Here is a 288,358-nt window from a genome sequence, read left to right as displayed (position 1 = left end):
AAAGAGAATGGCGAGCCATAATAAAAAAGAACAGTGAGCCATAATAAAGAGGATGTTGAGCCATAATAAAGAGAATAGTGACATAATAAAAAAGAACGGTGAGCCATAATAAAAGAGAATGGTGAACAATAATAGAGAGGATGTGAGCCATAATAAAAGAGAATGGTGAGCCATAATAAAAGAGAATGGCGAGCCATGATAAAAGAGAATGGTGAGCCATAATAAAAAAAGAATGGTGAGCCATAATAAAAGAGAATGGCGAGCCATGATAAAAGAGAATTGTGAGCCATAATAAAAGAGAATGGCGAGCCATAATAAAAAAGAATGGTGAGCCATAATAAAGAGAATGGTGAGCCATAATAAAGAGAATGGTAAGCAATAATAGAGAGGATGTGAGCCATAATAAAAGAGAATGGCGAGCCATGATAAAAGAGAATGGTGAGCCATAATAAAAAGAATGGTGAGCCATAATAAAGAGAATGGTAAGCAATAATAGAGAGGATGTGAGCCATAATAAAAGAGAATGGCGAGCCACGATAAAAGAGAATGGCGAGCCATAATAAAAAAGAATGGTGAGCCATAATAAAAGAGAATGTTGAATCATAATAAAGAGGATGTTGAGCCATAATAAAGAGAATAGTGACATAATAAAAAAAGAACGGTGAGCCATAATAAAAGAGAATAGTGAGCCATAATAGAGAATGGAGAATGCACACAGGTTTTGTCATTACCCACTTTTCCTATTTATATAATTGCTGTTCTGAGGAGTATCATTATGTCCATGGCAGAGCATTAGCCAGGCCCTAATTTGTCTCTTCTAAGAGGATCTTGATCCATGTTCATTTCAAGATGATATCCACCCATAATGAAGAAAATAATTCTAGGAATCTTCCCAATATACCATCGTTACACATTTGTAATGGTTTTAAAGTTCTTTGCAATTGCTATTGAAAACAGTGTCTGTCCCTTTTTGCTCTCTGGGTATATATATTCTATTGGCCAAATTTTTTTTTCTTTTTATAGTTTTTGAAGGATTTGCCTTCTTCTGATTCTTTCCAACTCAAATGGGGATCACTGACCCCCATCAAGAAAACAAATGCTTAGGCTACACATGTATTGTTACTTTTTATTACTCCTATTTCTATTCAGGCCTCTCCTATTCATATTCCAGTCTCTGGAATGGTTGCTAGGGTAATTTGGACCCTAGCAACCAGATGGCTGAAACTGCAAACTGGAGAGCTGCTGAATAAAAAGCTAAATAACTCAAAAATCAAAAATAATAAAAAATGAAAACCAATTGCAAATTGTCTCAGAATATCACTCTCTACATCATAGTTGAAACTTAATTTAAAGGTGAACAACCACTCTAGCATAAAGCACTATCTGACCAAGATCAGGGATCACTTTTAATATTCACATCCCTAAAGATATAAACTTTAATTCCATGGCATAAGGGGTATATTTCTAGGATGAAAAATAGAAGGAAGTGTACAGAGATAACTATATATCCAGCCAGCTAAGCCAAGAAATACAGTTAGAGCTACACCCCCTGAAAGTTTAAGGCTTTGCTAAATTAGGAAGCAAGACGTAACCCACAAGGAACAAGCTTGTACATCACATATCAAGGATGCAACTTTTTTTTTTGACTCTTGAAATGAGGTGCCAGAGAGGCAGCCCATCCCAAATTCAGGAAAGAATGTAATAAATAGTATCAGACCAGGGATAATTTGTCATAGGCATTTTAGTCCCAGAAACAAAATTCTGTGTAGTGAGGGGTTCCTTTCCAATGCCAGATTAAAGGGGCAGTATACCCCTATTCAATGAATATGGTTTGGGCTAAACATAGATTTTCCTACATTGTGGAAAAAGTATTTTGGTTATTTCTTTTGTCATTTCTTAAGCTAAATGGGGCTAAGGAGGAAAGCTGCTCCATGTTTCTAACTTCCCGGAACCACCTCTTTCCGAGAAATTCTCGATCCTCATCTGACCCTAACCTGGCACACCGTTCCCCCTCTATTTATAAACCCAAGCCCGCCTCACATTGATGTCACAAGAGGGGCGGGGTGTGGGCATTCTATATATTAGGTTAGAGTCCTGCGCGGGTCCATTTTTTGGAACCCGTACCCGACCCGTACCCGCAACCTACAATCCACAACCGGACCCGCATTTGGACCCGCTACACGTCCCGCAAGTACCTTATCCGCAACGCTGACCATCAAGAATCAGCAAGTGCGGTCACTGTAAACCGGAAGTGACATCATCGGAAGTAGACATGATCAGTAAAAATCGCTATTGAGAAGACCTGTGGACCGACCCACAGAACCGCCAACCCGTGTCTATACCCGCACCTGCAACCGCAACCCGCAGGGTAGTGCAAGATTTTGCAGGTAACCCGCAGGTACCCGACCTGCTGCAGGACTCTATGTTGAGTTGCCACCTTTTCTGGAACAATACCGGCCTTCGTATATATTTTTCTTTTTTTCCTATTAATAGCATTGGGAGTAACCATAATTTTTAGCGGCCAGGTGGCAACGCTATCTATATGCCCTAATATGACCTAAGAGCAGGGGCGATTCTTGCCATTATGCGCCTGAGGCGGCCTTCTTTTGCCGCCCCCACTCCTCCCCACGGCACTAACCTTTACAGCGCGGAGAGGGCAGGGGCGGTCCACGTTGCTTAGTGCAGACAGCGCAATTTTGCTCTCTGCACTAGAAGAGCCGAATTTGCGGGTTGAAAACCGGAAATTCAGCTCTTAGTTACCAGGAACGGCATTTTTGCTGCCCCAGGCAACCAGGGGGCGCTGCTGCAAAACAATAAAGGAGAACATTTTTTTATTGGAGGTGCAGTCCATACATTTCTGATCTTGAAGATATAACTTTAAAGATTATAGATTTCCACGTCTATTTACACTTTCGAGCGGTGACTTGCATGCGTGCGTGAGAAAGCCAGTATGCGCATGTGCGCGCCCAGTCGGCCCAGTGACCGGCCAGGTTGCCTAGGGCGTCTGCCTGGCTCTGGTAGGCACTCAAATAAAATGTTATTGGGACACATTGTTCTGCACTCACTTTAGTGGTAATCACGTATTAAAATGTATACATTTTGAAGAGTCAAGTTCTATCTGGACATAGGACATTCATTCAGTTAATTCCAACTCTAGATTTGTAAAGCAGACGTTAAAGAGATCCTGTCATCGGAAAACATGTTTTTTCAAAATGCATCAGTTAATAGTGCTGCTCCAGCAGAATTCTGCACTGAAATCCTATTATCAAAAGAGCAAACTTTTTTTTTTTTTTTTTAAATAAAATTTTGAAATCGGACATGGGGCTCGACATATTGTCAGTTTCCCAGCTGTCCCCAGTCATGTGACTTGTGCCTGCACTTTAGGATGGAACTGCTTTCTGGCAGGCTGTTGTTTCGCCTACTCAATGTAACTGAATCAGTCTCAGTGGGACCTGAATTTTACTATGGAGTGCTGTTCTTAGATCTACCAGCCAGCTGTTATCTTGTGTTAGGGAGCTGCTATCTGGTTACCTTCCCATTGTTCTGTTGTTAGGCTGCTGGGGGTGGGGGGGGGAAGGGAGGGGGTGATATCACTTCAACTTGCAGTACAGCAGTAAAGAGTGACTGAAGTTTATCAGAACACAAGTCACGACTGGGGGCAGCTGGGAAACTGACAATATGCCCAGTCCCATAAACAAATCTCTTTGCTCTTTTGAAAAATGGATATCAGTGCAGAATCCTGCTGGAGCAGCACTATTAACTGATGCGGTTTGAAAAAAACATTTTTTTCCCATGACAGTATCCCTTTAAAGGCTCTGTTAAGGGCCCAGTGATGTGCTCCCGCCCTCCACTGTTTTGTCTATGAGCAAAAATCCTCAACCTGTCTAGGTCCAGTCACACTTGGACAAGGAACGTTCCATTTTTTCCCCTTAGGAGAAGAATGTTCTATATTTAGAAGACGCACTTGGTCTTATTTTAGCTGTTCTCACTTAAATTCCATTGCCCTCTCCTGCTATGGTAACCCTGAGCTTTATAAGGTATGGGAGGGGGGAGAATAATTCCCTTTATTGCATGTCAACGGCAGCTGGTTACAAAACTGTACGACTGTTACCAACAGGGGACTGAAGAGGAATTTACTGGCCCTCAAATTTAACAAACACTATTGCTTTCAGTCTGTAGGCTCCGAGAGTCCCAGTTAATCAGTTAATATGGACCAACAGATATTTTCCGTACGTAGACTGTAAAAAGGGAGGGGGGAACAACAACCAGGTAACAGAATTCATCCAGGACAATTATCCAGACTTCTCAATAGACTTAAACCCACTAACTGGCAATCATCCTTGCACTTTGCAGGTCCTGATAATCAAGACCAACTGAAGAGGTGCTAACCATACACAAATTGATACCTTTTGCATGACTTTGACAGGCACATTTATCAAGGGTCGAATTTCGAATTCATGCAAGTTTTTTTTTAAACTCCCATAAACTTCCATGAACTCAAAATTCGACCAATCGAAATTTATTATAAAAATCTGATTTTTTAACATCGGATGAATAGGATTGACCCGAAAACTCTAATTTGAATCGAATTCAATCGAAATTTTTAAAACTTGATTCAAGTTTTTTCTCCAAAAAAAAAGTTGAATATCAGGAAGGCTGCAAACAACTCCAAATTGATCCCTGGACATCTCCCTATGACTCAAACAGCAAATAGGCAGGGTTTAGGTGGCGAATAGTCGAATATGAGGGCCAGTGTATGATAAATTCGAAAATCAAGAATTTGTTGAAAAACTCGAATCGGATTTGAATAACTCCCTAGTTGAATTTGACAGTTTTGACCATACAAAAAAAAAAAACTAGAAAATTAGAATTTTAAATTCAACCCTTGATAAATCTGCCCCTTAAGCTCCCCATAGATGTGACGATTCTTCTTGCCGAAGGACCGATTTTAGGGAAGCCCGACCAATCCTTCGAAATTATTGTGCGGTTAGTGGGATTCGAACGATCGTACATCATGCAATTTTTCGGCCAACATCTGTCAGGAAATTGATCAGCCGGGTCAAAAAATCTTTGTCGGTTCCAGTGCAATGTATCTACTGTATGTTTGCAGGGCCAAGCAGGCAGCTCCCCTTTGTTTTCCTGGCAAATTGGTCTTTTTAGTTGATGGTCAATTCGTACGATCGTTCCGAGAAGATCATGGTCTCACGAACAGGATCTGATCTTTTAAAAATCTCAACATCTATGGCCAGCTTTAGTGTGTGTATATATGGCTGACCAACTATCATAGCCTATGTGTATCAGCTGGTTTCTCAATCAGGCAGGTTTGAAATTGTCATCTGCTGATGGACTATGTGTAGTAGAAGCCTACTGTCATCCCGGACAATAGAATTACAATTATACCATGTAAAGCCCCTTGTACCATATCCGATTGAATAGAAGCCTTGTGAGGTCAGCCTGTGTATGGCTTTCTTTTAGACTTGAACTCTCACCTGGAATTTTCACATTTAAACCCCAACTCTCACCCCGGTACCCACACTAAGGGGGTTATTTACTAAACTCCGTTCTGGCCTTTTGGTGCAAAACACAATTTTTTTTTTTTTTAATAACTTGAATTCCAATGCAGCAAAAAGTCAATCCAAAAATCTGCCATCACAGACCTGCCGAGGTTGTATAAAATGCAATGGCATTTCCATATCCTATTTTTATACTTTCTTTGGTCTACGCTGGAATTAGCCCGAAAATCTGACCTTTTTGGGCAAAAATCCAACTTTTTTGGGGAAAAAACGATTAAATTAAGCTTTTTTAATAATAAATAAGGTCAAATATTGGGTTCTAGTTTGGTCTGACTTTTTATATTTAAATAATCAGAAAAATTCAGATTCTGATAAATAACCCCCTAAAAGTCTAGTCACTGGATTCAGTTATTGGCACCCAAGGGAAACCCAGGTAAAAAAAAATAGCCTGTTTGGATTTGGACTTTGAAGTAAAAAAGCACGGGCCCTGACTCGTCCATGAACCAGAATGCACGGCCATCTTTGCAGGGCCTCTCCTGCCATGAGGCACAGCGAGAACCTTGCTGGTAACTTTAAGGAGCAGATTTTGCAAGGGTCAAATTGAAAATTTTAATTTTCTAATTTTTTTTATGGTCAAAACTGTCAAAGTCGACTAGGGAGTTATTCAAATATGAAGTTTTATTAAAAAAATCTAAATTAGATTTTCAAGATTTCTCATACTCTGGCCCTTTAAGAACTCTAATTTGACTATTGAACCTGCCGAATTGCTGTTTAAGTCAATGGGAGACGTCCAGGGATCAATTTAGAGTTTGCATCCCGCCTGACAGAGTTTTTAAAAATTCAAATCGGGTTTTTGGGTTGATCCTAATCACCCAAGTTTACAATTAGATTTTTATAATAAATTTCGATTGGTCAATTTCGAGTTAATGGAAGTTTTAAAAAAAACTCACACGAATTTGAAATTCGAACTGTGATAAAATGTGTCTTTAAGGGTTGCATTAAGGAAATTTGGCTCTTCTAGTGGAGAAAGAGTTAATGAGCACTAGTGATTTGCCCCCTTTGACCCATTCCCATCTCCAAAGAGGCAAGGAAGGGCAAGGGGGGGGCATATTCTGCCATTGCAACTTGTTTTTTTTTTTTCACAGGAGTTTCAGCTGGGCAAAGAGAGGCAGATAGAGACAAGCAGCAGGGGAGCACTGAGAAAGAAGAATAAATCTGATATACTGCTTGAGCGAATGCAGGTAAGGTAATGCTTTCAGTCAATCCATTTCTGCAGTGATCTTAATGGCATGTCTGGGGTAAATGAACTGCTTACCTATTATTTCTACAGTCATTATACGCACATGCTTTGGGGTTTTTTATGGTTTTTTCATCCTTTCCGTCGTCTTCTTTCTTCTCGTGGCTGTGCATGCGCATTAGAGTGAAAAGCCAAACTTTAACTAAAAAGTCGCTATTTTATGCTACTGCGCATGCGTTTGCCCCGGGAAATTTGAAGAAAGAAGAAGACAGAAGAGGATCTCTCGGTGGTGTCACTGGTATAACCCCAGGCCGGTGCAGTTTTCTGCGGATAGGAGCAACAGCCAGGGTTTTCAGGTAAGTAAATACAATCACTTGGGGGTGCCTAACATTTGGCACCCCCAAGTGCTAAATGACTTTCCTTCTCCTTTAAAATGTACCAATTATGTTTCTTTTTGCCGCTTCAGGACTTCGGCACTTCCGCATGTGCAAAAGGCAGTTATTTTGTTAGATTTTGTTTGTGCTGGAATCAGTTATGTGAGTGAGCTCTAATACATCTGCTAGGAAAGGAGCCCCCCTATAAGATATATTGGATCTAACTGTCAATGAATATCTGACACCCAACTGCTGCATGAAGACAGAATGAAGAGAAACAGATGCTGAGAGAGGAATAGTGAAGATAAACTTGATTATTTCAGAATTGATTGTATTTAGAAAGTTTCTTATTTCAGTATGATGAAGCTTATATTAAACTTGAATTTTCCAGATAGTTCCCCTTTAAAGGACTTTATACTGATTGGAAATGGGTCAGGGAGGAGCCCACCCATGTTTCATTATTCAGATGCCCAGAAAATGTTTTGTCTTCAACTTCTCGGAGGTCTAGAGCAGTCCCCTCCCGTCCCCACCATTGCTACGATTCCTACTGGAAGATGTGTTTGCATACTCATACCCTTGTTAAGTAATCCATTCCCCGGCACATTGGGAAATGAGCATTTATCTTCCTCGCAGTTTATACACAGCCGGCACATCAGGTCCAGCAGTCTCTTCCATGCACAAAGAACTCAAAATCATATTTTTCCATTCTCTCTGCCTTGGAAAAATGTTAAAATGTATAGAATAGGGGAGAACTGAGAGGGTAAAAGGGAACTAACCAGCTGCACATGAAACAGAAAAAAAACAAACAAATGGAATTCAGTGAATTTAATCTGAAATTCTAATGTATTTATAAACGTGAGAGAGACATACAAACTGGAGACTGGGCGGCTGAGTGGGACAGATGGAGACATTGAGAGGCCCCGGCATGGGGGGAAACTAGGAAACACTGCCTCATGTACATAAAACTATGGCAGCATAGGTATTCCTTGTACTAAGCACAATTCAGTAGGAACAGCCCCCAAGTTTGCTTATAGTCTGTACAGAGAGATCCCATAAAACTATGGCAGCATAGGTATTCCCTGTACTAAGCACAATTCAGCAGGAACAGTCCCTAAGTTTGCTTATAGTCTGTACAGAGAGATCCCATAAAACTATGGCAGCATAGGTATTCCCTGTACTAAGCACAATTCAGCAGGAACAGCCCCTAAGTTTGCTCATAGTCTGTACAGAGAGATACCATAATACTATGACAGCATAGGTATTCCCTTACTAAGCACAATTCAGCAGGAACAGTCCCCTAAGTTTGCTCATAGTCTGTACAGAGATCCCATAAAACTATGGCCCATAGGTATTCCCTGTACTAAGCACAATTCAGTAGGAACAGTCCCTAAGTTTGCTCATAGTCTGTACAGAGAGATTCCATAAAACTATGACAGCATAGGTATTCCCTGTACTAAGCACAATTCAGCAGGAACAGCCCCTAAGTTTGCTCATAGTCTGTACAGAGAGATCCCATAAAACTATGACAGCATAGGTATTCCCTGTACTAAGCACAATTCAGCAGGAACAGCCCCTAAGTTTGCTTATAGTCTGTACAGAGAGATCCCATAAAACTATGACAGCATAGGTATTCCCCTGTACTAAGCACAATTCAGCAGGAACAGTCCCCTAAGTTTGCTCATAGTCGAGGCCCCATAAAACTATGGCAGCATAAGTATCCCCTGTACAAAGCACAATTCAGCAGGAACAGCCCTCTAAGTTTGCTCATAGTCTGTACAGAGAGATCCCATAAAACTATGGCAGCATAAGTATCCCCTGTACTAAGCACAATTCAGCAGGAACAGCCCCCTAAATTTGCTCTTAGCTTTATGTTTATATGAGAGTATGATTTAGTCGACAGCACATTACACCTTTAAGAAAGGACAGAGCCTACAGGAGGGTCTTTCCACTGGCAATAACTACAATCCACTCCACCTTGTATTTTCCACTTAGGAAAAAACATTTGGAAGCCAATATAAACTGCCAATTAGAGCAGAAAAATGTAGAGTAAACCATAAAAAGAATAGCTCCAGGAAATAGCTTGAAATCATTTCTAAATGTCGTTATGTGCCGGTATTGTAGGGGACTGTGCTGTTTCTCAGAGTGCTTACGATCCCCTGGGTCCCCAGGTTAATTTCTTATTACAGAAAAAAAAAAAAAAGCAAATCAATCAAAAATAGTTTTTCTAAATTAGCATTGCTGTATTTCAGAGCTCTCTGGATAAATTATTTCTGTAGAATAGATCCCATACCTGTAATAAAAGGATTGGGCTTACTCGCCAGGCAGAATATAGACAAGATGTAACGTTGCCACCAGTATGGAATGGAACTGGACATCAGAACTTTCTGTCCGCTTTACAACATTGCGAAAACTGGATGGAAATCCAGCCAATTGCATCTCAGTGATGCAGGCCCCTCCCACTTACCCATCATGCTGTTAAAATGGGTCAGGGAAGGCAAAACAGCAACCTTGATATGAGGAACACCAATATAAATGCCTTGTTCTATACACCACGTGCTACAGGTATGGGATCCGTTATCCGGAAACCTGTTATCCAGAAAGTTCCGAATTACGGAAAGGCCGTCTCCCATGGACTCCATTTTATCCAAATAATACACATTTTTAAAAATTATTTCCTTTTTCTGTGTAATAATAAAACAGTAGCTTGCACTTGATCCCAACTAAGATATAATTAATCCTTATTGGAAGCAAAACCAGTTGAAGTTTTTGAATTCGAAAATTCTCTTCGACCCTTAGTAAATGGGCCCCCAAATGTTTATATGATTTTCTAGTAGACTTAAGGTATGAAAATCCAAATTATGGAAAGATCCATTATCTGGAAAAACCCAGGTCCCCGAGCATTCTGGATAACAGGTCCCATGGGTTGATGCAGTAGAGCAGGGCAGCCACAAAGCACAAGAGTCTCTCTGTATGAGAGGATATAAAATATTTATATAGGTACATGCAGGTCTGGACTGAGAATTAAAATAGGCCCTGGCATTTCAGGTACATAAAGGCCCAAACAGTCCCCACAGCCCACTAAATACTGACTTTCTATGGGACCTTATAGCAGCTCCTCTGGCATTTGCCAGAACCCACAGATTGCCAGTCCCGGCCTGGGTACTTGGTACATAACATAAATCCCTCTCATACCTGTTGCTGACAGAGCCGCTCACGATGGTACCAAGCAAAATGCTCAGGCCCTAAATATGAGCTTTTTCACTCAATCCTAGCGCTCGGCGTTTCAAGGGCAAGTACATTTATGCCCAAGCCACGCCCCTGTCACTCTTTCAGCTCCACCCAATGCCGCCTGTTTCTGAGGTAATTCAATACGTTTTGGCGGCAAACAACATCAAGTTGGTTATGGGATTGAGGTAAAAAAAAAACAAGGGGTAATGGCAGCCTGAAATCACATGTGATTTCACCAAAGTTCTATATTATAAGAAGGCAGCAGGGGCTATTTTAGATGTACCAAAACACTTGAGGGTAAAACACCCTAAATTGAGGTGCAAGTTATTATTTTTCCTTCACCATTTCAGTATGTCCATCAGCAGAATGATGGGTAAGTGGGTGGGGCTTGTAACATGTAGTTTTACATGAGGTATTCCTCATATCTACATTGGTTTTGTCTTTAATGATTTAGTGATAACATGTGACACACACACATAGATTGATAGGTTTATAGCCGCAATGAGACGCCATTGTGTCTCTGATGGGCCTGGGTGCAACCACATCCCCCCAGGGCTGCCATCAGGGGGGCACAGGGAGTACAACTGTACTGGGCCCAAAGGGGGGTCCTGGCCGGCTGATGGCTGTGCTGCAGCTTTTGAAATAGCCGCCCCCCCTTGGCAGCACTGACGTCGTGCGGCCTCTTCAGGAGTCCTGAACCGGTGAAAAGCCCATGTCCCGAACTCCTGAAGCCGCGAAAAGACCCCAAGTCACGAAAAGAGACGAACTTGAAGTCCTGTTTTTTTTTTAAAGCCCTAGGCAACAAAGTATTTTTTTTTTTTAATACTTTACATGCCCCTGCCTTCAGTTTTATTTTGTTTTTTTAAAATATTTGCTGGGCCCCAAATTTATTTTTAACTTTTATGGGGGGCCCTGGCGCCATAGTGTTTTGTTTTTTTTTACTTATAGGGAGGTCTTGACCACCAATGATTTTTAAAAAGACTTTTATGTGGGTCCTTGGCGCCAATGATTAAAAAAAAAAAAACTTTTATGGGGGTCCTTGGCGCCAATGATTAAAAAAAAAAAAAACTTTTATGGGGGGTATATTTATGTAATTGGATCACATACCTTAATTCTACAAAACCCATTTAAACATTATAAAAACCCAATAGGATAACTGTACTGTTATATCATTACAAGGAAAAACTAAATCATACCTCCCAACATTTTGGAAGTAAAAAGAGGGACAAAAAATTTTTTCCACGCAATTTTTGGTCCACGCCCCCTAATTACCATGTTCATTTTACAAAATTTGACAGGTTATGAAAGTTTGAAAATTTGGCGATGACTTGGGGCAGCTGGGAAATTGACAATATGGCTAGCCTCATGTCAGATTTCAAAATTGAATATAAAAAATCTGTTTGCTCTTTTGAGAAATGGATTTCAGTGCAGAATTCTGCTGGAGCAGAACTATTAAGTGATTCATTTTGAGAAAAAATTTTTTTCACATGACAGTATCCCTTTAAGGGAGAAGCCTTCCTGTAATTCTGAGCTTTTTGGATAACCATGTCTGGATAATGGATCCCCAACCTGTATATTCCTTTTATGCAGGGTCTCTCTGTTCTGATTCTGTTGCCCAGAACTAGTTGCCCCTCTGCCCTGTCCTACAACCAACCACGATTCTCTCTCTGTGTCTCTTGATCTGCCTATAACACCCCTTCAGGTCTCTCAAATCATACATTGAGAAGGACCAAGGAGTCTTGGACAATCAAACTTTATCCCCAGCCTTGCCCCTACTTGGGAGGGACAGTCCTCAAATGTTGCCCAAAAGGGACAGTGCTTGCCAAAATGTGGGCAAAGTTTGAGTAGACCAGGAGCACATCTGGCCATTAATTAATGACACATCAAAGTAAGGCCCATGCTGCCATGCCCTTTAAAATGAAATGTTTGGGGAGGTAAACAGAGGGGCCCAGACTGACCCTGCAGCAACACAAATAAGAGTTATTTTAAAAGATCTCACACTTAAACTTTGCCCACTGCTTTTTCAGGTTTCAACGGGTGTCAAGCGCAGGTTTTGACACAAGGCGCTATTTAACCTACGCCAGTCCTCACCCATTCTGTGTCTGGTTGGAAGAAATGAGTCCAGCGTGGACAAGGTTAAAAGGTGCAAAAGGTTTGCCAAGGAAGATCGAGGGAATTGAATGAGTCACTCCCCAAATCTGTCAGATCAAACAGCTGCACTCCTGACACGGAAACAACAGGTATTTGCTCTGCTTGCGAGGGGATGACTCCAGAGACGCAACCACCACACTGTCTTCTCATACGTCACACAATCCACATAACTGAAAATCCAAAGTGATTAAACATCACCAGATGCAGTGATATTTGAGAAATATTTGAATACGAAAGACCTAAACCTTCCGGGGTTCTCATTAGATCACATGATTTCAAAGGGAAATTATTTCCAATGTGAGCCGGAGTTTATTGCTTTTCCTATAAATGTTAGGAAAAACAGCTTTAAATTACCCTCACCGGAAAGCTTTACGTGCCCAGCCATGTACAGACACATCTAGGACTGCCCAGGGGCCTTTGTATTGAGGGTCCATACAGAGGAGTTGCTCACTGAGGATTGGAAGAATAGGGAATGGTTGCTACAGTATGGACACATAGCAGCAATATAGAAAAAACTTAAACAACACTTTATGTCAGTGCTTCCCAACCTGCTGTCATAAACTATTAAATACTACAGCACCTGAAATGTCATTCATTGAGACATGAAAACTTTATCTACGTGTAATGCCAACAATTGGGGGCTACCGTACATGGACTCCCCTTACTACTAGGATGTTAGCTGGAATGTAAGATCTTACCCTTACTCCAAAAAGAAAAGTTTCTACATTGTAACTAAAAGGAAAAAAGGGGGAAGAATAAGATATTATTTCCCTCAAGCAGCTGGAAAGCAACACATGAACAAACTGTGAACAAATTTCAGGGGCTGTCCCAGCTGAATTGTTCTTAGTACAGAGGAATACTTGCTGATCCATTCCAGTGGTACCCAGAACAGAAAATAAGCACTCATCCCAAATCTGCTGGGCCAAATTAGCTCAAAAGTCACCCTGCTATAGTTCCAGGAGTACCCAGGGTACAAATAAACACTCACCCCAAATCTCCCCCTAACTGGCATTCAGACTGGGCCCCCTTAGCTCATAACAAGGTTACAGATATATAGAAACATTGGGGTAACAGTCACCCTGCTATAGTTCCAGGGGTACCCAGGGTACAAATAAGCACTCACCCCAAATCTCCCCCTAACTGACCTTCAGACTGGGCCCCCTTAGCTCATAACAAGGTTACAGATATATAGAAACATTGGGGTAACAGTCACCCTGCTATAGTTCCAGGGGTACCCAGGGCACAAATAAGCACTCACCCCAAATCTCCCCCTAACTGCCCTTCAGACTGGGCCCCCCTAGCTCATAACAAGGTTACAGATATATAGAAACATTGGGGTGTCATCCTGCTATAGTTCCAGATGTACTCAGGGCACAAATAATCACTCACCCCAAATCTCCCAGTAACTGACCTTCAGACTAGGCCCCCTTAGCTCATAACAAGGTTACAGATATATAGAAACATTGGAGTGTCACCCTGCTATAGTTCCAGGGGTACCCAGGGTACAAATAAGCACTCACCCCAAATCTCCCCCTAACTGACCTTCAGACTGGGCCCCCTTAGCTCATAACAAGTTTACAGTCTATAGAAACATTGGGGTGTCACCCTACTATAGTTCCAGGGGTACCCCTGGTACAAATAAACACTCACCCCAAATCTCCCCCTAACTGACCTTCAGACTGGGCCCCCTTAGCTCATAACAAGGTTACAGATATATAGAAACATTGGGGTAACAGTCACTCTGCTACAGTTCCAGGGGTACCCAGGGCACAAATAAACGCTCACCCCAAAGCTCCCCGTAACTGGCCTTCAGGTTACAGATATATAGAAACATTGTGGTACCCAGGGCTTTAAATAAGTATTTGGCCTAAATGGCCTTCAGACTAGGGATGCACCAAATCCACAATTTGGGATTTGGGCGAATCCCCGAATCCTTGGTAAAAGAACCGAATACCGGACCAAATTTAAATCCTAATTTGCATATGCAAATTAGGGCCAGGAAAGGAAAAAGTGGAAAACATCTTTTGTGATGAAGTCACGTGTTTTTCCTACCCTCCCCTAATTTGCATATGCATCGGCATAATCCGAATCCTGGATTCGGTGCACCCCTACTTCAGACTGAACCCCTTTAGCTCATAAGAAGATTTCTAATATATAGAAAAACGGGTCTAACTGTAACTCACTGCCCACACATTGGCAATCAATGGTTTAATATAAATCACTGGACTTTGCCTCAAGTGAACTCAACCTGAAGACCCAAATTGTTCTTTGACTTCTTTCAGAGCCAGAAAAAAAAAAGCTTTGATTCAATCGCCAGCCCCACAGTATTAGCCTTTAAGCACATGAGCTATTTCATTTGAACACATCAAAAGGCAGTAGAACAAATAGCTCAGTGGATTAAACTCTTATTATCATTTCTGGGAGTTTAGTGTACAAAATTAAGAGAACGGATGTTTAAAAAAAGAATGGGAAAGTCACATACAGTTACTTATACGTCACTCCCGGACACACCCAACATCCTAAATTGGGAATTTAAAGGGTCACTCTCCCTGCCCTGAAGTGACTGTAGGACATGTAGTTTCACAGCTACAGATTCATTTAGTTACATTGTAGTTGAGGCTGAAAAAATAAAAAAACATTGATCAAAATGAACAATTTGACCCGTTTCTATTTTTGTCACTCCAAATCTTATTTTAATCCAGCCCCGTCAATACTTTCCTTCTATAATTGTCTTCCTCTTACCCCTTTCCTCATTTCTGTTTTGATTCGTTTTACTATTCTATCCTGTATCTCTCACCTTTTACCTTAACCATCTCCTTCAATGTCTTGCATCCCATTCTTCAATTTCCTTTCTGCTCTGCAATTCTCATATTTTTATTTTTTCAATTTCATTTTTCCTACTCCTGCTTTGACCTTAGCAACCTCTGTACGAACATTTGGAATTTTCAGAATTCCAAGCTGGAAAACTTTTCAACTGAATAACCAGCACACCCACCAACCGTTGTTGAATCCAATATCCAGTGTAGTAACACCTACATAGGGTTTATAAAACACTTGCTTCTTTAACTACTTCTGCTATGATTAATACAGGGTTTAAGGGTAAGGCCACACAAGGAGATTTGGGGAGATTTTATCGCCTGGCGACTAATCGCCTCGTCTTTTGAGCGACTATTGTTCGGGGAGATAATCGCTCAAAAGACGAGACGATTAGTCGCCAGGCGACAAAATCTCCCCGAATCTCCTCGTGTGGACTAGCCCTTAGAAGAATACAGATTATTGCTTCTGGGCAAACACTTCTCAGTAGCCGCAATGAAGGCATCAACAGGTCATCAGGCCCGGACTGGCAATCTGTGGGTTCTGGCAAATGCCAGAGGGGCTGCTGTATGGTTCCATAGAAAGTTACCATATAGTGGGCTGGTAGGAGGCTGTTTTGGGCTGGTAGGGGGCTGTTTGGGCCTCTGTGTACTTGGAATGGCAGGGTCTATTTTGACTCCCAGTCCAGGCCTGCAGGTCATCACGGGTCATATCAGATTTAGTGGGACAATAACATCTGCACTTTTCACACTATGTGACATCTGATTTGTTCTCAGGTATGTGTAACCTTTGCTCTTGTCTACACAGCTCAGATCAGTCGCTACACCTGGAGTGCAGTGTCAGAGCAAAGTTGCAGGGGGTTGCTCTTTAGCAGTTGGGATAGTAGCTGCTCCATTCCGTATTGAAGCACAAAGCACTAGTACCTGGCTAGCCCTAAGATGTGCCCATGAGCAGCAGGTGGGATAATACAGGTTACGTGAAGCTGGTATCACGTGGGCTGGTATATTTACAGCTTTAAAATGGGGGTCATTGACCCCATCTAAAAAAAAAAAAACAAATGCACTGTAAAGCTATAAATGTATTGTTATTGCTACTTTTTATTATTCTATATTCTTTCTATTCAGGTCTCTCCTTTTCATATTCCAGTCTCTTATTCAAATCAATGCATGGTTGCTAGGGGAATTTGGACTCTAGCAACCAGATTGCTAAAATTGGAGAGCTGCTGAATAAAAAAGCTAAATAACTCAAAAACCACAAATAATAAAAAATTAAAATGCACATGGTCTCAGAATATCACTCTCTAAATCATACTAAAAGCTAACCCGAAGATGAACAACCCCTACCCCTTTTGTACCTTAAAGGACTAGTAACATTAAATTAAAAAAAAAAAAAATTGTTAGTATACCAAGAAAAATAAAACCACAAACACGAATTAAATTTTGAAATCGCCAAGTTATTAAGAAATAACTTAACGAAACTCTGCTTGCGCTCCTCTTCAGAAAAGGCGATCCATCGTGCTGCGCTCGATTTCTCCTCCCTGCCTTCCTTATAGCCAGGGAGAAATTGTGCGCCGCACGATGGATAGTCGCCATGTCACCTTTTCTGAAGAGGAGCGCAAGCGGAGATTTGCTAAGTTATTTCTTAATAAAGACTTAGCAATTTCAACGTTTAATTCGTCTTTGTGGGTTTTTTTCGTTGTATACGAATGAATTTAAAAAAAAATTATGTTACTGGTCCTTTAATTGGTATCCATTTTTTTTTATAGTTTTTTCATTATTTGCCTTCCTCTTTTGCCTCTTTCAAGCATTTCAATAGGGTAGCCAAAAAAACTATTGCTCTGTGAAGCTCCATTTATATTGTCATTGCTACTTTTTATTACTCAAACGTCCTTTTCAGTTACTCACCTAATCATATTCCATTGTCTTATTCGAGCCACTGTCTGGTTGTTAGGGTAATTAAGACCCTAGCAACCAGATAGCTGCTGAAAAACCACAACTGGAGAGATGCTCAACAAAAATCTAAATATAAAAAAAACCCAAAAATATAAAAAGTGAAGACTAATTGAAAATTGTCTCCTAATATCCATATCTGCATTAAGTTAAATTAAAGATGAACTACACCATTAATGAAGGTATATTTGAAGTTGTAGTAGTACCCAATTAAAAACCCAGGACCAAGCCTCATATCCCCCATCAGAATCATTTAAAAAGGCAGTCATACACATGTCACATAAAACCTGCAAAGTCTGATATGTGGACCTACTTTTTGAGTGCTACTGTCCACGTGACAGTTTTCCCCTGGGGTTATGTCCCCTTTAGAAATAATAACAGCTCTCCCTGCTCTCCTGTTTACACGTAAAGCACCGAGATATAGATTTTTTTTTCTTTCTAAAGAAATGAATACTGTAATGTGGCCTTGGAAATGGTTTCTATGGGGACAGAAAAGGAAGGTGAGAAGGAGAGAGAGCTTTCATTTTAATAGCATGGAAATAAAAAATACCGATAGGAAGAGAGAGAGGGGGATATGACAGTAAGGGACATCCCCAAATACTTCCCAATTTTTCATTACATACGAAACAGCCATTTCCTATTACAGGTATTACCAACAACTGTTAAAGGGATACTGTCATCAGTAAACAATGTTTTTTTTTCAAAATGACTACTCCAGCAGAATTCTGCACTGAAATCCATTTCTCAAAAGAGCAAACAGATTTTTTTATATTCAATTTTGAAATCTGACATGGGGCTAGACATTTTGTCAATTTCCCAGCTGCCCCATGTCATGTGACTTGTGCCTGCACTTTAGGAGAGAAATGCTTTCTGGCAGGCTGCTGTTTTTCCTTCTCAATGTAACTGAATGTGTCTCAGTGGGACCTGGATTTTACTATTGAGTGTTGTTCTTAGATCTACCAGGCAGCTGTTATCTTGTGTTAGGGAGCTGCTAACTGGTTACCTTCCCATTGTTCTGTTTGGCTGCTGGGGGGGGGGGGAGGGAGGGGGTGATATCAGTTCAACTTGCAGTACAGCAGTAAAGAGTGATTGAAGTTTATCAGTGCACAAGTCACATGACTGAGGGCAGCTGGGAAATTGACAATATGTCTAGCCCCATGTCAAATTTCAAAATTTGAATATAAAAAAATCTGTTTGCTCTTTTGACAAACGCATTTCAGTGCAGAATTCTGCTGGAGCAACACTATTAACTGATTCATTTTGAAAAAAAAAAAAATGTTTTTCCCATGACAGTATCCCTTTTAGGAGAAAAAAAATGCATTCATTTTTGGTCTTCAAACTGGTCCCCAAGACCTTTATGGGGAGTCCATGTCCCACAGTTTGGGAATAACCAGTCTACTACCTTTTGTTCTACTCCCATTTCTGAAGTAACTGTTTTTTTTATATCAGAGTACCCAGAATGGAATTGCTTGTCAAGTAGTGATCTACTGGTCGCCAACCCAAGATCTACTGGTAGATTATGATCCAATTTTTGGCCACCCCTGCTGCAAAAACAGCCATAAAAACAGCAAATTCTGTGTATTGGCCTATAACTATCTGCAATGAGAGTTGGAACCACTGTTGGCTAGTGACTGAATGGACACCGAGTCTTATTATCCACAGATTTGCCAACAAAAATGCTGGTGTTGCACAGGATATAATGGGCCTAAATCAAATGCTGTATTTTGCTAGGTTTTAAGTGGGTCCTACTGAATATTTAACTGGAGAAGAAAAAACGAATGGGAAATCATTTAAAAAATGAAAACCCCAAATGTCAAAATCCTCCACCCATGCCAGAGATATTCAGTAGCCAAGAGACTGAAAAACATTTACTGCCCAACAGCAAACTCATTCTTGTCAATTGTCATTGCCTCAAGGCTGGAAATTACAGTAATTATGTCTGTTAAACCAACACAAGTCTGCCTGTTGTTCCGCCAGCTGAGCAGCTATTTCTACACCAGACGTGTTTTCCTTTTAGAACGAGGAACATGGGAAGCTCGTTATACAGCTATGACCTTACATTGCCAAAGTGCTATCAGAAATATGTCATGGAATAGATACTACCTGTGATGTTTACTGATGGTCTGGATGCAGAACATGTCCATACTACCATATATTTAAATCCATACCTCAAACATCGACATACAGATCTAGTTTAACAACAACTTCTATCACTAAATGATATCACAGGACCTTATTATATTTGCTTACAACAGTCACACTCCCTTCCCAGAGACTATTATCCACTGTTACTATAGGCACCATCTCTCCCTACTATTCCTGCTATCCCACAGTCACACTCCCTTCCCAGAGACTATTATCCCACTGTTACTATAGGCACCATCTCTCCCTACTATACCTGCTATCCCACAGTCACACTCCCTTCCCAGAGACTATTATCCACTGTTACTATAGGCACCATCTCTCCCTACTATACCTGCTATCCCACAGTCACACTCCCTTCCCAGAGACTATTATCCACTGTTACTATAGACACCATCTCTCCCTACTATACCTGCTATCCCACAGTCACACTCCCTTCCCAGAGACTATTATCCACTGTTACTATAGGCACCATCTCTCCCTACTATACCTGCTATCCCACAGTCACACTCCCTTCCCAGAGACTATTATCCCACTGTTACTATAGACACCATCTCTCCCTACTATACCTGCTATCTCACAGTCACACTCCCTTCCCAGAGACTATTATCCCACTGTTACTATAGACACCAGCTCTCCCTACTATACCTGCTATCCCACAGTCACACTCCCTTCCCAGAGACTATTATCCCACTGTTACTATAGACACCATCTCTCCCTACTATACCTGCTATCCCACAGTCACACTCCCTTCCCAGAGACTATTATCCCACTGTTACTATAGACACCATCTCTCCCTACTATACCTGCTATCTCACAGTCACACTCCCTTCACAGAGACTATTATCCACTGTTACTATAGACTCCATCTCTCCCTACTATACCTGCTATCCCACAGTCACACTCCCTTTCCAGAGACTATTATCCCACTGCTACTATAGGCACCATCTCTCCCTACTATACCTGCTATCCCACAGTTACACTCCCTTCCCAGAGACTATTATCCACTGTTACTATAGACACCATCTCTCCCTACTATACCTGCTATCCCACAGTTACACTCCCTTCCAAGAGAATATTATCCCACTGCTACTATAGGCACCGTGTATCCTGCAGTCCCTTTTTAAAATGTTCTTGCATAGATTATAATATATATATATATATAACATCATTATCTCTACTTTGATGTCCAGCTGCAGAACACTCCCAAACCCCAAAAAGAAGGTTGCCCTTCCCAGCAACCTCAATCACTGCTGACTTTCGAGTTAAGTTACTGGATTTTAACTCAGTGGCCTGGGTTCAACGCCCTTGTCAAACATTTATAGCCTTTAAAGGTGGCCATAGACTAAAAGATCCTATCGTACGAATCGAGGATTCGTACGATTTTCAGACTGTGTGTGAAGAGTCCTTGATTTTGTCCCAACCGTCCCGATGTCGCCAAACGAGCTTTTTTCCAGAGGTAAATACAACAGAATAGGACACAATGTATTCTAGTAGTAAAAATGCATTTTATTTCTGACAAAAGCCAAAGGCAAATTGGAGAGGCTTCAGATGGGTTTTTTTGCTGTCCTCTGGATCAACTGACAGTTAGGCAGGTTAAATTAGAGTTCAAAGGTTGAACTTGAAGGACATGTGTCTTTTTTCAACCTAACTTACTATGTTCCTATATAGGCAAGTCTGCTGTACACACCCCACATATTATACAGTAGCATGAGATGTCTGAGCTTCTGATTTTGTTAAAGAATTCAAGATGTATCCAGCAGACAGTTATTGCACCCATATGAGAATCCCAAGAGAGGATGGAGTACTAACCAGCCAAATTAACATACTGTAAAGCAATTGAAGTTACAAACAAAGAAAGTACCCTGCGAATATAAGAAACTGTTGGGTAAAAACAATTCTTATATACCGTACAAAATAAATAAATAAATAAAAACTTCCCTCCCCAAACAAGCCTGTTATCTAAGCAAATATTTCAAACCAAGATAAGAGAGTGCTGGGAAAGGCACAGTAATGTCGCTTGGGGAGGAAAGTGCTTTTATGGCATGAGCGTTGTTCTAACACTTGTGCTACTGTACAATTACTTCCCAAACATACACACTGTTCACAGATAAGGCTGCTCCTACTTGTACCAATAATGTATCTTGCAGCCCTGAGCATATGGGGCTCATTTACACACCTGAGCATTTTTGGGTCAAAAATCAGTCACCTGTGCCTGCAAATTAACTTAGCAATGATATAATTGCCATAAACCATAGGCCTTCTTAAAGGGGAAGCTGCAATGCCCTCAGAAACATTACATGTGCCATAGGCCAAAAAGCTCCTTTATAGACTACAATATTGTCCAGATATCTCATCATTTTCTCTTGTGCTTTGCGTTAACCTAATTAAAAAGCTTCAAAATGGCTGAACAAAAAGAACAGTCAAATGTAAAAATATTCTATACTTAAATGACAGTTTGGAAAGGCGCTTGTCCTGTGTTTACATGTCATGGGTCTGGATTTCATATTGTCTTGTGTGGAAATTATGAAACTCTCCACTAAACACACTTTTTTGTACATTTTTACATTATTATACCTTATTTCTGTCTTTGCAAATAAAAAAATCATAATACAGGTATGGGATCCGTTATCTGGAAACCCGTTATCCAGAAAGCTCTGAATTACGGAAAGGCCGTCTCCCATAGACTCCATTATAATCAAATAATCCAATTTTTTTTAAATGATTATCTTTTTATTTATAATAATAAAACAGTAGCTTGGGCGTGATCCAAACTAAGATATATTTAATCCTTATTGGAAGTAGAATGAGCCAATTGGGTTTAACGTTTACATGATTTTCTAGTAGTCCGAATTCGGAAAGACCCATTATCCGGAAAGCCCCAGGTCCCAAGCATTCTGGATAATAGGTCCCATACCTGTACCTTCATCAGATAATCCACCATGCAAGGCAAACCCAGTCTAATCATTTTACTGAACTGTAAAACTTAAACGGGTTGTTCACCTTTAAATTACCTTTTAGTATGATGTAGAGAGGGATATTCTGAGACAATCTGCAGTTGCTTTTCATTTTTTATTATTTGTGTTTTTTTATTTTAGCTATTTATTTTTTTATTCAGCAGTACTCCAGTTTGCAGTATTAGCAATCTGGTTGCTAGGACACAAATTCCCCTAGCAACCATGCATTGATTTGAATAAGAGACTGGAACATGAATAGGAGAGGCCTGAATAGAAAGATGAGTAATAAAAAGTAGCAGTAACAATACATTTGTAGCCTTACAGAGCATTTTAATTTAGATGGGGTCAGTGACCCCCATTTGAAAGCTGCAAAGATTGAGACGAAAAGGGTAAATAATTGAAAAATCAAATGAAGACCAATTGAAAAGTTGCTTAGAATAAGCCATTCTATAACATACTTAAAGTTGTATTAAAGGTGAACCAACCCTTTAATCTCACGCAAAATCATTGCCCAGATTATGTCAAATTCAGACCACAGCTCCCAAATGTTGCCAGCAGTTGGGGGTGGCTGTATTTTACCACAGCTCTTCTGGCAGGACTAGAATTTGTTTTCCCAAACTCATGCTATTCTGATTACATATTTATTCATAAAAGCTTCCCAAACATTAAGGAAGTCTATGTAATTCAGACTGCTGTCTGGTTGTTAGGTCACAAACCCAAGTAAGGTATCAGAATGAGTGATGAACGGGAAATTAATAAAAAGACAAGTATAAACAAAAAACATAGCACTTAAAATCAGTGTCATCCAAAAAAAAAAAGTGAATGTAACAATTAACTTATCCTTTAAGGACTATTAAAATTCTAATGATAAAGAACAAGCACAATGCACTTACCACATAGGGTTTGCTTCTGTTGCCAGGAGTGAGGTCTTCATGAGGCTTATGGAGCCTCAATAATTTGGGTTCAGCAGTTGTAGGAGTACTCGGTGCAGTCCTAGGCAAATCCCCCACGGAAGGCATATTATTATCCCCAGTAACCCGTGTGCCTTTTTTGGATACATCCTCCAGTTGTGGGCATATTAAACTTGGCAGTGGTTTCACTGGAAGCTTGGCTGACTCGGGAATGGTTAGTTTGACAACGGGATGACTAGATGACTTTGCCTCAGCAGAGACAATTGGAATAAATGTAGACGGTTCGCTCGTGTGCCTTACGTGCTTGCTACTTACTCTTGATTTCCCAAAGGCCTCGGTGGGTTTGTTACATTCTTGTTGACCATCTTGACTACCCACCCTGTTGGTGCGTTTTTTGGAACTTCGCCTAAGTGTTCTCGGAGACAACACCTCTGCTAGTTTGGGGTCAAAGCTGAAATTCTGATTTCCCTCAACCCCACTATCATCCTCTGCATGGGGCAGGACACATTCTGACTGGGAACGAACTCGTCCAACCACTTCCTCCGCATCTTCTACCTCCCCGGACTCGTCTCTTTGCTCAGTCAGTATCGGTTCACTGCTGGACGACAGCTCATTAATGGGCTCAGTGGAATTCTCTAAGCCTGTAGGAGATAATTCACCGCGACGACTAGGATCACTAAAAGATTTTTTCTTTATGGTCTTTCCATTTCCTTTTTCGTCAATTACTTTGTCTAGGGCTCCAGGCTGGCTGACAATATTCTGTATTACTGTGTTGTAATCCTTTACACCATCACTGCTAAAAGATAAAACACTGGCGGCACTGCCAGTGCACTCAGAGAAGGCAATGGTCGATGACTCAGAGTTTCCAGTCTTGGAATTCAGTGACCCAAGAAGGTTGCTGTCAACAGAGAAGGCTTTGGAATCTTCAGTTATGGAGTATGTTCTGTGGGGCATTGGATCACTCAAAGACCTATAAGTCTCACTCCCTGACTCACCACTGCTACCATTGCTAGAATCACTCCCAGTATTGCTAAGGGATGGAAACTTCCTTCTCCTCCGCATGGTTCCTGGCGTTGGTGGAGTATCAAGTGGTACCTGGGAAGAACATGTATTGGCAACTACATCACAACAAGAATCAATTTCAAAACTGGTCTTGACGGCAGATGGACTTTGTTGAATTTCCCCATTGTGAACTGTGAAAGGATGTGCTTCTCCCTGAATTTTGTCAGCCGACTTCCAGACTGTTAGTGTTTGGCCAAGGTCTTGATACAAGGTGTCACCAGATGTAGTCTCGACTTCAGTAACAATCCCTTCATCGGTCATAGCATATTCATGATGAGACAGTTCCTCGAGTGACATGTTTTCTTCTAACTTTTCTATGAACGTATTACTTTTTTTCTCCAAACTGTGGGAAGTACAGTCCAATGGCAAACCTTTGGCCATTTTGTTTTCTATATGTGTGCTTACTTCCTGATCAAAACTGTAGTCATCCTGAGAGCCAATTTGACTGATCTTCTCGAAGACTTGCCTTGCTTCCTGGATGTACTGATCTTGACTTAGAGCTGATGCGGCATCTTCACCTTGTTTTGCACCATCTTCATTTGCTTTACTATTGGACAACAGAGCTTCATCTCCTGTGCTAGCAAGTGAAAGTTCTGATGAGCTTTGCTTCATGGAACCGTGGCCTACACGTCTTCTGGATCCTAATTTTTCAGAGTAGGTAAAAGATTTGGTACGACGAAGGGTTGCAGTGAGGTCTTTTAATGTAGGACGATTACCTTGCTGAGAGTTGCTCATACTCTGGGAAGCAGATCTACCTTTACTAACCCAGGTCTCTTGGCCACCAGAACCATGGGTACTCTCATTTCTAGCAGTAACTCCATCTCCGTCAGTGCATTCCCTGATTCTGTTTCTAATTTTTAAGTCTGAAATGTCAGATTTCAAAAAGCTAAGGAGGTTTAGAGTTTCTGATGCTATATCTGGATTGGACATAGATTTTGTATATTTTGAGTTTTCACTTTCAGGATCACAAGAAGAAACTTCATGAACATTTTCACTTTTCAACTTTGTGACATTAGGAGCTACTCTTAGCCTAGAGCGAGCCTGCTGCCGGACATTGTCGTTGTGACCAAAGCTCGGCGATCTATAAATGTTAAAGCCTCCTTGGCGGCTTTGGCCAGAAGAGTATGCGTTAAAGGGATCGTCTTCCTTGAGAGTTTCGGTGCTGGAGTATCTGCTGCTGCTTCTTGATCCACATGGGCTGGGCAGAAATGGAGGAATGTTAACTTTGGCAACACGAGACACGGTGGGCATGGGGGATGCTGCAGACAAGTGGCACGCTGTTGATGGGCTTAAACCTTCAGAGATGCCTCTAAGGTGTTGTCTAGGGAATTCATTAGAAATACCACGTGACAGATTTGGAGAAGGTTTATTTGCAGCAGCATTCACACCCATTTTTCCTGCAGACACAGGACTAGCTGAAGTTGTCTCATATATATTCGCCCCATGCAGTGGATAACCGGAGTGGTTGGCATCCTGACCTACTTCATCGCTTATAACATGCTTAGCATTGCTTTCTCCCGACAAGTCACTCTTGCCCTCTTCCAGGTCTCTCTTTTTCTTCCTAAAGGATCGATTCCTGAGACTTTCCCTGAGGGTTACCCGATTGCTTTCCTCTTCGCTTCCTGAGGACACTTCCTGGGATCTGTCCTGAAATTCGTTCTTGTTTGGGCTGCTAGGCAACTGCAATGCTTTGCTATGCAACTCTTCCTCGCTAGAACTGAATCTGAGTCTGACATTGGAGGGGGCAGTCTGTGGTTTGCCAGAACTATGCAAGGAATGTAAACTTACTGATTGCTGTCTTGCCTCTTGTTTAGGTACTCCAGAGGAAAGTGTGTGAGCCTTCAGACCAAATGGTATACAGCTTCTTGGAGGTGGTGTTGGAGGCTGAGGTTTTGGACCAGAATTTGTCCTGTGGTCTTTTGTATCCATACACAAAATGCTATTAATATCTGGCTTACTGTCTACTAGGTTTCTGGAGTGGGAATTTTCAATCTTCAGGGTGGGATGTTTTGGTCGGAGATCTGCAGCACAATGGTTAAAGCCTTTAGGAAATGCACTTTCTACCGGGCAAGGTCTGTGAGAATCAGTGGCATCCCTTAGGTAGGAAAATTGCTGGTTTGAAAGTCTTGGCTCATCATAGTCTGGAAGAGAAGATGCCCTAACATTTGGCTTCCTAGAGTTCTCCCCAAATAATTTGCGCATTTCTGTAACGCTAGGCCAGTTCCCCTCGAACCCAATAATTTCCCGGTTTTCTGGCTGGTTCAGTAAACTATAATAAGAGTTCAAAGTCAGTTCATCTAGTAAAGTCCCTGAGCTCTTGGACGCCCTTGGGTTCACATAGGCAAGCAAGTCATCAGACTTACCCGAGCCATCGCACACAGTCACAGTTAGTGGATCTTGACCATGTTGGTCCTGGTGGCAAGGTAGATCCAGGGTTTGTTCTTCTTGACACTCCTTATTTAGATGGGGGTTTTCTTCCCCACACTGTGCCCCTTCATCCCTCGGCTGAGAGGAGAATCTCTGAGACAGCTGCCGGACGGAGGGAGAAGTCTGGTCCTTGCTGGCTGCAGATATCTTGGACACTTTCCTAGACAAGCTAAGGGATCGTGAAGGGCGATGTGCTTTCTGACAAGTGGGTTGGGTGACATCCCTTTCCCCTGGCAGCTTAGTGCCTCCCTCTAAAACAAACCCTTTTGCATTCCAGTTTTCCAGTCTCTTAAATGAAACACTCCTGTACATCCGAACTTTCCGCTCTGCGCTGCCTTCAGCCATTGTTTATGGAAAATAAAATACGACCCAAGAAAATGGATCATAAGCCAACAGATCCGCTTAGAAGGTTAATAAATTAAAGTGTGTCCCAAACGCGAATCCATCCGAAAGCAAGCGAAACAGGAGGGGGGCTCCTCTTTAAACATGGTTTTTTTAACCGCGACTTTTCATGAACTGTAGAGAAATAATTTCCAAGCGAATCCAAGAAGGTCTTCAAGTTTTAACCTGTGCAGCAGATCCCCGTGCTGCTGTTTCTTCTGGATTACTATCCATATAATACATTGCTCTGGGGGTGGAGGAAATCGAGCATAGTTTTACCTTGATAAGCTCACCCCCAGCTCTCAGTGGTTTGCTCCTCGTGCTCAGTCAAGAAAAACCCCACTCTCCTGTGGAATAATCCGCTGGGGACAATGGTCGCCCATCCTCGTACATCTCTTCAATAATATTTGTAGTTTCTGTAAAGTAATCCTTTGTTTCCCAAATCTTACAACATAATCCCTCGGGGTGGGGGCTCAGTTTTGGAATCTCAATTCTGGTTAAAAGAGGCACGGCTTGAAAGGAGAGTATGGGAACATGTCTTGTCTCTAATTTGTCCCTATAAAAAGCACAGAAAAAGAAAACATTGTCATGATTAATGAGCAGGACATCCTCCAGCCCCCTTAACCAAAGTCATACCTCCCCCCAACTAACTTTTACATCAAGGAGACACAGGCGGCCATGGATATAAGAAGAAAATAAAATGTCACCTACACAGACACAATGCAACAACTTTTGAATTTGCTGTTAGCAGGAAAGTGGGGAAAACAAAAATAAAGTATCCAGCACCTTCCAAAATGCCTGCAAAAACGATTTCTCATGAAACGCTTGTAACAAAGGATATTGTACTTGGGATGCCATCTAGAGGCGAAAAGCTGTACTGCACACTGCATCCCATAACTAAATACATTTTATATAACTTATAAAGTATTTCTGTATAGGGCAGGTGTTACTATCAGCCCCCCACATCACTCCAGTTGTTAGGGAAAAAGCAACTAGACAACCCCCCTTTAAAAGTCTAAACTTAAAGGAGATATAAAAACCCCAAAATAAAAGTTTGCCTAATGAAAGAAGATCTCATTCTAAGCAACGTTTCAATTCAGCTTCATTACAAAACTTCAACAGTATTTAAGTTTTTAGTACCCACACCTTTCTGCAAGGCTGGTTCTGGCTCTTGAAACAAAGTAGCAGAAGTCAGACTTGCAGGCTTCTTTACAGGTTTGTTAATCATAAGGCTTCTGCTACATTGTTTCAAAGTGAATGGGGTCCGACACCACAACGCAACTGCCCGGAAGGCATTTTTGCAAAGTTATTCTGGCCCACTATCCCACATTTTTCGCAAATTTATTCAGTCCCACAATTCCACATTTTTACAACCCTATTCTGGCCCACAATCCCAAATTTTTGCAAATTTATTATGGCCCACAATTCCAGATTTTCACAAACCTGTTCTGGCCACAAAATCCTACATTTTTGCAAAATTATTCAGGCCCATAATTCCACATTTTTACAAAACTGTTCTGGCCCACAAAATCCTACATTGTTGCAAATATTCCACATTTTTAAAAACCTATTCTGGCCCACAATCCCACATTTTTACAAATGTATTCAGGCCCACAATCCCACATTTTTGCTTTCCTTGGGTTACAGGAAGCAGAACAAATTTATATTTGGTTCCTACAATGGGGTAAGTGTTTGCTGTGACTGCACCTCCCCGACCCCCATGGAGTATTGGGACCCTATGTTTCCTAGAGATTAAATCCATGTAATAGTAATTTAATATGACAGAATTGCACAGCCCAACTGAATCTGTAGAAAGAATGAAACTAAAAAAAGTTCAGATGTCTCTCATTTCTAAGGCTGAAGACACACTGGGTCCAAAAATGCACCCCTAAATGGTCAGGAAGAATATAATTCAAATAATATGTTTTCAATGCTATTAACGTGGACCTCCGACACACTACACCTCACCCCTGCACTTTTCATGGTCCACTCCGGAGCCTGGATATTTGTCCAATCACAGACTCCAATAAATGCACGTTTTTTTCACAATTAAAGAAGAAGTCTCTGTATTGAACAAATAAGTGAGTCAGCAATGCAGTGCTGTGGAGCGTGGGGGTGAGAACAACACGACTGGGTTGGATACAGCATGGAGAAAGTCTAGGCACTAAATCCAGATCCCCCCCCTACAAAAATCAAATTAGCCTCATTTAATAAGACAGCTGCAGGGTATAAAGCAAGATATATTTCTGTAGAAACCCCATCAATAACAATGAGCTCTTGCCTCTAGTCCCAAGAGCTTGTACCTCTGCAGCAGGTAGTAACATTAACCACCAAGCATCGTGCAAACTCCAGCGCCTCGTTCTAAATAAAAAAGATCTTTAAGCAGATGTAAAACTTCCCATTAAATTCAGAGGCCACTTTAGCCCAGTCAGTTAAAGGTGCGGGGGCTGCAAAACAAACCCTTATAACACGGAGACTCACGAGGGGCCGATATAAGGGAACAAAAACCAGATTAAATCCCACTTATCACTGCCATCAGGTACAGCAACCTCCCATATTGGCTTTGTTTTCTTCAGTTCTCCATAAGGGACAGGGCTGACCCAGCAGCTGCTCTTAAACTACGACTCCCACAATCCCCTGCCAGCTTGCTGGGAGTTGCAGCTGTTGGGCCTCCAAACTGCACAGTTAGAGAAGAAGAAACAAACACAGAGTGGTGTGAGGTTCTTTAACCCTCTCCCATATATAAAAGTTTATTATTGACTCTTGAATAAGATTTAAAGGGAAAGTAAAGGAGTGGAGAAGCCAGATGGGCTGTGACCCAACATGCACAAGGGATCATACCATGCCCCAGGGGGGGGGGCTTCCTCTCCTACATGAGAATTAAAGGGTTAAGCAAAGATTACACCCCTGCCTCAAAAATAAAAGCTCCTGAGTGGAATGAGATATAAAAGTAATTCATTGTGTCTCTCCCTCCATAAGAAACAGAGGAGACCCCGCATTGCCCCCAGCAAACTCCTTACCCTGTAAGTCTCTCCTGCGAGTCTGAATTTCAGCAGCTCTCCAGAGTCCAGGAATTTGTTTGCACCATTGTCAGGCCGCACAGGGGGGATCAGGGACAAGCAAAGCCCAATAACACTCCCATCAGACTCGGGGAAGGAACCGCTCATGGGCACGTTGTGACACAGAAGCTTCGCTTACGATGTTGCAGCTGAAAGATGAACAAATCGCTAGCGATCTCTCTCCTGCCCGGGATACAGGAAGTGCCCCCTCCTCCCCTATTTGCGCACTCACATGGAATGTGCCAGTCCCCTCTCCTACACAGCTCAGTGGAGTCGCTTTAACCCTTTGCGCGCCCCTCGGTGCAGCCCCCGTGGGAGGGAACAGTTTAAACTCCTTTTCTGTTTCTGCTCCTATTTCTTGAAGCTTGTGAAAAACTGAGAATGTAATACAATTAGAATTTAACTTCTATTTATTTGGGAAACTCCGAGGAGAGGAATTCACAACAAAATTGGATTCAAGTAAAACTGAAGGGATAAAGTTTTCTTTCAAAAGGTAAAATTCAGAACATGAAATCCTTATCCCTCTGTTTGATGAATACTGTGATTTCTTCTTCACTCTAACGTTAAAAGGTTGTTCGCCTTTAAATTAACTGTTAGTATGATGCAGAGAGTGATATTCTGAGTCAATTTGCTATTGGTTTTCATTTTTTATTTGTAGTTTTTGAGTTATTTAGCTTTTTATTCAACAGCTCTCCAGTTTGTAAATTCAGCCATCTGGTTGCTAGGGTCCAAATTCCCCTAGCAACCATGCATTGATTTGAATAAGAGACTGGAATAGAAAGATGAGGAATAAAAAGTAGCAATAACAATACATTTGTAGCCTTACAGAGCATTTGTTTTTTTAGATGGGGTCAGTGACCCCTATTTGAGAAATGGAAAGAGTCAGAAGAAATTAAATAGTGAAGGCCAGTTGCTTACAAATTAGCCATTCTATAACATACTGAAATTTAACTTAGGGAGTGAATCACCCTTTTAAACATGGGTGTAGTTGTAGAGGCAGCAGATTCCTCCACTGCTAAGGGGCACCCGAGTATAGGGGGCACATGAGTATAGGGGGCACATGAGTATAGGGGGCACATGAGTATAGGGGGCACACGAGTATAGGGGGCACACGAGTATAGGGGGCACACGAGTATAGGGGGCACATGAGTTTAGGGGGCACATGAGTATAGGGGTCACATGAGTATAGGGGCACATGAGTATAGGGGGCACATGAGTGTAGGGGGCACACGAGTATAGGGGGAACACGAGTACAGGGGCACATGAGTATAGGGGCAAACGAGTATAGGGGCACATGAGTATAGGGATAACTTGAGTAAAGGGGGCACACGATTATTGGGGGCACACGATTATTGGGGGCACACGAGTATAGGGGGAACATGAGTATAAGGGCACACCAGTATAGGGGCACACGATTATAGGGGGCACATGAGTATAGGGGCACATGAGTTTAGGGGGCACATGAGTATAGGGGTCACATGAGTATAGGGGCACACGAGTATAGGGGGAACATGAGTATAAGGGCACACCAGTATAGGGGCACACGAGTATAGGGGCACATGAGTATAGGGGCACATGAGTTTAGGGGGCACATGAGTATAGGGGTCACATGAGTATAGGGGCACATGAGTATAGGGGGCACACGAGTATAGGGGGCACACGAGTATAGGGAGCACATGAGTATAGGGGCACATGAGTATAGGGGGCACACGAGTATAGGGGGAACACGAGTATAGGGGCACACCAGTATAGGGGCAAACGAGTATAGGGGCACATGAGTATAGGGATAACTTGAGTATAGGGGGCACACGAGTATCGGGGGCACGAGTATAGGGGGAACACGAGTATAGGGGCACACCAGTATAGGGGCAAACGAGTATAGGGGCACATGAGTATAGGGATAACTTGAGTATAGGGGGCACACGAGTATCGGGGGCACACGAGTATAGGGGGAACATGAGTATAGGGGCACACGAGTATAGGGGGCACACGAGTATAGGGGGGCACATGAGTATAGGGGGAACACGAGTATAAGGGCATACCAGTATAGGGGCACTCGAGTATAGGGGGGCACTCGAGTATAGGGGGCACACGAGTATAGGGGGGCACACCAGTATAGGGGGGCACACGAGTATAGGGGCACACGAGTATAGGGGGGCACACGAGTATAGGGGGGCACACGAGTATAGGGGGCACATGAGTATTAGAGTTTTCAAACTAAAGGTTAGGGTACAATTGAGACATTAGGATTATATAAACACTTTGTCATTTTTGATACAGCAATGATTAATTAAGGTACATCGAATAGGCCTCTTTAAACAGATGGGTCTTTAAGGAGAGCTTGAAAGTTTGGAAAGAAGGAGAAAGTCTGACAGCTTGTGGCAGAGAGTTCCAGAGAAAAGCAGAAGCCCGAGAGAAGTCTTGTAGGTGAGAATGGGCAGAAGTGATCAGAGGAGAAGTGAGGTGAAGATCAGAAGCAGAGCGTAGGTTTCGTGAGGAGATTAGAGATGAAATATAGGGAGGGGTTTCAGTATTAAGGGCCTTGAATGTGAGTGTAAGTAATTTGAATTTGATTCTAGAAGAGATTGGGAGCCAGTGAAGGGACATACAAATGGGAGCAGCTGATGTTGAGCGGTGAGATAGATGAATGAGTCTAGCAGCTGCAGCCGTTTTGCGCAGTTGAATACGGCAAGATTTTGCAAGTGTTTGAATGTGTGGTGAAAAAGATAGATGAGAGTCTAAGATGACTCCTAGGCAGCCTGTGTGGTGGAATGAAAGGTGGTGTTGTTTACGGTGAGTGATATCTGAGGGACAGGGGAAGATCTTGGAGGAAATATAATGAGTTTCTGTTTTAGAAAGGTTCAGTTTCAGGTGGCGCTGTGACATCCAGGAGGAGACAGCAGAGAGACAGTCTGTGACTTGGGAAAGGACAGAATTAGAAAGATCAGGAGTAGACAAGTAGAGTTGAGAGTCATCAGCATAAAGGTGATACTGAAGTCCAAATGACTGAATGAGCTTCCCTAGTGAAGTTGTATAGAGCGAGAACAGCAGGGGGCCAAGAACAGAGCCTTGAGGAACTCCAACAGAGAGTGGGAAAGTAGTAGAAGTAGAGTTAGAGAAGGAAACTTTAAGGGCTAGTCCACACGGGGAGATAGCGGCGCGTTTGCGGTCGCGGCGACAAAGCGCCGCGACAGTCGCCGCGACCGGCGCAGGCGACAGTTTTGTATGGGCGCCTATGTAAAAACGCCTGTGCTAACCACACGAGGCGATGCGCTTTTCAACAGTCGCCTGAAAAAGCCTGGCGAGGCATTTTCAGGCGACTGTTGAAAAGCGCATCGCCTCGTGTGGTTAGCACAGGCGTTTTTACATAGGCGCCCATACAAAACTGTCGCCTGCGCCGGTCGCGGCGACTGTCGCGGCGCTTTGTCGCCGCGACCGCAAACGCGTCGCTATCTCCCCGTGTGGAATAGCCCTAAAGGAACAGTCAGAGAGATAAGATGTAAACCATGAAAGAGCAGTGAATGCAGCTGAGTGTAGAATGTCAAGGAGGAGTGTGTGGTCAACTGTGTCAAAGGCTGCAGAGAGATCTAGAAGGATTAGTTTGGAATAGTGACCTTTAGACTTTGCCAATAGAAGATCATTGGTTACTTTGGTGAGTGCAGTTTCAGTCGAGTGTGATGGGCGGAATCCAGATTGCAAGGGGTCGAGGAGGGAGTTGTGAGTGAGATGCTGGATCAGGCGTTTGTAAACAAGCCTTTTCTAGTAATTTGGATGCAAATGGAAGAAGGGAGACCGGTCGATAGTTAGCGGGTGAGCTGGGATCAAGGGAAGGTTTTTTGAGGATAGGAGTGATTAGTGCTTGTTTGTATAATGATGGAAAGGTACCAGTAGAGAGTGAAAGATTAAATAGGTGGGTAAGTGCAGGAGAGAGTGTATCAGAGATTGGGTGGAGGAGGCGAGAGGGTATGGGGTCAAGGGAGCAGGTGGTGGGTTTTGAGCTGGCTAGAAGTTTGCTAACTTCATCTAGAGTTGCAGGGGTGAAGGAGTGCAAAGTAGATGTGAGTGGACTGCACGTTGGTCGGACGGTATGCTCAGCCTAATCAGATCGATTTTTTCATTAAAGAAATGAGCAAGGTCTTGGGTTGTAACATTAATAGGTGGAGGGGGTGGAGGGGGAGCATAGCAGTGAGTTAAATGTTACTGAATGTAACAAAACCTCTCGGGTACTTCCCTCTCATCCATGGGGTGCAACTACTTTTGGTTAAACAACCATTGGCCCCTGTAAGCCATGGTTCTGTATATGCCAGGGCCCAGACTGCACTGCTATTTCATGATGCCATATACCATTCATTTGGACACAGAATGCAGCAAGAGGTGTAACAACAAGCTGCCAGGTCCCCCGCATGACAAAAAGTCTTCGGAGGGGTCGGTGTGCCCAGTAGCCCCTACCACTGGAGAAGGTAAGAAAGCGGCTGGGGAATGGGGATTTCCTTGAACTATAGAGGAAACAGACCCAGCGGTCCGGGCCCCTCTATTTTCCGGGACCCCTCATGATCCATGGATCACGCACCAGGAGAAGGTCAGTTACTTTTTATGCACAAAACTTCGGCCTCTTGTCTACAACAACCCACAATTTTATCTGACCAATCATTCAGCATTCCATGGGGGTATACCCAAATATAAAACAATTCCCGCAGTTGATTTTCAAAGCTTTAAAGTCAGGTAAAGAAGGTTTGATGGGAAATGAACCCCATTCCGTCAAAGCTTCTTTAAATGGACGAAAACGTGATTATTTTACAGTTAATAACTGCAAGAAAATTATTTTTTCAAAAGAGTAAACAGATTTCCTTATAATTAATATTTAAATCTGACATGGGGCTAGACATTTTCACAGGTGCCCCCAGTCATGTGACTTGTGCTCTGATAGATAGACTTCAGTCACTCTTTACTGCTGCACTGCAAGTTGGTGTTATATCAACCCCCCAGCAGCCCTTCAGCAGAACAATGGGAAGGTAATCAGTTAACAACTCCCTGGCACCTGCAATGCTAAAAATACTCCCTTGCCCTAGTGGTAAATATTAGAACAGCACTCAATTGTAAAAATAGATGTTAGGCTCACCCAAGTCACAACTCCCTCAGGGCAGGAGAAACAGTAGTTTATCTGAAAGCAGTTACATTGTGAAGTACTGACTCTTTCTGAAATCACATTCCCAGGCTCAATAACCTGAGATGGCTCTTGCACATTATTAATACAACTGAAAAAAATGCCTTTATATGTTCAAGAAAGTTTTTAATGGTAGAATGCATTACTTGCAATGTACACAGTGTAATTTAGTAATAAAAACTATACCATAAAAATCATGACAGAATCCAAGCAGGACAGGGTTGCTACTATGTGACGTAGAGGAAAACGACTGAACCAACTGATTGCTACTATGTGATCAGACACCAAGCTGACTTTACTGGCTTTTACAACTGCATTGTAGAAAGAATTAAACTATACTTTAATATACACTGTAAATTTGTTACAAGGCACAAATACAAACTGTCTGATGCTATTGATGATAAGAAGAGCCTTTATTAACAGCAATAAATAACTGTTGTCTGAGATTACTGGCAAATAAAAGAACAGTTTGGGAAAAGGAATAATAATGGGGGATTTTAATTACCCGGATATTGACTGGAGCAACTGTACTGCCAGATCAGTTAATGGGAACAAGTTTATTAACTGGTTACATGACAATTTTATGGTAAAGGTTGTTGAGGAGCCAAACAGAAAAAATGCTATTCTGGATCCAGTGATCTCTAATGACCCAGAACGTATAGGAAATGTGCAAACTAGTGTACCCCTGGGTAATAGTGATTATAATGTGAAAAAAACAAATATAGACAAAAATTGTTGTCATTTAAAATGATAATAAATCATTATTGTTCTCAATTTATTCCCTAAAGGAGATGCTCTAAGAATCACCCTGTATGGCTTAATATAGAAATAAAGAAGTTAATAGGAAAAAAGAGAAAGGCATTTAAAAACTACAAAACACAGAAAGAAATTGTCAGCGATCGGTCTAACTCACGCTGTGGTGTTGACCATCTGCCGCAGACACCATTGTCCCAGCTTGTAAACAAGGCGCCAGGGCCAGATGGCATACACCCGCCGGTTCTATGAGAGCTTTTCAGTTTTAGACCGGCCTCTATTTCTGATTTTCTCAGATCCACTTTCATCTAGAATAGCACCTATGGATTGGAGAAAATCTGATGTCATTCCTATATTTAAAAAGGGATTACGATCTCAGCCTGGCAATTATAGGCCAGTAAGTTTGACATCTGTGATGGGCAAATTATTTGAAGGCTTGTTAAGGGATCACATTCCAAATGTTGTCCTAGTAGTGAATGGCATTATGAGCAACAATCAGCATGACTTTATGAAGGAAAGGTCATGTCAGACTAATCTGATTGCTTTTTATGATGAGGTAAGTAAGATGCTGGACAGTAGGGGGGGGGCAGGACAGCACATGGATAGGAAACTGGCTACAGGATCGGGTACAGAGGGTGGTTGTTAATGGGACATTCTCTACTTGGAGTAAGGTTCTTAATAGGGTCCCTCAGGGCTCAGTATTGGGTCCACTTTTATTTAACTTGTTCATTAAGGACTTAGGGGAGGGTATTGTAAGTAATGTATCAGTGTTTGCAGATGACACAAAACTATCAGCCCAATTAATTCCATCCATGATGTGGCACTTGCAACAGGATCTTGAATAACTGGCAATCTGGGCAGCTAAGTGGCAAATGAGATTCAATGTTGATAAATGTAAAGTCATGCACCTGGGATGTAACAATATCCACTTATACCCTTAATGGGACTGCACTAGGCAAATCCATAATGGAGACGGAGCTTGGAGTCCTTGTAGATAATAAACTTGGCCGTAGCAAGTAATGCCAGTCAGCAGCATCAAGGGCAAATAAGGTCTTGAGCTGTATTAAATGGGGCAGAGAGTCACGGGAGGAGGGGGTCCCACTGTATAGAGACTGGTAAGGCCCCATCTAGAATATGCCGTACAGTTTTGGTCTCCATCACTCAAACAGCACATTATTGTATTAGAGAGGGGACAGAGAAGGGCAACTAAGCTGGTAAAGAGAAAATCTTAGCTATGAGGAAAGACTGGCCAAATTGGGGATGTTCACGCTGGAGAAGAGGCGCTTAAGGTTTTTTTGCTTCCTCTGGATCAACTGGCAGTTATGCAGGTTATACAGTATATAGACTTAAAAGGTTGAACTTGATGGACATGTGTCTTTTTTCTACTTAACTTCCTATGTTACAAAGGATTAACAGGAAAATAAATCTATGTTGTGCTTTAATGGAAAAAGTATTGGCCGTGTTTAGAGCAGAATGAAATACCAGTACTACAATTCCCTGGCACGGGGCAGCCCTCTCTGGGAAACACAATGTGTTGGTAACATTACAAGGGTGGAGCGCCCAACTGTTCTCTTAGAAGGCAGTGCCATTGTGAAAGAACAGCTCCTTCCATCCTCCACCACCAATACAAGGACTTGTAAAACTGCCTGATTGTTTTTAGTGCCTTCAGTTATTCATTAAATGGGGGGGGGGGGGCAAAGCTCTTGCATGCAAAACCATTTTTCATTTTTATTTCACTGAATTTGGGTAAAGAAAAAAAGAGTTAATGAAGTTCATGGAATTGAGTAAATGAACCGAAGCCACGGCAACAACAGAAATACAATAGAGATGCTGGGAATTCATCCAGTAACCGGAGAAATATTGTTAGGGGGGTTTCTGGCCCAAAATGCTGCCTGAGGTGACTGACCCAATACCACCCTCCCCCAAACTCTTCTTTGTTTGGACAGGGTCTCGGACATCTGGCAATTTAAAGGGGTGGTTCAACTTTAAGTTAACTTTTAGTAAGTTATAAAATGGCCATTTCTAAGCAACTTTTCAATTGGTCTTCATGTTTTCTTTTCTTCGTTTTTAAATGATTTGCCTTTTTTCTGATTCTTTCCAACTTTGAAATGAGGGGTCACTGACCCTATATAAGAAATAAAATGCTCTGTAAGACTACAAATGTATTGTTATTCAGGCCTCTCCTATTCATATTCCAGTCTCTTATTCAAATCAGTGCATGGTTGCTAGGGGAATTTGACTTTAGTAACCAGACTGCTGAAACTGCAAATTGCAGAGCTGCTGAATAAAAAGCTAAATAACTCAAAAACCACAAATAATAAAAAATGAAAACCAATTGCAAATTGTTTCAGAATATCCCTCTCTACATCATACTAACAGTTAAATTAAATTTTTTAATACCTTTGCCATTCCCCTGCAGGGCCAAACCTCTACACCCTGCCCACAGACAGCCGCATTAGGAGCTTGAACAGGGGACCCATACCTAACAAAGAGCTCCTTGCTCTATTTCTGTGCTCAGGGCCGTACTGGGCCAGAGGGACACGGGGAAAAAACCCGGTGGCCCCCGGCTCTTGTGGGTCCCACCGGCCCGGATCTGCACCCACTGCTTGCTTCTCTTCCTCCTCAGGCTGGTCTACATTACGCGTCGTGCAGGGGGGCCCTTAAACTGGAGCCATGGTGGACCCCAGGCCCCCCCAGTCCAACCTTGCCTATGCTAATTGACCCTGGACCACTCTGCCACAGTGAACAGTGCAGTGAAGGTCCCAATGTAAAGTCATCTGCTCCTTTAATAAGAATTGGCTTCTTTCTGCAAGATATGTTCTATCCAGTTACTAAAATACCTTTTTCCTGCTAACCTTTGGGCATATTCCATAAGCACTTTTGGTGGTGTCTGGTGTTTGTCCCATGCAAAAAAAATCCATTTGGTTTCTTCCACTTCCATCTCTGCAAACCCATTCTGTACGGACCTGTCTCTGTGCATAGGGACATTATTGTGCTGAAACAGAATATTAGCCTTCCCTAAACTGTTCCACAAAATAGGAAGCAGAGAATTGTGTCAGGAATATAATTGTACCCTGTAGCCAGCGTCGCACTGTGTCCGGCGCCCACTGGAGCTGCCAACTCATGAGCCCTCCACCCCAGACACGGAGGCCCCTGATACAAACCCGAATCCCTCCCACTGCACCCTCACTCCTCCCCAACTCATACCTCCAAGTTGCAGCACTTATGTCCTCTCTGCTGCCTGTGGCCTCTGCAATCACATCTAAATGCAACAGGCGTTGGCCAAGCAACAGATCAGGTGTGGCAGGGCCTACCGGGTTTTCTTCCGGTACCCCAGTGGCCCAGTCCAACGCTGTCTGTAGCCTTAAGGTTTCACTGTGACCTGGGGCCCGAACCATGGATATGACCCTAGATTGTTATTCCTCCTTGTATCTGCCAAATCCATACTTGACTGCCAGATGTACCTTGACTTCCAGATGTTTTTCCACACCAATGGCATGTCCTTTACCCCACCCCAGCAATGTTTGGCATTGCTAATGTTATATTTATCTAATTTTGCCTCTGATCATAACAGTTCCACACTCCCAACTAATGGTTCCTGTGCAGACATGCTTCTGCACACAACTTGTACTGAGTGTCCGGATTGGATACTTTTGGCCATACAGGGTGTATGGCTGAAATCAGTGCCCTTCTGCTTTTATTCTGAGCAGACTCTTCCCTTTGTCCCCTGTTTACTGGATAAGGCTGCTCTCTTTCCATGGCCAATATGGCTTGAAGGAAAAAATTCTAAAACGAAACAATTAACATGTAAGCGCATCCAAAAGGTGTTAAAGAATGTATAGACCAATATGTGTGAAGTGAATCATTTTATAGCACATTAGGTGAGGTACCTGGGAAATATCAAATTAATGTCCTTCTTAAGCAGGAGCAACATTCAGATGTAAAAAGAGTTGGGGACCAACACAAGCATTAAAAATGTTCCTGGGTAGTGCCAAATAAGTGCTGTGATTGACTATTGGAAGCCCCTATGTGGACTGGCAACCTACATTGAGGCTCTGTTTGGTAGTACATCTGGTTTTTATACAACCAAAACTTGCCTCCAAGCCTTAAATTCAAAAATAATCACCTGCTTTGAGGCCACTGGAGCAACATCCAAGGGGTTGGGGAGCAACATGTTACTCATGAGCTACTGGTTGGGGATCACTGATCTTAAGGAATGGGGCCCAATACTTGTGCTGCATACTCAAGATGTTGTCCTAAAAGGGATCTATCACAGATGTTTAAATTCCTTAAAGCTAGACAGAGACGCAAAGATCCGGTCGTACAAATCGAGGATTCGTATGATTTTCGGACTGTATGTGTAGAGTGCCGTCATTTTTCGTCCCGCAGAGATCGATTGGACAGGTTAAAAGATTTGACGGCTGTGGATAATATCTCTGCATTTATTGCCGATTGTACGATTTTCAGAGGGAGACTGTCACTGGCTTTTGTCGGACATAACTTTCATACGATTGCTGTCAGGGCCAGAACATCGGCTGATCTGTTCTTTTACTTCTTTATTTGATCGGAATGGTTAATGGCAGGTCGGGGGATGGGGAAGTTGCATCTTTGCATCTATGGCCAGCTTTAGTCATTGACCTTTTTATACAATTCAATCTAAACAAAAGAGAAAGGGCACAGATTACATATCAGTTAGCAGATAAGTTCTTCAGGATACAATGGGTTTAGCTTCCTGTGTAAGAACTAAACCCATTGTATTCTATAGAGCCAGTTCTCAAATCACCAATAGTAGTAGTGCAAGGCCAATACTAATTAATAACATTTCTGTGTGGTACTGTATGAAATGCTATGATAAAACCTAGATCTCATCCACTGTCATCCTAATACCTAGGCGTCTGCTTATTTCTCATAGAAGACAATAACATTTGTTTACCAAGATCTATTGTGCTTTAAGAACAATCATATTATTGTGTTTTGAAATGTAATCCATATGTTTTAAACCTTAATAATCCCTTTAAAAGATTTCATAACACCAAAGTGAAACGTTACAAGCTTTACTTATCATGCTGATAGATTGAAAATCACATTAGCAATTTAGCAGTCTTTTAGAACTATGTCAGCCATCAAGAAAGTTTAAGTAAAGTGGTTTGGCAATCACAGAACTGAACTCTTTTAGAACCATGGTGTGAATACCAGCAGGTCCTGGACTTGTTTACATTTATATGGTCATGGTTTCTAATATCCTTATCATTTACAGTAGGGGGTACATTATCCCTTATAATACATGAGTGATACTCAGAGTTCCCTGTATAACTCAGCCTGCAGCCTTGTGCCTTTATATGGTCACAGAACAACCCCTCAGTGACTTCTAATATCCTTATCATTTACAGTAGGGGGTACATTATCCCTTATAATACATGAGTGATACTCAGAGTTCCCTGTATAACTCAGCCTGCAGCCTTGTGCCTTTATATGGTCACAGAACAACCCCTCAGTGACTTCTAATATCCTTATCATTTACAGTAGGGGGTACATTATCCCTTATAATACATGAGTGATACTCAGAGTTCCCTGTATAACTCAGCCTGCAGCCTTGTGCCTTTATATGGTCACAGAACAACCCCTCAGTGACTTCTAATATCCTTATCATTTACAGTAGGGGGTACATTATCCCTTATAATACATGAGTGATACTCAGAGTTCCCTGTATAACTCAGCCTGCAGCCTTGTGCCTTTATATGGTCATATAACTATTTGAGGACTTCTAAAATCTTTAAATCTTACAAAAAGGGGATCATGATTGTAATTTTTCAGTGCTGTTACACATATCACTTAAATGTCATATATGAAAGTAAATAAGAGAGCTGGGAATGTGACTTTTGCTTAAAGCTGTCTCTGCAGGAGGTTGAACATGTGAATGATTAGTTAGGTGCCTGTATTCAGAAGCCAGGTGACCTGACTGTAGGGAATCTCACATTTGCTGAATCATGTCAGGGAATGGAATCTGTGGTTTATATTCTTGTAAGCAGAACCTCCTGATTGGCTTACATATAGGGTGGTGGGCAGGGCAAGCCTAATAGAAACAGGTCCCCAGTTCCCAAGGCCACCTTTACAGTTTCTTGTCTTTTTGTTGCTACCTTGCCTTACTACCTCCCTTTTGTCCTGCTGTCACCAACTTGACCTTCTTTCTCCAGCTTCCCCCACTGTCTCCATCTTGCCTTACTGTTTCCATCTTGTCCTACTGTCTCCCTCTTGCCCCACTGTCTCCATCTTCCCCTAATGTCTCCAGGTTACCCAACTGTCTCCATCTTGCCTTACTGTTTCCATCTTGTCCTACTGTCTCCATCTTGTCCCACTGTCTCCATCTTGTCCCACTGTCTCCATCTTGCCCTCCTGTCTCCATCTTCCCCTACTGTCTCCAGGTTGCCCAACTATCTCCATCTTGCCCTCCTGTCTCCATCTTCCCCTACTGTCTCCATCTTGCCCTACAGTGTCCAGGTTGCCATACTGTCTACAGGTTGCTCTACATTTTTCAGTTTGTCCTGTCTCAATCTTGTTCCACTGTCTCCATCTTCCCCTACTGTCTCCATGTTACTCGACTTTGTTCATCTTGCCCTACGGTTTCCATCTATCCTCTTGTCTCCATCTTGACCTATTGTCTCTCTCTTGCCCAACTGTCTCCATCTTTTCCTACTAACTCCGTCTTGTCCTACTGTCTTCATCTTCCCTACTGTCTGCATCTTGTCTATCCCTCACTCCTATTAACAACTGCTGCTTTGCAGGTACTTGCTATGGGTAGATGTGTAGGGCACTGGGTAATTAACACTGTTTGGAAAACCAAAATATATCACCAAAAGTGCAATGTCTGTACTTTTCCAACTGGAATAAACTGAAGATAACATTTTCTATAATGTACTGAGTAATACTGACCTGTTCATTTGGAGGTACAGGTATAGGATCCCTTATCCGGAAACCCGATATCCAGAAAGCTCCGAATTACGGAATGGCTGTCTCCCATAGACTCCATTTTATCCAAATAATCAAAATTTTTAAAACTGATTTCCTTTTTCTGTGTAATAATAAAACAGTAGCTTGTACTTGATCCCAACCAAGATAATTAATCCTTATTGGAAGCAAAACCAGCCTATTTTGTTTATTTAATGTTTAAATTAATTTCTAGTAGACTTAAGGCATGAAGACCCAAATTACGGAAAGATCCGTTATCCGGAAAACCCCAGGTCCCGAGCATTCTGGATAACAGGTCCCATACCTGTAATAGGTAAACAATGAATGGAAAATATGTAAGGGTTAACGACATGTTATATGGCATAATGTGAGGAGAGTAGGGTTACCAGTTCTTTATGTGGCTATATCAATATGTCACACATCTAATTAGTAGACCAGTGCTGCAGACTGCCATGGACCTTATGCAACATGTGTCTAAAATCACTAGAGATCACATTTATTTGTCTCTGAATTTAAAGGCTAAAGTGGCAAATGTAAAGTACATAAATGGTAAAAGGGGAACATTAGAAACAGGTGTCCTTGTTTAGGAAGACAATGCTGGACCACTGAAGGGGTGGATCTAAATCAAAGGCAGGTTAGGTTCAAGGTAAATAGGGTGCTTTTTTTTTTACAGACTTTTGGAATCATGTGAGTTAGAATTTAACAGCAGCTGTCGGGGCCTAGAGTTGGACATCCCTTATTTTGGGGCCCTTTACTTCCAGCAATGCCAAAAAATATAGATTCTATACAGGCCCTGTCCTATTTATCTTCTACTATATTATTGGAGAGCTGCAAAAAAGTAGTTTAAGAATAAATAAAAAGTCACCAAATATGAACTGTAAATTAATGTCCTCTTAAATAAATAACAGAAAAACAGAAAACATATGTCGTTTAGTCCAATCAGATCCTCTCTGATTTATCTTCTGCCTTGCAACCCAATGGCTGGTTGCTGGGGTGACAGGGAGCCTAGCAACCAGGCTATGATTGAAACCCTAATTTGAAAGTTAAGAAAAATCAGTCCCATGTCGGAACTGGCGCACTCATGCCATGTTGCCTTTAATCATGGAGCGAGCAAATGAATTTCTTCTTGGCTTGGCACATAAATGCTGAACTGGGTGTGCACCAATATATACAGATTCCTTACTTATTTACTAGTAACATTCTTGGCTCAAGCTCACGGATTTATGGCTAGACCTTTTCTTTCTTTTCTTCCATGAAAGCTCATGTAGGAATCACGTAGGCATTTGTGTGCCCACTGCAGCAGTTGCACAAGTCTGTGCCAGCAATGAGGCTGGGGGCAAAATTTCTACCTTGTCTTGCCTTCCCAGTTTTTTGGCAGGATATTGGGTGGGGTCCGACTAGGGTTGCCACCTGCCTGGTTTTGACCCGGACAGCCCGGTTTTTTGAAGAGCTGCCCAACACTGCCTTTCCAAATTAGAAAAACCGGACAGGGTTTCCTATAATTGATGCGGCCACCGGCCAATCGGCCATCACTGCTTCATAGCCCCGCCCCTGACATCACCATCTTGCCCCACCCCATCGCAGCCCCGCCCCCTGGCAGAATTCCTCAGGGTGAAAAGGTGGCAACCCTAGGTCGGACACATGGGAACTAGTGATGTGCGGGCAGGCTTGATACCTGCAGGTTGGGCTGACTTCACTGCTCCTCTTTCCGGTCACGGGCGGGTTCGGGTTGAGCTCTTCTGTCTGCTCTCCCCGCCCTCAACCTTAGACCACGGTTGCCAGGTCTAGTAGCCCAAAATAGCTGCAATGAATGTGCAGTGAGAAAAAAGGCTAAAAAATAAATGAATATATGTGAAAATACTCCTTTTTCAAATTTCCTCTGTTTTTCAAATCTTTCCATGAAGCAGAATGGGACGGATTTGCCCATCAATAGGGCTAACTACAGAGGGGGTCCCATGAGGCCCTAATTCATATACAGTTTCATTAAATATTGGTAAAACAGCTCTAGACATTTTGATGGCCAGCAGATTTTTGCCCCAAAATTGTCTGAAATTGAGGAAAGTCACCAGAAAATGTGAGAATGGGATGGGAGACTGGGGTACAGAGCCCAAAATCTGGTAACTCCCGACTTTTACATAAGTCAGTCCAAATTATTAAACATAAACTACATTACCCAACATGTTTTGGGAGACGCAGGCAGGCCCGGACTGGCAATCTGTGGGTTCTGGCAAATGCCAGAGGGGCTGCTATAAGGTCCCATAGAAAGTCAGTATATATTGGGCTGGTGGGACTGTTTGGGCCTCTGTGTGGGCTGATTGGGCCTCTGTGTACCTGAAATGCAAGGGCCTATTTTAATTCTCAGTCCGGACCTGGACGCAGGTACATTAGGGCAAGAAAATCTTTGGCTGGTTTCCAAAGTACAAACCAGCCAAAGGCCCAAAAAGTAGCCCAAATCCCTACCTTGGATAACTTGTACTTTCAAAACCCACATGGGCTTAAAATTAGTAGCCTAATTTGGCTGGAAACCAGCCAAACTGTCAACTCTACCTTAGACTGCCGGCTTCCAACTTCCTGTTTTATAGACTCCCTCCTGCCCGGCCCCACCCATTTTATGATGTCACCGGTGGGGCGAGTCTGTAAACGGAGGGGAAGAAACGTGTGCGGGTTGGACAGGTCTGGGTCGAGGTTTTCTTCACCTGCACATCACTAATGGCCACTATACAGGACAATAAGGCCCCAGAGTCTGCAGCCTATATTATATCCTCCTTATGTATCTATTATGGCTAATTCCCTATCAGTCCCTTCCCTAAAATCCTGAACATAATAAATATTTATATTATCATCTTTGTAACCGGAGCAGATGGCTCTGCACCTGCACAGACTCTTGTGCAACAGCCCCAGGAATAGTTTTCTCCGCTGATGGTGTATGGCCCTTTAATAACAAGCCAAAATAGGCTGCAATCAAGAAAGAGTTCCTTTTTATTCATGCATACCTGGGAATCTTTTCAGATACAACTTCATGGGCCAATGCCAAGTTTTTCCAAACCTTAAAGAAGTGCATTTTTTCCCTAAAAAAAATAATTAAAAAACCATCACAGACAGGTCCAGGATTTAGTGGAGTATTTAACAACACTCAGATCCTTTTTCCTATGGATCTGTTCCTTTTTATATATTTAGGATGTCTCATCTATATTGACTCACCTTCAATTTAATCTTTACTATGTCATAGAATGTCTTCAATTCTATGCAACTTTTCAATTGGTCTTCATTATTTATTTTTTATAGTTTTTGAATGATTTGCCTTCTTCTTCTGACTCTTTCCAGCTTTCAGATGGGGGGTCACTGACTCCACAAACGCTACAAACAGGGCCGGATTTACATAGTGGGCGCCCCAAGGCCCGCTGTCGTTTGTTACCCCGTCACCTCATTTGTGCACTTGAAATTTAAAAAACTATTATAACTCCTGCGCACCCCCAATGTTTCTGAACCAATGTGGGTGTGGATGGGCAGCGTGCCACCTACTAAGATCCTGCCACCCTAGGCCCGGGCCTTGGTGGCCTCTCCACAAATCCAGGCCTGGCTACAACTGTATTGTTATTGCTACTTATTATTACTCATCTTTCTATTCAGACCTCCTGTTTATATCCCAGTCTCTTATTCAAATCAATGCATGGTTGCTAGGGGAATTTGGACCCTAGCAACCAGACTGCTGAAATTGCAAACTGGAGAGCTGCTGAATAAAAAGCTAAATAAGTCAAAAACCACAAATAATAAAAAATCAAAGCCAATTACAAGTTGTCTCAGAATATTGCTCTCTACATCATACTAACAGTTAATTTAAATGTGAACAACCCCTTTAAATTATTTCCAGGTAGTGCTTTAAATTGCTACAGATACATTCCCATAAAAATGGATCCCTTGAAGACATTGACATCACAACATCAGAGCATTCTACAGACTCACCGCCCCAACTGTGAAGATCAGTTTGTACTGCCGTTGCTAAAAATTCTTTCCATCTCATAAATGGGTGCCCGGGCCTCTTGTACTTTTCTATGTGGAAGGAGGAACCCCCAATATTTTTCTATAATGCCTTGTTGTAATGTATTTTACTAAGCTATTATGTCCCCTCACAAATGCTACTTCTCCAGAAAAAAACAAACCCAGCTGTTGTAACTTTATTGTTTCATTCCTTGTACCTATTTAGTTGCACGTCTCTGCACACTTTCCCATTTCATTTAGTTCATTTATATCCTTCCTATGGACTAGTGCCCAAAACTGCACTCAACACTCAACGCAAAGCCTACCAGAGACCTATAAAGAAGCAAAACGATATTATCATCCTTTACATAATGCCCTATTTTGTACAACAGAGAATGATGTGAGCTTTATCAGTTTGTACAGAGAGATCCCATAAAACTATGGCAGCATAGGTATTCCCTGTACTAAGCACAATTCAGCAGGAACAGCCCCCTAAGTTTGCTCATAGTCTGTACAGAGAGATCCCATAAAACTAAGGCAGCATAGGTATTCCCTGTACTAAGCACAATTCAGCAGGAACAGTCCCCTAAGTTTGCTCATAGTTTGTACTTAGAGATCCCATAAAACTATGGCACCATAGGTATTCCCTGTACTAAGCACAATTCAGCAGGAACAGTCCCCTAAGTTTGCTCATAGTCTGTACAGAGAGATCCCATAAAACTATGGCAGCATAGGTATTCCCTGTACTAAGCACAATTCAGCAGGAACAGTCCCCTAAGTTTGCTCATAGTCTGTACAGAGAGATCCCATAAAACTATGGCAGCATAGGTATTCCCTGTACTAAGCACAATTCAGCAGGAACAGTCCCCTAAGTTTGCTCATAGTCTGTACAGAGAGATCCCATAAAACTAAGGCAGCATAGGTATTCCCTGTACTAAGCACAATTCAGCAGGAACAGTCCCCTAAGTTTGCTCATAGTTTGCACTTAGAGATCCCATAAAACTATGGCACCATAGGTATTCCCTGTACTAAGCACAATTCAGCAGGAACAGTCCCTAAATTTGCTCATAGTCTGTACAGAGAGATTCCATAAAACTATGGCAGCATAGGTATTCCCTGTACTAAGCACAATTCAGCAGGAACATCCCCTAAATTTGCTCATAGTCTGTACAGAGAGATCCCATAAAACTATGGCAGCATAGGTATTCCCCTGTACTAAGCACAATTCAGCAGGAACAGTCCCTAAATTTGCTCATAGTCTGTACAGAGAGATCCCATAAAACTATGGCAGCATAGTATTGCCCTGTACTAAGCACAATTCAGCAGGAACAGTCCCCTAAGTTTGCTCATAGTTTGTACTTAGAGATCCCATAAAACTATGGCACCATAGGTATTCCCTGTACTAAGCACAATTCAGCAGGAACAGTCCCTAAATTTGCTCATAGTCTGTACAGAGAGATCCCATAAAACTATGGCAGCATAGGTATTCCTCTGTACTAAGCACAATTCAGCAGGAACAGTCCCCTAAGTTTGCTCATAGTCTGTACAGAGAGATCCCATAAAACTATGGCAGCATAGGTATTCCCTGTACTAAGCACAATTCAGCAGGAACAGTCCCCTAAGTTTGCTCATAGTCTGTACAGAGAGATCCCATAAAACTATGGCAGCATAGGTATTCCCTGTACTAAGCACAATTCAGCAGGAACAGTCCCCTAAGTTTGCTCATAGTCTGTACAGAGAGATCCCATAAAACTATGGCAGCATAGGTATTCCCTGTACTAAGCACAATTTAGCAGGAACAGTCCCCTAAGTTTGCTCATAGTCTGTACAGAGAGATCCCATAAAACTAAGGCAGCATAGGTATTCCCTGTACTAAGCACAATTCAGCAGGAACAGTCCCCTAAGTTTGCTCATAGTTTGCACTTAGAGATCCCATAAAACTATGGCACCATAGGTATTCCCTGTACTAAGCACAATTCAGCAGGAACAGTCCCTAAATTTGCTCATAGTCTGTACAGAGAGATCCCATAAAACTATGGCAGCATAGGTATTCCTCTGTACTAAGCACAATTCAGCAGGAACAGTCCCCTAAGTTTGCTCATAGTCTGTACAGAGAGATCCCATAAAACTATGGCAGCATAGGTATTCCCTGTACTAAGCACAATTCAGCAGGAACATCCCCTAAGTTTGCTCATAGTCTGTACAGAGAGATCCCATAAAACTATGGCAGCATAGGTATTCCCCTGTACTAAGCACAATTCAGCAGGAACAGTCCCTAAATTTGCTCATAGTCTGTACAGAGAGATCCCATAAAACTATGGCAGCATAGTATTGCCCTGTACTAAGCACAATTCAGCAGGAACAGTCCCCTAAGTTTGCTCATAGTTTGTACTTAGAGATCCCATAAAACTATGGCACCATAGGTATTCCCTGTACTAAGCACAATTCAGCAGGAACAGTCCCTAAATTTGCTCATAGTCTGTACAGAGAGATCCCATAAAACTATGGCAGCATAGGTATTCCCCTGTACTAAGCACAATTCAGCAGGAACAGTCCCCTAAGTTTGCTCATAGTCTGTACAGAGAGATCCCATAAAACTATGGCAGCATAGGTATTCCCCTGTACTATGGACAGTTCAGCAGGAACAGTATTGTGGCCCTTGTGAGGGTCCATATTTAAAGCAATCCATTGATCAGGCCTCAGATTTCCTATAAGTACAAGTACTGCAAAACAGATGGGAGCTCTGTAGAGACATAAAACCAAGGCTAAATATTAACACAATGCAGATTTCCTATGTATCCAAAGGGCTTTATCAAGAGCCAAGAAACATAATCTGACATGGAAAGAAAACCTCTTGATGGTTTATTGAAATTGATAGAGGTAAACACTCAGGGTAAACATTCGATTGTGAATGACTGCGGCCCATGCTTGCTAAGTAGCAGTCACCTGCAGTCTCATGGCTTTGCTTGTCACTTACCTGTATGAAACCAATTTTTATAAACATCTAATTCATGGTAACTTAATGGTAACCGTATATAATGTATTGTGGGGTTTGGAGTCTTGGCTGGGGGATCCTGCTCTCATTAAGCCATGTAATTGGGAACAGAAATACAAAACAGATAATGAGTTTCAATCACAATTACATTTACAATTATCTTTGAAATCACAAAAGATTGTTTATTTCATTTATAATAGAATTCTGCTTAGGTTAGGGGCACACTCGGTGATACGGGGGGATTTAGTCGCCTGGTGACTAATCCCCTTGTCTTTGCGTCGATCAATCTCCCCAAACACCTTCCCTCTGTCTTGAGCCGGCTATAATGAAAAGTCGCCTGCGGCATGGCACACACGGTGCTTCGTATTCCGAAGTTTCCTCGTGAGGCAACTTCGGGCGACTTCGGAATAGCGAAGCGCCGTGTGTGCCATGCCGCAGGTGACTTTTCATTATAGTCGGCGCAAGACAGAGCGAAGGCGTTGGGGGAGATTGATCACTGCAAAGACAAGGGGATTAGTCACCAGGCGACTAAATCTCCCCGAATCGCACAGTGTGCCCCTACCATTATGCTGGGACTACATGAACGATTCCGGCGCGATCCAACAAGTCGCATCCAACAAAAATAAGGTAAGAGATAAAATTGTCGCATGGTGTCGCAGCGTTGATCCAACGCGACAAGACTGTCAGATACAGACGCTACATCTGCATCCGACAGTCGTGTCACTTCGGATCAACGCTGCGACACTTCCATCTTTTACCTTATTTTTGTCACATGCGTTTTGACGCAGCGCGTCAGATAACGCCAGAATCGTTCGTGTAGTCCTAGCCTAAGAGTTACATTTGCTTTGATTATATAGAACTTTATCAATGGGTTTCCCAGTCCTTTAAAGGGGTTGTTCACCTTCAAACAATCTTGTTTTCAGATAGATCACCAGAAATAACGACTTTTTCCAATGACTTTCTATTTTCTATGTGTGACGGTTTTTCTAATATTGAAGTGTAAAGTGTCATTTCTCTCCTTCTGAAGCAGCTCTGGGAGGGGGGGTCGCCGACCCTGTAAACTGTTCTAAATGGATACATTTAGTTGATCCATTTCTTATCTTTGTCCCTGCTGAGCAGAATCTCTGGGTTTCATTACAGGCAGCTGTTAGACACCAGAGACACCAACATTCGACTTTAAACTTATATTTTGGAAAAAACGTAAAAGATAAATAATGGTAAAAGTAATTGAAAAAAGTCTTTATTTCTGGGGAACAATCTCAAAACAACTGAATTGAAAAAAGTTTTGGAAGGTTAACAACCCTAAGGGCTCTTACAGACGAGCGTTTTTACCTGCGCTCCGTTTTTCTGCGTTCAGCCGCAGGGGAGCGCAAGAATAGATTTAGAATAGAATTTTTTCCAATGGGGCTGTACTCACACAGGCGCGTGTAGGCGCCGAACGCAGGAAAAATGCAACATGCTGCGTCTCAACCTGCGTTCGGCGCCTACATGCGCCTGTGTAAGTACAGCCCCATTAGAAAAAATGTAATGCGTCTATTCCTGCGCTCCCCTGCGGCTGAACGCAGAAAAACGGAACGCAGGGGAGCGCAGGTAAAACCGCTCGTCTGTAAGAGCCCTAAGGCTAACAAAATTGTGTAACAAGTAAACCAGGTGAAACGGAGGAGAATATGTTGATAGATAGTAAAGTGGCTAAAAAGGGATTCCATTCTCAGCCTCAAAACTATAAACCAGTTAGTCTGACATCAGTGGTAGGAAAGCTTAGATACTGGACTTCATAGCAAATCATAATACTATGAATGTGTATCAGCATGGTTTTATTGCCAGACTAACATTTGATACAGTGCCACACAGAAGGTTACTGGTTAAATGAAGGAATGTTGGCCTGGAACATAGTATTTGTACCTGGATAGAGAACTGGCTAAAAGATAGACTACAAAGAGTGGTGGTAAATGGAACATTTTCTAATTGGACCAGTGTTGTTAGTGGAGTACCGCAGGGCTCTGTACTAGGTCCCTTGCTTTTCAACTTGTTTATTAATGACCTGGAGGTGGCCAATGAAAGTACTGTTTCTATTTGTGCAGATGAGACTAAATTGTGCAGAGCTATAGGTTCCATGCAGGATGCTGCCACTTTGCACAGTGATTTGTCTAAACTGGAAAACTGGGCAGCAAACTGGAAAATGAGGTTCAATGTTGATAAATGCAGGTTATGCACTTTGGCAAAAATAATATAAATGCAAGTTATACACTAAATGGCAATGTGTTGGGAGTTTCCTTAAATGAGAAGGATCTAGGGGTCTTTGTAGATAACAAATTGTCTAATTCTGGGCAGTGTCATTCTGTGGCTACAAAAGCAAATAAAGTTCTTGTATAAAAAAGGGCATTAACTCAAGGGATGAAACATAATTATGTCTCTTTATAGGTCCCTGGTGAGGCCTCATCTGGAGTATGGGGGCAGTTTTGGACTCCAGTCCTTAAGAGGGATATAAATGAGCTGGAGAGAGTGCAGAGACTAAGTGCAACTAAACTGGTTAGAGGGAGGGAAGAGTTAAATTATGAGGGGAGACTGACAAGGTTGGGGTTGTTTTCTCTGGAAAAAAGGCGCTTGTGAGGGGACATGATTAGACTTTACAAGTACATTAGAGGACATTATAGACAAATAGCAGGGGACCTTTTTACCCATAAAGAGAATCACGTACCAGAGGCCTCCCCTTCAGACTAGAGGAAAAGAAGTTTCATTTAAAGGAACAGAGTAGGGGGTTCATCACAGTGAGGACAGTGAGGTTGGGGAATGCACTGCCGGGTGATGATTCAGTTAATGACTATAAGAGGGACTTGGATGATTTTTTGGACAGACATAATACAAAGGCTATTGTGATACTAAACTCTATAGTTAGTATAGATATGGGTATATATCATTTATGTGACAGTAGGGAGGGGTGTGTGTATGGGGCTGGGTTTTCATTTGGAGGGGTTGAACTTGATGGACTTTGTCTTTTTTACACCCGATTTAACGATGTAACTGTAATTGTGTAACTATGGGTAAAGTAGTAAAAGGGAAAGCATACGATACTAACTCAGCAAACTGATACAATACACCTGGCCATACAGGGGCATATTCAAACTGACAATTTGGTCCCTTCAAACCAAGTTGGCTGCAAATCTGCCCATGTATGGGTTGACCCCCAATGGCCCCCCTAATTCACATCTGTTTGAAAATCCCGTCAGATAGGGTTGCCACCTGGCTGGTAAAAATGATGGTTGATATTATCAAAAAGGGCCTGCACTCCAAATACTCCAAATAAATAAATAGACCAAGTGGTATTTGAATAGTCAAATATTTATATATTTAAAAAGAAGTACATGCATAAGGCAGGGCAAAAACATGCCAGAAGATATCACAGAAAATCAAATGTACATACCACTCAAAATATGGTCAAACAGCAATATGAGAAAGATACACCTGCCCTGAGAGGAGAATCACCCCATCACCCATGGGGTGTTAAAGGCCTAAAGATATTAAATAATCAAGGGGAGGTGGAATGGGCACCAGGAGTGGGAGGAAGTTGCAAGGGCATGACGATGGGACATGAAGTGGGGAGAAACAGTACTGAAATAATGGATGGAATGGGGTGGAGATCAAGAAGACATAGAGAATGGGGAAAAATAGAGAAGACATAGAAAATGAGCAGGTGATGGAGAAGACATAGAAAATGGGGAGGAGAATGGAGAAGATATGTAGAACAGAGAAGAGACAGAGAAGATATAGAGAATGGGGAGGAGCTGGAGAAGACAAAGAGAATGGGGAAGAGATGGAGAAGACAGAGAGAATGGGGAAGAGATGGAGAAGACATAGAGAATGGGTAAGACATCTCTTCTGCACTCTCTGTGTCTCTCTGTCCCTCTCTGTCTCTGCATTATCTGTCTGTCTCTCTCTCTGCTCTGTCTGTCTCTCTCTCTGCACTCTCTGTCTCCCTCTGTATTTTCTGTCCCTCTCTCTGCACTCTGTCTCTCTCTGCACTTTCTGTGAGTCTTTGTCTCTTTCTCTGTCACTCTCTATCTCTCTCTGCACTCTATGTCCCTGTCTATGTCCCTCTCTCTGTCTCTTATTTTTTACTTACTCCTCCATGCAGATCTGGCCTTGGGAGTTCACTGCAACCATCTTCTTTTTTCAGAATCAGACTGGCTTTTTCGGCACACACGAATGCGCCAAAAGCCACGAACATTTTTCAGAAGTTTTGACTTTCACCGCATGCGCAGTTGTTCAGGATCGGAAACTTACTGCAACCGCGCATGTGCCATAAATTTCGAAGAAGACCGAAAAAAGAAGATGGTGCCAGTGAACTCCGGAGGCCCGAATCTGCATGGAGGGGTAAGTAAAACATTTTTAAAAAATTAGGCTGGGGGGGCGGGGGGTCCACCCGGTGTAGAGGGGTAGGGTTTTTTTCAATTTTGGTTCTCCTGTAAGTAAGTGTTCTAACCCCTGCGTTCTGACCTGCGCTCCCCTGCGTTCCGTTTTTTGGCATTCAGCCACAGGGGAGCGCAGGAATAGACGCATGTCATTATTTCAAATGGGGCTGTACTCACACAGGCGCGTGTAGGCGCCGAACGCAGGAAAAATGCAGCATGTTGCGTCTCAACCTGCGTTCGGCGCCTACACGCGCCTGTGTGAGTACAGCCCCATTTGAAATAATGACATGCGTCTATTCCTGCGCTCCCCTGCGGCTGAATGCCAAAAAACGGAACGCAGGGGGAGCGCAGGTCAGAACGCCAGTGAGTAAGAGCCCTAAGAAAGGCAGCTCTCTATGCACATACATTTTTGCAGTTTTACCCCAATATATGAGTGCATGTGTACAAGCGTGTTTACACGTGGGCTGCTTTTTAACCCCAGTCGGCCCTGCAGTGCAACAAAGTGTGTTTATCATAAGGGTTTAACTTGGCCTTGGTATAGTGGAGACTGTCTCATTTTCTGATGCAGAGAAAGTGATGCCAATACCTGGGGAGCTGGGAATCCCTGGGAACATGCAGGGAGTTATAGGACCGTTGCTTCCATAAATCTATAAACTCCGAGCGATACTTTTGGACTCCATTAAATCCTCTCTTGGCAACGGGACACAGAGCGCAGATAAATGCCTCCAATTTCACAGTTAACAAGGAGTGAAACGCAGCCCTGAAACCAAAGCACTTGCAAGTCATTAATGGAGAAGCCACATTACAGCGATTACAGCAAAGCAATGACTTCCACATGTAACGAGCATAATAATGAGCACATCTGGCCTCACACGACTCCAGCAGTTACCATGCCAGGCAGTGGCGCTTTAGTCAAACCTTCCACACGTGGCTGGCAGAGGATGCTGGGAGATGTAGTTTGGTTGCAGCTGGAATGCTGTAATTTAGAATAATAACCAAAAATAAACTGTTGCCCCATAAAACCAAATCTCCCTCCAATGGCAGATGGATGTTATTACCGCCCAGATGACTTTTCCTTGAATATCAAAGTAATTGAAGGAAAATTCACTCCTCCGGGGTCCTAAAATAAAGGGATGTGCAGCCTGCGGGGAATACAACTCCCATCACACTTAGTGATCTATAATCCACAATGCAATAACAGAAATCAATTTACGGCTTGGTGGTTTGGGTCCAATCATCCAGTGGCCATGTTGGGTGCCCGCTTCTTGCTGTGGCCCCTGGGCATCAAAAAAAGCTTTCCTTTACCCTCTTTCTGATTTCATATCCTCATATAGAGAAACTGGGGCGGTAACCTGAGTCCATTCTTTTCAGACCAATCAAAAGCAAAGGCCTCTGTTCTAATTGCCCCTTTATCATCAGAACTTATTGGTTTTCCCTTCTAAAGAAAATCAGAGACAGCTGATCCCCTTACTGCTGATCACCCAGACTTTATTTGGTTTTACTTGGCCTTTAAGGCGTTGTTTACCTTTAAATGAACTGTTAGTATGATGTAGAGAGTGATATTCTGAGACAATTTGCAATTGGTTTTAATTTTTTATTATTTGTGGCTTTTGAGTTATTTAGCTTTTTATTCAGCAGCTCTCCAGTTTTCAATTTCAGCAATTGAGTTGCTATGGTCCCGATTCCCCTAGCAACCATGCACTGATTTGCATAAGAGACTGTAATATGAATAAGAGAGGCCTGAATCGAAAGACGAGTAATAAAAAGTAGCAATAACAATAGCCTTACAGAGCATTTGTTTTTTAGATGGGGTCAGTGACCCCCATTTGAAAGCTGGAAAGAGTCAGAAGAAGAAGGCAAATAATTAAAAAATATAAAAAATAAACAATGAAGACCAATGGAAAAGTTGCTTGGTATTGGATGTGTGTTTTTCAACCTCACCTACTATGTAACCACAGTTTGGTTTCAAGAAGTTATTAAAGGGGACATTTACCTTTAAGTTAACTTTTGGTATGTTATAGAACATCCTGTAATTTTCAGCTTGTCTTTATTTTTTATAGAGAGCTATAATTGTATCCTCTTGTTTTCAATGTGTTTAAATGTTCAATGAACTAAATAAATGAGAAGTGTTAATAATATGTCCGGGGCTCTTGGCCAGAGTGTTTATAGGAACAAATAGCGCCAGGACTGGGTTTGTTGGACATTTCCCATTCAAGTCAATGGGAGGAGGTGATTTAAGCAATAGCAGCCCATGTGCTCTCAGCTTTATATTGTTATATATGTTAATAAGTATTTCAGATACATTGATAACTGAGCCTGTAAATAATTGCGTTTCCATCTAGGATCCCTGCCATAAAGCAAGGTAGCACTGCTGCTATTTATTATAAAGGAAATGGAGATGATTACACAAATAGGTCTAGGATCCCTGCCATAAAGCAAGGCAGCACTGCTGTTTATCATAAAGGAAATGGAGATGATTACATGTATATGTCTAGGATCCCTGCCATAAAGCAAGGCAGCACTGCTGTTGTTTACCATAAAGGAAATGGAGATGATTACACATATATGTCTAGGACCCCTGCCATAAAGCAAGGCAGCACTGCTGTTGTTTATCATAAAGGAAATGGAGATGATTACACATATATGTCTAGGATCCCTGCCATAAAGCAAGGCAGCACTGCTGTTTATTATAAAGGAAATGGAGATGGTTACATGTATATGTCTTGGATCCCTGCCATAAAGCAAGGCAGCACTGCTGTTGTTTACCATAAAGGAAATGGAGATGATAACACATATATGTCTAGGATCCCTGCCATAAAGCAAGGCAGCACTGCTGTTGTTTACCATAAAGGAAATGGAGATGATTACATGTATATGTCTAGGATCCCTGCCATAAAGCAAGGCAGCACTGCTGTTGTTTACCATAAAGGAAATGGAGAGGATTACACATATATGTCTAGGACCCCTGCCATAAAGCAAGGCAGCACTGCTGTTTATTATAAAGGAAATGGAGATGGTTACATGTATATGTCTTGGATCCCTGCCATAAAGCAAGGCAGCACTGCTGTTTACCATAAAGGAAATGGAGATGATTACACGTATATGTCTAGGATCCCTGCCATAAAGCAAGGCAGCACTGCTGTTTATGGAAATGGAGATGATTACATGTATATGTCTAGGATCCTTGCCATAAAGCAAGGCAGCACTGCTGTTTATGGAAATGGAGATGATTACATGTATATGTCTAGGATCCTTGCCATAAAGCAAGGCAGCACTGCTGTTTATCATAAAGGAAATGGAGATGATTACATGTATATGTCTTGGATCCCTGCCATAAAGCAAGGCAGCACTGCTGTTTATCATAAAGGAAATGGAGATGATTACATGTATATGTCTAGGATCCTTGCCATAAAGCAAGGCAGCACTGCTGTTAATCATAAAGGAAATGGAGCTAATTGCAGGAAATACACAAGTTCCCCTTTATTCTGAGAGCAGAAATAGACAAGTAATCTGAAGAGCAGCATGAGAAATATTCACTGTCCCTTATACATATTATTCTAGAATATTGAGGTGTCACTCCCAATCTCCGCACTCCTCTGGCCGCTGGAATCTTCCCTACTTGACATAAAGAGCCAATAAAATCCTATTTATAAACACAGAGTCCAATGGAAAAAAACACGCAGCACATTTTTGTTTTATGAGCAACAAACTTTTCTATTAAACCCCCAAAAAATGAGCTTCCCTGTCTGATCTTCCAAATTTCTAACTCCCCAGTGAGCTCCACTGTGCTGCTGTAATGACTGTTATACCCCCCCCCCAAAGATCTGCCCAGTCTTGGACTATTCCTACATTAAACAAGAAGTGATGGAATGGCCTAAAGTGCCAGCAGGGGGGTCTGAGTTGGTTTAGGGTAGAGTTAAAGGGGCACTTGGGCAACAGGAGCAAAGGACTCTGGGAAGTTGAAGGGCAGCAGGGAGTGTCATCATTCCGGCATTGGCCCAGACACAATTTCCTAAACTTTGTACAGATTTAAAGGGGAAATAAAATCACCATAGGATTCACTACTAGGAGATTCCTCGCTCAAACATTACTGCATTCTAAGCTTATTGATAGGTGGTGGCGCTGTTCTGTTACTCTTTATGGACAGGACTGTGGTTAGAAGTGGTACTGCAACTTAGAAAATTATAATAATAATAAGCAGTTTGGTCAATGCTGAAGATCTGCCAAGTGTTAATAATTGTGATAAAAGAACTGCTGGGATTCCCCAGGAATTATTTTCAGAAATCTGCCCCCCAAAAAGTCCTTCCCCTAAATAGTTTTCTGAATAAGCTGCATTAATTCCGTATAACCACTAGATGTCAGACTTGACAAAGAAATAATCTGGAAACTATATGCGATTTACATCTCTTATTATAACCAACGCAATTAATAGCTGGAAACGGGAAAGGGGTGGTTCATCTTTAAGTAAATTTTTAGTACGTTATAAAATGGCTTATTGTAAGCAACATTTCAATTGGTCTTCATTATTTATTTATTTTGATAGTTTTTGAATTATTTTCCTTCTGCTGAGTCTTTCCAATGGGGTCACTGACAGTTAACTTAAAGGCGAACAACCCCTTTAATGGACAAATAGAAGCAACAGGTTTAATATTCTGTCATTTAGTGCAGTGTATTGTATTAAGATCTGCTGTTCTGAGCCCTCTTGTGTCAATTGCCTAAATGAGAGCATTCTCCAGCCCAAGGTTATAAGGATAAACAAAGAGAATTATGGGGCTGATTTACTAAAACAGGCATTTTTGTCTTTTTATTCTGCCCAATATAATTATTTATAAAAAGTTATTACTGGCCTGTGCACTAAGCTGCTATACACAGCTCCCTGTTCCATTCCATTACTATTATTAGTCTCTACGCTGGGTTAATATGCACACAGTCTTGTAGAACTATATTATTATTGGTCCATACTCTGGGGCCCATCATGGGAAAGTAGAGCAGATAGAGTAGCCAAGCTCAGGCTTCGAAATCTACCAACAGGCCAGATGTCTGTTAAAATTAGGGATGCACCTAATCCAGGATTCGGCCATTTTCAGCAGGATTCAGCCGAATCCTTCTGCCCGGCCAAACCAAATCCGATTCCTAATTTGCATACGCAAAGAAAGGGAAATCTCGTGACTTTTTGGCAGAAAACAAGGAAGTAAAAATGTTTCCCCCTTCCCACCCCTAATTCTGCAAATTAGGATTTAGATTCGGTTCGGTATTCGGCCCAATCTTTAGCGAAGGATTCGGGGGTTCGGCCGAATACAAAATAGTGGATTTGGTGCATCCCCAGTTAAAATCACACAACTTTGTGGCCACTTCATTGCAAACAGTGTTGAATTGGTGTGTCTGGGGCCCTCCAAGCGAAGTCCTGATGTCACCTACAGAATCCCAAAATTGGTTTATGTTTAAATGCACCCCTTCTGTTTCAACACAGTGATGGGCGAATTTGTCCCATTTGGGAATTTACCACGAAATTTGCCAAATTTTTTGACACCCATGACAATTTTTATAGTTGCGCCTATTTTGTCCAAATGCATTAAAGTCAATGGGCGTGAAACGGACGCGTGGCAAAATGTTTTTTTCAACACGCCAGATTTTTCATCACTAATTAGTGCGTGCTGAATGTATTCACCCATCACTATTCAATTACATTTACAAAAAACATCAAAAACTGTAAATACGTCTAATGCCTATATACTAGAAATGTACCCCCCCTCATCAATAAAACAGGGACACAAGGCAATAAAGGAGAAAGAAGTTTAATATAAAAGTTCCCCTTGAACAAGATTTGGAGACAAGAGAGTAAAACTCATCATTAAACAATAAGATACAAAAAGGCAAAAAGACCCATAAAATACACAACGTTAAATTCCAAATAAAACACTGAACATCCCTGAATAAAACCATCATCATCAATTTGCATGTGCTAAATAATAGAAGAGAAATCACTTGGCACAAGGAGAGAATAAAAAGCAGTAATAGACTGGCAACATCAACCCAAAATGCGACTGGATCACACAGGGGGGTTGTTATTGACCAGTTGGGAATGGATCCAACGAGGTCTTTAAGCAACAGATTGTTGACCAATATCTTTCTGAGCCTGAGCAGCTCTGATCTCTTTTAGCCAATAAGATGTCAAGTCAGCAGCCAATAGCGGTGGTCTACGTTGGGCCATTAAAGACCAACTTCAAAAAATAATAATATTGAGAACTTAACAGAATATGTAATTGTGCATTCAAACATTGTAAAATATTTGGCATTTGACCCTCACATTCATATAATTTGTGGCTTATTAAAGTCAATGTAGGGACACTACAAAGCTGGCTGCAAAGTGCTGGGAATCGGCCAATGAAACACAGCTAACAAGCCAATTGGTCCAATCGCTAGGCAGAACTGTGTGGCTGTCCACAAACAGTGAATCGGATCATTGGTCCCTTCTATGAGGAGCACTGGCACAAGAAAAAGTCTACTGGCCAAATGGATTGTTCTTTCTCTCCCTAAAACCTCATTTTATTTACTACCTAAAACGGATAAAATGTCATAAAACTAAAATCACGGCAGAATTCTGTTGTTCAGTCTCCTAAAAACAGACGCATGACAAATGCAAGCCCTTAGGTTGATTTCTGTCCTATATCCACATCCCCATGCTGACATACATGCACGTTGTACATTATCATTTGTGCATTCCTCTACTAGATCTAGAAACTGTGGCTCCTGGAAGAAGCCAAAATGAAGGCCCCAACGATTGTTCTGAAATATGAGACCTGAGTCCAGTTTGGTCACCAGAGGACCCTACAGGAGCTACAGGATCTAAATCCTTATTCTATGTATAAAAAGCTAAATGCAGCCCCTTTAGATACGGCCCGAGGCTTATTATCATACAAAAGTCTGGCCTGGACCAGCGTCTTTGGATAGACTCTGTATAACTGGATCCAGCAGAACCAGAAACCCCAGTATAAGACCTGTTGTAGGAATGGGGAAAGTAAAGATACCATCAATATAGAAGAGTCCTCTGCTCATTTAAATGCACAAGAAGGGACATGTGACAGGTCAAATGGCATTGCAGGTCGTGTGTAGTTTTAAAGATATGTTCTACATAAGAGAAATACTCTCAATATGAAAAATCCTACTATTAAAAAGTTCTCCTTCTGGTTTGCCAGTTCAGACTGAAGCCCAACAGGTATCTGGCTTTGGGTAGATATTGGTTGGATAGGCCCCTCCTTAGGACCTCACTCAAGAGCCAATAAACTGTTGATTTGGTCTGGAGTCCAAGTCAGTAGCTTTTAATGGCTCCTGTATGGATAACTTAATATAGGATTGATATGAACCCAAATATGTCACTATGGCAACACCAAGCTTTGCAGCAATACAGTTAAGCATCAAGGGGCAAGTGACATCTCACAGTAGTGGGGTCTCCCAGAGCAGACTGAGATGGTGACCAAACAGAGCTGCTTTAGTCCAGAGAATACATGGAATATTGCATGTTAGCACCCGCATAAAGAATGAGTGGGCAAAGCTTTGGGTGCGTGAACCCCCAGCAGACGTAATATAAATGCTAGCGGTAACTTTCTATCTAAGCTATAGATATACTGGTTTTTTGGCACATGTTCACACGTTACATGGACACTGCTCTGTATATGGAATCGAATATAGTGAATAACATACAGTCAGTCATTGTTACAATCAGGAGCGGAGCATGCAATCTCGGTGGTAACAAGGCCTACGGGACAATGGGTCTCGGCTTTCCTCAAGGCACCTCAAGGGTATCGTGGAGGCTGGGTGTGCTCTTCACCTGTATACATGGCACCGGGAGGGTTATATCCCGGTAAGGCTTTGGCTAGTGAGCAGAACAAGGTTGATGGTTCCTGAGATCTCGCCAGATTTCTTGTTGCCCTTGTTCTGAAGCTCAAGGCTGTGCTGAGTCTGAAGGTTGTTGGGGTCTGCAGAAAGGACCACCTGTCCCATGAACTCATCCTTTATAACGTTATGATTCCAAACCTGAGGGACAGACAGCAGATAGTTTGTTTATGAACACACCTACACAGAAATCGAATTAAAGGATTATCTCCATGATGGTCAACAGGAGGACCTCCATAAGCTGTAGAACTACAACTCTAGAGACTTTGTCGGAAGATGTAGTTCAAGGACACCTTGAAGGTCCTTGCAGAGATCTGAGGAATTCTGGGAATCTCCCTATGGGATAATACTGACTTCGGTTATTTACTTGGTTAGTTATTTTACTTCACCCCATTAAAATGTCCACATACCTGAACCACAATGGGCTGCCCAGGCTTCTTCCTGTAGAAAACGCCTTTGACATTAAATTTCGGCTCCAAACAGTCTTTTATGACAGGGGACTGCACTTTGTTTCCTTCACAGCTGATAATCACGTATGGGTCAGCACCTGGGAACGAGAGAGAAGGACCAATGTTATTTTTCAAGTTCTCGCTCACACCAGTGATTGACAGGTTTTTTATAGATATCCAGGCAAATGCAAAACCCAATCTCCCATATCAATTCATCTCTAAGGGCAGAGACACGTGTGGAGATTCGGGGAGATTTCGGCCTCAAGAGAAAAAGAAAACGCTCTGAGTGCCATCCCACCGGCAATTTCGTTTGTAGCCGGCGGAAAGGCAGTTCGGGGAGATTAGTCGCCCGAAGAAGAGGTGATTTGTCGCCGGGGCGACTAATCTCCCCGCATCTCCACGTGCCTCTGCCCTAAGGGGTTTCCTTTCATTTATATCATATCAAGAAACCAATCAGATTTGCTTTAAAACAGTCTCTTATCTTCTGATTGCTATGGGTTACTAGACCTGGGACAAATGTTTACATTTGCTGGAGACCCGAAGTGATAGGATGGTTTAATTTCAGAGTATTTGGCCTGTACCTTGCTGATAAACCCTTTGATCCAGACACCAACAATATAGCGTTTTCCCAAAAACCAGGTAGTTAAGGTGGGGGGGGTGGGAGAATAGAATTGCCTATTGGCTATTACTGGCCTGTTAAAACAATTACATTAAGGTAATGACATGGCATGTGGGAACCCTTTGGCACTCCCTGCCACCCCATTTCTGAAATGTGGACACAGCAACCTGAGGGCACTAGCAACGCCTTCTACTCACAAGCAATGGGGCACCTTTAATACAAGGACCAGGTACATATAAAATCCGATGGCCATCAACCAATTACCTCCGTCGGAATCTTGCTTCTTGAGTCCCAGGGCTGAGACCACGTGCACCTGTGACACCAGCTGGGGGTACCCACATAGCCCCGACCAACAAGTCCTGGTGGGTTCATCCAATTTCAGTTCACTAGATAACACAGATACAACAGATGGAAAAGGAAACCTACTAAGATCAAGATCTCATTCACCTGCAGCTAAAAACACAACTCCCAGAGCCCTCCATAATGGTGAAGGTTCTAATTTTGCTGGGGGCCCAGTCCTCTTTAGATCAGATGATCATGCCTGGTTACAAATACATGCCCCAAAGACTTAGTAACCAGGCCATGGATCTTCTAGTTGGGACCATATGGACTTACCAGCAGTTAGAAGGCACATCAGTAAAAATTCTGAGCAGGAATTCTTCCGTGTGACCTGGATCAAACGTGGTGGGAATAACGACGTATCTCCCCTCCTTCAGGTCAATACGTAGGAAGACACTGCGGGAGTTAATGTAGATGGAGCTGGCCACTTTGGGCTGAAGGGTGTGCATCCGGAACTTGCGGTTCAACTCCACCTGAAACACAGGATTTAGTCTCAGGGAATGTTTATTTACAGGAGAGCTTTGTGGTGCTGGGAGTTGTGTTTTCTTGCCCCACTGCCTCCTCCTTGCCCTAATATACCTGCATATTGTTACCCACAACTTCAGGGCAAGTGTCCAAATCTGCATCTCCTAGGAACAGGACAGAGGGACAAAACCCTAAAGCATGGATACCATGTCTGAACCACATAACCAAAATCAGAGGAATAACTACAGAGGGAGCCAACCCTGCAGGGGGCCCAGGAGGTATAGGCCCAAATCAATTAGTAATTTTAATTTATATTGGTAAAACAGGACAACCTCTAGATAGTTTGGGGGCCCTAAAATTATTTTGCTGTGGGGCCCAGTAACATCTAGTTCCACCACTGACCCAAGTATTTCATATATGTGTTTCTGGCAAACATGACCACCATGAGGGGCAACCTCCTCACCTGGTGAATTTCAAAACCTATAGCGAGATTTTCTGCTTTGCCATCCTTCCGGGTGGTCCTCTTCGTCTTCTGCTGGAGGCAAACCAGAACTTCATCTTCCGGCTTCTTTACATCAAACACGAACTGCACAACAATAAGATCATTCAGCTGATTGTAGATATGAACATGGGTTGGCCAAACACAAGGGCTTTTAAAGGCAATAAAAAATCCTACACAATTGTTCCAAAATATGTTACAAAAATGGGTCCATGCTGTCTTTTTAAGAATATTCCTATTAATCCCCAAATGAAGTAGTTGGCCACTCTCACCTGTGGGTTTTGAAGGTAAGTGCTCTTGTGGTTGAGGCACCCCCCGCTGCGATTCTGCAAAGGGTCCTCGTGTTTAGTCCAAGAGGATCGCAGCACGGCCTCCTCCCATGTCTTGTAGATGCTCAGGTAGGAGGTGTTGATGAGTCTGCACATTATGATGTCTGTGTAATACTTGCAGAAATCCTCAAAGGTCATCCTAAAACAGGCCAAAATCACATTAATAGAAACAATAGAAACAAAAAACCCACAGCCATGCCCAGTCCATTGTACATGTCATATGGTATAACCAGTAACCATACATAAGAACCCTTCAAATTACATTCCCTTCCCACTTACCCATCATTCTGCTGGAGAAGACCACCTAGCCTAGGTGATTGGGTAGAGACAGGGCTCGTACTCTAATTCTGCTATGGCAAGTTTTGGCCACAACTGCTGCACTTATCAAGAGAAACCCTTCCACTCCCGTCAGCTAATACGTCCAAGTTGCAAGGCAGGCACAGGTCTCCACCATTTCAACTCACCAGAACTCCCCGTCGTCCTGCACGGTGACACCCAGCTTCTCCCGCTCACTCTTGCTCACCTTCTGCCACTCTTCGGAGCTGTAAAATATCAACATGGCACCGTGTAAGGAAAGGTGTGTGACTTTGCCAAGGCACCGGTGCTGATAATAACAGGACATGGACAAAGATGGTCAATAAAGCCCGGGAATGGCCGTATATGAACTTAAAGGGCATATCAACCCATTCATCTTTTTCAATTTATAGGCAGTTTCCATGTATATTGATATCTCCAATCATAACCTGTGCTGTACAGCGCTACAGAAGATGTTGGCAATTTATCAATAAAAGATTTTAATTAAAAGAACGAGCCCATCAGTCTAAGTTCAACAGCTGTACCTGTCACTCCAAGGTCCGTTCCATTCTCTCTCCCCCCACGGATTACGCATGCGGATCATATCAAGCTTCTCTGACTTGAAAAAGGCCAGCAAGCCGTGGCCCAGCCTCACTTTTCTCACATCTGTTACGGCATAGGCATGACCCTTCACAAGGCCGCAAGCCATACGGGCTTCCATATCACTGGCTGAGGTTGCCTAAATGTTTGGGGCATAAGATTAAGCATCAATGAATACAAAAGTATAAAATCTTGATTTACTATGAAAAAAAACTTGGATCTAACACCACTTCCTGATTCTTTCTATGACCAAGGCTTGTGCTCACCCTGATGGAGCAGCTGATGAGACCTCCTCGGTTTTGGACCTTCAAGACTCTCTCAAAAAGGTCATTTCTTTTCTCTGCATCGGTGGCAAAATGCCCCTCGGAGACATCAATGGGCTCCGAGACACCACCGGTGAAGTCCACAAGGGCATCAGCCGTATTTCCTCCATCCAACGCTTCATAGCACCCGGCTAATCTGTAGTGAGCAGATGACAACTTGTTATACATGTCTGAACAACATATTCTATTACAATGATGATGTCATTCAAAGAAGTCTATGAATCCTATGGCCACACAAAAAAAAGGTGAAACCAACCCATAAATCTCACGTTGGACAGGGCTGCCATATGGTACTGCAAAAAAGGAATGGCGAGAACTTCTCCGTGCCTTAGATCCCACTTACATTTGGATAGGCCTCTTCTACTTTTGGATCTGTGAGCAGGGCCAGTAACACTTAAATGGGGTCAGTCAGCGCCGGATTTGCTGGGCAGGCGCCCCTAGGCCATGCGCTCCGCACGGTCCTAGCTCCCGCCCGCACTACCACACGAGCACCGGAGCACTGGGGAGCACAGGCTCCTCACAGAGCGGCTGGGCGGCATGCCGCCCCCAAAAATGTGCTGCCCTAGGCCCGGGCCTATGTGGCCTCGCCACAAATCTGGGCCTGGGGTCAATGGTTGAGAACATAATAAGTAGGGCACTAAAGCTGTAGAATTAGAAGCTCTGGGCACTATGGTGGAGGAAGCAAATGATATAGAGTATATAAATGGCAGATAAAGAACCAAGGCCAAAGTACAGGTATAGGATCCGGAAACCCGCTATCCAGAAAATGCCAAATGACGGAAAGCTGGTCTCCCATAGACTCCATTATATCAAATAATTCCGATTTTTAAAAATGATTTCCTTCTTCTCTGTAATAATAAAACAGTAGCTTGTACTTGATCCCAACTAAGAAATAATTAATCCTTATTGGATGTAAAACAATCCTATTGGGTTTAATTCATGTTTACTTGATGTTTTAGTAGACTTGAGTTGTGAAGGTCCAAATTATGGAAAAATCCCTTATCCGGAGAACCCCAGGTCCCGAGCATTCTGGGTAACATGTCCCATACCTGTAACAGTAATCTGGTCCAACATGGATTATTTTAGGCAAATTAGAGTAGGTAATTTAATTAAGGGGTAACTGTAGCCAACAAACACTAGTAGCACTCCTGATACCGTGTAAATATGAATTAAAAGCCAGTGGGTCAGTCCAATCTAAATAGGGGTACAGGTATGTGTAAACGGTAAAGAAAGACCAATCAGTAAATCCCAGCATCACCTACTTGGCATAAGCTTTCTCCACCAGTGCGCACCACAACTCATTCTTCTCATTGGAGTGGCAGTAGATGAGTTCATTGTTGATTGTAGGGAGACGATCATCGATCACCACGTCTACCCAATCCCCGAACTTCCAGAAATGGAAGTGGAAAATTCCGGCATAGTTTTGTGGCTTGTCTGCGAACCACTCTTGCTCCTTCCAGTCGGGAATCACCTGTAGGGAGGAGGATACGCTGGTTATTTTGGTGGCTCCAGAGAACGGGGCGCACAGATTAGTTATGATGGGGACAATAAACGGATGGGGACTATAAGGGCAGAGTCACACGCGAAGATTCAGGGAGATTTAGTCGCCCGGTGACAAATCGCCTCTTCTTCAGTTGAATAATCTCCGCCAGCTAGAATCGAAATCGCTTGCGGAATGGCACTCGTAGCGCTTCGTTTTCCAAAGTTGCCTCACAAGGAAACTTCAGGCGACTTCAGAAAATGAAGCAATCCGAGTGCCACCCCGCTGGCTAGAATCTGAATGCAGTTTTGGGGAAATTAGTCGCCCGAAGAAGAAACAATTTGTCGACTAAATCTCCCAGAATCTTCGTGTGTCTCTCTGCCCTATACGAGAAGGCTAAAGAGCTGCTTACAGTCTCGGTACCATCACTAGGCAGTGTTTGGGGTGTAGCGCACACAAGTTGCCAAAATGTAATGGATAAAAGGAGCGTCTCTCTACTTGTGAGAGTCACAGTAATTAACATATATATATACACAGTATAATATTATATATATATATATAGTGAATAAAGTACCCCCTCTTGTAAATTATAAGGATATTACAAGATACCGAGGAGTTTCATGACCATATAAAAACTCCAAGGTAACTTCTAGTATCCTCATATTGTACAACATATTGTACAACTGGGGGTACTTTATTTATCATAATACACAAGTTTCAGTGAGTCATGTGACAGAAATGACATCACTACTCACTGTTTATAACTGATGACATCAGAACTCACCGTTTATAAGGATATAATTTACAAGATATTCATGGCTTTTGTGTATTATAATAGTAATATTTAACTACTACAAGTATAATATGCTCTCTGGGGTTTTAAGGGCTGGTTCACCTTTAAGATAACTTTTAGTATTTTATAGAATGGCTAAATCTAAGCAACGTTTTAAATTGGCCTTCATATTTTCTTTTTTATGGTTTTTGAATTATTTGCCTTCGTCTTCTGACTCTTTCCAGCTTTCAAATGGTGGTGGTGGTGGGGGGGTCACTGACCCCATCTACAAAATCAAAATCTCTGTAAGGCTACAAATCTATTGTCACTTTTTATTATCCATCTATGTATTCAGGCCTTTGCTATTCGTATTCCAGTACAGGTATGGGATCCGTTATCTGGAAACAGAAAGTTTCTGAATTATCCGAAGGCCGTCTCCCATAGACGCCGTTTTATCCAAATAATCCCAAATTTTTAAAACTGATTTCCTTTTTCTGTGTAATAATAAAACAGTAACTTGTACTTGATCCCAACTAAGATATAATTAATCCATATTGGAGGCAAAACCAGCCTATTGGCTTTATTTAATGTTTATATGGTTTTCTAGTAGACTTAAGGTATGGAGATCAAAATTACGGAAAGATCCATTATCTGGAAAGCCCCAGGTCTCTAGCATTCTAGATAACAGGTCCCATACCTGTATCTTATACAAATCAATGTATAGTTGCTAGGGTAATCTGGATCCTAGAAACCTCTGAGCTCAGAGAGCTGCTGAATAAAAGCGAAATAAAGGTGGCCATACACTGGCAGATAAAGCTGCTGATAAAGGTCGTTTAAACAAAGGTCTCCAAACAAACGGATCTTTGAGTCTATGGCCAGCTTAAGTCAAAAACCTCAAATAATAAAAATAAAAACAAAAACCCCAATTGCAAATTGTCTCAGAATATCATTCTCTACATCAGTGGTCCCCAACCAGTAGCTCGTGAGTAACATGTTGCTCTCCAACCCCTTGGATGTTGCTCCCCGTGGCCTCAAAGTAGGAGCTTATTTTTGAATTCCAGGCTTGGAGGCAAGTTTTGGTTGTATAAAAACCAGGAGTACTGCCAAACAGAGTCTCAATGTAGGGTGACAATCCACATCGGGGCTGCTGAATGGCCAATCATAGCCCTTATTTGGCAGCACAGGAACATTTCTTATGCTTGTGTTGCTCCCCAACTCCTTTTACTTCTGAATGTTGCTCACGGGTTCGAAAGGTTGGGGATCCCTGCTCTACATCATACTAACAGTTAATTTAAAGATAAACAACCAGTTTAAATGGCATTTTCCCCCCAAGGGGCTCCTCTGATTCAGGGAACCAGAGCCAGTTCTGCCATACACTGGATTTATTTATCGACAATGGCAGAAAACAGACACGCACTCCAGGAGCCAGTCGGTGCCTGTCGACAGAGCCGTGACTCTTGCTGCTCATTATTCTCTATTCCATGTGAGATTTGATTACTTTCATCATCTGGCAAAGACAATTGTCCATATGTAGAGCCGGATTTCTTGACACGGCACCCCGAGGCCTCAGGGTCCTAGCGCCCACCTCCTGGGGAGACCTTCCACCCCGCGAGCGCATGCGTCATAACGATGAGAAACTCTGCGTAGCCCATGCGGTTTACGATGCCACCCCTAGAATTTAGCCGCCCTAGGCCCAGGCCTCACCACAAATCCAGGCCTGTCCATATGTTCTCAGTGAGCAGAGTCCTCCCATATATAAGACACCATAGTTCAATCAATGTGTTATGAGGAATAACGCCATTTTCTTGCCAAAAACCAAGTTGTCGAACCTTCGTCCAGCTCAAAATATAAAGAAGATACAGGGGGCTCATTTTATTGGTATTATTATGTGGTGACCACATATGTCCAGATTTAGTCTCGTAATTTGGCAAGTCTTAACACTGTGCCCAACCATGTGTGGCACCTCAGGGGCGGCACCTTAAGAAATGGGAGGAGCTACAGCTTCCGCTTAAGTCCACCCTTTAGCCACCTGCATGGAACAGTCCTCTTGGACCCATATCAGACTATTCATCCGACAGGCTATTTGGCAGAAAAGCTGGCAGTTTGGCCAAGTACCATCACCCAAGATAGCAAGTTTAGGTCCCTACTATAATTCTTCCTGGACACAGGCCTGGATTTGTGGAAAGGCCACGTAGGCCCAGGCCTAGGGCGGCAGGATTTTAGGGGGGCAGCATGCTGCTCAACCACACCCACATTGGTCCAGATGATGAAAATTTGCACTAAAAAAGGGGAGGGGACAGGGGCGACAAACAGCAGTGGGCCTAGGGGCGCCCACTATGTAAATCCGGCCCTGCCTGAACATTAAACCTGCCGGGACAACACCTGTGCCTTGCTATGCTCAAGAAGAACTGGAGGGGAGTACCAGTGGGAGCAGATAAGGGGAAATACTGTGAAATCAAGCTGCATATTTTTAGGGCGTCACCCATATTTAGACCCCTGGCAGGGGCAAAGTAAGTGTCATGGTCGTAGTGTGACAAGGGCCTGCTTGGAGGGTTTGTTACTGAAATGTCCTGACTTTCTCTTTGATCTCCTGCACCGAACAGCCAGAATAGATACTTAGATACTTTTGTAAGATAAGCAGGTCTCTTGGGGTAACGGATTTGCAGCTTAAAGGGCAATTCACCTTCATTAGCAAAACTGTAATAACACAGAAAAACCACAGAAATGTGTGCAAACTTTCATAACCTGCCCAATTTTGTAAAATGGACATAGTAATTAGGGGGTGTGACCAAAAACATGGGTGTGGTCAAAAAAATCAACGTGATCTGCGCAGCAAATCTTTTTGTCCCTCTTTCTATTTCCAAAATGTTGGGAGATGTGATCTTTACATTGGACTGATACCCTGTGGCCATTGTAACCACATTTTCTTTGCATATTTAGCTCTGTGGCCATGCACGGGCCGATAAAAGCTGCCGACAGACCGGGTCGGCAGCTTATTGGCCCCCCCCCGATGGGCTTCCCCGAAAGTCGGCCAGATCTCGATCGGATGGGACTAAAAATCCCGTTGGATGGCGGCCGCATCTGTTCGTTGAAGCGGTCCCGCAAACCGACCACCCGTTACCATTCGTTAGGGTCCGATCGTTGAGCCCTAGGGCCCACGATTGGATCAGCCCGATATTGCCCACCTCAAGGTGGACACATCGGGGAGAGATCCGCTCGTTTGGCGACATCGCCAAACGAGCGGATCTCTCCATGTATGGCCACCTTTACTCTCCCTGCGGTTAACTGACTGTCATTTCTGCTTTCATTTCCTGACTGCAACTGCCATCCCCATGTAACACTGACATACAGAGGCAGTTAGTATTCTAATAACACAGCAGGGGAGTCAGGGTCCTGTGGGGAAGGCACAATACAGAAAACAACATAAAAATAAACAGGGGTCCTCCCAGTTTTCCCTCCTGGTTACCAGTTCTCACGTGGCCCTGGACAAATAACCAGCTAAGAAAGAGTTGCTGCACTTTCCTATAGTAAAAACACAAGAAGCTCAGCTCTTAAAGGGGTTGTTCACCTTTAAATTAACTGTTAGTATGATGTAGAGAGGGATATTCTGAGACAATTTGCAATTGGTTTTCATTTTTTATTATTTGTGGTTTTTGAGTTATTTAGCTTTTTATTCAGCAGCTCTCCAGTTTGTAATTTCAGCCGTCTGGTTGCTAGGATGCAAATTCCCCTAGCAACCATGCATTGATTTGTATAAGAGACTGGAATATGAATAGGAGAGGCCTGAATAGAAAGAGGAGTAATAAAAAGTAACAACAATACATTTGTAGCCTTACAAAGAATTTGTTTTTACTTGGGGGTCACTGACCCCCATATGAAATCTGGAAATAGTCAAAAAGCAAATTAAAAAAAACAAAAAAAAACTATAAAAAATAAATAATGAAAACCAATTAAAAAGTTGCTCAGCATTGGCCATTCTATAACATACTAAAAGTCAACTGCAAAAGTGACCCAACCCTTTCACGTGTGCTCTCCTGTGGGTGATCTCACCTTAACCCGTGAAATAACACCGACATCTATTAATGAATATTAATGAATTAACCTTTTCATGGGCACCACATTACGGCCACACGGACAAAAGAAAAACCCACTAAAAATATTGTTCTCAAGCTTAAAATGAACTTTATTTTCCAATATATAAATACATAAAATACACCAATGTGAATAACATCAAACCTTTGAATGAATTAAAGGAACAGTAACACCAAAAACTGAAAGTGTTTTAAAGTAATGAAAATATCATGTAGTGATGCCCTGTACTAGTAAAACTGATCTGTTTGCTTCAGAAACACTACTATAGTTCATATAAACAAGCTGCTGTGTAGTAATGGCGGAAATTGAAAAACGGCTATATGGCACAGGATAAATAATGGATAACAGATAACATTATGTTCTACAGAGCTTATCTGCTATCTGCTGTGTAACTTGAGCCTTTTCTCCTTTGAATAGCTGCCCCCATTGCTACACAGCAGCTTATTTATATAAATAACAGTAATGTTTCTGAAGCAAACACAGCAGTTTTACTAGTGCAGGGCAACACTGAATTGTATTTTTATTACTTTAAAACAATTTCATTTTTTGATGTTACTGGTCCTTTAAAGACTGACATGTCTTAGTACAGGTATAGCATCTGTTATCCGATGACCCGTTATCCAGAAAGCTCCGAATTACGTAAAAAAGGCCGTCTCCCATAGACTCAGTTTTATCCAAATAATCCAAACTTTTGAAAACATTTTAAAAATAAATCAGTAGCTTGTACTTGATCCCAACTAAGATATAATTAATCCTTATTGGAGGCAAAACCAGCCTATTGGGTTTATTTAATGGTTACATGATTTTCTAGTAGATTTAAGGAATATCCAAATTATGGAAAGATCCCTTATCCGGAATACCCGAGGTCCCGAGCATCCTAAACCTGACAGACCATGACCACCACCCTTCCACTGAACCCACCAGCAGTCTCATATACTCAGGACCCTCTTAGACACGAATACCCCCAGGGCCTGACCCCTCTTAGACACGAATACCCAACCACTGGACACGGATTTGTAATCCTTGAATATAAAGAAGCATTTGGACATCCAAGGTGCCAAATTTACCCTTCCCTGGTTTAGGGGCTAATGAAAACCTTTGGGACCCTCACTGAAAATGCTTTCCCTATACACACTGCATAATGGATTCTGATTGGTTAGTAAAGTACATTTCTGGGCTCCGAAGCCTTTGCCATAAAAGATACCCAACCTGGACAAGGTGCTGAACATCGACATAATACCATAGTTTCATCAATTGCTGAGAAGTAAATTTTATTTTGAGTTCAGTGTTAGGTGGGTACAGGCTACAAGGTCTGGGAATTAGGGTTCTTCAAGTCCCACCTATAATAATGGAATTATACAAAATACCAATGACATTTGTGTCTACTGATCAAGGATGGCCTATTCAGAATGTTTGATGGTTATTTCTCTACACTTGGTAACATACTGCCCCTCTACACTAATGAAGCCACTTAGTGCTATGTACTATAGACTACAGATAATCTACCAGGAACATCGTTAATAATCAGGATAGAAAGAATTCAGTTTTGGTGGAAAGCTGATCGTCATTATTCATACACTGGAGGACAAGTCCATTTGGCAGACATTAAAGGATGTTAATTATTCATGCTTAATTGGACCATCTAAAGAAGAACCGAAGTTGGAGATCAGTGGTTGAAGTCCATTTGTGCTCAACACAAATATATTAATAAATCACAAGTAAAAATGTTTTTTTGTCCCACATTAAAGGCTCTTTCAGTTTTAGGCTCTGAAGCCAATGGAACATTCAATGGTAGCTGGGTCAGCGCCATCTAAGAAAGTGATGACAAAGTACATAACTTTGCGTATTTTGGCCAACTCTGCAATCCTTTCGCCAAACTCTTGGGCATCAGCCTCATTGCACTCTACCTCGTCGTTGGCATCTTTTTTGTAGAAGACAGCTGAAGGTTCCAGAAGCTGCCGGGTCATAAGGTTGGTAAGGTCTGGGGTCCAATGCTGGGAGGTGCCAGTGATCATGACTTTGCCCGGTGATTTCAAATGCACTTTCCACCAGAGGAATCGGAGCTTCTGCTTGGAGAAATCCACACGGTAGACGTACTCGTTGGCTCTGAGGAGCATCTCACCCTCTTGAGGTTTGGCGTTCTTTTGCTGGAGGGTTTGGACTCGGATACGCATGCACTTGGTAAGCTGAGTATCCTCGATGAAAGGAAGCTCCATCTCTGAGGTTTCAGATGCCATTGCTCCTCAGCCGTTCTTGTGATCTACGTCTGCTTGCCTCTGCAACTCAACCCCAACTACAAACCCAAAGTCTGACTCCCTCCTCTTCATCTGCCTCACACATAAACTCTGCTAAGCAACGTGGCCCATTGATGCAACGCACCCCTCCCGGGGATTCCTGCGGATGCTCTCTTGGTTATTTAGAGGTTACCAACACGTAATTGCCTATGTAAACAAATCTACAAGGAGCAGATATAAAGTTGCCTTAGAAACACTTTATGAGAAGGGAAATACTAATGGCTGTCAGTCTGCGAAACATCTCAGAACACTTGGCCCTCTTCTTGAGGAGCAAAAGGGTTGACTTCAGGCATCTCAACCTGCTCTGCAACTACAACAAGTGTTTGGTTTCTGCACCTTCTAAGCATCTGCAACCACTAGTTCAGGGTCCAAAATAGATGTGCTGACAACGCTATAAATGAAAAAAAAACAACAAAGTACCACAGAACAAAAGGAACTACTAAAAGAGAGTTATTATGTCGCACAATCTATAACAAATTGGGTGTACAATGAAAGTGTGAACAAGGGAATCACATCTTGGTGTAATTAAATATTAGTTACTTCAATTAATAATTCAATTCATATTGTGGAAGACAGAAAAGAGTGTCATTATTGAGTATTGTGAAAACCAAAAACAGTTAATTCATAGTTAAAGCGCTAATAGTGTGTAAAGTGTCAATTGTCTGGTACGCAGTTCACAATATGGTGTGCAAACAAGGGTTAACTACTGAAGGAGCTATACGCCTGACGCGCGTTTCGACTGTGAAGGCTTTCTCAAAGGCCTCTGAGAAAGCCTTCGCAGGGACGAAACGCGCGTCAGGCGTATATCTCCTTCAGCAGGAGGCGGAATGGTGGAAAATCCTATATTTTCCTAAATACAGGTACATGGACCTTCCATATCCTCATCACAATTACACAGACTCCTCACATGGGCAATTGTTCCTCTCCAATACCAGGTGCTGCAATAGAACTAGTGATTGGGAATAGGCCAAATCTATTTAGGTGGCAGTTAACCCTTGTTTGCACAACGTATTGGATTTTCTTGCCTGTAGTGATGTAGTTTTAAGGATATGTTACTTTTTGAATGGTCCGCCTGACGTTCCTATACACCCCATTAATTACTTTATTTATTGTGCCGCATATACTCTCTCGTGATCCCCACAACATATTATGTGTAACTAGAGGGCATTTAGGTCGATGTAAGATCTGGGTGGGACCAGTATATCAATCTATAACAGATGCTGTAATCCCAATAATCTATATACCAGATCAGCATACATCATTCAATTTTAAGAGTTTTTAACGTGTGAATTTTTCTCTCATTTTTTTATATTTAAAGGGGCCATTAAATGTTATGTTTTAATTGGGTTATTTATTTATTAGTGGAATGTGAACTGCGTACCAGACAATTGGCACTTTAACTATGAATTAACTATTTTTGGTTTTCACAATACTCAATAATGACACTCATTTCTGTCTTTCACAATATGAATTGAATTACTAATTGAAGTAACCAATATTTAATTACACCAAGATGTGATTCCCTTGTTCACACTTTATTCCAGCACAAAACACCATTCATTTTACACCCAATTTGTTATAGATTGTGCGACATAATAATTCTCTTTAGCATTTTCTTTCTTCTGTGGTACTTTGTTGGTTTTACTCTTGTAAAAGCCCCTCTAGGTACAAAAGCTAACCCAGGATACTTTGCCTCGTTTCATGTAAGGGGTACATCGTAGAATGTTTCTGCATGGCTATGAGCCCTTTAAACTTTGTGGGTAATTGACATAAAGTCTGATGGGTACAGTTTGGTAACTCTAACCCAGGCAGTGGTGAAACATTTTCAGAAAAGTCAAGCTGCTTTAGATGGTCCTCTACTGCATACCTTGTCCTGCATTATTCATAGACATGTCTTTTGTACTTTGCAATCATTTTTTTTATCAATGGGCCCAGGGGCAAAGTCCTGTCCCTGCCCCACCCTTACTGCAGCTCTGATTATTCCATAGGAGAAAAAAGCAAGGAAGAAGTGACGGAGGTAGTTACCGATACTGGAGAACAGTCCCAGGAGTGGTCACAGATTTACCGTTTGACGCAATAGATTTCCTATGAAACCATGGATGTGTTCTATTCTTGCACCACTTGCATCATTCTCCTTCATCTCATCCATACTCCCGGTAGAACTGAATTACTGGCACCAGAATATTTCATGTCCAGAAACTATTCTTGATTTTGTCAGGTAAAGAGTCACATGTTGGGTGACACCCAGCTGAGCATATTAACCCTCAAACAGAACATGGGGGCCACCACATAATACAGGCCTCCATGAACCTAGGGCTTGAATACCCCAGAACAACTCACGGCAGATAAATACACAGGTTAAATACAGGGCAAATTCCATGTATAATACCCCAGAACACACATCAGATAAATACAGTGCCAATTCCATGTATAATACCCCTGAACACACAGCAGGATAAATACAGTGCCAATTCCATGTATAATACCCCAGAACACACAGCAGATAATTACAGTGCCAATTCCATGTATAATACCCCAGAACACACAGCGCCAATTCCATGTATAATACCCCTGAACACACAGCAGGATAAATACAGTGCCAATTCCATGTAAAATACCCCAGAACACACAGCAGGATAAATACAGTGCCAATTCCATGTATAATACCCCAGAACACACAGCAGATAAATACAGTGCCAATTCCATGTATAATACCCCAGAACACACAGCAGATAATTACAGGGCCAATTCCATGTATAATACCCCAGAACACACAGCGCCAATTCCATGTATAATACCCCTGAACACACAGCAGATAAATACAGTGCCAATTCCATGTAAAATACCCCAGAACACACAGTAGATAAATACAGAGCCAATTCCATGTATAATACCCCAGAACACACAGCAGATAAATACAGTGCCAATTCCATGTATAATATCCCAGAACACACGGCAGATAAATACAGTGCCAATTCCATGTATAATACCCCAGAACACACAGCAGATAAATACAGTGCCAATTCCATGTATAATATCCCAGAACACACGGCAGATAAATACAGTGCCAATTCCATGTATAATACCCCTGAACACACAGCAGGATAAATACAGTGCCAATTCCATGTATAATACCCCAGAACACACAGCAGATAATTACAGTGCCAATTCCATGTATAATACCCCAGAACACACAGCAGATAAATACAGTGCCAATTCCATGTATAATACCCCAGAACACACAGTAGATAAATACAGTGCCAATTCCATGTATAATATCCCAGAACACACGGCAGATAAATACAGTGCCAATTCCATGTATAATACCCCAGAACACACAGCAGATAAATACAGTGCCAATTCCATGTATAATATCCCAGAACACACGGCAGATAAATACAGTGCCAATTCCATGTATAATACCCCAGAACACACAGCAGATAAATACAGTACCAATTCCATGTATAATATCCCAGAACACACGGCAGATAAATACAGTGCCAATTCCATGTATAATACCCCAGAACACACGGCAGATAAATACAGTGCCAATTCCATGTATAATACCCCAGAACACACAGCAGATAAATACAGTGCCAATTCCATGTATAATACCCCAGAACACACAGCAGATAAATACAGTGTCAATTCCATGTATAATACCCCAGAACACACAGTAGATAAATACAGTGCCAATTCCATGTATAATACCCCAGAACACACAGCAGATAAATACAGAGCCAATTCCATGTATAATACCCCAGAACACACAGCAGATAAATACAGTGCCAATTCCATGTATAATACCCCAGAACACACAGCAGATAAATACAGTGCCAATTCCATGTATAATACCCCAGAACACACAGCAGATAAATACAGTGCCAATTCCATGTATAATACCCCAGAACACACAGCAGATAAATACAGTGCCAATTCCATGTATAATACCCAGAACACACAGCAGATAAATACAGTGTCAATTCCATGTATAATACCCCAGAACACACAGCAGATAAATACAGTGCCAATTCCATGTATAATACCCCAGAACACACAGCAGATAAATACTGTGTCAATTCCATGTATAATACCCCAGAACACACAGCAGATAAATACAGGGCAATTCCATGTATAATACCCCAGAACACACGTCAGATAAATACAGTGCCAATTCCATGTATAATACCCCAGAAAACAGCATAAACACCCTATGCCATCATTAAATTCCCCCATGGACGCAGCATTACGAAATATTGTTCCATTTTTTATAGGGACATTCTCCAACCTGACATTTAACAGGTTATCTGGTCGCTGAGGGGTCACTAATTGCAGCAAATAGGAAGCAGATTATTCTTAGCATGGGTATTATTATTATTATTATTATTAGTCATATTTATAATCACTAGACATTCTCTTCGGGCCTCTCCTGATCTTCTAGTCTGTCAGCTAAACCGCAGCCCCAAAACTTTAAATCAGGGGCCTTTTCCAACTTTGCCCCTGGGTCGAGGGTGAGCCGGTAAAAGCACTGGGCTTCTAACAGAGAATAAAACAGAGTTTAGGGAAATATAATGAAGGGACTCATTTGACTGATGACAGTGTCTCGTTAAACGCAAACACTAATTAGTCCTGGGGAATCTCCTCCGAGAGGATACGTATAGGAAACAGCTGGAAGTTTCCACTCCTCAACTCATCTGGGATAAGTCAAAATAACCCCTGTGCGTTAGTAACAGGATAATGGGATATTGCTATAGCAACCCACCATTGTTATATGGTTATAGTAACTAGTGCCGCTGCTTATCAATTAGTCTGCTGATCATTACTCATGGGTAACAGTTACTCATAGAGTAGAAATACACAGAGACGGATCTAGAGTGGGACATAAAGAACAATCGTCATGGACCCCAAGCATTACAGGGGCCCCTCGGGAGGAAATGAATAGTACCAAGGACAATATATTATAGTGTATTATAATTGTTAGCTCTTGTGTCCAAGCGCAGGCAACCACACCGTGGGAGGGTAAGCGGTACAGAAGTACCCACGATGCATGGGGAAATTTGGGAAAGGAGTTAGGTAGGTAGGCAGGCACTGTAGGTCATAGAGCAGACTGGAAAGGAAAATAATTTGGGGTACTAGACAGGCTGCAATTTAGTATTAATGCTGAATCATCAGATGAATATAGAGACCTGCTATACTGTATACAGAAATGTTATATATTCACAGTGTATGGGCTTCTCAACCAAAGAAGGTTTTTTAAATTCAGCCTGGACTCTGCACTAACACTCCAGTGATGCACTTACTGAGAGCTCCATCCCAGCCAATCAGGAGTAATAGAGATAAATGTACCAAAATCACCCCCCAGAGACAAGGATCAATCACTCAAATGTGATCAGACAAAACATTTAATGGTTTATAGGAAGAGGCACTTTCCTCCTGTCCCCAATGAGCAGCGTGTGTATAATTACTGTAACTGCTGCTTCTAAAGCACTTCCCAGTCCATTTACTGGTGTTACTGGTCCTTTTAAGGGGAACTAAAGCCCAACTAATTAATTAGGTAGAAATGTTGTACATGATGTTTTGTGCTTCTGTACCAGCCCAAGGCAACCACAGCCCTTTAGCAGTAAAGATCTGTGTCTCCAAAGATGCCCCAGTAGCTCCCCATCTTCTTTTCTGCTGATTCACTGATTCACATGCTCTGTGCTGCTGTCACTTACTGAGCTTAGGGAGCCACTCACAATATACAGTACACATAGAATAGAAATGTCACAATATAAGGCTGATTAGTAATTAATACACATAATTACTACATGGCAGCACAGAAACCAGTGCAATTAGCATCAGAATTTAATAATCAGCAAACCTGTAGCATCAGCTTATATTAAAGGGGAAGCTCATTTCAACAAAATGGAACAATTTTTCTCCTGTGACTTTAATTACCTTTAAAGCAAAATACATTTCTTTATATGGACGACAGATATGAGTAATGACCATTCAGCCCATGGTACTTACAGATAATCATTATACCCGTGGATTAAAGGGCAGGGAGTGCAGGGCTAATACTCATAGTACTCACTGATACTGCACAAATTGACATAAACAGGACGAGTCTGTACTCTGGGGAGACAGAACTATATAGGCACCGGGCAACTGGTCCGAGATACGGAGTTAATGAGCTTCACTAACGCTCCCCTGGGACTCGAGTCCGGCAGTCTCTTGAGATCATGTGAGGAGCAGTTACTTCTGAGACTGAGAACATGGCCCAGTTCTACTGCAGCACCAACACCTTGTTTTATTAATCAGCTCATGTCTCTCAATCCAGAGCTACTACTACTTGTACTGGAATAAAAGCTGCTGAGTGTGTTATAATAAACATATACTGTATATACCTATTATAGGGATATGAGGAGTCACTGAGGAGTTGTTCTGTGACCATATAAAGGCACAAGGCTGCAGGCTGAGTTATACAGGGAACTCTGAGTATCACTCATGTATTATAAGGGATAATGTACCCCCTACTGTAAATGATAAGGATATTAGAAGTCACTGAGGGGTTGTTCTGTGACCATATAAAGGCACAAGGCTGCAGGCTGAGTTATACAGGGAACTCTGAGTATCACTCATGTATTATAAGGGATAATGTACCCCCTACTGTAAATAATAAGGATATTAGAAGTCACTGAGGGGTTGTTCTGTGACCATATAAAGACACAAGGCTGCAGGCTGAGTTATACAGGGAACTCTGAGTATCACTCATGTATTATAAGGGATAATGTACCCCCTACTGTAAATGATAAGGATATTAGAAGTCACTGAGGGGTTGTTCTGTGACCATATAAAGGCACAAGGCTGCAGGCTGAGTGACAATATATATTTTAATATTTTATTGTAAATGGGAATTAGATGAGGAGGAAGATCTACTCGGGGTGCGACTTACCTTCTGCCATAGTTGCTCACGTGAGGCCAGGGAGGAGCAGGCGGCAATGAACCAGCAGTTTCCAACTTGGCCTTGATGCAAATCATGTGAACTAATCCCGTCCACAAACAGACGAGGGTCACTGCAGAATTCCTGCCAAACAAGATAAAGACAGACAGACACCGTCACATTGTTGTTTTCTTTCAAATCGGAAACAAGAGAAACTGTCAATTGATCTGTGTTCAGCCACATTGATTGGGAGGGGATTATGGATCCAAAGCATTAGCAACAGATCTTTGTGGCAAGTCACAATCTTTATAGAAGTCAGAGAAACGAGATGGGAAAAAATATAAAATAATAATATTATTCGGTTTCTGCTCAGTAACCCGAGGACCCTTTAATCAGATTCCAGCTCCAGTCTCACTGCAGGGCCCAGTAGATTTATTTAACGTACAGAACGATCTCCTAACGTGTCCTGGCTTCTGGCAATGCCATTATTTCAGCCAATCAATATTTAACTCAGACCTCTCTCTCTATTAAAGGGCAAATTCCTCTCCCGTCTATTGCACAGTGAGATTAATTATGGTACCAATTATAGCAATATATTGCTGAATGCAACAACCCATAGAAACCTTAGTGCAGCTCCTTCTCTCTCTATCATGGCCCTAAAATACTGATCTGAGGGAAAGAATTAGCCCACTTTTCTGCCCCAGAATTGGGGAAGAGGAGAGAATTATCACTGGTGAGAAAAAGAGAGATTTTTAGTAACTGGGCTTGAAGCTGTTTTATCTGATAGTAATGGCTGTATATACATGAATGGGACACAAGGGGGCAGCACTGTATAGTCGCTACACATTTAAAATCAGACCAGTTTTACAGCCAAAACTTTTCTCCTATATGTGCCTGTAAAATGATGTTTCTGGTTCCTTATTAATGCTCCACCGGAGTTAAAAGTAAAGCCTTAATGCCCTTTATAGGATAAGTAAACCTTAAAAATAAGTGAATATAAAACTAATGAGGGGGCTATTCTAAGCACTTTTATAATTTACATTCATTATTTATTTTGTTTTTATTCCAAGATATTAAGGGATACATGTATTGTTAATATGAATGAATTGTGTTACAACAGCGCCACCTGCTGGTCAGTTTCCTACCAGTCTGACCAGCAAGTAGTCAAGGAAGTTGTCAGGAGTAAGAAAGAGGCTGATGTTCTTCTGTTTAGGAATAAAATTAGAAACCTTTCTCAAATCTTTACTAAGCAGAAGAACATCAGCCTCTTTCTTTCTCCTGACAACTTCCTTGACTACTTGCTGGTCAGACTGGTGGGAAACTGACCAGCAGGTGGCGCTGTTGTAACATTTCATTCATAATAACAGCACATGTATCCCTTAATATCTTGGAATTAAAACAAAATAAATAATGGATGTAAATTATAAAAGTGCTAAGAATAGCCCCCTCATTCGTTTTATATTCACTTATTGTTAAGTTTTACTTATCCTTCATGGGTCCAAAATGACTCTCTCCCTAATCAGTGTTTATATATGTCGGGATCCAGTGGAAGGATAATATATTCCCTCCATGGATCACATCTGGGGGGTACCAGTGCCCAAAACAAGTCCCTCTTATTCCTTGCCACCCCCTCATGCCACACACTTGCCAAACAGGATCAGCACAGGGTTTAGGTGATGGCTCTAAAATGAATTTGGGTGCAATGTATAGGAAGGAGGAGACTGTAGATAACCAGTGGGACAAATCTACATATAGCTTTTGTCAATTCCCTCCCTAAAAATAACCCTGCACTCCAGATAAACCCACTTGTAAATAAAACCCAGAATCTGCCAACTGGCCACTAGAGGTCACTGTTTCACTGGAGCCAGACTGCACTGCTGCCAGGAACTACTGACACTGTTGCACCTTCTCTCCAGCTTTGCAAAGAGGAATTGTCTCCCTTTATTAATTCCCGAATGGCGGCTTACGTTGGAGGCACACTGGGACTTGGTCGACCACCATCAGAATAACACCCCCCCCCCCCCAAAAAAAAAAAAACTGCCTAAAAATTTCCCCTCTCACATTTCCCAGTAGCAGCCCAGGAACCTCACTCACTAAACTGTCACAATGTGATCTTGCTGCTGAGAAATGTATCAAGTAATGTATCAAACTGCAGCATTATAGGAAGTAACAGAACATTACAGTTTGCACTTTCAACCATGTGGTTGCTAGAGTCCAAATTCCCCTAGCAACCATGCATTGATTTGAATAAGAGACTGGAATATGAATAGGAGAGGCCTGAATAGAAAGAGGAGTAATAAAAAGTAGCCATAACAATAAATGTGCAGCCTTACAGAGCATTTGTTTTTTTAGATGGGGTCAGCGACCCCTTTTTGAAAGATAGAGTCAGAAGAAGAAGGCAAATAATTGAAAAAAAACTATACAAAATAAGGGCCAATTGAAAAGTCGCTTGGAATTAGTCATTCTATAACATACCAAAAGTTAACTTCAACTTTGTGTTAACTTTTAGTAAGTTATAGAATGGCCAATTCAAAGCAGATTTTCAATTGGTCTTCATTTATTTTTTTTATAGTTTTTAAATTATTTGCCTTCTTTCCAGCATTCAAATGGGGGTCACTGACCCCATCTAAAAAACAAATGCTCTGTAAGGCTACAAATGTATTATTATTGCTACTTTTTATTACTCACCTTTCTATTCAGGCCTCTCCTATTCATATTCCAGTCTCTTATTCAAATCAATGCATGGTTGCTAGGGGGATTTGGATCCTAGCAACCAGATGGCTGAAATTGCAAACTGGAGAGCTGCTGAATAAAAAGCTAAATAACTCAAAAACCACAAATAATAAAAAAATAAAAACCATTTGCAAATTATCTCCGAATATCCCTCTGTACATCATACTAACAGTTAATTTAAAGGTGAACCACCCCTTTAAGCAACAATATTTCCCAGCATTCTGTATGGGACAAAAGTAGGACTTTTCTTTGCTCACAAACTCAAACAGCCGAAGCCAAGATCCTGATGATTTTTGGATTCTGAGAAGGAAACTCTGGAGATTTCAAGATTTGGAGTTTGGAAGAGAAATTCAGGTCTGTCGCTGGGACAAGAACATCTGCTCCCCGGCCCCAAACTCTGAGCACAAGTCCAGGCCCAACATGGAAACGTTGGATGATTCATGTGTCTCTGCACCAGGAATACAAACAACTCCCCGTACCATTAGATAAACACACGGAATAACTCCCTGTACCATTAGATAAACACACGGAATAACTCCCCGTACCATTAGATAAACACACAGAATAACTCCCCGTACCATTAGATAAACACACGGAATAACTCCCTGTACCATTAGATAAGCACACGGAATAAAGCTGGTGCTGAGTGGGGAGAGCTGCACCATAAGAACATACCACTGGGAGCTGCCATGTTGCTTATTTCTGCACATTAGCCCTAAATGAGGGGAGTCCAATCTCCTGCAGATACTGTTGGACTGCAACTCCCAGCACCCAGAAGTAACAGGAGGACTGTGGAAGGAAACCAGAGCAGGAGAAAGAAAACCCACAAATACCGGGGTAAATGCAAAACAGTCTGTGCCCTGATCTAACCCAGGGCCCCATTATTAGAGATGTCGCGAACTGTTCGCCGGCGAACTTGTTCGCGCGAACATCGGGTGTTCGCGCTCGCCGGAAGTTCGCGAACGTCGCGCGACGTTCGCCATTTTGGGTTCGCCATTGTTGGCGCTTTTTTTTGCCCTCTCACCCCAGACCAGCAGGTACATGGCAGCCAATCAGGAAGCTCTCCCCTGGACCACTCCCCTTCCCTATAAAAACCGAAGCCCTGCAGCGTTTTTTCACTCTGCCTGTGTGTGCTGAAGAGATAGTGTAGGGAGAGAGCTGCTGCCTGTTAGTGATTTCAGGGACAGTTGAAAGTTTGCTGGCTAGTAATCGTTTTGATACTGCTCTGTTATTGGAGGGACAGAAGTCTGCAGGGGTTTGAGGGACATTTTAGCTTAGGTAGCTTTGCTGGCTAGTAATCTACCTTCTACTGCAGTGCTCTGTATGTAGCTGCAGTGGGCAGCTGTCCTGCTTCTGATCTCATCTGCTGACTGCTGCAATAACAGTAGTCCTTGTAAGGACTGCTTTTATTTATTTTTTTGTTGTTTTACTACTACTACTACTACTACTATAAGAGCCCAGTGCTATTAGTCTAGCAGTGTTGGGGAGTGGGACTGGTGTGCTAATCTGCTGCTCCTAGTAGTTCAGCAGCACCAACTTTAATTTTTTTTTTTTAATATTCATTTTTTTTTATTTTACTTTTTTTTATTTTACTACCGCTGTAGTAGTGTATAAGTTGACCTTTTAGGCATTATTTGCCCTGTAGGCATTATTTGCACAGTGTTTTCTTCAACCCGCCATCTAGCTGTGTGACCTTGTTCACATTCTGTCTAAATATCCATAATATTACCGTCTCCAGAAAAAACACCGGAGTGACTTTTTTCAAGCAGCCATAATATATTTTACGTAATCCGTATCCACCGCTGTAGTAGTGTATACGTTGACCTTGTAGGCATTATTTGCACACTGTTTTCTTCAACCCGCCATCTAGCTGTGTGACCTTGTTCACATTCTGTCTAAATATCCATAATATTACCGTCTCCAGAAAAAACACCGGAGTGACTTTTTTCAAGCAGCCATAATATATTTTACGTAATCCGTATCCACCGCTGTAGTAGTGTATACGTTGACCTTGTAGGCATTATTTGCACAGTGTTTTCTTCAACCCGCCATCTAGCTGTGTGACCTTGTTCACATTCTGTCTAAATATCCATAATATTACCGTCTCCAGAAAAAACACCGGAGTGACTTTTTTCAAGCAGCCATAATATATTTTACGTAATCCGTATCCACCGCTGTAGTAGTGTATACGTTGACCTTGTAGGCATTATTTGCACACTGTTTTCTTCAACCCGCCATCTAGCTGTGTGACCTTGTTCACATTCTGTCTAAATATCCATAATATTACCGTCTCCAGAAAAAACACCGGAGTGACTTTTTTCAAGCAGCCATAATATATTTTACGTAATCCGTATCCACCGCTGTAGTAGTGTATACGTTGACCTTGTAGGCATTATTTGCACACTGTTTTCTTCAACCCGCCATCTAGCTGTGTGACCTTGTTCACATTCTGTCTAAATATCCATAATATTACCGTCTCCAGAAAAAACACCGGAGTGACTTTTTTCAAGCAGCCATAATATATTTTACGTAATCCGTATCCACCGCTGTAGTAGTGTATACGTTGACCTTGTAGGCATTATTTGCACACTGTTTTCTTCAACCCGCCATCTAGCTGTGTGACCTTGTTCACATTCTGTCTAAATATCCATAATATTACCGTCTCCAGAAAAAACACCGGAGTGACTTTTTTCAAGCAGCCATAATATATTTTACGTAATCCGTATCCACCGCTGTAGTAGTGTATACGTTGACCTTGTAGGCATTATTTGCACACTGTTTTCTTCAACCCGCCATCTAGCTGTGTGACCTTGTTCACATTCTGTCTAAATATCCATAATATTACCGTCTCCAGAAAAAACACCGGAGTGACTTTTTCAAGCAGCCATAATATATTTTACGTAATCCGTATCCACCGCTGTAGTAGTGTATACGTTGACCTTGTAGGCATTATTTGCACACTGTTTTCTTCAACCCGCCATCTAGCTGTGTGACCTTGTTCACATTCTGTCTAAATATCCATAATATTACCGTCTCCAGAAAAAACACCGGAGTGACTTTTTTCAAGCAGCCATAATATATTTTACGTAATCCGTATCCACCGCTGTAGTAGTGTATACGTTGACCTTGTAGGCATTATTTGCACAGTGTTTTCTTCAACCCGCCATCTAGCTGTGTGACCTTGTTCACATTCTGTCTAAATATCCATAATATTACCGTCTCCAGAAAAAACACCGGAGTGACTTTTTTCAAGCAGCCATAATATATTTTACGTAATCCGTATCCACCGCTGCAGTAGTGTATACGTTGACCTTGTAGGCATTATTTGCACAGTGTTTTCTTCAACCCGCCATCTAGCTGTGTGACCTTGTTCACATTCTGTCTAAATATCCATAATATTACCGTCTCCAGAAAAAACACCGGAGTGACTTTTTTCAAGCAGCCATAATATATTTTACGTAATCCGTATCCACCGCTGTAGTAGTGTATACGTTGACCTTGTAGGCATTATTTGCACACTGTTTTCTTCAACCCGCCATCTAGCTGTGTGTATTATCGTTTCCAGAAAAACCAACTGAGTTTTTGTTGTTGTTGTTGTTTTTTAAAAAATAATGCCAGGCAAAGGCAGGCCGCCACGCAGAGGCCGTGCTAGGGGCCGTGCTGCTATGCAATCCTGTGGCCCTAGCAAATTGCCCAGTTTTAAAAAGCCAATGACCCTGAACTCCCAAAATGCTGAAGAGGTAGTTGACTGGCTTACACAGCACACCCCATCCTCTACCGTTTCTAACTTTACCACAACATCCTCCTCATCCTCCACTGCTATGGCCACCCCACGTAACACTTCCTCCACCACCGGTGCCCCTTCTTCACTGGGGTCAGAGGAGTTATTTTCCCATGAGTTTCTTGAACTGAGTAATGCGCAACCATTATTGCCAGAAGAAGATGAAGGAGATGAGGACCTTACACCAGATTTAATTCTGGCAGAGAACACGACAGAGATGGACATAATGAGTGATGAGGAGGAGGTCCCCGCTGCTGCTTCCTTCTGTGATGTGTCAGAAGAAATTGATGCATCTGAGGAGAATGATGATGAGGAGATTGATGTTTTGTGGGTGCCTAGTAGAAGAGAGCAAGAGGAGGGTAGTTCAGATGGAGAGACGGAGAGTCAGAGAGGCAGTAGGAGAATAAGACTTAGAAGAAGCAGGGAGGACAGCCCGCAGGGATCAGTAGGGCAACAACATGTATCGGCACCTGTGTTCAGCCGGCCAACGCACCCGCCATTGCCGCCAATGCCGCCAACTTCTACTGTTACCGCCAGATCGCACACTTCCAAAAAGTCAGCAGTGTGGGATTTTTTTAATGTGTGTGCCTCTGACAAAAGCATTGTAATTTGCAATGAGTGCAGTCAGAAACTGAGCCTTGGTAAGCCCAACAGCCACATAGGTACAACTTCTATGCGAAGGCACATGAGCGGCAAGCACAAAGCACTTTGGGAGCAACACCTCAAAGGCAACAGGCAAACTAAAAGCCACACTCCTTCTGGTCCAGCATCTTACTGCTCTACCTCTGCTCTCCTTGACCCGTCTGAACCACCCTCCACTCCGCCTTCCACCTTGACCACCTGTTCCCATTCCCAGTCATCTGCCACCAGCCAAGTTTCTGTGAAGGCCATGTTTGAGCGTAAGAAGCCAATGTCTGACTGTCACCCCCTTGCCCGGCGTCTGACAGCTGGCTTGTCTGCACTCTTAGCCCGCCAGCTTTTACCATACCAGCTGGTGGACTCTGAGGCCTTCCGCAAATTTGTAGCAATTGGGACACCGCAGTGGAAGGTACCCAGCCGCAATTTTTTTTTCTAAAAAGGGAATACCACACCTGTACCAACATGTGCAGAGCCAAGTTACCGCATCTCTGTCACTTAGTGTTGGGCCAAAGGTCCATATGACTACTGACGCATGGTCCTCCAAGCATGGTCAGGGCAGGTATGTCACCTACACTGCCCACTGGGTGAACTTGGTAATGGCTGGGAAGCAGGGAATGGGTAGCTCAACAACAACAGTGGAGTTGGTGTCACCGCCACGGATTGCACGCGGTTCTGCCACCACCTCTACTCCTCCATCGCTCTCTACCTCGTCTTCTTCTTCTTCTTACTCTGCTGCTGGGTCCTCCTTCTCCTCCTCCACACCTGTGCACCCCCAGCTCCCCCTAGGCTATTCGACGTGCCAGGTACGCCGTTGTCACGCTGTCTTGGGGATGACGTGCCTGGAAAGCAAAAACCATACCGGATCTGTACTCCTGTCATCTCTGCAGTCACAGGCCGATCGGTGGCTGACCCCACACCAACTGCAGATCGGAAAAGTGGTGTGTGACAATGGAAGCAATCTGTTGGCAGCGTTGAGACTAGGCAATTTAACACATGTGCCCTGCATGGCACATGTGTTAAATTTAATAGTCCAACGTTTTGTCTCCAAGTACCCAGGATTCCAGGACGTTCTCACCCAGTCCAGAAAGGTGTCGGCCCATTTCAGACGTTCCTACACAGCCATGGCACGCCTTGCTGACATTCAGCAGCGCTACAACATGCCAGTCAGGCGTTTGATTTCTGACAGCCAGACTCGCTGGAATTCAACGCTCCTTATGTTGGAACGTCTGCTGCAACAACAAAGGGCCGTCAACGAGTACCTTTTTTGAACTGGGTGGTAGGACTGGATCTGCACAGCTGGGGATTTTTTTCCCCCGTTACTGGGTGCTTATGCGCGATGCCTGCAGGCTCATGCGACCTTTTGAAGAGGTGACAAATATGGTCAGTCGCACCGAAGGCACCATCAGCGACCTAATACCCTTCGCTTTATTCCTGGAGCGTGCCGTGCGACGAGTGACAGATGAGGCTGTAGACCAGCGTGACGAGGAGCTGGAAGCGCACGATTTCTGGTCGGAATCACCAGAACGAACCCAGGCACCTGCTGCAACGCAGGGAGAGGTGCCAGAAGTGGAGTCAGAGGAGGAAGGTGGCTTTGTGGAGGAGGAGGAGGAGGACCAACAGGAGCAGGCTTCCCAGGGGCTAGTGGTGACCTTTTGGGGACCCCTGGTCTTGTACGTGGCTGGGGGGAGGAGACCGTGGATGATGCAGTCCTTGATAATGAGGAAGCGGAGATGGATAGCTCTGCATCCAACCTTGTGAGAATGGGGTCTTTCATGCTGTCATGCCTGTTGAAGGACCCCCGTATCAAGAGGCTTAAGGAGAAGGACCTGTACTGGGTCGCAACGCTACTAGACCCTCGGTACAAGCATAAAGTGTCAGAAATGTTACCAACATACCACAAGTCCGAAAAGATGCGGCATTTACAAACCAGCCTGCAAAACATGTTGTACAATGCTTTTAAGGGTGATGTCACTTCAGGAACTCATCAACATTCCAGGGGCAGAGGTGCCAGTAATCCTGCCACGAGCACACCTGCAAGGACAAAGCCCTTTGGCCACTCTGTAACGTCAGACATGCAAATGTTTTTTCTGTCCAAGGCAGCGCCACAACCCTTCTGGATCCACCCTCAAAGAACGCCTCGACCGGCAGGTAGCGGACTACCTGGCATTAACTGCAGATATCGACACTCTGAGGAGCGATGAACCCCTGGACTACTGGGTGCGCAGGCTTGATCTGTGGCCAGAGCGGTCACAATTTGCCATGAACCTCTTGTCTTGCCCAGCCTCAAGTGTGCTCTCAGAAAGGACCTTCAGTGCAGCAGGAGGGATTGTAACTGAGAAGAGAACTCGCCTAGGTCACAAAAGTGTCGATTACCTGACCTTTATTAAAATGAATGAGGGGTGGATCTCGGAGGGTTACTGCACGCCGGAAGACTTGTTCTGACTGCTATGCAGCTGTCCTTCTCTTCAAGCCTCATGACTCCCACACACAGCTGTCCTTTAGCGTCCTCCTCCTCCCTCCGCCACCGTTACAAACTAGGGTGCAAACCCTACTGGTTTAATTTTTCTGGCCTCTGTGCTTCAGTGGCTGCAACCAAAAAAACTGGGCAAACAATGTCTACAAGGTCAACGTATGGCAAAAAATTACTATTTTCAGCATTTATATGGCATATTTTTTTCTGGCAACTGTGCTTCAGTGGCTGCGTCCAAAAAAATGCATATTTTCTGCATTTATATGGCATAATTTTTCTGGCCTCTGTGCTTCAGTGGCTGCAACCAAAAAAATGCATATTTTCAGCATTTATATGGCATAATTTTTCTGGCCTCTGTGCTTCAGTGGCTGCAACCAAAACAATTTATATTTTCAGCATTTATATGGCATAATTTTTTCTGGCCTCTGTGCTTCAGTGGCTGCAACCAAAAAAATGCATATTTTCAGCATTTATATGGCATAATTTTTCTGGCTTCTGTGCTTCAGTGGCTGCAACCAAAAAAATGCATATTTTCAGCATTTATATGGCATAATTTTTCTGGCAACTGTGCTTCAGTGGCTGCGACCAAAAAAATGACTATTTTCAGCATTTATATGGCATATTTTTTCTGGCCTCTGTGCTTCAGTGGCTGCGGCCAAAAAAACTGGGCAAACAATGCCTACAAGGTCAACGACGTTGACCTTGTAGGCATTGTTTGCCCAGTTTTTTTGGCCGCAGCCACTGAAGCACAGAGGCCAGAAAAAATATGCCATATAAATGCTGAAAATAGTCATTTTTTGCCATATACGTTAAGTCAACGTATGGCAAAAAATGACTATTTTCAGCATTTATATGGCATATTTTTTCTGGCCTCTGTGCTTCAGTGGCTGCGGCCAAAAAAACTGGGCAAACAATGCCTACAAGGTCAACGTATGGCAAAAAATGACTATTTTCAGCATTTATATGGCATATTTTTTCTGGCAACTGTGCTTCAGTGGCTGCGACCAAAAAAACTGGGCAAACAATGCCTACAAGGTCAACGTATGGCAAAAATGACTATTTTCAGCATTTATATGGCATATTTTTTCTGGCAACTGTGCTTCAGTGGCTGCAACCAAAAAAACTGGGCAAACAATGTCTACAAGGTCAACGTATGGCGAAAAATGACTATTTTCAGCATTTATATGGCATATTTTTCTGGCAACTGTGCTTCAGTGGCTGCGTCCAAAAAAACTGGGCAAACAATGCCTACAAGGTCAACGTATGGCAGTTGTTTAAAGAGAACAGTAGATTACTAGCCAGCAAAAGCTACCTAAGCTAAAATGTCCCTCAAATCCCTGCAGACTTCTGTCCCTCCAATACAGAGCAGTATCAAGCAGATTACTAGCCAGCAAACTTACTATCATCTGTCCCTGAAATCACTAACAGCTCTCCCCCTACACTATCTCTTCCAAGCACACACAGGCAGATTTTTCAGATACATTTTTGCCCTTGATCCCCCTCTGGCATGCCACTGTCCAGGTCGTTGCACCCTTTAAACAACTTTAAAATCATTTTTCTGGCCAGAAATTTTTTTTTTAGATGTTAAAGTTCGCCTTCCCATTGAAGTCTATGGGGTTCGCGAACCGTTCGCGAACCGCTCGCGTTTTTGCGCAAGTTCGCGAATATGTTCGCGAACTTTTTTTCCGACGTTCGCTACATCCCTACCCATTATATGAAAGTGTTTATGAACCTGCCAGTAATTACAAGCAACTGTCAGATGTGTTACTCAGGGCTGGAACTGCAGAGGAAACAGACCCATGGGGTATAGGGGGCCTATGAGGCCACAATTAATGAGCAATTTCAACAGATATTGGTAAAACAGGACAATCTCTAGTTATGTTGGGGGCCCTAAAATGAATTTGCTGTGGGGCCCAGTCACATCTAGTTACACCTCTAGTGTTACTGACCATTCACTGAAAATACATGGGTATATAAACCCTAAATATACATAATAATAAGATATATTTCCTGAATAAGTGGATGTGAGACCCAGTATTAAACTGTTGGTGGTTCTGACCCATTGATTCCAGTTACAGATATACGAGTCCCACAGCTACAACTCCCTGCAACTCATAAGTAACATTCACAACTTGACTGCACCAACACTCCTGCACCCCTGTATAACACTCCTGCACCGACATTCCTGCACCCCTGTACAACACTCCTGCACCCCTGTATAACACTCCTGCGCCAACACCCCTACACCCCTGCACCCCTGTATAACACTCCTGCACCCCTGTATAACACTCCTGCACCCCTGTATAACACTCCTGCACCCCTGTACAACACTCCTGCACCAACAATCCTGTGCCCCTGTATAACACTCCTGCACCCCTGTATAACACTCCTGCACCCCTGTACAACACTCCTGCGCCAACAATCCTGCACCCCTGTATAACACTCCTGCACCCCAGTATAACACTCCTGCACCAACACTCCTGCACCCCTGTATAACACTCCTGCACCAACACTCCTGCGCCCCTGTACAACACCCCTGTATAATACTCCTGCACCAACACTCCTGCACCCTTGTATAACACTCCTGCACCAACACTCCTGCGCCCCTGTACAACACCCCTGTATAATACTCCTGCACCAACACTCCTGCACCCTTGTATAACACTCCTGCACCTCTGTATAACACTCCTGCACCAACAATCCTGCACCCCTGTATAACACTCCTGCGCCAACACTCCTGCACCCCTGTATAACACTCCTGCACAGACACAGTTGCAGCCCTTTATAAATGAATTACTGTACAACACGAGGTCCTGCCCTGCCAGATCCATTACAGTAAATGTACAGTCAGCCCTTGGCACTGGCAGTTCTGCATAATGAAATCAGGGGGGGCATATTTTCTCATGTCTAATTCAGTCTCAGGCAGCAAAACTCTTACTGTTATAATCTGAGAGGTTGAAAAGAAGTTCCTGTATTTTATTATTTGCCCATTATCAGCGCTGGCACAGGAGTGATGGGGGATAATACACTGACACCTGTCTCTTAATGTCTGGCGCCCACTAGAGGAACAGGGCGGAACTGCATCCCAAGCGCAGGGATCTCTTACATTGGGCCCCATTAATATAATCCAGGGTATCTCTCCAGCTCTCAGACTGCTGATCCTTCAGATACACAATTATACCATTCCCTGGGCACGGCCTTGCCTTACTATTACTCCATGCTGCCACTGCCTTCTGAAATATTCATATTTATATATCAAACCAGTGAGGATAAAAAATAAATGGAATTTTGGAAAGTTGCACAGAAATATTTTCTTTCTTGGGTTTACTTTCCCTTTCAATAAAAGCAACGGAAAATTCTACCTGTAAATGGAATAATGGATTGTGAGTGTCAGCTGATAATTTACTGACAGTCTGGGCTGCACTAATGGACTGATACCATTTGGCCGATTCCACAGATGCCTATTGGGGGGTGGGACTAAAGCCCAACTTCTATAGACTGCCTGTGCCAAATACGGGGGATTTGTGCCCTTTAACCCACTGGGAATGGAGATGGGGGAGATATTGGTGCAGAAATATTTAATTTAACGATTTCTGTGCCCCAATTTGCTAAACCTGCCTCCATCATGTCACCCCAAAGGCCTTCTCCTTACTACCTGCACTGTGGGTTCTCAACACTGATTAGGGGATTTCAGTAAGAGCTTGGGCATTATAATTAGGGATACACCGAATCCAGGATTCAGCTTTTTTTCAGCAGGATTCGGCCGAATTCTTCTGCCCGGCCGAAACCGAATCCAAATTTGCATATGCAGATTAGGATTCGGTTCGGTATTCGGCCGAATCCTTTGCAAAGGATTCGGGGGTTTGGCCAAATCCAAAATAGTGGGTTCGGTTCATCCTTAATTATAATTAAAGGGGGGCCCTCTAGAGCCCCAGGTAAAGGCACAATAAGTTCCCGACAGGTTCCCTAACACTATTGTATGTACCATAAAGTATTTACCAAAGATACTTTCTATATATATTGTATTATTTACGGTTTGGCACAGTCTCAGGGGAGCTTTAACCCAGTCCAACTGGACGACCATTGAATGTATGTGACCCCCCAATTGATTTAGGATATTATTATATTATTGTACAACCTCCAAGCTTGTGAAACAGAAGAGAAGTGGCCCCCAGCATGGAATTTATTGTACATCACTGGCTTTAGCCTTTTCCTCGCTGGTCACATGGGTCGGATAAAGGAAGTGGATTGTTCACTGTGGGTTCAGCAGGAAAACAGAACAATCTGCCCTTTCTTCTCTCTCTGCCCTTTATTCTCTCCCCGTGATCTCGTCTCTAAGTATAAATCTCCCAATCTGCCCAGGGAAGTCAGGAAGGAAACTTATTTTTACTGTCCTACTGGTGCTATAGAAAATAAATATATGGAATGTACCCCCTACTGTAAATGATAAGGATATTATAAGTCATTGAGGGTTCTGTGACCATATAAAGTCACAAGGCTGCAGGCTGAGTTATACAGGGAACTCTGAGTATCACTCATGTATTATACGGGTTAATGTACCCCCTACTGTAAATGATAAGGATATTAGAAGTCACTGAGGGGTTGTTCTGTGACCATATAAAGGCACAAGGCTGCAGGCTGAGTTATACAGGGAACTCTGAGTATCACTCATGTATTATAAGGGATAATGTACCCCCTACTGTAAATGATAAGGATATTAGAAGTCACTGAGGGGTTGTTCTGTGACCATATAAAGGCACAAGGCTGCAGGCTGAGTTATACAGGGAACTCTGAGTATCACTCATGTATTATAAGGGATAATGTACCCCCTACTGTAAATGATAAGGATATTAGAAGTCACTGAGGGGTTGTTCTGTGACCATATAAAGACAGAAGGCTGCAGGCTGAGTTATACAGGGAACTCTGAGTATCACTCATGTATTATAAGCGATAATGTACCCCCTACTGTAAATGATAAGGATATTAGAAGCCACTAAGGGGTTGTTCTGTGACCATATAAAGGCACAAGGCTGCAGGCTGAGTTATACAGGGAACTCTGAGTATCACTCATGTATTATAAGCGATAATGTATCCCCTACTGTAAATGATAAGGATATTAGAAGTCACTGAGGGGTTGTTCTGTGACCATATAAAGGCACAAGGCTGCAGGCTGAGTTATACAGGGAACTCTGAGTATCACTCATGTATTATAAGGGATAATGTACCCCCTACTGTAAATGATAAGGATATTAGAAGTCACTGAGGGGTTGTTCTGTGACCATATAAAGGCACAAGGCTGCAGGCTGAGTCAACTTTTATCTGGCCAAGACTCCGCTTCCCATAATGCCCTGCAGTACATGATTCACAGACCTGAGAAGATTAAGAAGAAGGAAATAGTTCAGGGCATTGAGAAAACTGGAGCCTGGAGAAGATTATATTTATGATACATTATTTCTGGTAAAAAACAGAAGGGAAGAGAGACAGACTGACGGTGACAGACAATAGTAATGATATTTGCACATAACTATAAATGATGATTTGGTTTGTGGGTCGGCCCTTACAATACAGATGTGTGAGCAGATCCAGAGCCTCCCAGGAGCCGGCGAATAAAACACCCAAAACTGACCCGGGTTGAGGATAACACGGAAGTAACAGGTGAAGGTTCTGCACAATCTTCTGTTACAGGCGCAAAGGCAACAAAACCCACTCAATTTAGTGTCTGAGAAACTCATTTGTTTAACTCTGGGTATCACTGGGGATTAAAGGGAAAGTAAATATGTGCCTCTGTCTCCGCAGACTTGTGGCACATTGCAAGTAACTTACTAACTTATGGAATCATGGGGGCATAGTAAATGAGGCCGAGGTCTGTGTAGACTTGGGCAGCAGCTGGTGGATTTGTATAATCTAAGGACACTCACCTTGGGGCGCTTCCACTGTACCCCCTGGACTCGCTGTGTCTTGTAGAAGAGAGAGTCGTTATTGGCCGGGAAGGTCGGATCCTCAAACAGAACCTTCTTACTCAGACATTCCTTCTTCAGGGCCTGGTACTGCTGGTTCTCAAACGGCTTCACCGAGGAGAACATTCTTCACTGTCTGTTCCCAACAAACCAAAAAAACGATTGTAATGTCAAATTCATGTCTCAATCAAAATATAACTTCCCTATCCAAAACAGTCAATACTCAGGGCTTTATTTTCGGAATAGGCAACGAGGTTCTGTGTCTGGTCCGGCAGCTTTAGTGGGGGTGACCTAAATCCCTATATATAGAGACGATGTCTCCCCTCTTTTTTTTAAGTTAAATCATTACTGATATCTGTCTGTGCGCTTCTGCACTGCTGGTTCTGCCTCTGCAACGATGTAGAAATCCATTTTCCAAAGTTTGGTTAATCAGTTGGGTTACAGCAGACAGTTGGGTTACAGCAGGCAGTTGGGTTAGAGCAGGCAGCTAGTGATTTATTTAATTGAAGGTGGGAGACAGTCCGTTAAGCAAAAGAACAGAGCTCAGAGCTCCAAAAGCAACACATTTCTCATTTTCGTTTCTAGAAAATAAAGGGGAAGCAATGGCAAATGTTTCATCATTAGAAATAGTCCTTTGTGGAACTGTAGGATACTGATTATATATATATATATATATATATATATATATATATATATATATATATATATATATATATATATATATATATAAAAAAGAAGGAAAAGTTGTGCTCACCGCTATTTTTTAAAACCATTAGGTGGGGGTGCAATGAGGCTGTGACCACAAAATACATATAGACAAATACAAGAGTCCTTTGACGTAGTTGTTCAGCTTAAATATATTGCAATATATGGACAAACAATCCCTGTTTTGTTTAAAGGGTAAGGCATTTTTCAGTAGCAGTATGCACAAAATGTCTCTGTCTTAAATATATTGATAATGGGTTGAGTGCAGCGGACTCTTGTATTTGTCTATATATATTGGTTTTCATTTATTATTATTTGTGGTTTTTGAGTTATTTAGCTTTTTATTCAGCAGATCTCCAGTTTGCAATTTCAGCCATCTGGTTGCTAGGGTCCAAATTCACCTAGCAACCATGCACTGATTTGAATAAGAGACTGGAATATGAATAGGAGAGGCCTGAATAGAAAGATGAGTAATAAAAAGTAGCAATAATAATACATTTGTAGCCTTACAGAGCATTTGTTTTTTAGATGGGGTCAGCCACCCACGCCATTTGAAAGCTGGAAAGAGTCAGAAGAAGAAGGCAAATAATTCAAAACTATAAAAAATAAATAATAAAAACCAACTGAAAAGTTGTTTAGAATTAGCCATTCTATTACTAAAAGTTAAGTTAAAGGTGAACCACCCCTTTAAAGTACAGTTTTCCTCTAACACTCCAACCATGTCCCCGTATCCCTACATGAGACAGAAGTCAGCCTTATGGCATCTTATCAAATGCACCAAATGTATTTTGGATTCGGCCGAACCCCCGAATCCTTTGCGAAAGATTTGACCGAATACCTACTTCCTTGTTTTGTGACAAAAAATCACGCGATGTCCCTCCCTGCACCTAATTTGCATATGCAAATTAGGTTTCAGTTTAGCCGGGTAGAAGGATTCCCCTGAATCCGAATCCTCCTGAAAAAGGCCGAATCCTGATCCCGAACCGAATCTTGGATTCAATGCATCCCTATTATCGAATCCCGGGGCTGAAGGGGTTACATTACATATTTATATTATACCGGCTCCTCGGAGCAGATTGTGAGCATTGGATTTTCACTGCGTGACAATAACATTTTCCAGGAATCACCGGCTCCGGCAAATCAGTCTTATTCTGGGAAGAAACCACTGGGGCGACTCATGAATATTCTCTGATCTCACGTCCCCGTAGCTCCGAGCACAACACATGGCAACACATACATATTATAGGCCCGTATTATTCTTATCTTAATAAAGTCACTGCGTGCAGCAGCCCCTTCTCCTTCCTCAATTTACATTGGTATTACAGGACAGTCGGAAGCTTAAAAGAGAACTAAAGTTTAATTAGGAAATAGGTTAGCAATGCTGCAAATTATATTTTGGGGTTCTATACCCGTCAAATACAACCCCTAGCAGGGTAGATCTGTGCTAGTGAAGATGCCCCAGTAGCTCCCCATCGTGCTCTGGGCTGCTGTCACTTACCACAATATACAGTATAAATACAATATAAATGTCACAAGAACTGATTAGTAATTATTTCAGATTCTAATTCCATGGCAGCTCATCAATCAGTGCATGATCAGCCATATAACATCAGCCTATAGAACATAAACCATATTTTCTGCTTTATCATTTGTCACGACCCCTAAACTTATGGGTCTCAACAGCTGGGCACACTGAGCATGTGCAGTGCCACCGACACTCCTAACAGAAGCCAAGATAGGGAGCTGCTCCTGTGCACAGAAGGGAACCCATTTGGGTTCCCTTAAAGTCACAAAGCCTCTCCCTCAGTGGCGGAAATACTGCTTTGCAGAGATTGTTCATTATTCACATCAGACAGAGAAGCTTACAATCTAATCACTCAAAGTAGGTCCAGCACCATCAGGCAAAGTATGTATTTGGGGTGTGGGAGGAAACTGGGACCAGAGGAACCAACACAGACACAGAGAGAACATACACAATCCTTGCAGATGGAGCCACGTCCTGACCCTAGGATGTGTTTGCTTTATAAAGGTATACTTTCCCTTTAATAGCAGGTTAGGGTTATCCTGGGAATCCCTAGCATATGAGTCTGGGCATGCTGCTACATGTGTTTGTTATTCTTACACAACTATTTGCCTACACACCCGACAAACCTGTTCTGCGACACGGCTGAACTATACAAACACTGCGCAGCCATCGTCACAAAGAGAAATAGAAACAGAGCAATAAATACCGGGTCTTGGGGCCCGAGGGAGACAAGTCCCGGGGAATGTATGAGAAAGAGGAGAAATCGCAGGGCTGGGGGATTTGGATTTTCATAGTACCAAACCTATAAACGGGTTCTGATCTCTGTGTAGTGTAAGTCTGGGGTTTATTTCTTAATATAATGAATTCAAACCCCATTATTCCAATTCTTTTATTAAATTATTACGACCGAATGAAATACTGATTGCACCGCAAGGAAAAGTGCTAATTCAATAAATTAGTACAGGTGCGGAATCCGTTATCTGGAAACCAGTTATACAGAAAGCTCTGAATTACAGAAAGGCCGTCTCCCATAGACGTCATTTTTATTCAAATAATCGATATTTTTAAAACTGATTTCCTTTTTCTGTGTAATAATAAAACAGTCGCTTGTACTTGAGCCCAACAAATATATAATTAATCCTTATTGGAAGCAAAACCAGCCTATTGGGTTTATTTCATGTTTACATGGTTTTCTAGTAGACTTAAGGTATGAAGATCCTAATTATGGAAAGATCCATTATCCGGAAGACCCCAGGTCCTGAGCATTCTGGATAACAGGTCCCATACCTGTAGCTTGATCCCAACCAAAGCTGGCCATAGACTCAAAGATCTGATCGTGCAAATCCTCGTTTCGTGCGATATCTCTGCATGTACTGCCGAACTGATGACCAGGTTGGTCGGACATAACTTTCATACGATTGCTGTCTGGGGCAGAACATCATCTGATCTGTTCTTGAACGATCAGGTCTTTGCGTCTATGGCCAGTTTAAGATTTAATTAATCCTTATTGGAAGCAAAACCAGCCTATTGGGTTTATTTAATTTTATTTTACATGATTTTTTAGTAGACTTAAGGTATGAAGATCCATTATCCGGAAAACCTCAGGTCCCGAGCATTCTGGATAACAAGTCCCATGCCTGTACCTGGTACATGATCCCAACCAAGATATAATTAATCCTTATTGGAAGCAAAACCAGCCTATTGGGTTTATTTAATTTTATTTATTTTATTTTACATGATTTTTTAGTAGACTTAAGGTATGAAGATCCATTATCCGTAAAACCCCAGGTCCCGAGCATTCTGGATAACAGGTCCCATGCCTGTACCTGGTACATGATCCCAACTAAGATATAATTAATCCTTATTGGAAGCAAAACCAGCCTATTGGCTTTATTTAATTTATTTTATATGATGTTTTTAGCAGACTTAAGGTATGACGATGCAGTATCTGGAAAATCTCAGGTCTCGAGCCTTCTGGATAACAGGTCCCATACTTGTAATAGATTTATCAATGTAACTGAATTGCAAATATCTATGGAAAAAAATCCCATTAAATATACATCCACGGGATCGGACATCCCAGCAACTCAGGGCCACAGCTCAGTAAGTGTAAATGAGGCTTTTATATAAAGGGTAAGTGCAGAGTGTTTATGTGGAATTGCGGCCATAAAGCATAACAGTGCTGTTGTATTTGCCAGAGAGGAGTAACATGAAGAACACTCGCCCCTTCAGGCACATGTATCCAGTATGACTATAATCTCCCAGTATGTAGGTGGCCCCTTAATCTATTCATAAAAATTCCCCCCCCCAGCTACACTGTACTCTTTATTCTGATAACAGTTTCCCTTTAATTTGACGAATTCCTTGTAAAATCCCCAACCTCCCTCTTTTCATAATTAATCACACAGAGCGGATAGCCATTGAGTAAACAGTTTGTGTTCTGAAGTCCCATGAACTCCCAGCCACCCCCGCACTGAAGTGCCTTATACACAGCACAGACCCCAAAAGTCACGTCTGGACACGGACACAGGGCATCTACCCCCCGCTTAGTTAATCAACAGAAAAAAACAGGGGTAGGTGACTATAAACTGAAAATAGGAACCTTGGCTTAAACGCCTCGCAAAGGAGAAAAGAAAATCTAATTCTAAGCAACTGCCCAATATCCGTTCATTCCTCATTCCCATCGGGTTCAATGTTATGTGTAACTGTCATCATTGCTACTGACAGAAAGCAGCGCAGCAGTTTGTTTACACTGAATATCTCTGATGAACATGCTCAGACTGTACGTATATCTGCCTGAGCCCCGGGTATCCTAGTGCTTTATCTCTTTGCCCCACACTGTATTCAAACTGCTCTATTCATTATGGCTCAGACATGTCGTGTATAATTCCCAGAACACACAGCAGATAAATACAGTGCCAATTCCATGTATAATACCCCAGAACACACAGCAGATAAATACAGTGCCAATTCCATGTATAATACCCCAGAACACACAGCAGATAAATACAGTGCCAATTCCATGTATAATACCCCAGAACACACAGCAGATAAATACAGTGCCAATTCCATGTATAATACCCCAGAACACACAGCAGATAAATACAGTGCCAATTCCATGTATAATACCCCAGAACACACAGCAGATAAATACAGTGCCAATTCCATGTATAATGCCCCAGAACACACAGCAGATAAATACAGTGCCAATTCCATGTATAATACCCCAGAACACACAGCAGATAAATACAGAGCCAATTCCATGTATAATACCCCAGAACACACAGCAGATAAATACAGTGCCAATTCCATGTATAATACCCCAGAACACACAGCAGATAAATACAGTGCCAATTCCATGTATAATACCCCAGAACACACAGCAGATAAATACAGTGCCAATTCCATGTATAATACCCCAGAACACACGGCAGATAAATACAGTGCCAATTCCATGTATAATACCCCAGACTGAGAGATCAGCTGGTGTATAACACAATTATGCCACTGAGCGTCTGGGGTGTACACAACCTTATGAGGTTCCCCTCACCCTGGGGTCCCCTCTTTAAATTGCACTATAAGTAATAGGACTGAAAGAAGAATGACACTAGGCAGATAAGGAAAAATTAAGAATAAATCAAATTACAATAGTGATTTGGATGGTGTAGCTCACTTTCTAGGTATGGAATCCATTATCCAGAAACCCCATATCCAGAATGCTCTGAATTATGGAAAGGCCGTCTCCCATAGACTCCATTTTATCCAAATAATCCAAATGTTTAAAAATGATTTCTTTTCTCTGTGTAATAATAAAACAGTAACTTGTATTTGATCCCAACTACGGTATAATTAATTCTTATTGGAAGTAAAAACAGCCTATTGGGTTTATTTAATGTTTACAAGATTTTCTAGTAGACTTAAGGTATGAAGCTATAACTTATGGAACGATCTGTTATCCAGAAAAACTCCAGGTCCAGAGCATTCTGGATAACAGGTCCCATACCTATACCTTGTATACATAGGAGAGCAAACAAAATGAATAAAGGGAATGAAAGAACAGAGTTCCAAGCAAAGGCGGCCAACACAGGGCTGTTTATTCCACATGCAGAGAAAGGAGATTTCACCATCAGCAAACAAAAGACTATTTGTTTATCTTGTTGTATCACATTGGGGCGGTTACAACATGGGATTCACTGACAATAATAAAGTAAAAGAAGGAAAATGAGACTGTTCTGCTGTTAAACAAGGAGGGCACAGAGAACGTGTGTATATATATATATATATATATATATATATATTAAAAAGAGAAATGTCGGTTCCTTCTGTATAGGTCGGCAGCAAGTTCACCTTCATCAGGTCGAGCCTCATTAATGTCACTGCGGTTCCCCAATCCCTGGAGCCTATTGGCCGCCCTAGTGTCAAACCCGATTGTCTCATCCCTGGATTTGGCCTCCCCTTCCCCAGCCAATCACATGCAGAGACTGTGCCACATATTGATCCCATTGTTCCATCCCTACACGGATCAATATCTCTCCTCCTGAGTCGCGACCTCTCCCTTATTCACCCGGTGCCCATCCTCCATTACTCAGAACCCTGCGTCTCACACTCACATCTTCTCAGCGTCATAAACCAGTAACTGTGACCCAATAAACCCTGAACATATTGGTGGATTTTGACTTTGGCCCTTTAATCTGTCGATCATTCACTTCCCACGTTCTCTTGTCTTTCATTGTCTTCAGTCTCATGTAGCTTTTATTTTTAAAGGGGAAGTTGACCTTTCCCTTCACTTTTCCAATAGCATAGTGTTGTCTATATCCTACACAAAGGGGAAACTAACCCTTCAATTTCCTGTTGAAAGAGAGAAAAAAAATAAAGCTGCAGCTGACAAATAAGTGGGGACGCATTCCAATGGGCCCAGTACAGGGTTGCCAGGTTGGCGGTTTTCCAGACAAATTGGGCTACTAATTTAAAGTCCAGAAATCTACAAAAGAGGCTGGCACAAGCCTGGACTCATGAAGTAGTAAATCCGGAGTCAGATTGTAAAAGGGTTAAAAAAGCTTACATTTTATTTAACATAATTAAGAACCAGGCCTGACGCGTTTCGTGTCTACCAAGGACCCCTCCTCATAGGCTTAATTTAAAGCCCAGGCTGGTTTTGAAAGTACAAACTAGCCAAGGTATGGATTTGGGCTACTCTTGCCCTAATGTGAAAAACCTTACCAATATTTATTGAAATTGTATATGTATTAGTCCTTATGGGACCCCTATACCTCCTGGGGCCCCCATCTGTCCCATTTTTCTTCATGTAAACATTTGAAAAAGGCATATCTCCATATATATTTGTGTATTTTTTTAGACTTTTGTGCTATTTTTTGGCTACTTTTGAAGTGCCTCTTGGCTAGCTTTGGGGCGTTTGTGTGGCCGACTTTGCCTGGCAACCCTGGCCCGGTATGTGGGTGACAGAGTGAGAAGGGTGCCAGAGAATTCTGCACATGCCCAGTGTTGGAGGGTGGGGGTAAGAGCAGACCAGAGGAGAAGTACAGGAGTTACAATAATGTAATACAATAATAATAATAATATACAATAATAATAATATATAATATAGTGAATAAAGTACTCCCTCTTGTAAAATATAAGGATATTATAAGTTACCGAGGAGTTTCATGACCATATTCGGCAGAATATTTTTATGCAGGTCATGGAACTCCGAGGTGACTTCTAATATCCTCATATTTTGCAACTGGGTGTTCTTTATTGACAGAAATGACATCAGAACTCACCGTTTATAACTGATGACATCAGAACTCACCGTTTATAAGGATATAATTTACAAGATATTCATGGCTTTTGTGTATTATAATAATATAAGGCTGGTGTATGTGCAGAGAGTGATACAACATCCCAGTGCAACTTTAGGCACATCAACGGGGACTACAGATGTTCTTTATATAAATGTCCGATTTATAAGCCTCCAGCCCTGCAGTTGGTCAGTACATCGCCCCCACCCCAGCACCATGTGACAGTAATTGATTCCAGCTCCGGGTCTTGGGGGGACGTTACTAAATCACAACAATCCGTGTGTTTCAGCCGGAGTCTCACATCCCTGCGGGGATATTAAATAACACACAGAGCAGAACTGAACCTGCTAATGGGAAACACGTGCAGCTCAGAGCCGCAACCAGCAGTGTCTCACACTGACCCCGAATCCCCCCATTAGAAATCACGTGTTCCCCAGAAATCCAGTATTTCTCTGCTTATAGGGAACCACTGAACAAAAGCTGCACCGAGGGAGTCCTACTGGCGGATACACTAGATACCAGGGACGGGATCCTTAGTAGGACAAAATACACATAATAATGATCATATTTTTAGTTGATTCAGACACTGGCCCAACTCTCCTCTGAGAGAAATATTTCATGGGGAAAGGGTTGAATTTTAAGCTCTGGTGTCTTTTTTTCATCTTCAGTAACTACAGAATTCTGTATCTATGTAATGAGCAAATGCACCGACTGCAACATGAACAGATAAACAAAATTCATCCCGGTTGATACAATAATATCCCTGAATTATTCATCCGCTCATTAAATAATCATTTGTATTACGTGTTTTACAGAGTAGGGCAATTATTCACTCACCATCCCCAGTGCGGAGCAAGAGAGTAAATATGAGCAACATAATGATCCCAATAATCTATAGATTTATGATTCTATCCCAGTGGCTGCACAGATCCTATCTGATCCCCATTGTAAGCAGCAGTTCTGTCCTGCTTTATGGCAGCTGAGATTCTAGCTATCTGTATAACAGAGCATTGTGTCCCAGTGGCTGCACAGATCCTATCTGATCCCCATTGTAAGCAGCAGTCCTGTCCTGCTTTATGGCAGCTGAGATTCTAGCTATCTGTATAACAGAACATTCTGTCCCAGTGGCTGCACAGATCTTATCTGATCCCCATTGGAAGCAGCAGTCCTGTCCTGCTTTATGGCAGCTGAGATTCTAGCTATCTGTATAACAGAACATTCATTCCCAGTGGCTGCACAGATCCTATCTGATCCCCATTGTAAGCAGCAGTCCTGTCCTGCTTTATGGCAGCTGAGATTCTAGCTATCTGTATAACAGAACATTCTGTCCCAGTGGCTGCACAGATCCTATCTGATCCCCTTTGTAAGCAGCAGTCCTGTCCTGCTTTATGGCAGCTGAGATTCTAGCTATCTGTATAACAGAGCATTCTGTCCCAGTGGCTGCACAGATCCTATCTGATCCCCATTGTAAGCAACAGTCCTGTCCTGCTTTATGGCAGCTGAGAGTCTAGCTATCTGTATAACAGAGCATTCTGTCCCAGTGGCTGCACAGATCCTATCTGATCCCCATTGTAAGCAGCAGTCCTGTCCTGCTTTATGGCAGCTGAGATTCTAGCTATCTGTATAACAGAACATTCTGTCCCAGTGGCTGCACAGATCCTATCTGATCCCCATTGTAATCAGCAGTCCTGTCCTGCTTTATGGCAGCTGAGATTCTAGCTATCTGTATAACAGAACATTCTGTCCCAGTGGCTGCACAGATCCTATCTGATCCCGATTGTAAGCAGCAGTCCTGTCCTGCTTTATGGCAGCTGAGATTCTAGCTATCTGTATAACAGAGCATTCTGTCCCAGTGGCTGCACAGATCCTATCTGATCCCCATTGTAAGCAGCAGTCCTGGCCACTGCTTTATGGCTGATATTCTAACCAATTGTCTGCTTTATAAATAGAAATACCATATTTCACAGCCTATGTTACATAACAGCAATTTGTTTTTCCTTACACTAGGGATAATTACTGCTTATATGTTTGTTCTTTGGACTTGATATCACACCTAGTAAGGGTGTATGTAGACTGTAAATAGATTGTAAATCTTGTAGACAGAAGTACTTTAAGACTTTAAATTAGTCTGTTTCTGTCTCCAAACTGAAATGAGACCCGATTGTTACTAATATACAGTACTTATATTAATGTTCCTCTTTATGCCATGGAAAACATCGTACAGTTGCTATGGGTATGAAGCCTAGCAACCAGATAGCAAATACAAATACCACCCTGGAAAGCTGCTGTTCATTAGAGCCATAAAGAAACCAAACCTGCACTTTCTGTGGCTTCTGCTAATGCATTAAAGAGACATTCTCATGAGAATTCGCTCCCACCAACGTATTCTGCTCCTTCCAACCGACTTGCTTAAAGTCATCATACTGATTTTAATTGTATTATAGTGCATAATTACAATTGTAATTGTACATTCTGATTTATAATCAGTAAAAGGCGCAACAGCAGTTCCTCTGGGGCGAGATAAAGAAGCCTCACCCATAGACTGTAATGAAACTGCGCCCTCTACTGACCAACTGATTATGTGAGCTCTCTGTTCTACATAAACCAGGGCTCACTCGTATGAGGGACGTTGGCTGGGCCAGGGCTTATGCCACTTCACAAGTCAAACACTTCCCTTTCCAAAACCGCCAGATCGGGGCCTGTGATTGGCTGTCTGCTGGGAATGAGAATAAATCAGAACTTCCGTTGTTCTTCTGCTGGATAAGTGACTCTGTATCCCAATCACTCAGACTCTCGCCCACAAGGTGATGTCCAGAGCTGCTAATGGATATTTAGGCTCAATTAACCCATTCATTGCTGGAAAGCACCATAAAAGCCATTACTGAAATCCCTAGGGATGTGCGAGACCCGGTGCAGGGATTTACAGCATAATATTCACCCTCAGTTGACAATGCTATAGATAAGAACTCTGTAATGGGATCTAATATCCAGGAACCCGTTATCCAGAGAGCTCTGAAATACGGCAGCCCCAGCTCTCTCTCTCCGTATTCAATGCACTATACATCTGATTGAGTTTTATTATGCTTAAAGGACAACTACACCCAAATAACTTTTGTTTTTCTGTTGCAAAATGAAAAGAAATCAAATTCTAAGCAACTTCCCAATATCCATTCATTCCTTATTCTCAGTGGCTTTATAGTTAAACTCTCTCTCTATGGAAAGAAGGTCGGTCTATCTGATTATATTCTCAAACAATGTAGCAGGAGGCAGCTGATTAAAAGACCTGGACGAGAACAGACGGATACATTGTTTCAAGAGTCAGAGTCCCTAATTTTGGGGCTCCTCCTATCCTATCTTGGGATGACCAGGACTCTCTCGGAGATCCCTAGGGCTGCCTATGTGATTACTCATAGCACAGACAGAGCATCTCAGGAAGGACAGAGGGTCAGACAGTTGCGTGTGATCAGAACACAATCACTTATCAATCACTAACCTGCTCTGATCCCCACCCTACGGTGACCATATACGCAAAGATCCGCTTGTTTGGCGACATCTCCAAAAGAGCCGATCTTTCCCCGATATGCCACTAACGGGCAGGGCTATATCGGGGGTCATCTGAATGTTGGGCTGAATGATCGGATTACGATAAGAGCGCAATGGGCTCCAGCGGGACGGTTGGGACAAAATCCTGTCCAACCGACCAAACGACCGATCTCCGCCGGACGAAAAATGTCGGGACTCTCCACTCACGGTCCGAAAATTCTGGGATCTTTGCGTCTATGGCCACCTTTACTGTGTGATGGGCACAGGTAACTGTCTATGGGCACAGGTAACTGTCTATGCAAATAAAGTTCCCAAATAAAATTATTACTCTTTATTTATATAGTGCCAACATATTCCCCAGCAATTATTCATCATTCCCACCGGTCCCTGCCCCACTGGAGCTTACAATCTAAGGTCCCTATCACATTCCCATCAGTCCCTGCCCCAGTGGAGCTTACAATCTAAGGTCCCTATCACATTCCCATCAGTCCCTGCCCCAGTGGAGCTTACAATCTAAGGTCCCTATCAAATTCCCATCAGTCCCTGCCCCAGTGAGCTTACAATCTAAGGTCCCTATCACATTTCCATTAGTTCCTTCCCCAGTGAGCTTACAATCTAAGGTCCCTATCACATTCCCATCAGCCCCTGCCCCAGTGGAGCTTACAATCTAAGGTCCCTATCACATTCCCATTAGTTTCTTCCCCAGTGAGCTTACAATCTAACGTCCCTATCACACATACAGTCAATTAACCTGCCTGTATGTATTTGGGGTGTTGGGGGTAACTGGGGTCCCCAGAGGAACACATATAGACACAGGGATAGACACAAATACACTTTGTGCAGATAAAGATGAAACTTGAATTGAACTCAGGACCCCAGTGCTACAATGATAATGATAATCTAAGTGATATCGGCCAGTTCTCTGGGTCAGTTCCCACTGATTGTACCAATAATAATTCTATATGTACCTTGTACTTGGCATGGGGTCAGCAGAGAAGGGGCAAGTGGGGGTATCACAGAGTTGCAATTGGCTGCACAGAGGTAAAATGGGTTATAGGGAATGCTGGGAGTTTTAGCAAGGGGGGGGGGTAATTTATATCACTTAAAGGGAAACATTCTGAAATGGTTTTGACCCTTGATTCCAAGGTAGATTAGGGGTAGAATTGTTGCCTGTTCTTCCCAATATCAGACTGGACTGAGAGTGCAGGTGCCACAGAACATGTTGGTGCTACATGAGGCCCCGGCGGGTACAGAATCAAAGCACCAGGGGCTGAACATTGCTGAGCTGATAAAATAAACACAGTGGGATTCATGGACCCCAGAACTGATTGTTTTATGTCCCCAGTTATTAAACCAGTCTCACTGACAGACGGACGGACACATAAAGCTTTTCTAATCGGCTCATTCCCCAAATGGGATCCGGGGGGTAAAGAGGGCAGTTAGGGGCCCCATGGCAGAGGTTGATTTATGGTGTATGGCAAAGTGGGATGGGCTTATGGCAAAGTGGGCTAGACTTATGGCAAAGTAGGATGGGCTTATGGCAAAGTGGGATGGGCATATGACAAAGTGGGCTGGGCTTGTGAGGGTTATGGGTGGCAATTTAGAGATCAGAGGCGTGGCCATGCATGCAAGAGACTTTTTCTTTTTGGCAGGGCCCACCCCCCAGAGGGACCAGTGAGCTAATAATTTGGACCCCCAGGGGGACAGCCGTTATATCTTAATTGGGGCGCTGCTCCTTGGTTACCCCCCTATAGGTCTGATTGTTACTGAGTTGGTCAGTGATGAGCAAATTGGATTCACAGCAAAATGCAACAGACCTGGAGGGAGAACCTCAGCTACATTGTTTCAAGAGTCAGAACCAGAGAACAGAAAAGTAATTATTATACAGTTTTATTTCATTGTGCAAAACAACTGCTGCAGATATCGGATCAATTAGCCCTTTGGCCACACCCACAAATTGGACCGGCCTGACTCATCCATTTGCATTATAGGGGGGGAGGGGGGGATAAAGTTCAACAACATCTGGAATGTGTCTGCAGATCCACTGACTGAGGGACTGAATCAATCCTGTCTGTGCTGATCAGATAAATAATAATAATAATATTGGATCAGTTTAACCCCTCACATACACAGCACTGGGGAGCTCCATAGCCATCAGGGGGTTAAGCAGCAGATACAGAGGAGGGAGGAGACTGAGAGGCAAATTAACCATTAACCTCAATTTCATCCCCAGTAAATCAGATTCCGTCTGAGCCAATCACAGTCACTCGGTTACAGGATCTTCCCTTTGAAAATTTACTGGGGGCCAACACCCCCGGCACTGAACTGAATACACAATAATCTCATATAGAGATACATATAATAATCTCATATACAATAATCTCATATATAATAATCTAATATATAATAATCTCATATATAATAATCTCATATACAATAATCGCATATAGAGATACATATAATAATCTCATATATAATAATCTCATAAAATAATCTCATATACACTAATCTCATATACAATAATCTCATATACAATAATCTCATATAGAGATACATATAATAATCTCATATATAATAATATCATATACAATAATCTCATATAGAGATACATATAATAATCTCATATACAATAATCTCATATAGAGATACATATAATAATCTCATATATAATATCATATACAATAATCTCATATAGAGATACATATAATAATCTCATATACAATAATCTCATATACAATAATCTCATATAGAGATACATATAATAGGGAGGTGCAATATGTGATTTACACTACACTGCCCCAGGCCAAGGAACAAGCCGCTGCTAGAAATCATGTTCCCTAATGTGAATGGGGAGGCAAATGAGGGGTAAGTATTTCCTCACTGTCAGACAGTAGGTGCCCAATAGGTGCTCTCTCCCCTTCCTATACACACCCTCACCCAAGCACAGACCTCTCCCCCAGGCCCCCACCATACACTCTCTCCCCCTAGTGCCACCCATATCTTACTATACTCTCCCCTTACTATACACCCGCCCTCCCCTTACTATACACCCTCTCCCCTTACTATACACGCCATCCCCTTACTATACACCCGCCCTCCCCTTACTTTACACCCGCCCTCCCCTTACTATACACCCGCCCTCCCCTTACTATACACCCGCCCTCCCCTTACTATACACCCGCCCTCCCCTTACTATACACCCGCCCTCCCCTTACTATACACCCGCCCTCCCCTTACTATACACCCGCCCTCCCCTTACTATACACCCGCCCGCCCCTTACTATACACCCGCCCTCCCCTTACTATACACCCGCCCGCCCCTTACTATACACCCCCTCCCCTTACTATACACCCCCTCCCCTTACTATACACCCCCTCCCCTTACTATACACCCCCTTACTATACACCCCCTTACTATACACTCCCTTACTATACAAGCCCTCCCCTTACTATACACGCCCTCCCCTTACTATACACGCCCTCCCCTTACTATACACGCCCTCCCCTTACTATACACGCCCTCTGCCTTTACTATACACACCCTCCCCTTAATATACACACTCTCCCCTTACTATACACCCCTTTTCCTTACTATACACTCCATCTCCCTTTACTACACACACTCTTCCCTTACTATACACCCCTCCCACTGATACACTCCCTGCCTTACAATGCACACTGTAGCACAATTAGAAGCAGTTGGTAGTGTACCACAAGGCAATGATTCCCAGCAGTATATAGACACACACAGCACGTTATAGGAACACACTGATTCCCAAAGGAAAGACAAGCAGCCCCAGTATAACCCATAGACTCGCACCCCCTCAATTCATCATGCAGCAGCCCAGAGATATTAGGAAGGTTCATACCAAACTCGGAGTGGGGGTTCAGATTTTACAGAGAGGAAATGAAACAAACGGCGAGTGTAACAGATAAAAGGAAAGTGTGAGATCAGCTGGAGATTTCCCTGTAGCGCGTGTTCCACCCTGCCCCCCCCCATCCATCCCGGTTTTGGTTCATCCCTCGGAGTCACCCACTCACCTGCCCGGGGGGACCAGCCACAAGCTCCAGCCTCACAGCCTCCTGCTCCGTCCGGCAGCCCCAAACTCTCTTCGCTGCGGATCAGCCTCCAGACCAGGTCGTGGGAGGGGCCGCCGCAAAGCATCTCGGGACCTGTAGTTCACACCCTGACCAGCCAGAAGGATTTCCCTAGAACTGAGCAGCATTAGCCTTGGGGCACATTCCTTGCCTATAAACTGCTTTTATTTATCATAATGATTGGGAAGATACAATGCTGAACTTCCAGCTTGAGGCGACACAAGATTAGATCTGAATATATAATGAGTACAGCAGGGGATTCTGGGAGTTGCTTTCCCACAGCTCTTCAACCCCAGTGAGTGAGTTATATAGTGAATAAAGTAGCCCCTCTTGTAAAATATAAGGATATTATAAGTTACCGAGGAGTTTCATGACCATATAAAAGTACGAGGCCGAAGGCCGAGTGTTTTTATACAGGTCATGAAACTCCGAGGTAACTTCTAATATCCTCATATTTTGCAACTGGGGGTACTTTATTTATTATAATACACAAATTTTAGTGAGTCATGTGACAGAAATGACATCAGAACTCACCGTTTATAACTGATGACATCAGAACTCACCGTTTATAAGGATATAATTTACAGGATATTCATGGCTTTTGTGTATTATAAGTAAATACTGGAGGAGTCTCTATCTGTCCTGATTGCTGCACTGTCAGTTCTGACTGCTGAACTGTTCTTCCATGAGAGAGAACCATCGGCTTATATTTAACTCTTTCACTCCCTGGACAGTTGTTATACACATGTAAGGGCCACATTTGTATGTAGTAAAGTAGGGAGACCCCCTTATTCCCAACACAAGGGGATTCCTATGTTTTGCTGCATTAGTGACGTTGGGCTGATATTGGGGCTCACAGTTGGGGTTCTGTACAGACCTGCCTCTGGGGACTTTATTGTGCACAAACAGGAAGTGGCATTTCCCAAACAGAAAGGTCAGGAGTATCATTGTATCCTGTAGCCTTAAACTTAAAGTTCATATTTAAGTCAACTTTTAGTAGGTTATAGAATGGCTTATTCTAAGCAACTTTTCAATTGCTCTTCATTTCTCTTTTTAACAGTGTTATGTTTATTTCCCCTTTCATCTGACTCTTTCCAGCTTTCAAATGGGGGTCACTGACCCCATCTTAAAAACAAATGCTCTATTAGGGTTAGGTCACACTGGGCGTTTTGGGGAAATTTGGTCGCCTGGCAACTAATCGCCTCAACTTTGCAGCGACCAATCTCCCCAAACGCCTTCCCTCACTCTGCGCTGGCTTAAATGAAAAAATCGCCAAAGCTAATCACATGTAGCGATTTGTTTTCCGAAGTCGCCCAAAGTTTCCTCGTGAGGCAACTTCGGAAAATGAATCGCCGCATGTGATTAGCACCAGTGATTTTTCATTTTAGCCAGTGCAGAGTGAGGGAAGGCTTTTGGGGAGATTAGTCGCCAGGCGACCAAATCTCCCCAAAACGCCCAGTGTGACCTTACCCCAGGGCTACCAATGTATTGTTATTGCTACTTTTTATTACTCATCTTTCTATTCAGGCCTCTCCTATTCATATTCCAGTCTCTTATTCAAATCAGTGCATGGTTGCTAGGGGAATTTGGACCCTAGCAACCAAATTGTTAAAATTACCAACTGAATAAAAAGCTAAATAACTCAAAAACCACAAATAATAAAAAACAAATGCAAATGGAAGTTTACTCAAATGCACACAACCCCTTTAAGGTTTCTCTGGAACCAGGAGGCCAAAACAATGGAAACAGCCCCAGAAAAGTACTGGCATTATATACATTTAGGCAGGTGTTGTCCTGGAACTTGGTAAACCACAAAAATAGATTTACTCATGCATTTATAGTTAAAAAATCTCATTTATTTATACAAATTAAAAATCCTTATACTCCACAAAAAGGCCTAACGCGTTTCATGCTTACCCAGCATCCCATACGCAAATTAGATATAAAGCTCTGCTTTGCAGCCAATTACTTATTATTTTGATACAATCTGGCAGTTGGTGTTGCAAATGTCAGCGTTAGGCTTGGGTGCGGCTTCTCACCAATAAACAACCCAAGCTCCCCATGGTTAGTTCTTACTCTGATGTTACTCCTGGAGGCTCAGCAGTGAGTATCCCAATTGAGGAGATGTGATTTGGGACATACACAGTGAATGGGGATAATCTGGCTCAATTCCTCTATGTTGTGTTCTACTGACATCTAGTGTCACAATGTGGAATTGCACTCACACCTCCAAACCATTAGTTTAAGGGCAACACTCAGGGGCACTGCCATGAATTCTTCAATCCATGGAGCGAGTAAAAGCACCATCCATCCATCACTTATGTATTTTAATAACTTAGCTTTAATAGAATTGTGCTCTTTTCTGTTGCATTAGCAGCTCAGTTCAATATGATGAACAGTGCTACGCAATAAGTTGGCGCTATATAAATACATGTTTATAATAATAACGGAGTGCTGGCAGCTACAAGCAAACATTCTTCTATATTCTATAGAACCTCCATAGGAAACAGCATGAGAATTATAATGCAGACTTGTCTAAGGACACCGAACTGTTCTCTGGCCCTAACATATGAAAGTAACGGATCAGATCCATATTCACGTTACTGTTGCTTTAAGGTTTTTGTCATAAGACATTGGCAGACGAGCAGTTGCAGCTCATGTGACTCTGCAGGCCAGGGACATGTGACTTCTTTCCAAAAGATAAAATCCAATGTTATTTCCCCCCAGGCTATGATCTGTGATGTGAGGCCCAGTACCACTATATATAGCAGGAGTGTGGGGGGATCAGGGGCAAACAAACCTCACATTCCCATGTGCAATGCCAAGAATCAGCTGAAGTGGGGTAAAAGCACAACTGGACTAGTGAAACATTAAAGGAGAACTAAACCCTAAAAATGAATGTGGCTAAAAATGTCCTATTTTATATAGTGAACTTATTGCAGGAGGCTAAAGTTTGAGCTTGTCAATAGCAGCAATGATCCAGGACTTCAAACTTGTCACAGGGGGTCACCATCTTGGAAAGTGTCTGTGACACTCACATGCTCAGTGGGCTCTGATTGGCTGTTGAGAAGCTAAGCTTAGGGCTCGTCACTAATTATCCAGCAGAAAATGAGCTTCCCTGGCTGTAATATAAGCTGATGCTACCGGTTTGCTGATTATTAAATTCTGATGCTAATTGCACTGGTTTCTGTGCTGCCATGTAGTAATTATGTGTATTAATTACTAATCAGCCTTATATTGTGACATTTCTATTCTATGTGTACTGTATATTGTGAGTGACTCCCTAAGCTCAGTAAGTGACAGCAGCACAGAGCATGTGCAGTGAATCAGCAGAAAAGAAGATGGGGAGCTACTGGGGCATCTTTGGAGACACAGATCTTTACTGCTAAAGGGCTGTGGTTGCCTTGGGCTGGTACAGAAGCACAAAACATCATGTACAACATTTCTAGCTACTTCTTTAGTTAAACTTTCATTGTCCTTTAAGGCTACAATGATGTAGAAATTCCTGATAATTCCGTGCTTCCTACTTTGTAGAACAGTTTGGGGGTCTCTTTCCTATTTCAGCACAATAATGTACATACACAGTACCGGGTACATACAGAATGGGTTTTTGCTGAGATCGGAAGATCCTGGCTGCACAGAGACCCCCAACACAACTGAACCCCCCGTGGTATGAATTGGAACCCCAACTCTGAGCCTGATCCCCGACATCAGTGCCTGAACTGACTGAGACAGAAATGGTCAGAAGTGAAATACAAGAGACACGGAGGAACGAGAAGCACAAATTTATTACAAAAATAAGTTAGTAGTGGTCTCTCCGCATGGGACAATACTCAGCCATGGAATCCCCCCCCCCTTAAGGCAACGCTTGTTGTACAGTTTTGGTGGAACCCCCCCCCCTGTTCCCCATAACCAAGTTACCTGAATAGGGACACACTGATGTATCAGCCCTGGTTTCACCCAAAATGTTACTCCAATTGCTTTCTGAGGTGTTTAGGCCTAAATTCCTGAGCCCTCGCAACCAAGGGCCCAACCCCCTCAGTCTGGGAACCACTGCCTTAAAGGGGAACTATCACAAAAATGTAATATAAGCTTCATCATACTGAAATAAGAAACTTTCTAAATACAATCAATTAACACAACACAACAATTCTGCATTGTTTCTAAAATAATCAAGTTTATCTTCACTATCCCTCTCTCAGCATCTGTTTCTCTTCATTCTCTCTTCATGCAGCAGTTGGGTGTCAGATATTCACTGACAGTTAGATCCAATATATCTTATAGGGGGGCTCCTTTCCTAGCAGATGTATTAGAGCTCACTCAAATAACTGATTCCAGTATAAACAAAATCTAGCAAAATAACTGCCTTTTGCACAAATCCTGCATGTAGAGAGACATGATGTCTGGTGATTTAATAGAGTGAGCTCTAATACATCTTCTAGGCAAAAGAAGCCCCCCTATAAGATATATTGGATCTAACTGTCAGTGAATATCTGACACCCAACTGCTGCATGAAGAGAGAATGAAGAGAAACAGATGCTGAGAGAGGAATAGTGAAACTTGATTATTTCAGGAACAATGCAGAATATTTGATTATATTTAGAAAGTTTCTTATTTCAGTATGAGGAAGTTTATATTAAATTTTAATTTTTGCAATGGTTCCCCTTTAAGGAACTGGTCCAGCTCTAATTGAATCCTTTGTTACATTCTGGTTTAATCTGAGCACAAATAGCCCCGGCTCCAAATACAGACCCAGTGGGTTTCCGGGATTTTGTCAATGTGATGTCAGTTTCTTCCCAGTGCCCCCGGCCCAGTCCAACTGTCAGTGCGGATCAGGAATCAAACCCACAAATGTTTCACTGTGGGACCGGCACCTTCCCATTCTCTACACTTCTCCTGTGCGGCCTCAGACAGAGAATATTTGGGAGCAGAGGAGGAGGGAACTTCCCCAGTCTGACCCCCACCCAAACCCTCAATGGTCACAAAAATGTAACCCCCCCCCCCTGTGAGTTTTGCAGGTATCAGGCCAACCCACACATGAATATCTGTCATCTCACAACTGTCACCTCTAATCCCAGCGCTGGGTATTTAGTGTGAGAGAGGAATGGAATACATGTTGGGAAGAGCACACACCTTGTATATTGTGTAATAGAGTTTCTTGTCCAGGATGCAGGTGTTAGTGGGATGCTGGGAGATGTAGTTCTGTCACTGAATAGGTAGCCCTGTATTCCCACCCCCTGCCACAGTAAATCATATCCCATGCTGCATCACTAGGGTGGAATAAAGGGAGTGGCTGCCATTCTGGAAAGGGGCGGGGATACAAAGCCTCCTCCCACTCAGGACCAGACACAAAATCCCACCCCCCAACCGAGCAAAATGATTTGCATTGGAACAAACTACCCGGTACCGCTTGTTGCACCCAGACACCCTAGGTGGCAATTAAGGACAGGGCCCTACAGTTCCCTTACTGGGTGTCTGTCTCATTGGCCACACCCACATGTCACTGCTCTCAATCAGCTGAGCCCGTCACGTGCTTGTGACCCCTGGGGGGAGATACAGTACAAAGTAGGAGGTGCCTATAAAGTTTATCAGGTTACAGTTAAGGTCACACGCAGCCAAAGGTGTGTTGCTACAATTTCTTTCTTGCTCTATTGATTTCTTGTTATTTCTGTCACCAGCAGAAATGTATTATGTCCCACACACCCACCCGTAGCTGCTTGTACAGTGACACATTGCCCCCTGCTGGAAGGGAAGGGGATTACACCGGGATCAACAGGAGGAATGATCCCAAGGCAAGAGCTTCCACTGAGCTGGGCTGGTGCCAATGAGCTGGGCAGTGCTAGTGCTATATATTTATAGAGGGAGAGTCCATGGCCGCTGGAATGTCTTCGTGGTGTTTCAGGTTCCGCTTGGTCAATGTCGCTTGGGGTTCTCCACCATAATCACCGGCCACATGCCCAACATGAACTGCACCAATGGAAACAAGGCATCACAGTCACATGGTAACGCCCATATCAATGGTTACGCTCCCCCATTTCTTCCCTATATACAGCAACGCTATAGTCTAAAACAGGCAACATGGCAGCTCCCACCCCTCCTTTAAATGGAAACCCTAATAGTAAATTAGGGGAGAGGGGGTTGAGCTGCAGCTATGTGCATAATGACAACATTCCTGCTATACAGCACCCGCGGGAGTATTGGGCTCATTATTGGATGCTGCTTCGGCACTAAAAGTCAAGCCAATGCTTTCTATAGGGGTGCCAAAGATGAGGGACTCCCAATACCTTATCTACCAATAGGATGCTGGGAGTTGCAGTTCTCTATATGTGTTGGCAGCTCTTTCATAAATGTATCACTGACTGTTTGTAGTTTATGGAATCAAAGGAACATGGAATGTACTGTACTTAGGTAGAGACCCCTTTGAAGGGGTGGTTCACCTTTAAGTTAACTTTTGGTATAGAATGGCTAATTCTAAGCAACGTTTCAATTGGTCTTCAAAATTTATTTGTTATAGTTTTTTTTTTTTTTTTTTTTTAATTATTTGCTGCCTTCTTCTGACTCTTTCCAGATTTCAAATGGGGGTCCCTGACCCAATCTTAAAACAAATGCTCTGTGATACTAAGCTCTATAGTTAGTATAGATATGGGTATATAGAATTTAATTAAAAGTAGGGAGGGGTGTGTGTGTATGGGGCTGGGTTTTCATTTGGAGGGGTTAAACTTGATGGACTTTGTCTTTTTTCAACCCAATTTAACTATGTAACTATGTAAGGCTACAGATATATTATTATCGGGACTTTTTATTACTCATCTTTCTGTTCAGTCCCTCTCCAATTCATATTCCAGTCTCTTATTCAAATCAGTGCGTGGTTGCTATGGTTATTTGGAACCTAGCAACCATATTGCTGAAACTGCAAACTATACAGCTGCTAAATAAAAACTAAATAACTCAAAAATACCAAATAATAAAAAATGAAAACCAATTGCAAATTTTCTCAGCATATCCCTCTCTACATCATACTAACAGTTACCTGAAAGGTGAATAACCCCTTTAAATAAAGGCCCTGTGCCTGTTATTCTGTAAACATGTTACTGGCTGCGTGCTCATCGGAGGAGAGTTCAGGCCACTTACCTTCACTTTAGGTCGGTACTTCAGGTAGAGGGTCCTTGTGTATAAACTGAAAGCAACGGGGGGAAAATACAGGATTTCAGTTTCAGGATATAAAAGGGAATGGAGTTGCTGGGAGTGGGAATATGGAAGGGGAGATCAGGTGAAGGGAAAACAGGACCCAAGGTGAGAAAAAGGGGAAAGTAACAGCGACACCCTCCCTTGTTGTGGTACAACCCCCACAGCCCATGATTATTGGAAAAATGTAGAAACGTTTAGGTTCTCCCTAAATAAAGATCATGGACAATACTCTTGGGATCCCCAGGTACCTGAATAAGATGTGCAGATAGGAGCCCAGTCCTGTGAGAATGTGCCACCAGGCATGGAACTGGGTAACAGCGCCAACTACTGGCGGAACCTTCTGCCGCACTTCCCTAGAGGACAAAATACATACGTGGTGATGTTCTGCCAAGTCTGTGAGTCGTGAATCCCCTGCCCCAGAGACTGAATGTAACATGTCATGAGTGAGGGCATTGCATGGGCACAAAGCTGGCACTCACCTCCAGGTACTACAGAAAATGTTGTCCACGTTCCATAGCAGGAACCCTAATAAAAACACACCTAGAGAGGTGTAGGCCAGTCCTCTCAGCCAGGGGTACACCCTAGGGGATGGCAAAGAGAGGTTGGAGTTAAAATTTAGACTTGTGCATAAGTATAGGGTCTGACACACAGGTGATTGGTACTTGGGGGTCTGAGCAGGATCTTTCTAACACAATTAAAGTCAATTAAATTTAATTTAATAAGGTCAGTGATCCCAATGTTATTAATAGGGAATAAAGATAAATATATAGGAAGGTCAGTGATCCCAATGTTATTAATAGGGAATAAAGATAAATATATAGGAAGGTCAGTGATCCCAATGTTATTAATAGGGAATAAAGATAAATATATAGGAAGGACAGTGATCCCAATGTTATTAATAGGGAATAAAGATAAATATATAGGAAGGTCAGTGATCCCAATGTTATTAATAGGGAATAAAGATAAATATATAGGAAGGTCAGTGATATGATCCCAATGTTATTAATAGGGAATAAAGATAAATATATAGGAAGGTCAGTGATCCCAATGTTATTAATAGGGAATAAAGATAAATATATAGGAAGGTCAGTGATCCCAATGTTATTAATAGGGAATAAAGATAAATATATAGGAAGGACAGTGATCCCAATGTTATTAATAGGGAATAAAGATAAATATATAGGAAGGTCAGTGATCCCAATGTTATTAATAGGGAATAAAGATAAATATATAGGAAGGACAGTGATCCCAATGTTATTAATAGGGAATAAAGATAAATATATAGGAAGGTCAGTGATCCCAATGTTATTAATAGGGAATAAAGATAAATATATAGGAAGGTCAGTGATCCCAATGTTATTAATAGGGAATAAAGATAAATATATAGGAAGGTCAGTGATCCCAATGTTATTAATAGGGAATAAAGATAAATATATAGGAAGGTCAGTGATCCCAATGTTATTAATAGGGAATAAAGATAAATATATAGGAAGGTCAGTGGATATGATCCCAATGTTATTAATAGGGAATAAAGATAAATATATAGGAAGGTCAGTGATCCCAATGTTATTAATAGGGAATAAAGATAAATATATAGGAAGGTCAGTGATCCCAATGTTATTAATAGGGAATAAAGATAAATATATAGGAAGGTCAGTGATCCCAATGTTATTAATAGGGAATAAAGATAAATATATAGGAAGGTCAGTGATCCCAATGTTATTAATAGGGAATAAAGATAAATATATAGGAAGGACAGTGATCCCAATGTTATTAATAGGGAATAAAGATAAATATATAGGAAGGTCAGTGATCCCAATGTTATTAATAGGGAATAAAGATAAATATATAGGAAGGTCAGTGATCCCAATGTTATTAATAGGGAATAAAGATAAATATATAGGAAGGTCAGTGATATGATCCCAATGTTATTAATAGGGAATAAAGATAAATATATAGGAAGGTCAGTGATCCCAATGTTATTAATAGGGAATAAAGATAAATATATAGGAAGGTCAGTGATATGATCCCAATGTTATTAATAGGGAATAAAGATAAATATATAGGAAGGTCAGTATTTTTTCCCAGAAAAGGAGGCAACCCTAGGTACATGATAAGTCAAATATACAGCCCCTCCAGCTGCATATATACTGTATGTGTAGCTTTGGTCACAGGGTCGGCGGGGATCACTTACCAGGTCACTATATACACAGATCTGAGGACTAGGAAGGACACTAGCAGACCGTACATAACCTGCGAGTAAGAGAAAGATACATGAGTCAGTGTAAAGCACTTAAAGGATAAGTAAACCTTTAAAATAAATGAATGTAAACTTGATGAGGGGGCTATTCTTAGCACTTTTGTAATTTGCATTCATTATTTATTTTCTTTTGATTCCAAGATATTAAGGGATACATGTACTGTTAATATGAATGAATTTTGTTACAACGGCGCCACCTGCTGGTCAGTTTCCCACCAGTCTGACCACCAAGTAGTCAAGGAAGTTGTCAGGAGAAAGAGGCTGATGTTCGTCTGCTTAGGAATAAAATTATAAAACTTTCTTACATCTTTCCTTAGCAGAAGAACATCAGAGCAGCCTCTTTCTTTCTCCTGACAACTTCCTTGACTGCTCATTTTAAAGGTTTACTTATCCTTTAACCTCCATTCAACCAATCCAGAGTTAGCATCTTACTGGGCTGGGTGAGGGGTCTCACAGACATACGGGGAAGTTTCAAGCTCCCATCATGTGAGGACTGTTGTCCCGGGGAGCAAACAAATGGATCAGCTAAATTTGACAAACCTATTGGGCGGCCAGGTCGGACACTGTTCAGCCCATTTACTCACTATGAAATTAATTGTTAGTATGATGTAGAGAGGGATATTCTGAGACAATTTGCAATTGGTTTTCATTTTTTATTATTTGTGTTTTTTGAGTTTTTTATTCAGCGGCTCTCCAGTTTGCAATTTCAGCAATTTGGTTGCTATGGTCCAATTTACCCTAGCAACCATGCACTGATGTGAATAAGAGACTGGAATATGAATAGGAGAGGCCTGAATAGAAAGATGAGCAATAAAATGTAACAATAACAATACATGTGTAGCCTTTGTGGGGTCAGTGACCCCCATTTGAAACCTGGAAAGAGTCAGAAGAAGAAGGCAAATAATTCAAAAACTAAAAAATGAAGACCAAGTGAAAAGTTGCTTAGAATTGGCCATACTATACTATAATATACTAAAAGGTAACCCACCCCTTTATTTGTATACTTCATTTAAAGGGACACAGTGATCACATTGTGCACAATACTTACTGTCTTTGTGTGGCCTTTATGCTTATTCAGCTGTGGCCTCCCAAGTATCCCTTGGGGCAATTCATCTAATATTAGTACGTTTTAGAATGACCAGTTCTAAGCAACTTTTTTGTCTTAATTATTATTATTATTATATCGTTTTTGAATTCCTTGCCTTTTTCTTCGGACTCTTTTCAGCTTTCAAATGGGGAGCATTGACCCCATCTAGAAAACAAATGCTCTGTAAGGCTACACATTTATTGTTATTGCTACTTTTTATTGCTCCTCTTTCTATTCAGGCCTCTCCTATTCATATTCCAGGTTTCATTCAAATCAATGCATGGTTACTAGGGTAATTTGCACCCTAGCAACCAGGTTGCTGAAATTGCAAACTTGAGGGTTTAATAACCAAAAAAGCCAAATAACTGACTGTGTGTGAGAGCACAGGGGTTGCAGTACATACGTCAGTATAATACAGACCATATACAGGAACGCGGGAGGTATGAGGGTTCCCAGAATTCCACCTTCCCCAGGTCTCTAGTTCATGAATCATGTTAATTGGCAACAGACTGGGCTGCATATAATAAAGAAAGGGCGCCCGGAACAGCTGCACCCACAATTATTGTCTTACTTTGCTGTGTAGCTAAGCTGAAATAAAGACCAACTGCAAACTGTCTCAGAAGATCACTTCCAACATTTTGCTGAACATTAGGGGGCAGATTTATTCTCATTCTCTACACTGACAGTTAGATCCAATATATCTTATAGGGAGGCTCCTTTCCTAGCAGATGTATTAGAGCTCACTCAAATAACTGATTCCAGTACAAACAAAATCTAACAAAATAACTGCCTTTTGCACAAATCCAGCATGTAGAGAGACGTGATGTCTGGTGAGTTTAATAGAGTGAGCTCTAATACATCTTCTAGGCAAAAGGAGCCCCCTATAAGATATACTGGATCTAACTGTCAGTGAATATCTGACACCCAACTGCTGCATGAAGAGAGAATGAAGAGAAACTGATGCTGAGAGAGGAATGGTGAAGATAAAATTGATTATTTCAGAAACGATGCAGAATATTTTATTGATTATATTTAGAAAGCTTCTTATTTCAGTATGATGAAGCTTCTATTAAATTGTCAGTTTCACGATAGTTCCCCTTTAAGGCTGCTGCATCACGTGACTGCCAGGCTGCAGGGCACAAAGGCTGGTGCTGATGGATGAGGCTGGATCTGTGCAACTGGCAGTTAATTAGCAGACGAGTGAATGGCGGACTCAGCGGGGGCCCAGGGCTCTATCTGGTTAATGTGCAGCATCAATAGGTGGATTGAGTGAAGCGCTGGAGGGCCCCAAAGTTTATTTGTGTTTTATTTATTTATAAGTGGCAGAAAAAAAGGTTAACATTTAAAGGCAACATATACCCTACTCTAAAAGTAATTTAACGGTATGAGGGTACAGCCCCTCCTGGGGCCTTTAGAAACTCCGAGCATTAACCCAACAAGCTGTATGGCACGGCATGGGCTGCTACTGCTGTACAGATGGGAGGACACAGCTCCGTATGCAGCACATGTACTTACCTGATGAAATACAGGCTCCTTCCACCTTAAATAAACCTATAGAGAGAGAGAGAGAGAGAGAAAGCAGAGCGTGAGACGGAGGCAGAAGACTTGGCTTATTCTCACTATCACAGCTGGGCATTGGGCTGGTGACCCCTGGGGGCTGCTGTTCTGTTTAACTCTGTGCCCCCCACCGAGGAAAAAGCCTGCACTACTGCCAGTTTCTCATCTCATTGTACAGAGGCTCTAGCTGGCGGCAGGGGGGAGCAGTAATATTCTCAGCCAGCGTCAGAGATGTGCCGGGTATATAAATGGCACTTTCATTAAACCCAGCGGCTTCTTCTGATTCACGGGATAAAAGCACAATCTAAATCTCTCATTTTAAAGGGCTCTCAGTTGTGCAGCCTTTCAATTGCAACTGTCAATTAAAGGGGAAGTTCATCTAGGAAGACATTTTTAACAACTTTTATAACAAAACAGACTCAGTATATGCCCTACGCATCTTGTCGGTGCTATATAAATAAATGATGATGCCCTGCAGGGTGCCAGCTTGCCTGTAGCAGGGAGTTGGGCATGTAGTGATACCTGCTCAGACTTGTGATGGCAATTTAGAAACACTGAGGGCACACAGTAAGATCCCATAGGCTGGAGATTTATATTGGGTATGTGTAACAGCACGGAATATTGTTATTCTCATGCCCAAGTGTTTTTTGCCTAAAGGACTGGTGCCAGGGTTTGTTGTTCACTTACAGTCTGTGCGAGAGAGAAGCAGCAGGTGGGGCTGTGTTACTGAGCAGTGTAGGCTGCAGCGTGCCCCATACTCAAACGATTTGGAAACCTGCTCTACCTCTCAATCCAAAAGAAATGGCTATTTCTAAGCATCGTTTCAATTGGCCTTCATTTTTCTTTTTTTTATAGTCTTTGAATGATTTAAGGGGTGGTTTACCTTTAAGAATGTCTAATTCTAAGCACAGGTCCTATTCTTTTTTTCTATTTTTTTTAAATTTTTATATCTCTTTCCAGCTTTCGAATGGGGGTCACTGACTCCATCTAAAAAACAAATGCTCTGTAAGGCTACAAATGTATTGTTATTGCTACTTTTTATTCCTCCTCTCTCTATTCAGGCCTCTCCTATTCATATTCCAGTCTCTTATTCAAATCAATGCATGGTTGCTAGGGCCATTTGGACCCTAGCAACCAAATTGCTGAAATTGCAAACTGGAGAGCTGCTGAATAAAAAGCTAAATAACTCAAAAACTAAAAATAATAAAAAATTAAAAACAATTGCAGATTGTCTCACAATATCACTCTCTAGATCATACTAATAGTTAATTTAAAGGTGAACAACCCCTTTAAAGGACAGCCTATTAACTCAATGGGGACTCAATGAAAATGCCCTGGGATCCCACAACAATTACTGCAGCCAAAAATAAAAACGGAGCCTCATAAAAGTTCTGTATCCGATTCCCTATGTCATAACGGATGAGCAATATTAACAGACAACCTTATTTGCAGCAGTTTATTAGGCTTATTCCTCCCCAAAATTCTAACTGGCCTGATGGCATCGGCCCGTGCAGCTCATTACCACTATATCACACAGCAGTAGAAACAACTGGATCTGAGACAGTGAGGAGGCTCTTACTGTAGTGACTATTAAGCTGAAGAGTATCAGCAGGACGAGCAGCAAATAATTGTAGGAATTTCTGTTCTTAAAACATTCGTACCTGGGAAACAAAAAAGAGCAGAATAATTGTATAAATATTTGTATCAGTGTAAATAATTCATGAGAAAAAACATACTATTGTGCTATTGGAGTAGCTTTTTCTTTTCAGGTACGGGACCTGTTATCCAGAATGGATCCAGGACTTTTCTGGATAAAGGATCTTTCCATAATTTGGATCTTCATACCTTAATTCTACTAGAAAATCATATAAACATGAAATAAACCCAATAGGCTGGTTTTGCTTCCAATAAGGATTAATTATATCTTAGTTGGGATCAAGTTCAAGCTACTGTTTTATTATTACACAGAAAAAGGAAATCATTTTTTAAAATTGGATTATTTCATTATAATGGAGTCTATGGGAGACGGCCATTCCATAATTTGGAGCTTTCTGGATAATAGGGATGCACCGAATCCATTAATTTGGATTCAGCCGAACTCCCAAATCTTTCACGAAAGATTTGGGCGTATACCAAACCCAATCCTAATTTGTATATGGAAAACACTTTTAACTTCCTTGTTTTGTGACAAAATGTCACGAGATTTCCTCTCGCCCATAATTTGCATATACAAATCAGGATTCGGTTAGGCCGGGCTGAAAGATTCAGCCGAATCCGAATCCTGTTGAAAAAGGCCGAATCCCAAACTGAATCCTGGGGTTGGTGCATCCATACTGGATAATGGGTTTCCAGATAATGGATCTGATACCTGTATGACCAAGTGGATCTGTATTTGTGTGAACTTTATACAAGAGCCACTAGATTTAACACACATTTAACTTGCCATGACAGCTGGCTACTATATATATATATATATATATATATATATATATATATATATATATATATATATATATATATATATATATATATATATATAAAATTTAATCAGGTTTTAAACATTTAGTCGTGTATAATGTGTATGTGATTATATATATTTTTACTTATAAGTATATTATCTGTGTATAATGTGTATGGGAATATATAATAATTTTTTACATATAACGTATATTATCTGTGTATAATGTATGTGAATATATAGTACAATTTTTACATATAACATATATAATATGCGCATAATGTGTATGTGATAATATATATTTTTTACATATAAGTATATTATCTGTGTATAATGTGTATGTGAAAATATATCATTTTTACATATAACATATATAATATGTGTATAATGTGTATGTGAATATATAATATCATTTTTAAATATAACATATATAATATGTGTATAATGTGTATGTAAATGTATAATATAATTTTAGTGAGGGCAACAGACTGAGCACAGACCTATTTTGAAGTACAATCACCCCCCCATAGTCACAGGTCCAGTTCTAGACATGGGAGAATAAAGGGGGGATGGGTTTGGATGAAGTTTGTGGGTGTCACAAGTGTTGCAGCTACTCAGTGTAACCACTAGGTGGTGCTGTTATACACACTGGGTGAGTGTCAGAGCATTAGGTGCTAAAGCATTTCTTTGGACTCCAGCCAGGGACTCGGTTACCTCTACCCTACATTGCAGGGCCTTTGCTGTTTATACAGTTTCCAGTTTTGGGAAGAATGAAACGGATCTACTGTATGAGTTCTAGCAGGATGGGATGAAACATACTTGCTTAGTTTGCTGCCATGTTTTTTGCTACCTTCCCCCCCCCCAATTCGCTTCAGCTGCTCTGCTCCTACGTGGGGCCCCAACAGCAGCCCCCCGACAGTGGCCCTGCCCCTCTCTATTGGCCTGGCACAGTGGAGACACTTGGAGGCACATTTATCAAAGGTCGAATTTCGAATTCACGTGAGTTTTTAAAACTAAACTCCCATTAATTCGACCCATCTTAAATTATTAATACAATCTAATTTTTGTAAACTAGGATGAATTGAATCAACCCGAAAACTCGAATCTAATTCGATTCGAAATTTAAAAACTCGATTTGAGTTTTTCTCTCCAAAAAAAAAAACAACTTGAATGTCAGGAAGGCTGCAAACAGCTCCAAATTGAGCCCTGGAAGTCTGTCATTGACTTGGCAGGTTTTAGGTGGCGAATAGTCGAATTTGAGTTCTTAAAGGGCCAGAGTATGATAAATCTCAAAAATCGAATTAGAATTTTTAAAAAAACTCGAATTTGAATAACTCCCTAGTCGAATTTGATAGCTTTGACCATAAAAAAAATTAGAAAATTTAAAGTTCTAATTTTTAATTCGACCCTTGATAAATCTGCCCCTTCGTATCTGCCGTGGCCCAAATGTCTGCAGACTGACAGTCAGGACTGAATGACAACCAGATGTTCAATAGACTGCAAAGCAACTCATGCAGGTACAGCCTATCAAGGTGGGCCTTTCCGTGACATCACATGAGTCTGACAAGCAGCATGCCCCTCCCACAACAGGCAGACTCATATGGTGGCAGTTGGTGGTGGGCGAGGCACATAAATAACTGGGTAAAAGAAGTTCTATAAAAAAGAAGGCGGCAGGTACTTACAGGCAGTAAACAAAGACACTGCAGCTGTAGATCATGGGCAGCTCATCCAGCAGCTGAAAGTACAGAAAGAAAGGGAAATATTAGATAACTCCTGCTAATTAGGAAACTTAGGGGGCTATTTATTAATGTCTGAATGAAAAAAAATGTAAACATTTTTTTTTTAACGTTAATTTTTTTTTACTATAAAATCCGAATTTTTAGTGGAAAAGAAACCCCTAACATTTTTTGCAATTTATTTTACCCCGAGGCTGCTAAAAGTCCGAATCAGAAAAAATCCATCTTCAAGCTGTCGGGGTCCTGTAGAAGTCAATGGTAGAGGTCCCATTTTAAATTTAAAAGATATGATGGCCTGCGCTGTGTCTCGGCCTACAATCCAAAAAATTGGGGGATTTCGAGTGATTTGACAAAAAAAATTGACTGTTTCGGGCATAAAACCTGAAAAAATTCAGGGTTTTTTTTTTTCACAAAAAACACAAATTTTCCATTGAACCAGTTTTATCGAGTTTTTTTCAAACATAAAAAAGGTAAAATCGTCAGGGTTGGACTGGGGGGGCCCGGGGCCCACCGGGACTGCTGACCACGGCCCCCCACCTGTGACGTGCCCTCTGCACACATGTCGCTGAAAATAATTTTTTTTAAAAAAAACGAGCATTGGGAGAGGGGGTCCGGGCCCACCTGGTTTTTTCCCGGTGTCCCGCCAGGCCAGTCCGACACTGCAAATCGTGGTTTGGTCGGACTTATTTTGCCTAAAAAAATCTGATTTGATAGATAACCCCTTTTTTGTGATACTTTTATACCCTATGACCTGGGGGCCCAGAGATCCACACATTCTTTTCCGTTACATGTGCCCCACTATGACCAATGGAATTGCAGAAGCGGAGCTCTCGGCCAATCAGGTTTGTCAGGGCCGGGAAAAGAAAGATGGCATATAAAAGGAACGTGCAAGTGATTGCTATGGAAACTGTAGCACTGGGGCAAACCATCACAGCTGTGAACCCCATTACAACCCCCCCCCCCGGCTCAGGCTGATGAAATAACCCAAGAGCGTCATCGTCTGACTGTCAAGTGGCCGATGGATGACGCAGCCAATCACAACAAGGCTTATTAGGATCCCTCCAGCAAAGAGATTTTGTTTATTGTACATTATACAGTGCAGATGGGGGTGCAGCAGACGCAGGACTATGTCAGTACTGAGTATTGTCCTGTATTTGGACACCGTTGGTCTAATGGAAACTCAGTGTATGATATTTAGCCAAAATATGAAATGCCACTGAAATATGACTATGGTGAGTCCTGAGTGGCTACTTACCTGCATTTCATACTGCAACGTCATATGGAAACACCACGAGCCCAGCCCCACGGCTGCAAGACAAACACAAAAAGTCAGACTTTTGTAGCCGCTGCACTCGGGTGGAACAACATGGCTGATCCCGTGACACTTTGAGGGGGCGCAGGTTATTGCAGGTTCGAATACGCATGGGGCCTGGCTGTTCAATAACTGAATATTAATTGACTCCCTTGAACGTTCTTCAATCCATTTATTCTGTGGGAATTTTTTTATGGAAGGTGGTGCCAAAGTTTGAAAAGCTTGAGAAACGTGGAATTGAAGAGCATTTATCCTGCCACTCAATCTGCTCCTGAAACCCCCAATTGATTTGCAGTGTAGGTGGCCCAAAAGCCATGCTGGTCTCAACTGTAGCTCCTCGGCCAGCGTCTGCCCCATAGTGAGGTCATTGGTCCAAACCAGACTGACCAATCGTATTGCTCTGTGGCCGCCATAAGCATGAGAGGCGATGGAAGAAGCAGAGAATGATGGGAGAAAGGCAAAACAATGGAGCTTATAATAAAACATCAGCAGCCACAGCTAGAAATCCCTTTATACATACACAAGGTCAGCTCTGCACCAGGTATACAAAGACACATTCAATATCTTAATAATTACAGATAAAATACACCGAATCCACTATTTTGATCGGCCAAACCCCTGGATCCTTTGCGAAAGATTTGGCCGCATACCGAATTTGCATATGCAAATTAGGGGTGGGAAGGGAAAACATTTTTTACTTCTTTGTTTTGTAACAAAAAGTCACGTGATTTCCTTCCCCGCCTGTAATTTGCATATGCAAATTAGGATTTGGCAGAAGGATTCGGCCGAATCTGAACCCTGCTGAAAAAGGCCGAATCCCGAACCGAATCCTGGAATCGTTGCATCGCTTTTAATATCTTATTATCTAATAATAATATCTAATAATAATATCTTAATAATATCTAATAATAATATCTTAATATTGAATAATAATAATATATTAATACTAATATTAGGGATGCACTGAATCCAGGATTCGGTCTTTTTCAGCAGGATTCGGCCAAAACGAATCCGAATTTGCATATGCAAATTAGGGGCAGGAGGGAAATTGTGTGACTTTTTGTCAGAAAACAAGAAAGTAAAAAATGTTTCTCCCTTCCAACCCCTAATTTGCATATGCTAATTTGGATATGCAAATAAGGGTTCAGATTCGGTTCGGTATTCAGCCGAATCTTTCACAAAGGATTCAGGGGTTCGGCCGAATCCAAAAAAAGTGGATTCGGTGCATCCCTAAATAATATCTTAATAATATAATTAGGGATGCACCGAAACCCCAGTGAAAGAGTAGGCCGAATACTGAACCAAATCCAAATTTGCATATGCAAATTAGGATCAGGAAAGGAAAAAGTGGAAAAAAATTCTTATGTGATGAAAAGTCATGTGATTTCCCTACCCACCCCTAATTTACATATGCAAATTAGGATTCCGTTCGGCCAGGCACAAGGATTCGGCTGAATCTGAATCCTACTGAAAAAGGCTGAATCCTGGATTTGGTGCATCCCTAAATATATCTTAATAATAATATGTAATATTAATAATATCTTAGGGGATCATAAGGAGCCTTCAGTGCACCCGCACACCTACCTGCAAGTCCCAAAAAGGAAACCAAATAGCGGGTCTCTAATCCATCTCTTACAGTCTGAATTGCACCGTAGATAGGAGGCAGGATCATAATCAGGTTACTCACGGTGTTCCCTGTACAACACAAATGGGAGACATTCAGAAGTGAGAAGCAACAAGCCAACGGCTACTTATAGGCGACATATCACTAACATAGACTGCTCATATGACTGTATCTGGCACATACATGAGACAAGCAAACCCCAAATACTCCTTATATGAACATTCCCTCTGGCCTGACCTCTATGATGAACCCTAGTTGGCAGTTGAGCCTCTTGGAGGGGTTGTTCTACCCAACGTTTAGTATAATGTAGAGAGTGAAATTCTGAGACAATTTGCATTTGGTTTTAATTTTTTATTATTTGTGATTTTTTGAGTTATTTCGCTTTTTATTCAGCAACTCTCCAGTTTGCAATTTCGGTCATCAAATCAATACATGGCTGCTAGGGTAATTTGGACCCTAGCAACCATGCACTGATACGAATAAGAGACAGGAATATGAATAGAGAGGCCTGAATAGAAAGAGGAGTAATAAAAAGTAGCAATAACAATACATTTGTAGCCTTACAGAGCATTTGTTTTTTTAACAATTTAACTGTATTAGTTTTACTGCAATGGACTGAGAATCTTTTTTTTGCTTATCTTGGGAATGGAGGGGCCACTCGCCACTCACTCACGTACAGGAGCACTCGCCACTCACTCACGTACAGGAGCACTCGCCACTCATTCACGTACAGGAGCACTCGCCACTCACTCACGCACAGGAGCACTCACCACTCACTCACGTACAGGAGCACTCACCACTCACTCACGTACAGGAGCACTCGCCACTCACTCACGTACAGGAGCACTCGCCACTCACTCACGTACAGGAGCACTCACCACTCACTCACGTACAGGAGCACTCGCCACTCACTCACGTACAGGAGCACTCGCCACTCACTCACGTACAGGAGCACTCGCCACTCACTCACGTACAGGAGCACTCGCCACTCATGCACAGGAGCACTCGCCACTCACTCACATGAGCATTCGCCACTCACTCACGTTCATGAGCACTCACCACTCACTCACGTACAATAGCACTCGCCACTCACTCTCGCACAGGAGCACTCACACTCACTCACGTACATGAGCACTCGCCACTCACTCACGTACAGGAGCACTCTCCACTCACTCACGTACAGGAGCACTCGGCACTCACTCACGTACAAGAGTACTCGGCACTCACTCATGTACAAGAGCACTCTCCACTCACGTACAGGAGCATTCGCCACTCACTCTCGCACAGGAGCACTCGCCACTCACTCACGCACATGAGCACTCGCCACTCACTCACTTACAGGAGCACTCGCCACTCACTCACTTACAGGAGCACTCGCCACTCACTCACTTACAGGAGCACTCGCCACTCACTCACTTACAGGAGCACTCGCCACTCACTCACGTACAGGAGCACTCGCCACTCACTCACGTACAGGAGCACTCGCCACTCACTCACGTACAGGAGCACTCGCCACTCACTCACTTACAGGAGCACTCGCCACTCACTCATTTACAGGAGCACTCGCCACTCACTCACGTACAGGAGCACTCGCCACTCACTCACGTACAGGAGCACTCGCCACTCACTCACGTACATGAGCACTCGCCACTCACTCACGTACAGGAGCACTCGCCACTCACTCACGTACAGGAGCACTCGCCACTCACTCACGTACAGGAGCACTCGCCACTCACTCACGTACAGGAGCACTCGCCACTCACTCACTTACAGGAGCACTCACCACTCACTCACGTACATGAGCACTCACCACTCACTCACGTACAGGAGCACTCGCCACTCACTCTTGTACAGGAGCACTCACCACTCACTCACGTACAGGAGCACTCGCCACTCACTCACGTACAGGAGCACTCACCACTCACTCACGTACAGGAGCACTCACCACTCACTCACGTACAGGAGCACTCACCACTCACTCACGTACAGGAGCACTCACCACTCACTCACGTACAGGAGCACTCGCCACTCACTCACGTACAGGAGCACTCGCCACTCACTCACGTACAGGAGCACTCGCCACTCATGCACAGGAGCACTCGCCACTCACTCACATGAGCATTCGCCACTCACTCACGTTCATGAGCACTCACCACTCACTCACGTACAATAGCACTCGCCACTCACTCTCGCACAGGAGCACTCACACTCACTCACGTACATGAGCACTCGCCACTCACTCACGTACAGGAGCACTCTCCACTCACTCACGTACAGGAGCACTCGGCACTCACTCACGTACAAGAGTACTCGGCACTCACTCATGTACAAGAGCACTCTCCACTCACGTACAGGAGCATTCGCCACTCACTCTCGCACAGGAGCACTCGCCACTCACTCACGCACATGAGCACTCGCCACTCACTCACTTACAGGAGCACTCGCCACTCACTCACTTGAGCACTCGCCACTCACTCACTTACAGGAGCACTCGCCACTCACTCACTTACAGGAGCACTCGCCACTCACTCACTTACAGGAGCACTCGCCACTCACTCACGTACAGGAGCACTCGCCACTCACTCACGTACAGGAGCACTCGCCACTCACTCACGTACAGGAGCACTCGCCACTCACTCACGTACAGGAGCACTCGCCACTCACTCATTTACAGGAGCACTCGCCACTCACTCACGTACAGGAGCACTCGCCACTCACTCACGTACAGGAGCACTCGCCACTCACTCACGTACATGAGCACTCGCCACTCACTCACGTACAGGAGCACTCGCCACTCACTCACGTACATGAGCACTCGCCACTCACTCACGTACAGGAGCACTCGCCACTCACTCACGTACAGGAGCACTCGCCACTCACTCACTTACAGGAGCACTCACCACTCACTCACGTACATGAGCACTCACCACTCACTCACGTACAGGAGCACTCGCCACTCACTCTTGTACAGGAGCACTCACCACTCACTCACGTACAGGAGCACTCGCCACTCACTCACGTACAGGAGCACTCACCACTCACTCACGTACAGGAGCACTCACCACTCACTCACGTACAGGAGCACTCGCCACTCACTCACGTACAGGAGCACTCGCCACTCACTCACGTACAGGAGCACTCGCCACTCACTCACGTACAGGAGCACTCGCCACTCATGCACAGGAGCACTCGCCCACTCACTCACATGAGCATTCGCCACTCACTCACGTTCATGAGCACTCACCACTCACTCACGTACAATAGCACTCGCCACTCACTCTCGCACAGGAGCACTCACACTCACTCACGTACATGAGCACTCGCCACTCACTCACGTACAGGAGCACTCTCCACTCACTCACGTACAGGAGCACTCGGCACTCACTCACGTACAAGAGTACTCGGCACTCACTCATGTACAAGAGCACTCTCCACTCACGTACAGGAGCATTCGCCACTCACTCTCGCACAGGAGCACTCGCCACTCACTCACGCACATGAGCACTCGCCACTCACTCACTTACAGGAGCACTCGCCACTCACTCACTTACAGGAGCACTCGCCACTTCACTCACTTACAGGAGCACTCGCCACTCACTCACTTACAGGAGCACTCGCCACTCACTCAACGTTACAGGGAGCACTCGCCACTCACTCACGTACAGGAGCACTCGCCACTTCACTCACGTACAGGAGCACTCGCCACTCACTCACTTACAGGAGCACTCGCCACTCACTCATTTACAGGAGCACTCGCCACTCACTCACGTAACAGGAGCACTCGCCACTCACTCACGTACAGGAGGCCCCACTTCGGGCCCACCCTCACTCACGTAACAATGGAGCACTCGCCACTCACCACGTACAGGAGCACTCGCCACTCACTCACGTACATGAGCCACTCGCCACTCAACTCACGTACAGGAGCACTCGCCACTCACTCACAATACATGAGCACTCGCCACTCACTCACGTTACAGGAGCACTCGCCACTCACTCACGTACATGGGAGCACTCGCCCACTCACTCACGTACAGGAGCACTCGCCACTCACTCAGCGTACATGAGCAACTCGCCACTCACTCACGCTACAGGAGCACTCGCCACTCACCCACGTACATGAGCACTCGCCCACTCACTCACGTACAGGAGCACTCGCCACTCACTCACGTACATGAGCACTCGCCACTCACTCACGTACAGGAGCACTCGCCACTCACTCACGTACATGAGCACTCGCCACTCACTCACGTACAGGAGCACTCGCCACTCACTCACGTACAGGAGCACTCGCCACTCACTCACTTACAGGAGCACTCACCACTCACTCACGTACAGGAGCACTCGCCACTCACCCATGTACAGGAGCTTTCTGGATAACTGGATAAAGGCCAAAAACTATTATTATTATAAATATCAGAATATTACAGAAATGAAAGGATTAACACTGGCCCTCGTTTCCAATACAAGATGTGGATTTCATACATTTACACAAAAGTTCAATAGTTTTGTTTACTCTGCAGGAATCCACCTTCCTTATCTCTCCCGTCTCCCAGATAAGAGCAATGGACCATGAACGGACTCCAACAGAGACACTGCCGATTGCACTGCAAATACTCCCACAGCATCTGTCACACGCAAATCACTTGCCTTTAGGGTAAGGCCAGACGAGGAGATTCGGGGAGATTTGCCTGAGGCAACTTTGGGCGACTATTGAAAACGCATCGCCGCATGTGCATTAGCGCAGGTGATTTTGCGCTGTAGCCTATGGGGAAAAGACGCTGAGGCAGTTCGGGGAGATAGTCACGCAAAAGACGTGGCGATAAGTCGCCAGGCGACATAATCTCCCTGAATCTCCTCGTCTGGCCTTACCCTTACCTGTGAATTTAGTGGCCACACAGAATGTAACTAGCCAATGGAGCTCCAGCACTTTATAGGGGTGGTTTACCTCGTGAGACAACTTCGGACGACTGACTTCGGAAAACTTTGCTGCATTTGATTGGCGCCGGCGATTTTTCATTTTAAGCCAGAGCAGAGTGAGGGAAGGCGTTTGGGGAGATTGGTCGCCGCAAAGACGAGGCAACCAAATCTCCCCAAAACGCCCAGTGTGACCTTCCCCTAAAGTATGGCTAATTATTATGCTAAGCAACTGGTCCTATTTTTTATAGTTTTTGAAAGCTTTGCCTTCTTATTCTGACTCTTTCCAGCTTTCAAATAGGGGTCACCGACCCCATGTAAAAAACAAAGTCTCTGTAAGGTTACAAATGTATTGTTATTGTACTTTTTATTACTCATGTTTCTAGTCAGGCGTCTCCTATTCATATTCCATTTGAAATTGCAAACTGGAGAGCTGCTGAATAAAAAGCTAAATAAGTCAAAAAACCACAAATAATAAAAAATGAAAGCCAATTGCAAATTGTCTCAGAATATCACTCGCTAAGTCATACTAACAGTCGGGGCAGATTTAACAAAGGTGGAGGTGAATTTTCGAATTAAAAAAAAATTGAATTTCGAGCTATTTTTGTCTACCTCGACTAAGGAATAGTCCAAATTAGATTTGAATTTGAAAAGAATTTGAAACTTATCATGTACGGTCTCTTTAAAAATTCGACTTCGACCATTTACCATCTAAAACCTGCCGAATTGCTGTTTTAGCCTAGGGGGGACCTCCATGAACCTGTTTGGAGTCAATTGGTGGACTTTGAAAGATCTAAGTTTGAATTCGTACGATAGGGACCTATTAGATCGAAAACTTCCGTTGGTCTTTTTGAACTCTGAAGATTTTCAAATTCTAAATTCGACCCTTGATAAATCTGCCCCCGAATTTAAAGGTGAACACCCCCTTTAACATGTCTGAGGAAGGGGCACGCCCCAGAAACGTTACATCACTTGACTAAATAAACGTGCAGGGGATATCCCCGCTACACTAGCCTTCTGTGTTTGGCAAATTTCTGTTTTCACCCCCTTTAACCCCCAGCTCAGGTCTGTCTATTCACATAATGATGTTTTTTGCCCATTATTGTAATTAAAAAGTAATTTCATGTGCCGATGGCTCAGACAGAATGAAATGAATTGGCGCAGATTCTGCAGTAACTTTCTATCAATTAAGTGCCGGAGTCCCAAGGTGTCGTTTGTTAGCGCAGTGATACACAGTTCAGCGCTAATTATTACTGTACAGACTCTGGAGCTGACGGATAAATGGCTGGAGCTCTATAAATAACCAATTATTCATGCTGTGGCTCATACAATATATATAAGCTACAGAGGGGGGCTAAAGTGCACCATACACTATGGTCCCCCCAAGTAAATCCACCTCTGCAATCCATAGAAGAGACTATGGAGGCCCCTGCCCCACAGAGCTTACTATCTAACTAAAGTCTACTGGCATTCCCCGGTTGTCTCACATCCAAGAACCGACCAGGCTTTAGCTTTAAAAGGGTAGTTAACTTTTAATTATAGAATGGCCATTTCTAAGCAACTTTTCAACTGGCCTTCATTTATTCTTTATAGTTTTTGAATTATTTGTCTTCTTATGAATTTTTCCAACTTTCAAATGGGGGTCACTGACCCCATCTAACAACAAACGCCCTGTAAGGCTACACATTTATTGTTATTGCCACTATTTATTACTCATCTTTCTATTCAGGCCTCTCCATATTCAAATCAATGCATGGTTGCTAGGGGAATTGGACCCTAGCAACGAGACAGCTGAAACTGCAAACTGAAGAGCTGCTGAATGCTAACATCATACTAAGAGTTAAAGGCAAACAACCCCTTTAAAGATTCAAAAAACCAGGGCACAAGGTGGCAAGTCAGTGTAATTTAATTAAGAAATGCAGAATCAGGTTCCTCTGGTGTCTCACACCCTCCCTGCCACATGGGGCGCTAGAAGTGTCTCCTGTGTTACCAGAGCTGCACATAGATGTGGAGTCCTGCAGTGGTCGGGTACCTGCAATGCTGTGGGTATTTTGTGGGTGGCATCTGCCATTATGGGTATGTGGGTGGGACAGGGGTCAGTGGGCAATATAAGTTGCATTTAATGCATTTGACTCCTTCCCCTGGTATAAAATGACATCACTCCTGGTCTGTGGTGATGTCACTTCCAGTCTGTGGGGATGTCACTCCTAGTCTGCAGTGATGTCACTCCTAGTCTGCGGGGATGTCACTCCTAGTCTGCGGGGATGTCACTCCTAGTCTGCGGGGATTGCACTTCCAGTCTGTTTTGATGCCATTCCCTCTGCAATGATGTCACTTCCGGTCTGCAATGAGGTCACGTCCGGTCTGCAATGAGGTCACGTCCGGTCTGCAATGAGGTCACGTCCGGTCTGCAATGAGGTCACGTCCGGTCTGCAATGAGGTCACGTCCGGTCTGCAATGAGGTCACGTCCGGTCTGCAATGAGGTCACTTCCAGTCCTTGGTGATGTCACTTTTCAGGCCGCAGGTTGTTAGTCAGGGTCTGCCTGATTGGACAGGACACTACTCTAGGCTCTTGATCTCTCCCCAGCTATTCAGGGCCCATCTCTTACTGGTTCTGACCAATCTGTTTCATCTTTTGATGAGACCACACTAAACTTTTCATGGTCCCGTCTGCACCCATAGCAGCAGAACCAGGTGATGTAAAAGGCCTATAGGTCGGCGGTGCTGCCATATGTCATATCCAGTAGTGAGACTAGAGTGTCGGTTACACAGAGAAACATTCTGGATCAGATCACATGACCTTGATGTGGTTCAGACTAATAAAGTTGTGTAACGGCTCTGTGCAAGGCAGGCTCATGTTTATATTGCTTTACTGGGTGTGAACCATGGAGCTTACGCTCAGTATTGTACATTATTTCCCTTTAAAACACACCTGTAGGGAAGATATGTGACCCTAGATGCCCCTTGTCTCTTTTCTACTGATTCAAAGAACATTTCCTACGACCCTAAGCTCAGCTTCTCAGCAGCAGCCCACTGAGCATGTGCAGTGCCACCGACACACACAACACGGCCTTAGAGGATCCAAGATGGGGAGCTGCATGACTATAGGGCTGCTGAACCTCAGGGCTGATACAGTTAGTTCTGTATAAAGAGTTCAGTCTTTGTATATATATATATATATATCAATGTTTTTAAGGTTTTAGTTGTCCTTTAAAAATGAAGGTGCTTGTGGATGACCCCCTCAGATTGCTAAGCAATCAGTGTAACATGGAAGCTTTACTCATGGGACGTGGGAGTGCAACTGACTGAGCCGAGAAGCAAATGCTCTGAAAATCCATAGCTGTATTTGATATTTGCTGTGCATGGAGCACAACGAGAGACTGCTGGGGGAGCACAACGAGAGACTGCTGGGGGAGCACAACGAGAGGCTGCTGGGGGAGCACAACGAGAGACTGCTGGGGGAGCACAACGAGAGACTGCTGGGGGAGCACAACGAGAGACTGCTGGGGGAGCACAACGAGAGACTGCTGGGGGAGCACAACGAGAGACTGCTGGGGGAGCACAACGAGAGACTGCTGGGGGAGCACAACGAGAGACTGCTGGGGGAGCACAACGAGAGACTGCTGGGGGAGCACAACGAGAGGCTGCTGGGGGAGCACAACGAGAGACTGCTGGGGGAGCACAACGAGAGACTGCTGGGGGAGCACAACGAGAGACTGCTGGGGAGCACAACGAGAGACTGCTGGGGGAGCACAACGAGAGACTGCTGGGGGAGCACAACGAGAGACTGCTGGGGGAGCACAACGAGAGACTGCTGGGGGAGCACAACGAGAGACTGCTGGGGGAGCACAACGAGAGACTGCTGGGGGAGCACAACGAGAGACTGCTGGGGGGAGCACAACGAGAGACTGCTGGGGGAGCACAACGAGAGACTGCTGGGAGAGCACAACGAGAGACTGCTGGGGGAGCACAACGAGAGACTGCTGGGGGAGCACAACGAGAGACTGCTAGGGGAGCACTTCCACCCCAACTCTAAGGAAGTGGCAGAGACAGCAGGATAAGGAGGTCGAGAGTCAACAACACAATGGAGAAATTACCGTCTCACCAGGAAGTGAATGGAGCAATATTTGGCGCCGGCTCCCTGTAACAGACAGTAAAAGATACCCTCATACTCTGCTGTCTTAGGGAATCAATATGGCACCTCCCTCCTCCCATATGTATAAATACAAATATACTGAGAAGGAATGTTCTGGGCACACAATAAGCTATACCCTCATACTGTACTGTCTAAGGGAATCAATATGGCACCTCCTCCTCCCATATGTATAAATACAAATATACAGAGAAGGAATGTTCTGGGCACACAATAAGCTATACCCTCATACTGTACTGTCTAAGGGAATCAATATGGCACCTCCTCCTCCCATATGTATAAATACAAATATACAGAGAAGGAATGTTCTGGGCACACAATAAGCTATACCCTCATACTGTACTGTCTAAGGGAATCAATATGGCACCTCCTCCTCCCATATGTATAAATACAAATATACAGAGAAGGAATGCTCTGGGCACACAATAAGCTATACTCTCATACTGTACTGTCTAAGGGAATCAATATGGCACCTCCTCCTCCCATATGTATAAATACAAATATACAGAGAAGGAATGTTCTGGGCACACAATAAGCTATACCCTCATACTGTACTGTCTAAGGGAATCAATATGGCACCTCCTCCTCCCATATGTATAAATACAAATATACAGAGAAGGAATGTTCTGGGCACACAATAAGCTATACCTTCATACTGTACTGTCTAAGGGAATCAATATGGCACGTCCTCCTCCCATATGTATAAATACAAATATACAGAGAAGGAATGCTCTGGGCACACAATAAGCTATACCCTCATACTGTACTGTCTAAGGGAATCAATATGGCACCTCCTCCTCCCATATGTATAAATACAAATATACAGAGAAGGAATGCTCTGGGCACACAATAAGCTATACCTTCATACTGTACTGTCTAAGGGAATCAATATGGCACCTCCTCCTCCCATATGTATAAATACAAATATACAGAGAAGGCATGTTCTGGGCACACAATAAGCTATACCCTCATACTGTGAGGTTGTGTTTTTTTGAGTGTGCTGCAAGAACGTGTGTTCTCCCAGGCCCTTGCGGGTCCTGGGAGAGATAGTCCCAGCAATAAATTCCCCCCTTTTTCTTTTCCCCCAGTACTTTTGTTGAAAACTTTTTGACACCTTTTGTTTGGAAGAATTTTTTATTTTTCCTCCTCTGCCTGATCGGTACAGAGATGGGAAAGAGAGGAGAAGCAGCCCCTGCGGGTGAAAGATGCCGTTTGGGAAGTGGAAGGCGTGCTGCTGAATCTAAAATGGCGGCCCAAACCACGAACTGTACCAGGAGTGCAAAGAAAGAAAAGCAAATGAAACGCCAGTTACCAGCGTGTAACTCTTTTTCGTCGGATGAAGCTGAGGAGGACACTGGAAGACATCCTAATCCGGAGGTAGGCGCAGGAGTGACTACAGGGAGCTGTGGCGCTGATGCGAAGACTTCCGACGTGGAACCCAGTGAGATCCCAGTGACGAGAGCTAAAGTAGCAAAAGACTTGGATACAGTGCAGGAAATGGAGGACTCGGCCGAGTTTGTCGCATGTCAAGTGGCTGAGCAAGTGCTGGAAACACAGGCTGGCCAGAATGGAAGAGCTGATGCAGGGGCTGATCAATGGGTGAGTGCTGGCTTACCTAACATGGACGCGACTGTTTGTATGAGGGGGAAAGGAGGCACAGACACTGTCATATCAATGGGGAAGGAAGAAATGTTGTTGGGACAAAACTCCAATATGGAGTATAAGAAAAAAGATTCATTTGGGACAGTGGTGGAAAAAGACTCTGATAAAAGTACTAACACTGGTTTAGTTATAGAGTATGACAAAATCATTGGAGCACTAAATGAATTAAAGTGTTTAGAAACAAAACAGACTGCTCTTACTAAAGGTATAGACGTGCTCATTAAAGACTTGAGATCACTGAAAGGACAACACAGGACTGATGCCATTAGCAATTTAGCCTTTCTGAATAAAGATTTACAGGAGATTGATCAACAAATCAATGTTATATTAGACCTTATAGAACCCTGGAAAGAATTGTATAACAACAAAAAACGTTTTGAAGAAATGAAAAGTGGGGGAGGAAATGTTGCAGCAGAGAGACTTTTTAACATTTCCCAATTATTAAAAGAGAATATTACCGGTGTGTCTGGAGAAAAGCTGCAAAAGGAGATGTTGGTAAAGCAGAGAAATGTTTGTATTGTAGACTCTGCTAGTGTTTGTGCTGCAGCAGTGGGGGGAGGGGATACTCATTTACATCAGCTTGATTGTCTCTCTCAATCAATTAGTCTCTCCTCTGATCAGCTGGATACACCCTCTGTTATTTCTCCCTCTCAGTCTGGTGAATCTTTCCACAAGCAGTTTAGTGATTTTCTTTATTCAAAGTCTAACAAACCTTCTGTATCTTCTTCTTCTTATGTACAGTCACATAACACCTCTAAACAGTCTGATATCTCTGATAATAAACGTGACAAGTCTTCTGTACAGAATAGTAAATCTTTTTCTGCTAATCCTGCTAAACAGTCTGATATTTCTTCTGCTAATTCTTCTAAACAGTCTGATATTTCTACTAAACCTGCACAGTCTGATCATAGCTCAAAAAATACAGTTAACCCTTTAAATGTGTTAGGAAATGTTTCCATACAGTCTGACAAGTCACCAAATACTTTAGCTACACCTGGCGCATTGAGTACAGCAGGTAAAGGGATTTTATACAGCCAGGCAGTTAAAGGGAAAGTAAGGAGTGGAAATGTACAGGTTCCTGCTACAGATAATAGAGGCACAGAAGAGTCAGATCAGGTGCAGGTTGAAGAACAGGATGAATATGGGAAAAGAAAAAATGCAGTTAAAATAAAGTGGGAAGGAGAAAGAGAAGATTTCCCAGGCAGAAGATTCATAGCCAGAAACTTGGTTAAACAAACTTTAGGTTTTACTGCAGAAGATGTATATGCAATGATAGGCATATCAGATATAGAATATGACTTGAGCTTCAAGCTACCACATGGTTTAGAAGAATTTTGGAGACAATATGGTTTAAAAAAAACAGTCAAAGAGTGGCAAGATTTCAAAGTCAGTCCTATTTCCAAACCAGAATTAAAAAATATAACAATTTTAATGAAGAATGAAACAGTACATCCAGAAGACATCCTCATTTGGTTGAAAAGGCAATGCACTGTGTTATCTCCTTTAACTAAAATCTATGATGAGGAGGACTTCTGGATAGGTGGTTACAAAGTACAAGTAAAGCTTCATACAGAAGGATATTACCAAAAACACTTACCAACTTCATTTTTCATTGGGAAAGATAGAGGAGTGTGTTATTATGTCGGGCAACCCAAACTCTGTATTAAATGCGGATCTAAGTTCCACTTAGCTGGGAAATGTAATATAAAAAAATTTGGTTTTTGTGGAGAAATAGGCCATATTAGCAAAGATTGTGAGAAAGAGATAAAATGTAATTTGTGTCTCAAAACAGGACATGCTTATAGAAACTGCCCTGAAGCATGGAGAAACATCCAGAAATCCATTCCCAATATAGAAGAGCAACTAAGGGATGATATGCCGAGTGAGACTCCAAACCCAATTCAAGAACAGGTAGAAATCCAGACAGATAGAGCCCATCCAGTTAGAGAAGAAACATCAAGCGCCCACACAAGAGAGGAGGGGGAGGGGAAAACTGTAGGGAGAGATGAAAAAAAAGGAAAGAGTAAAAAAAAGAAAGACATAAGAGGGAAAACTGCCATAAAGAACCAAAACAGGTACAAAGTACTAGGCGAAAGTACATGGGGAGAAATGGTAGAAAAAGCAGAGGAAATAGAAAGAATGGAGGAGGAAGAAGAAAGAGAAAAACGAAAAAACCCAACACCAGATACTAGTAGGAAAAAAAGTAAAATAGAAAAAGAAGAAGAAGATGTAGCTTTGGATTTAGAATGGGAGTCTATAGAAGAAGAAGAAATGGAGACAGACTTAGGAACAAGAGTCCAAGTCAAAAGAGTAGGAGAGGAAAGTGGAGTTTCAAAGAAAAAGACAAAAAAAAATGGATCTGTCGATTGAATTTCTTACTGCAAATTCTTGCAGCATAAAGAATTGGAAAAAAAGATTTCTAGTCTATGAATGTTTAAAAGAGACAACGGCAGACATTGTCTTTCTCCAGGAAACCCGACTCACATGTGTGAATGAGATTAATATGGCTAAAAGGGATTGGAGAGAAGGGTTGTCATTGTGGTCTATAGCAACAGAACCAGCGGGTGGAGTCGCTATCTTATTTAAGGGAAATAAACCATTTGTAGTCAAAAAAATAGTCGATATCCAGATAGGAAGGTGTCTGATGGTGGATGTGGAACTAAAAGGGAAGCTAATACGACTCATAAATCTATATGGGCCTCAGGCAATCTCTGACAGGAGAACGTTATTGAATAATATTAAGCCTTACTTATTTACCTCACTACCAGTAATCTTTGCAGGAGACTTCAATCAAGTACTGGGAGAAAAAGACAGAGCAGGGAAGATAAATAAATACGAAAGTCTTTTCTTTAACCAATTAATTGAGGATGCAGGCTTAGAAGATTTAGCCACTTGTAATGGTAGAGAAAGTTGTCACACTTATAGATGTGGGCCCAGAAGTAGTAGAATAGATTTTATCTTCATAAAAAAAGGAGAAGTTTTTTCAAAATTTAAAGAACAAGTTGTGGAATTTTCGGATCATCTAGCTCTTTCATTTCACTATGGTCTGTCAGGAAACTCAGGATCAGGAAAGGGCCTATGGAGAATAGGAAAGGACATACTTGAAGATGAAGAAGTTAAATTTAGGTTTAAGAACTTTCTTAAACTTCAGCTATCGAGATTGGATTTTTTTGACTCAGTTGCGGATTGGTGGGACTCGGCTAAGGATTCTTTTCGAACCTTTTTCACATCTGCCTCTTTTAAAAAAGGGAGGGTTAAAGAAAAAGAGAGTCAATCCTTGAGAAGGAAACTTGAGATCTGTATTTCGAAAGGGGAGGAGGGAGGAAAAGTGAACCGACTCAAGTACTTGTTGAGGCAGCATCAGTACGACCGGCTTAGGTCCCTGGTTTTGGAGAGGGACTATGGGACTTCACGGTCCCCGGACCCTTGCCGAAACTGTAAGGAGACTATTAAGAAAAAGTCGGTCGGGGGCCTCTATGATTCCCAGGGTAAATTAGAAGTATCTAGGGAGGGTATCCTGGGAGTAGTAGAGGCTTACTATGCTGACTTGTACAAAGAAAAAGTTTTGGAAAGGGACAGGATCCATGATTTCCTAAGGGTAACCCCAGTTTTGGATACTGGAGATTTGGAATGTTCCCCGTTGATATCAGAAATAACAGAGGAAGAGGTGCTACAGGCCATTGATAAACAGCAAAAAAAAAGGCTCCTGGACCGGATGGGCTCACTGCGGAATTCTATACCACTTTCAAGGAAGATCTTGCTCCAGTGTTAGCTATAGTCTTTAATGCCTGTTTAATGGAAAAACACCTTTCACCGTCCATGCGCTATTCCTCGTTGGTTCTGATATCGAAGGGGAAGGATTCGAGGCACATTGAGAATTGGAGGCCAATCGCCCTTCTTAATTGTGATAGAAAGATTCTGGCAAGGGTTCTCTCACATAGACTAGGTGAGGTGGCTGGATCTTCTCTTTCAGAATCTCAGTTTTGTTCTATAGAAGGACGAAACATCTTTGGGGCAGTTCTCTCACTAAGGGAAGCACTGGAGAGGTGTAAAACAGGGCAATGGGAAAAATACTTTCTGTCTTTAGATCAAGCAAAAGCCTTTGATAAAGTCAACCACGAGTATTTATGGGCTACTTTGACCAGATACGGTATTCCGGAAGAATTTATACAGTGGATCAAAGTTTTGTATGAAGGGGCAAAGAGCTTCCCATTGATTAATGGTTGGAAAGGCGAAGATTTTTGGGTAAGAGCCGGTGTGAGACAGGGATGTCCTTTGAGTCCACTTCTGTATGTTTTTGCGATAGATCCATTCCTAAGAGGATTGCAGAGTTGTGGGCTTGAGGGTGTTCCGTTTCCGTCGGGTCAAGTCTTTAAGTCCATAGCCTACGCGGATGATGTCACTTTAGTAATATCAAAACCTGAGGAGGAGGGAAGGGTTTTGGAGTGCATCAGAAGCTACTCTGGGGCTTCAGGGTCCCAGATCAATCACGAAAAATCGGAAGCTTTTTGGGCATTAGATGACGAACCAAGTTTTTGGTCTAAATTCATTTCCAGTAGCCCCTGGCCTAGTTAAAATCTTAGGGATAAAATTTGGGAAGGGAGATCTTGCGAAGGTAAATTGGGAAGAAAAACTGAATACTGGTCTGGCAAAGGTTCAGCGATGGAAACAGTGGAAGCTGACCTATAGAGAAAGGGTTGACATTATTAAGACTTTCTTGATTCCGGTTTTCTTTTCGTTTCATATGTCTTTTTACTGCCAGAATCTCTCTATGCCCGGATCCAGAGCCTGTTTTTCCAAATGCTCTGGGGAAGCAGACTCAACCCTGTAAAAAGAGGGATCACATTCCTGCAGAAGAGAAGGGGAGGGTTGGACATGCCAAGTCCTGTGGTTTTCTTCTGCACCATCTTTTTGAAGTTTAACTTTCGAGGGGTGATGCAGGGGAAAGAGTCTCTGTGGGAAATCAGTATCCGAGATTGGGCATTGCCCTTTATTAAGGATTGGCTACTCGGTGGCAGAGTGAAAGAGGTAAGAATAAGAGGAGGCCTTGTACCCACCTATTTGCGACAGGTGATAAAAATCCTAAAAAAATGGAGTATAAGTTCGGAAAATCTAAGATCCTTACAAAGAAAAAATTTATATTGGGAAATCATAGATACCCAATTCATGTCTCCAATAAGTGTCAGAGATTGCCCGGAGGAGGTGCTAGAGGAAAGCATAAAAATGCTCAATGATAAAAGAATGCCTAAAAATTCTGGGACATTGCATGGTTATCCCTACAAGGTAAAATATTCGTAAGGGGTAACCAAAAATATCTAAATGTCCTAGATAGAGAGTGTCCCTGGGGTTGCCAAATTGAAGAATCACAAGAGCATTTCCTATTGGATTGTATCGTCTCTAGATCTGTAAGGGAGAGCGTTGCCAATCGTTTGAACTTAAGTTTAATAAAAAACTTGGATTTTTCAGAATTCTCTTACGGAGTAATTAAACACCACAGAACCAATAACAAAAACAAAATGACATTATTTATTATAATCTCAGTGATACGCTATCATTTATGGCACATGAGGTGCAGGATGACAAATAGCCAGATTCATTCATCAACAGAAACAGTAACAGAAATAATATGCAGAGACATTGTATTTATAAAGACTCGAGAATGTGAAATGTCAAATTCTTTAAAAAAAATGTGGGATGATATTTAACGCTGTGTTATTGATCTTTGTTTTTTTTTGACTAATTGTTCAAGATTGTAACAATGTATTTGTTTTGATGTTTTGAAATATTGTAACTGAAAAATTTTAAATAAAATCCCTCCTCCCATATGTATAAATACAAATATACAGAGAAGGAATGTTCTGGGCACACAATAAGCTATACTCTCATACTGAACCAAGGCATATTAATGTTTATCACCTCTGTGCTAGGGAAAGGAGAAGCTGATTACTGTTATTTGCAGGATCCGGGAGGAGTAGAGCTGCTGGAAGGTGTTGGCTCACATACTAATGAAGTGCTGCTGCTTTGGAGCTTGGGGAAAGGGAAGCTGCCAGGTTTCATTACTTTCTGGGTGCTGAGTTTGGGTTTGAAACTTATAAAGCTCTGCCTCCCAAGATCCATTTCCCTAAGAGAGTCCCAGTGGCCCCAGCAGCAGTGTCTCACTTTATTGCTCCGTCTCCCCAAAGTCAATTTCACTCCATGAGCAGCACCCACTCCTGCTGGGGGGGGGGGGTGTGTAAGGCTAAGCAAAAGACCAGCTACAAGACCTGGCCAATCAGAAAACTTCATACATGTTCCTGCTGATCCAATAGCTGCTTCCTGCAGCCTGGCACTGCTCCCTGGGCTTGCTCCCCTCTATCTGGCCAGAGACAGACAGATATTGACCCCTCCAGGCTTTTGTACAAAGGGCCAAAACAACGGCCCGATATCTGCCCAGGGATTGGCAAGTGATTCTACTGGGCCAAATCAGGGTCTGGTCTTTGGGTTACTGGGTACAGCCAGTTTTAGTAACATAAAGTGCCACATCTACAGAGTAGTTGAGACTGGTAGTACTGCCCAATGCCCAAGCAGGGGACACAGAGAGCTGCCCTAGGATTGGGGGTGTCTCTCCTTCCTATACAACCTATCAGCTACAAGATCAGCTGGCACAAGGAGCGGCCTATGGAGGAGGATTCTGGTTGGAGAAACACCCGGTAAAAACAGAAATCTCCTCTTTAAAGTTAAGTCTGAGGGTTTGCACCCATCATAAAAAAATAAATAAAATAAAAGTAATTTCAATGATTTCCTGGTCCGATATGTCTGTGTGTATAGGAGAGTGGCTGATTGCAACTGATATCATGACGGCCAATCAGAATAAGGACCTGCCCAGGAAGCTCTTGCCAATCACTTCTACTAAGGCTTATGGCAAACAGGCTGTTCTGAAAAACTCAACCTGCACCCGACCGACCTACACCTGACTTCCCCCCTCCATTTATAGACCCGCCCATTGTGTCACAAAATGGGCGGGGCAGGCATGTGCCTATAAAACCAGAAGCCATTGGTCCAAGGTCACAGGCGGGGAGAGCTCAACCCGAAACCACCCAAGACCCGCGGATATCAGTCTGGCCTGCACATCACTAATACATTTTACATAATTTGTTCAAATGATTTAATTTTTCTCTGTAATAATAAAACAGTAACTTGTACTTGATCCCAACTAAGATATAATTAATCCTTATTGGAGACAAAACCAGCTTATTGGCTTTATTTAATGATTTTATAGTAGACTTAAGGTATGGAGATCCATATTACAATAGAACTTTGGGATTCGGCCTTTGTCAGCAGGATTTGGCCGAATCCTTCTGCCCGGCCGAAACAAATCCTAATTTGCATATGCAAATTAGGGGTGGGGAGGGAAATCAGGTTATTTTTTGTCACAAAACAAGGAAGTAAAAAATGTTTCCCCTTCCCACCAGTAATTTGCATATGCAGATTCGGTTCGGTCTAATCTTTCGCAAAGGATTCGGGGGTTCGGGGGTTTGGCCGAATCCAAAATAGTAATAATATATAATGAGCCCTATGTGACTGAATGGCAAGATGTTCGCCCCTGCGTCACCTACTCACATAATAAATATCACATTTGCACAGACTTTGCCTCCTGGGGACCAACCTTGTCACAAATTTGCAAAGTAAGAAGCAAGTTTTTCTGGAAAAGTCACATTCTGAGAGACAACATCCCTGACACACTGAATAAATCTCTATTTAATACATTTCAAAGGACTGGAAAGGCCTATACTTCTGTGTGCAACACCAACCTCATACAACTGTCACCACACCAAAGAAGTAAATTGCCACCAAATAGAATTTAGCTCAGAGAGATCCCATAAAACTATAACACTTTCAGTCATAAATTGTTGGTGTGGGGAGATATGGGTTACATGGTCACAGAACAACCCCTCAGTGACTTCTAATATCCTTATCATTTACAGTAGGGGGTACATTATCCCTTATAATACATGAGTGATACTCAGAGTTCCCTGTATAACTCAGCCTGCAGCCTTGTGCCTTTATATGGTCACAGAACAACCCCTTAGTGACTTCTAATATCCTTATCATTTACAGTAGGGGGTACATTATCCCTTATAATACATGAGTGATACTCAGAGTTCCCTGTATAACTCAGCCTGCAGCCTTGTGCCTTTATATGGTCACAGAACAACCCCTTAGTGACTTCTAATATCCTTATCATTTACAGTAGGGGGTACATTATCCCTTATAATACATGAGTGATACTCAGAGTTCCCTGTATAACTCAGCCTGCAGCCTTGTGCCTTTATATGGTCACAGAACAACCCCTTAGTGACTTCTAATATCCTTATCATTTACAGTAGGGGGTACATTATCCCTTATAATACATGAGTGATACTCAGAGTTCCCTGTATAACTCAGCCTGCAGCCTTGTGCCTTTATATGGCCACAGAACAACCCCTTAGTGACTTCTAATATCCTTATCATTTACAGTAGGGGGTACATTATCCCTTATAATACATGAGTGATACTCAGAGTTCCCTGTATAACTCAGCCTGCAGCCTTGTGCCTTTATATGGTCACAGAACAACCCCTCAGTGACTTCTAATAGCCTTTTCATTGACAGTAGGGGGTACATTATCCCTTATAATACATGAGTGATACTCAGAGTTCCCTGTATAACTCAGCCTGCAGCCTTGTGCCTTTATATGGTCACAGAACAACCCCTCAGTGACTTCTAATAGCCTTTTCATTGACAGTAGGGGGTACATTATCCCTTATTATACATGAGTGATAGTTCCCAAACATGTGGATGTGTGTGTTTGCGGGTTAGTTACCCTTTAGGGCTAGTCCACACGGGGAGATAGCGACGCGTTTGCGGTCGCGGCGACAAAGCGCCGCGACAGTCGCCGCGACCGGCGCAGGCGACAGTTTTGTATGGGTGCCTATGTAAAAACGCCTGTGCTAACCACACGAGGCGATGCGCTTTTCAACAGTCGCCTGAAAAAGCCTGGCGAGGCATTTTCAGGCGACTGTTGAAAAGCGCATCGCCTCGTGTGGTTAGCACAGGCGTTTTTACATAGGCGCCCATACAAAACTGTCGCCTGCGCAGGTCGCGGCGACTGTCGCGGCGCTTTGTCGCCGCGACCGCAAACGCGTCGCTATCTCCCCGTGTGGAATAGCCCTTAAACGACACTGTATAAAGTGTAACACAAGGCCAAATGCAAAGTGTGTGTTGCAGCTCATTCAATAATTAAGTTCATGCTGAGTCTGGCCCCAAAAAGAATCCCAAGGACATTCCCACCCACAATTAACTAATATGGCAACGCCTAATAAGGTCAGAGCAGAAAACAACTCATATGAGATGATCAAAAAGGAGCTTATTATTAACAACAGTACTCTGCACTTACTGTAGGAAAAGTGAAATAGAAATAAAAAAATTCTATTTGTATTACAGGTATGGGATCCATTATCCAGAAACCCATTATCCAGAAAGCTCCAAATGACGAGATGACCGTCTTTTTCTGTGTAATAATAAAACAGTAGCTTGAACTTGAGCCCAACTAAGATATAATTAATCCTTATTGGAAGCAAAACCAACCTATTGGCTTTATTTAATATTTACATGATTTTCTAGTAGACCTATGGTATGAAGATCCAAATTATAGAAAGATTTCCATTATCTGGAAAACCCCAGGCCCCGGCAATTCTGGATAATAGGTCCCATACCTGTATATAAATGGCTGGAAGCAACAGTCCTGTCCTTATGGCAGCTGAGATTCTAGCTATCTGTATAACAGAACATTCTGTCCCAGTGGCTGCACAGATCCTATCTGATCCCCATTGTAAGCAGCAGTCCTGCCCTGCTTTATGGCAGCTGAGATTCTAGCTATCTGTATAACAGAACATTCTGTCCCAGTGGCTGCACAGATCCTATCTGATCCCCATTGTAAGCAGCAGTCCTGTCCTGCTTTATGGCAGCTGAGATTCTAGCTATCTGTATAACAGAACATTCTGTCCCAGTGGCTGCACAGATCCTATCTGATCCCCACTGTAAGCAGCAGTCCTGTCCTGCTTTATGGCAGCTGAGATTCTAGCTATCTGTATAACAGAACATTCTGTCCCAGTGGCTGCACAGATCCTATCTGATCCCCACTGTAAGCAGCAGTCCTGTCCTGCTTTATGGCAGCTGAGATTCTAGCTATCTGTATAACAGAACATTCTGTCCTAGTGGCTGCACAGATCCTATCTGATCCCCATTGTAAGCGGCAGTCCTGTCCTGCTTTATGGCAGCTGAGATTCTAGCGATCTGTATAACAGAACATTCTGTCCCAGTTGCTGCACAGATCCTATCTGATCCCCATTGTAAGCGGCAGTCCTGCCCTGCTTTATGGCAGCTGAGATTCTAGCTATCTGTATAACAGAACATTCTGTCCCAGTGGCTGCACAGATCCTATCTGATCCCCATTGTAAGCAACAGTCCTGTCCTGCTTTATGGCAGCTGAGATTCTAGCTATCTGTATAACAGAACATTCTGTCCCAGTGGCTGCACAGATCCTATCTGATCCCCATTGTAAGCAGCAGTCCTGTCCTGCTTTATGGCAGCTGAGATTCTAGCTATCTGTATAACATTATATCACAGTGGCTGTACAGATCTTGGGCAGTACAGAAGGGTATGAGCATGAAGGCCATAAGTCACTATAATTCCCACGTGCAGAGAATGAGCTGAAGTGAAAGTATAAAAGGGGGAAGCATGGGGTGCTCTGTTACTGGAGCAGATTTGGAAGTCGTTACCCACAGTGATTTAGCAACCGGTCTATCCCATAGAGAAGCAGAGAAACTGAACCAAGACACTGTGGCTTAGCACAAAATGTTAGAGGTCCCCCCTGAGTAGTAATGGCACATTCCAAGCTCCTATGTGTCTAGTTCTGTTCACTGTGCCACCCCTGTAAATTGGGACCAGACACCTCTCATGTGTGTGTGTGTCACCTGCTCATCTCATCTGCCAATGGGGATATAAGCAGAGAGTGTGCCAATTATACACAGGCAATGGAATAACCCCATGCCAAGGGAAACATGCCCTTCAATCTAACAGCCGTGTGTGGGACGCCATCAAAGTCATGTGACTACAATTCCAACAGGGTCACCTTAGCACCCTGTCCAACCTCTGGCTCCAGGGAGCAGGCACAAGAAATACAGGATTTAGGACTCAGCCAATGGAATCCAGCCACATGCAAGTCTATACCAGTAAGCTAGATGTGGCCACAGGAGTTTATCCTGGGATGCCCCATCTAATGCTCCTCAATCATCTCTAGGGCACCCCTTTGTCCCATCTAAAGGGCACCCCCATGTCCTGGGCAACTCCATGTTCCATCCCCAGGGCAACTCCATGTCCCATCCTCAGGGCAACTCCATGTCCCATCTCCAAGGCGCCCCCATGTCCCATGTCCAGGGCAACTTCATGTCCCATGTCCAGGGCAACTTCATGTCCCATGTCCAGGGCAACTTCATGTCCCATCTCCAGGGCAACCCCCATGTCCCATCTCCAGGGCAACCCCCATGTCCCATCTCCAGGGCAACCCCCATGTCCCATCTCCAGGGCAACCCCCATGTCCCATCTCCAGGGCAACTCCATGTCCCATCTCCAGGGCAACTCCATGTCCCATCTCCAGGGCAACTCCATGTCCCATCTCCAGGGCAACTCCATGTCCCATCTCCAGGGCACCCCCATGTCCCATCTCCAGGGCACCCCCATGTCCCATCTCCAGGGCACCCCCATGTCCCATCTCCAGGGCACCCCCATGTCCCATCTCCAGGGCACCCCCATGTCCCATCTCCAGGGCACCCCCATGTCCCATCTCCAGGGCACCCCCATGTCCCATCTCCAGGGCACCCCCATGTCCCATCTCCAAGGCACCCCCATGTCCCATCTCCAGGACCCCCACTATCCATTTCAAGGGCGCCCCTTTCACCATCTCTATGATGTCACTATGCAAAGATTGGGGCGAGTAAGGCAACCCCCTCAGAGCCATAGACAGTGGGACCTGCTCACATACAGTACAATGGGGAACCTGCCTCTCCCTACTGTACGGAACCCACTTCCCTCCAGTAACTCCCTGCATCCTCAGTAAGCACAGAGGGAGGGTGCAAGTAATACAGGCCACGCCTCTGCACCTGGTGTATCAGACATGCTGGGAGTCACAGTATTAGTTAATCTCAGCAGCAAATGGAAAGTCCCACTGGCCAGTAACTATCTCCAACAACTGCTTAAAGGATTCAGGAAGAGCTCAGGGGCCCCCAGTAGATAGGGCCACACCACATGAGCTCCAGGTGAGATGAGCTGCAGCTGAGAGTTATAGTTAAACAAAAGTGGGGGGCACAGATCCCTCATTTAATGTAAGAAGTAAAGGAGATACGACCCTGACAAGGAGGGTCAGGACTATTACTCCCAGCATGCTCAGCAGATATAAAGCTGGCAGAGTTATAGACACCCCTGCACTCAGAGTGGTTAGTGCCCAGAAGCAGGCGGGGAAACTGAACTCCCATAATGCCCCTATACCCCCTGACTCCCAGCATCCCCCGCGCCCCGTACTCACAGAACTCGGCGATGTAGAAGGTCACTACGTAGTTCTCTTCACACCACTCCAGGGTGGAGGTCGGGGGACCCCAGTAACCAGGCCTGTCCAGCGCCGGAGCCATCGCACTGCCTGTACCACTCACAGCCGGCCGGGGAGGGAAGAGCCGTACTGGGAGGAGCTGAGGAGTGTAGGATGAGGGACCTGCTGACACGCCTCCTACTGAATCGACCTAGCTCCTCCTCCTTCCTACTCAGCAGCTTCCAATGCCAAGCAGGGCGCCTGAGTAAAAGGCTGAATCACCGCCTGCAGGGCGTGGCTTCTGCATTAGGATTCAGAGGGCGTAGCTAAATTATTTCCGAATAAGGGCGGGGCTATAGCTCCTTATAATATAAAAGTGTGCCGGATGGGCAGGAATGACAGTATGGGCGTGGCCAAAGGTGGATTTATGAAGTTTTCTGGGATTGTTAGTGAAGCGGCTTCATGACTTTCCTGTGTCTCTTTTATTATTGCTGTATTATTACTTGCAGCTCTACTCGACTATTATTTGCCTTCTGCACAGTCCTTAATGGGGTTGTTCCCCTTTAAATTAACTGTTAGTATAATGTAGAGAGGGATATACTGAGACACTTTGTAATTGGTTTTCTTTTTTTATTATTTGTGGTTTTCGACTTATTTAGCTTTTTAATCAGCAACTCTTCAATCTGCATTTTAAGCAATCTGGTTGCTAGGGTCCAAATTCCCCTAGCAACCATGCATTGATGTGAATAAGAGACTGGAATATGAATAGGAGAGGCCTGTATAGAAAGGTGAGTAATAAAAAGTAGCAATGACAATACATTTGTAGCCTTACAGAGCATTTGTTTTTTAATTATTTGCCTTTTTCTGACTTTTTCCAGCTTTCAAATGGGGGTCACTGACCCCATCTAAAAACAAATGCTCTGAAGGCTACACATGTATTGTTATTGCTACTTTTTAATAACCAACAATGTTAGCCTATGGGAACCTTCCCCAGCACTTTCCTAACCTTTTTTTGATCGAAGAAAAATCCTTCGATCGATCGTTTAAAATCGTTCGATTCGAAGGATTTTATCGTTCGATCGAGCGATTTCTACTTCAATCGATCGATCGAAGGATTTGCGCTAAATCCTTCAAATTCGATATTTGAATTCGAAGGATTTAAATTTGAGGGTTGAATTCGAGGGTTTATTAACCCTCGATATTCGACCCTTGATAAATGTGCCCCGTATTGTTATTGCTACGTTTTACTATCAGACTCTACGTCATACTAAAAGGTATCTCAAAGGTGAACCACCCCTTTCAGACCTGAGTGTGCGGACTTCTTTACGAATTGAATAACGCTGCTGTGGCTCTGCACCCAGGCAAGTAACTACATTTTTTCGAGAGTCCTGGCATCTCTATGGACTACATTATGGACTAGCTTATATATAGCTTATATTTATATATTATGGTTTTGAAAGTACTTGCACTCTTGCTCCTCAATTCACTTGTGGGTGCTTGGTCAAGTGTTATGTACAATTTTCAAAATGGACCAACACTCCAGATATCCAATGTTTCGGTCAAGGCACAAAACGTTGCATAAACGAGTGATATATATATATATATATATATATATATATATATATATATATATATATATATATGCGCCAACCTCACGATTTACAGCCTCAGGCTGGTATATATATATATATATATATATATATATATATATATATATATATATATATATATATATATATATTAGGGATGCACCGAATCCACTAGTTTGGATTAGGCCGAACCCCCGAATCCTTATCGAAAGATTCGGCCGAATACCGAACTGAATCCAAACCCTAATTTGCATGAGTAAAAACATTTTTTACTTCCTAGTTTGTGACAAAAAGTCATGCATTTTCCCTTCCCATCCCTAATTTGCATATGCAAATTAGGATTCGGATTAGGTTCCCAATGATATTTTAATGTGCGCTGGGTTTCCTGCAATAACCCAAAGTTTTCGGGCAAAAATCCCAAAAAAATTTGTTATTGTTAAGAATTATGGGGAAGCTAGTGTAGACTGGGCAGTGGGATTAGTAAGGGGTCATGGGGGAGGAATGAGGGGGACATACAGTTTACCAGCTAAGGATCTACCTAAGGGCAGGGGCACACGGGCAGATTCAGGGCGATTTAGTTGCCTGGCAAGTAATCGCTTCTTCTGCGGGGCGACAATCTCCCTGAACTGCCTTCCCCCTGCTATAATGAGAAAACGCCAGTGCAACGCCACTCGCGGCGATTCAATTTTCCGATTTTGCCTCACGAGGAAACTTCGGGCGACTTTGGAAATTGGAGCACCGCGAGTGCATTGGCGCGGGGCGATTTTTCATTTTAGCAGGCGGAGGACAGGGGGGCGGCAGTTCGGGGAGATTGTCGAATAAATCACCCCGAATCTGCCTGTGTGCCCCTGCCCTAAAGGGCTGCCCCTAATTAATATAGTAAAACAGAATGTATAAAACGAAGAATAAAAAAACACACAAGATACAGTTAAGTGGAAGTCAAAGTAGAGAAAATTGATACAAAGTAAAAGCAGAGAGACTAGATATGTAGAGCTGAGGCTGCACGCTAACTGTACACTATACAACAGAACCAGGGTCGGACTGGGCCGTCGGGACACTGGGAAAAAACTTAGTGGGCCCCACTGGCCCAGATCCGCACCCTGGTTTTCTTCCTCACAGCAAAAAAAAGCAGCCTACGTGCTGATGCCCGCTGTCGTGCATGCTCTGACCCGAGTGTACACTTGCGCAGGCAGCATCCCCCGTGGTCCAGAGGGGGGTCCCAGTCCGACCCTGAACAGAACTGTTCTGTAGTGTATGGTTAGCCTCAGCTCTCTCCCTTTAGCTTTTCATATGTTGACACTGTTTACTTCATCCTGCACAGCACGTCACTCCTGGTTCCCGCCACTCAGTGTATTTAAGATGGTGGAGTCAGCCGAAACGTTAGTGGCACCTTGCGCGTGTACACAATTAAGAGCTGTGAGTGCGACTTCTTTCTACGCTTATACTAAATGATATTGAGGTTTGCACCCAGGCATTGTATACTACTTTTTCAGGAGTGCCGATAACCTGTCTACTATATATATATATATATATATATATATATATAAATATATATATATATATATATATATATAATATATATATATATATAGTGAAAAAGCATTGCGGCACTCACAGGGTTTTAGTGAAAAAACAAAAATGTTTTATTATTAAGCCTCAATGTTTCGATCCCCCACAGGGATCTTTGTCAGGCAGATCCCTGACGAAGATCCCTGTGGGGGATCGAAACGTTGAGGCTTAATAATAAAACATTTTTTGTTTTTTCACTTAAAAACCCTGTGAGTGCCGCAATCCTTTTTCACTGCTTATTTCCCATGCTGGCACCCAGGTATTAATTTTGTCTACGGAGTGCACCATTCCTTTGGTTATATATATATATATATAGTGAATAATGTACCTCTTATTGTAAAATATAAGGATAATATAAGTCACCAAGGAGTTCCATGACCATATAAAAGTACGAGGCCTATGGCCGAGTGTTTTGATACAGGTCATGGAACTCTGAGGTGACTTCTAATATCCTCATATTTCCAACAAGGGCTACTTTATTTATTATAATACACAAGTTTTATTGAGTCATGTGACAAAAATTACATCACTACTCACCGTTTATAACTGATGACATCACTAGTAACTATTTATAAGGATATAATTTACAAGATATTCATGGCTTTTATGTAATATATATATATATATATATATATACATATATATAGCTTTATAAAGATTTACTGACAATAATAACTATGTTTTCTGGAGACCAGGACATGAGCTAAAGCCCCCCTCTGATCTTCCCCAGATTTACTAACAGTTGATTTAACGGCATTCTCTGGAGCATATTATCCTCCCTGAACAAAAATGTGGCCTTTCTGCTCTGGACAGGAAAACGGCTGCTGGGGGATTCCGGCACTTATATGTCTGATGTGGCGTGTGCTGGTGAAAGTTCATTGACACACCTGTAGGGAAGCCCCACCTCCACCTACCTGTTTCCAGTCCCCGCCCACAGGCATTTTATCTATTAAAAAAAAAAAGATGAATATCAAAGCTTTTTCTGACCTTTGATGTGACTCAACCAGGATTACGGGAGGGGGGGCAGGATTACGGGGCTGTGGATTTATGAATTAACCTTATGGTGTTTATGATGTGGTGTGTCACTATACAGATTGTCTGGGGAATATCTCCAAGCCCAGAACAGTGAGGAGTAGATTCCAGCTCCCAAGCCTGACATGAGCCAGTGACTCGCTCCAACCGCCGGACATATTTTCCATGTATTATAATAATTAACATTAATTACCTTTGCATTATATTTATATATTCCATAAATGGCTATCCTTTCTGTTCTCTTCTTCTGACTCATGAACCAATGTAGTATAATTCAGTTCAACTGTTGGCTATAATATTTCAGGAGTCAGAACCAGCAGTGCAGTGCATATTTAACTCGCGGTAATTGTTCCTATAGCAACCTTACATACTCATGTTGGTCGTCCCTGTCCTGGGTGTTAGTGGCGCTGCCAATATGCTGTGGGTATTTGTTGGGCATACTCAGTGATGGCAGCTGCTTAGAGGGAGCTTATATGACCCCATATGGGAAGTTTATATGGAGCTTATGTCAAATATAGAAAGGAAAATCACTCATGTGGCCCTATAGGGCCAATGGACAAACCTTGCATTTGCATATGACCAGGGCTGCCATTAGAAATCACAGGGCCCCATACATCAACATTTTTGGGGCCCACCACAGCCCCCAAGCCCCACCCCAGATCCTGTCCACTCCACACCACAGTTAAAAGACCACACAGACATCAGCTCTAAGAATGTTAAACCCCCCCCGCCACACAAGTTATAAAAAGCCATTGATAGTTAGGGCCCCCTTATAAGTTAAAAAAAAGTTTGCTGCCAGGGCCCCCCTTAAAAGTTTTGTTTTAAAATTTGGTGGTCATGTCCCCCCTTTGAGTGAAAATAAAAATAATTGGTGACCAGGGCCCCCATATAAATTTAAAAAAAGCATTGGCGCCAGGACCCCCCATAAAAGTTTTTTAAAAATCATTGGTGGTCTGGGCCCCAATACATAAAAAAAATGTTGTTGACATCAGGGCCTCCATAAAAGTTTTTTAAGAAACATTGGCGCCAGGCCCCCCTTTTACAAGTTAAAAAGAAACATTGGGGCCACAGGGAATATTTCTTTAAAAAAAACATTGGTGGCAGAGGCCAATAGGGTATTAAAATAATACATTGGTGGCCATGGGTTTAATAAAATAAAATAAAAAATACATTGGTGTTCAGTGGAACTGAACATGACTTCGGGTCTTTTGCGGCTTCGGGGCTTCAATTTCATCTCCCCTCGTGACTTCGGGTCTTTTCGTGGCTTTGGGACTTCAAGTTCGACTCCTTTCGTGACTTTGGGTCTTTTTGCGGCTTTGTGACTTCCATTTCGCCTCCTTTCATGACTTCAAGCCTTTTTGCGGCTTTGTGACTTCCATTTCGCCTCCTTTCATGACTTCAAGCCTTTTTGTGGCTTTGTGACTTCCATTTCGCCTTCTTTCATGACTTCAAGCCTTTTTGCGGCTTTGGGACTTCAATTTCTGCTGCTTTCTTGACTTTGGGTCTTTTCGAGGCTTTGGGACTTCAATTTCAGCTGTTCGTGACTTCGCTTGTTTGGCTCTTTGGCTCTTCTGCGGTTCGGGACTACAGCAGATGCACTGTCAAGGGGTGCACGGCTTTTTAAAAAAATTCAGCACAGCCGGGTCCGCTTTTAGGCCCGGCCTGGTACAGTAGTACCCCTGTGCCCCTCTGATGGCAGCCCTGTATATGGTGATATCAGAAATGAGTGCTCAGAATGTGGTTATAATCTGAGCCCAGTACCACACTTTATATGTTAATAAGGCATTTGCTGTTATTTTGCCTGGCACCCCGGGTTATTCTGTAGCCAGTCTGTGCCAGCTTCTGCAAGGACTTGGCAGCCTTCAACATGGAGGAGGCATCACAGTACAAGAGCATGTTGTTCCCTTTTATTGACGCACTGATAGAAACACATTCTGGTGTTGGAGGCTTAGAAATAGTGAGAAAAGCAGGAGGGGGAGGCAAAATATATTCTTAATTACATTTTTCCTTAATGTTTAGTCAATCCCTTGACATGATACATGAGTTTATTTGTGGCTGGATCTCTTATCTGCACAAAGCAGAACTGCCCAGAATGTGACCTTCGGCTGTTGGGAGTTGTGTCTGAAAGGCAACAGGTTAAGTAACATTGATATAAAGGATTACTGCTGCCATCTTGTCTTACTGTCTCAGCCTTGCCCTACTGCTAGCCGCTTTCTCTGTCACTATGTTAAATCTACTGTCTCCATCTTGTCCTACTGTCCACATTTTGCCCTACTATCTCCATCTTATCCTAAAGTCTCCATCTTGTCCTACTGTCTCCATGTGTATATTGTCTCCATCTTGACCTAATGTCTCCATTTTCCCTGCAGTCTCTATCATGTCTTTTGTTTCCATCTTGACCTACTAAGTCCATTTTGCCCTACTGTATCTAGCTCATCCTATTATGCATTCTATTCTCATGCTCTTTCTACTTACAGCTGCAGTTTGTGAAGCTCGGCAATGCATTGGGCCTGGAGCAATCACTTATGGCAGGACCTCCCTAAACAACCACTCCATTTCTGCTCTCTCTGTAAGTTGCAAGTATCATGTTGCTGTAATGCTGAATGATGTGAAACCCTAACAACCACTTACTTCATTATTTGTTCATAGGTCCCAAAAGAAAATCTTAGAATCCCAATTTCTTTGTAGCATGAAAACATTGTGCAGTGGTGAGCTCAGGCATGAGCTCTTGGGCTTCAGCAAGTAGACGCAATAGGTGGAAGCAATTACCTGGGTCAGAATGTAAAGGGCTGAATTTAGATAGTGGTGCAAGTTACCAGGTATAGTAGGGAGAGATGGTGTCTATAGTAACAGTGGATAATAGTCTCTGGGAAGGGAGTGTGACTGTGGGATAGCAGGTATAGTAGGGAGAGATGGTGTCTATAGTAACAGTGGATAATAGTCTCTGGGAAGGGAGTGTGACTGTGGGATAGCAGGTATAGTAGGGAGAGAAGGTGCCTATAGTAACAGTGGATAATAGTCTCTGGGAAGGGAGTTGACTGTGGGATAGCAGGTATAGTAGGGAGAGATGTGCCTATAGTAAACAGTCAGTGGATAATAGTCTCTGGAAGGGAGTGTGACTGTGGGATAGCAGGTATAGTAGGGAGAGATGGTGCTATAGTAACAGTGGATAATAGTCTCTGAAGGGAGTGTGACTGTGGGATAGCAGGTATAGTAGGGAGAGATGGTGCTATAGTAACAGTGATAATAGTCTCTGGGAAGGGAGTGTGACTGTGGATAGCAGGTATAGTAGGGAGAGATGGTGCCTATAGTAACAGTGGATAATAGTCTCTGGGAAGGGAGTGTGACTGTGGGATAGTAGGGAGAGATGGTGCCTATAGTAACAGTGGATAATAGTCTCTGGGAAGGGAGTGTGACTGTGGGATAGCAGGTATAGTAGGGAGAGATGTGCCTATAGTAACAGTGGATAATAGTCTCTGGCAAGGGAGTGTGACTGTGGGATAGCAGGTATAGTAGGGGGAGAGATGGTGCCTATAGTAACAGTGGATAATAGTCTCTGGGAAGGGAGTGTGACTGTGGATAGTAGGGAGAGATGGTGTCTATAGTAACAGTGGGATAATAGTCTCTGGGAAGGGAGTGTGACTGTGGGATAGCAGGTATAGTAGGGAGAGATGGTGTCTATAGTAACAGTGGATAATAGTCTCTGGGAAGGGAGTGTGACTGTGGGATAGTAGGGAGAGATGGTGTCTATAGTAACAGTGGGATAATAGTCTCTGGGAAGGGAGTGTGACTGTGGGATAGCAGGTATAGTAGGGAGAGATGGTGTCTATAGTAACAGTGGATAATAGTCTCTGGGAAGGGAGTGTGACTGTGGGATAGCAGGTATAGTAGGGAGAGATGTGTCTATAGTAACAGTGGATAATAGTCTCTGGGAAGGGAGTGTGACTGTGGGATAGCAGGTATAGTAGGGAGAGATGTGTCTATAGTAACAGTGGATAATAGTCTCTGGGAAGGGAGTGAGGGATAGCAGGTATAGTCCAGTATGCCATGCAAAATGCGCATTTCAATGTGACAAGGGTACTTTGACACCTCCCACCGTGGTGATGTAAATGCCAGTTTGTCAGTGTTCTCCTTGATTAGTTTTCATTTAGTAGTTGAGATGTATTAGCTGTACTTTACCCCAGCACATAAAACATATAGATTGGTGCAAATGAGACAAGTTTGATGTGAGACTCAGCAGAGTATTTACAATAAAGTAGTTCCTTCCGGCATGGGCAGAGCCAACAGGACATTGTGTTTCTATTCATAGAAACAAATTGTGATATTTTTCTCTCTATGAATAACTTTCCTTGTAACAAGGGGGATTGTGAAAATGAAGCAAGAATTCCTCCTACAGTTTATTGTAAGTAAATATGAGTCAAAATTCCATATTAAGAGAGGTAAAATTAGTGATTTATTGTATTTAGATAAAAGGATTCTATTTATATGTAGGAATGAATTTACCCCACCCCCCAGAAGCTGAATGGTAACAGGTCTCATCTAGAAGACACTGATGTTTGCATGGCTGGGTTTAAAACAAAGAATATTAAAGGGCAACTATACTCTAGTGTTGGGCTGATGGGAAATTGTACTGCAACTACTAATTCAAAAATCTACTTTTCAATAAAGTTTGTCACTAATAACTTATATAAGAATAAAGAACAGATTTTCCGCATACCCATTCTGAAAACAATGTATTAAACCCAACCAGAGTTGATTTGGGCAGATAGAGCTACTGAGCATACAACATTATTCACTCCTTGTGCTGGATAGAACAAGGTGTTGGCCCCATTTGTACATGATGGATAGCCTGCAGTCTTGTGCCTTTATATGGTCACAGAACAACCCCTCAGTGACTTCTAATATCCTTATCATTTACAGTAGGGGGTACATTATCCCTTATAATACATGAGTGATACTCAGAGTTCCCTGTATAACTCAGCCTGCAGTCTTGTGCCTTTATATGGTCACAGAACAACCCCTCAGTGACTTCTAATATCCTTATCATTTACAGTAGGGGGTACATTATCCCTTATAATACGTGAGTGATACTCAGAGTTCCCTGTGTAACTCAGCCTGCAGCCTTGTGCCTTTATATGGTCACAGAACAACCCCTCAGTGACTTCTAATATCCTTATCATTTACAGTAGGGGGTACATTATCCCTTATAATACATGAGTGATACTCAGAGTTCCCTGTATAACTCAGCCTGCAGCCTTGTGCCTTTATATGGTCACAGAACAACCCCACAGTGACTTCTAATATCCTTATCATTTACAGTAGGGGGTACATTATCCCTTATAATACATGAGTGATACTCAGAGTTCCCTGTATAACTCAGCCTGCAGCCTTGTGCCTTTATATGGTCACAGAACAACCCCTCAGTGACTTCTAATATCCTTATCATTTACAGTAGGGGGTACATTATCCCTTATTATACAGGAGTGATACTCAGAGTTCCCTGTATAACTCAGCATGCAGCCTTGTGCCTTTATATGGTCACAGAACAACCCCTCAGTGACTTCTAATATCCTTATCATTTACAGTAGGGGGTACATTATCCCTTATAATACATGAGTGATACTCAGAGTTCCCTGTATAACTCAGCCTGCAGCCTTCTGCCTTTATATGGTCACAGAACAACCCCTCAGTGACTTCTAATATCCTTATCATTTACAGTAGGGGGTACATTATCCCTTATAATACATGAGTGATACTCAGAGTTCCCTGTATAACTCAGCCTGCAGCCTTGTGCCTTTATATGGTCACAGAACAACCCTCAGTGACTTCTAATATCCTTATCATTTACAGTAGGGGGTACATTATCCCTTATAATACATGAGTGATACTCAGAGTTCCCCGTATAACTCAGCCTGCAGCCTTGTGCCTTTATATGGTCACAGAACAACCCCACAGTGACTTCTAATATCCTTATCATTTACAGTAGGGGTACATTATCCCTTATAATACATGAGTGATACTCAGAGTTCCCTGTATAAATCAGCCTGCAGCCTTGTGCCTTTATATGGTCACAGAAGCCCTCAGTGACTTCTAATATCCTTATCATTTACAGTAGGGGGTACATTATCCCTTATAATACATGAGTGATACTCAGAGTTCCCTGTATAACTCAGCCTGCAGTCTTGTGCCTTTATATGGTCACAAAACAGCCCCTCAGTGACTTCTAATATCCTTATCATTTACAGTAGGGGGTACATTATCCCTTATAATACAGGAGTGATATTCAGAGTTCCCTGTATAACTCAGCATGCAGCCTTGTGCCTTTATATTGTCACAGAACAACCCCTCAGTGACTTCTAATATCCTTATCATTTACAGTAGGGGGTACACTATCCCTTATAATAGATGAGTGATACTCAGAGTTCCCTGTAAAACTCAGCCTGCAGCCTTGTGCCTTTATATGGTCACAGAACAACCCCTCAGTGACTTCTAATATCCTTATCATTTACAGTAGGGGGTACATTATCCCTTATAATACATGAGTGATACTCAGAGTTCCCTGTATAACTCAGCCTGCAGCCTTGTGCCTTTATATGGTCACAGAACTACCTCTCAGTGACTTCTAATATCCTTATCATTTACAGTAGGGGGTACATTATCCCTTATAATACATAAGTGATACTCAGAGTTCCCTGTATAACTCAGCCTGCAGCCTTGTGCCTTTATATGGTCACAGAAGCCCTCAGTGACTTCTAATATCCTTATCATTTACAGCAGTTAGTAAATAACATTTGCACTGATGTCCCAGGTCAGTAAATGGTGTCTGGATCTCGGAGGAACAGCCTATATACCCCATAGTCTCACTGACAGTACCCGTTACTCCTCTGGATCTCCTTCCTCCTGTCTCTGGCGCCGGACCCCCGTGTGACTAAACCCTGTAGCAAGACCTTGGCAAACATTATCTGAGCTTCAATAACTGTGTTAAAGGCCCAAGGCCGGCTGTAGCCAAGCAGGGGGTGCGTCAGTGTGAGTGGGTGCTGCTCCGTCTGACACAGAATCAAATATGAATCTCCTGGATTCAAACTGAGGGGGGAATTTTAATTAGTAACTTGTGGCGCTGCCAAAATCAGTGGTTAATTTGTATCATCACTTGACTTTATAGTCACTTCCCCACTTCTATCTGCAGTTATTTACTTTAATCTTGTAAGTGTATATTATGTGTGGGGATGGGGCAGAAACAAAATAAATTAATTAGTACACTTAGAAAAGGTTCCCTGCTGTTGCTCTTTTATTAATTTATTAGACATGAGGGGGGGATGTGATTGGATGATATCTTGGATTAGGTGCAATGTTGTTCTATACACCAGATCTGCCCAATGGCTGCCCCCGAGTATTCTTGTGCCTGACATTCCTGATTAATTCTGCTGCTCCCATTGCGGATATGTTGAGTCATGCCGGATATGCTCTTTAATTTGGTTACTTTCCTTCAACTGCACGGTGTGTATCGCTGTATCACAAAACAAATGCAAATGGGAATGTCTGTACCGCTCACTTCTGTTTATACAAATATACCCGGGATTTGCATGGCACTTCCTCAGTAACAAAGTAAGTCAGGCTGAAAAAAGACACACGTCTGTCACGTTCAACCTTTTCTTTCTATAAATAACCTGACTAACTGCCAGTTGATCCAGAGGAAGGCAAAACCCCCATCCAGTCCAATTTGCCTCAGAGGGGAAAAAATCCTTCTTGACTCCAAGATGCAATGGGACCAGTCCCTGGATCAACTTGTACTATGAGCTATCTCCCATATCCCTGTATTCCCTCACTTGCTAAACACCATCCAACCCCTTCTTGTACCTATCTAATGTATCAGCCTGTACCCCTGATTCACTTCCCAGCTCTCCCTGTAACACCCCTTTCATTCCTCTAATCTCATGGGCTCCCTCCTGTCTGCTGGGAGGAGCTACTGGTGAATAAAACATCCAACCCTTTCTTGTACCTATCTAATGTATCAGCCTGTACCCCTGAATCACTTCCCAGCTCTCCCTATAACACCCCTTTCCCTCCTCTAATCTCATTGGCTCCCTCCTGTCTGCTGGGAGGAGCTACTGGTGAATAAAGCATCCGACCCTTCCTTGTACCTATCTAATGTATCAGCCTGTACCAGTGATTCACTTCCCAGCTCTCCCTGTAACACCCCTTTCCCTCCTCTAATCTCATTGGCTCCCTCCTGTCTGCTGGGAGGAGCTACAGGTGAATAAAGCATCCGACCCTTCCTTGTACCTATCTAATGTATCAGCCTGTACCACTGATTCAGGGAGACAATTCCACTACTGATGTGCGGGTCAGTTTTCCTGACCCGCCCTGCTGCAACCCGCGCCCGCCCGCACCCGCGCTTCTGGGGTCCTTTTATAGACCTGCCCCGCGATGACATCACAATGACATCACAGAAGGGGCAGGGCGAGCAGGCGCAAAACTATAAAACTGGAAGTCGGTTGCCGGCATTTGAAGGTGGCAGGCAGGGAGAGCAGGAGAAGAGCTCAATCCGCACCGCCACCCGCGAACAGCAGTGCGAGGTGTGACCCGAACCCGCCCGACCCGTGGGTCCAGCGGGTATCGGGTCAGCCCGCACATCACGAAATTCCACATCTTCACAGCTCTCACTTTAAAAACCCCTTCCCAATATTTAGCTAGAACCTCTTTTCTTCTAATCGGAATGGGTGACCTCGTGTCAGCTGAAAAGACCTACTGGTAAATAAATCATTAGAGAGATTATTATATGATCCCCTTATATATTTATACATAGTTATCATATCTCCCCTTAAGCGCCTCTTCTCCAGTGTGAACATCCCAACTTTCCCCATAACTGATCCCTTCCATTCCCTTTATCAGCTTAGTTGCTCCTCTCTGTACTTTCTCTATTTCACTACTGTCCCCCCTTATATATTTATATATAGTGATCATATCTCCTTATATATTTATATATAATGATCATATCCCCTTATATATTTATATATAGTGATCATATCCCCCTTATATATCTATATATAGTGATCATATTTCCTTATATATTTATATATTGTGATCAAATCCCCCTTATATATTTATATATAGTGATCATATCCCCATTATATATTTATATATAGTGATCATATCCCCCTTATATATTTATATAAGGTGATCATATCCCCTTATATATTTATATATAGTGATCATATCCCCTTATATATTTATATATAGTGATCATATCTCCTTATATATTTATATAAAGTGATCATATCCCCCCTTATATATTTATATATAGTGATCATATTCCCTTATACAGTATATTTATATATAGTGATCATATCCCCTTATATATTTATATATAGTGATCATATCCCCCTTATATATTTATTTATAGTGATCATATCCCCTTATATATTTATATATAGTGATCATATCCCCTTATATATTTATATATAGTGATCTTATCTCCTTATATATTTATATATAGTGATCAAATCCCCGTTAAGCGCCAATTCTCCAACATGAACAATCCCAACTTGCCTTTCCCCATAATTGATCCCTTCCATTCCCTTTATCAGCTTAGTTGCTCTTCTCTGTACTTTCTCTATTTCATTACTGTCCCTTATATATTTATATATATAGTGATCATACCCCCTTATATATTTATATATAGTGATCATATCTCCTTATATATTTATATATAGTGATCATATCCCCTTATATATTTATATATAGTGATCATATCCCCCTTATATATTTATATATAGTGATCATATCCCCTTATATATTTATATATAGTGATCATATCCCCTTATATATTTATATATAGTGATCATAATCCCCCTTATATATTTATATATAGTGATCATATCCCCTTATATATTTATATAGTGATCATATCCCCTTATATATTTATATATAGTGATCATATCCCCTTATATATTTATATATAGTGATCATATCCCCTTATATATTTATATATAGTGTTCATTTCCCCCTACACTGTCTTCTCCAGTGTAACCAATCCCAACTTGCCTTTCCACATATCTGATCCCTTCCATTCCCTTTATCAGCTTAGTTGCTCTTCTCTGTACTTTCTTTATTTTATTACTGTCCCTTATATATTTATATATAGTGATCATATCCCCCTTATATATTTATATGTAGTGATCATATCCCCCTTATATATTTATATATAGTGATCATATCTCCCTTATATATTTATATATAGTGATCATATAATCTCAAAATGAGATTATAAACATTATCATATGATAGCTTGGCACATGGAAAGAATCAAAGATGGCTACTGACTTGTAAGTATATAATGTACCTGTAAATACCATACAGCTATAGCGGCATAACTATTCCCCTGTTCTAAGCACAATTCACCAGGAACAGCACCTAAATTTGTTCATAGTCTGTACAGAAAGATCCCATAAAACTATGACAGCATAGGTATTCCCTGTACTAAGCACAATTCAGCAGGAAGAGTCCCCTAAGTTTGCTCATAGTCTGTACAGAGAGATCCCATAAAACTATGGCAGCATAGGTATTCCCTGTACTAAGCACAATTCAGCAGGAACAGTCCCCTAAGTTTGCTCATAGTCTGTACAGAGAGATCCCATAAAACTATGGCAGCATAGGTATTCCTCTGTACTAAGCACAATTCAGCAGGAATAGTCCCCTAAATTTGTTCATAGTCTGTACATAGAGATCCCATAAAACTATGGCAGCATAGGTATTCCCTGTACTAAGCACAATTCAGCAGGAACAGTCCCTAAGTTTGCTCATAGTCTGTACAGAGAGATCCTATAAAACTATGGCAGCATAGGTATTCCTCTGTACTAAGCACAATTCAGCAGGAACAGCCCCTAAGTTTGCTCATAGTCTGTACAGAGAGATCCCTTAAAACTATGGCAGCATAGGTATTCCTCTGTACTAAGCACAATTCAGCAGGAACAGCCCCTAAATTTGCTCATAGTCTGTACAGAGAGATCCCATAAAACTAAGACAGCATAACTATTCCCCTGTTCTAAGCACAATTCAGCAGGAACTGCCTCCTACGTTTGCTCATAGTCTGTAAAGAGAGATATCATAAAACTATGGCAGCATAGGTATTCCCCTGTACTAAGCACAATTCAGCAGGAACAGCCCCTAAGTTTGATCATAGTCTGTACAGAGAGATACCATAAAGCTTATGGCAGCATAGGTATTCCTCTGTACTAAGCACAATTCAGCAGGAACAGCCCCCTAAGTTTGCTCATAGTCTGTACAGAGAGATCCCATAAAACTATGGCAGTATAGGTATTCCCCTGTACTAAGCACAATTCAGCAGGAACAGTCCCCTAAGTTTGCTCATAGTCTGTACAGAGAGATCCCATAAAACTATGGCAGTATAGATATTCCCTGTACTAAGCACAATTCAGCAGGAACAGTCCCCTAAATTTGTAATCCAACGGCACGGTGACTCCCAGTTTTAAATGACACAAATTTCTGCAGTATATCGGCACATAATTCCAAGTATTCATGCAGACACAGTCATATATCCTCTGAGGGCACCCTGGCAAATAACCCCAATTGCTGCAGACACATCTAATGAGAAAGTTCATTGTCTGCCCCTACAACTGAATAACGTAACTCATGGTGACCCCAAGTGGCAACCTTTGGTACTGCAAGTATTCACAAGCAGAAATGTACAAGGGTGCAGCCTCTCTGCATAACTGTGTTGCATTTATTTATGGAATAATCCAAAACGTTTCATCACACAGGCCCAAAAATAATTACAGTGTCACAAATGCACTTTGGCAATATAACAGCTGGGATAATTCAATGACATGGGTAGTTACCAGCAAATTTCAATTAAACTCCCTGTAGGGAATACGTTTTTGCATAAACAGCACTTTTTCACTTTCACTTGCGAAAAAGTGACCCTAACACGTGTGGATTTCAGTGTTTGTTAGTTTGCCTGGTTTGCACACTCAGCATTGTCCTGCACTTCTGCAAGGAACCACTAGGGGGAACCTGTTACTTCTGATGTTGAAAAATGTCACTTTAGTTATGGTTATAAATATTAAGTTATGAAGCACCAACATATTCAAAAGCTCCATACAATAAATAGCTAAATACAATGAGCATAAAAAAAGCAGCTGATAACCGATATAAGAGGAAAAGAGGGCCCTACCCAAAGAGCTTACAATCTGAAAGAAGAAGGGGTATAAGACACAAGATGTGCGGATGGGTTTCTCTCCTTTTTTTATTCACAAAATAAAAAATTAAAAACAAGCACCCCTCCAGATGCTGCCATCACAAAACCCAGCCTCCCCCGAAAATCATCTTTCAAGGAATTTTGGGAGTGTTTGTTTAGGAACAAGTATCACTCGCTATCTCCATCTTGTCCTACTGTCTCTCTCTTGTCCTACTGTCTCCATCTTGCCTTACTGTCTCCATCTTGTCCTACTGTTTCTGTCTTTCCCTACTGTCTGCATCTTGTCCTACTGTCTCCATCTTGTCCTACTGTCTCCATCTTGCCCTACTGTCTCCATTTTGCCCTACTGTCTCTATCTTGCCCTACTGTCTCCACCTTGTTCTACTGTCTCCATTTTGTCCGACTGTCTCACTCTTGCTCTACTGTCTCCATCTTGCTATTGGCATCTTGTTCTTCTGTCGCCACCTTGCCCTATTGTCTCCACCTTCCTCTACAGTCCATCTTGCCCTAATGTCTCCATCTTGCTGTACTGTTTCCATCTTGCCTTACTGTCTCCATCTTGCCCTACTGTCCACACCTTGTCCTACTGTCTCCATCTTGTCCTACTGTCTCCATTTTGCCCTACTGTCTCTATCTTGCCCTACTGTCTCCACCTTGTCCTACTGTCTCCATCTTGTCCTACCATTTCCATCTTGCCCTCCCATCTCCATCTTGCCCTACCGTCTCCACATTGCCCTAATGTATCTATCTTGACCTACTGTCTCCATATTGTACTGCCGTATCCATCTTGTTTCTACCAACTCCATATTGTCCTACCTTCTCCCTCTTGTCCTACCATCTACATCTTGTTCTACCATCTCCATCTTGGTCTACCGTCTTCATCTTGCCCTACTGTTTCCATCTTGGTCTACCGTCTTCATCTTGCCCTACAGTTTCCATCTTGTCCTACTGTCTCCATCTTGTCCTACTGTCTCCATCTTGTCCTACTGCCTCCATCTTGTCATACTGTCTCCATCTTGCCCTACTGTCTTCATCTTGTCCTACTGTTTCTATCTTGTCCTACTGTCTCTATCTTGCCCTACTGTCACCATTTTGCCCTACTGTCTCCATCTTGTTCTACTGTCCCCACCTTGTCCTACTGTCTCCATCTTGTCCTACTGTCTCCCTCTTGCCCTACCATCTTCATCTTGCTCTACTGTCTCCCTCTCACCCTACTGTCTCCATCTTGCCCTACTGTCTCCATCTTGCCCTACTGTCTCCATTTTGCCCTACTGTCTCCATTTTGTCCCACTGCCTCCATCTTGCCCTACTGTCCCCACCTTGTACTACTGTCTCCATCTTGCCCTACTGTCTCCCTCTTGCCCTCCATCTTGCTCTACTGTCTCCGTTTCACCATACTGTCTCCATCTTGCCCTACTGTCTCCATTTTGTCCTAATGTCCCCATCTTTCCCTACTGTCTCCATCTTGCTCTACTGTCTCCCTCTTGCCCTACTTTCTCCCACTTGCCCTTCTGTCTCCATCTTGTCCTGCTGTCTACATATTGCCCTACTGTCTCCATTTTGCCCTACTGTCTCCATCTTGTCCTACTGTCTCCATCTTGTCCTACTGTCTCCATCTTGCCCTACTGTCTCCATCTTGCCCTACTGTCACTGTCTTGTCCTACTGTCACTGTCTGGTCATACTGTCTCCATCTTGTCCTACCGTCTCCATGTTGCCCTAATGTCTCCATCTTGCTCTGCTGTCTCCCTCTTGCCCTACTATTTTCCTCTTGCCTTACTGTCTCATCTTACTCTACTGTCTCCATCTTGTCCTTCTGTCTCCATCTTGTCCTTCTGTCTCCATATTGCCCTACTGTCTCCATTTTGCCCCACTCTCTCCATCTTGGCTAACTGTCACTGTCTTGTTCTACTGTCACTGTCTTGCCCCACTCTCTCTGTCTTTCCCTACTGTCACTGTCTTGTCCTTCTGTCACTGTCTTGTCCTACTTTCACTGTCTTGTCCTACTGTCACTGTCTCCATCTTGCCCTACTGTCTCCATCTTGTCCTACTGTCTCCATTTTGCTCTACTGTCTCCCTCTTGCCCTACTGTCTCCATCTTGTCCTACTGTCTCCATTTTGCTCTACTGTCTCCCTCTTGCCCTACTGTCTCCATCTTTCCCTACTGTAACTGTTTTGTCCTACTGTCTCCATCTTGCCCTACTGTGTCCTACTGTCTCTACCTTGTTCTATTGTCTCCATCTTGTCCTACTTTCTCCATCTTGTCTTACTGTCTCCATTTTGCTCTTCTGTCTCCCTCTTGCTCTACTGTCTCCATCTTCTCCTATTGTCTCCATTTTGCCCTACTCTCTCCATCTTGTCCTACTGTCTCCATCTTGTCCTACTGTCTCCATCTTGTCCTACTGTCTTTATCTTGTCCTACTGTCTCCATCTTGTCCTACTGTCTCCATTTTGCTGTACTGTCTCCATCTTGTCCTACTGTCTCCATCTTGTCCTACTGTCTCCATTTTGCACTACTGTCTCCCTGAGTGCATATGCATTAGGGGAGATTGTTGAGAGAGGCTTGGTGTGGCCATGCAGATTGTTAGCTCATGGGTACAGCCCATTCATTGCTGTGAGTTCCTGACACCTGTGCCGTTGCTATTGGCGGCAGTTACTGGGGCGCATTTGCACCTCCGCATATATTTTTAGCCCAGAAAAAAATGTGCTGGTTTGTGCTAAATTGCCCAGATAAGGTCACTATTAACGTGAAAAAAAAAGTCTTTGTGAAATCCTGGCCCTTCAATAAGACATAAATCAGGCTGTGATTGGAGAACAAGATGCCTTTGTTTGGCCTTACACGGTGCTGAGATTTTTGTCTCTCTAGCAGACACCATTGTACTGACATTATTGCATGTCTCTCACTAGCAGCCAATTGTTACATCTCTGAGAATCCTGCTAAATAAGCAGCTGCCCACAAACACAAAGCATTCCTGTTTGTTTCTATGAATCAGGGTAGGAGCTGCCATATAGACAGTACAGAATAACGTGCAGTTCATAGACTTGTATATGTGCCATATAGGGATGAGAGACATGAGAAGTCAGTGTAATAAATATGGGATTTAGAAAACAAACAGAGAGAGTTGGAAACAAGAGGAATGAAGAGTAAGACTAAAGAGAAGGGGGAGATTGTATCATTCCAATATTATTGTTCTCTGGAGACTGACTTCTGCGGGTGGCACTGCCAGAGACAAACACCTAATATGATCCCTTTTCATGTGCAGCAAGTTAATTACACAAAGGAAACCTCCGAGTGTCGTCTGTAATGAGACATAATAGGCACAGAATCACCCAAGGCAGACAATTCTTCTTAATTAGACGTCTGCCGTGCATTTAGCTGCTTGATCTCGCTGGGTGAGGTCTCTTTATTATCATTAGACTGCTCAGTGGCCAGAATTAAATTCTCTGTTTTTTGCCTTTCAAATGTTAAATGTGTGGCTGCCATACTGTTCCGCACAAGGGCCACCCAAAATTGCACAATGTTTTATTAAGAAATACATTAGGGACACATTAAATCTTAGACTTGGAATAACCCTTTATATACTGAGCAACAAAGGACCTCTAAAGTGATACCCCTGGGCTGTTACACCTCTTTTGTAATTCTAATTTAGCAGGAACAGCCCATAGTCTGTACAGATCGTTCCCATAAAACTATAGCAGCACAGATATTCCCCTGTACTAAGCACAATTCAGCAGGAACAGCCCCTAAGTTTGCTCATAGCCTGTACAGAGAGAGCCCATAAAACTATGGCAGCATAGGTATTCCCTGTACTAAGCACAATTCAGCAGGAACAGCCCCTAAAGGTGGCCATACACGGATAGATCCGCTCGTTTGGCGATGTCGCCAAACGAGCGGATCTCCCTCCGATATGCCCACCTTGAGGTGGGCAATATCGGGCTGATCCGATCGTGGGCCCTAGGGCCCAACGATCGGATCCTAGCGTTCGCCAAACGGGCGGTCGGATCGCGGGACCGCATCAACGAACAGATGCGGCCGCGATCCGACGGGATTTTTAATCCCATCCGATCGAGATCTGGCCGACTTTCGGCCAGATCTCGATCGGGGAAGCCCGTCGGGGGCCCCCATACACGGGCCAATAAGCTGCCGACACGGTCTGTCGGCAGCTTTTATCGGCCCGTGTATGGCCACCTTAAGTTTGCTCATAGTCTGTACAGAGAGAGCCCATAAAACTATGGCAGCATAGGTATTCCCTGTACTAAGCACAATTCAGCAGGAACAGCCCCTAAGTTTGCTCATAGTCTGTACAGAGAGAGCCCATAAAACTATGGCAGCATAGGTATTCCCCTGTACTAAGCACAATTCAGCAGGAACAGCCCCTAAGTTTGCTCATAGTCTGTACAGAGAGATCCCATAAAACTATGACAGCATAGGTATTCCCTGTACTAAGCACAATTCAGCAGGAACAGCCCCTAAGTTTGCTCATAGTCTGTACAGAGAGATCCCATAAAACTATGGCAGCATAGGTATTCCCTGTACTAAGCACAATTCAGCAGGAACAGTCCCCTAAGTTTGCTCATAGTCTGTACAGAGAGATTCCATTTAACTATGACACATAGGTATTCCCCTGAACTATGCTAAAGAGAAATATAAATATATATTAACCCTTTATAGCAGACAAGTGATTGCTGGGGGATGTGCCACTGTATAGGATTTTATCAGTCATACCAGGTTTATGTAGAAGAAACAAGTAGAGAGATTTTATAAGGCAGAAGCTGAACACATAGGAGGGCAGCAGGAGCCGGCTGGTTGGGATGGGAGTGCGGCTGCTGTTAGAATAATTACAGGGGCGCATGAATGTTCTTTATTACAGAGAAGTAGGTCAAGTCTAATAGTGCATGGCACCTCTTAGTAACACTGCCTACTTCTTTCTGTTCATTCTACATCAAAGGGGAAATAAGCCTTATTTAGGTGCCTTCCAGAACGGAGCACAGAGGTCTGTGGCTATTAGCACAATGTCCCACACAGTGTAAATAAACGGCCAAATAATTGCAGCCTTTTTGTTTTTTGCACTTTGCACACTTTGGGGCATTGTGATGAAGTCTTTCTATCTTTAACTAGGTGTTTCACCTTTCAGTTAACTTAAGTTAAAGAATGGCTACTTTTAAGCAACTTTTCAATTGGCCTTCATTTTTTCTTTCTTATGTTTTTTTAATTATTTGCCTTCTTCTTCTAACTCTTTGCAGCTTTCAAATGGGGGTCACTGACCCCATCTAAAAAAAACAAATGCTCTGTAAGGCTACAAATGTATTGTTATTGCTGCTTTTTATTACTCATCTTTCTATTCAGGCCTCTCCTATTCCTATTCCAGTCTCTTATTCAAATCAGTGCATGGTTGCTAGGGGAATTTCAGCCCTAGAAACCAGATTGCTTTAATTGCGAACTTGAGAGCTGCTGAATAAAGTATGATATAACAATTTAATTTAATGCAAAGCTGTACACACTGTATACTGAAATATATCATTTTCTCTTCTCTGTCTCACATCAGATGATTTAAATGGTATATATATATATATATATATTTGTTTCAGTGCAAAGAGAATGCAGCTCAGTGCGAATAACAATCTCTCCCTGCAGCAGAGACACAATGAGATGTTTAACCGTGACCTGTTCCAGAGAAGGGTCACATCCCCTAAACATTCCATTTAAATCACTACATGAGCTTTATCTCCCAGATATTTTATCTGTTTGTCCCAAGTATTTCCCCCCTGGCAATGTACAGCCTGACAATTATTTTTATTTATACCACATCTTGCCCATCCAGCACCCGCACCATCACTATATCTGCAGGCACCTTCCAACTGAGACCTCATGATTATCTCTTATATTATTACTTATCTCACCCCTTCCAGCCAAACACTAATGTCTTATTCCACTGAAACCTTCTCCAGCATCCCTTAACTCTTCCCTCTTCCACTGTTACAAATATATATAAACATTGGGGTGTCACCCTGCTATAGTTCCAGGGGTACCCAGGGTACAAATAAACACTCACCCCAAATCTCCCCCTAACTGACCTTCAGACTGGGCCCCCTTAGCTCATTACAAGGTTACAGATATATAGAAACATTGGGGTGTCACCCTGCTATAGTTCCAGGGGTACCCAGGGTACAAATAAACACTCACCCCAAATCTCCCCCTAACTGACCTTCAGACTGGGCCCCCTTAGCTCATTACAAGGTTACAGATATATAGAAACATTGGGGTGTCACCCTGCTATAGTTCCAGGGGTACCCAGGGTACAAATAAACACTCACCCCAAATCTCTCCCTAACTGACCTTCAGGCTGGGCCCCCTTAGCTCATAACAAGGTTACAGATATATAGAAACATTGGGGTGTCACCCTGCTATAGTTCCAGGGGTACCCAGGGTACAAATAAACACTCACCCCAAATCTCCCCCTAACTGGCCTTCAGACTGGGCCCCCTTAGCTCATAACAAGGTTACAGATATATAGAAACATTGGGGTGTCACCCTGCTATAGTTCCAGGGCTACCCAGGGTACAAATAAACACTCACCCCAAATCTCCCCCTAACTGGCCTTCAGACTGGGCCCCCTTAGCTCATAACAAGGTTACAGATATATAGAAACATTGGGGTGTCACCCTGCTATAGTTCCAGGGGTACCCAGGGTACAAATAAACACTCACCCCAAATCTCCCCCTAACTGGCCTTCAGACTGGGCCCCCTTAGCTCATAACAAGGTTACAGATATATAGAAACATTGGGGTGTCACCCTGCTATAGTTCCAGGGGTACCCAGGGTACAAATAAACACTCACCCCAAATCTCCCCCTAACTGGCCTTCAGACTGGGCCCCCTTAGCTCATAACAAGGTTACAGATATATAGAAACATTGGGGTAACAGTCACCCTGCTATAGTTCCAGGGGTACCCAGGGTACAAATAATCACTCACCCCAAATCTCCCCCTAACTGACCTTCAGACTGGGCCCATTAGCTCATAACAAGGGGAACCAGTTGTGCATGTATATGAGGATTATGTTGGACAAGGTGTCGGTGCTGTAGGCAGTCACGCAGTACAATGCATCACGCAGGCTGCAGAAAGTGCACAGATAATGAATGTTTCCAGGGGGGTGATTAATTTTGCCACAGAGCAGGCAACATGGCACCTCCCGCAGCACAGCACTTGGTATCATCACAGATGGATCAGTACCAGTCTCTGCATGAAGCTGCTGGAAGGAGTTTGGAATAATGAGAGTTTGGCGAGGGGAAAGGAAAGTGAATGTACAGAACAGAATCCACTAATTAAGGGACACAGTCATCTCATTGTTACTCCTGCTAATTATAATACTATTATAATAACTATTTAATATTGTTCTGTTATTTTCTTTCCCATTAAATGTGTATGTGTTGAGTTTATAAAGCCAGTGCATTGGTTTCCTCTGCTTTAGCTGAGCCTACTTATCAGTTACTATACTCAGTTACTATACTATACTATACAGTTACTATACTCATTTACTATACTATACTATACAGTTACTATACTACACAGTTACTATACTATACAGTTACTATGCTATCCTATACAGTTACTAAACTATACAGTTACTATACTATACAGTTACCATATTATACAGTTATTATACAGTTACTATACTACACAGTTACTATACTATCCTATATATTTAGTAAACTATACAGTTACTATACTATGCAGTTACCATATTATACAGTTATTATACAGTTACCATACTATACAATTACCATACTATACAGCTACTATACTATACAGCTACTATACTATACAGTTACTATACTATACAGTTACCATATTATACAGTTACTATACAGTTACCATGCTATACTATACAGTTACTATACTATACAGTTACTATACTATACAGTTACTATATTATACTATACAGTTACTATACTATACAGTTACTATACTATACTATACAGTTACTATACTATACAGTTACTATACTATACAGTTACCATATTATACAGTTACTACACAGTTACCATGCTATACTATACAGTTACTATACTATACTATACAGTTACTATACTATACAGTTACTATATTATACTATACAGTTACTATACAGTCACTATACTATACAGTTACTATATTATACTATACAGTTACTATACTATACAGTTACTATACTATACAGCTACTATATTATACTATACAGTTACTATACTATACAGTTACTATACTATACTATACAGTTACTATACTATACAGTTACTATACTATGCAGTTACTATACTATACAGTTACCATATTATACAGTTACTATACAGTTACCATGCTATACTATACAGTTACTATACTATACTATACAGTTACTATATTATACTATACAGTTACTATACTATACAGTTACTATACTATACAGTTACTATATTATACTATACTATAGTTACTATACTCAGTACCTGCATTGGGGCTGCAGGTTGTGCATTATTCCCAATCTAAGCCCACGGGCCTAACATCACTAGAGACCCAGCAAATAATTTAATAGGACACTGGGTTTTACAGGTGCATCTCCCATCAAATCAGAAGCTTTTGTGCACGACTCATGACTATTTTTAGGTGCCGATCGTGTACCTGAAGGATTTTTATAGAAGTCTATTGATGTGCGAGTGTGTGAAGCCTGAGTGGGGCTCTGTGTGACTCATGACGCTCTCTCTCTGGGGAAATCAAGTGCTGTGACCGGACCTTCCTTCCAACTCCAATGTCTCGTTACAATAATTGCCTTTGATCTGCAGAGAATGATGGGGCCCCAGGAGATCGGAATGGAATGATCGGGCCCCTGGAGATTGGAATAATCAGGCCCCAGGAGATCTAAATGGAATGATCTGGCCCCTGGAGATCGGAATAGAATGATCAGGCCCCAGGAGATCAGAATGAAATGATCGGGCCCCAGGAGATCTAAATGGAATGATGGGGCCCCTGGAGAACTGAATGGAATGATTGGGCCCCTGGAGATCAGAATGGAATGATCGGGCCCCTGGAGATGGAGACGGTTACAAGGAACATACAGATCTACATTGGGAATCATGGTCGCAGAATCCACCTCACTTCTTCCACTTCAGATTATTCTTCCACTTTTTCTAATTATTCTTCGGGCCCCCCCATTTTCTGAACTCTTCTCCTCCTACAGTTTTAGGGGTACAACCCCCAAACTCATTATACTACGTCCTATAGCGGAGCAGGTTGCTTGTGCTTTTCTAAGCGTCCCAACTCCCCATTTTTTTGTGGCACCGCTCGGAACACCCCAATTTTTCCATTGACTTTCAAAATGCTGTCACTCTAAGCTGCCATACATTCAGTGATCCCCTCGTTTGGTGACCTCTCTTAACGACCGGATCTCTCCCCTATATGTACACCTTGAGCTTAGCAATATCGGGTTGATCCGATTGTGGGCCCCTGGGGTCCAATGATTAGATCACAACATTGAGACTACGGACGGTTGGATCAAGGACTCCATCAACAAACCAACGTGGTCCTCCATCTGATGGGATTGCTTCACCTTTAAGTCAACTTTTAGCATGTTATAGAATGGCTTATTCTAAGCAGCTTTTCAATTGGTCTTCATTATTTATTTTTTATAGTTTTGAATTATTTGCCTTCTTCTTCTGACACATTCCAGCTTTCCAATGGGGGTCACTGACCCCATCTGTAAGCCTACACATTTATTGTTATTGCTACTTTATACTACTCGTCTTTCTATTCAGGCCTCTCCTACTCATATTCCAGTCTCTTATTCAAATCAATGCCTGGTTGCTAGGGGAATTTGGACCCTAGCAACCAGATGGCTGAAATTGCAAACTGGAGAGCCGCTGAATAAAAAGCTTAATAAATAATAAAAAATGAAAACCAACTGCAAATTGTCTCAGAATATCCCTCTCTACATCATACTAACAGTTCATATAAACGTTAACAAGGCCTTTAAGCCTGGACTATTAAAATGTGACCGACTTTGGGCCAGATATTGATCAGAGAAGGGCCCTATACACTGGCCAATGAGACTTAATGTTTCGGAAGCTTATATCTGCCTGTGTATGGGGCCTTTATGACTGTGAGGCTACACTCAACAAACTAACATAATCATGAGGTTCCATCCAAATAAATGAAACAGAGACATTTGTTGGACGGCCCAAAGTGGGAGGAGCCAACAACAACCAATCAAATTTCACCCATTAATTTTCAATGGGGGAACTGAACCTGCTGCCAGACAGTATTAACACCAGAGTCCAAAAAACTCCCCATAGTTGGTCACTGGTTGGTCACAGGTTAAGGTTACTAAAAGTGGGTGGGGCCACCAACAGCCAATCAGATTTCACCCACCGAATTTTATTGTATTTTATTTTAAAATGCTGCCATTCTCACATTATTCAGGCCAGGGTTCCCAGAGTTTATCACTGGGTGACTATGGATAGAGGTTAGGAAATGTGGGTGGAGCCACCAACAGCCAATCAGATTTCACCCCTTGAATTTCATTTTGTTAAATGGAAAATTCTGCCATTCTCACACTATTTACACCAGGGTTCCCAACCTTTGTACAATTTGTCACTGGGAGATTAATATTCAAGATTATACAAAGTGGGCGGAGCCACCAACCGCCAATCAGATTTCACCAATTTCATTGGTTTCAATGGAAGCCATACTCAAATTATTGATCCCAGGGTCCCCAAACGTTAGTCACTGGAGACCTGTGATTCAAGGTTAGAAAAAGTAGGTGGAGCCACCAACTGTCAATCAGATATCACTCATTGACTTTCAGTGGGAAAATCTAAATTGCTGCCTTTCTGAAACTATTAAAAACAGGGTCCCCAAAATGTGTACAGTGTTTTCAACTATATTTCCAATCTTACAAATACTAGGTGGGGCGCTTCTGCCTCAGCGAGCGCCACAGCCGGCGCTAGGACCCTGCGGACACAGGGCGGGGCGACTGGAAGCAGCAAGGGTATGGATCATGCGGCCTTGGGGTGCCGCTACGTTAAATCCGGCCCTTATTCTAGCTATCTGTATAACAGAGCATTCTGTCCCAGTGGCTGCACAGATCCTATCTGATCCCCATTGTAAGCAACAGTCCTGTCCTGCTTTATGGCAGCTGAGATTCTAGCTATCTGTATAACAGAGCATTCTGTCCCAGTGGCTGCACCGATCCTATCTGATCCCCATTGTAAGCAACAGTCCTGTCCTGCTTTATGGCAGCTGAGATTCTAGCTATCTGTATAACAGAGCATTCTGTCCCAGTGGCTGCACAGATCCTATCTGATCCCCATTGTAAGCAACAGTCCTGTCCTGCTTTATGGCAGCTGAGATTCTAGCTATCTGTATAACAGAGCATTATGTCCCAGTGGCTGCACAGATCCTATCTGATCCCCATTGTAAGCAGCAGTCCTGTCCTGCTTTATGGCAGCTGAGATTCTAGCTATCTATATAACAGAACATTCTGTCCTAGTGGCTGCACAGATCCTATCTGATCCCCATTGTAAGCAACAGTCCTGCACTGCTTTATGGCAGCTGAGATTCTAGCTATCTGTATAACAGAGCATTATGTCCCAGTGGCTGCACAGATCCTATCTGATCCCCATTGTAAGCAGCAGTCCTGTCCTGCTTTATGGCAGCTGAGATTCTAGCTATCTGTATAACAGAACATTCTGTCCCAGTGGCCGCACAGATCCTATCTGATCCCCATTGTAAGCAGCACTCCTGCACTGCTTTATGGCACTGGTACAGATCCTATGTGTCTCTATATGGGACAGTAGACACTGAAGGCAGAATTGGCTGTGTTTATGGGACACAAATATGCCAGCAGAGTTTGGGGGTGATAGATATTTCAATGCTGAATTGTGATTTCTCCTGCTCCAAAATTCCCTTTTGGCCATAAGCCACTGCTGAAATTATTCCCATTTGGCAAGTCCTGGAAGTGTAACAGCGACTGGTGACGGACCATCTGCTCCCACCTGTCACTGCTCTGTACCACTCTGGGGGCTGGTATTTGGTTAATTAGTCCAGAATTGGTCAAACTGGATCAATTCACGTGGGTGGTCTTTATATACAGTCTGTGGGAAAGCAAAAATGCCACATGGAATAAAATGGCCTTGAGTTTTGCCAGGCTGAGCTGACTCCTCTGAGCACATTGTAGTGACTCTTGAATTTGTTGTGCTGCTGTCATGTGTATCATCTGAGCAGAGACGAGAGGTCCAGGAGATTTTCCCAATGTCTAGTTCTACCAATCCCTATTATTATTAAATCTATCTATCTATCTATCTATCTATCTATCTATCTATCTATCTATCTATCTATCTACCTCTCTCTCTCTCTCTCTCTCTCTCTCTCTCTCTCTCTATATATATAAGAAAACCAGTTACACTTTAATAAAACAACAGGCTTACCATACATTATATGGATGTATAGCAGGGTGACACCCCAATGTTTCTATATATCTGTAACCTTGTTATGAGCTAAGGGGGCCCAGTCTGAAGGTCAGTTAGGGGGAGATTTGGGGTGAGTGCTTATTTGTACCCTGGGTACCCCTGGAACTATAGCAGGGTGACACCCCAATGTTTCTATATATCTGTAACCTTGTTATGAGCTAAGGGGGCCCAGTCTGAAGGTCAGTTAGGAGGAGATTTGGGGTGAGTGATTATTTGTACCCTGGGTACCCCTGGAACTATAGAAGGGTGACACCCCAATGTTTCTATATATCTGTAACCTTGTTATGAGCTAAGGGGGCCCAGCCTGAAGGCCAGTTAGGGGGAGATTTGGGGTGAGTGATTATTTGTACCCTGGGTACCCCTGGAACTATAGAAGGGTGACACCCCAATGTTTCTATATATCTGTAACCTTGTTATGAGCTAAGGGGGCCCAGTCTGAAGGTCAGTTAGGGGGAGATTTGGGGTGAGTGTTTATTTGTGCCCTGGGTACCCCTGGAACTATAGCAGGGTGACACCCCAATGTTTCTATATATCTGTAACCTTGTTATGAGCTAAGGGGGCCCAGTCTGAAGGTCAGTTAGGGGGAGATTTGGGGTGAGTGCTTATTTGTGCCCTGGGTACCCCTGGAACTATAGCAGGGTGACACCCCAATGTTTCTATATATCTGTAACCTTGTTATGAGCTAAGGGGGGCAGATATGTAAGTCCCACAGTTGTCTCTTTGACACTTAGTTTTTAATGTTTAACATAACAGTATTTTGTATTTATTTGTATTTATTATTGTATTGACTCGTGCTTGTTCTATTAATTTATTGTTCTGCTGCACAGGAATACAAGAGAAGCAGTGCTATATAAATAACAATATACATATATACAGAATAAGCAGAGATTGTTATTACTCGCTGAGCAATGAGAGGTTTATGGGCAGTTGCACTTGGCAGGATCGGGATTGTTATGAAACAGTATATTTTTTTGTTATGAATTTTGAGACACAATTTTTCCCTTTACTGTTATTTGCTGAGAAGTTGAATCTCGCCCCCCCCCCTGCAATGTGAGTGAGCGAATAAGAAAGTGCAGTTATTGCTCTTTGGTGACAAGCGTTTGGCACGTATCAAACTCACAATAAAAGGGAACATTTGTTAAGAGCCTGCTGTTCTCTCCGTCCTAATTAAGTGCACATGTTCCTCTCCCAGAAGGCCGTGCTGCTGGGTCGTACCGAGCGTCCTTTCCTTGCCATTTCTTGTTTAGCTTTTTGAGTTCTTAAAGGTGCAGCACAGGATTTGCTATCTGGGTCTGGCATTTGGTCAGTGGCCTAACTAGATAGTAACTGGGCCCATCGCAAATTATTTTTCAAGCCCCCAAAATGTCTAAAGATTGACCTGTTTTCCCAATATTGACTTGAACTGTATATGAGTTAGGGCTTAATGGGGCCCCTATACTTCCTGGGTCCCCAGTAGCGATCCTAGAGGGGGCGGGCCCTGGTGCGTGATGCGCAGCTGGGCCCCGCCCCCTCCATACAGCCGCATCTGTCTGCTCGCACCCCCTGCTCCCCCCGCAGTTCCGCCACTGTGGGTCCCCCTGCAGTGTCTGCTTCCTCTGTTGTTACACCCCAGCATTTGGTCCTGACAATAGAAATCTGAGCTACAAGGGATGTCTGGGAAGGAGGACCCAGGGGGAAAAGAAGCCTGGAGCTCCAGTATTGCACCACCATCCACTACATAAAGCCCAGGGGGTAACTGGTACCACTATAGAAAGTACCAGAGCTGCCTATAATCACCAGCGAGCCAACCCCCTGTGTACATATCTGTGGGCATTGGAAGTATATTGGCAGAACTAATTTTGTCTATAATATATTGCCTTTAATTTTAATATTTCACCCTATGTAAATTGTGGCACTGTCACTTTAAAGGACTGTGTTTTTTTCCATGGTCAGCGCCCTAAAGGCCCCCATACACGGGCCGATAAAAGCTGCAGACAGACCGAAAACGGCAGGTTATTGGCCAGTGTGTGGGGCCCTCCGATGGGCACCCCGAACGATATCTGGCCGAAAGTCGGCAGGTTAAAAAATCCCGTTGGATCCATTTTACAAAATTTGCCAGGTTATGAAAGTTTGAACACATTTCTGTGCTTTTTATGTTATTACAGTTTTGCTAGTTAGGGGTGGTTCACCTTTAGGTTAACTTTTCGGCAAATTTGAAGCAACTTTTCCATTGGTCTTGATCATTTTTTTCCCATAGTTATTGAATATTCCTTCTTCTTCTGACTCTTTCCAACTTTCAAATGGGGGTCACTGACCCCATCTAAAAACAAATGCTCTGTAAGGCTACACATGTATTGTTATTGCTACTTTTTATTACTCATCTTTCTATTCAGGCCTCTCCTATTCACATTCCAGTCTCTTATTCAAATCAGTGCATGGTTGCTAGGGGGATATGGTCCCTAGCAACAATATTGCTGAAACTACAAAACGGAGAGCTGCTGAATAAAAAGCTCAAATACTACAAATAATAAAAAAATGAAAACCAATTGCAATTTGTCTCAGAATATCCCTCTCTACATCATACTAACAGTTTGAATGTGAACAACCCCTTTAAGCTGTAATTCACAGTTTCCCCAAGAGACCTGCTTATCTTAAATTGTTCCAATTACTTATTTGCTTATCTTAAATTGTTTAAATGTAGCTGCCACATATTCTGGGTTCTCTGCCAAAAGTCAACTAAGTTCTAGAAACTTTGTATCTTTTTCTGGATGTTCAGTGCAGGAGATCAAAGGGAAAGTCGGGACATTTCAGTAACAATTCGGGACTGCGGGTTGAGCTGTCAAAATCGGGACTGTCCCACGAAAAATGGGACAGTTTGGAGGTATGTTCTAGAAGTGTGTGCCAGGAAAGGGTTACACTTAGGCACTTGGTCAGACCCAGATGAGGCCAGTGAGCTCACTTTGCATGGTGACCTGCCAAACACAATAGCCACAAGTTCTCTTTGTTCTTTTAAATTGACTTTAAATTGGCACTGTAATGAAACTGCACTGTTTCAAGTGACTCGTTACTGATTTAAGTGTCGATACCGTGCCAGGTTTATTTCCAAGAGTAAAACAAGGCGAATCCCATGTCTGAGAGATCCTTTGTCCCAAGTTATTGAACCTAACCCAAGCAGCCAGTCATGTTATATAATGTCGGTGGATGAGGTTAGCGTAGCCTTTAAAGCTCTGCTGTCCAACAAAGTGTTTTCTTTTTTTAAAAAAGAAGCCATTGACTTAAAAGCAAAAACACAAACAGTTCTGCCATGTCCTGTCCTTAAAGTGAGGGATATTCTGAGACAATTTGCAATTGGTTTCCATTTTTTTATTATTTTTGGTTTTTGAGTTATTTCGATTTTTATTCATAAATCTAGTTGCTAGGGTCCAAATTCCCCTAGCAACCATCCATTGATTTGAATAAGAGACAGGAATATGAATAGGAGAGGCCTGAATAGAAAGAGGAGGAATAAAAAGTAGCAATAACACTACATTTGTAGCCTTACAGAGCATTTGTTTTTTAGATGGGGTCAGTGACCCCCATTTGAAAGCTGGAAAGAGTTAGAAAAAAAAGGCTAAATGTTTAAAAACTATAAAAAAAAATCAATTGAAAAGTTGCTTAGAATTGGCCATTCTATAACATAGTAAAAGTGAACTTAAAGGTGAACTACTCCTTTAAAGCGAAGGCTTGTCTGTGCCGGCTGTTATTTATGTGTTACTCCTGGCTCTGTTCTACCAGTGTCCCTTGGTCCATGAGCAAAGTAAATGTGTCTTGCAGTGAATTATAGGCTTCTCTGTTAGTGCGTAAGAAATCACCCTGGGGAGCGGTGCTGCCCAAACCCAACAGAACGTGATATGTTCCATTCTGAGTACAGAACACTCTGTTGTGGGTACAGTCTGTAGGGTCATTGCTTTAATGACTCATGAATGAATGCGTTAGATATTTCCAACCTGCTTACTGTACTGCGCTGCGGAATATGTTGGTGTGATAACAATAACAACAGCCTGCATTCCCTGCAACCCTTCAGCTGTAGCATTGCGACTCCCAGCAACCCCTGACAGTTTCTGGCTGTAAAGCTGAAGGCGACATATCCCTGATTATATTGCTAAAAGGAGAAAGAGAGCCTGAACAGCTTGATAAACAGCTTAAAATCTACACCTGATATTGCTGCACTGCAGATCCTCTTATACCTTGATTGTATAGGAGAACAATACTGCTCAGTGGCAGCTCCTACTCTACTTCAGAAAGTGCCACTTGCACTAGTTATTGATGGCTTTACATTTAAATGTTCCTTTAATATAAACAATATAGTTACTCTCCTTCTGCCCCGATACAGTTACCAGTGATTATTATATTTCTTATTAGAAGATGTCTGTGTCCTGTGAAAATACACATCTTGGAATTATCTTGTGACTGCTAATATCCTTATCATTTACAGTAGGGGGTACATTATCCCTTATAATACATGAGTGATACTCAGAGTTCCCTGTATAACTCAGCCTGCAGCCTTGTGCCTTTATATGGTCACAGAACAACCCCTCAGTGACTTCTAATATCCTTATCATTTACAGTAGGGGGTACATTATCCCTTATAATACATGAGTGATACTCAGAGCTCCCTGTATAACTCAGCCTGCAGCCTTGTGCCTTTATATGGTCACAGAACAACCCCTCAGTGACTTCTAATATCCTTATCATTTACAGTAGGGGGTACATTATCCCTTATAATACAAGAGTGATACTCAGAATTCCCTGTATAACTCAGCCTGCAGCCTTGTGCCTTTATATGGTCACAGAACAACCCCTCAGTGACTTCTAATATCCTTATCATTTACAGTAGGGGGTACATTATCCCTTATAGTGAGTGATACTCAGAGTTCCCTGTATAACTCAGCCTGCAGCCTTGTGCCTTTATATGGTCACAGAACAACCCCTCAGTGACTTCTAATATCCTTATCATTTACAGTAGGGGGTACATTATCCCTTATAATACATGAGTGATACTCAGAGTTCCCTGTATAACTCAGCCTGCAGCCTTGTGCCTTTATATGGTCACAGAACAACCCCTCAGTGACTTCTAATATCCTTATCATTTACAGTAGGGGTACATTATCCCTTATAATACATGAGTGATACTCAGAGTTCCCTGTATAACTCAGCCTGCAGCCTTGTGCCTTTATATGGTCACAGAACAACCCCTCAGTGACTTCTAATATCCTTATCATTTACAGTAGGGGGTACATTATCCCTTATAATACATGAGTGATACTCAGAGTTCCCTGTATAACTCAGCCTGCAGCCTTGTGCCTTTATATGGTCACAGAACAACCCCTCAGTGACTTCTAATATCCTTATCATTTACAGTAGGGGGTACATTATCCCTTATAATACATGAGTGATACTCAGAGTTCCCTGTATAACTCAGCCTGCAGCCTTGTGCCTTTATATGGTCACAGAACAACCCCTCAGTGACTTCTAATATCCTTATCATTTACAGTAGGGGGTACATTATCCCTTATAATACATGAGTGATACTCAGAGTTCCCTGTATAACTCAGCCTGCAGCCTTGTGCCTTTATATGGTCACAGAACAACCCCTCAGTGACTTCTAATATCCTTATCATTTACAGTAGGGGGTACATTATCCCTTATAATACATGAGTGATACTCAGAGTTCCCTGTATAACTCAGCCTGCAGCCTTGTGCCTTTATATGGTCACAGAACAACCCCTCAGTGACTTCTAATATCCTTATCATTTACAGTAGGGGGTACATTATCCCTTATAATACATGAGTGATACTCAGAGTTCCCTGTATAACTCAGCCTGCAGCCTTGTGCCTTTATATGGTCACAGAACCCCTCAGTGACTTCTAATATCCTTATCATTTACAGTAGGGGGTACATTATCCCTTATAATACATGAGTGATACTCAGAGTTCTCTGTATAACTCAGCCTGCAGCCTTGTGCCTTTATATGGTCACAGAACAACCCCTCAGTGGCATCTAATATCCTTATCATTTACAGTAGGGGTACATTATCCCTTATAATACACGAGTGATACTCAGAGTTCCCGTGTGCCTATATATATGGCCACAGATATAATAGATATATTACTGTGTAACATTGCAGCCATTTGTTCCATGCCTTTATTTCTGACACTAGAAGAGACAGAAGACTCCCCCCTTCCCACCCGGTGACCTGACCCCAAATGTCTTAAGAGATTTTCTGTGCAAAAAATCTGAGCAGAAGAAAAGCCTCTGACAGAGGTCACTGGTCTCTCTGACATTCTGGGCTTCACTAAAACTTCAAGGTGGGAGGGGAGATGATTTAATGTGAGTTTGTGCCCATTAGATAAATTGGAATGAATCAAGGGATCTGTCTCGCCCGACCCCTCTCCCACCGACTCACAGACTGGTATTGTCTCTTGTTCAGATTCTTTTTTAGACAGAATATTTTGCTCTCATACCTGCTTGTCATCCATGGTTTGAAGTTTTAAAATGGAAATACAGAGCTGCAGTATCTCCATAGTTGCTCACATTAGCCTGTGACTGTTACGGGGTGATGGAAGTTCAAATAATTCAACAGTAGCTGAAGATACAAGTTGGGTAATGCTTGTATAAAGTCACCAAATGTCTCCATCTTGTCCTACTGTCTCCATCTTGCCCTGCTTTCTCCATCTTGCCATACAGTTTCCATTTTGCCATATTGTCTCCATCTTGCCCTACTGTCTCCATCTTGTCCTACAGTCTCCATCTTGTCCTACTATCTCCATCTTGTCCTACTGTCTCCATCTTGACCTACTTTCTCCATCTTGCCCTACTGTCTCCATCTTGCCCTGCTTTCTCCATCTTGCCATACAGTTTCCATTTTGCCCTATTGTCTCCATCTTGCCCTACTGTCTCCATCTTGTCCTACAGTCTCCATCTTGTCCTACTATCTCCATCTTGTCCTACTGTCTTTATCTTGTCCAAATGTCTCCATCTTGCTCTACTGTCTCCACCTAATCCTGCTGTCTCCATCTTGTACAATTAGCTTACTGCTTCCACCTTGTCCTACTGCCTCTACATTGTCCAAGTGTCTCCATCTTGTCCTACTGTCTTACCTGATCCTACCGTCTCCATCTTGCGCCATTGCCTCTGTACCAGTAGAAAAGGTGAAGAGGGCCCCATCTAGCTTGACTGTCTTCATCTATTTTTTATTCGTGTTCTGTTTTTATTTGCCCTACATTTTCCATCTTGCCCTCCTGTTTCCATCATACCCCTAGTATGGCCCACCATTAGTGTACATGGTACTTCTCCCTTAGACCTTCTCAACAGCAACTGCAAACCAAGAGCATAGGAGGCAGAATTAATACCCTGCTGCTACGGCTTCCCATTGCTTAAACCATGTACCAAAACCTGAAGCGAGACCGAGCTGTTCTGACTGCTGTGATAATGTAGGTATGTCTGGCACAGGAAAGCCCTTATCAATATTTAAAATGTCCTCCTCCAAAAACTGTGTTTTGCATAAGCTTGAGTACCTGTCTGTCCCTTTCTGCACTGCTGCTTCTGACTCTTGAATCAGCACCCTAATGACTGCACACGACTTTGCAGAGAGAAAGGATATAATGGCAGATAACATGTTAAAAAAGCACGAAGATCAGCCTAGCAACATTGTTTTAACTCTTCCCTCTCTGAGATGCGAAATGTCCATTCCTGGCTCTGCGCCCCCGTATTTCACAGCTAAGGAGACAGAACACACTGTGTATTGATCCCTGAGCCAATATAATTAATAAGAGCCCAGAAGATCTGCGAGTCTCACTTGGCACTGGCTGCTGATCACACGTTGGCTTCTGGAATGAGATTTATATTTAGTATTTACCTACTAAACCTAAATGAGGATTCAAAGGGATATATTGGCAATCGGTGGCTCTGTGCCTTTAATCCCCGAGTTCTCATATAAAATCTGTGTTTATTGGTTTAAGCTCCAGAATTGGGCCTGATAGAGGTGACGGCTCCGGGCAGCTGCAATGAGTGAGGGAATGCCCCGAGGAATATGCTACTCCAGGCGTCTCTGCTTCTTCTCCAAATCCCACTGTGTAACGCGCAGCTGCTCTGTTGTAACGGAGAATCATTGTACAAATGGCCAGAGAGAGAGAAAGGGCAAATAAACCATTTAAAAGTAGGATCCCCTTCTCTCCCTATTGTTCCATTCATCTCCAGCAGGTGGCGCACATGCTGAGCATTCCTATAGATGGGATATAAATGGATATTATTGTTCCCAAGGAGACTATTTAGCAAAGCAGATGTAGCCGTTAGCCAAAGGAAGGATTGTGCAGCCCCCATGCACTTCAGGAGGCCACTAAAGATTTACTGTCTGGTTCAAGCAGGAGCCGACTCTTTTTAGTTACAGTTATGAAACTTATAAGCTCCTCCAATGGCCCTACATGTATAGGGCATGAAATGCGGAGGGTTATTGGAGCTGCTTAGAGGGGCAAAACTGGGTCCTACAACAAAAAGTGCCTTCAGCTGTAGTTGTAGTTGTCTCTGGGAGATGACACATTCCCTATATATTTTTGGCTGGAAAGTCAATTCATGAAATGTAAGGGAATCATCAATTTGCCTGATTTTGAGAATAATTAGGAAGCTTTATGACGGTACTCGCTTTGCGCCCAGCTGCAATCCATAGGCCTTGCCAGCACTCGTCCATACGAAGATGTTGGTATAAGAAGAAATTGGGAGATCAACCCTTAAATGGCTCATTCTAAGCAACTTTTCAATTGGTCTTCATTTTTTTGTAATAGTTTTTGAAGGATTTGCCGCCTTCTGACTCTTTCCAGCTTTCAAATAGGGGTCACTGACCCCCATCTAAAAACAAATGCTCTGTAAGGCTACAAATGTATTGTTATTGTTACTTTTTATTCCTCCTCTTTCTATTCAGGCCTCTCCTATTCATATTCCAGTCTCTTATTCAAATCAATGCATAATTCTCATAAATAGAAAAAACAAATCACATGTTTCATAAACTTTTTTTATTATAATTTCTGCAAAATTAACAAAATACTTGTGTGCAAATTATAACTTTTATTTAACCCCCCCCCCACGTTAATACTATAAAACCCTGTCAAGTCTCCGAGGGTAGGAAAAAATACAATAAGAAATTCCAAAAAAACACTATTTTGAGTCCCACTGGAATCACTGGCCGGTGGTTTTGTTACTTCTGGTTTCAGTCGAGAGATATCCGTCGGTCCTATTGGTGCAACTCCCAGCATCTTACCCCCAGACTGGCACCCGCTATATTCAATACAGTAACGGAACCCCCAGACTGGCACCCGCTATATTCAATACAGTAACGGAACCCCCAGACTGGCACCCGCTATATTCAATACAGTAACGGAACCCCCAGACTGGCACCTGCTATATTCAATACAGTAACGGAACCCTTATTGAAACAGGACGGTTAGGGGAGTTTTTAAACCAGATCATTTTTGTACTTTAATCAAGAACCAATTAGTCCCCAAACTTGCAGTAACCAATGAGATCTGTTAGGGTTAATGTCTCACCAGCAGGCAGCACCCATGCCTCTTTGTTAATGATAGCACCCACCTATCACTACACACATGGGATGGGCAGCCATAGAAAATGCACATTTCAGCCCAAAATCTCCCCTGCGATAGGCCGATGCCATTAGAGTTACTAACATGGATTTTTTTTACCACCAGCATTTAAAGGGTGTTCCTCCTTCGTATTAACTTTTAGTATGTTATAGAATGGCTCATTCTAAGCAACCTTTCAATTGGTCTTCATTACTTTATAGGTTTTTTTTTCCTTCTTCTGCTGACTTTTCCCAGCTTTCAAATGGGGGTCACTGACCCCATCTAACAAACAAATGCTCTGTTAGGGCAGAGACACACGTGAACATTCAGGGATGATTAGTCACCCAGCGATTTCGCCTCTTCTTTGGGAGACTTATCTCCCCAAACTGCCTTCCCAACGGTGCAATCCCACCGGCAATTTAGATTCTAGCCGGCGGAAAGGCAGTTTGGGGAGATTAGTCGCCTGAATCTCCTCGAATCTGAGAGGGTCTCTGCCTTAAGGCTACAAATGTATTATTATTGCTACTATTTATTACTCATCTTTCTATTCAGGCCTCTCCTATTCATATTCCAGTCTCCTATTCATATCAATGCATGGTTGCTAGGGGAATTTGGACCCTAGCAACCAGACGGCTGAAATTGCAAAAAATTAAAACCAATTGAAAATTGTCTCAGAATATCCCTCTCTATATCATACTAACAGTTAACTCAAATGTGAACAACCCCTTTAAGACAGAAGAGAAATACTAATGGTCACATCAGTCTAAAGAGCAAACTGCTTGCTGTAGGACACTGCTGCAAAATAAAAGGTGATACTGCTGCAAAATAAAAATGGTACTGCAATGTTTTATTCACCCCTACCTTTTAAAAATGATGGGGAACCTGGAATCAGAATATAATGGAGGTGTAAACAAAAACAAATGTTTTTCCAAACAATATTCTGAACAACCTATTTTTTTTTTTTAATTGTTCCTTGAAACCAGAACATGTTAAATTTATAATGGAGTAGGAGCTGCCTTGCTGCTTGCTCTGCCAGACAGAATTTTCCCTCTAAAAACCTCAGCATTGTGCAGAATATAGATAATGTTTCATAACAACAGCTTCCCGACTTGCAAAAATGAAAACCAATTGCAAATGGTCTCAGAATATCCCTCTCTACATCATACTAACAGTTCATTTAAAGGTGAACAACCCCTTTAAAATGCAAAAACAAAACAAAAAGTCAGTCCTTTCTCTAAAGTGGTTCAATTAGGTAAAAAAAAATCCAACAGTTTACAAAAAAAATGCGTCACATTGATCTCAGGCTTTTTTTGTCCCAATAATTACAGGTTCTTGGTCATAAAGTTCAAACCATTTCCCATATCAACTTGATGATTCTCCCTGCGAATACCCGACGCCCACAATCTATAGAGATCTGATAAATATTCTAAGGCACTTGTCGCATATCGACCACATTTCTTTCTCGGCACGGATAAAAATCTATTTCCTTTATTTCAGCAAGAATTTTTCAAATATTCGGTCAAAGAAAATAAAAAAAAAAAATGTAATACGGAGCAGAAAACCTCATCTCCCCAAAAACACAAACCACGCTATTACTTTTAACTGATCTGGTACGCAATATGGATAAATATACTAGCGTCAAAAAAAAAAAAATCCAAATGAAAAAAAAAAAAAATCACTGTAGAAAAATTATAAATAAATTACTGTTCTTATAAAAAGGCACTGGGTCTGGGCAGTGTAATGTACACAATTATTAAGCCTTACAAAATGTCTTGTGCCGGAACAGCACCATTGTCATCGTGGCAAAGTAAGACTTCTTTTCGGACTCGACCTTTCTGTGCATGGAAGATGCTTTCCTTCACAGTCTTCAAGCAACGGATATTTTCCCCCCAAGTAATGCTCTTCATGGAGGGCAGGTGGAGCATGATATCCTTGGGCAAGGAGGCCACACCAGAATAGGCCAAGTTGAGCTCCTGCAAGGCTTTCAAGCCAAAGAACATGTCAGAACTTAGAGACTTTAGGTTGGGGTTGTTGGACAAGTCAAGTTCCAATAGAGACGTCAAACTTTTGAAACTGTAAGGAGAGACCTCTCTTAAATTTGGCAGGTCGCTAAGGGATAAGTGTGTGAGACTTTCAAGCCCAAGAAAGCTCACCTTCTCAATCTTGGAAAGAGGGTTCCTGTCCAAATTAAGGTGGCGGAGTGGGATTCCATGGAGATCCGGCACAGAGAGAAGCTGGTTTCCATACAACATTAGGCTATGGATGTTCGGAACAGGACGCTCCGCTCCTCTGAAGATGGAATGGATCTCGTTGTTTGCAAGATTGATGGTCATGGACCTTCCCTGGCTTTTCAGAGTGAAGGCACCAACACCGACCTTCTGGATCTTGTTAGAACTCAAGTCGAGTTCTGTGAGGCGTGAATATAAAAAACTGCCGTCCGGTAAGGTTTCCAGAAGGTTGTGACTCAAGTCCAAAGATTCCAGGTATCTCAGTTTGGAGAAGGTGGAGTAGGAGATCTTGACGATCTGGTTGTAGCTCAAGTTAAGGTTCATCAAAGTTGTATATCCAGGTCCGGACAGCACAGACTCATTGATCCTTTTCAGCCTGTTAGAGGAGAGATCCAGATACGAGGTATCCAGCGGAATGGAGACCGGGACCACATGGGGTCCGACGCGGCTGCAATCGACTTTGGTCAAGCTGAAGCTGTGGAACAGACCAAAGTTATCCACGATGCACCGACATCCCGGGAAGCAGGTCCTGCTCCCTCCGACGATTCCGTGGACGAGAAGAAAGAAAATCCAAGAAGAAAGAGCCATTGTTAGACCTGAAAATAAATCAGAAAACACTGGAATATTAGAATTTGGGTCAGACTGCAGCTGGATAATGGACATTTATATGGAAACCGATAAACCAGGAAATACACCATAAAATGCAGATTGTTCCTTAACAGGAGCACAAAGTCTCATTCATTTCTACCCACCCAGGTAATAAAACTCCAACGAGAGAATGTGAATTATGCACTGACCATGCAAGTCCAGACATCAGCCCCGATTAGAACATCTGAACATTCCACAAGGAGCATGGGAAATGGGAGGAATTAGTAACCCCTGGTCTTCTAGAATTATACAGAATTCTCTCTCTCTTAAAGAGAAAGTAAACACAAATGTAATGATTAAATTTAAGTGTAAATGTAATTACCGTAGAAAGCAGCGTTTGTTCCTTTCTGATCTTCACTGCTGATCCTGACTACATCCCACTGACGGCACTAGCTCCCCCCGCCTCTACTGCAGGATATTCTGGTGTAACTGGTCCTTTAAATTACAGTGAAAAAACCCGGCACTGTAAAAGCACCAGGATCACTTGCCAAGAGTTTGAGATAAGGAGCACTGGCATCAACGGAAGCCAAAAGTAGGTTCAACACTAAATCCCTTGCCTGTCTCTTCTCCTCTTCCCAACACTCTCATTCAGAGAACTCTTGCAGTTGGTCACCAGTGTCTCCCCCTCTATAGCAACACATCAGATCCTACGCACAGGTATATTACCCCATGCAATGAGTTACCAGGGGACATGACCTGTAGCAACTGGGCTCCTTTAGGCGTCACATTTAAAGGAGTTAAAAAAACATAGTATGATATTCTAAGAAAATTTGCAATTGGTCTTCATTTTTTATTATTTGTGTTTATTTTCATTTAAATTTGCCTTTTATTCAGCAGCCTTCCAGTTTAAGCCATCTGATTACTAGGGTCCAAATTCCCCTAGCAACCAAGCACTGATTTGAATAAGAGACTGGAATATGAATAGGAGAGGCCTGAATAGAAGGATCAGTAATAAAAAGCAGCAATAACAATACATTTGTTTTTTAGATGGGGTCAGTGACCCCCATTTGAAAGCTGGAAAGAGTCAGAAGAAGGAGGCAAATCATTCAAAAAACTATAAAAAAAAAAAAAGAAAAAAAGAAGACCAATTGAAAAGTTGCTTAGAATTAGCAATTCTATAAGGTGCTAAAAGTAAACATGAAAGTGAACCATCAGCTGGCTTCTGCTACATTGGTTCAGTAGTCAGAAGCAGCAGTGCAGAGTATATAAGCAGACAGACGCTGCTTTTAATAGCAATGGCATGTGCAAATTAAATTTAAAAACCAGTAAAATTGAGTAATGATTCCATAATGGGAAGTTGCTTACAATTGTATTTCCATTTATTAGAAGGTTTTTGGCTTAAATGATGACTGGAGCACCACTTCCTGGGCTGGCAAGTACTTAAAAAAAACTTCTAAGAAAAAATAAAGACCAACTGAAAAAGGTGCTTAGAATTAGCCATTACTAAAAGTTAACTTAAAGGTGAACCACCCCTTTAAGCCAATGCCCTAATAATTTGCATACACTGGATTTGTGGATAAGACTCATATCCGACAGTTTTTAAATGAGTTACACGGACATCCTAGAACGTAATCATCTGCATGGGGATATATCTAAAATATTTGATATTATTTGGTATTAAGCAAAGAAACTGATATATTTTACTACAAAAGACAAAAATCTGACATTTACCCACTATCCTCTATATATTGGTATTAAAACATATAGGGTAGGAGCTGCTATATGGCTTGCCTTAGGCAATACAGTACAGGACACACTATTTACATTGCATTTAAATAGCATTCAGAGCTCTTCCCACTTGCTTCTACAGGCCTGACAGTTGAGGAAAGTATTTCCTTCGGAAGGCTGCCTGGGCATGCTGGGAGTTGTAGTTTATGAAAGCCACAATGGGAAGGAAGAGGTTGAGCCTCTCTGATGTGAATAGGAAATAACCAGCATCCTGCGGTTCCGCTGCTCAGATAAACAGTTTCTTCTCCAATGGAAAACCCCCAGACTAAAGGATAAAGGAGAGACAGTAATTACAGTCTGGCAGCGTCTGAGCCACAGAAATGAGGCTGCCCCCCCCCCCGAAATCTACAGAGGGCAGAGCCACCGCAGCGCCAGGGCCTTCTGGGAGGGGAACATGTGATCTTAATTAGGACAGCGCTAATGAGCAGGTCTCCGAAAGTGGCCTCATTTTGATGCAAATTTGTGAAAATTAGGAATTATTTTGCCTTTAACTCGTGCAATGTTTGGTGGTTTCACTGGCGCTACCTGACTGCATGACAGTTGTATGGGCCCATGTTACCCTGGGGGATTCCAAGGCCGATTCCATGGGGTTATTTAGCTTTTTATTCAGCAGCTCTCCAGTTTATTTCAGCCATCTGGTTGCTATGGTCCAAATTCACCTAGCAACCATGCATTGATTTGAATAAGAGACTGGAATATGAATAGGAGAGGCCTGAATAGAAAGATGAGGAATAATAAAAAAGAGCAATAACAATACATTTGTAGCCTTACAGAGCATTTGTTTTTTAGATGGGGGTCAGCGACCACCATTAGAAAGCTGGAAAGAGTCAGAAGTAGAAGCCAATAATTAAAAAACTATAAAAAATAAACAATGAAAACCAATTGAAAAAGTTGGCCATTCTATAACATACGGAGAGTTAACTTAAAGGTGAACCCCCCCCTTAGCAGTGCGCTAATAACAAAACCACTGGACTTTCACTACACAGATATTCGTTAATATTCCGATCGTAGATATTCTGCCAGTTGGTTTTCGAGGTGGCCCCTTATTGGAAGGTGGGCTGTAACGACACCCTGAAGTCGGTATACTAAATATAGCTCACAATGGGGCAACATCAGATCTGGAGGGGGTCTCTATGCTCTTGTATAGCAGGTGGGACACAGACCACCCACCCAGTTCTACAGACCACCCACGACTCGCTGGACCCAAAAAGGAAACAAACAGCAAATTCCTATATAGGGGAACAGGGACAGATTATTGGTCATACGGATGGCTCAATGTGATTGGCCCACATACAAGTGATGTCACTGGGAATAAAGTCGGAATTCTCCCATGTTTTTCCCAGCATTCCCAGACTCACAATACACAATCTCAGCTGACGGCTGACCCTATGGGGTGGGGGTTGGGAGCTAATGTTTCCCACGGAAATTAGATTCCGTAAGTCACTGCGTCTGACCCAGGCTAAAAATAGAACAAACTAATTCCGACAGTTGCACCGACCCCAGTTTTATATCAAAACCTAATTGAGATTTTACACCAACACATTCGAAGGCAAAGGCAGGTTTCCAGGGGAGTCTGACGCCTAAAGCAAGGCATTGTGGGACTGGAGTCTTGGAACATGTAGTCAGGACCAGCAGTTCAGGTCCGGGAGAGACAGATGCAACTTAATATAATTGAACGCGTGTGATGAACGGATATTGGGAAGCGACTTAAAATGATATACTGTATATACTCGAGTATAAGCCGTCCCGAGTATAAGCCGAGGTACCTAATTTTACCTCCAAAAACTGGGAAAGCTTATTGACTCGAGTATAAGCCTAGGGTGAGAAATGTAGTAGCTTCTGGTAAGTTTCAATCAAAAAATTTATGGTTTCTGCTCCCATTGAAGGTGCCGGAGTCTCGTTTTTGGATGCTGGCGACCATTCCTGGACGCCGGAGAATATTCTTGGAGACTATTCTTGGACGCCGGCGACTGTTCTTAGATGCTGGCGACCGTTTTTGCGCTTGACCCGAGTATAAGCCGAGGTAGAGTTTTTCAGCATATTTTGGGGGCTGAAAAACTTGGCTTATACTCGAGTATATACGGTAACCTTTATTATGCAAAATTATTATGGATTTAATTTTCCCTTTAAAAGGAAACAAAGGAGCATCACATGGATTATAAAGCCTCATTCATAACTGGGTATCCAGCTGCGACAATTCCATCATCAGTGTCATCATTAGACCTGTTGCTAAACCTGCTGGCTGAATTAAAGGACCGGAGAGTTTCCCAGCAGTGTGGCCATGCTTTATGGCTCAAGAGATATACTTATGACAGGAGTCACAGCTAAGGGCAATTGCACGGAGGGGGGGATTTAAGTATAAGTAAACCTTAAAAATTAGTGATTATAAAATAAATGAGAGGGCTATTCTAAGCACTTTTGTAATGTAAATTCGTTTTTTTTTTTCTTTCATTCCAAGATATTAAGGGATACATGTAATGTTAATATGAATGAATTGTTACAACAGCGCCACCTGCTGGTCAGTTTCCCACCAGTCTGACCAGCAAGTAGTCAAGGAAGTTGGCAGGAGAGAGAAAGAGGCTGATGTTCTTCTGCTTAGGAATAAAATTAGAAACTTTTCTCACATCTTTCCTAAGCAGAAGAACATCAGAGCAGTCTCTTTAATTTTACATTGCTTTTAAAGGATAAGTAAACCTTAAAAATAAGTCACTGGAGCCTATAGGCAATGGAAGGCTGCAGCAAACAACTAGCCCCCATTTAAAGTGCATATTTATAGATAATTGCTCTCTTTTCTTCAAACAAATTGATCCTTGTCACAAAATTGAAATCGTAGGGCTCTTACACACGGGCGTTTTTACCTGCGCTCCCCTGCGTTTCTTCCATTCAGCCGCAGGAGTAGACGCACTCAATTATTGTGAAGGAGGCTGTACTCACGCAGACGCATGTAAGCGCCAAATGCAGGTGGAATGCAACATGCTGCGTCCCACCTGCGTTGGCGCTTACATGCGTCAGCGATGTAATGGGATTTTTTAACCTGCTCGGTCGACCGACCGACTTTCAACCAAATATTGATCGGGGACGTCCGTCCGATGGCCCCACACACGGGCCAATAATCGGCAACCGGACGGTCTGTCTGCGGTTTTTATCAGCCCGTGTGGGGGGGGGGCCCTTTAGGGATATTACAAATCTAATTGTTTTACATGTAAACTTGCTCCATTAGTTCAAGGATATTTTTCATATTTGATATTGCTGCATTAGTTGATAGTTTTCTTCATTTAAATCTGTAAATCCATTAAGTGAGGTTTTGGTTTATTTCCCTTTATTTTATCTGCTGGGATATCTATTTTTTATTTTAATTATATGTACTGATTTGTTCAATTCCTTGATATGTCATTCAGCAATGTATATTCTTCTTCTAGGTTGATCTCGACTTATTATGTGAAACAATATCTGTTGTGTTTATAAAAAAAAACCAATAAAAATGTTGAATAATGGAAAGTGCGGCACAGCTGGAGGGCCGACATTCCTGTGCATAATCAATCGCTTCCCTTTCAGGTTCGGCAACTAAATCAGAAGCAGGTTCTTCGCAAGAACTTCGGGTTCCCGGGTAGAACCTCAGGCAAGAGATGCTTCTAGCACCCGAGGCAGAAAGAGGGGTGAACGAGTTTTATAGATACCCAGAGGAAAGGGAGGTTCTTTGCATGGGGAATTCTCATTCCTCGGATACAGTGGAGGAGAAGAAGCAGTTCAGCAGGATCGGCCGCATTTCTAGCAAAACTCTGCTCAATTTACCGTGTAAGAGAATCTCGCTCTGCGACTCACGTAACCGGGCCGGTGATTGTGTGAAGGTCACGCTCGGCTATTGACCCAGTTCCTTCCTAATAAACATCTCATTATGCCATGGATTTCAGATGCCCATTGATTTAAACTGCCAGCAGGTCACAACATCTGAGAATAAAGGGCAAGTAAAACCAAAAATCCCAAAACTGCATCAAGAAAATGTCATTCTATACAGTAGCCTATAGTATAAAGTGCTAGTCAGGCATTTTCATTGTGTGGCACATTTGTGGTGCCAAGTTTTCATGTGGTATAAAGAGACAACTCTTACATGGAGGTGTAACTTGATAAACAGCCTTTACATTAACTCTAAAAACCCAAGGACTTCGGATGAAGTGTAAAACGAAACTTTCGATTTCACCGTTCTGCGCAGTTTAGTGCAAATACAGTGTATCAAAAACAGAAGCTCAATGTTTTGCCCTATTTCTGCAGCTGATGCGGAACAGAAGCGGATTTGTCTTTTTAAAGGTGTTGTTCACCTTTAAATTAACTGTTAGTATGATGCGTAGTGATTCTCTAAAAAAAAAAAAAAAATTGCAATTGGTTTTCATTTTTATTTGTGTTTTTTGAGTTATTTAGCTTTTTATTCAGCAGCTCTCCAGTTTGCAATGTCAGCAATCTGGTTGCTAGTGTCCAAATTACCCTAGTAACCATGCACTGATTTGAATAAAAGACTGGAATATGAATAGGAGAGACCTGAATAGAAAGAAGAGTAATAAAAAGTATCAACAACAATACATTTGTAGCCTTACAGAGCATTTGTTTTTTTAGATGGGGTCAGTGACCCCCATTTGAAAGCTGGAAAGAGTCAGAAGAAGAAGAAGGCAAATAATTCAAAACATTAAAAAAAAAAAAAAGTAATGCTTAGAATTGGTCTAAAGGTTAACTTAAAGGTGAACCACCCCATTATGCGTCTCTCTGATAAGAATTGTAAGATTGTACAAATTTGAATAAAGGGCAGAAGTCCAGGCCATGGGGCTCTCGGGGGTCCCTACTACAGTTACTGCTCACCCCCATATACAACCCCCACCTGCATTTGAACAGGTTAATGAGGAGGTTCCTATATACTATAGTCGTAAGGGAGAAGCTGGGGAAGGGATACAAGGTTGCGTTCTGTTGGGGCCCGACACTACTGTACAAAGGGCCCCCCCAATATGCAGCACTGCCCCCCAGTTTGTCACCAGAGGATTGACTCATGGATGCCCCCGCCTATCGTTCTCAGGATGTCGGGGGGCGTTTGTGTGACGGGGGAGCAGAGAGTGCGGATAACAAAGCGGCCCTTGTAGTGGAGGAAAGTGACACACACTTGGGAAAATGAAAAGAGAGTTCAAAGCACAGAAAGTCTCTACGTGATCGGAACAAAAGCTCCCGGCGTGACAGCAATGCACAAGCAGAAGGGAACAGACAGACGGCAGCCTCCCTATCTGACAACTCATAAAGCTACTGGTTAGGGACAGGCAGACAGCAGGGTTCAGTTGCTGCAGAACTACAACTCCCATCACCCTCTGTATGCAGAAGAGCACAGTAAAGGAAACATTCCTTGCAAATTAATTTTGTTCACAGAGACATGAAAGTAAATGGCAACCTATACAGAACTGAGCTAATCACAGGACATATCTATACAGTGTTATAGGCTCTCTTTCTCTCTGTACAGACTATGAGCAAACTTAGGGGGCTGTTCCTGCTTAATTGTGCTTAGTACAGGGAATACCTATGCTGCCATAGTTTTATGGGATCTCTCTGTACAGACTATGAGCAAACTTAGGGGACTGTTCCTGCTTAATTGTGCTTAGTACAGGGAATACCTATGCTGTCATAGTTTTATGGGATCTCTCTGTACAGACTATGAGCAAATTTAGGGGACTGTTCCTGCTGAATTGTGCTTAGTACAGGGAATACCTATGCTGCCATAGTTTTATGGGATCTCTCTGTACAGACTATGAGCAAACTTAGGGACTGTTCCTGCTGAATTGTGCTTAGTACAGGGGAATACCTATGCTGCCATAGTTTTATGGGATCTCTCTGTACAGACTATGAGCAAATTTAGGGGACTGTTCCTGCTGAATTGTGCTTAGTACAGAGGAATACCTATGCTGCCATAGTTTTATGGGATCTCTCTGTACAGACTATGAGCAAATTTAGGGGACTGTTCCTGCTGAATTGTGCTTAGTACAGGGAAATACCTATGCTGTCATAGTTTTATGGGATCTCTCTGTACAGACTATGAGCAAACGTAGGGGCTGTTCCTGCTGAATTGTGTCTATTATTTACTTACAGCCCAATACTATAAAACTATACCAACATAGATGAACAACAATGGGGGTCCTGACCATTTGTTGGATCTCAAAGTCTACAAACCTGGAATATATGGAAACCAACAGCCCTATAAACATAACACGCGTCAATGTTTTCTCTCTTTCTCAGGGTCACTAGGGCAATAATACAATGAAAGGACACTGCCTGTACAACTGGAAAGATTTGATTTCTGTTGAAGCAAAAAAAAAAAACCCTCAAAATGTGTTTGATTGTGCCTGAAAAAATGTGAAGCTGTAAATAACAATTTACTTAAACATTGAACAAATGATAAGTGACTTGCACCTTACATAGCAGCCCTGCTTTATGGCAGCTGAGATTCTAGCTATCTGTATAACAGAACATTCTGTCCCAGTGGCTGCACAGATCCTATCTGATCCCCATTGTAAGCAGCAGTCCTGTCCTGCTTTATGGCAGCTGAGATTCTAGCTATCTGTATAACAGAACATTCTGTCCCAGTGGCTGCACAGATCCTATCTGATCCCCATTGTAAGCAGCAGTCCTGTCCTGCTTTATGGCAGCTGAGATTCTAGCTATCTGTATAACAGAACATTCTGTCCCAGTGGCTGCACAGATCCTATCTGATCCCCATTGTAAGCAGCAGTCCTGTCCTGCTTTATGGCAGCTGAGATTCTAGCTATCTGTATAACAGAACATTCTGTCCCAGTGGCTGCACAGATCCTATCTGATCCCCATTGTAAGCAGCAGTCCTGTCCTGCTTTATGGCTCAAGCACTGACCATGGACAAAAACTCAGGTAGGTTCTTTCCAGAATTAACCGATTTACACATTCCGAATTCCCACAATTTGCAGGAATCATTTTACCCCCAGTGCACAGATGACACACTGGAGAGGAAGTGAGTCGAGCAGGAACCGCGTGACAAAGAATCCAGTTCACAGGGAGGCGGCAGATTTCACTTCAGTTTAATTTTCTTTCCCACATTGTCAGTGAGCAGAGGACAAGATCCCACTTGCTGAATAGGTGAGTGAAAAGCCCAGGCTACTTCGTATTCTGCCCGGCACTCTAACCCACCCGATGCAAAGACACAGGGCAAAAAGCTGGGAGGCTCGGCCGCAGCTCCGAGATTAAACTAAAGTGCTTGAGACAATGCTATGGAGATACTGGCCCTTTAATATCCCAAAGGGGCCCCAGCCTGTGCCAGCGAAAGGGATTGTAAAGACTGTCTCAGCACGATGCACAGGCCACGAGACAATGGCAGCCGTCTTCATTCTTTCCATTAAAGGGGAACTTTTTAATATAAGCTGCATTATACTGAAATAAGAAACTTTCTAAATACAATCAATTAAAAATTCTGTACTGTTTCTGAAATAATTAAGTTTATCTTCACTATTCCTCTCTCAGCATCTGTTTCTCTTCATTCTCTCTTCATGCGGCAGTTGGGTGTCAGATATTCATTGACAGTTAGCGGCAGATTTATCAAGGTTTGAATTTCGAATTTGAAAAACGTTGAAATTCGAATTCAAAAAGACGAACCGAAATTTAAAAAAAAAAAAAAAAAAAAAAAAAATCAACTTTTTTTTGGGCGAATAGGTCCATTTTCGATTGAAAAATCGGTTTGTTTTTGGAAAAACTTTGATTCGAATTCAAAGTCCACCAATTGACTCCAAAGAAGTTCTAGGAGGTCCCCCATAGGCTAAAACAGCAATTTTGCAGGTTTTAGATGGCGAATGGTCGACGTTTAATTTTTAAAGAGACAGTAAATGATAAATTTAGAATTTTACAATTTTTTTCCAAATGTTTGGAATATTCCCTAGTCGAAGTACACAAAGATTTAGCTCAAAATTAAAAAAAGAAATTTAAATTCGAATTTTCACTACGACCTTTGATAAATCTGCCCCTTAGAGTGAGGTCTAATAAATCTTCTAGGCAAAAGGAGCCCCCCTATAAGATATATTGGATCTAACTGTCAGTGAATATCTGACACCCAACTGCTGCATGAAGACAGAATGAAGAGAAACAGATGCTGAGAGAGGAATAGTGAACATAAACTTGATTATTTCAGAAACAATGCAGAATATTTAATTGATTGCATTTAGAAAGTGTCTTATCTCAGTAAGTTGAAACTTATGTTAAATTTTCATTGTCGCGATAGTTCCCCTTAAAAATAGGGAGAGGGAGGAAGAGGAGCTGAACTTTAAAGTGGAAATGTGTTACAAGAATGTTACAACGTTGTTACACGTCATTATAAACCTCAACTCCGAGGGAAACCCACCTGTGTAAGGAGCCCGACATCCCTTTGTCAAATATCTCTGGAGTGTGTCAAAAGAGTTAAATGCCTGGGGGGGGGGCACCGCTATTAACTATTTCAGGCTACAGGTGGGGCATCGAACTACAGGTATTTAAAGGAGAACTAAAGCTACTCATGGAGTATTTTGTATTTTTTCTAATGAAGGGATCTCCATTTTAACAAGCCTGTGTGTGGGTTCCTCCGGGTACCCCGGTTTCCTTACACCCTGAATATACACAGGCTGGTTAATTGTCTCCTAATAAAACTGTACCCCATTTCCTTACACCCTGAATACACACAGGCTGGTTAACTGTTTCCTAACAAATCTGTACCCCGGTTTCCTTATACCCTGAATACACACAGGCTGGTTAATTTGTCTCCTAATAAAACTGTACCCCATTTCCTTACACCCTGAATACACACAGGCTGGTTAATTGTCTCCTAATAAAACTGTACCCCATTTCCTTACACCCTGAATACACACAGGCTGGTTAACTGTTTCCTAATAAAACGGTACCCCGGTTTCCTTACACCCTGAATACACACAGGCTGGTTAACTGTCTCCTAACAAATCTGTACCCCGGTTTCCTTACACCCTGAATTCACACAGGCTGGTTAATTTGTCTCCTAATAAAACTGTACCCCATTTCCTTACACCCTGAATACACACAGGCTGGTTAATTGTCTCCTTATAAAACTGTACCCCGGGTTCCTTACGCCCTGAATACACAGGCTGGTTAATTGTCTCCTAATAAAACTGTACCCCCATTTCCTTACACCCTGAATACACACAGGCAGGTTGATTGTCTCCTAATAAAACTGCCCCTAGTGTGTGACTGCAATGAGGACATTAGATTGTAAACTCCACTGGTAAATTGGATAACATTACTCACCAGGCAACCCCACAAATAATCTCCCCAAAATCACAGGTGACTACTGAGGAAGAAGAGCCCCAGGGCCCCTATTACCCCACATGGGGTCTGCTTCCTCGATAATTACTCTACTGGACTGATGGGAGTGATGTATAAACTGTATAAAGTGTTGCCTCCTCTTACAGTGAATTAAAGGAAATATTCCGGCCAGTGAAAGATCCCTTTGTTTGGGAGAGACATTCTTATCTGACACAGCTTCCCACATTACTGTATAATCTGCTTGTCTTTTGAAGTTTACATTAAAGGGTAAGTCTGCTTAAAGAAATACTTTTCTTTTTCTATTGTACTTACAAAAAGGTATGAGAACAGAAGAGGCTCATGATGGAAAGTACTGGCACAATCACAATTTGTTCGAATTTTACAGGATCCATCACCCCGGGGATCAAGGTGAGTGAAGGCCTAATAGTCATGAAGCCCCCGTGCCCCTCACACCCTCGGGGTTTACTCCCCACAAGTGGTTGATCTGGATTCCACTAACTGGGTCTGACTCCTGAAACAATGTAGTAGAGGGGATCACTAACTGGTCCGACTCCTGAAACAATGTAGCAGAGGGGATCACTAACTGGTCCGACTCCTGAAACAATGTAGCAGAGGGGATCACTAACTGGTCCGACTCCTGAAACAATGTAGCAGAGGGGGATCACTAACTGGTTCGACTCCTGAAACAATGTAGCAGAGGGGGATCACTAACTGGGTCTGACTCCTGAAACAATGTAGCAGAGGGGATCACTAACTGGTCCGACTCCTGAAACAATGTAGCAGAGGGGATCACTAACTGGTTCGACTCCTGAAACAATGTAGCAGAGGGGGATCACTAACTGGGTCTGACTCCTGAAACGATGTAGCAGAGGGGATCACTAACTGGGTCTGACTCCTGAAACAATGTAGCAGAGGGGATCACTAACTGGTTCGACTCCTGAAACAATGTAGCAGAGGGGGATCACTAACTGGGTCTGACTCCTGAAACGATGTAGCAGAGGGGGATCACTAACTGGGTCTGACTCCTGAAACGATGTAGCAGAGGGGGATCACTAACTGGGTCTGACTCCTGAAACAATGTAGCAGAGGGGATCACTAACTGGGTCTGACTCCTGAAACAATGTAGCAGAGGGGATCACTAACTGGGTCTGACTCCTGAAACAATGTAGCAGAGGGGATCACTAACTGGGTCTGACTCCTGAAACGATGTAGCAGAGGGGATCACTAACTGGTTCGACTCCTGAAACAATGTAGCAGAGGGGGATCACTAACTGGGTCTGACTCCTGAAACGATGTAGCAGAGGGGATCACTAACTGGTCCGACTCCTGAAACAATGTAGCAGAGGGGATCACTAACTGGTCCGACTCCTGAAACAATGTAGCAGAGGGGGATCACTAACTGGTTCGACTCCTGAAACAATGTAGCAGAGGGGGATCACTAACTGGGTCTGACTCCTGAAACAATGTAGCAGAGGGGATCACTAACTGGTCCGACTCCTGAAACAATGTAGCAGAGGGGATCACTAACTGGTTCGACTCCTGAAACAATGTAGCAGAGGGGGATCACTAACTGGGTCTGACTCCTGAAACGATGTAGCAGAGGGGATCACTAACTGGGTCTGACTCCTGAAACAATGTAGCAGAGGGGATCACTAACTGGTTCGACTCCTGAAACAATGTAGCAGAGGGGGATCACTAACTGGGTCTGACTCCTGAAACGATGTAGCAGAGGGGGATCACTAACTGGGTCTGACTCCTGAAACGATGTAGCAGAGGGGGATCACTAACTGGGTCTGACTCCTGAAACAATGTAGCAGAGGGGATCACTAACTGGGTCTGACTCCTGAAACAATGTAGCAGAGGGGATCACTAACTGGGTCTGACTCCTGAAACAATGTAGCAGAGGGGATCACTAACTGGGTCTGACTCCTGAAACAATGTAGCAGAGGGGGATCACTAACTGGGTCTGACTCCTGAAACGATGTAGCAGAGGGGGATCACTAACTGGGTCTGACTCCTGAAACGATGTAGCAGAGGGGATCACTAACTGGTTCGACTCCTGAAACAATGTAGCAGAGGGGGATCACTAACTGGGTCTGACTCCTGAAACGATGTAGCAGAGGGGATCACTAACTGGGTCTGACTCCTGAAAGCAAAGGACAGATACTATTTTCACTTACAGCTGCAACATAAATAAAAACCATTATGTATATTGGAAAGTTAGAGTAACATTGTTTTCCTTTGGGTGGAGTTGCCCTTTAAGATAAAGAGGAACACGGATTATCCGTCTGCCCCAAACTCTTCCCAAATACAAAATAACCCCCCCCCCCCGCAGGATTGTCAGGATGTCAAACAGCTGTGGGCCAAGGTGGATTAAGTGTGGGGGGGGGGGTGACTACGGCAATTCTGGGAAAAATGCCCCCCGGGGTCCCAGCTGCACTAACAACATTCTGCAACTATTTCCAATAAAGGCGACTTCAACGAGATCAGAATCTGCAGCGAGTTACGGGTCCAGTCACAAACTTCATTTTTCCTTAAAAAAAACTTTTACTGTAAAGAGAAAAACTCCTGAAATAAACTCTCTATGGCAGCACCAACCCTCACCTTTAATTACAAATTAAGGAACAGTAACATCAAAAAAATTAAAGTGATTTAAAGAATTAAAAATATCATGCAGTGTTGTCCTGCACATAGTAGTACTTATCTGTTATCTACTGTGTATCCTGTGCTTGAATGGCTGCCCCCATGGCTACACAGCAGCTTGTTTATATAAACTATAGTAGTACTTATCTGTTATCTACTGTGTATCCTGTGCTTGAATGGCTGCCCCCATGACTACACAGCAGCTTGTTTATATAAACTATAGTAGTACTTATCTGTTATCTACTGTGTATCCTGTGCTTGAATGGCTGCCCCATGGCTACACAGCAGCTTGTTTATATAAACTATAGTAGTACTTATCTATTATCTACTGTGTATCCTGTGCTTGAATGGCTGCCCCCATGGCTACACAGCAGCTTGTTTATATAAACTATAGTAGTATGTATCTGTTATCTACTGTGTATCCTGTGCTTGAATGGCTGCCCCCATGGCTACACAGCAGCTTGTTTATATAAACTATAGTAGTACTTATCTGTTATCTACTGTGTATTCTGTGCTTGAATGGCTGCCCCCATGGCTACACAGCAGCTTGTTTATATAAACTATAGTAGTGTTTCTGAAGCAAACAGATCAGTGTTACCAGTGCAGGGAAACAGTACATTATATTTTCATTACTATAAAACACTTTTTTTTTGGTGTTACTGTTGCTTTAATGAATATACTAAAGTCAAAATATATTGGGACAAAACAAAGGATTATGAGAAATCCATCCAGGAAGTGAAATTTATAAACAAAAACTGCCATTTGGCAGGGAATGGGGACAATGACAGACGAGTCCGTCCCACCCATAGACTGACGAGCCAGTCCCGGACCCCCTAAGATTTCTATCTATATTGATAAAAAGACCAATTAAAGGGGAAGTGAAAGAGAACAGGATTATTATTATTTATCAGGAGGAATCCCTGCAGGGCAGTTTTGGGTCAGGTACAGAGTCTCCCCCCAGGCACAAGGGTGGGGGGCACATGGAGCTCATGATCAAATTACAGCAGCCGTGGCAGTTTCTCTTCTGCTCAAGTGATGGAGTTGGGAGGGGAGAGAAAAAAGTGCCAGAGAGAAACGACTTGTATCCGATGTATTAACCTTTTCAGGGCATTCTGGCCATGGTGAACCCCAAATAACTCCATGCCTGGGGGGGGTACAGATTTTTTTCAGCTATAGATGTAGGATTCTATTACTAGGCACCAAGACTTAACGTCTCCAGAACCATTTGTGCCCCAGCTGTACCACTCCATAGATTGTAAGCTCTTGGGATACACTGTCCTGCTGCAGCCTACAATATGAAGCAACCAACGCATATTGCACAGAATAAACTTCTGGGAGTTGTAGTTTAACAACAGCCAAAGAGTTAACTGCTTCATGACTGGAATGTGCCGTTACTAAAGTGCCCAGAATACGTTTCCCAATTTCTGCTGCACTCTTTCCATGCTGGAGAGAAGTAAAGTGAATCTAAGACACCAGGCTGATATTGGGAAGACTGTTTTTTGGGGTTAAAGTCACCCCCAGTTTCATACCAGTTCCGCGTCCTAGTTCAAAGGCAAAAAGTGAATGTGCACTCACCCCTATCTAATTAAATGAAGTTCAGGTCGGACCCCTTTGGGGGGCAGCATCACAATTTTAACCTGCAGTAGGGTCCCCGGTATCCACCATTTACAAGTCAGTGGAGCTCATTTATCAACACTGGGCAGATTTGCCCACGGGCAGTTACCTATAGCAACCAATCAGTGATTAGCTTTTTAAAGCCAGCTGCAAGGAGAACAATGAATGCAGCAATCTGATTGGTTGCCATGGGCTACTGCCCATGAGCAAATTTGCCCAGAGTTGATAAATGACCCCCAATGTCTCTGCAGAAGATCCAGGGAACCCCTGTACTGAAGTTACTTATACAATATGGGTGAATGGGACTCAGCACACAGGTCAGACTAGTACAGAACCTAAACAGGAAGGTTCTAAGCTCCCCAACAGGACCCAACACATGATCACTAGGGTTCTGGGGTCACTAGGGTTGTGGGATCTCTAGGGTTGTGGGATCTCTAGGGTTGTGGGATCTCTAGGGTTGTGGGATCTCTAGGGTTGTGGGATCTCTAGGGTTGTGGGATCTCTAGGGTTGTGGGATCTCTAGGGTTGTGGGGTCTCTAGGGTTGTGGGGGTCTCTAGGGTTGTGGGGTCTCTAGGGTTGTGGGGTCTCTAGGGTTGTGGGGTCTCTAGGGTTGTGGGGTCTCTAGGGTTGTGGGGTCTCTAGGGTTGTGGGGTCTCTAGGGTTGTGGGGTCTCTAGGGTTGTGGGGTCTCTAGGGTTCTGGGGTCACTAGGGTTCTGGGGTCACTAGGGTTCTGGGGTCACTAGGGTTGTGGGATTCAGGTTCTGGGACAGTCAATGAGATCCAGTGTAAAGGATAAGTAGGAAGGTTCTGGGCGGAATAACAGATCTAAAGAGCCGAACCCAGCGAGTTACAATCACAGGACGAACCAACACCCAACTGGACCCCAGTCCCACTGTTTTACCTGTAATCCCCGGCGGGTCGGGTGCTCAGGGGTCGGACGGCAGCAGGAGGGGCTGCGCTGCTTTTGTTACAGTCCAGCGTCGGACACTCCGTCTCTTTGTAACCGACAATCCGGCATTTCATGTTATATCCCCCCCCTCCGCCTTTCTACAAATCACGGGGTTCGGCCGCCGCCTCACGCTCAGCCCGGGAGACCCCGCATTGTCCCGCTCACACTCCGACAGCCGCGCTGACACTGAGCGCAACCAACTGGCGGCTGCGGGGGAGTCTCACAGGAACAGGGGAAAGTCTGTCGCTCACTGTTTAAAGGGCCAGCAGCAGCCACGTGGGGGCAGGACTAAATCATCTCTCCCTCATACTCAATCTCCTCATACTCACCATACTCGTTACTCACACCCTGCTGCTGCTGCTGCTGGACTTGGGCTTATGATGCAGCAAAGATCTGTACAGACAGGGGCACATGTGACTTATAGAACCACAGGCAGAGGGGAGCTGAGTCTGTAGCAAATAGAGTGCAACTATCTGCATTGCCCCTCCCCCAACACAGTTCCAAAGTCCTAAGGTGATTAAACCTTTCAGTTAACTTTTAATATATTATAGAATGGCCAATTCTAAGCGATTTTTCAATCGGTCTTCATTGTTTTGTTTTATTGTGTATTTGTTTTTTTATTTGCCTTCTTCTTCTGACTTTTTCCAACTTTCAAATGGGGGTCACTGACCCATTCTAAACACAAATACTCTGTAAGGGCAGTGACTTACTAGTAGATTTTAAAAAATCGGGGAGGTTTTATTGGCTGCAATTGTTTATGCGTGACTGCGGGCTACAAATCTCCTGAAAATGCGCCTCCATTGGAAATAACCAAAATCACTGGCGGTAAAACAGCAAAGTCGCCCGAAGTTGCCTCTCGAGACCTCCTCTTCCTTCAGAGGAACGAAACGATGCATTGGTTTTGCCACTGTCGATTTCAATTATTTCCAAAACAGACACATTTTCGGGAGATTTGTTGCCCACAGTCGGGCATTTTTATCACGGGCGACAAATCTCCCCTTCGGTCACTGCTCTAAGGCTGCAAACGTATCGCTATAGCTCATATTCCAGTCTCTTAATCAAATCAATGCATGGTTGCTAGGGTAATTTAGACCTTAGCAACTAGATTGCTGAAATTGCAAACTGGACAGATAATGAATAAAAAGCTAAATAACTCAGAAACCACAAATAATAAAAAATGAAAACCAATTGCAATTTGTCTCAGAATATCCCTCTCTACATCATACTAACAGTTAATTTAAAGGTGAACCACCCCTGCTCTCATGCAGGTATAATGTGCCTGGGTGTGACCTATCTAATGTGGGCAACAGCTGTTAGATATGTTTTATAGTTGTGGACTTTGCAACTGTACCCCTCCCCTGAACTGCAACTCTCAGGCACAGTCTCTTGTGGTTCTATAGGCCACAGACTGATTTATGGGATTCTGGTGGGGCAAACTGTCCAAGGTTAAAACTGGCCAAACTGTTAAATGCAATTTACTAAAGAGCTGTCATGTAAATACATCAGACTGCTGAGTGGCCCCTACGTTGTCAGCTTCATTGCCCTCAGTAGCGGTAACTCCTGCTTAAAAGAGTTGTTCACTGTTAGTGTGATGTAGAGAGGGATATTCTGAGACAATTTGCTATTGGTTTTCATTTTTTATTATTTGTGGTTTTTGACTTATTTTGCTTTTTATTCCGCAGCTCTCAAGTTTGCAATTTCAGCCATCTGGTTGCTAGGGTCCAAATGCCCCTAGCAACCATGCATTGATTTGAAGAGACTGGAATATGAATAGGAGAGGCCTATGCATAATAAAAAAAAGTAGCAATAACAATAAATGTGTAGCCTGACAAAGCATTTGTTTTTAGATGGGGTCAGTGACCCCCCCCCCCTGTTTGAAACCTGGAAAGAGTCAGAAGAAGAAGAAGGCAAATAATTAATAAACTATAAAAATAAATAAATAATGAAGACCAATTGAAAAGTTGCTTAGAATGAGCCATTCTATAACATACTAAAAGTTAACCCTTCCCGTAAATGGGCATTTTGGCCCAGCTGGGAGCCATGACCAATGGAAAGGGCCATTTTGTCTGAATGTTTATTATTTATAAGAAATACCCAGAGTCTCCTGCACAGAGGGGGCAGCCACAATAACAACACAATTAACAAATCAGTCCCAGGGGCAGAACAAACAAGAAATGTGCAAGCTCTGCGTCCAGCCACCCCCCCCATCACTCCTATGAAGACCCTTTGTAACCCATTGTTCTCATTGTACTTAGTCAGACTTTGCAACGCAGTGTCTCCCCCAGATAAACAAAAACACTGTGGAATAGTCGCACAATAATGGGATTATCACAATTAACTCGGTGCTGAGAATAAACAAAGGTACATTAGCGCCTGATATAAATCCAGGGATTTTAAGGGGACTTTGAATGACAGTTTAGTTCAATATAAGATTCTCAAACAATTTGCAGTTGGTTGTTATTATTAAGGTCAATCAGTTGGTTAATTATTATGCCTCTTGCCTTTATAGCCTGGGATATCTGTAGCCTGCACCCAATATCATTGCAGTTAAAACTTATAATTTCTAAAACAAAAATACTTTTTGGAACTACACCCCCTTCCCCAAATAGTTGGGGCCACAGTCACCCCTTGGTTGAGTTTTTGCCCATTCTTCTCTATGAGATTTCCTAAAATCCCAGCCGTTTGAGTGAGATTTGGGTGAAGATTTACGGTGTTGGACATGGAACTGGAACGAGGGTGGAATCACTGCATGTCTGTATCCTTTATATAAACTACATGGGGGCTCTGAACTGAATGCTGAGCCTCAATGGAGGACCTAAACCAAACAGAATGGTCCTCTGATCTATGATCTATTCTATACTCTACCTAGAAATCTCCTGTTAGTGAAGTGAGAATTGTTATTATTAAAGGGGACTCGTCACTCCAAAATATTCCAAATCCTACTTTATCATGTTAGTCAAGCAAAATGAACTTTAATTACTCTGTATAAATTATTTGAATCTTGTTTCCTTCAGTCTGGGAATTCATAATTATAACAAGCAGGCAGCAGCCGTTTTGTGGACACTGTTATTAAGACAAGTCTTGTATCATCTCAGAATCTTGTTTGTGCACCAGAATGGGGGACCTGATGTCCATCCCCATGTACTGGCTACACAATTAAATGGTGAAGAGAACGGGGAAATGTGGGGAGAACAGTGACATCTATAAGGGCAGAACTACATGGCAGACTTACCTGCGTTTTAGGTGGATCCGACGTTGGGCGCCAAAACGGATGCGACGATTTGGATCTTGCAGCATTTTCATCCGACAGTCGTGTTGCGTCGGATCAAAGCTGCGACACCATCTGACTTCCTATTACTTTACCTTGTTCCTGTCACATCCGACTCGTCGCATCCGTTTTGGCGCCCAGCGTCGGATCCGCCGAAAACGCAGGTAAGTCTGCCATGTAGTTCTGCCCTAAGAGCTGAATGGAAAGTGAAAGTAATTGCCTAAGGCATAGAGGAGGGGCAGGCAATATTTGATTGACAGCTGAGATTTTTAAATGAGTTTACAACAGCTGTGAACACTAATAAAAAAAAATAATTTGGGTTTCATGTTTAATTTGAAAAGGGCATTTATTATACAGCTTTGTATGTCTGGGTGACAGGTCCCCTTTAACATGTATTTATATCGCGCCATCATATTTCGCAGCAATGAGAATGAATTAAAGGGATGTTTTCTACACAGAACCAACTCTTTCTCATTCCCTGTTTCGACAGTGATCCCCTCAAATCAAGGGACGAGTTCCACCTTCTCACTGGAGATTTATTTTGGACACAATTCCCCCCACTGAAGCCGCCCGGGGCCAGGGGTTTTACTTTCAGCTCCCCTTGATTAAACTGTATATGGAAGTATTGGCAGTGGTCAACCTAAGTAGTATCAGCCCTCAATCTGTATCAGTAGCGGATGATTTGGGTTGTTTGGTTATTGTGCCCAGCAATGTTTGTGTAAGTCACATCACGTGGGCAAGTGGGAGCCACAAGGAAACCAACCACTTTCCTAAGTCTCTATCCCTGTCCCCTTCCCCTCTAACTTCACTCTCATTTATTGTACTTCTCTCCTGACTATTCTTCTTCTCACCCATTTATTCTCCCTCTCTCTCTTCTTCTCACCACTTATATATTTCTCATTTCCCCTCTGTGTCCATACCCCATTACCTTTCCCCTCTCTTCTTTCTCTCAGCCCCACACCTTTTCCATTTTCTCTAGTCTTCCCTGGAGAGTAATGGAGATTTATAGGGATTTTGCCTCCCCAAAGAGTCTATCCATTAAATACAATGTTGGACTGAGGCATTGGGGGCCCACTGGGGCTTAACAGAGGGCAACCAATCAGGGGACCAACCTTGGGCCAGCGGGGACACTAGGGCAGTAGCCCAACAGTGTTTTTCCCTGGTGTCCCACCAGCCCAGTCCGACCCTGGCTAATTAGTATAATTAATAAGTTTGTTCCCCAACTGAAAGCCTTCTACTGCTAGTGTCCCCAATCAACAAATTCACCCACCTCCCCTGTTCCCTCATATTTGTAATTACCCTTCTCTTTTCCCCCATATCATCTCTCTCCCCAGTCATTCTCTTTCCTTAAACTCAAAATGGTGAAGTGCAAATTATTAGGAGAGGTGGATTGTCCCTAAATAGCAAAACAAAAACAAAAAACACCTGAAATATCCAGGGACCCATGGTGTTCTCCCAACTATGTAGAATTGGCCCAAATTCAAAAACAATTGCTTAACAATAAAAACACCTGGTCCTGCCCTCCATTACTCTCTAATCACATCCATGATGCCCCCAAACCCTGATCGCTCATGGTGTAAACCCCAGCAATTCTGTCATCCACCCACGTCCCCCAGCCTTGGATACTCCTCGTTGTTTCCTAAAATATTGCCTGTGATTCTCTGTGACCTGCAGTCTATGGGCTGCTCAAATGTGTATTTTCAGGGCTGAAAACGGCTGCCAGGTTCATGTTCGGGTCCATTTCTCCTTTAAGAGACAGCGGTTCCCCACGCTGCTGCCTCTGCATGAGATTCTCCTGCCCCATAAAGCAGAACTGAAACCAGTTAACAAATAATTACAGCCATCATTTTACTTTTCCTACTGAAATTGGGCAAATTAAATGTTTCTATTCATTTGATTGGATTTAATGCTCTGTGTGGTTGTGGCGAGTAATTATGAGAAAGGCAATTCTTTTATAAAAGGTTTCTGCATCGGCTCCGTTTATATTCATTCCTTCTAATTAAACTGGAAACAATGTGCAGGGAGAGAACAGACATCCAGAACGTTGTGCGGCTTTCTAAATTCAGAGATAACTTTCTCATTTATGGGATCTCTCTGAGCAAACTTAGGGGACTGTTCCTGTTGTGCTTCGTACAGGGGAATACCTATGCTGTCATAGTTTTATGGGATCTCTCTGTACAGACTATGAGCAAACTTAGGGGCTGTTCCTGCTGAATTGTGCTTAGTACAGGGAATACCTATGCTGCCATAGTTTTATGGGATCCCTCTGTACAGACTATGAGCAAACTTAGGGACTGTTCCTGCTGAATTGTGCTTAGTACAGGGAATACCTATGCTGTCATAGTTATATGGGATCTCTCTGTACAGGACTATGAGCAAACTTAGGGGCTGTTCCTGCTGAATTGTGCTTAGTACAGGGAATACCTATGCTGCCATAGTTTTATGGGATCTCTCTGTACAGACTATGAGCAAACTTAGGGGCTGTTCCTGCTGAATTGTGCTTAGTACAGGGAATACCTATGCTGTCATAGTTTTATGGGATCTCTCTGTACAGACTATGAGCAAACTTAGGGGCTGTTCCTGCTGAATTGTGCTTAGTACAGGGAATACCTATGCTGCCATAGTTTTATGGGATCCCTCTGTACAGACTATGAGCAAACTTAGGGACTGTTCCTGCTGAATTGTGCTTAGTACAGGGAATACCTATGCTGTCATAGTTATATGGGATCTCTCTGTACAGACTATGAGCAAACTTAGGGGGCTGTTCCTGCTGAATTGTGCTTAGTACAGGGAATACCTATGCTGCCATAGTTTTATGGGATCACTCTGTGCAGACTATGAGCAAACTTAGGGGACTGTTCCTGCTGAATTGTGCTTAGTACAGGGAATACCTATGCTGTCATAGTTATATGGGATCTCTCTGTACAGACTATGAGCAAACTTAGGGGTCTGTTCCTGCTGAATTGTGCTTAGTACAGGGAATACCTATGCTGCCATAGTTTTATGGGATCTCTCTGTACAGACTATGAGCAAACTTAGGGACTGTTCCTGCTGAATTGTGCTTAGTACAGGGAATACCTATGCTGCCATAGTTTTATGGGATCTCTCTGTACAGACTATGAGCAAACTTAGGGGACTGTTCCTGCTGAATTGTGCTTAGTACAGGGAATACCTATGCTGCCATAGTTTTATGGGATCTCTCTGTACAGACTATGAGCAAACTTAGGGACTGTTCCTGCTGAATTGTGCTTAGTACAGGGAATACCTATGCTGCCATAGTTTTATGGGATCTCTCTGTACAGACTATGAGCAAACTTAGGGACTGTTCCTGCTGAATTGTGCTTAGTACAGAGGAATACCTATACTGACATAGTTTTATGGGATCTCTCTGTACAGACTATGAGCAAACTTAGGGGCTGATCCTGCTGAATTGTGCTTATACTGGGGAATACCTATGCTGCCATCGTTTTATGGGATCTCTCTGTACAGACTATGAGCAAACTTAGGGTCTGTTCCTGCTGAATTGTGCTTAGTACAGGGAATACCTATGCTGCCATAGTTTTATTGGATCTCTCTGTACAGACTATGAGCAAACTTAGGGACTGTTCCTGCTGAATTGTGCTTAGTACAGAGGAATACCTATACTGACATAGTTTTATGGGATCTCTCTGTACAGACTATGAGCAAACTTAGGGGCTGATCCTGCTGAATTGTGCTTATACTGGGGTATACCTATGCTGCCATAGTTTTATGAGATCTCTCTGTACAGACTATGAGCAAACTTAGGGGCTGTTCCTGCTGAATTGTGCTTAGTACAGGGAATACCTATGCTGTCATAGTTTTATGGGATCTCTCTGTACAGACTATGAGCAAACTTAGGGGCTGTTCCTGCTGAATTGTGCTTAGTACAGGGAATACCTATGCTGCCATAGTTTTATGGGATCCCTCTGTACAGACTATGAGCAAACTTAGGGACTGTTCCTGCTGAATTGTGCTTAGTACAGGGAATACCTATGCTGTCATAGTTATATGGGATCTCTCTGTACAGACTATGAGCAAACTTAGGGGCTGTTCCTGCTGAATTGTGCTTAGTACAGGGAATACCTATGCTGCCATAGTTTTATGGGATCTCTCTGTACAGACTATGAGCAAACTTAGGGGCTGTTCCTGCTGAATTGTGCTTAGTACAGGGAATACCTATGCTGTCATAGTTTTATGGGATCTCTCTGTACAGACTATGAGCAAACTTAGGGGCTGTTCCTGCTGAATTGTGCTTAGTACAGGGAATACCTATGCTGCCATAGTTTTATGGGATCCCTCTGTACAGACTATGAGCAAACTTAGGGACTGTTCCTGCTGAATTGTGCTTAGTACAGGGAATACCTATGCTGTCATAGTTATATGGGATCTCTCTGTACAGACTATGAGCAAACTTAGGGGGCTGTTCCTGCTGAATTGTGCTTAGTACAGGGAATACCTATGCTGCCATAGTTTTATGGGATCACTCTGTGCAGACTATGAGCAAACTTAGGGGACTGTTCCTGCTGAATTGTGCTTAGTACAGGGAATACCTATGCTGTCATAGTTATATGGGATCTCTCTGTACAGACTATGAGCAAACTTAGGGGTCTGTTCCTGCTGAATTGTGCTTAGTACAGGGAATACCTATGCTGCCATAGTTTTATGGGATCTCTCTGTACAGACTATGAGCAAACTTAGGGACTGTTCCTGCTGAATTGTGCTTAGTACAGGGAATACCTATGCTGCCATAGTTTTATGGGATCTCTCTGTACAGACTATGAGCAAACTTAGGGGACTGTTCCTGCTGAATTGTGCTTAGTACAGGGAATACCTATGCTGCCATAGTTTTATGGGATCTCTCTGTACAGACTATGAGCAAACTTAGGGACTGTTCCTGCTGAATTGTGCTTAGTACAGGGAATACCTATGCTGCCATAGTTTTATGGGATCTCTCTGTACAGACTATGAGCAAACTTAGGGACTGTTCCTGCTGAATTGTGCTTAGTACAGAGGAATACCTATACTGACATAGTTTTATGGGATCTCTCTGTACAGACTATGAGCAAACTTAGGGGCTGATCCTGCTGAATTGTGCTTATACTGGGGTATACCTATGCTGCCATAGTTTTATGAGATCTCTCTGTACAGACTATGAGCAAACTTAGGGGCTGTTCCTGCTGAATTGTGCTTAGTACAGGGAATACCTATGCTGCCATAGTTTTATGGGATCTCTCTGTACAGACTATGAGCAAACTTAGGGTCTGTTCCTGCTGAATTGTGCTTAGTACAGGGGATACCTATGCTGCCATAGTTTTATTGGATCTCTCTGTACAGACTATGAGCAAACTTAGGGTCTGTTCCTGCTGAATTGTGCTTAGTACAGGGGAATACCTATGCTGCCATAGTTTTATGGGATCTCTCTGTACAGACTACGAGCAAACTTAGGGTCTGTTCCTGCTGAATTGTGCTTAGTACAGGGGAATACCTATGCTGCCATAGTTTTATGGTATCTCTCTGTACAGACTATGAGCAAACTTAGGGGCTGTTCCTGCTGAATTGTGCTTAGTACAAGGGAATACCTATGCTGCCATAGTTTTATGGGATCTCTCTGTACAGACTATGAGCAAACTTAGGGGCTGTTCCTGCTGAATTGTGCTTAGTACAAGGGAATACCTATGCTGCCATAGTTTTATGGGATCTCTCTGTACAGACTATGAGCTAACTCAGGGGACTGTTCCTGCTGAATTGTGCTTAGTACAGGGAATACCTATGCTGTCATAGTTTTATGGGATCTCTCTGTACAGACTATGAGCAAACTTAGGGACTGTTCCTGCTGAATTGTGCTTAGTACAGAGGAATACCTATGCTGCCATAGTTTTATGGGATCTCTCTGTACAGACTATGAGCAAACTTAGGGACTGTTCCTGCTGAATTGTGCTTAGTACAGAGGAATACCTATGCTGCCATAGTTTTATGGGATCTCTCTGTACAGACTATGAGCAAACTTAGGGGCTGTTCCTGCTGAATTGTGCTTAGTACAGGGGGATATGGTACCTATGCATGGATATCTTTATGGTAACTTTATTCAACTCTAAACAAGGAATAGTGAGGATATATCATATCACAGCATAAAATGATCTATTGAGAGAGTTGAGAAGAAGGGTTCATGACATTGCAGAAAGACTGGAGCCACTATCTGGAGTGAATTACAAGAACTGGATTATCCAGCTCTGTATATCACGGGGCAAACTGAATATATTCTGTGTATGAGGTTTGATGCTGGGGGCACAGAAGCATTTTCCAAATATCTTATTATGACTGTAGGGACTATGTGTGCGCATATCAATGAAGCCACTTGCATTCCTGTGCTGTTGCCTGCAGGGAGTCTATTACAATTACTTGAAGGAATTTGTGAATAAATGCTCTTATTTACATGAGATTTGCACTCATCCCACCCTGGAGAATATGCCCTGAAGCAGGTATGGATTTATTTCTATTTAACATGAAATGCAGATTTGGGGCCAATCAACCTGCCATACTTCAGGTAGTGTACTACTGGGGACTTGCATCTGGTTTTAATACCTTGTAGGTGAGATGGTGCCTATAGTAACAGTGGGATAATAGTCTCTGGGAAGGGAGTGTGACTGTGGGATAGCAGGTATAGTAGGGAGAGATGGTGCCTATAGTAACAGTGGATAATAGTCTCTGGGAAGGGAGTGTGACTGTGGGATAGCAGGTATAGTAGGGAGAGATGGTGCCTATAGTAACAGTGGATAATAGTCTCTGGGAAGGGAGTGTGACTGTGGGATAGCAGGTATAGTAGGGAGAGATGGTGTCTATAGTAACAGTGGATAATAGTCTCTGGGAAGGGAGTGTGACTGTAGGATAGCAGGTATAGTAGGGAGAGATGGTGCCTATAGTAACAGTGGGATAATAGTCTCTGGGAAGGGACTGTGGCTGTGGGAAAGCAGGTATAGTAGGGAGAGATGGTGCCTATAGTAACAGTGGGATAATAGTCTCTGGGAAGGGAGTGTGACTGTGGGATAGCAGGTATAGTAGGGAGAGATGGTGTCTATAGTAACAGTGGATAATAGTCTCTGGGAAGGGAGTGTGACTGTGGGATAGCAGGTATAGTAGGGAGAGATGGTGTCTATAGTAACAGTGGATAATAGTCTCTGGGAAGGGAGTGTGACTGTGGGATAGCAGGTATAGTAGGGAGAGATGGTGTCTATAGTAACAGTGGATAATAGTCTCTGGGAAGGGAGTGTGACTGTGGGATAGCAGGTATAGTAGGGAGAGATGGTGTCTATAGTAACAGTGGATAATAGTCTCTGGGAAGGGAGTGGGACTGTGGGATAGCAGGTATAGTAGGGAGAGATGGTGCCTATAGTAACAGTGGATAATAGTCTCTGGGATGGGAGTGTGACTGTGGGATAGCAGGTATAGTAGGGAGAGATGGTGTCTATAGTAACAGTGGATAATAGTCTCTGGGAAGGGAGTGTGACTGTGGGATAGCAGGTATAGTAGGGAGAGATGGTGTCTATAGTAACAGTGGATAATAGTCTCTGGGAAGGGAGTGTGACTGTAGGATAGCAGGTATAGTAGGGAGAGATGGTGCCTATAGTAACAGTGGATAATAGTCTCTGGGAAGGGAGTGGGACTGTGGGATAGCAGGTATAGTAGGGAGAGATGGTGCCTATAGTCAGGGCCGCCATCAGGGGGGGACAGGGGGGACAAGCGTACCGGGCCGTACGTCTGCCTCTTGCGTTGCCGAATGCGGAAGTGCCGAAAAGCCGAAGCCGATGCGCCGAAAAGACCCGAAGTCACGGAAAAAGCCGAAGCGCCGAAAAGACCCGAAGTACCGAAGCGCCGAAAAGACCCGAAGTCACGAAAACAGCCGAAGCCGAAGTCCTGAAGCAGCGCAAAGACCCGAAGTCACGAAAACAGCCGAAATTGAAGTCCTGAAGCTGTGAAAAGACCCGAAGTCACGAAAGGAGGCGAAGTTGAAGTACTGAAGCCATGAGTTCAATTCTACTGAACACCAGTTTGTGTTTTTTGTTTTTTTTAATCCTCTAGCCACCAATGTATTATTTTAATATTCTATAGGCCCCTGCCACCGATCTTTTTTTTTAAAACATTTTTTTTTGGGGCCCCAATTTTTTTTTTAACTCGTACGGGGCCCTTTGCCACCATTGTTTTTTTGTTTTTTTTAAAAAAAAAAATTATTTTTTTTGGCGGCCCCAATTTTTTTTAACTTGTAAGGGGGCCCCTTACAAAATTTGTTTTGGGGTCCCAATTTGTTTTTAACTGATAAGGGGCCCCTGCCGCCAATGGTTTTTTTTTTCAAAAAAAAAAATTATTTATTTTTCAAATTTTTTTTGGGGCCCCAATTTGTTTTTAACTTATAAGGGGGCCCCTGCCACCAATGTTTGTTTTTTTTTTGTTTTTTTTTACATTTTTTTTTTTTGGGGCCCCAAGTTTTTTTTAACTTATAAGGGGGCCCCTGCCACCAATGTTTTTTTTACGGGGGCCCTGATCATCAATAGATTTTTACAACTTGTGTGGGGGGCTTACTTTTTTAGCGCTGATGTCTGTGTGGTCTTTTAACTGCGATGTGGAGTGGGCGGGATATGGGGTGGAGCTTGGTCGTCAGTGTGGGCGGGGCCCAGGGGGCCCCAAAAATTTTGTTGTACGGGGCCCCGTGATTTCTAATGGCGGCCCTGCCTATAGTAACAGTGGATAATAGTTAGTCTCTGGGAAGGGTGTGTGACTGTGGGATAGCAGGTATAGTAGGGAGAGATGGTGTCTATAGTAACAGTGGGATAATAGTCTCTGGGAAGGGAGTGTGACTGTGGGATAGCAGGTATAGTAGGGAGAGATGGTGCCTATAGTAACAGTGGATAATAGTCTCTGGGAAGGGAGTGTGACTGTGGGATAGCAGGTATAGTAGGGAAAGATGGTGTCTATAGTAACAGTGGATAATAGTCTCTGGGAAGGGAGTGTGACTGTGGGATAGCAGGTATAGTAGGGAGAGATGGTGCCTATAGTAACAGTGGATAATAGTCTCTGGGAAGGGAGTGTGACTGTGGGATAGCAGGTATAGTAGGGAGAGATGGTGCCTATAGTAACAGTGGATAATAGTCTCTGGGAAGGGAGTGTGACTGTGGGATAGCAGGTATAGTAGGGAGAGATGGTGTCTATAGTAACAGTGGATAATAGTCTCTGGGAAGGGAGTGTGACTGTGGGATAGCAGCAGGGCCGCCATTAGAAATCACGGGGCCCCGTACAACAAAATTTTTGGGGCCCCCTGGGCCCCGCCCACACTGACGACCAAGCTCCGCCCCATATCCCGCCCACATCGCAGTTAAAAGACCACACAGACATCAGCGCTAAAAAAGTAACCCCCCCCCCCACACAAGTTGTAAAAAGCTATTGATGGTCAGGGCCCCCTTATAAAAAAAATTGGGGCCCCAAAAAAAAAAATTAAAATTTTTTTTTTTAAAAACATTGGTGGCAGGGGCCCCCTGTTAAAAAAAACTTGGGGCCCCAACAAAAAAAATGTAAAAAAAACTAAAAAATAAACAAACATTGGTGGCAGGGGCCCCCTTCTAAGTTAAAAACAAATTGGGGCCCCAAAAAAAAATTTTGAAAAAAAATTAATTTTTTTTTGAAAAAAAAAAAAACATTGGCGGCAGGGGCCCCCTTATAAGTTAAAAACAAATTGGGGCCCCAAAAAAATTTTAAAAAAAAAATAATTTTTTTTGAAAAAAAAAAAAACTGGTGGCAGGGGCCCCCTTACAAGTTAAAAAAATTTGGGGCCACCAAAAAGAAAATTAATTTTTTTTTTAAAAAAAAAACCCAAAAAAAAACAATGGTGGCAAGGGGCCCCTTACGAGTTAAAAAAAAAATTGGGGCCCCAAAAACAAAAGTTTTAAAAAAAAGATTGGTGGCAGGGGCCTATAGAATATTAAAATAATACATTGGTGGCCAGGGGATTAAAAAAAAAAGAAACACAAACTGGTGTTCAGTAGAATTGAACTCATGGCTTCAGTACTTCAACTTCGCCTCCTTTCGTGACTTCGGGTCTTTTCACCGCTTCAGGACTTCGGCTTCGGCTGTTTTCGTGACTTCGGGTCTTTTCGGCGCTTCGTGACTTCGGGACTTCGGCTTTTTCCGTGACTTCGGGTCTTTTCGTCGCATCGGCTTTTCGGCACTTCCGCATTCGGCACTGAAGAGGCAAGACGTATGGCTCGGGCGCTCGTAAGGGGGGCCCGGATCTTCAAAAAAATGCAGCGCTGCCGGGCCCCCCTTCATGCCCGGGCCCGGTACGCTTGTCCCCCCTGTCCCCCCCTGATGGCGTCCCTGGATAGCAGGTATAGTAGGGAGAGATGGTGCCTATAGTAACAGTGGATAATAGTCTCTGGGAAGGGAGTGTGACTGAGGGATAGCAGGTATAGTAGGGAGAGATGGTGTCTATAGTAACAGTGGATAATAGTCTCTGGGAAGGGAATGTGACTGTGGGATAGCAGGTATAGTAGGGAGAGATGGTGTCTATAGTAACAGTGGGATAATAGTCTCTGGGAAGGGAGTGTGACTGTGGGATAGCAGGTATAGTAGGGAGAGATGGTGCCTATAGTAACAGTGGATAATAGTCTCTGGGAAGGGAGTGTGACTGTGGGATAGCAGGTATAGTAGGGAGAGATGGTGTCTATAGTAACAGTGGATAATAGTCTCTGGGAAGGGAGTGTGACTGTGGGATAGCAGGCATATAGTAGGGAGAGATGGTGTCTATAGTAACAGTGGGATAATTAGTCTCTGGGAAGGGAGTGTGACTGTGGGATAGCAGGCTATAGTAGGGAGAGATGGTGTCTATAGTAACAGTGGATAATAGGTCTCTGGGAAGGAGTGTGACTGTGGGGATAGCAGGTCTCTGGGAAGGGAGTGTGACTGTGGGATAGCAGGTATAGTAGGGAGAGATGGTGTCTATAGTAACAGTGGATAATAGTCTCTGGGAAGGGAGTGTGACTGTGGGATAGCAGGTATAGTAGGGAGAGATGGTGCCTATAGTAACAGTGGATAATAGTCTCTGGGAAGGGAGTGTGACTGTGGATAGCAGGTATAGTAGGGAGAGATGGTGTCTATAGTAACAGTGGATAATAGTCTCTGGGAAGGGAGTGTGACTGTGGGATAGCAGGTATAGTAGGGAGAGATGGTGTCTATAGTAACAGTGGATAATAGTCTCTGGGAAGGGAGTGTGACTGTGGGATAGCAGGTATAAGTAGGGAGAGATGGTGCCTATAGTAACAGTGGGATAATAGTCTCTGGGAAGGGAGTGTGACTGTGGGATAGCAGGTATAGTAGGGAGAGATGGTGCCTATAGTAACAGTGGGATAATAGTCTCTGGGAAGGGAGTGGGACTGTGGGATAGCAGGTATAGTAGGGAGAGATGGTGTCTATAGTAACAGTGGATAATAGTCTCTGGGAAGGGAGTGTGGACTGTGGGATAGCAGGTATAGTAGGGAGAGATGGTGTCTATAGTAACAGTGGATAATAGTCTCTGGGAAGGGAGTGGGACTGTGGGATAGCAGGTATAGTAGGGAGAGATGGTGCCTATAGTAACAGTGGGATAATAGTCTCTGGGAAGGGAGTGTGACTGTGGGATAGCAGGTATAGTAGGGAGAGATGGTGTCTATAGTAACAGTGGATAATAGTCTCTGGGAAGGGAGTGTGACTGTGGGATAGCAGGTATAGTAGGGAGAGATGGTGTCTATAGTAACAGTGGATAATAGTCTCTGGGAAGGGAGTGTGACTGTGGGATAGCAGGTATAGTAGGGAGAGATGGTGCCTATAGTAACAGTGGGATAATAGTCTCTGGGAAGGGAGTGTGACTGTGGGATAGCAGGTATAGTAGGGAGAGATGGTGCCTATAGTAACAGTGGATAATAGTCTCTGGGAAGGGAGTGTGACTGTGGGATAGCAGGTATAGTAGGGAGAGATGGTGCCTATAGTAACAGTGGGATAATAGTCTCTGGGAAGGGAGTGTGACTGTGGGATAGCAGGTATAGTAGGGAGAGAGAGTTTCTTTTTTTAAAAGGAAAATCATTGGATGCTACAAATTGTCTCTTTGCAGACAAGCGACTTACTGTAAGTATCAAGTACAGATTTTCCTGGCTGTTTATCTGTATAGTTATGACACAATGGAAGGCACCAGATAGCAGGTTAAACTGATTCTCTCTGCAGGAGACAGGCGTAGAATTTTCCCATTATTCTGTCCATCAGGGGAAGGAACTGTTTGTTTTCTTTCTTCCCACCCTAGAGATAATGTCATGTAATTGGATTCCAGTCTTCTCCTTAAAAGCTTATCTGGCGCCTTCTGCAAACAGTTCCTTTATGGTGGAATTATGGAGTTGCCAGAAAGAGGACATTGATTGTTATTTGTAGGGTTAATAAAGAGACAACAATGAGGCTTTTCTGCATCACAATGGTTTGAGTTGCCCATTACTATACAGTGTGAGTTGTGATTAGATACAGATTTACCTACATTCTTGCAGGAGTCACAGCCCTTGTCCTTCTCTCACTTCTTGAATCTTATAAAGAGGTTTATGGCGGCTGCAGAGCCCTGTGTATAAAGTTGGGGAAGGAAATCTTCGCTTATGGGCATTGCAGTGTGTTTATATATCTCTATACAGGTATTATTGGTGAGAAGCAGTGATATGGCTTTATATAAATAAGGATATACAGTATATACAATAGCAGTGGCTCCTCTAGAGCAAACAGAACGTCCGGCATTGCTGGAAGCATAAAGTTAGGGAAGAGGAATAGGGGCAAATCGTTACCCACTGTTTCAGGGCAGGGGGGCTGAAGGTTGCACAGCCAATAGGGAGCAGAGGAAGAGATCCTGGGTTCAGCCTCTCTGCTCCTATTAATAAGGTTGGCATCAAGTATATTTTATTTCCCAGTAAAATGTTAGTTATCATAGGCCAGGGCAGAGTTCTACTCCCAGGTCCTGAACATAATAAAAGCCCCAGGGGGGTAAAACATAGATAGAAGCCATATTTAGTAGTGTGCATGTACATCTACCCCAACGTTCCGAAATAACGTCAACCTCCCCCAATTCTGCCACTGGATTTAGAGACCCCCCTAAAAGCTGCTGCCCTTGGCCCTTGGGTGCCTATATATAAATACAGTATAGCCCTGGGCCTGAATCATAGGGGGCATCATGTGGGTGAGGAATGGGCTCTTGTATACTCCAGTCACATGACATTTCACTGATATGAAGGGACGAGAGCCCAGGACGGTGAGTGCAGGGTTGGACTGGGCCAGCGGGAAAATGAGGAAAAACCCCGGTGGCTCCTGGTCCTCCTGAGCCCCGGCCCAGAGCCGCTCCCTGCGGGAAACACTATGGGGTAAATGTATCAAAGAGTGAAGTTCCGCCACTAGAGTGAAATTCCGCAGCTCTCAATTCATTCCTATGGGATTTTGAAAGGCGTATTTATCAATGGGTGAAAGTGGAAGTTCACCCTTTGATAATATGACTATGAAGATTTTCATTCATCCAGGTCATAGTATATCTAGTATAGGTCAATCTAAAAACAACTGGACTTGCTGAGTAATCAATGAAGACGTTTCACTACTCATCTGAGCAGCTTCTTCAGTTCAACTGAAGAAGCTGCTCGGATGAGTAGTGAAACGTCTTCATTGATTACTCAGCAAGTCCAGTTGTTTTTAGATTGACCTATACTAGATACCCTTTGATAAATACGCCTATAAAAATCCCATAGAAATTCATGGAGAGTGGCGGAATTTCACTCTAGTGGCGGAACTTCACTATTAACTTCACTCTTTGATAAATATACCCCTATGCCCTGTGCCTGGACTCTCCCATTATAGGGACGAAGCTAAAGGTGCACACGGTAGGGGGGAGAGTTGTGGTGGTAGTGGCCCCTGAGGAGGTGTGGGGGCCCCTGAAGTGGCAGCTGGAGGGCCTGGACACCTCAGTCTGACACTGCTCTGGTAAGTGGCACCCAGTACCCAGGTCACAATATTGGGTGCAAAGAGTGCATTGGCGGTAGGTGGGACAAAATAAATGGGAAGGCTAAAGACACATGGGAAGATACTGAAGTGAAGCCGCTCATTCAGCACTAAGGGGCCGCTAAAAAATACCACAGCCGCCTGTTATTTGCTTAAAGGGAAACTATTGCAAGAATGAAAATTTAATATTAGCTTCATCATACTGAAATAAGAAATTTTCTAAATCCAATCAATTAAAAATCATGAAATAATCAAGTTTATCTTCACTATTCCTCTCGCAGCATCTGTTTTTCTTCATTCTCTCTTCATGCAGCAGTTGGGTGTCAGATATTCACTGACAGTTAGATCCAATATATCTTATAGGGGGGCTCCTTTTGCCTAGAAGATGTATTAGAGCTCACTCTATTAAACTCACCAGACATCATGTCTCTCTACATGCAGGATTTGTGCAAAAGGCAGTTATTTTGTTACATTTTGTTTGTACTGGAATCAGTTAATTGAGTGAGCTCTAATACATCTGCTAGGAAAGGGAGACCCCCCTATAAGATATATTGGATCTGTCAATGAATATCTGACACCCAACTGCTGCATGAAGACAGAATGAAGAGAAACAGATGCAGAGAGAGGGATAGTGAAGATAAACTTGATTATTTCAGAAACAATACAGAATGTTTAACTAATTGTATTTAGAAAGTTCTTTACTTCAGTATGAGGAAGCTTATATTAAATTGTCATTTTCGCGATAGTTCCCCTTTAAACATGGTGAGCCAAAAAGATGATTTAATCGTTTGACCCCCTGAGACAATGATTGGATCATAATGCAGCCCTGTACAGACCTGTAGGGAAAGGACAACATAGAATGGACCGGCCCAATAGAATATCTGTTCCTGGGGTCTGGAGGGTGCAGTGTGGCTGCTTCTTTTGGCCCCGGGAAGCTGCTACAGGTGAAGAGAACAAAGGTAGATGTGATCAACGGGAACCTTCATCCACCTGGATATGAGCAATCGGGTCCCACATGGAGCTCACAGGACAGACAGATGCACAGACATGGGGTCTGCGAGGGCTCCACATGGTGATTAGACTCTGACAAGGCATGTGGGACCCAAGTGGCTTATCAATTTTAATGAGCCATATCTTATATGCTAATAGCCACAGGGAGCAATCACAGACTGCACAGCCCTATCCAATTCTCTACTGGGAGTTTCTGTCTGTACTCCCTGCAACCCTGTCTCACAGCACCTTAATCCTTTACTGTACTCAGCTTCCTCTTCTCATATAGGTACATTATCCTGCTGTGCTTCGTACAGGGGATACCTATATGTCTATACCTATATATGATACCTATATGTCTGCCAGTCGCTGGGAGGAGCTTGTGACTGGGGTGGGGGCGGGGCCCCCCGAAGTGCCAGCTCCAGTGGGCCCCAATACTCCAGTCCCACACTGATTTATAAATAAATTCAAAACCTGGACAAACGTGGGAAGAATGGATACTAAGAAGCTGCTTAGAATTATCTTGCTTCATTAGGCAAAATATCATTTTTTGGTTTCCAGAATGTGCCGATATGCAGGCGCGTTTCAGGCATCAACGCCGCCTGAGGCGGCGTTCGCAATGCCGCCCCCAGGCTTACCATAAGATCTCCGACAGGATATCCGGTGAGGGGCGCATTGCTAGTGCAGAGTGCGAAATATCGCTCTCAGCGCTAGAAAAGCCGAATTTCCGGTTTAATAACCGGAAATTCGGCTCTTAAAGTTACCAGGAGCGGCTTTTTGCTGCCCCTGGTAACTTCTGGGGAGCTGCCGTCTGAGGCAAGGTACTCACCTTGCCTCATGGCAGAAACGCCCCTGCCGATATGTACTGTATTTTACTGTATTTATATATCTATATGATACACAAAAGCCACGAATATCTTGTAAATTTTATCCTTATAAACGGTGAGTTCTGATGTCATTTCTGTCACATGACTCACTGAAACGTGTGTATTATAATAAATAAAGTACCCCCAGTTGCAAAATATGAGGATATTAGAAGTTACCTCGGAGTTCCATGACCTGTATAAAAACACTCGGCCTTCGGCCTCGTACTTTTATATGGTCATGAAACTCCTCGGTAACTTATAATATCCTTATATTTTACAAGAGGGGGTACTTTATTCACTATATATTATATATTATAGAGAGTTTTTGCAGCTCTGATAGAAAGTGTTATATATCTGCGAGCGCACAATAAAGCAAATTACAGACTCATTTTTGTCCCTTGACTCAGCTGTTTCCTCCTGTTTATTCTTATGTGAAGCTCCGCACCCTGGCCCCGGGCCCCTGTTTAATTTCTGCTGTTCCCATGGGAATGAACTGATCTGATTCAGCATAAATTATTCTATAAGTGCAGTGTCAAGGGGCAAATACATACTGACTGTCACCCCAATGTTTCTATATATCTGTAACCTTGTTATGAGCTAAGGGGGCCCAGTCTGAAGGTCAGTTAGGGGGAGATTTGGGGTGAGTGCTTATTTGTACCCTGGGTACCCCTGGAACTATAGCAGGGTGACACCCCAATGTTTCTATATATCTGTAACCTTGTTATGAGCTAAGGGGGCCCAGTCTGAAGGCCAGTTAGGGGGAGATTTGGGGTGAGTGATTATTTGTACCCTGGGTACCCCTGGAACTATAGCAGGGTGACACCCCAATGTTTCTATATATCTGTAACCTTGTTATGAGCTAACGGGGCCCAGCCTGAAGGTCAGTTAGGGGGAGATTTGGGGTGAGTGATTATTTGTACCCTGGGTACCCCTGGAACTATAGCAGGGTGACTGTTACCCCAATGTTTCTATATATCTGTAACCTTGTTATGAGCTAAGGGGCCCAGTCTGAAGGCCAGTTAGGGGGAGGTTTCGGGTGAACGTTTATTTGTGCCCTGGGTACCCCTGGAACTATAGCAGGGTGACACCCCAATGTTTCTATATATCTGTAACCTTGTTATGAGCTAAGGGGGCCCAGTCTGAAGGTCAGTTAGGGGGAGATTTGGGGTGAGTGATTATTTGTGCCCTGGGTACCCCTGGAACTATAGCAGGGTGAGAACACTTATTTGCTGCTGTAGAATTCGTGGATCTATGGCTGATTGGCTGGTACAGCAATATCTCCAAGAAACAAAATACACAAAAACATGTCCATCAAGTTCAATGTTTTGTTCAAGTAAAACCTGCCTGACTGCTAGTAGTAAAAACATTCAATTCGCCTTGGATGGGAAAATTCCTTCTTCAAACCAGAAGGGCAATCACATCAGTCTCGGAATCAACTTTGTGTTAGAACTGATTTCAATAGATTTGTATTAACTCATTTGTTTAAAAACTGTTCAGTCCTTTCTTGAAACTATGTAATGTGTTTGCAGGAAAAGCTGCTTCGGGGATAAAATTGCAGAGCTTCACATTCTCTCTGCAGCAAACCCTTTTCTCATATTCAGATGAAACCTTATTTCCTCTAATCTGATCCCTAATGTTTGCCTGAAAGATCTAATGGTGAATAAAATACATGCTATTCAATATTTATATATAGTGATCATATCCCCCTACACTGATTCTTCTCCAGTGTAACCATCCCCAACTTGCCTTTCCCCATAACTGATCCCTTCCATTCCCTTTATTAGCTTAGTCGCTCTTCTCTGTACTTTCTCTATTTCATTACTGTCCCTTATATATTTATATATATAGTGATCATATCCTCCTTATGTATTTATATATAGTAATCATATCTCCTTATATATTTATATATAGGGATCATACCCCTTTATATATTTATATATAGTGATCATATCCCCTTATATATTTATATATAGTGATCATGTCCCCCTTATGTATTTATATATAGTGATCATATCTCCTTATATATTTATATATAGGGATCATACCCCCTTATATATTTATATATAGTGATCATATCCCCTTATATATTTATATATAGTGATCATGTCCCCCTTATATATTTATATATAGTGATTATATCTCCTTATATATTTATATATAGTGATCATATACCCCTTATATATTTATATATAGTGATTATATCCCCTTATATATTTATATATAGTGATCATATCCCCTTATATATTTATATATAGTGATTATATCCCCTTATATATTTATATATAGTGATCATAGCCTCCTTAACTGTCTCTTCTCCAGTGTAACCAATCCCAACTTGCCTTTCCCCATATCTGATCCCTTCCATTCCCTTTATCAGCTTATTTGCTCCTCTCTGTACTTTCTCTATTTCATTACTGTCCCTTATATATTTATATATAGTGATAATGTCCCCCTTAACTGTCTCTTCTCCAGGGTAACTTGCCTTTCCCCATAACTGAGCCAGTCCATTCTCTTTATTAGCTTAGTCACTCTTCTAAGTACAATCCCCTATGGGCGCTTCGACTTCCTTCCACACCCCAAATACACACAGGCAGGATAAATCCCGATAAATCTGCCCCTAGTGTATGTGACTCTGATTGGGACCTTTGAGTGTAAGCAACTGTGGCAGGAGCTGTTAGAAATAATGAAAAATGTATGTAAAGTGCTACGGTATATGTTGGTGCTATATAGATAGTAGAAATCGTTCCTTAGGAAGCAAATTGGCACTCAGTATAACTTCACATCATTCAGCATCATCTGTAAATAGGTGCATGTTATTTTCCATCCAGACTAACTGCAATTCAGTAAATAGACTAAAAGTGCCAGGGCCCAGTGCTGACCCAGCAGAGAACCCCTTACAGTACTGACCCAGTTGGAATGTGTTGCCCTTAGAATAAACCCATTTTCTATAGTCCAAGGGCCTTGATCACACGCATTGACTCCATCTATTTATATATATATATCAGCACATTGACCTCATTTACTCACATAGCACAACTGTTTTGCATTTTTTTTGTTCTTCTATAGATGTATTAATTGTCGGAGCTACCATATTGACTTTTCTGCAGGGTTAAGTAGAAGCCCCCAGCAGCAGCAGCAGCTCAATAGGAGTTTGAGCCCTTGGGCAGTTCTGTGTGTGTTAGAGCCCCTGTGTCCCCAGGGTAGGGATTTGCTGCCTTGCCGGATGTGTGAGCTGGTGCTATCACTTTATAAGATCTTGGCTAACCATTATACTAATTACTATTGGGATAATTACCATGTTTCCCCCCAGAGGATTGTGTCATGAAGGAAAACATAAGCAGAGCATGGAAAGCTCCCTCCATCCCTTCTCTGGAGCAGACACTGACTCGCCCTGGAGGAAAACTCAGTCTCAACTTGTCAATAGATTTCCCATGACTCACACATTCAGCTCAACTCCCCGCACAACTCCCTGCTGTTTACTGAGCCGACCCAGCCAGATTCCTCATAAAGAGACATTCACATTCTCCTACTGAAAGAGAGTGAAAAAAACAATGTGATATGGGCTCATGGCATAGACCCAACGTCTGGCGTCTTCACTCCCTTCTCCATCTACTGAACTGTCACTATAGCAATGGTTCTATCTGGCAGGGGGTCCAGTCTGAATTTGTACCCTGGATACCCCTGGAACTATAGCAGGGTGACACCCCAATGTTTCTATATATCTGTAACCTTGTTATGAGCTAAGGGGGCCCAGTCTGAAGGTCAGTTAGGGGGAGATTTGGGGTGAGTACTTATTTTTACCCTGGGTACCCCTGGAACTATAGCAGGGTGACACCCCAATGTTTCTATATATCTGTAACCTTGTTATGAGCTAAGGGGGCCCAGTCTGAAGGTCAGTTAGGGGGAGATTTGGGGTGAGTGCTTATTTTTACCCTGGGTACCCCTGGAACTATAGCAGGGTGACTGTTACCCCAATGTTTCTATATATCTGTAACCTTGTTATGAGCTAAGGGGGTCCAGTCTGAAGGTCAGTTAGGGGGAGATTTGGGGTGAGTGCTTATTTGTACCCTGGGTACCCCTGGAACTATAGCAGGGTGACTGTTACCCCAATGTTTCTATATATCTGTAACCTTGTTATGAGCTAAGGGGGCCCAGTCTGAAGGTCAGTTAGGGGGAGATTTGGGGTGAGTGATTATTTGTGCCCTGGGTACCCCTGGAACTATAGCAGGGTGACTGTTACCCCAATGTTTCTATATATCTGTAACCTTGTTATGAGCTAAGGGGGCCCAGTCTGAAGGTCAGTTAGGGGGAGATTTGGGGTGAGTGATTATTTGTGCCCTGGGTACCCCTGGAACTATAGCAGGGTGACACCCCAATGTTTCTATATATCTGTAACCTTGTTATGAGCTAAGGGGGGGCAATCTGAAGGTCAGTTAGGGGGAGATTTGGGGTGAGTGTTTATTTGTACCCTGGGTACCCCTGGAAATATAGCAGGGTGACACCCCAATGTTTCTATATATCTGTAACCTTGTTATGAGCTAAGGGGCCCAGCCTGAAGGCCAGTTAGGGGGAGATTTGGGGTGAGTGATTATTTGTGCCCTGGGTACCCCTGGAACTATAGCAGGGTGACACCCCAATGTTTCTATATATCTGTAACCTTGTTATGAGCTAAGGGGCCCAGCCTGAAGGCCAGTTAGGGGGAGATTTGGGGTGAGTGATTATTTGTGCCCTGGGTACCCCTGGAACTATAGCAGGGTGACACCCCAATGTTTCTATATATCTGTAACCTTGTTATGAGCTAAGGGGGCCCAGTCTGAAGGTCAGTTAGGGGGAGATTTGGAGTGAGTGCTTATTTGTACCCTGGGTACCCCTGGAACTATAGCAGGGTGACTGTTACCCCAATGTTTCTATATATCTGTAACCTTGTTATGAGTTAAGGGGGCCCAGTCTGAAGGTCAGTTAGGGGGAGATTTGGAGTGAGTGCTTATTTGTACCCTGGGTACCCCTGGAACTACAGCAGGGTGACACCCCAATGTTTCTATATATCTGTAACCTTGTTATGAGCTAAGGGGCCCAGCCTGAAGGCCAGTTAGGGGGAGATTTGGGGTGAGAATTGTAAGTGTTGTCTCTATGAGATCTTGGGAGCACCATCATCTCAGCCCTGCGGTACAATGTATAATATGAGGCCATTACCAGAGGGCCAGGGTCATTACTCCTCGTTGAGGTTCTTGAGAGGCCAATGGAAGACCCAATGCTCTAGCAGTGTCTAGAAACGAGCAGAACCAGTTCTTAGGAACCAGTAGCCTCATTCTTGGGATACCTATGGGAGCGCCTTGGTTAAGGCAAAGTAAACATATGCACTGAACTTGAAAACTATTGAAATATGTGAAATCTGAGCCTCTAATATGACAGAAAACAACACAACCTTATAAAACTTTGTGTAGATAATAAAATGGAGTTGCGATCAAAGAGAAGAATCCTTTATACGTTGTGCGTCATCCAATCACCAGCACAAACATTAACTGGAGTCCTAGTTAAGCCCATTGCAGATCCCTCCGACATCCCCATAGGAGACAATAGCGAGGCCCTATTTCACTTCCATTTGTGGGTTTTAGTGTCTCTGTAAACAAGTGGCCCTTTGTGACTGCCATACTCACAGCTAGTAACCCCTCGCTGGAGCTCAATGCCTCCCTGCTGTGGGTCTGTTTAAACAGCTGCTATATGAGCCGGGAAGTGTTAAATCCCACAATGATTCTGTTTGTTTGCTGTTTATAAAACCCCCCTCAACCCTCCTGCCTTAGAAAGGTACGGGGAGTTGCTGGGTGTTAGAAAAGCAATATTGGGTGTGAAGTTGCTTTGATCACGATATCTGTGAAATAAACACTTGCCCTAGAGAGGTTCCGGGCATTTGAGGGATTTTGGCAGCGAGTGAGGGCGGCTGTTGGCCCAACATGAAAGCCTTCGTAAAACGGCGTATTGGCACCTGTGATTCCAACAATAACAACAAAAAAACAGATTTTCTCTCGGGAGAGATCATGTTGATCGTGAGTCATGGACACCAGTGAGACTACAATTCTATAAACAAAATATCAAGGATTGGTGCAATCGGTGTATTATACTGAGACATGGAAAGTTGCTCTGATAATCCATTTACTTTAGCTGAAGGGCCCCGGGCCCCATTGTATCACTAGTGAACATAAACCTATTACATGCAATTGCTCTCCTGCATCAAGAACATATCCCTTCATACATTATGAGCAGTATGGTTTCAACAAATATTTCCCTGAAAGCCCATACATTAAACAGGTTGTTCACCTTTAAGTTAACTATTAGTATGATGTAGAGAGGGATATTCAGAGACAATTTACAATTGGTTTTCATTTTTTATCATTTGTGGTTTTTGACTTATTTAGCTTTTTATTCAGCAGCTCTCCAGTTTGTAATTTCAGCCACCTGGTTGCTAGGGTCCAAATTCCCCTAGCAACCATGCATTGATTTGAATGAGAGACTGGTACATGAATAGGAGAGGCCTGAATAGAAAGATGAGGAATAAAAAGTAGCAATTACAATACGTTTGTAGCCTTGCAGAGCATTTGTTTTTTAGATGGGGTCAGTGACCCCCATTTGAAAGCTGGAAAGAGACAGAAGAAGAAGGGAAATCATTCAAAACTATGAAAAATATGTAATGAAGACCAGTTAAAAAGTTGCTTAGAATTGGTCAATCTACCACCCCTTTACTTACTCTAACTCTACTGGACCTAAAAGCTAGCTGCTTATTGGCTGCTGCATGAAACAGGGGGAAGGCAAACTGTGAATACATTCGGGCTTTATCCTAAAAGGGATACTGTCATGGGAAAAATGTTTTTCTTCAAAACACATCAGTTAATAGTTCTGATCCAGCAGAATTATGCACTGAAATCCATTTCTCAAAAGAGCAAACAGATTTTTTTACATTTAATTTTGAAATCTAGACATATTGTCAATTTCCCCACTGCCCCCAGTCATGTGACTTGTGCTCTGATAAACTTCAATCACTCTATACCACTGTACTGCAAGTTGGAGTGATATCACCCCCTCCTCCCCCCCCCAGCAGCCTAACAACAGAACAATGGGAAGGTAAACAGATAGCAGCTCCCGAACACAAGATAACAGCTGCCTGGTAGATCTAAGAACAGCACTCAATAGTAAAATCCAGGTCCCACTGAGACACATTCAGTTACATTGAGTAGGAGAAACAACAGCCTGCCAGAAAGCAGTTCCATCCTAAAGTGCTGGCTCTTTCTGAAAGCACATGACCAGGCAAAATGACCTGAGATGCACCTACACACCAATATTACAACTAAATACACTTGTTGGTTCAGGAATGACATTTTATATTGTAGAGTGTAAGTGTAATTTAGCAATTAAAACTACATCATAACAATCATAACAGAATCCCTTAAAGGATTTCACTGGAGATAAAGTGACCCACATTTGAAAGCTGGAAGGAGTCAGAACAAAAAGGCAAATAATCCCAAAATTTTTTTAAAATAAAATTATAATGAAGATCAATTGAAAAGTTACTTAGAATTGGCCAATCTATAACATACTAAAAGTTAACTGAAAGGTGAACCACCCCTTTAAGTGCGTTAAGTATAGGGGGTATCTAGGCAGCCTGGTAGTCTGATGAAAGCTGATTAGTTGCTATGGGGAGGATGACCCCTGTTAGTAAATGTTGTTTATAGAATTACAGAACTGAGATGACATATATATATATAAATCATTGCCTCATTACCCCACGATTACATCATCGTTCCTGCTATTAATTGCAGTGACTTCATTGATTTATGGGATTTGCATGGGATGACACCTCTAAGTTACGAGCTGGCTCATTAAATGAAACCACATTTCCCACATCCTCGTATGTACCAATGACTGGCCCCCCTTGCACGGTGTTATGGGTAATGAGCCAAATTTAAAGAGCCGAGTGAATCACTTCCAGTTAAAGGATAAGTCATGCTGCCATATTGTGTAATATTAACTCCGGAAGGAAAGGAGATTGCAGGAGCTCAGTCTGATATAAATGGGCATGCTCTGGGCATATGGAGGGTTATGCTTTGATGTAACACCCACTTCTGCCCAAAATCAAGACTCATCCCCAGCAAAATGGGAATAGGTTGGCAGATAGGAGCCAAGTCCGTTACTAAAGATGGAAATAATATATCAAGAACTATTTGGCCCCTGAGGGCCCAATGAATTTCTAAAGCATTGAATGAAGTGAGCTAGTGGCAATCTCCTCTGTATCCTTATTTCTGGCTCACGGCAATCAGCTGCCAATACCTCCAGCCCACAAGCCTGGCACAACAATAACAAGCAGTGCCCATTCATATGCTGATTTGTGTTATTATTATTTCTCTTTATACAAATACACAATGAGTTTGTCATGCAAATAATTCTGCAGTTTCCTTACCCCCCCCCCCCTTTATATTTACATCATATTATTACTGTCACTCTGGAGGTAGAGCCGGATTTAAATAGGGAAGGGTGTGAATTTATATCAGACACCGGTAGGAGAAAGGGGGTAAATAGAGTTTAAAGGGATACTGTCATGAGAAAACATAAAAAAAACATCAATTAATAGTGCTGCTCCAGCAGAATTCTGCACTGAAATCTATTTCTTAAAAGAGCAAACAGATTTTTTTACATTTAATTTTGAAATCTGACATGGGGCTAGACGTATTGTCTATTTCCCAGTTGCCCCCAGTCATGTGACTTGTGCTCTGATAAACTTCAGTCACTCTTTACACAAGATAACAGCTGCCTGGTAGATCTAAGAACAGCACTCAATAGTAAAATCCAGGTCCCACTGAGACACATTCAGTTACATTGAGTAGGAGAAACAACAGCCTGCCAGAAAGCAGTTCCATCCTAAAGTGCTGGCTCTTTCTGAAATCACATGACCAGGCAAAATGACCTGAGATGCACCTACACACCAATATTACAACTAGGAATTACATTGTACACGTTGGAGTGAATTATTTGCAGTGTAAACAGTGTAATTTAGAAATAGAAACTACATCATAAAAATCATGACAGCATCCCTTTAAAGTAAAATGATATTACTTAGTATCACTATATAAATAAAGGATGCCGCGGATGATTGGGGGGCTGGAGGCTGGATGGATATTAATAAATGGTAGAATTACCCAGTCCCTCAATCCTGATCCATTCTCTCTATTCTCTCAGGCCAAACACAGAAAGGGCCAATTGTTTGGTGAAGTCGGCAAATGCAGCTGTCGGGAGAGCACAGGGTCGTTGCCTCTATGGGAAAATCAAACCGCCCAATGAATATCCGGATGAGTTTCAGGCAGCTTTTATCAGCCTGTGTATTAACACCTTAGAGCTTAAGTAAAGGGATTCCTGACAAAGTGAGGGGTCACCCCCCCCAAAGAAACCTTGAATTTAATACACACGTCAAACTGTGGCTTTAAATCAAGGGCAAGTAGCCTAAATGATATAGTGGTGCTCCTATTCTTTCATGCTTATAGCAGAATTATGGCAACACTCAGGGGCCGATTCACCAAGGGTCGAATATCGAGGGTTAATTAACCCTCGATATTCGACTGGGAATTAAAATCCTTCGACTTCGATATTCGAAGTCGAAGGATTTTAGCGCAAATAGTTCGAACGATCTAAGGATTATTCCTTCGATCGAACGATTAAATCCTTCGAATCGTTCGATTCGAAGGATTTAAATCCAACGATCGAAGGAATATCCTTCGATCAAAAAAACTTAGGAAAGCCTATGGGGACCTTCCCCATAGGCTAACATTAAGTTCGGTAGCTTTTAGATGGCAAACTAGGGGGTCGAAGTTTTTTCTTAAAGAGACAGTACTTCGACTATCGAATGGTCGAATAGTCGAACGATTTTTAGTTCAAAGTCGTAGTCGAAGGTCGAAGTAGCCCATTCGATGGTCGAAGTAGCCCAAAAAACACTTCGAAATTCGAAGTTTTTTTACTTCGAATCCTTCACTCGAAGTTAGTGAATCGGCCCCTCAGAGTTGTCGTCAGGCGACGGCTTCACATCGTTTGCAACACTTTGCCAGTCGAAAAATAGCTCAGACATTGCACTTCGCCTGGTCTGAGCTGGAGAAGGCAAGTCTGGCGAAAGAGGTAACGTTCAGTAAAATCTGCATCTTAGTGAATTTGCAGAGTAACGTCCATTCGCCAAAGGGAAAATTCGCCTGGCGAAAGAGTGCGAATGAGCTCTAGCGTCTGTCTCTTTCTATTGCGAAGTTACGCCTGCCTGTTAGTAAATTGGCAAAGTGCTTAAAAATGGTAACGCTGGCGAATCGTCATCAGCGTTAGTCAATTCGACCTTTAGTAAATCTGCCCCTATGGGAGATGGCCTTTCCGTAATTCGGAGCTTTCTGGATAATGGGTTTCTGGATAACGGATCCTATACCTGTATGTTCTCTCTGTTGCTCTTGCAGGTGCATTGGAAATGAGCCCTGGTTTTTAGCTGCATATTTTATATTGATACAAGGGCCGATACAAGGGCCAATACAAGGGCCGATACAAGGGCCAATACAAGGGCCGATACAAGGGCCAATACAAGGGCCGATACAAGGGCCGATACAAGGGCCAATACAAGGGCCAATACAAGGGCCGATACAAGGGCCAAATCAAGGGCCGATACAAGGGCCATGAGGCTGCTGATGTCCCCAACACATTTCGCTATGAGAATAATTAACGCTGGGATTCGGGGGCCTTGAAATAAAAGTATCGCAGAGAAGAAAATGTCACAGGAGGATTTGTTATTCAGTAAATGAGGGAATGGGATGAGTTTCCATAAGGAACAGTAAATGTATCAATTTGTTGTTTTTATTTAATATTAATAGTACAAGTGAGTGGAGAATAAGTAACTTATTGGTTACAGGTTCTCTCTCCAGGAATTGGCACATTCTTTCTCAGTGTCACGAGAGTTCAGCAAACAGATTTATCTTGTGTCGTGCCCCAGTGTGTTTGTGACAGACGGGCAAAGAAGACACTGGTGATTAAACTGGAATCAGAGAAGATGGGCACCAGTGATTGGTACTGATCCAAAGAGTTTCTCTATAGAAGTGCTCCAAGGAGGTGCAGGTCCTTTGTGTATTTAGCATATTAGCTCTTATTTTTATAGTATGTTATATCTTGCACAGCTGTACAGAGACTATACATTATTCCCAGTGAGTTTACATTTCAAAGTCCTTATCACATTCCCATCAGTCCCTTCCCCAATGGAATTTACAATCTAAGGTCCCTATCACATTCCCATCAGTCCCTGTCCTAGTGAGCTTACAATCTAAGGTACCTATCACATTCCCATCAGTCCCTGTCCCAGTGAGCTTACAATCTAAGGCCCCTATCACATTCCCATCAGTCCCTTCCCCAATGGAATTTACAATCTAAGGTCCCTATCACATTCCCATCAGTCCCTGCCCCAGCAAGCTTACAATCTAAGGTCCCTACTGCATTCCTATCAGTCTCTGCCCAAGTGAGTTTACAATCTAAGGTCCCTATCACATTCCCATCAGTCCCTGTCCCAGTGAGCTTACAATTTAAGGTCCCGACACATTCCCATCAGACACTGTCCCAGAGAGCTTACAATCGAAGGTCCCTATCGCACCAGGGACATTTTTATCAGGAGACAATTAACCTGCCTGTAAGTATTTGGGATATGGGAGGAAACAAGGGACCCGTGGAGAACCCTGGGACAGACACTGGGAGAACATACATATTCTTGCATATATTGCCCCAGCTGGAATCAAACTTAGGACCCCCCACTGCAAGGCAGCAATACCCATTTATGTTGTGTTAAACCCCTGTTGGACCCTCAGTAACCCCCATCTCTATAGGCCACGCAGACTGGACTGATAAGGAGCACTTTGTTTGGGGGTACACAGACCTTTAGTAAATAGGCACTGCTGTCTGGTTCTTCCCGATGCAAAAGATACAATGACACAGGCGTTGTTATTACAGGGGATGGGAAATATCACCTGCTCAGCAGATCTTACAAGGTTATACTCTGTAACCATAAATGGTGGATAAACAAATCCTAATGACGTATAACTACAATGCCAGCTCCCTCTCTGCCCAAACTTTCTGCCAGTATATTGCACGTCTTTAGGCCAAGAACTGGCCTTTAGGCACTTACAGTCAATGAGAGGTGGCAGTTGCGCCAGAATTTCATGGCATTTATAGGTGGCACAGTTGCACAAGAGGCAGATGGAGTGTTTGGGCGCAAGAATCTTTATGGAATAGCAACAATAATTGTCCATTTTAGCTTGACTCAATTTATGGCTCCACTTGGAAATGAGGCCTGTCATATATTAAGTGCCACACATACAGGGGTTGTAACTACAGAGGAGGCAGACCCTGCGGCTGCAGGAGGGCCCAGGAGATATAGGGGCCCCATGAGGGCCTAATTCATATTCAATTTAAATAAATATTGGTAAAATTCTAGACATTTTGGGGGCCTCAAAAATAATTTACTGTGGGGCCCAGTAATATCTAGTTACACCCCTGCACTCATATAAGTGCCACACTCGTGAGTCTCTGTGGGACGGTGAGATTGTGGGAATGAAATGAAGGGGTTCATTGCTGATACAAATGAGTGGGAAAGGGTTAAAACTCATATTAATAATTTTTTAGTTAAAATTTCAAAAATTCTGGGTCTTGCGGAAACGGGAAGGAGTTGGGAGTGGGCACTCAGCTTGATTATCCGCCATTCAGATTCCAGTCAGGAAGGTACAATTAGCAGATTTCTGTTTGTAATCAGAGTCTCTTATAAACCCTTATAGCACCAGCAGCCCCCGTATCTAGTGCTTGAGACTTACCCACACCAAACCTGACTTTTATCCATCTGTCTTTGCAACGTTATCTCCCCTTTTTGGTATAAAAACACAAATTAAAGGGCAAGTTTGCCCTAAAATGATTATTTTAATATGCGGTACCCAGTATAGAAAATGTAAATTCCATTGATGTCTGTTTATATTCTATGAACTGCCGGTTCCGACTTCTGTAACAATGTAATGGAAGTAATTCATATACCCGGAGGAGGGCTGACTACTACATTGTTTCAGAAGGCAGGAACATGGAATAAAAACAGAATCACTTGCAATGGTACTAATACCAGTTACAATGTGTACAGATTAGAAATTAATTCAAAACATGAATTTCCCCATAATGGAGATTATATAGAATTATGCTAAAACCCACAGATCTCTGGGTACAGTAGTCATTCAGGTTTGTACTTTTGGCCCTAAGCCGATGACCAGATCTGAGGGCCCTCAACTTCATGAGGATTGTGATTCCCAGGGGCAGTTTCAGGCTCCTCGTGCCCCCTGTTTGCCATTGCCCTAGTTCCATAGGTTCTATTTAGGATTTATTGGCTTTAGGATCTGGACATACAGTTCATGCTCCATCATATTCAATAGTCTCATAAGTCATTGAAACCAATCAAACAGTTTTAAGGCCCATGTAGGATTCTCTACTGGCTTTTCTGTCCTTCCGGGATTGCCCAAACCTAGCGCATAAAGGGGTTCAGATCATTTACTGAGCCATGGGGTAAGATGGTAAAGACCCCCAAATTAGTCTCAAGTTCCCTGGAGCTCAGGTAAACTGGATCTTTAAGGAACCTTGTGGGACTGAAGCTTCATCTCCCTATGCCCCTAGCAACGACTGAGGGTCACCGACTCCACCAGCAACTGCTAGTTCTTCCTTCTTCCAGGGTGATATTGCATCAATGACTTCCCACCATGGGGATGTAGAGCTGTGGTGTTAAGGGTGATCCCCAATGATTCCACCTGTGTGTGTATATATATATTTTATCTTTTACAGCTGTATATATACTTTTATAAATGCTGAAAAGCTGCTCCATCATTGTTTGTTGTTGCTGACAGATCCCTCTTGATTATTGCTAATTACTATATATATATAGATATAGATATATATATATATATATATATATATATATATAGATATATATATATATATATATATATATATATATATATATAGGCCCTATACTGTCTCTGTGTTCTGTATACCATAGTCTATGCTATTGCAGTGCTTTGGGGTTTATATCCAGAGCCAACGACATAACCTAAAGTTACTGGACCCGACAATAAATACATTTAAGGGCCCCAAAAAATTGGCAAGAAGACATTTATCACCAACATGTAGTGAAACTGCTGATCAGTCAGGGCCCTTATACCTCCAGGGGCCCCATCTGTTGCAGGGTTCACTTCCCCTTCCCATTCCTTTCCAGTTTTTGCACCATGAAAGGGTTACACTCAATACATTTCCATCAATACAACACAACCCTGTGCGTGCGCTCGGAACCACAAAAGCCGCAGTGTTTCTGTAGCATCAAACCTGTCCCTGGATCACAATGGTGGGTGTCAGTACAATGTAAATAATGAATTCCATTCTTCCTAACGACGTTCCTGTGCTCCGGAGACTACGGGTGTCCGTACAGTGAGGCATCTCTTTGTTGGGATCAGCTGGGAGCCTTTTCCTCGCCGCACACTGATGCCCAATGCCGCTCTGCACTCTCACAATACTGAGCATCAATTTACACATAATGGACAAATTCATAGGCTCAAACTGTAGCTTTTTGTCCTCGTTTATTATTATGAGCAGCCGGCACCCTATAGATATCAAGCACAGACTGTTCCAACATTAAAGCACCAGCCAAGGACGACTAAGATCTGAAAAATACATTTACGCCTGGAAATAATGTCAAATGTTTAGTTAATCAGATAAAGATTATTGAGTGTTCTGGATCTCTGTGTAATTAAGGGCCCATGTTTAATTATTTTTATTGGCTGGTAGATAAGAATAGGAAAAGAGATGGAAAAGAGATGGTATAATCATGGGCTATAGTCCTACAGTATATGGATCAGACTGGGAAGACCCACGGCCGACCCCAATGTGTGACCTGCAACCTGACCTGGATCCATCTACCCACCTTGCCCCTGCCCCAGATCTACTACCCGACCCACCCTATAGGGACTTAATAGCGACCCCAGCAGTTTCGGACTGGACTAGTGGGACACAGGGAAAAAACCTGGTGGGCCCCGCTCTCCCCCAATTGTGGTCACAAGGGAAAGGAATGGGGGTTGGGGGGCAGGGCCAGATTTGGGGCGACGCCACAAAGACTCAGGCCTAGGGCGCAAATTTCTAGGGGTGGCATGCTGCTCAGAAGGTGGGCAGGTGCTAGGACCATGAGGCCTAGGGGTGTCGCAGAGGGAAATCTGGGCTGGGGGAGGGGGAGAAGCGGAGGTTGCAGCACTGGTGAGTACAGAACTCCCCAATTTAGTCTTAGAGCCAGTCTGATACTGGACCCCAAAGTCACATTACCTTGATGTTATCAGTGAGTGGAGGACTCTGCAACTGAGGTGGCAGGGGGCCCCTAAAGTGGCAGCTCTGGCGGGCCCTGGGCCCCCCAGTCAAATGATGGACCCCAGAACCACATAACCTGGAAGTGCCATCATTCCAGGAGGCTGATCAACGAGAGAATGGGGCAAATTCCCCAGATTAGAGCCAGTACATTAACTATGGCACCACCACCCAGTCACCAAATTGGGGATTTCCTGCCGACAGACCACTTTGCCCAAATTCCATGGTTACCTGACCCAAATGCAGGACTTTATCATAGGCCTAATGTAAATAAATCATTAGATTGCGAGGTTGTATTATGGACGATTTATAGACGTTTGTTAGCATTTTTATATTATAGTCTTACTTCCCCTTTAATACAGAATGGCTTATTTGCATGCAGAGAGAAATACTTTTATGGGTTGCGCTCATTAAAATAAATTGTGGATAAGCCGAGCATATAAATTTCCATTTTCCGTGAGTGTTTTCGCGGCCATTCTATCACTTTGATATTTTCTGAAAATTAAGGAAATAATGCCAGCGCTGAATATAAATATGTATAGTGGGAAATGAGAGGAAACCCGAACGTTTTCATGAATTGTGATTTATTGTGAGTCACACGGAGACCTAAAATTGTGTTGGCAGCTCCATAAATACAGAGATGATATTGTTTGTGTTGTCCTGTTATTGACACAGATATAGGGGTATAGTAGGGGGACACCCCAATGTTTCTATATATCTGTAACCTTGTTATGAGCTAAGGGGGCCCAGTCTGAAGGCCAGTTAGGGGGAGATTTGGGGTGAGTGATTATTTGTACCCTGGGTACCCCTGGAACTATAGCAGGGTGACACCCCAATGTTTCTATATATCTGTAACCTTGTTATGAGCTAAGGGGGCCCAGTCTGAAGGCCAGTTAGGGGGAGATTTGGGGTGAGTGATTATTTGTGCCCTGGGTACCCCTGGAACTATAGCAGGGTGACTGTTACCCCAATGTTTCTATATATCTGTAACCTTGTTATGAGCTAAGGGGGCCCAGTCTGAAGGTCAGTTAGGGGGAGATTTGGGGTGAGTGCTTATTTGTACTCTGGGTACCCCTGGAACTATAGCAGGGTGATACCCCAATGTTTCTATATATCTGTAACCTTGTTATGAGCTAAGGGGGCCCAGTCTGAAGGTCAGTTAGGGGGAGATTTGGGGTGAGTGCTTATTTGTACCCTGGGTACCCCTGGAACTATAGCAGGGTGACACCCCAATGTTTCTATAGACTGTAACCTTGTTATGAGCTAAGGGGTCCCAGTCTGAAGGCCAGTTAGGGGGAGATTTGGGGTGAGTGTTTATTTGTACCCTGGGTACCCCTGAAACTATAGCAGGGTGACACCCCAATGTTTCTATATATCTGTAACCTTGTTATGAGCTAAGGGGTCCAGCCTGAAGGCCAGTTAGGGGGAGAATTGGGGTGAGTGTTTATTTGTACCCTGGGTACCCCTGGAACTATAGCAGGGTGACTGTTACCCCAATGTTTCTATATATCTGTAACCTTGTTATGAGCTAAGGGGGCCCAGTCTGAAGGTCAGTTAGGGGGAGATTTGGGGTGAGTGCTTATTTGTGCCCTGGGTACCCCTGGAACTATAGCAGGGTGACACCCCAATGTTTCTATATATCTGTAACCTTTTTATGAGCTAAGGGGGCCCAGCCTGAAGGTCAGTTAGGGGGAGATTTGGGGTGAGTGTTTATTTGTACCCTGGGTACCCCTGGAACTATAGCAGGGTGACACCCCAATGTTTCTATATATATCTGTAAACTTGTTGTACTGTGATACCATTAATAGATATACATTATCATTATCAGCACATTCTGCACTGGGAATATTAGAGGAGTCGCCAGACTAAAAGCACCAAATGACCTGTCTGTATCTTTCCCTTTATAATACGAATATCAGCAGGTAGAGACACATTATCATTTCAGATATTTGCACATAATGAACTTCGACTGGGTCGAGTATCTGCAGTGTCACGATAACTTATTTATAAACACTGATTATTTGTTTCTGTGGAAACGCTGCCATCCCATAATGCCTCCCAGGTTAAACAATGACATTACAGAGAAGCAGAAAAGTGGAGGGAGCTGCCATATTGCTTGCATTGATTGATATGGCTCAATATCTCTACTGACTCCTGTTATGGCTGTGCAGACTAATTACTCGTTAACCATTATTTTTAAAAAAAAAAGCCATGTAATTCTCCCTTTGCTGACATTTTAATTACCAACGAATTAAACGCCACTTATTTAGCACGAACACTAAACCTCCTCGGTCACAAGAGCAAATGCGCGGAGGAGTTTATGATGCACAAGACTAATGCGGCGACTATTCCGGCTCACGTAACGTACAGCCACTTCTGTTAATGATTCGGGACCTCGCTCTGTAAATGAGAGATAAAATGGGAAAAGAATCTCAGGAGATAATATTGACTCAGTAACCTTTCAGCTCTCAGAGGGCAAGGCACAGTCATTTTTTGCCCGTGTCCTGTAACCCATGGCAACCAATCAGAAGGGGTTGTTCTCCTATAAATTAACTGTTAGGATTATGTAGAGAGTGATATTCTGAGACAATTTGCAATTGGTTTTAATTTTTTATTATTTGTGTTTTTTGAGTTATTTAGCTTTTTATTCAGCAGCTCTCCAGTTTGCAGCAATTTTAGCAATTTGGTTGCTGGGATGCAAATTCCCCTAGCAACCATGCTTTGATTTGAATAAGAGACTGGAATATGAATAGGAGAGACCTGAATACAAAGAGGAGTAATAAAAAGTAGCAATAACAATACATTTGTAGCCTTGCAGAGCATTTGTTTTTAGATTGGGTCAGTGACCCCCATTTGAAAGCTGGAAAGAGTCCAAGAGAAGAAGAAGGCAATTAATTCAAAACCATAAAAAAAAAAGTATTGAAGACCAGATGAAAAGTTGCTTAATATTGGCCAATCTATAACATACTAAAAGTTTATTTAAAGGTGAATCACCCCTTTACTTACTCTAAGTGTACTGGACCTGTAAAAGCTGACTGCTGATTGGTTGCTGCATGAAACAGGGCAGAGTTGCCAGGTTGGCGGGTTTTCCAGCCAAATCGGGCTACTAATTTAAAGCCCAGGCGGGTTTTGAAAGTACAAACTAGCCAAGGTACAGATTTGGGCTACTTTTTGGGCCTTTGGCTGGTTTGTTCTTTGGACGTTTTTTCTTGCCCTAATGAGCTTGTGTCTCCCAATGTATGTTGGGTAATGTAGTTTTTGTTTAATAATTTGCCAACTACCAAGTTTAATGTAAGACTACAATACCCAGCATGCAATGGGACTGACGTGTGGAGAAGTCGGGGGTTACCAGATTTTGGGCTCTGTACCCCAGTCTCCCATCCCATTCTCACATTTTCAGGTGACTTTCCTCAATTTCAGACAATTTTGGGGGAAAAATCTGCTGGCCACCGAAATGTCTAGAGGTTGAGCTGATTTATTAATATTTATTGAAACTGTATATGAATTAGGTCCTCATGGGACCCCTATACCTCCTGCACCCCCCCCCCCCGCTTTAGTTACTCCCTGGTGATGGGCGAATCTGTCCCATTCTGCTTCATGGAAAAATTTGCAAAACAGAGAAAATTTGAAAAAGGAGTATTTTCACATATATTCATTTATTTTTAGACTTTTTTTCACTGCACATTCATTGCAGCTATTTTGGGCTACTTTTGAAGTGCCTCTTGGCTAGTTTTGGGCTGGTTTTGTAGCCGACTTCGGCTGGTTTTGAAAATAAGACCTGGCAACCCTGAAACAGGGGAAAGGCAAACCCTGAATACATTTGGGCTCTATGATTCCACTGGAGATAAAGTGGATCTTGTTTTTGTAAGCAAGCCCTCAAGGTTGGACTGGGACACAATTTGGGGTACCACGTGATTCTGGTGCTGCATAAGGTAAAAGAAATTGTATTGAGTTTGCGTGTTACAATAGTGTCATGAATTGGGAATGTGTTTCCCCATAGAAATTCGGATGAGGATAAACTACGTCCTAAGTCCTTGCCCTAAGTCAGGTGGTAAGTAGAGGGCTCCATTGAGATGGGCGTTGGGTTGCCGAAGTGCCTCTCCCTGCCACCCCTCATGAATACACTACTGAATGAAGGCTGTATTTATAGGGAACATACAAGTTTCTGCACTAAAGCTTGGAACAGTTATTCAAGTGCAGGGAAGAGCACAAGTGTGCAAAAAACTTGGTGATTTACACTCATTTCTTTGCACTTTGCACATGTTTAATAATTGGTATTGCCTGACAAAGGCCCTCCAGCAACTTGTTCCCCCTGGTCCAAATGAACTGCAAGTCAGGGGGCATTGCAGGAAACCAGGCCTGGACTGGGAGTCAAAATAGGCCCTGCCATTCTAAGTACACAGAGGCCCAAACAGCCCCCTACCAGCCCACTATATGGTAACTTTCTATGGAACCATACAGCAGCCCCTCTGGCATTTGCCAGAACCCACAGATTGCCAGTCCGGGCCTGCACGAAACACCCCTGTGCCACTTGCCGTTTCTAGGTGCAAAACTTTTTGGGGCTCCAAAGTGCCCCTCACAGTGGAACCAATAGGGCAACGTGCAAAAAGAAGGGCTACTTTACCCAATGTTTCCCCTAACTGGAAATGCATGTGCTTCATTTTTTTACCGCTGGTCCTGGCTCTGGTTTTATACTTATATTTCGTTTTCAGCAGAAGAACCGAAGGTGCGAGGATCATAATTGCAAATTCGGTAAATTTGCATGAAGCGCTGACATTTCCCCATTATTGGCTAAATAATAGATGAGCTGAACACCGGGACGTGGAATGAAATAAAATATAAATGAGACCTTGAATATTTATTTAACACTCATCATAAAGGAAACACAATAAAAAACGTGAAAGTGCCGGATAATAAATAAGAGTGGCGGAATACAAACACCCACTGGATATAAGAGGTGCTTCTGTATTTTGGATCCCAGCAGTGCTGCCCTTTGTATCCAGTGCACAATAAAAACACAGGCTCCAGATCTATAAGGACGAGATCCAGTACAATACACAGAGCCGGGATTCACGGAATTTATTAGAACTCGCTGCTCTAGTGAGGAACATTCGCTCCAGGTGAGGAGAAATCAATTCTGTTCTACATTCTCTTCAGGAGCCAGAACCTGACTCAAGTCATGCTGAGAAGGGTCTGTTAACTAGTAAAGGGTCTGTTAACTAGTAAAGGGTCTGTTAAGAAGTAAAGGGTCTGTTAAGTAGTAAAGGGTATATTAACTAGTAAAGGGTCTGTTAACTAGTAAAGGGTATGCTCCCCAGGCCCGGTGCCTTGGGGTTATCCTAGATTCTGCCCTGTCATTCACTCCTCATATCCAGTCACTTATTAAATCATGTCACTTCCACCTAAGGAACATCTCCAAAATACCATCATTTATCACCCAAGATGCTGCCAAAATTCTTATTCACTCTCCCATCATATCGCGTCTAGACTACTGTAACTCTCTTTTAATTGGCCTTCCCCTCCAGAGACTGTCACCTCTCCAGTCCATAATGAACACTGCTGCGAGGCTCATACACCTCAGCAACCGCTCCTCCTCTGCCTCGCCATTCTGTCAATCCCTGCACTGGCTTCCGTTACCTTTCAGAATCAAATTCAAATTATAGACCCTGACATTCAAAGCACTTCATAACTCTGCCCCACCCTACATATCTGAACTCATCTCTATATACTCACCCAACCGCTTACTACGCTCCTCTACTGACCTGCTACTCAACTCTTCTCTCATTACCTCCTCACATACTCGCATTCAAGACTTTGCAAGGGCTGCACCCCTCCTCTGGAACGCTCTCCCACGGTCTGTCCGACCTTTCTGCTTTCAAGAAATCTCTGATTTGCACTTCTTTCGAACCCCAACCCACATCAGCCCGATGCTGGATCTTCCCATGATGGGGCCCCATTTCATTAAGTTAGCAGGGACCACCCCACAAAGGGCCCAATTTATTAGACCATTGGTCACTTGGGACCCCTTGGTGGTGGGTCCTGCCAATCAGTAGAATGGGCCCAAATGAAATAGAAGATGCCCATTGCAAAACCCCACCCATGATCCATGCAACCCACTCCCACTAAACCAGGGGAATTGCACTTTCAAGGCCTCCTTCTGCCACATTTCTCCTGACTGAGGTCTCCCCTGTGCTCCACTGATGGTGGTGCTGTAAATCCTAATTAGCTCCAAGTTCAAACCCATAGGCCCAATTAGAGTGTGGAATCAGGGTGGAAAGTTTCAGTGTAGTGAAAAGTTTGACTTTGTCCCATGGCGAGGCCACAAAGGCCCGGGCCTAGTGCGGCAGAATGATAGGGGTGGCATGTCGCCCAGCTCCCCAGCTCTAGGGTGCAGGTGTGCATGTGCGCTCGCACTGGAGGGGAGGTATATGGTGGGCGCCAGGGCTGCGCAGCCTCTGGGCTCTGCCCACTAAATCTGGCCCTGGTCCCATGTCCACCTGGTTCTGATGCCTATGAAATACCAAAACATTTTGGGATAAACCCTTATCCCACTTGCAATTAAGGAGTAAGAAGTCATTAAAGTAGAACTCAGAATTACAAGAGTGTCACAGGGGAGATGGGAGTTTGGTAAGTTGTATCTGCTCATTGACAAGTATCTGCACAGAGAGAGCAGGGGATAGAACATAGATGCCACAGTGACTCCCAGCATTAGATGCCACAGTGACTCCCAGCATTAGATGCCGCAGTGACTCCCAGCATTAGATGCCGCAGTGACTCCCAGCATTAGATGCCACAGAGACTCCCAGCATTAGATGCCACAGTGACTCCCAGCATTAGATGCCGCAGTGACTCCCAGCATTAGATGCCACAGTGACTCCCAGCATTAGATGACACAGTGACTCCCAGCATTAGATGCCACAGTGACTCCCAGCATTAGATGCCACAGTGACTCCCAGCATTAGATGCCGCAGTGACTCCCAGCATTAGATGCCACAGTGACTCCCAGCATTAGATGCCACAGAGACTCCCAGCATTAGATGCCGCAGTGACTCCCAGCATTAGATGACACAGTGACTCCCAGCATTAGATGCCACAGTGACTCCCAGCATTAGATGCCACAGTGACTCCCAGCATTAGATGCCACAGTGACTCCCAGCATTAGATGCCACAGTGACCCCAGCATTAGATGGCACAGTGACTCCCAGCATTAGATGGCACAGTGACTCCCAGCATTAGATGCCACAGTGATTCCCAGCATTAGATGCCACAGTGACTCCCAGCATTAGATGGCACAGTGATCTCCAGCATTAGATGACACAGTGACTCCCAGCATTAGATGCCACAGTGACTCCCAGCATTAGATGCCACAGTGACTCCCAGCATTAGATGCCACAGAGACTCCCAGCATTAGATGCCGCAGTGACTCCCAGCATTAGATGACACAGTGACTCCCAGCATTAGATGCCACAGTGACTCCCAGCATTAGATGCCACAGTGACTCCCAGCATTAGATGCCGCAGTGACTCCCAGCATTAGATGCCGCAGTGACTCCCAGCATTAGATGGCACAGTGACTCCCAGCATTAGATGCCACAGTGACTCCCAGCATTAGATGCCGCAGTGACTCCCAGCATTAGATGCCGCAGTGACTCCCAGCATTAGATGCCACAGAGACTCCCAGCATTAGATGCCACAGTGACTCCCAGCATTAGATGCCGCAGTGACTCCCAGCATTAGATGCCACAGTGACTCCCAGCATTAGATGACACAGTGACTCCCAGCATTAGATGCCACAGTGACTCCCAGCATTAGATGCCACAGTGACTCCCAGCATTAGATGCCGCAGTGACTCCCAGCATTAGATGCCACAGTGACTCCCAGCATTAGATGCCACAGAGACTCCCAGCATTAGATGCCGCAGTGACTCCCAGCATTAGATGACACAGTGACTCCCAGCATTAGATGCCACAGTGACTCCCAGCATTAGATGCCACAGTGACTCCCAGCATTAGATGCCACAGTGACTCCCAGCATTAGATGCCACAGTGACCCCAGCATTAGATGGCACAGTGACTCCCAGCATTAGATGGCACAGTGACTCCCAGCATTAGATGCCACAGTGATTCCCAGCATTAGATGCCACAGTGACTCCCAGCATTAGATGGCACAGTGATCTCCAGCATTAGATGACACAGTGACTCCCAGCATTAGATGCCACAGTGACTCCCAGCATTAGATGCCACAGTGACTCCCAGCATTAGATGCCACAGAGACTCCCAGCATTAGATGCCGCAGTGACTCCCAGCATTAGATGACACAGTGACTCCCAGCATTAGATGCCACAGTGACTCCCAGCATTAGATGCCACAGTGACTCCCAGCATTAGATGCCGCAGTGACTCCCAGCATTAGATGCCGCAGTGACTCCCAGCATTAGATGGCACAGTGACTCCCAGCATTAGATGCCACAGTGACTCCCAGCATTAGATGCCACAGTGACTCCCAGCATTAGATGCCACAGTGACTCCCAGCATTAGATGCCACAGTGACTCCCAGCATTAGATGCCGCAGTGACTCCCAGCATTAGATGCCGCAGTGACTCCCAGCATTAGATGGCACAGTGACTCCCAGCATTAGATGCCACAGTGACTCCCAGCATTAGATGCCACAGTGACCCCAGCATTAGATGGCACAGTGACTCCCAGCATTAGATGGCACAGTGACTCCCAGCATTAGATGCCACAGTGATTCCCAGCATTAGATGCCACAGTGACTCCCAGCATTAGATGGCACAGTGATCTCCAGCATTAGATGACACAGTGACTCCCAGCATTAGATGCCACAGTGACTCCCAGCATTAGATGCCACAGTGACTCCCAGCATTAGATGCCACAGAGACTCCCAGCATTAGATGCCGCAGTGACTCCCAGCATTAGATGACACAGTGACTCCCAGCATTAGATGCCACAGTGACTCCCAGCATTAGATGCCACAGTGACTCCCAGCATTAGATGCCACAGTGACTCCCAGCATTAGATGCCGCAGTGACTCCCAGCATTAGATGGCACAGTGACTCCCAGCATTAGATGCCACAGTGACTCCCAGCATTAGATGCCACAGTGACTCCCAGCATTAGATGCCACAGTGACTCCCAGCATTAGATGCCACAGTGACTCCCAGCATTAGATGCCGCAGTGACTCCCAGCATTAGATGCCGCAGTGACTCCCAGCATTAGATGGCACAGTGACTCCCAGCATTAGATGCCACAGTGACTCCCAGCATTAGATGACACAGGGACTCCCAGCATTAGATGCCATGGTGCAGATGCGCAGAGCCGGATTTACATAGTAAATAGTCCCTGTCCCCTCCCCTTTATTCATGCAAATTTTCATCATCGGGAGAAATGGGTATTGGTTTATGGGAAATTTAAAAAATGATTGTATCTCCTGCGGATCCACAGTGTTTTTGTGTGGGTGTGGTTGGGCAACATGCCACCCCCTAAAATCCTGCCGCCCTAGGCCTGGGCCTTGGTGGCCTTTCCACAAATCCGGGCCTGCAGATGTTTAACTAGTGGCAGCTTACGCATATAGAAGAGAAGCAGAAGAGGAGAAATAAAGAGAGCGGCTTATTTGTTAATCTATTCCTGTCGATGCACCCACAGTAGGGCTGTTGCAGAGGGACACCCTAAAACTCCAGTTTAGGCTGCTTTGCCCTTGAGCCGGCCCTGCAAGGATGAAGAATAGACAAATAAATCTTGGCTTCTGCCCAAAACCCATTGACTTTACCCGAGTCTATAGGGAGCTTAAGCTGCATTTTAACTGTAACAGAATCTTTTGCATTTGTGTGCGAGGTCCCTGCAGTGAAAGCCATAACTTATTAGGACACATTTTAAGGGAAATTACTCGGAGAATATTCTAATTAGAACAGCGCTCCCTTGGCTTGTAACTGTCATTTCCAATTCCAGACTCACACAGAACCTTGTCTCTCCTGCCTCTTTGCAAGGCAAACTATGGCTAATGATGTGTCACACAGAGAATCCGATGTTGGCTTATTATCTGCAACCCATTCCCTTCTGACAGCTCCCATATTATAATGAAACATGGAAAATATATAGGGCAGTTAGATGTGCCTTAGGATAATGCGCCCCCCGTGCAATCTGCTCTGCGGCCTGTTCTGCTGTGATTATAATATCACCTGCCTAAGGTGTAGCGCTGACATCCAGGTGGCAGGTTTCTTCATCTAATTAGTACACAGAGAGAGGCAGGAATGAAGAATATTTACTGATATCTCTCCCATTCTTTGCTTGTACTGTATGTGGGATTATAATCCTTGCAACTATACCTCCCAAGTGGCCCGTTTTTCACGGGACAGTCCCGATTTTGACAACTCAACCCGTCTCGGATTGTCACTGAAATGTCCAGACTTTCTCTTTGATCTGAAAAAGATACAAAGTTTCTAACTTAATTGACTTTTGGCAGAGAGCCGAGAATATGTGGCAGCTGCACTTAGATACTTTTGTTACAATTTAGGGCAGAGACACACGCTTAGATTCAGGAAGATTTAGTCGCCTGGCGATAAATCGCATCTTCTTCAGGGGGGAATAATCTCCCCGAACTGGCTCCTGGCAGCGATTTACATTCTAGCCAGCGGGAGGCAGTTCGGAACGATTCGTTTTCTGAAGTCGCCCGAAGTTTCCTTGTGAGGCAACTTCGGGTGACTTCAGAAAACGAAGTGCACCGATTGACATCCCACTGACGATTTACATCCTAGCCGACGGGAGGCAGTTCAGGGAGATTAGTCGCCCTGAAGAAAAGGAGATTTGTCGCTGGGCGACTAATCTCCCCGAATCTGAACTTGTGTCTCTGCCTTTAAGGTAAGCAAAGAAACATTTATAACAATTTAAGATAAGCAAAGAAACAACTGTAACAATTTAAGATAAGCAGGTCCCTTTGGGAAACTGTGACTTGCAGCTTTAAAGGGTAATTCACCTTCATTAGCAAAACTGTAATAACACATAAAAACCACAGAAATGTGTTCAGACTTTCATAACCTGCCAATTTTAGTAAAATTAACATGGTCATTTGGGGGGTGTGGCCACAAAATGGGCGTGGTCAATAATTTTTTGGCAATCTCCAAGCAGCAAATCTTTTTCTCCCTCTTTCTATTTCCAAAATGTTGGGAGGTGTTCCTGCAACTGCTTCTCTGGCAGAAAACAGAAATCCAGACTATGTGGCCCTTTATGTCTAATATTTCATTTAATAAGAATATTATCTTCTGTTTCTCCTGTGCAGTTTAAATTAAAGGATATTACTTAATATAGGCGTTTCTAATTAGCAGGCCTGGATTTGTAGTAAGGCCACAAAGGGTGGTAACATTTTAGGTAATGTCAAAAAAATTGTAAAATTTAAAATTTTAGGGATGTCAATCAGCCACAATACAGTATAAGGAGAACTGGAGACGCAAACTCCTGTCCCCACCCAGTGACCTAGACGCCTGAAATCCAGGCCTTGTAATGAGAAGGGATGCATCAAAACCACTTTTTTGGGATTCTGCTTAATCCTTCATGAAAGATTTGTCTGAATCCCTGCCCGAATATGAACCCAGATTTGCATATGCAAATCAAGGCTAGGAAAAGTCACGTGACTTTAAGGGTTTGGCCAGGCACTTGGATTCATCCGAATCCTGCTGAAAAAGGCTGAATCCTGGTTTCGGTGTATCCCTTATAATGATCATTATCCTATTGGTCAGGATAATGATTCTGTTCATTAACCAAGAAATTCGGATGCACACCTGTTAGTTGCAATTGTGTCCAAACGGTGATTTATTAAAGCCCAAAATATACATCACAAAGGGGCAACGTTTCGGACCCCTCCGGGTCCTTTATCAAGCCTGCACCCTATACTTACAACAAGTGTTTTACTTGGGATTGGGTCGAGCTCTCCATGTTGGTGCTCTGTTCATTAACCAGTGTCAGACTGGGGTGTCCGGGGCTTACTGGGGCTGCCACCCAATGGCCCCCACCCCAGTGGGAGGTTGAGCACCCTTTCCTTCTGGTGAATTGCGTAAATTCTTCCACGTACGACCACCATCCCCCGTGCCTGCAGGTTGCATCACAATTCTTTACTTTTATTTGCGACACAAGTTCAAGGCATGGAGTAGACCTGGCCCCACGGTGCCCACTGGGATTATTCCTGGTGTCCCTCCAGCCCAGTCTGACCCGGCCATTAACTTAACAAATTCCCCAATAAGCCTCCTGCTGAAACGTACATTACCCTCCCCAGGATAATTTGCTGCCGCCATTAATTAGCGTCACCATGTTGCCGTTTAATGCAGAAATAAAGGGGTTAAATCATTATTTGGACAATTTGTTGCAGTAATATAAACTGGGAGATATGGGGTTATAATCCCAGCGCAGGGAACCCATTCAGAATTTCTAAAGAGCCCATAAACCTTCTGCTACGAAACAGCCGTCGCCTTCCCATTTGCTGCCAAATGTTTTACTGGTCATAAAAGGGATCAATTTATAGCTTGTCGGGGCTAAAAAGGGTTTAGCGAGTTCCCCCCTAAAATATCCGACATCCTTTATCTTTGATTCATTTGTATGTGTGTATGTATAACTTTATTTGTAAAGTGCTGTTAAGAAGCCGCGGTGCTGTACTGTGCATAAAGTACAATATATATAAAAGTATACACAGGGAAAACAAATCACATAATAAATATATACAGAATCATATCAGGACAAAGAGCTTAAGTGCTTTGTGGTAAGAGACATAGTTGGAAGGTGGTCCCTGCCCCATAGAGCTTACAGTCTAAGTCCCCCAAATGTTGGGTTCAACAGTGTTTCAGCTTTTTATATCCTTATTTTGCCTTTGCTTTGCAACCAAAAATCCACAGAGACTACCTTTAAATGAAATATATATATATTTTTATGTTATGGCATAATCGATCCGTTAACCCTTGTTGCAGGTACATCATCTCACTAACATTTAACACTATCCGTTACCATTATTCCATCATCGCAAAGAACTTCCAGCCACTCCTGTAAGGAGAAAATGACTCCCGTGTGGAGCAGCAAAGCTCACTTGTTGGGTGGCCGCGCCTTTCTGCACTTTCATGTTGTTCTTTCCAAGAATTCCGTCTCTCCATCTCTGATTTCAGTTCCAGGTATCAGGCTGCTTGTGGAGCCAGAGAATAAGGAAGATTTAGGGAGACTTAAGTTCTGAAATGGAATGCCTTTCATTTTACTGTTGGTACCCGGCCCAGTTTGACTGTGGATTCTGAGAAATACAAGGGGGGCTGCTATAAAATGCTATAGACTATTCCCATGGTCTGACTGGGCCAATCCCTGCATACCGCTGCTTCTGACCGGATCTCCCTACCTGGTCCCCCAAGAAGAAAAAAGTATGCACAAAGGGGGCCAGAGGGGAGTTGTGGCTGTTGCGGGGGTCCCGGGGGGAGTGTGGGGGGCCGAGTGGTGGAGGGAGGCAGCAGTCCTGGTGGGCCCCGGCCCCAGTCCAACACTGACTATTTATTACGCTGGTGAGGGGGCTTTTTGGGCCTCTATGTACTTGAAATGTCAGGGCTATTTTGTTTGGAAGCCTCCCCCACAAACAATTTACCCTCCACCCCTGGTCCTATATATATATAGGCATATAGGCATATCAGCATAAAGGACACGGAACACTCATAGGACTTTGGTTGATGTTGCGGTCCTATCAAGTGTGCTGCCAGTAGAGTTCCTAGAGGGGGGCGGGCCCTGGTGCGTGACGCGCAGCCAGGACCCGCCCCCTCCGTATGGCCGAATTTTAGTGGGGATTTCAGTGGCTTGCGGTGCTGCCGGGGGGCCCTGAGGAGGTGTGGGCCCTGGCCCGCTCGCACACCCTGCTCCCCCGGTAGTTCCGCCACTGTGTGCTGCCCTTCAGACTCTCTCTCCGGAAACCGGAAACCCCCAGTTCCAAAGCATTCTAGATAATAGCTTTTATACCTGAATTTAGTACAGGTATTGGACCAGTTATCCAGAATTCTCGGGACCTGGGGTTTTTTGGATAACGGATCTTTCTGTAATTTGGATCTTCATACCTTAAGTCTACTAGAAAATGATATAAACATTAAATAAACCCGATTGGCTGGTTTTGCTTCCAATAAGGATTCATTATATCTTAGTTGGGATCAAGTACAAGCGACTTATTTATTATTATACAGAAAAAGGAAATCAGTTTTAAAATTTTTAATTATTTGGATAAAACGGAGTTTGTGGGAGGTGGCCTTTCCGTATTTCAGAGCTTTATGAATAACGGGTTTCAGGATAACAGATCCCATACCTGTATACATATATCAATTACAATATAGTTACATAGTTGTAGAGGTTAAAAAAAGACACACATATAGTTAAAGAGGTTGTTCCCCTTTAAATTAACTGTTAGTATGATGTAGAGAGGGATATTCTGAGACCGTTTGTAATTGGTTTTCATTTTTTATTATTTGTGGTTTTTGACTTATTTAGCTTTTTATTCAGCGGCTCTCCAGTTTGTAATTTCAGCAGTATGGTCGCTAGGGTCTGAAATACCCTAGCAACCATGCGTTGATTTGAATAAGAGACTGTGATATATATAGGAGAGGCCTGAATAAAAAGATGAGTAATAAAAAGCAGCAATAACAATGTATGTGTAGCCTTACAGAGTATTTGTTTTTTAGACGGGGTCAGTGACCCCCCATTTGAAAGCTGGAAACAGTCGGAAGAAAAAAAGAAAATAATTAACAAACCATCCAAATATAAATAATGAAGACCAATTGGAAATTTGCTTAGAATTGGCCACCCTAGAAGATACTAAGAGTTAACTTAAGGTGAACCATCCCTTTAAGAAAAGTGACACCACAAATAGAAGCAGATGATCGAGATCAACAACAGCAGATGGACATCCCTAACGTATAGAAAATAATGTAACAATTATTACATGTTCCATACTCTGTTCCCGTATCTATGATTTGCCTCTGAGGGGCCCCTGAGGCAAGTGCCAGTTATTACAATAAGCCTTGAGTATAACACCAACTGCCAGATATCCTCCTGGGTGACACTTTACTAGTTCAGCTATTTCAGTCTCTCGTCCCAAACAGTAGAAATGACACAACGAAGGTTTTTTTCTATTGATTCCAGCAAGAGCCGAGTCATTTTTATATGGAATTATTTCCTTGCCAAACACAATATGAGTCTGTGTTGGAACTCTCAGCGTGATTCCATAAACGTTTTGTTTTCCTGTGTCCTCTCGCCCTTACTTTTCTGTATTCAGCCTGTTTCCACCAGTGAAAGTGAAAAAAAACAGCCATTATTCTAATAAACAGTGAGTTAAAAATGTGCATCTAAAAAAAACCCCATGAAAGTATTGTGCGGTAACAGGGAGAACAGACTGTTCATATAGAGCCCCCTTCCACTCATATAGAATAAAAGCTCAAAGCCTTTCATAGTGACAAAGAAAAGTTCCACGTTATTGCGCAGATTAAGACCACAGTGTCGGTAACTTCAATGACTGACGGAGGAAACTGCAGCGGGAGAGAAGGCTGTGATGGATTACAAGGCGCCAGTTACAAGGATTGAGATATTCTAATGAGAATTTAGAGTCAGCAGTCGCTGCAGAGGAAGGTGATGCCTGAATAGAGGAGTCAAAATGTGCTGTTGCTCAGTGTGTAAGAAGTTGAATGTGCTGAGACGGGGCTGAAAGCCTTGATATATTCATTTCTTCTACATCAAGCAAAGATTTTGTGAAGGGAAGGGAGTATAGCAAGAATGGGAGTCATAGCGTTGAATTTGTTATATGCTGGGAAAAGGTTTTGAGGGTTGTAGGATAAAAGGTGTCTCCGTAGGTCTGTTGTATGCAGAACTGTCTTTAGACTGGTGCACAGAGGTGGAGATGGATGCAAAAGAGCTAGACAGAGACATTAGGACAAGATGGAGACAGTAGGACAAGATGGAGAAAGTAGGGAAAGACAGAGATAGTAGGACAAGATGGAGACAGTAGGACAAGATGGAAGACAGGAGGGCAAGATGGAGACAGTAGGACAAGATGGAGACAGTAGGGCAAGATGGGGACAGTAGGGAAAGACAGAGACAGTAGGACAAGATGGAGAAAGTAGGACAAGATGGAAACAGTAGAGAAAGACAGAGACAGCAGGTCAAGTTGGAGACAGTAGGACAAGATGGAGACAGTAGGGAAAGACAGAGATAGTAGGACAAGATGGAGACAGTAGGACAAGATAGAGAGAGTAGGACAAGACTGAAAAAGTATGACAAGATGGAGACAGTATGTCAAGAAGGAGACAGTAGGTCAAGACAGATACTATAGAGTAAAATGGAGACAGTAGGACAAGACAGACAGTAGGGCAAGAAGAAAGTTCACAGAAGAACAAGATAGAGACAAAGGTAAGATGGAGACAGCAGGGAAAGACAGAGACCGTAGGCCAAGATGGAGACAGTAGGACAAGATGGAGACATTAGGGAAAGATGGAAACAGTAGGTCAAAAAGGAGACAGTAGGTCAAGAAGGAGACAATAGGGCAAGACACAGACAGTAGGGTAAGATGGAGACGGTAGGGCAAGAAGGAAGGTGACAGAAGAACAAGATGGAGACAAAGGCAAGATGGAGACAGTATGACAAGACAGAGACAGTAGGGCAATATGGAAGACATCAGGACAGCAGGAAAGGACTGAGACAGTATGGCAACATGGAGACAGTAGGTCAAGATGGAGACAGTTTTGTAGAATAAGTTATCAAGAGAAAGTCAATAAACCCGTGTTTTATTAAACAACATGTTTTGGCCTATAGGGCCGTTATCCTTGGACGTTTTCTTTTAATAGGCGTCAGTTATAGAAGAAAAAGGTAAAAAATATGTTTTTAACATTATATCATAGAAAAATGTTTATCTATTAATACTTTGCTCTTTCAACAAGGCTGATGTCACATGTAGCTGGTGGAGAGATGCCAAGCCTGAGAATTTCCAATAAGCTGGATGTCTACTTGTTTTTTTCTGTTGCTGATCTATTTAAACTGATCTGACCCAAACAGTTCAATCTATCATTAGCCTATTCCTTCTCTGATCTTTACTGTGTGACTTACCTTCAGCTACGTTCATTAGCCTGAGGCAGAAGGTCAAATTCCCAACCCATGTCATAGACATTATCATATTCTTCGCCAGTGCTTGTATTCTAAATATTTGGTAATGATTCAAAGCCAGCAGCCTGGAGATCCAGCTTTTCATATTCCATAGGATGGGACTGAAGGGTCACTCAAAGTGAATGTTTTGGGGGTCAATGACCTCACAGTTAATTGGAGATAAATTGATCATTTTGCCACATCCCCATGGAACCACTACCAATGCCCTAAGGGCAAGATCACCTCATACTTAGATGCACCCAAGCCTTGTAGAACCTCCAACTCTACAAGACCAGTCAATAGAGGATCGCTGAGCTGAGTGTTTGCCTTTTCTACACATTGGCTGGAATGTTCTGGCTATTGCATTGATTAAATCAGCAGATTGACTCATACAATTCATTTTCAGAGAGTGCCTTGACCCCTGCGGGCTGAAGGGCAAAGGGACACACGTGCAAGATCATAAATACAAATTCCCATCCATTACTGTAGGAACACAACGTCTTTCAACTTAATTGAATCCACAACCTTCGAGGAATACGTTCATCCATTTACAGAGGATGGTTACCATTTTAATCACATAAAAGCCACTTGGATAAAATACATTCTAAGATCATTTATTTAACTCACACTCATGTAAACATCATAGAGACCCCTGTTACATCAAGTTTCCAATTAAGTATACATAATAAGTAATAAAGCCTATAACATTCTTCTCTTTGGATATCACCATCTGAGATACATATAGAATGATGGGTAAGTAAGGCTTTCTTTATATCTGATGTGAACAATTTCCTAAAATGTTTGTCCTTCTGGGGCAGGGACTCGGATGTTTGGATCCTGGAACATGGAGAATTCTGGAAGAAAAAGTCAAATCAGATATTCCATTCACCCTGGGGCAATGGACTTTCTACGTGAACTGTTTCTTTAAATAGACATGTAAATGTTCTAAGAAAAATAATGAAGCATTCAGAAATATCATTTGTGTTACCATTTTAAGTATCAGACTTGCAGGGCTATAGTTTCCTGTTTTAGTAAAAGATCATTTGAGAATAACAACAACAACAACAATCTGCAATATGCTTAGTACTATCCATTGTGCCACAAACTACCTAAGAATGGAAAAAAGGGCTCGCCGATAGCAGGCAGATGAGTGTCCTTAGCGCATGGACCTACATTTTTGGGTTACTCATTGTTTTTTTAAATTAGCTTACATTTACATTACCCTTTTTGGTTTTATTATACAAAACAAGAAAATTTAATGTACCTCAAACTGAACATACCAAGATACCCAATAGTCCCAAGCTTCAGAAGAACCTAATCTAGGCTCCTTGACCCTACATTATCAGGAATCTTCACCCTTACCCAAGGCCAATGATTTTGCATGCCAAAGGGACAACTATCCAGTTTTTCCCATATTTGGGTGCTGGACTATCATAAAAGAACTGTGGTCTACGGTCAAAAATGAATCTATGGGAAGGCCACATCCTACAATCCATGGGTTTACGGTTATGAGCTACGTCATTGTATGGGTTTAAGATGGACCTATTTTTCCAGTGATGGTTGAGAAATGGGCTGGGAAGGAGAAGGGAAGAGAGCCAGAAGAATAAATGAAAAGTAGGGTGATAATGGGAGAGGAGATCCGACAACCTTGTGAGGCTAAAAGGGGGAAAGGCTCTATATTGCTAATAATAGCTATTATTATTATAACTGACCTTATTTGCTTAATTAATGTGCATCTCAGATAGTGCCCACTCTCAATGCATCTTGCATAGGCTTAGATATGAAACTGATTTACACTGTACTTTATACCCAACTAGAAGTTTTATTTACAAGTCTCTCTCATGACAGTCACCCATTACTCTCTTTATTTAGCAGTATCAGGTAGGTTACCACAATTATGGATGCAGGTCCAAGTAGGTTGGCTTCTCTACCTCTCTTTTTGAAAAAAGTTGAGTTTTTTCAAGTTACGAAAATTCACAGACAACTGGATCGCTCAGGCTTCTCTATGTGTTACCTGCTCTCAGACGGCATCACTTCCAATGTTATGATGGTGTCACTTGTTTCTAGATGGGAATAATAAAAACGCCTTTATTGATGTGTTTTGGCACAGACCATTATGGAAAGTTTATTATGTAATGTTATGCCCCATGGCTGGCAATAGGTAGTGTGTGAGATTAGAGGTAAATAGTGGGACAGGGGTCAGCAGGGTCAGGTTAGACACAGGTTCATCCCAGTTAGAGCCCAATGATCCCAATCTCTGTTATATTTGGACTGTGATTTTGGCTGGTGGGACACAAAGAAAAACCCTGGAGGGCCCTGCTCTTCATGGTTCCTCCTGACCCAGTTCTGTTCCCAGTGTCACTATGGGTTATGGGGAGATGGAGGGCAGACATTGGGAGGGGGGGCTCTTGAAGTCAAAAGAGGGGCCATGTATTTGCTGACCCAGTGAGCCCTGGACACCCAGTCTGGCGCTGCCCAAAAGCCCCCCTATGTAGCTTAGAGTGCCTCCTATTAGGTTACTAGTCCAGGCCGGCACTGGGAATGTTTCATTAGGGAGAAATAAGCACATGATGGCTGAGCTGTCAATAGGCCGCATTTGCATCCAAACAAATAATGGGAATATCATCTGGTTTTTATCTCAGGGAGCCGGTGTGACGTTCCGCAAGTCCCAGTTCAGATTACATTACATATGCACTGGGCTGTGTTTAATCAGGGGCTCCACAATCCTATCTCGCTCTCTACATCACTTGCCCTTTCATTTGTCATCAACACACACACAAGAAAGAGATTCAGCAGGAGGTTTATATTTTCCATATAATACATTTGCTTTGATCCCTTTACAGAATAAATCATCCCGGCTTGCTGGAAATGTAACCCCCCCCCCTTGGATGATTGTGCTGGAACAGTGTATTAGTGTATTAGCATCTTGCCTCTATCCCACAGATCTGGGAATGGTTATCTCTCTCTCTCTCTCTCTCTCTCTCTCTCTCTCTCTCTCTCTCTCTCGTCTCTCTCTCTCTCTCTCTCTCTCGCTCTCTCTCTCTCTCTGCTTAGAGATCTACACTTCATACACCCCTTTATCAGAGGATCCTGCCGAGAATCCTCATTTTCCATTTAGAATGATTCCATAGATAAACCTACAGCATACGAACCCCCCCCCCCAAATGAACCTTTCAGTGAACTAGTCTCAGGCTCAGAAGTTATACAGTGAACTCTGAGTATCACTTATGTATTATAAGGGATAATGTACCCCCTACTGTAAATTATAAGGATATTAGAAGTCACTGAGGGGTTGTTCTGTGACCATATAAAGACAAAAGGCTGCAGGCTGAGTTATACAGGGAACTCTGAGTATCACTCATGTATTATAAGGGATAATGTACCCCCTACTGTAAATGATAAGGATATTAGAAGTCACTGAGGGGTTGTTCTGTGACCATATAAAGGCACAAGACTGCAGGCTGAGTTATACAGGGAACTCTGAGTATCACTCATGTATTATAAGGATAATGTACCCCCTACTGTAAATGATAAGGATATTAGAAGTCACTGAGGGGTTGTTCTGTGACCATATAAAGGCACAAGACTGCAGGCTGAGTTATACAGGGAACTCTGAGTATCACTCATGTATTATAAGGGATAATGTACCCCCTACTGTAAATGATAAGGATATTAGAAGTCACTGAGGGGTTGTTCTGTGACCATATAAAGGCACAAGGCTGCAGGCTGAGTTATACAGGGAACTCTGAGTATCACTCATGTATTATAAGGGATAATGTACCCCCTACTGTAAATGATAAGGATATTAGAAGTCACTGAGGGGTTGTTCTGTGACCATATAAAGGCACAAGACTGCAGGCTGAGTTATACAGGGAACTCTGAGTATCACTCATGTATTATAAGGGATAATGTACCCCCTACTGTAAATGATAAGGATATTAGAAGTCACTGAGGGGTTGTTCTGTGACCATATAAAGGCACAAGGCTGCAGGCTGAGTTATACAGGGAACTCTGAGTATCACTCATGTATTATAAGGGATAATGTACCCCCTACTGTAAATGATAAGGATATTAGAAGTCACTGAGGGGTTGTTCTGTGACCATATAAAGACAGAAGGCTGCAGGCTGAGTTATACAGGGAACTCTGAGTATCACTCATGTATTATAAGGGATAATGTACCCCCTACTGTAAATGATAAGGATATTAGAAGTCACTGAGGGGTTGTTCTGTGACCATATAAAGGCACAAGGCTACAGGCTGAGTTATACAGGGAACTCTGAGTATCACTCATGTATTATAAGGGATAATGTACCCCCTACTGTAAATGATAAGGATATTAGAAGTCACTGAGGGGTTGTTCTGTGACCATATAAAGGCACAAGGCTGCAGGCTGAGTTATACAGGGAACTCTGAGTATCAGTCATGTATTATAAGAGATAATGTACCCCCTACTGTAAATGCTAAGGATATTAGAAGTCACTGAGGGTTTCAGTAACCATGTAAAGCAATTGTCCACAAGCTATGGGTCAGGGTACAGTGTTCGTAAATACATACTTGTTATACTGTAAAATCATGGCATTACAGGACAATCAACCAGTAACAATGTAAGGGTTGGAGATGGGTAAGTTACACAGATATATAATATATACATATATATAATGTTATCTGGCAGAAAGAGGTGCTGAGACATATGATAACTATATCTTGGTAACACATGAACAATAGTTTCTTGGCCATAAACAAGACAGAAATAGTCATACAGAGCAGAGAACTTTGCCCAGAGCATGCCATACATCTGTCTCATTAAGACAATATGTCAGCTCCTATATTTAGAACAATCACAACATCATAGAAACATTTCTCGTGAAATATAATAAAGGTGCAAATGTTGCTACTGGTCTAATCGCCTCCTATAGCAACCAATCAGCAGGAAGCATTTACTGGCTAGCTGTTAAAGCATTGTTAAAGTTACCTCCTATTAAATATAGGAGTTGGTAGATACCATTTATTGGGGGTTTCAGGCAAGTCTCAACCACAAACTGTATTTATTTTCTTTATTTTTTTTACAATATAATTCTAAGCAACTTCCCTATATAGAGTAATTGCACTTGCTATTGAAATCAGTGTCTATCTGTCCCTGTCTTCTCCTGATTCTGGTTCTGGTTCTGACTGCTAAAACAATGAAGCACAAGTAAGTTTTCCTTCAGGTCAAGTTAAACATCTGGCTTTTGTTAGATTGTTAAAAGTCATTACCAGCAGTGCACAGAATATAAACATCCAGACAGATGTTGCTATCAGTGGCAATGGCTGTATTAAAGTCAGTTGGCAGTGGTCCCACTCATTCCTGTCCCTCTTGGTAGGGAATCCCATAACCTGACTGTCCTTACAGTAAAGAACCCCTTCCTATGCTGATGGTGAAATCTCCTTTCCTCCCCACCAATGAATCACTCATTCCCCCTCTCTTGGTAAAGAATCCCATAACCTGACTGTCCTTACAGTAAAGAACCCCTTCCTATGCTGATGGTGAAATCTCCTTTCCTCCCCACCAATGAATCGCTCATTCCCCTCTCTTGGTAGGGAATCCCATAAGCTGACTGCCCTTACAGTAAAGAACCCCTTCCTATGCTGATGGTGAGATCTCTTTTCCTCCCCACCAATGAATCACTCATTCCTGTCCCTCTTGGTAGGGAATCCCATAACCTGACTGTCCTTACTGTAAAGAACCCCTTCCTATGCTGATGGTGAAATCTCCTTTCCTCCCCACCAATGAATCACTCATTCCCCCTCTCTTGGTAGGGAATCCCATAACCTGACTGTCCTTACAGTAAAGAACCCCTTCCTATGCTGATGGTGAAATCTCCTTTCCTCCCCACCAATGAATCACTCATTCCCCTCTCTTGGTAGGGAATCCCATAACCTGACTGCCCTTACAGTAAAGAACCCCTTCCTATGCTGATGGTGAGATCTCCTTTCCTCCCCACCAATGAATCACTTATTCCCCTGTCTTGGTAGGGAATCCCATAAAGTGACTGCCCTTACAGTACAGAAACCCCTTCTATGCTGATAGTGGGTGAAATCTGGTGTCAGGACAGATTTATCAAATGTCGAAGTAAAAATTTGAATTAAAGATATTAGAATTTTCTAGCAAATTTTTGTGTACTTTGACTAGGGAATAGTCCAAATTGGATATGAATTTGAAAAAAAGAATTGAAAAAATGTATCATGTACTGTCTTTTTAAAAATTTGACCTCGGCCATTTGCATCTAAAACCTGCCAAATCGCTATTTTAGCCTATGGGGGACCTCCTAGAACCTAAGTGGAGTCAATTTTTTGGGGGGGAAATTTAATCGAAAACTGACCTATTTGATCGAAAACTATTTGGCCAAAAAAAAACCCTTTGATTTAATTTCAGTTGGTCTTTTTGAATTTAAATTTCAAAAGTTTTTCAAATTCGAAAATCGACCCTTGATAAATCTGCCCTTTAATAAAGCTGCTCCTTAATGAAAGAATGCCCAACCCACCTCATTACACATATTAGATCCCAAAACTTAGATTCCGCTTTGCCGGACACGGATATTCTAAGCCACATATTGGGCTGTAACGTACCACAAGCTGCACCCGGGGTAATTCACTTTCCTGGATCTGAGCGGCTGCATTTCATCCTCATGTTGTCGGCATCAATTAGGAAAAGCAGGCAACTCACATAAAAGTAATAAAGCACTAAAAATGGTAATGAGAGCGTTTATAAATAGCGTCCTAATAGTATTTGTCAACATGCAATCCCTGAGCCCTTTGCTACTGTAATGAGAAAGGTGCCATTGGCCGGCTATTGAAAAGCGGGCAGCGTGCCCACCCCTCTGAGGATATTTGATTAATTCTATTGAAAAGGCAATAAAAGCTCCACTTCAAAGGAATGGCTGCTGTAAAGCACTGCGGCTAGAAATGACCTGTTTGCCCAGTCCCAGCTGGGACCCGCTCATTGCTAAGGAGGGAGCTGTGGGGCTGTAGCAGAAGGGTTCCTTATATTTTATTATATAAATGACTTATCATTCATTTTCTCCCTGCCCCCCACATGCTATTTGAATGTATAAGAAGTTTAAATATCACCATGTAACCTGCCATTAGGGAATTCAAGTGCCACCCACAGACTCCCTGTCTCCCCATGTAAGTTGCACCCACCCCACTACTAAAGTCTGTGCAGACATATCAACCAATGCCTTTATTCCCATGTACTAAGCACAATTCAGCAGTAACAGCCCCTAAGTTTGCTCATAGTCTGTACAGAGGGATCCCATAAAACTATAGCAGCATAGGTATTCCCTGTACTAAGCACAATTCAGCAGGAACAGTCCCCTAAGTTTGCTCATAGTCTGTACAGAGCGATCCCATAAAACTATAGCAGCATAGGTATTCCCTGTACTAAGCACAATTCAGCAGGAACAGTCCCCTAAGTTTGCTCATAGCCTGTACAGAGAGATCCCATAAAACTATGACAGCATAGGTATTCCCTGTACTAAGCACAATTCAGCAGGAACAGTCCCCTAAGTCTGCCCATAGTCTGTACAGAGAGATCCCATAAAACTATGGAAGCATAGGTATTCCCCTGTACTAAGCACAATTCAGCAGGAACAGTCCCTAAGTTTGCTCATAGTCTGTACAGAGAGATCCCATAAAACTATGGCAGCATAGGTATCCCCTGTACTAAGCACAATTCAGCAGGAACAGTCCCTAAGTTTGCTCATAGTCTGTACAGAGAGATCCCATAAAACTATGGCAGCATAGGCAGGCCTGGACTGGGAGTCAAAATAGGCCCTGCCATTCCAAGTACACAGAGGCCCAAACAGCCCCCTACCAGCCCACTATATGGTAACTTTCTATTGAACCATACAGCATCCCCTCTGGCATTTGCCAGAACCCAAAGATTGCCAGTCCGGGCCTGAGCATAGGTATACCCCTGTACTAAGCACAATTCAGCAGGAACAGACCCCTAAGTTTGCTCATAGTCTGTACAGAGAGATCCCATAAAACTATGACAGCATAGGTATTCCCTGTACTAAGCACAATTCAGCAGGAACAGTCCCCTAAGTTTGCTCATAGTCTGTACAGAGAGATCCCATAAAACTATGACAGCATAGGTATCCCCTTCTACTATAGGGGTTAATTAAAGTGTCCATTATTTTTAGTATTCTATGGATTATAGAGAAAATAAATAAAAACCTATGTATCATATGAATTGGCTGTTTTTATATGAAGAAAGCATTTCGAATGAGCAGAGAGGAGGAAGGATGACTCCCATTGATTGACCTTTAAGACTCCCTTTTGCTTTCACCAAAATAAAATAGAGAATAATTAACCACAGATGTGAGGTTCCTGTGCGGGATCCGCCCTACGATGCTGAAATCTCACAAGCTAAATAAACAGTCTCTCTATAGGAAGAGCCAGAGAGACTTGTGCATCAGCTGATCCAGTTTATTACATGTTATAACCGAGACAAATACAGACTTTTTACAGACTTTGATGTAAAGTTTAGATTCCATTGTACATTCAGTCTTTATTTTCCCTTGTCTAATAAATTCATTGTGTAATGATTTCCTTATTAATTTGCAGGGAGTATCATGTGGACAGGAACAATGGACTCATGTAGCAAGAAAAGCTTTCTATGGACAGACAAACGACTACTCATCAGCATTTCCTATCAATAAAGAAGATTATAATAAAATAAACGTTTTCCATGTATTATATTATTTATCCTAGCCATGGCGAGATTTTTGTGTTTGGGTAAAAATACAGTGCCAATTCCATGTATAATACCCCAGAACACACGGCAGATAAATACAGGGCCAATTCCATGTATAATACCCCAGAACACACGGCAGATAAATACAGGGCCAATTCCATGTATAATACCCCAGAACACACAGCAGATTAAATACAGGGCCAATTCCATGTATAATACCCCAGAACACACAGTAGATAAATACAGTGCCAATTCCATGTATAATACCCCAGAACACACAGCAGATAAATACAGTGCCATTCCAATGTATTAATCCCCCAGAACACACAGCAGATAAATACAGTGCCAATTACATGTATATACCCCAGAACACACAGCAGATAAATACAGTGTCAATTCCATGTATAATACCCCAGAACACACAGCAGATAAATACAGGGCCAATTCCATGTATAATACCCCAGAACACACAGTAGATAAATACAGTGCCAATTCCATGTATAATACCCCAGAACACACAGCAGATAAATACAGTGCCAATTACATGTATAATACCCCAGAACACACAGCAGATAAATACAGTGTCAATTCCATGTATAATACCCCAGAACACACAGCAGATAAATACAGGGCCAATTCCATGTATAATACCCCAGAACACACAGTAGATAAATACAGTGCCAATTCCATGTATAATACCCCAGAACACACAGCAGATAAATACAGTGCCAATTCCATGTATAATACCCCAGAACACACAGCAGATAAATACAGTGCCAATTACATGTATAATACCCCAGAACACACAGCAGATAAATACAGTGTCAATTCCATGTATAATACCCCAGAACACACAGCAGATAAATACAGTGCCAATTCCATGTATAATACCCCAGAACACACAGCAGGATAAATACAGGGCCAATTCCATGTATAATACCCCAGAACACACAGCAGGATAAATACAGAGCCAATTCCATGTATAATACCCCAGAACACACAGCAGACAAATACAGTGCCAATTCCATGTATAATACCCAGAACACACAGCAGATAAATACAGGGCCAATTCCATGTATAATACCCCAGAACACACATCAGATAAATACAGTGCCAATTCCATGTATAATACCCCAGAACACACAGCAGATAAATACAGTGCCAATTCCATGTATAATACCCCAGAACACACAGCAGATAAATACAGAGCCAATTCCATGTATAATACCCCAGAACACACAGCAGATAAATACAGAGCCAATTCCATGTATAATACCCCAGAACACACAGCAGATAAATACAGGGCCAATTCCATGTATAATAACCCAGAACACACGGCAGATAAATACAGTGCCAATTCCATGTATAATACCCCAGAACACACGGCAGATAAATACAGGGCCAATTCCATGTATAATACCCCAGAACACACAGCAGGATAAATACAGTGCCAATTCCATGTATAATACCCCAGAACACACAGCAGGATAAATACAGTGCCAATTCCATGTATAATACCCCAGAACACACAGCAGGATAAATACAGTGCCAATTCCATGTATAATACCCCAGAACACACGGCAGATAAATACAGGGCCAATTCTATGTATAATACCCCAGAACACACGGCAGATAAATACAGGGCCAATTCCATGTATCATACCCCAGAACACACAGCAGATAAATACAGTGCCAATTCCATGTATAATACCCCAGAACACACAGCAGATAAATACAGTGCCAATTCCATGTATAATACCCCAAAACACACGGCAGATAAATACAGTGCCAATTCCATGTATAATACCCCAGAACACACAGCAGGATAAATACAGTGCCAATTCCATGTATAATACCCCAGAACACACAGCAGATAAATACAGTGCCAATTCCATGTATAATACCCCAAAACACACAGCAGATAAATACAGGGCCAATTCCATGTATAATACCCCAGAACACACAGCAGGATAAATACAGTGCCAATTCCATGTATAATACCCCAGAACACACAGCAGATAAATACAGTGCCAATTCCATGTATAATACCCCAAAACACACGGCAGATAAATACAGGGCCAATTCCATGTATAATACCCCAGAACACACAGCAGGATAAATACAGTGCCAATTCCATGTATAATACCCCAGAACACACAGCAGATAAATACAGGGTCAATTCCATGTATAATACCCCAGAACACACAACAGATAAATACAGTGCCAATTCCATGTATAATACCCCAGAACACACGGCAGATAAATACAGGGCCAATTCCATGTATAATACCCCAGAACACACAGCAGATAAATACAGTGCCAATTCCATGTATAATACCCCAGAACACACGTCAGATAAATACAGGGCGAATTCCATGTATAATACCCAGAACACACGGCAGATAAATACAGTGCCAATTCCATGTATAATACCCCAGAACACACGGCAGATAAATACAGTGCCAATTCCATGTATAATACCCCAGAACACACAGCAGATAAATACAGGGCCAATTCCATGTATAATACCCCAGAACACACAGCAGGATAAATACAGTGCCAATTCCATGTATAATACCCCAGAACACACAGCAGATAAATACAGTGCCAATTCCATGTATAATACACCAGAACACACGGCAGATAAATACAGGGCCAATTCCATGTATAATACCCCAGAACACACAGCAGATAAATACAGTGCCAATTCCATGTATAATACCCCAGAACACACAGCAGATAAATACAGTGCCAATTCCATGTATAATACCCCAGAACACACAGTAGATAAATACAGTGCCAATTCCATGTATAATACCCCAGAACACACGGCAGATAAATACAGGGCCAATTCCATGTATAATACCCCAGAACACACAGCAGATAAATACAGTGCCAATTCCATGTATAATACCCCAGAACACACAGCAGATAAATACAGTGCCAATTCCATTCCATGTATAATACCCCAGAACACACGTCAGATAAATACAGTGCCAATTCCATGTATAATACCACAGAATACACAGCAGATAAATACAGTGCCAATTCCATGTATAATACCCCAGAACACACAGCAGATAAATACAGGGCCAATTCCATGTATAATACCCCAGAACACACAGCAGATAAATACAGTGCCAATTCCATGTATAATACCCCAGAACACACAGCAGATAAATACAGTGCCAATTCCATGTATAATACCCCAGAACACACAGCAGATAAATACAGTGCCAATTCCATGTATAATACCCCAGAACACACAGCAGATAAATACAAGGCCAATTCCATGTATAATACCCCAGAACACACAGCAGATAAATACAGTGCCAATTCCATGTATAATACCCCAGAACACACAGCAGATAAATACAGTTCAAATTCCATGTATAATACCCCAGAACACACAGCAGATAAATACAGTGCCAATTCCATGTATAATACCCCAGAACACACAGCAGATAAATACAGTGCCAATTCCATGTATAATACCCCAGAACACACAGCAGATAAATACAAGGCCAATTCCATGTATAATACCCCAGAACACACAGCAGATAAATACAGTGCCAATTCCATGTATAATACCCCAGAACACACAGCAGATAAATACAGTTCAAATTCCATGTATAATACCCCCAGAATGCATGGAAGGATCAATATGTGCCCATTTCATTATATATTATATATATTACTCCCGGAAGAATGGTAGGCCAACAGGTAGGTGTTGTCTTAGGAAAGGATTGTGCTGTAGCAGATTACATTTGTCTTAATTCATAAACCAACTAAGAAACCTAAATTAACAAAACTAAAAAAATAAGATTTTATTTAAAAATAACTTTAATAAAATATACAATATTTTAGACCAGGGGTGTCCAAACTGCGGCCCGAGGGCCAAATGTGGCCCAGGATGCATATGAATGCGGCCCAGCTTTGTTCCCGAGGAAACGTCATGTTGCAAAGGATATAGGAGGAGGGGGGACTCCATTGCCCAGTTAATAATAATAATATAATAATAGGTCTATTTAATATCCAGGTGTCCCATATTCCAGTGTATAGCTCCATCTGGTTATCCAACTGGCATTGTAGTTCTTTTCTGTGTATTTCCTTTTCTTTTACAAATCAAACGTGTTTGTGTATTTCATGTGTGGCCCCAGACAATTTTTCTTTTTCCAATGTGGCCCTGCGAGCCAAAAGTTTGGACACCCCTGTTTTAGACCTAACAAACTGATGCTGCAGTTACTCCAACAGCTGAAATACAGGTCAGAAATATCAAAGGTGAATTTAGATTCTGAATCAAAAAAAAAAAAAAAAAAAATAGTTAAGCAGTGCCCTCTATTGGGCAAGAACAGGTACTTGTTCTCTGCAATTTATCCTCTATTGTACCAAAATATGGCACAGATATAGTATACAGATAGCTAAAATCTCAGCTGCCATAAAGCAGGACAGGACTGCTGCTTACAATGGGGATCAGATAGGATCTGTGCAGCCACTGGGACAGAATGTTCTGTTATACAGATAGCTAGAATCTCAGCTGCCATAAAGCAGGACAGGACTGCTGCTTACAATGGGGATCAGATAGGATCTGTGCAGCCACTGGGACAGAATGTTCTGTTATACAGATAGCTAGAATCTCAGCTGCCATAAAGCAGGGCAGGACTGCTGCTTACAATGGGGATCAGATAGGATCTGTGCAGCCACTGGGACAGAATGTTCTGTTATACAGATAGCTAGAATCTCAGCTGCCATAAAGCAGGACAGGACTGCTGCTTACAATGGGGATCAGATAGGATCTGTGCAGCCACTGGGACAGAATGTTCTGTTATACAGATAGCTAGAATCTCAGCTGCCATAAAGCAGGACAGGACTGCTGCTTACAATGGGGATCAGATAGGATCTGTGCAGCCACTGGGACAGAATGTTCTGTTATACAGATAGCTAGAATCTCAGCTGCCATAAAGCAGGACAGGACTGCTGCTTACAATGGGGATCAGATAGGATCTGTGCAGCCACTGGGACAGAATGTTCTGTTATACAGATAGCTAGAATCTCAGCTGCCATAACAGGACTGCTGCTTCCATCTACATTTAAACATTGTGCCTTGTATATTGTTCTCCCTTCCTATCTATCTATCTATCTATCTATCTATCTATCTATCTATCTATCTATCTATCTATCTATCTATCTATCTATTTATCATCTATCTATCTATCTATCTATTTATCATCTATCTATCTGTCATCTATCTATCTATCTATCTATCTATCTATCTATCTATCTATCTATCTATCATCTATCATCTATCTATCTATCTATCTCTTTCTATCTATCATGCAGTTTGTGGAGTGACGTTATAATTCCATTATGTTGGGAGTTAGAGAGACAGAATAGCTTCCAGCCAAACAAGATCTGTTTAAAGGAGAAGGAAACCCTAAAACTAAATAGGACTAAAAATGGCATATTTTATATAATGAACTTATTGCACGAGGCTAAAGTTTCAGCTTCTCAATAAGAGCAATGATCCAGGACTTCAAACTTGTCACAGAGGACATCTCAAGGGATATTGGGGGAAGCTACGTCTGTTTCATAGATGATCTATTTCTCTTCTGGAAGGGAGATTAAACCACATTGGGTACATGAATAAACCAGCTAAATAATAACATTATGGGCCTTACATTTAATATGGAACATGAGCATGGTCAGTGAATTGTACAACGTGGTCTGATAATGGGCCAAAGGGTCAGTTGAGAAGATGCTGGAGACACTGTAAGAATGATGATCATCTTCTGGAAGGTTCCCCCTGTAGAACTGACACAAATACATTGTTACAAAAGAAAAGAAATGATACAAATAACATCATGTGTAACAATGGGGATAGAGACGGAGAAGCCGTTATTATTACAAGATATAATCCCGGTCATTATCAGATCCAAAGAACCCTGAGGAGACCCTGGCTTGGATTGATTTATTCATAAACGGAAGACAATTTTCTTGCAAGAAAAAAGTGGCCCTACCTTGTGCCTGAGGCAGCGATTGTATCACTGCTAATTTAATGAATCTGAAACAACGGCACCACCCGCCAGTCTTTTTGGAACTTCTTGTGACGTTGCTCTGCATAAAACTCAGTGGATCACATGCCTCTTTTCTGCTCACTAAATTCATTTTCTATAGATATAAGTAGTTAAAACGACCAGCTGTTGTTTTATATTTGCAGTTGAAGAACTGTGTGTAACAGAGGAGAATTATTTTGAGGAGGCTGAATACCTGTAGTATTGCATCTAAACCAGACTCACACTTTATCAGAACTCTCAGGGCTGTGACAAAATGATAAATAAAGTCTGTAAGGCCAGTAGGGGGCATGATTGAGCCAGAATATCATTATGCAGAAAAGAATACTGGATATAGAGATTGGATACAGGACAGGATTGTCCCAATCTTTACGCATTTTTGAGGTCCAGGAGTTAAATGTTTATGGAAATATGGAGAGAGATGATTCTGTTTGGAGTTTTTTATTTATATTATAATTTTTTTTTTTTAATTTTAAGTTTATTGCATTAGGCATTTATAATTTTATGGTATGAGTTTTCCACAGGTATGTCCCAGGCCAACCCATTACAGTATGAAAGTACCCTGGTATTATAATACTGGTGTAGGGATGTGAAAATTTATACACCCTCACATATTACAGACAGGCACATCCCTAGTAATATGGACGCCTAAGTGGGTCCTTATGGGGACCTAGTGCTTATGTAAACCCTGTAGTTCTCACAGTGTACACCAGATGGCACTGTGCAGTAGTATAAAGGTCTTGGGAACCATGAGGTCTGGGTCCATTGCTTTAGCTCAACCAATCAGGCTGGGGAATGGGTATTGTTGAGTCTTGGCGCATTGGCCCTAGTAATTAGACAGAATACTCTATTGTAACAGTGGATAATAGTCTCTGGGAAGGGATTGTGACTGTGGGATAGCAGGTATAGTAGGGAGAGATGGTGTCTATAGTAACAGTGGATAATAGTCTCTGGGAAGGGAGTGGGACTGTGGGATAGCAGGTATAGTAGGGAGAGATGGTGCCTATAGTAACAGTGGGATAATAGACTCTGGGAAGGGAGTGTGACTGTGGGATAGCAGGTATAGTAGGGAGAGATGGTGCCTATAGTAACAGTGGATAATAGTCTCTGGGAAGGGAGTGTGACTGTGGGATAGCAGGTATAGTAGGGAGAGATGGTGCCTATAGTAACAGTGGATAATAGTCTCTGGGAAGGGAGTGTGACTGTGGGATAGCAGGTATAGTAGGGAGAGATGGTGCCTATAGTAACAGTGGATAATAGTCTCTGGGAAGGGATTGTGACTGTGGGATAGCAGGTATAGTAGGGAGAGATGGTGCCTATAGTAACAGTGGGATAATAGACTCTGGGAAGGGAGTGTGACTGTGGGATAGCAGGTATAGTAGGGAGAGATGGTGCCTATAGTAACAGTGGATAATAGTCTCTGGGAAGGGAGTGTGACTGTAGGATAGCAGGTATAGTAGGGAGAGATGGTGCCTATAGTCACAGTGGGATAATAGTCTCTGGGAAGGGAGTGTGACTGTGGGATAGCAGGTATAGTAGGGAGAGATGGTGCCTATAGTAACAGTGGGATAATAGTCTCTGGGAAGGGAGTGTGACTGTGGGATAGCAGGTATAGTAGGGAGAGATGGTGCCTATAGTAACAGTGGGATGAATAGTCTCTGGGAAGGGAGTGTGACTGTGGGATAGCAGGTATAGTAGGGAGAGATGGTGCCTATAGTAACAGTGGATAATAGTCTCTGGGAAGGGAGTGTGACTGTGGGATAGCAGGTATAGTAGGGAGAGATGGTGTCTATAGTAACAGTGGATAATAGTCTCTGGGAAGGGAGTGTGACTGTGGGATAGCAGGTATAGTAGGGAGAGATGGTGTCTATAGTAACAGTGGGATAATAGTATCTGGGAAGGGAGTGTGACTGTGGGATAGCAGGTATAGTAGGGAGAGATGGTGTCTATAGTAATAGTGGATAATAGTCTCTGGGAAGGGAGTGTGACTGTGGGATAGCAGGTATAGTAGGGAGAGATGGTGTCTATAGTAACAATGGATAATAGTCTCTGGGAAGGGAGTGTGACTGTGGGATAGCAGGTATAGTAGGGAGAGATGGTGCTATAGTAACAGTGGATAATAGTCTCTGGGAAGGGAGTGTGACTGTGGGATAGCAGGTATAGTAGGGAGAGATGGTGCCTATAGTAACAGTGGATAATAGTCTCTGGGAAGGGAGTGTGACTGTGGGATAGCAGGTATAGTAGGGAGAGATGGTGCCTATAGTAACAGTGGATAATAGTCTCTGGGAAGGAGGTGACTGTGGGATAGCAGGTAGTAGGGAGAGATGGTGCCTATAGTACAGTGATATAGTCTCTGGGAAGGGAGTGTGACTGTGGGATAGCAGGTATAGTAGGGAGAGATGGTGCCTATAGTAACAGTGGGATAATAGCTCTGGGAGGGAGTGTGACTGTGGGATAGCAGGTATAGTAGGGAGAGATGGTGCTATAGTAACAGTGGATAATAGCTCTGGGAAGGGAGTGTGACTGTGGGATAGCAGGTATAGTAGGGAGAGATGGTGCCTATAGTAACAGTGGATAATAGCTCTGGGAAGGGAGTGTGACTGTGGATAGCAGGTATAGTAGGGAGAGATGGTGCTATAGTAACAGTGGATAATAGTCTCTGGGAAGGGAGTGTGACTGTGGGATAGCAGGTATAGTAGGGGAGATGATGGGTGCTCTTTCTATAAGTTAACAGTGGAATGAATAGTCTCTGGGAAGGGAGTGTGACTGTGGGATAGCAGGTATAGTAGGAGAGATGGTGCTATAGTAACAGTGGATAATAGTCTCTGGGAAGGGAGTGTGACTGTGGGATAGCAGGTATAGTAGGAGAGATGGCATAGTAACATGATATAGCTCTGGAAGGGATGTATGTGGATAGCAGTATATAGAATGTGATCATGGATAATAGTCTCTGGGAAGGGAGTGTGACTGTGGGATAGCAGGTATAGTAGGGAGAGATGGTGCCTATAGTAACAGTGGATAATAGTCTCTGGGAAGGGAGTGTGACTGTGGGATAGCAGGTATAGTAGGGAGAGATGGTGCCTATAGTAACAGTGGATAATAGTCTCTGGGAAGGGAGTGTGACTGTGGATAGCAGGTATAGTAGGGAGAGATGGTGCTATAGTAACAGTGGATAATAGTCTCTGGGAAGGGAGTGTGACTGTGGGATAGCAGGTATAGTAGGGAGAGATGGTGCCTATAGTAACAGTGGATAATAGTCTCTGGGAAGGGAGTGTGACTGTGGGATAGCAGGTATAGTAGGGAGAGATGGTGCCTATAGTAACAGTGATAATAGTCTCTGGGAAGGAGTGTGACTGTGGATAGCAGGTATAGTAGGGAGAGATGGTGCCTATAGTAACAGTGGATAATAGTCTCTGGGAAGGGAGTGTGACTGTGGGATAGAAGGTATAGTAGGGAGAGATGGTGCCTATAGTAACATTGTGATAATAGTCTCTGGGAAGGGAGTGTGACTGTGGGATAGCAGGTATAGTAGGGAGAGATGGTGCCTATAGTAACAGTGGATAATAGTCTCTGGGAAGGGAGTGTGACTGTGGGATAGCAGGTATAGTAGGGAGAGATGGTGCCTATAGTAACAGTGGATAATAGTCTCTGGGAAGGGAGTGTGACTGTGGGATAGCAGGTATAGTAGGGAGAGATGGTGTCTATAGTAACAGTGGATAATAGCTGCTGCTGGCGGGCCCATAAATATAGAGGATCCAAAGGTGATTATAATTAGGGACGCACTGAATCCAGGATTCAGTTCGGGATTCGGCTAAGGGTCGGCCTTTTTCAGCAGGATTCGGATTCGGCCAAATCCTTGTGCCTGGCCTAACCGAATTCGAATCCTAATTTGCATATGCAAATTGTGGGGAGGGCAGGATTTCACGTGAATTTTTGTTACAAAACAAGGAAGTAAACCAATTTTTTCCACTTTTTCCTTTCCTGCCCCTAATTTGCATATGCAAATTCAGATTCGGTTCGGTATTCGGCCGGGTCTTCCAAGATGGATTCAGGGATACAGCCGAATCCGAAATATTGAGTGTGTGTGTGGGTCAGAGAAATGTTTAGTCACCTTACAGCCCAGATGGCATCATAAAGAGTTATGATGGGGATGATAATGTCAGTAAGAGTGTAGATATGCAACAGTAAGAGTGTAGATGTGCAACAGTAAGTGTAGATGTGCAACAGTAAGAGTGTAGATGTGTAACAGTAAGAGTGTAGGTGTGTAACAGTAAGAGTGTTGGTGTGTAACAGTAAGAGTGTTGGTGTGTAACAGTAAGAGTGTTGGTGTGTAACAGTAAGAGTGTTGGTGTGTAACAGTAAGAGTGTAGGTGTGTAACAGTAAGAGTGTTGGTGTGTAACAGAAAGAGTGTAGGTGTGTAACAGTAAGAGTGTTGGTGTGTAACAGTAAGAGTGTTGGTGTGTAACAGTAAGAGTGTTGGTGTGTAACAGTAAGAGTTTAGATGTGTAACAGTAAGAGTGTTGGTGTGTAACAGTAAGAGTGTTGGTGTGTAACAGTAAGAGTGTTGGTGTGTAACAGTAAGAGTGTTGGTGTGTAACAGTAAGAGTGTTGGTGTGTAACAGTAAGAGTGTTGGTGTGTAACAGTAAGAGTTTATGTGTGTAACAGTAAGAGTGTTGGTGTGTAACAGTAAGAGTGTTGGTGTGTAACAGTAAGAGTGTTGGTGTGTAACAGTAAGAGTTTATGTGTGTAACAGTAAGAGTGTTGGTGTGTAACAGTAAGAGTGTTGGTGTGTAACAGTAATAGTTTATGTGTGTAACTGTAAGAGTGTTGGTGTGTAACAGTAAGAGTGTTGGTGTGTAACAGTAAGAGTTTATGTGTGTAACAGTAAGAGTGTTGGTGTGTAACAGTAAGAGTGTTGGTGTGTAACAGTAAGAGTGTTGGTGTGTAACAGTAAGAGTTTATGTGTGTAACAGTAAGAGTGTTGGTGTGTAACAGTAAGAGTGTTGGTGTGTAACAGTAAGAGTGTTGGTGTGTAACAGTAAGAGTTTATGTGTGTAACAGTAAGAGTGTTGGTGTGTAACAGTAAGAGTGTTGGTGTGTAACAGTAAGAGTTTATGTGTGTAACAGTAAAGGTAGTGTAACTAGGTGTTGTTTAACAGTAAGAGTTTGTGTGTAACAGTAAAGTGTGGTGTGTAACAGTAAGAGTGTGTTAACGAAATGTGTGTAACAGTAAGAGTGTGGTAACAGTAAGAGTTTGTGTAACAGTAGAGTGTTGGTTGTGTAACAGTAAGATGTGTACATAATGTTGTGTGTAACAGTAAGATGTGTGTTTAAGTAAAGTTTATGTTACAGTAAAGTGTGGTGTGTAACATAAGAGTGTTGGTGTGTAACAGTAAGAGTTAGGTGTGTAACAGTAAGAGTTTGTGTGTAACAGTAAGAGTGTTGTGTGTAACAGTAAGAGTGTTGGTGTGTAACAGTAAGAGTAGGTGTAACAGTAAGAGTGTTGGTGGTAACAGAAAGAGTGTGGTGTGTAACAGTAAGAGTTTGTGTGTAACAGTAAGAGTGTTGGTGTGTAACAGTAAGATTTGTGTGTAACAGTAAGAGTTGGTGTGTAACAGTAAGAGTGTTGGTGTGTAACAGTAAGAGTGTGTGTGTAACAGTAAGGTGTTGGTGTGTAACAGTAAGAGTTAGTGTGTAACATAAGAGTTTGTGTGTAACGTAAGAGTGTTGTGTGTAACAGTAAGAGTTTATGTGTGTAACAGTAAGAGTGTTGGTGTGTAACAGTAAGAGTGTTTCAGAGTGTGTTGTAAAGTAGAGTGTTGGGTGTGTAACAGTAAGAGTGTTGGTGTGTAACAGTAAGAGTTGTGTGTAACAGTAAGAGTGTGGTGTGTAACAGTAGAGTGTGGTGTGTAACAGTAAGAGTTTGGTGTGTAACAGTAAGAGTGTTGTTGTACAGTAAATTTTGTGTAACAGTAGAGGTTGTGTGTAACGTAAGAGTTTGAGAAGGTTTTGTTTAACAGTAGAGTTTGGTGTGAACAGTAAGGTGTTGGTGTGTAACAGTAAGAGTTTGTGTGTAACAGTAAGAGTGTTGGTGTGTAACAGTAAGAGTGTTGGTGTGTAACAGTAAGAGTGTGTGATAGTTAGTGTAACAGTAAGAGTGTTGGTGTGTAACAGTAAGAGAGTGGTGTAGTTTGGGGTTAACAGTAAGAGTGTTGGTGTGTAACAGTAAGAGTGTTGTGTGTAACAGTAAGAGTGTTGGTGTGTAACAGTAAGAGTTATGTGTGTAACAGTAAGAGTGTGGTGTGTAACAGTAAGAGTGTTAGGTGTGTAACAGTAAGAGTTTGTGGGGTAACAGTAAGGTGTTGGTGTAACAGTAAGAGTGTGTGTGTAACAGTAAGAGTTTGTGTGTAACAGAAGGTGTTGGTGTGTAACAGTAAAGTTAGGTGTGGGGTAACAGTAAGAGTGTGGTGTGTGTAACAGTAAGAGTGTTGTGTGAACAGTAAGAGTGTTGTGTGGTAACAGTAAGAGTGTGGTGTGTAACAGTAAGAGTGTTGGTGTGTAACAGTAAGAGTGTGGTGTGTAACAGTAAGAGTTTTGGTGTGTAACAGTAAGAGTTTGTGTGTACAGTAAGAGTGTGGTGTGTAACAGTAAGATGTAGTTGCGTTTGTGTAACAGTAAGAGTGTAGTAAGGTGTTGTGTAACAGTAAGAGTGTGGTGTGTAACAGTAAGAGTGTGGTGTGTAACAGTAAGAGTTTGGTGTGTAACAGTAAGAGTGTGTGTGTAACAGTAAGAGTGTTGTGTGTAACAGTAAGAGTGTTGGTGTGTAACAGTAAGAGTGTTGGTGTGTAACAGTAAGAGTGTTGGTGTGTAACAGTAAGAGTGTTGGTGTGTAACAGTAAGAGTTGGTGTGTAACAGTAAGAGTGTTGGTGTGTAACAGTAAGAGTTTAGTGTGTGTAACAGTAAGAGTGTGGTGTGTACAGTAAGAGTGTTGGTGTAACAGTAAGAGTGTTGGTGTGTAACAGTAAGAGTTTATGTGTGTACAGTAAGAGTGTGTGTGAACAGTAAGGTTGTGTGTAACAGTAAGAGTGTTGGTGTGTAACAGTAAGAGTTTTAGGTGTGTAACAGTAAAGAGTGTTGGTGTGTAACAGTAAGAGTTTAGGTGTGTAACAGTAAGAGTGTGGTGTGTTAACAGTAAGAGTGTTGGTGTGTAACAGTAAGAGTGTGGTGTGTAACAGTAAGAGTGTTGGTGTGTAACAGTAAGATTGTGGTGTGTAACAGTAAGATGTGGGTGTAACAGTAAGAGTGTTGGTGTGTAACAGTAAGAGTTTAGTGTCAGTTGGTGTAACAGTAAGAGTGTTGGTGTGTAACAGTAAGAGTGTAGGTGTGTAACAGTAAGAGTGTTGGTGTGTAACAGTAAGAGTGTTGGTGTGTAACAGTAAGAGTTTAGTGTGTGTAACAGTAAAAGGTGTGTTTGAGTGTGGTTGTAACAGTAAGAGTGTAGTGTGTGTAACAGTAAGAGTGTTGGTGTGTAACAGTAAGAGTGTTGGTGTGTAACAGTAAGAGTGTTGGTGTGTAACAGTAAGAGTGTTGGTGTGTAACAGTAAGAGTGTTGGTGTGTAACAGTAAGAGTTTATGTGTGTAACAGTAAGAGTGTCGGTGTGTAACAGTAAGAGTGTTGGTGTGTAACAGTAAGAGTGTAGGTGTGTAACAGTAAGAGTGTTGGTGTGTAACAGTAAGAGTGTTGGTGTGTAACAGTAAGAGTTTATGTGTGTAACAGTAAGAGTGTTGGTGTGTAACAGTAAGAGTGTTGGTGTGTAACAGTAAGAGTGTTGGTGTGTAACAGTAAGAGTGTAGGTGTGTAACAGTAAGAGTGTAGGTGTGTAACAGTAAGAGTGTAGGTGTGTAACAGTAAGAGTGTTGGTGTGTAACAGTAAGAGTTTATGTGTGTAACAGTAAGAGTGTTGGTGTGTAACAGTAAGAGTGTTGGTGTGTAACAGTAAGAGTGTTGGTGTGTAACAGTAAGAGTGTAGGTGTGTAACAGTAAGAGTGTTGGTGTGTAACAGTAAGAGTGTCGGTGTGTAACAGTAAGAGTGTTGGTGTGTAACAGTAAGAGTGTTGGTGTGTAACAGTAAGAGTGTTGGTGTGTAACAGTAAGAGTGTAGGTGTGTAACAGTAAGAGTGTTGGTGTGTAACAGTAAGAGTGTCGGTGTGTAACAGTAAGAGTGTTGGTGTGTAACAGTAAGAGTGTTGGTGTGTAACAGTAAGAGTGTCGGTGTAGAAGCCTTTGCTGAGTGTATAAAACTTGGGGCCGGCTATTCGGAGGAACAGGACAAGGGTGTAATCACTGTGAGCCGATTACTCTTATCAGCTTATGGGATATAGGTCAGGTGGCCCTTTAATCACCACATAGACTTTCCCACAAGAAGATGAGAGACACCAGTAATGTGTTTAAATTCTCACTATAATATATACAGGGAGGGAAAGGCAGGAAATCATCAGAAAACTGTTGTCTGATATTGTGATTTCTAACCATAATGTCATCTTCATGTTTGGGCTGAAATCAT

General features: G+C 42.8%; 5 protein-coding genes across 10 annotated transcripts in view; all 5 read right to left on the bottom strand.

The window, feature by feature from the left end:
• The window catches only part of arhgef17.L (Rho guanine nucleotide exchange factor 17 L homeolog), a 134,620-nt gene extending 104,145 nt beyond the window's left edge, over positions 1-30,475 (bottom strand). For 2 of the 3 annotated variants that reach the window (XM_018245621.2, XM_041582819.1), the window contains exons 1-2: positions 30,167-30,475; positions 23,259-27,702 (exon numbers count right to left, since the gene is read on the bottom strand). In XM_018245621.2, coding sequence (XP_018101110.1) covers positions 23,259-27,110 — 3,852 coding nt within the window. In that variant the 5' untranslated portion in view covers positions 27,111-27,702; positions 30,167-30,475. Of the gene's footprint in view, positions 1-23,258; positions 27,703-29,627; positions 30,137-30,166 lie in introns of those variants that run through there. The other variant, XM_018245624.2, reaches the window with a different exon arrangement.
• A 29,774-nt stretch (positions 30,476-60,249) lies between these two features.
• On the bottom strand, positions 60,250-113,136 carry capn5.L (calpain 5 L homeolog). The gene is given in 13 exon segments (NM_001087339.1): positions 60,250-62,504; positions 62,774-62,910; positions 63,696-63,817; positions 64,047-64,243; positions 64,699-64,821; positions 65,007-65,202; positions 65,528-65,605; positions 65,903-66,096; positions 66,224-66,416; positions 67,543-67,751; positions 81,853-81,984; positions 97,382-97,556; positions 113,033-113,136. Coding segments are annotated over 12 exon segments (1,929 nt in total). The 5' UTR covers positions 97,547-97,556; positions 113,033-113,136; the 3' UTR covers positions 60,250-62,321.
• omp.L (olfactory marker protein L homeolog) lies at positions 73,397-75,417 on the bottom strand. Its single transcript, XM_041582818.1, has one exon. The coding sequence runs from the start codon at positions 74,859-74,861 to the stop codon at positions 74,385-74,387; it is 477 nt and encodes a 158-aa protein (XP_041438752.1). The 5' UTR covers positions 74,862-75,417; the 3' UTR covers positions 73,397-74,384.
• Positions 113,137-117,755: 4,619 nt separating the features above from the next.
• acer3.L (alkaline ceramidase 3 L homeolog) lies at positions 117,756-155,892 on the bottom strand. Its single transcript, XM_018245646.2, has 11 exons — positions 155,644-155,892; positions 132,272-132,382; positions 130,631-130,683; positions 129,322-129,374; positions 126,761-126,842; positions 125,140-125,175; positions 122,472-122,530; positions 120,757-120,858; positions 120,526-120,630; positions 120,221-120,266; positions 117,756-119,056 (listed from the first exon to the last, which is right to left on the bottom strand). The coding sequence occupies exons 1-11, from the start codon at positions 155,744-155,746 to the stop codon at positions 119,003-119,005; spliced, it is 804 nt and encodes a 267-aa protein (XP_018101135.1). The 5' UTR covers positions 155,747-155,892; the 3' UTR covers positions 117,756-119,002.
• Positions 155,893-194,946: 39,054 nt separating this feature from the next.
• On the bottom strand, positions 194,947-213,718 carry tsku.L (tsukushi, small leucine rich proteoglycan L homeolog). Of its 4 annotated transcripts, none has more exons than XM_041582814.1 (3): positions 213,194-213,564; positions 198,761-198,989; positions 194,947-196,944 (listed from the first exon to the last, which is right to left on the bottom strand). In XM_041582814.1, exons 2-3 carry the CDS (start codon positions 198,765-198,767, stop codon positions 195,881-195,883), a joined length of 1,071 nt encoding a protein of 356 aa, XP_041438748.1. In that variant the 5' UTR covers positions 198,768-198,989; positions 213,194-213,564; the 3' UTR covers positions 194,947-195,880. The 4 variants fall into 4 exon arrangements, with proteins under 4 accessions (XP_041438748.1, XP_041438751.1, XP_041438749.1 ...); XM_041582817.1 differs by lacking the exon at positions 198,761-198,989 and adding an exon at positions 197,146-197,261; XM_041582815.1 differs by lacking the exons at positions 198,761-198,989; positions 213,194-213,564 and adding an exon at positions 213,571-213,718.
• Between the last annotated feature and the right edge of the window lie 74,640 nt (positions 213,719-288,358).

Source organism: Xenopus laevis, chromosome 2L, assembly GCF_017654675.1.
Source record: "Xenopus laevis strain J_2021 chromosome 2L, Xenopus_laevis_v10.1, whole genome shotgun sequence".
Lineage (NCBI taxonomy): Eukaryota > Metazoa > Chordata > Amphibia > Anura > Pipidae > Xenopus > Xenopus laevis.
The sequence above is the reverse complement of the archived record's forward strand: the minus strand, read 5'-3'. Positions and strand labels throughout refer to the sequence as shown.

What these genes read in the sequence shown, in the direction of transcription:
- acer3.L (XM_018245646.2), bottom strand. Translation starts at nt 155,746, where the DNA reads ATGGCTCCGGCGCTGGACAGGCCTGGTTACTGGGGTCCCCCGACCTCC. An exon ending in CTTCTACATCGCCGAGTTCT is followed by an intron (nt 132,383 to 155,643) that starts GTGAGTACGGGG and finishes TGTGTTGTACAG; the next exon opens with GGAACACCGTGAGTAACCTG. An exon ending in TCTGTGTATATAGTGACCTG is followed by an intron (nt 120,859 to 122,471) that starts GTAAGTGATCCC and finishes GCCATCCCCTAG; the next exon opens with GGTGTACCCCTGGCTGAGAG.
- omp.L (XM_041582818.1), bottom strand. Translation starts at nt 74,861, where the DNA reads ATGGCATCTGAAACCTCAGAGATGGAGCTTCCTTTCATCGAGGATACT.